This window comes from Telopea speciosissima, chromosome 9 (genome assembly GCF_018873765.1).
Source record: "Telopea speciosissima isolate NSW1024214 ecotype Mountain lineage chromosome 9, Tspe_v1, whole genome shotgun sequence".
Lineage (NCBI taxonomy): Eukaryota > Viridiplantae > Streptophyta > Magnoliopsida > Proteales > Proteaceae > Telopea > Telopea speciosissima.
In genome coordinates, this window is record NC_057924.1 from 22,668,832 (window position 1) to 22,957,189 (window position 288,358).

Sequence of the window (288,358 nt, forward strand, 5' to 3'; positions counted from 1 at the left end):
CATCTCCCAGGAAGATTCAACCGAAAATCCGATTAGGCCAACACCTATGTTTTGACCCATTTTGTGGGGCCAAGTCGTTCCTAACCTTTATGACTCCTCTTATGTACAATTACAGACGAGATACCCCATCTCTTTTTGAGTTACAAGGTACAACAAATTTTGGGGACGAAATTTCTTGTAAGGTTGGGAGAATGTTACACCCACACCCAAGGTACATCTTAATTCTTCGGGCCACGTCGAACTTTCATTGGTAGATGCTGCGGTGCTGTCAACGGTCAACACCTGTGACTTTGGGTCATGACAGTCAAGGAGATAACTGAAATAAAAGGGTAGAATTTTGATGTGATGGGTGATGTGAACGCGTGAAGGTGAGCATTTAATCCTTAAATATCATGTGTACGTGCTCCCTTCGTAACCCTCGAAAGGTAGTTTATTACCTTGGGTTTACCCTATTTCGGCAGGACTAGACCCTGAGCTGGACCCACGGGGGTGAGTCCACACTTGCCATAAGATTTATTGTAGGTAAATGTCGTGGGCCCCACTATCTCTTTTGTAACTTAGTGATTGGGTCTTAAAATATCTTAGGGATCCACTAGAGACTAATTGAGGGTTTTGGAGTTTTGCGGATTAGTCTCATGATCCACTCACTAAGCCTCTAATGTTAATCTATCCACTCACCTATTCACTAAGCACCCACTAACTAGCCATTACACTTGGGGTTATGACCATTAAGTGGTCATAACTCATCTAACCTAGCAATCCATGGAGGTGAGGGAGAAAGGAAAATAGAGGAAAAAGAGAAAGGAAAGAAGACAGAAGAAAAGGGAGAAGAAGAAGAAATGAAGAAGGAAAGAGAAGGAAGGAAATTGGAAGTACCCTAGGGCTTGTGCAGCTCTACCCTAGGAGTGTTTGTCTTGGTTGAGGTAGGTCCTTAAATCTATCTCTCTCTCTCTCTCTCTCTCTCTCTCTCTCTCTTCTTTAATTTTTTTTTTGGGTTTGTAGATGAAGCCATTTAGGTTGGGGGTTGTGATCCTAGGGTTCCATTTGGAATCCAAGGATGCTTTTGGGTTAGTATCCTCTCTATTTGGAGGCTTGAAGCTAGCCTTGAGTCTATTCTCTTTCCTTTTCTGGATTTTAATTCTTGGATCTAGGGTTCTTGGTGGAGAAACCCTAGATTTGGGGTTTTGATGAAATTACCCTTTGAACCCAACAACCCTATGATAAGGGTAGGGTATTATGACCCTAGGTGGCTTATAGACCTTTTCCCCTAGTCCTTGTGGGCTGAAACCCAAGAGAAATTGAGTTCGGGAGCTTGCATGTGATGAATTTTGGATTCAGCAGGGTGGTGGACCCTATGGTGGACTCAGACCAGAAACCACAACCAGAGTCCACCCCTTCTCTGCCTGCAGCTAGACCCTGTGGTGGACTCAGGTCAGGATCCACCCAAGAGTCCAGTCTTAGGTTTTAGAGTATTTTTCCCGAGGTGGACCCAGGCACTGTGCCTCCACTCAAGAGTCCGCCTAAACTCTATTGTGTTACCTTTAAGCCTAGACTTCGAGACCCCTCCTACCTTACCTAACTCGCTTTGTCACGCTTCTTGAGGCACCATTACTCTTACGGTGAGGCTTATCATACGTTGATCGACTATGAACCCTAATAAATGAATTGCGAACTAATAGGTGAGTGGGTGTGAATTTGACTTAATTTAGGAGTGTTTTGCATTATGTTATGCTTGTATGCCATTTCTCATGCATACTCATTCTTGCATTATTATAATTATGTTTGTGGAAATTACGAATGTATACGTTATGAATGTGGCTTGTTAATGTCTTCATCATGTTTATAATTGGTCTGTCATGCGCCGTGTCGTGCTAGTACCTGGGGGATAGATGGTATGGGACGTTGATGCATCCGGAATGCCTCTCAATACGATAGTATCGTATTGCATCATATGGTAAGTGCTATTAGGGATGTAAATGGATATTCTTAAATCCGTATTCGATCTGCGTTTGTATCCGTTTAGGAGAATCCAAATCCGTCCGAAACTAATCGAATACGAATATGATAATCCCCCTATCCGACCGATTATTATCCGATTCGTTTAGCAGTCCGACGGTAATAAAATATTTGAAATATAACTCTATGTTTGTCTATGCTTTTAAGTTATCTTAGTGGATTTTGTAATCTTATTTTTATAAATTTATAAGTTACTAAATTTGTTATTGGTTTATATATATTGTTTTATGCAATGTGATACATGGAATTACATATCTATTAAAAAATAAAAGTAAAAAACGTAAGAGAATAAAAGACTAAGAAGAGTAGAAGAAAGGGTAGTTACTGAACTCTCAAGTCTCAACCCTAACCCTCATCGTAAAAACTATAAATACGTCAATGGATAGTTGAAAAATCATATTCGATCCGTATTCATATCCATTTAGGAGAACCTGTATTCAAAAAATCACCATTCAAAAATTATCCGAGTCTGTCCAAAAACCGATATGATATTATCCGAATCCGTCCGAATACAATTGGATACAAATATGATAATGCCACTATCCGACCAAATTCGATCCGTTTACATTCCTAAGTACTATTATATAGTTTGTCATGCACCGTGTCGTGCTGGTACCCGGGTACTAGATGGTATGGGACGTTGATGCACCCGGAATACCTCTCAACATGATAGTTCATATAGAATGGTTAGGATTACGTTCCCCTTGCTACAACCCTTACCAACAGGGGTTTACGTGTTGGGTATCCAAGGCTCCCTGTGTGCCTGAGGAGTGATACGAGGCCAGGTCAGGGATGATCATTGGTTATCAGGGTTTGCCTCTGGGTGGCGAGTGGCTTCTACCGATGCGAGCCCCAAGGTAACAATTGAGGTTGCATCGTGGTGATAAGATAAGTGATCCATGATGTTTCCCGAGTTATTGCAGTAGCAAGAACCTAGTGACTTAGACATGTTTGCTAGGTGGCTAATATTGTTAATTAATCCATGCATTATGGACTATGTGTTATTGTTTGCATGTTCCCCATCCCCTCACTGGGCTCAGTGGAGCTTACCCCTTTTTGCGTAACCTTTTTAGATGCGTTGCAGGTGATGTTTTGGTGGAAATCTTTGTGACTCTTCTTTCTCTTGGATATGTTTTGCTCGGTGTTGCTGATGTGCAATCGGTGTTATATCTATAATGTTGATTAGATCATGATGACTATGTCAATGGGGCACTTGGATCGAGATACTTATTTCTTTATTCCTTTTAAGTTTCATCATTTGTATAGTATAAACTCTCTAAAAATTACTATTGTTCTTAGTTTTATTTAACCTCTTGAGAAAGGATGTAATATATTATTTGTCTATCACATAGACTTTTGAACGCTTTTATTATTGTAAATGCTTCCATTCTTTTGCATCTACATATACTTTTATTGTAAATATATTTCTTCCCGCACTCTGATGTACATATGAGTTGTATTGAATTGACTGTGATTCGAGCCACTGCATCGAGATCCTGGCAGTGTGGGGTGACACGTGTCACCCTAATTATACCCCTTTTATTGTATTTTATCCCTTTTTGGGATGGGAGTGTAACAGTAGTAGCACTAACCTAACTTAGTTGTATTGTTAGGTGGCTAATAAATAATCTAGACTTGCATATCATGTAGGATCATGTGGAATGTGGTTGCATGTGCATGCATGATGATAAGTTTTGCTCACGAGCTCGGTGGGGCTCATACTCTGTTATATATATTTTTCTTCTAAATGATTCTGCAGGTGGATGCCGTTGTGGCATGGAGGCTCAGTACGAGGAGGAGAGCCCTAATTGTTATGATGATATTGGTGTGGACCCCGACGGAGGTCGTGCCGATGATGCGTGCATTCTCGGTGGTCATTGATGAAGACCAGTGAGGAATGTACTTGATGCTTTTTATCTTGGGGACTCCTTTTTGATTTTGTTAGGAGTTTATCCCCGTCTTGCTTGTGGTGCAGTCTTAGTTTTTCTTTCCTTTTTTGGGTTGAGTTATCTCGCCCTGTATATGTACATGTATGTATTTCCTTTTAGCTTTGTCAGCTTTATCTTTCAGTCGTGGGTTGTATCTGGGAGGGAATGTTTCAAAATTCTTTTATGTATATGTATCACCATCATTCCCGTATCACTACTCTTTCTTTCTTGTTATAATTGTAGATTATCTGTAGCACTTTGATCTTACTTGTAGTAATGTGATGAATGTGGGACCGTGAATGTATTAACAGCTTCTAGATCCGTGGGGTTTGGCGGATTGCCGTTACACAATTCGGGTCACCTACCCAATCCTCCCAGGGGTGGTTTGGGGTGTGACAGGTGTACTCATACTCCCAAATGTGGGTGTACCCCCATACCTACTATGGACTACCCCTCTCTCCTTACTATGGGTGTACCCCCTACCCACTGTGGGTGTGGCTGATTTTGTAATTGAACCACCCCTACGTATAGCAGCTTTCGGTGGCCTACTAAAACTTGTTTGTCTCTGAGTTTGACTCTCAATCAACTCAACAGGAGTAAACACTTCTGCTCCCATTTCTGGCCGATCTATTATAGTATCACTCCCAATGTGTGTCCATTGATGGTAGTACATTTAGTTTGCTCGATCACTTGTACATTGTAAACATAAAGATGTATATCATCCATTTCATTAAACTCATCAAACATCTTTACTATTGCAGTGTCACTCTGCACATCTACATCTTTCATGGATGTTACATATTTCACTGTAAAGTTGACAGACATTCCCTTGGGTATATAACTCAAAACTGAGTTGTATATATCCCCAATAATCTCAAGATAACCAATCCTATCCACATCTACCAATTTAGATTCAGCCCTCATATAATGGTACACCAACATGCAAACCATATTAGCCATTCAACAAATTTATGCCTGTAATCATAAACAAAACCCAAGTGCTTAACAAAATATTAGATTCAAGCATATAGTTTAACAGATTTAACAATTAACAAATCAATATCTTCTAGCATGAACACAAACATTTTAAAAATTTAGTGGCTTCAAGCATGAACACAGACATGAAGGGTAGGGGTTGGAACAGACAAATTCAAGTCATTGGGATGGGTTTGGGCAACCTACCAAGCCAGCCAAACCTGCCCAGTGTCAAACATATCCCAACCATAAGCTCAAGCAAGTTCCTAGCTTGGTCAATCCCAGATGGAATCAACAAAGTTAAGGAATTCAGGGCTTGTGAGGACTGCAGGTTTGGTTTAGATCCTAAACATTCAGGTGCTGATGAAGCTTCATTCAATAAATTATGGCAAAATTTGACAGGGTATCAAGTCATCCAATAGATGCAGATACAATATTTTAGAACATATCAGGTGCTTAGAGTTTAGAGAACTTTTCTGTAACATATTTATTTAGCATGCACCACAGATGCATAACATGCATTGCTCGAACCACAAAAAGCAAGGAGTGGTAAATCACTACAGAACCCCCTCAAGGTTCAAGCAAAGACCACAAAAATAATGAGACCAATGAATAGGAAATAGTGCAGCACCAGTCATAAGAAAACCAAAGAAAGGACCCAGTGGTAAAAACACAAACTTATAACCAACCCTAAGCCAGATGCGCACAAGAACCACCGAAATCAAATGGGTCAGCATTCCTGGTGACATGATAAGCAAAAAATGCAATGGAAATTAAAGGGATGTTGCATTCAAGTTCAGCAAATAATTGAAACAAAATATGATCCCAAACTCCAAATATGATCCCCAAACCTCCAAATTAAGCAATAATCACTTAAAGAAATATGATCCAAATATCCAAATTAAACAAAAATCATAACAATTTGAACCAATTGAATAACAAATTACATAAATCCTAACCTATTTAACATAAACCCTAAACCTATTTCACCGATATTAAACTTAACTATTCAGATTTACAAAAAAAAACCCCTAGTTTAACATCATTTCAGTTTACACAATAATCACAACTAGATAGACCTTAGTTTGTTAAGGGTTTTCACTTACAGTGTATATGAGATCCTCTAATAGTGAAAGTTATAGTAATGAGATGAAGACTTGCAGGTTTTTGCTTTAATCGTCGGTCCTTTCTTCTCCAAGAACAATCGCGAAGATGAAGCGCAAGAGCTATTGGGAATAACCCTGATGCGCAATGGAATTTGGATCGGGTCAATACTTGTAGTTCATGATCAAGAGTAGGGAAGAAACAATTTCAAAATAACATTCATGGTTATCTTAGAGTCGTAAGTGAAACTCCTCCTATAGATAATAGGTCTTCCAACTTGTGCAAACTTGGAGATTGAAAAATTGTTCAACACTTTACAGCTTGATCAATCCTTGCAACCTTTTAGAAGAACACAAAAATCACCAAGGCCTCTTGAGTTAACTAACTCAAGTCTCACACACACCACTACAAGAGCGGGGAGAGAGAGAAATCATGAAAGGAGGAGAGAGCATTATCAAAATCGTGGAGAGGCTCGTCCCTCTCCCTCCTTTATAATTTTAGAGATCCTTGGATCTCAAGTAATCCCCTTCCATCTTGGCCTTGGCTCAATCTTTCATTTTGGTGTTTTGTGAATCTTCTAATTTTTACAACTCCAATTTGCTACTAAAGTGAAAACACAGAATCTCAAAAGGGATACAATCTTTTCAAACTATGGTTCATGAGATATTCTCATAATATCTGTTGTCATAATATAAAAAGATATTCAACCATAAATATTTTATTCTCCCATATAATGCCATGTGTCCAATAAACTCTTTTATTACACATAAGCCCTTCTACTTTTTTAATATCCCATAATAAATAATAGGGTATGTACTTTAATGCTACTAATCCCCAATTCATCATGTACGTTAATCGAGAGGATATGTGATTGCGATCGGACGACCATAAAATTTTGAAATAAAATTTAATATATTATATATTAATTTTATATTAAAAATAAATTTATAAAACATTTCGAATAAACACTGGATCCAGATTTCTGTCCAACCAATCACCGACTTTCTCTTTCCTGGATATTCCCCGTAAACAGGTAGTGGATTCCATGTTGAGAAACCCTTTGCTTACAATGCAGGATCACGAATCCAGTGTACCGGTTTATAATCCGATTGGACATCAACCATTGGCTTACCAAAATCCCTAATGCCGCACTGCAACAAATGGAATCTCTCAGGTCAAATCGAGTGACGGGTAAGTCACACACACAACCAGTAGCAGTACATAAGATATACATACCAGATTCTCATCTATACACATTCTCGACGTGTACCCACATCCATGCACCGAAATCTCCATTTCTCGTGACATGCGATATGAAAACCATATAAACAGGATGTCCAGTCCCGTTCTCAATTCAGACAAGTTTTAGGTAAAGACCTATGGAACATTCTTATAAGCCCAAATAAAATAATAAAATGTAAAAAATAAATTCAATAATTTAATAATTCGGGTTTGATGGACACACAATTCCAACAAGAGCAAGAGGAAAACAGTTCCCTCACCTGGCCGCGAAGATGCAGTGCATGTGCGAGAGGAGATCAGTACCCTCACTGGCCGCGAAGATGAAGTGTAACTGTGTAAGAGAGGAAGATGAGTTGTAGGGTTGAGTTGTAGACCTAATGCTCAATTCCCTCTTTTGCCTTGCTCTAAAGGTCATATGCTTAAGTGAGGTCAAATGGGTCATTCTACCCTATCAAGGGGCAGAATGGTCCATAAATGTTAAAAAATCAGGATCCATTATAACATAACGAATCTGTCTAACGCGAGGGACTATAGTGATACTTAGTTTGGAAAGCAGGGGTGCACGTCGAATTAGTGATGGTTCAAGGGGGCAACTGTAAGTTTGACCATTTTCAGGGGGGCATTTGAAAAAAACCCTGTTTTTTTTTTAGGTAAGAGAAATTAAAGATAACCAGAGCTATAAATTAGGTGAGAGTAATAAACAATTGAAGTTTTTTTTTTTGGATAGATAGACCCCAATTAAGGAGGTTTGAACTCATAACCGTAGTGCGGAAATCGGGTTTGACTACGGCGAGTCATGTGCCCAAGTCGAGTCAAAATTTTGGAAAAGCTGGTCAAGAGTCATATAGACTAGGTCAGGGTAAAAAATGACGAGACTGGGTCATAAATTGTCTGAATCAAATAAGACTCGGTATTTTTACTTGAGTCATGATAAACTTGGCGTGTTTAGTTGTTTTTCAAAAACCATAAAGCCGTTTCACTTAAGAAACTAAGTTGAGTAAAATAGTAAATCCGTATTCTAAAACATTAAGAAACCGTCAACTCCTTGACCTCTCTTCTCTCGTTCATTGGTATAAACTCAAAATGCATTGAAAAAATACAAAAAAATGTGACTCGCCTTCACTGGGTTTGACGAGTTGAGTCAGAAAACCTGATTTTCCAACTATGTTCATAACCTCTTAATTATGAGGTGTTGGTCTTTGCCAATTGACCTACCCTTGGGGTTAACAATTAAACTTGTTATTATATATTTCTTGATATTTTTTAGCCCAAAAAGAAAGAGGGAGGGAGTGGGGGCAAAAGCCCCTTCACAGCCATGTCCTTTTTACTGGCACTTAAATCTGTTTGTGTCAAGTTTGATGGAGCATTTATGAGTAGGTAGATTTTCAAGGTCGGCTGCTCACATGTCAAGTTTTAGCTCAAACAAAATTAGCCAGGAGTATACTACGGCTTTGAAAAAGTCTAAGAAATGGGATAATTGCATTACAGTACACATCCATGCATGGACATATAGAGATAAGTATAATACTCACAGGAGAATATTATTAATTTGAACCTGAAACTTGGCATATGGCATATTCAAACAGTCCCATATCTATTCGACAGTTGGAAATTGACACATCATCATGTCAAAAATTCAGAATCCCTAGGAGAGAAGCATGATTTTCCTTTCTATTTTTGGGAGGCAAGATGTAGTTTGATAAATGAGCATCAATCTCATATTCTCAAATTCCAATAAAAAAAAGTTCTCATACTTGATTTCATTTTATTCTAAATCTATAACTGACACCATACCGGCCAGCCCTAGACAACAAAGGCGTTATGAAGGTTTTAAGTTAGAACTGCAATGGGTGTCGTGGTCGATCAATAGTTCGAGCAATTATCATCAACAAATAGTTCAAGCAATAAATGACCTCTCTAGATTGTTACCTTATTGCATAACCCTTCCACCAGCATGAGTCCAATGAGAGCGTACGAAGGAGCATCCATATTTTGCATGCTCATGTGTCTGACTGAAGGATCCATGGGACCAGCTAGTGTTCTTTCTCTGTTTATTATTTACAAGACAATTTATTAAATTTAGATTAGCTTCAAAGGTTATGTAAAGTTAGGGAGAGAGTTGTCTGAGCAAGTGTCATGTAACCAAATTGGGTTTGGACCTGAGGCCCATACCCGCACCCACTTGGGGCAGCTGTGGGTCAAGAGGGCCCACTAGGGTTAGGGTTAGAGGAAGGGGGCCACATGGTGATCCTCCCAATATTATTTATATATTGAGTGAGGGGGGGACTGAAAAGAATAACTTCTGCCAAAGCCCCCCTCATTCTTAATTCTCACGTTCTCTCTCTCTCTCTCTCTCTCTCTCTCTCTCTCTTGGCTTGCTCTCTTCTTCCTCCATGTGTGTGTGTCCTAAGGGTGTCAAAACCAAACCGAACCCGAAACCGAGCGGAACCAAATTAATTCGGTTTGGTTTCGCTTTTGGTATATGGTATTCTAATTAGATTCAGTTCGGTTTTGGTTTCATACCAAGACCCGTCGGTTTGAACCGAAACGAACAGGATACAATAGTTAATCAAAAGCCATATATCTTTTAAAATTTTTGGTAACCATATCTAACCGAATGACTTTAAATATTCCAATTTCCTATGTTTTCTTTTTCATATTCCACTTTTCATGGGGCAAAATAAAAAAACCCTATAAATTTTCTTTGTATTTTTGGTAACCATCTAACAGAATGACTTTTCATATTCCACTTTCCAGGTTTTCTCTATTTCCCTTTCTCAGTTTCTTAGTTTCTCTTTACCTTTTCAACTTCAACTCTTCAAGAGTGCAACCGAATTAGAACCGTAACCCGAAACCGAATTAGACCCAATTGGAACCATATTTGGAAACCGAATTAGAACCAGTAACCGAACTGAACTAAGCGGTTTGGATTCGGTTGGTGGTCCCAGAACCGACTCGATTTTCGATTCGGTTTGGGTCACACCCTCAAGTTCTCGGAATTGAACCAAATACCCGAAACTGAACCGATTGACCCCATCGTATGTCCCAAGGGGCTTCCATCATAGCCTCTGGTCTTGGAGTGTGGACGTCGAGTTGTCTCAATCACCTATCGAATGCACTGCCGTGAGGAAGTCGCTCTCTTCTGTTGTTCGTTCGGCCATCAATCAAGAACGCCTCAATCCTCTTCTGTTGCGTTTTGGATATCACGCTACGAAGGTAACGATTGATATCCACTCTCTTTTGTTTTAATATTGGTATAAGAGCCTTTACTATTCTTGGTTGCGCCGCAAACTGTCTCAAATCACCGTGCCTCCCGTGTTTAGCCATGGCTAAGCGCATCTTGTTTTTTTTCTATGCGCTACACCATTCAACAACTTTTTGAGACCTCTGCCCTTTCATGATCAGTGGGGCCGCAGGCCTGTGTGGCTTGTGCGACCATTGGTTGTGTTATACCCACGCCCAAAGTACACTCTAAATTTTTGGGCTAAACTGATTTTCCATTGGTAGATGTTGCGATGCTGCTAACGGTCAACACCTATGATCTTAGGCCTTGACAGTCAAGGGGATAACTGGAATTAAATGGTGAAATTTTGGTCTGATGGAAAATGTAACCGCACGAAAGTGTGCATTTAATCCTTAAATATCATGTGTACATGCTCCCTTTGAAGTCTTCGAAGTACGGGACAAAGCCCAGGGAATATTGCCCTTGATTTATCCTTTTACAGCAAAGGTGGACTCGGGACTGGACTCACAGGGGTGAATCCACCCATGTTGTAAGACTTAATTTTGGGTAAAGTCTTGTGGGACCCACTTGTCCCATGTCTCAGACTATGTTATAGTGTTCCCAGACACGGTGGACCCCACCCTCTTCTGTTCTATTTGTGATAGGCCTTAAAAGCAAGTCCAAAAGACCTAACTTAAACTCAAAAAAATGGATTTTGAGACTTATGGGCCAAACAAACAAGCCCTCACTTAAATCTAGCTATAAATAGAAGTCATGAGGTCATAACTTCAGCAACCTACCTAGAGCCGTGGAAACAAGAGAAAGGAAAGAAGAAAGAAGAGAAAGGAAAGAAGAAAGAAGAGAAGGAAAGGAAAGAGGAAAGAGAAGGAGGGAGATTGGAGGAAGATTTGGGCCATGGAGCTCAACCTTTGGAACACCTGGCCACCCGATTTAGGTGAGTTCTTGAACAACTTCTCTCTCTCTCTCTCTCCTCTTAAAATCTTTTGGGTTTGGGAAACGTTGGAATGAGGGGGGGGTTTGACCTAGGGTTCCACTTGGAACCCAAGGATGCTCACTAATCTGGTATCATACCCTAGTGGGGGCTTGATGCTCACCTTTAAGACCTCTCATTACCTTCTATTGGATCTCTCTCTTGGATCTAGGGTTTCATGATGGAAAAACCCTAGATCTGAGTAATTTTGGGTGATTTATTCATTAAACCTAACAATCCCTTGATAAGAGTAGGTTATTATGCCTAGGTGACTCAAAGATTCTTCCCCCAAGCCCTTGTGGCTTGAAACCCAAGTGAAATGAGATTTGGGAGTAATAACCCCAAAAATCTCATGTTTGGTCTTGGGTGGACTCCTGACCTGACTCAGGCCAGAATTCACATATGAGTCCACCCCTATTTGTTGAGAAAATGACCTCACACACTCCTTCATATCATGGTTTTGATGACAACAAATAAACCAATTGTGTACTAACTCTTGTTCTAGATGCATAAGAAGCCCGTTACAAGAGCATGGCAACAAGTGAGGGGGAGCACCTAACTTCAAGAGTCTATATACATAAGCACTTCAATAATTCATAGAAGAACATATTCAAGCTAAGCTATGAAGTACCCAAGACATGAAGCACCCAAGACTTGAAGTACTTTGAAGTGTTGGAATTGTAATAAAGTTGTTAAGATGTAGTAAGGTCTAAATCAATGTATCGCACATACACACGCATGCATACGTGAAGAAAGACCTTAAGAGGTTAAAAATAACCCAATTCCATGTGCCCATGCCAATTGGAAGTCACCCCATATTAGTCCTTCAAAGGACTTGCAGTATCCAACAAAACTGCTGATTCAGTATACCGGATCTGAAAACGGCATACCGAATCCCATATATCCCACATATATAAATCACAAAGAGCAAACGGAATACTCTAGATCTGAATCCGGCATACCGGATCAAAAATGTCAATATAGACCTTAATCTAGCATATCGAATTCAATTATAATCGTTGGGATTTGACCATTGAGTCAAAGGCTATATTTTAAGTAATTAGGTGATCCGGCATACCCGATTGGGAAATGGTAATACCGGATTAGCTCTGTCTTTTGAATCCTATCTTAAGACAGATTCCTAATTAATTTGAGTTGCCTAGCCTATAAATAGGCACTTGTTTAAGCTCTAATTAACATTAATCACCATCATTAAGAGACTTCACTACAAGCTCTAAGTGCCATAGCCTCAAGTGAGCATTCATAAATTCAAGCATCTAATCATCACAAGCTCACACACTCAAGCTCCTCTACCTCATCTAGCTTCAAGCTCCAAGGGTGGAAGGTAGCATACACTCATACTAAGGTTGAAGTAACCCTTTTCTTAGTAGTTTTTACTTTATGTTTTAATTGAGTCATCTTGCTCGGAATCAAGAGTAGTGTTGAGTCCTCTTGTTCGGAATCAAGATTTGTACGAGTTCTCTTGCTCTTTCTCAAGATTTTTTTCAGTGGAATTCTCTCTAAGGTGAGAGGAGTGGATGTAGTCAAGTTTTGGCTGAACCACTATAAAATTTGTGTGTTATTTGTGCACTTACTTTAAGTTTTGTTAATAACCCAATATTTCCACAAAAGATTTTATTTTATACTAGCATCACCTATTCACCCCCTTTAGGTGATTTTACACTATTATGTTTACAGGTGGACCCAGAGGTGGACTCAGGCCAAAATCCACCTAAGAGTCTGGTTCAGGTTTTTTGGGGCATTTTACCCTGGGTGGACCCAGGTATTGGGCCTTCACTCAAGAGTCCACTTGGACTCTGTTATCCTTTCATAAAGTGTAACCTTTAGAGATCCTTTGGGACCCCTCCTATCTTATCTAATATATTTTGACATGCTTCTCTAAGCAATGTTACTTTAACAGAGAGGCGTATCATATGTTGATCGGCGACGAACCCTAGTAAACGAATCACAAACTAATAGGTGAGTAGGGTTGGGATTTGACTTGATTTTGAGAATGTTTGCATCTAGTATATGATTTGAATGCCAATTAGCATGAACCCCTCATAATTGCATATTTATAACTATGATTGTGGATATGTTAGTGATATGAATTGTGTGGATGTGGTGAATTGTTAGAAATGCTTGGTTTGGGATACAGTGTCAGGTATGTCGGCATCGGATCCCCATGATATGATATTCCTTGCCTATCATATGTTGTATCGTGTTGGTACCTGGGTACTAGATGGGATGGGACATCAATGCGCCCGGGATACCTCTCGGCACGATAGCTTCATATAGTATTACTGCGACTAGGGTTTCGATCGCCTTGCTACGACCCTTACCAACAAGGATTTAGGTGTTGGGTAATCGAGGCTTCCTGTGTGCCTAAGGAGTGATTCGAAGCCAGGTCAGGGATGACCATTGGTTATCAGGGTTTGCCACCGAGTGGCGAGTAGCTTCTACCAGCGCGAGCTCTATTATAACATTTGAGGTTGCATTTCGGTGATAAGATAAGTGATCCGCGATGTTACCCTAGTTGTTGCAGTAGCAAGTACCTAGTGACTTAGACATGATTGCTAGGTGGTTAACTGGTTAATAATTTCATGCATCATGGACTATATGTTATTGCTTGTGTATTCCTCATCCCCTTGCTGGGCTCAGTGGAGCTTACCTCCCTTTGTGTACACCTTTTTAGATATGGCTGCAAATAATGGATTTATGGTGAACCTGGAGGTTCACTCTTCTGACTATGATTTTGTTGGCGTGGAGGACCCAAAGTCTTTGATAGAGGATCACGGTGATGGGTGTCCATGTGAAGACTGTGACTATGGGGCATTTCAATTCAAAGTCTTTACTTGTGATTCTTTTGAGTTCATATCATTCATTGTATAAGCTTTGTTTTGATAGTTATATAATGATCATTTGATTAAACACTGAATTAGTATAATATCTATCACCAAACAAATGAATATTATGCAACTACTACTTAAACGCTTCCGCAACTCTGTTTTATCATTGGAAATGTACTACTCCTTTGTTTCCGCTTTCTAGTATTATTGTGATGATTATATTAGCTCTTGACTGTGATTTGGAACACTGCATATCAAGATCCTGGCAGTGTGGGATGACGTGTATTGTCCTAGTCATACCCAGTTATTGTATTTTATCCCTTTTTGGGATAGGAGCGTGACAGATTGTGTGAGATTACATAACCCCTGGTTCTTCTACTATTTTTTTTTACCGTGGGCATTGGTCCCCTTTTTTTTTAAAGTTCAGATTGGTTTTTTGCCCAACCTCTCTTGGCCCCTGGTGCCTAGTACATGACACGCATGACCTTATGGCCTTATGTTGTTTTTCTTTTGCCGTGAGGCTTTCTAGCCGCAGGCAGTGCGAGCCTGTGTGGCTTGCGCAACCTCTGGCCGCATGACTCCTGGCCTCTATGCTTTATTTGAATTTTTTTTCTGCCATTGGAGACTTCTAGTCTCTTGCGCTGTTCGAGTCGCAAGACCACCCCACCATCACCCAACCCTTGGTTCCCTCCGCCCATGTTGCACTGGACCCTTCTGTGACTTCTGGTGGTTTGTCTCTACCGAAGTGTGAGAGGCTCTGTTGGTGCTACGGCTTCTGCAAAACAATAAAAAAAAAATTTAATAGCTAAGGCATACCAGGCAGTGGCTGGAGCCTGCAGGAGTTGTCGGCAGTAACCACAACCGCTGTAGGCCAAGGCAGCGAGGACTCCAGCCATGGCAGCCATGGCAATTTTGGTGGTGCGGTTGCGGTTTTCATGGGAACAGGTAATGGGGTTGGGGAAGAGGGTAATTGGTGTTGAAAACGCTTTCAACCCACGTGTTGCACTTTAAAAAAAAAAAAGGACCGCAATGGTTTTAACTTGTAATTGTTAAAGTTTTTTTTTGATATTGTATTTGTTAAATGTTTTTATATATATCCAATTTTTTTTTGAAAAGGAAGATTCATTTATTTTTTTTTTTGGAAGGAGATGCCCCTTCACCCACACCCTTTCTTCTTCCCTATATTGGGCTATAATTATGTTTGTGGGCCCAATATTTTTTTTTTGAAAGCCCTTTAAAGTTTTATTATTGCTTTAATGTGTTTTTAGCATGTATGAATGTATATTGCCCTTGTGATTTTATTTTGCTTTAAATTAGTTATGCAATTTATGTATAGCCAATTTTACCTTCCTGTGGCGGTTATAGACTTTTTTACTTGCTCCACTTGTTGGGATGCGTGGTCGTTCTCCACCCACCGGCCTAGAGATGTATATGCATGTTTAGGGTTAGAGATCGTGATTGGTATTTTATATAAGTGGACATGTTTCTATGTATATGTGTTAGAGGTAGTCTTCGTATGTGATGTAAAGTGTGGCGCTACCTACTCAATAGTTTGATGTAGTAGGATTTGAAAGTTGTAATTTTCTTTGGGACAATGTAATTATAATTTTGAATAGCCTTGTAATGGGTTAGCGTCCCGCACTTCATATCACACGTTTACACTACCTCGACATGTCACTTTAAGAACCAATAGGGTTCCTTTGTGGAACCCATGTGTACACGTATGCATGGCACAATTTGTGGGTAGGAGATGCCAATTTCTCCTTTTGTGATTGATTCATTCAAAATCAATCAAAATTATAGGTCCCACCACCACTAATGAGAGATTTGATTATGAGCTAAGGCAAAAAATTTTGTCTCACTCTGTGGTACATGGAACCCATAATTTTGATAGGATTTTTGGGGGTGAATCTGTTAATGGATGTGTAATTAATATCGCACTATTGTTGTTTATAGAACTATGGCCACAAAAAATGTGATTGCTAACGTGAACAAAGGTCGAAAATTAGATGGCACCAACTATGACCTATGGGCCAAGAAGATTCGATTTCTGCTCAATGAGCAAGAATGTCTGGACTATATCACCACTGAGATGCATAAGCCCCCTGAGGGTATTACGGCCCAAGCTCGTAGTGACCTTGAGGCCTGCAATACCTGGTTCAAAAAGGATCATAGTGAGTGCTACATTTTTATTGAGCAACATGCATGACGACCTACTTGGTGAATTTGAGACATGCACCACAGCGAAATCCATGTGGGATGTGCAGAAAATAGCTTATGGTGGTACGTCCACCACCAAGTTGAGGGGCCTCACCTTGAAATTTGAAATGTGTAGGAAGGATCCCAAGCACACCATTACTGGACACTTTAGGGTGGTTAAAGAAATGATCAAGAAACTGAAAAAAGCTGGGAATACCCTAACAGATGAGCAGCAAGTTCAAGCCATCATTCGAACACTCCCAGACTCCTGGAACCAGATGAAAATTGTTCTTACACATAATGATAATATTAAGACTTGTTCAGATATTGCTCAACATGTGGAACTTGAAGCGGAGCGAGAGGCGAACTACACTACTTCCCTAGTCACCCAAGGAGACAAGCGCAATAACACGAAACACGCTAGACAGGGAAAGCCAAGAGGTCAAGGTGGGGCCAAGAATAATGCGCCAAAAGAAGGAAAGGTCGCCAAATGTAAAAGGGGTAAACATGGTGGTAAGAGGGATATCAATAAGATGACTTGCTATAACTGCCAGAAAGCATCCACCCTCTCATTGACAACTGCCTTAGTGAATTCTTCAGATTTCTTGAATTCCTTAACGGCTGTAGCACAGACTGCCTCCTTCTCCTCCATCACCTTCGCAGAGAGCTCTTTAAGCTGCCTCTCGAAATCTTTCTTGCGCTTCCTTCCCTCTTTCTCTAAAGAAGCGGTCTTCTTCTCCCTCTCCTCCCGTTCCTTGACAAGCTCAATTTTCTTTGAGCACGCGATTGTATAGGGCAGTCAAATCCTCAAGGCGGTAAGCCACCTCAACTGTATACAGCGCAACCAGCCACAATAGCAATAAAAAAAAAAAGGATAGAAGAAAAGGGGAAAGGGGGGAGAAAAAAAAAGAACATAATTCAACTAGAGGAAAGGCAAAGGAAGTACCCCAATCGCAGTAGAGAAGAGCGGTTGGCAGCTGCCCCATTGGTGAGACCCTTCAAAGCCTTGACATCTTGAGGAAGACTGCTCCCCATAAGGATCTCTCGAGCAACCCTGGCATCACCCAAAGCCGTGTCATCATCCTTCACGACCCAGCCAGGTCGGAAAAGCACCTCATCAAGAAAAGTACAGGCCCCCTCGGCAACGGGCGGAGGTAGATTGCCACCTGAAGCCGAACCAGGCGCAGAAAGGGCAAGCACTACGGGAGGACATGGTGTGAACTAAGCGCGCTGGGGGGAACTTCCCTCAGATGCCGTTTCCTCGAAACAAACCCTCTTCCCACCTTTTTTCGCATTGAGAGCAGCTACCGCAGCCTGTACTTCTGGGAATCAACCACCATTGTGGAAACCCAAAGAAAAGGATTAGAACAAATTCAAAAATCAACAAAATGTACAAAGAAAATCAGCCTAGAATCTCACCAGGGCTCAACCCAAACTTGACCTACAAAGACTCATACTCAATTTTGAATGATTGAATGCACTGCCCCCCACCAGACTTGGCCAAGGCAAGTGAAGCTTCATTCTCAACATCAATAAACCTCCTCTCATTCACCTCGGCACAGACAATGGCGCCCCACAAGGTGCTAAAAGGGAACCCATTCTCAGACTTCACGAAGAAAAACTGATTCTTCCATCCATGGATAGATGACTGAAGCTTGACAAGAATTTTTATCCCATCTCGTTGACGGAAGTAATACCAACCATCACCCTCGGGAAGGCTATACAAAGTAAAACAATGGACGAAGAAGTTCATGTTTACCCTCCTCTTGTGTCGAGAGAAGAATAGAAGAAAGGCAATTACCAGACGCCACGCATTCGGAGCAAATTGGGTGGGGGCTAACTTGTAGAAGCAAAAGAAAAAGGTGAAGAAGGCACGGAGGGGCAGGCAGAGACTGGCTTCGAAATAATCCAAGTAAAAGCACATATCATCCCGGTTCCTAAAACTGGCCCTTTCCCCATCACTTGCTGCCCTTATTGAGAAAGAGTCTGGAATACCATACAAGTCCCTAATCCCAACCAGGTCTACCTCCTTGACCAAAGAAGGGAAATCCCTAGCCGCAACCTCAAGAATGGGGTCTGCAACGGCTGCAGACGTAGCACACAACTTAGTAAATTCTCCCCCTCATACCCCTTGGCTATAGGGAGAACGGGAGACAGCGCAGACACCAAGCTCAACTCGTCAGACGAATCTGATTGTGACTGATCAGAGTCAGAATGGGTACTCGGATCCTCTAAAGGGAACTTGGCGACCAAGGAAACAAAACTACCAAAAGCCATAAAATAAACAAGGATAGATGACTTACTGGTCACTCGAGCCGAGCAAAGTGGAGCACCCTAAGCCACCAACAATCACCCAAGCAGAGCAGAGCAGAGCACCAAGGATTTTTCTCAAGTGAAGAATGGAAGAGGGCCCTCACCAATTTATAAGAAAAAGTGGGAGAAGCCAAAGGTCACATCAGTTGGGTTCCCAAGCAGGGATGACATGGCACCTCTTACCTTCCTAATTAGCATTAATTCTCCCTAATTAATGTTAAAGATGAGGTTAACTTCCACAATTAAACAACCTTGTAGGATTTACTTCCCAAATCAAGGCCAAAGATCGATCAAATTGAGGAGTCCAGAGCGGCGCACCACCGGGATCCCACGGCATTGCCCCACCAGCGACCAAGCAGAACACACCACACAGAACACCATGGTAGCGCCCCGCCAGCGGTCAGGCAAAAGACAACGCGCAGATCACCGCGATAGCTCTCCACCAGGGATTGAGCAGAATGCCATGCGTAGGACCGTAGGTCAAAAACGGCAGCTCTCCACCAGGTCGGGAAGAACGTTGTGTGCGGGATGTCGTGGCAGGGCTCCACCAACGATCGACCAGAATGCCACGTTCAGGACACTGCGACAGCACCCTCCTATAATCGAAAGCGAGCACCGCGAGCAGGTCACCGCGGCAAATGCGCCCCACCTAGCACCATGAACAGCTTATGATTAGTTGGCGTATCTGCCCGCCTGGCACTGCACACCGAAAGGTAATCAATCGAGTAGGTCCGCCTTGAACAAGATCTGGCCAAGAAAACGTTTCACCGCGCAAACCCGCAAGCTAGGTGCCCAAGCAAGCAGCCCAGCCAGGCACCCAACCTTGCAGACCCGCACAGCCAGGCGCCCAATCGAGCAGGCCCAGCCGTGTAGACCTGCCCAGCCTGGCACCCATCCGTGCAGACCAGCACGGCCAGGCACCCACCTGAGCAGGCCCAGCTAGGCATCCAGCCACGCAAACCAGCACGACCAAGTGCCCAACCGAGTAGGCCCCACCATGCAAACCTCCCTAGGCAGGCACCCAGCCACGCAGACTAGCACGGCCAAGTGCCCAACCGAGCAGGACCAGCCAAGTAGACTTGCCCGGCCAAAAAAAAAAAAAAAAAAAAGCCACCCGAGCAGGGTCAAACTCGAACACAGCATATGTCAAAATAACTGCCATTTCGAAGATCTCGATGAGCCCTACACAACACATCGCCTTTGGCTTTGATGTATGCACTTTTTCAGCCATCTGGACGCGCTTCAAGGCCAAAATAGCCCTCCAAAGATTTTCCACACCACTTTCTGGCCAAATTCAAGCCACATCAATGACAAGAAAGAAGAGGTTCACTCCCCGGAGCCCCTATGGCACCCCACGGAGTGGGGGATATCTGATACACCCAAAAATATCCGACCAACGAGCGATCAACACATGGCAGAATCCTAGCTGGAGGTCAACGAGGCGGATTGTGCGACATATGTAACAGAGCTTGGCTTGTGGGGCAAGCAACCACTTAGAGCATGTTTGAGTTAAAATAATACCGCAAGCGTACGGGTCAATCGTAGCTACGGGTCGAACACGAGGAGATATACGCCACTCTATTTAATTAACTTAAAAGTAATGCAAAGTGGACCAAATTAAAGTGTTAAATTAAACTAATTAAACTAATGAAAATTAATGCATCCTAACTCATAAGCATCTAACAAAATTAAGGGATTAAATTGGCGTCCTAACGCATGAGCATCTAACCTATCAAACTAAAGCGAATTGAAAGGAATAATAAAAACGCAGCCACACTTCATAATCACATAAAAAGAAATAAGGGAATAAAAGTGCATCCACATACCACAACCATATAAAAAAATAAAAGAAATAGAGGGAGAAGAAGAAGAAGATAGAGAGAGATATAAGAAAGGGAGAATGAGATTAAGGGTTTAGAGAATGAGATACCTTGATGTGCTTGAATACTTGAATAAACTCACCATGGCTTCCTCTTCTAAATCTCCATGTCTTGTCATCAACATAGGAACTTAGACTAGGAAGCTTTAAACTAAAACTATTACAACCATTAAACTAGACTTATGAAATCAAAACTAAGAACTTGAAATCAAAACTAAGAACTTAAGCCAAAAATAGGAAAAGAAGAGAAAATTTCACTAAGTGAATGAAATAAAAATTACACTAAAAAACTGAATTAAAATTGAACTAGAAACTAACTAAAAACTGAACTAAAAACTACTAACTCCTTACAACCCGGAGGGTAAGGGGTATTTATAAGAGGAAGAGAGGAGAAGAGAGAAGAGGGAAGTGTAGGAGAAATATTCCTAAGAAAAGAGAATATTCTCTTCTCCTTCCTCTTTTACAATGCCTTGAATCCTAAGAAAAAGAAAAAAATAGAAAGAAGAAGAAAGAAAATTGTTTACATAGACCTTCATTTACAGAAAAGTAAACTTCAATTCTAACAAGTCTTCTTTTTCTTTGTAGATATCTTCTCAAGCAATAAAATCAAAGCATCTTTGATTTTTCAACTTTCCATAGGTGAGAGAATATCTTTCAAAATAAATCTATCCCAAATAAAATTCCAAAAGTGCCCTTGAGAAGTTGGAGGAGAGAGAGAGTAAGGGTGATGACTAGGATTCCTTCAAGAATAAATAAAATACCCATTCTGTCCTTCAGAAAACGTGGAGCATGGGGTGTTTATATAGGTCTCACCATTGTGTTCCTTGCGAAAAATCACACAAAATAGACCCAAATTTCATCCAATTCGGAGTTGGGAGCCCAAGATATCTCAAGTTGAAGTTGGACTGTCGAGCCTTCCAAATGGAATCTTTCGGGTAAGTAAAGTAACTTCTGATAATTGCATTAAGGCCCCTAAAATCCGAACTTCCTCTTCACTTTGTCCCCATCCGACTGTCCCTAATTATAAATAAACCCCTACGGACCATTTTCACGCGCGTTCGTTAAAACGGCCATAACTTCTTCGTTTCAACTCGGAATTAAGTGCCGTTTGAACCATTATGAAGCTGACTCGATGGGCTATGCATCCATTTACACTTCTAAAAAGCTTAAAAACATCTCCTTAGCATCATCTCCTTCATTTTCACAAGAATTCACCTAAACCACGAAAAGCACAAGAAAGCACCGAGTAACTCTGTCCAATGTGATAAAATGTATAATTTATGCCCTAAAATTTCACACATAAATGTGCTCATCAGATTCCCCACACTTGAACGTTACTTGTCCTCAAGTAAACAAAATAAAAACTAACCTAGAATGCAAAAATCCTAACTCACTTTCGTAGGAATCACGGTTGCACTTAGCATGTGCAACAAGCCTTTAAACCCCTAGGTTACCCCTAGTGGATGAGTTTTGTCTCATGGGTGTTTGCAGTGAATATACACCCAAAATTCAATTGTAAATGAATACTGCAAATTTTAATCATAGCATAAGTAGGACAGTGCACATAATCCCAAAAAGTGTTCAACTAAAGATCAAGGAGCCAAAGGTTCCCCCACACTTGAATTTTATCACCCCACATCAATTCAAGTAACAAGCATGCATCAAGTTCAAGGGATCTCCTCATATTTTCTGAACACTACTCACCTTCAAGTAAACCCCCCATAGCATCGATGGAACCAAAGACTTAGGCATTGAGTATTGTTGACCATTCTTTTTTTTTTTTTTCAGGCATTAAGGCAAAAGTTTTTTTCTTTCTCAACCACAAACTCTATTTCTACTCCACTCATGTTCTCACGAATGACATGGTGGAGCATACACAGACACCCAAATACTTGGTAGCTTCGCTTTTGCATATATCCATAAGACATTGAGACATTGATGCAAGAGTTTTTTTTTGAGTTTCCTTCCAAGGAATTTCGATCAAGTCACTCTGCTTCATGAGGCACAGTGCCCTGTCTAGTCCCAAGGAATTCCACTTTCTTTTCTATTCCTTGTTTTTTTTCTTTTTCTTTTTTTCATTCACTTCCACTTTCATGCCTTGCCTTGCCACAAACAAATTGGTCTCAACTACTAGCCAAAAGATCAAAGGGTCCATAAAACACATAGAGGAATCTAGCCATCAAATGAAATAACGCTCATATTTTTCAATTCAATCCCTCTCATCGGATACAAACCAATTATCGTCCTTGAAAAGGGATTTTTTTATTATTTCGCATGCTAGGATACCTAATTCCCTCTTTCTCTCGCTTTGCAATCAAAGAGATATATGCACAAAACCAAACTATTGTCACAATCAAAATTCACCAATTAAGCCCAACATCCCCCCACACTTAATTCATGCAGTGTCCTCAATGCATGCATAAAAAAAAAAATAAGGACAAGGGAGGAGATGAAGGGGCTTACGGATATAATCAACAAAGAGAATCATGAAGAGTCATGAGCTTTACAAAAAGTACTAGGAGCGAAATGAAATCTCAATCCATGGCCGGTAAATGGAGAAATAGCTTGAGACCAGATAACACTCGACCATGAATTTTAGTAAAGCGAGAAATAATATGGAAGTTAAGAACAATGAGAAATATTCAATAGAAAAATCTATCATCATGGGACAGTGGAAAATAAAGGCATTAAAACTCAGGCCATAAATTCGTCCCTCCTCTCCCGTTTGCAATGTAGAACACCTATCATTCTTTGAAAAACCAATAAAAAACGGATCACAATACGCATAAAAAGGATTATGAATAACCTCATCTAAATAATCATCAAAAATTGGAGGTTTACTCAAATCAATCCTAGCAATACAACTATCCACTCTTTGCATAACTTGGTTTGCCAAATAAGGATCATGAAAATATGCTTGAAAGGCATTATGACTAACATTGTCTTCCTCAATAAAATCGTCAAACCTAGGAGGTTTGGACAAATCAACATGTGAGACAATGAAATCCTCAAAATGACAATTATCTAAGTTTTCCAAAGAGAGAGGGGGAGATCGAATTTCCTGGCTTTCTATGTTATCATGAAAATCTGATTCTAAATCAATAAATTCACTAGGCTCACTAAAATCAGAAATTTCAGGCAAAAGGTGGACTTCCTTAGGTAGCTCATCAAACCTCGCTTCACTAATATCTTTAGGAGACTCAATCTCAACAAATAAATTATCATGAAAAGCATCTTGTTGGGAGTGGCTCTCATTAACCTCAAATTGGGGTGGTGGACTTTCAATATCATTAAACTGGGGATGGGGCGGTTCAGGCTGACTAGGTAATGTACCCGTTTCCTCCTCTTGCACCATGGTGATCAGTTGAGAGAGTTGCTTCTCCATAGTATTTTGGCTTGTTGTGAGAAGATCTATGTATTTTTCAAGTTCATTGATTATGACCTCCTCACCCATGTTCTGAAATTCAGGGGGTTGGTGGTATGGTTCAAGGAGAGGTGGCCCATTGAGATTCAATGGAGGGTTGGGCATTGGAGGACCATACTGACCATGATATTGGAAATTGGGTGGTCCAGCTTGGTTATTCCATTGATCCCACAAAAAATTGGGATGATCACTCCACCCCTGATTGTAAGTGCCAAAAGAATTGTATTGAAATTGAGGACTCACATTCTCATCACCATAGCTACCCCCATAAAGATTAGGGCATCCTTCCATAACATGGATAGTCTGGGGATGTGACCAATCAAAATTTCTCGAAAGCCCATAGTTGGGTTGGGGAGCAAAATTATCTTGGGGTGGTGCAAAATTGTTCTCTATCTCACTACTTTTGGCTTCTCTAACTTTGTTTAAACATTTCCTCCAAAATCATGGTTGCCTTAGCATAGGTCCATCTTTCCCCCAAAGTCTTATAAGGAAGTGTATCTCCCATTATTCTAAATTAACCACCTATCCCAAATTGAGGTCTCCCATAAAAAAAATTTTAAAGAAAAATAAAATACTAGAAAAAAAAAAATACTAAAAACAAGAGGGAGCCCAAGGTAGATAGTGCATCTATCCCTCGAAATCGAAACAATGGTTCCAAAGCGTAAGGTTGCCATATAGGTTTGACAAGAAGGAACCGTATAGTCTTCACGAGCCACCTACGGCGACTCCAAATGGATTCGATGTAGGGTGGAGGACTACTATCGTTTATGTTTCAACGCTCTCACTATGTCGCTTTCTGTTATCAAGAGTGGTCACCTCCAAAGATAAGTCACATGCCAATCCAAACCACCCAACGAATCAAGGGGCACCAAGATTGGCTGGGTTTGGGCATATGAAGGACTTTAGATTGGGCGCACACTATTGAAACAGAAAAGAAACAAGAGGAGGTTTTCAAAATTTTTTTTTTTTTTTTTTAAAAGAAAGAGGAGAAAGAGAAGAAACTAAAGCACTTGAATTACTTAAAAATCAAAAAAATAAAGTGGTCAATAATCTCCCGACAACGGCGCCAAAAACTTGTTTGAGTTAAAATAATACATAGCGTACGGGTCAATCGTAGCTACGGTCGAACACGAGGAGATATACGCCACTCTATTTAATTAACTTAAAAGTAATGCAAAGTGGACCAAATTAAAGTGTTAAATTAAACTAATTAAACTAATGAAAATTAATGCATCCTAACTCATAAGCATCTAACAAAATTAAGGGATTAAATTGGCGTCCTAACGCATGAGCATCTAACCTATCAAACTAAAGCGAATTGAAAGGAATAATAAAAACGCAGCCACACTTCATAATCACATAAAAAGAAATAAGGAATAAAAGTGCATCCACATACCACAACCATATAAAAAAATAAAAGAAATAGAGGAGAAGAAGAAGAAGAAGAGAGAGAGATATAAGAAAGGGAGAATGAGATTAAGGGTTTAGAGAATGAGATACCTTGATGTGCTTGAATACTTGAATAAACTCACCATGGCTTCCTCTTCTAAATCTCCATGTCTTGTCATCAACATAGGAACTTAGACTAGGAAGCTTTAAACTAAAACTATTACAACCATTAAACTAGACTTATGAAATCAAAACTAAGAACTTGAAATCAAAACTAAGAACTTAAGCCAAAAATAGGAAAAGAAGAGAAAATTTCACTAAGTGAATGAAATAAAAATTACACTAAAAACTGAATTAAAATTGAACTAGAAACTAACTAAAAACTGAACTAAAAAACTACTAACTCCTTACAACCCGGAGGGTAAGGGGTATTTATAAGAGGAAGAGAGGAGAAGAGAGAAGAGGGAAGTGTAGGAGAAATATTCCCTAAGAAAGAGAATATTCTCTTCTCCTTCCTCTTTTACAATGCCTTGAATCCTAAGAAAAAGAAAAAAATAGAAAGAAGAAGAAGAAGAAAATTGTTTACATAGACCTTCTATTTCTAGAAAAGTAAACTTCAATTCTAACAAGTGCTTCTTTTTCTTTGTAGATATCTTCTCCAAGCAATAAAATCAAAGCATCTTTGATTTTTCAACTTTCCATAGGTGAGAGAATATCTTTCAAAATAAATCTATCCCAAATAAAATTCCAAAAGTGCCCTTGAGAAGTTGGAGGAGAGAGAGAGTAAGGGTGATGACTAGGATTCCTTGAGAATAAATAAAATACCCATTCTGTCCTTCAGAAAACGTGGAGCATGGGGTGTTTATATAGGTCTCACCATTGTGTTCCTTGCAAAAATCACACAAAATAGACCCAAATTTCATCAATTCGGAGTTGGGGGCCAAGATATCTCAAGTTGAAGTTGGACTGTCAGAGCCTTCCAAATAGAATCTTTCGGGTACAGTAAAGTAACTTCTGATAATTGCATTAAGGCCCCTAAAATCCGAACTTCCTCTTCACTTTGTCCCCATCCGACTGTCCCTAATTATAAATAAACCCCTATGGACCATTTTCACGCGTCGTTAAAGCGCCATAACTTCTTCGTTTCAACTCGGAATTAAGTGCCGTTTGAACCATTGCGAAGCTGACTCGATGGGCTATGCATCCATTTACACTTCTAAAAAGCTTAAAAACATCTCCTTAGCATCATCTCCTTCATTTTCACAAGAATTCACCTAAACCCTGAAAAGCACAAGAAAGCACCGAGTAACTCTGTCCAATGTGATAAAATGTATAATTTATGCCCTAAAATTTCACACATAAATGTGCTCATCAGATTCCCCCACACTTGAACGTTACTTGTCCTCAAGTAAACAAAATAAAAACTAACCTAGAATGCAAAAATCCTAACTCACTTTAAGTAGGAATCACGGTTGCACTTAGCATGTGCAACAAGCCTTTAAACCCCTAGGTTACCCCTAGTGGATGAGTTTTGTCTCATGGGTGTTTGGTGAATATACACCCAAAATTCAATTGTAAATGAATACTGCAAATTTTAATCATAGCATAAGTAGGACGGTGCACATAATCCCAAAAGTGTTCAACTAAAGATCAAGGAGCCAAAGGTTCCCCACACTTGAATTTTATCACCCCACATCAATTCAAGTAACAAGCATGCATCAAGTTCAAGGGATCTCCTCATATTTTCTGAACACTACTCACCTTCAAGTAAACCCCCATAGCATCGATGGAACCAAAGACTTAGGCATTGAGTATTGTTGACCATACTTTTTTTTTCCAGGCATTAAGGCAAAAGTTTTTTCTTTCTCAACCACAAACTCTATTTCTACTCCACTCTTGTTCTCTGAATGACATGGTGGAGCATACACCGACACCCAAATACTTGGTAGCTTCGCTTTTTGCATATATCCATAAGACATTGAGACATTGATGCAAGAGTTTTTTTTTGAGTTTCCTTCCAAGGAATTTCGATCAAGTCACTCTGCTTCATGAGGCACGGTTACTGTCTAGTCCCAAGGAATTCCACTTTCTTTTCTATTCCTTGTTTTTTTCTTTTTTTTTTTCATTCACTTCCACTTTCATGCCTTGCCTTGCCACAAACAAATTGGTCTCAACTACTAGCCAAAAGATCAAAGGGTCCATAAAACACATAGAGGAATCTAGCCATCAAATGAAATAACGCTCATATTTTTCAATTCAATCCCTCTCACCGGATACAAACCAATTATCGTCCTTGAAAAGGGATTTTTTATTATTTCGCATGCTAGGATACCTAATTCCCTCTTTCTCTCGCTTTGCAATCAAAGAGATATATGCACAAAACCAAACTATTGTCACAATCAAAATTCACCAATTAAGCCCAACATCCCCCCACACTTAATTCATGCAAGTGTCCTCAATGCATGCATAAAAGAAAAAAATAAGGACAAGGGAGGAGATGAAGGGGCTTACGGATATAATCAACAAAGAGAATCATGAAGAGTCATGAGCTTTACAAAAAGTACTAGGAGCAAGAATGAAATCTCAATCCATGGCGATGAAATGGAGAAATAGCTTGGACCCGGATAACACTCGACCATGAATTTTAGTAAAGCGAGAAATAATATGGAAGTTAAGAACAACGAGAAATATTCAATAGAAAAATCTATCATCATGGGACAGTGGAAAATAAAGGCATTAAAACTCGAGGCCATAAATTCGTCCCTCCTCTCCCGTTTGCAATGTAGAACACCTATCATTCTTTGAAAAACCAATAAAAAACGGATCTGTCGCATAAAAAGGATTATGAATAACCTCATCTAAATAATCATCAAAAATTGGAGGTTTACTCAAATCAATCCTAGCAATACAACTATCCACTCTTTGCATAACTTGGTTTGCCAAATAAGGATCATGAAAATATGCTTGAAAGGCATTATGACTAACATTGTCTTCCTCAATAAAATCGTCAAACCTAGGAGGTTTGGACAAATCAACATGTGAGACAATGAAATCCTCAAAATGACAATTATCTAAGTTTTCCAAAGAGAGAGGGGAGATCGAATTTCCTGGCTTTCTATGTTATCATGAAAATCTGATTCTAAATCAATAAATTCACTAGGCTCACTAAAATCAGAAATTTCGGGCAAAAGGTGGACTTCCTTAGGTAGCTCATCAAACCTCGCTTCACTAATATCTTTAGGAGACTCAATCTCAACAAATAAATTATCATGAAAAGCATCTTGTTGGGAGTGGCTCTCATTAACCTCAAATTGGGGTGGTGGACTTTCAATATCATTAAGCTGGGATGGGGCGGTTCAGGTGACTAGGTAATGTACCGTTTCCTCCTCTTGCACCATGGTGATCAGTTGAGAGAGTTGCTTCTCCATAGTATTTTGGCTTGTTGTGAGAAGATCTATGTATTTTTCAAGTTCATTCATCGACCTCCTCACCCATGTTACGAAATTCAGGGGTTGGTGGTATGGTTCAAGGAGAGGTGGCCCATTGAGATTCAATGGAGGGTTGGGCATTGGAGGACCATACGACCATGATATTGGAAATTGGGTGGTCGACTTGGTTATTCCATTGATCCCACAAAAATTGGGATGACCACTCCACCCCTGATTGTAAGTGCCAAAAGAATTGTATTGAAATTGAGGACTCACATTCTCATCACCATAGCTACCCCCATAAAGATTAGGGCATCCTTCCATAACATGGATAGTCTGGGGATGTGACCAATCAAAATTTCTCGAAAGCCCATAGTTGGGTTGGGGAGCAAAATTGTACTGGGGTGGTGCAAAATTGTTCTCTATCTCACTACTTTTGGCTTCTCTAACCTGTTTAAACATTTCCTCCAAAATCATGGTTGCCTTAGCATAGGTCCATCTTTCCCCCAAAGTCTTATAAGGAAGTGTATCTCCCATTATTCTAAATTAACCACCTATCCCAAATTGAGGTCTCCCATAAAAAAATTTTAAAGAAAAATAAAATACTAGAAAAAAAAAATACTAAAAACAAGAGGGAGCCCAAGGTAGATAGTGCATCTATCCCTCGAAATCGAAACAATGGTTCCAAAGTCGTAAGGTTGCCATATAGGTTGATGACAAGGGAACCCGTATAGTCTTCACGAGCCACCTACGGCGACTCCAAATGGATTCGATGTAGGGTGGAGGACTACTATACGTTTATGTTTCCAACGCTCTCACTATGTCGCTTTCTGTTATCAAGAGTGGTCACCTCCAAAGATAAGTCACATGCCAATCCAAACCACCCAACGAATCAAGGGGCACCAAGATTGGTGGGTTTGGGCATATGAAGGACTTTAGATTGGCGCACACTATTGAAACAGAAAAGAAACAAGAGGAGGTTTTCAAAATTTTTTTTTTTTTTTTTTTTTTAAAAAGAAAGAGGAGAAAGAGAAGAAACTAAAGCACTTGAATTACTTAAAAATCAAAAAAATAAAGTGGTCAATAATCTCCCGAACAGCGCGCCAAAACTTGTTTGAGTTAAAATAATACCGCTAGCGTACGGGTCAATCGTAGCTACGGATTCGAACACGAGGAGATATACGCCACTCTATTTAATTAACTTAAAAGTAATGCAAAGTGGACCAAATTAAAGTGTTAAATTAAACTAATTAAACTAATGAAAATTAATGCATCCTAACTCATAAGCATCTAACAAAATTAAGGGATTAAATTGGCGTCCTACGCATGAGCATCTAACCTATCAAACTAAAGCGAATTGAAAGGAATAATAAAAACGCAGCCACACTTCATAATCACATAAAAAGAAATAAGGGAATAAAAGTGCATCCACATACCACAACCATATAAAAAAATAAAAGAAATAGAGGGAGAAGAAGAAGAAGATAGAGAGAGATATAAGAAAGGGAGAATGAGATTAAGGGTTTAGAGAATGAGATACCTTGATGTGCTTGAATACTTGAATAAACTCACCATGGCTTCCTCTTCTAAATCTCCATGTCTTGTCATCAACATAGGAACTTAGACTAGGAAGCTTTAAACTAAAACTATTACAACCATTAAACTAGACTTATGAAATCAAAACTAAGAACTTGAAATCAAAACTAAGAACTTAAGCCAAAAATAGGAAAAGAAGAGAAAATTTCACTAAGTGAATGAAATAAAAATTACACTAAAAAACTGAATTAAAATTGAACTAGAAACTAACTAAAAACTGAACTAAAAACTACTAACTCCTTACAACCCGAGGGTAAGGGGTATTTATAAGAGGAAGAGAGGAGAAGAGAGAAGAGGGAAGTGTAGGAGAAATATTCCCTAAGAAAGAGAATATTCTCTTCTCCTTCCTCTTTTACAATGCCTTGAATCCTAAGAAAAAGAAAAAAATAGAAAGAAGAAGAAAGAAAATTGTTTACGTAGGCCTTCTATTTCTAGAAAAGTAAACTTCCATTCTAACAAGTCTTCTTTTTCTTTGTAGATATCTTCTCAAGCAATAAAATCAAAGCATCTTTGATTTTCAACTTTCCATAGGTGAGAGAATATCTTTCAAAATAAATCTATCCCAAATAAAATTCCAAAAGTGCCCTTGAGAAGTTGGAGGAGAGAGAGAGTAAGGGTGATGACTAGGATTCCTTAAGAATAAATAAAATACCCATTCTGTCCTTAGAAAACGTGGAGCATGGGGTGTTTATATAGGTCTCACCATTGTGTTCCTTGCAAAAATCACACAAATAGACCCAAATTTCATCCAATTCGGAGTTGGGAGCCCAAGATATCTCAAGTTGAAGTTGGGTATCCGAGCCTTCCAAATAGAATCTTTTCGGGTACAGTAAAGTAACTTCTGATAATTGCATTAAGGCCCCTAAAATCCGAACTTCCTCTTCACTTTGTCCCCATCCGACTGTCCCTAATTATAAATAAACCCCTACGGACCATTTTCACGCGTCGTTACAGCTTAAAGCCATAACTTCTTCGTTTCAACTCGGAATTAAGTGCCGTTTGAACCATTGCGAAGCTGACTCGATGGGCTATGCATCCATTTACACTTCTAAAAAGCTTAAAAACATCTCCTTAGCATCATCTCCTTCATTTTCACAAGAATTCACCTAAACCCGAAAAGCACAAGAAAGCGAGTAACTGTCCAATGTGATAAAATGTATAATTTATGCCCTAAAATTTCACACATAAATGTGCTCATCAGAGCACAAGCCAGAGAGTTGTTCCCTCTAACGGCACATAGGAGGGAATCTCATTTCCCACTAGAGGATGTTCCCCCTAACTATCGTACATGTCAGAAGGTGGGAGACTAGGAAGCTATCAATCACCTCGATAACCGCACCAAATATAAAAGGGAAGAGGGGGACCCAGGTACGACATTCTGAACTTTGCTGACTTACTGCTCTCTCCGTACCCATCTCATCAAATCATCTGTGCACCGGACTGACTTTGGCATTGGAGAGTCCCCCCTCGGAGTCCGCTCCGGGTCTCTTCTTTGTCCTTTCTCCCTTTGCAGGTCGCACACGTCACCAGGACGCTTTTCGGCGGCAATAGTCTGAAAATGTTGTAGATAAATTGTTCATATCATTGGACACTCTTATAATAGGTTTAATTTCTATACTAGTATTTAATAGAGAGGAGAGGGTTCCCTCAAAGGCAGCATGGCCCCTATGCTAGCATGGGCCGATGTCAATGGATATTCCAAAATCTGTATTCATTCGCATCTGAATGCATTGAGGAGAATCCGAATTCGTCTGAAAATTAATCGGATACGAGTATGATAATCCCCTTATGTAACCGATTATTATCCAATTCATTTAGCAATCCATTGGTAATAAATGTTTGAAATATATCTTGCGTCTGTCTATCTGATTAAGTTACCTTATGGATTTTGTTTATAAGTTAAGATAATGTGATTCTTTTTCTAGATTTTCTATTGGTTTATATATATTGTTTTATGCACTGTGATACATGGAATCAAATATCTATTAAAATTACAAGATAAAAAATAAATAAATAAATCAAAGACTAAGAAGAGTAGAAGAAAGTGTAGTTATTGAACTCTCAAGTCTCAACCCTAACCCTCATCAATAAAACGGTAAAGATGTCAACGGATAGTCGAAAATTCATATTTGATCAACGTTCATATTCATTTAGGAGAATCCGTATTCAAAAAATCACTATCCCAAAACTATCTGAATCCATTCGATAACTAATAAGATATTATCCAAATCCATCTGAATATAATCGGATACAAATATGATAATACCACTATCCAACCTAATTTGATCCGTTTACATCCTTAGCATGGGGCCAATGGAAGCCTGTATGGAAACATCAATTGAAGTGGTATTTACTCTTTTCATGGGGGTGGGGTGATCATTTTGAATTTCTCACGGTTTGTGCAAGGGTTACGCTGCCTTTTAAGGTTTTATTTCTCATAATAAAAATTAATGAATGGATCAATTTTAGTCAAGATTTAAACGTTTATAGAATTCAAGTCATGTCTTCTATACAACAGTCAAAATAAACTACCAGCAAAAAAATAAGCCAATATGATGCCCCAACAATCCATCGGTTACAACAATATATAACAATGGAAAAGTGAACGCAGCGCAACCCCAGCACCCAGACATAGGGCCGTGCAAAATTACTATTGCACCCAGAGCTATAACAATATAGTAAAATGATCCTGATCTTGCCTCTTTGGTCTTTAGCTCCATGAGAATAGAGGAAGCATAAACAATTCTTACATAAGCGAAAGAAGAGACCACCGTGACACCGTGAGTGAGGGAGAGAGACACGGGGGAATCTCTTTGCTAATTAAAAAAATTAGACATGTAGATGTATTGAATTCAAAATTGTAGTCAAGGAGACAAAACATGAAACATTTCTCCTTATTAAAAATTAGACTTGTTATTTTATTGAATTGAATTTTTGAAGCTTTACAACCATTTTGTCAAGGAGATGTCGGCCATATTCTGATATTTTCATTTATTTATTTATATATTTTAATAATTTAGGCCGTCCAAATTCCAAAAGCAATTTAACATTTAAAAAAACAAACCAAAAAGGGCGGTTGCAATGTGAGTGTATGTGCGGAAGTAACCGTTGGAAACCGTGCGAAGAATTCCGTTTTGTGCACCCTGCGTTCATTATGATTCCAGCATACACAAAAGCTGAGACATCTACCAACATAGCAGTTGGTTAGCTATTGTGCGCTTGATGCCCGTGTTCCGCTAGGAGTTCTTTCGAATTTGCGGGTTGGTGCCTTTCCCTTTCTTATTCCTTCTCCCCTAAAATGAGTAAAATATGAATTTTTGTTGTCTACGATTCCCTATCCGATTCCTACAGTCCTCTAACAAGAGGGGGGTGGACCCCATCCGGGCAGAGTATTTGGTCAAGGGTTCGAATGGTCATTTTGCCCCTTTTGTTAGAGAATTATAGGAATTATACCAGACAGGAAATCGTAGGCGATGAAGGTCCGTAAAATATATATAAAAGCTCCCAATTTTACTATATATTAGGATAATTTTATTATTGCTTTTCATTAAAAAATGAGTTTTTTACTATTTTTCCTTGATCTGATACTAATATCTAATTCAAAATTGGTCAGGTATCAATATCAGCCTTAACCAATACCGATATGATCCGGCCAACCCGATACCAATACCTCAATCTATGAGCATACGTCGGACATTGGGATGGGCTTTCACCTATTGGAATTTCTTTGCAATTTGCTGAAATCCAAAAAATTGGGATTATGAAGAAGCATAAATTTTCCAAAGTGCCATTTTTTTTTTATTATTTGATATTTAATGAAAATTTTAAGTTTTGATTAAAAATAAGAATCAACCATGATTCACCATCGATTCAAAAAAGGGTTAAAACTTCATTTAGAATTTGGATCGAATGTCGTTGATTTAGATTCGAATTGATTGATTTATCCAATCCGATTTTGATTATTAAAACTATGACATACATCCTAATGTAGATCATGGTGAACAAAAACTCGATCGAAACCTGTCGAAACCATCGAGTTAACTCGATTTTTCAGGTTTTTGAGACGAGTTGAAGGGGGATTTTATAAAATCCTTGGATTCGACAGGGTTTCGATGGTTTCGATCAGTTTCGACCATATTTCGGTGGTTTCGACACATATGTCCATCGAAACTAGGGAAAACTTGATTCGAACTTGGACAGATAGGTATTTATGCTAAAAAAAATACCTAGAAAATACCCCGATAATTGATAATTCAAATTTAAGATGCAGTAGCACAATGTAAATAACTAGAATTTTCAGGGGTTCATTAGGTAAGTAAAGAGAATGAGAAATGATCGGGAATATTAATTATTGCGGAAGATATGAGGGGTATTAATGAAAACTAAAGAACAAGATAAAAGAAGAAAAGCAATCATGGGAGAAAGTGGTTGTCTTCAACCTTGAATCATGAAACTGAGTAACCTGCAGCGGTAAAACAAGCTTGGGTTTTGGGTGATTAAACTGATCTAAACAACCTCAATTTAACTCGAAATTTCAAATGAGGGAAGCTACTCCTCTACCTATCGAATGTAGTCGTTAGTCGCTCCAAAATCCAACAATCTAGAGAGATAGAAACCTCTGCAAATTTTCTGGGTGGAATGAACAGTAACAGCAGTGGAGATGAGTTCAGAACTCTCTAACCAAACCTTGGGTTAGCCTCAAACTGGAGAGACTGAGTCACCCTAGGGTAATATACAAGTTCCGAAATTTTCTGACCCAAAGGATGCATGGGATACAATTAAGTTCTAACTGATTCTTCTAAATCTCATTGTACCGTAATTAATAGAGTAAGACGAAACAGTAGTAGCAGTAACCACACCCCGCCCCCAAAAAAAAAAAAAAGAGGAAATAAAGAGATAGGAGAAGACAGACGTTACCTGAGATGGGAGAGAGAATTTCAGAGAGGAGAAGAGAAAGATGTGCGAATAGCTCTTGGCAGCCAACAAAAAAATTCAAACTTCATTCAATTTCAAAATTCAACTCAAATCATTGGTTTATATGCCCTTATATAGAAGAAATAAACATTTTCTAATCCTGACATGAAATTTAAATAGATTTCGGCAGATTTTTTGAAATCCACCACAGCCTGGGCACAAATTGCGCCATGACTTGCGCGAAGCTCCTCCAACCCCTTCTCCAAGGCCTTGATCTTTTTGCCGCAACCTCCTCCTCAAGGGCGTCCTTCCTCCCAGGACGGCGAACGTCCCCTCATAGTGCCGGACCTTGGCGTCCAACAAGGAGTAGTCCTTGGAGAGGTCCAGCACCTGAGCCTCAGCAACCTTACGAACTTTCTTTTCCTCGTGGTATTGGTTGTGATACTTCTCCAGTCGCTGGATCGTATCAACAACCTTCGCAACAACCACGTCCGGGCCGATGGATGTCACGAGATGCTCGTCGGTCATGTCCCTAATGGCAGCACTATCTGCAAGGAGGCAACTTTGCTCCAACCACTCCCGCGTGACCTGCGGGTCCTCGAAGGCTGAGTCGCCCTCGTAAATCTCCCACCTGGGGACTAGGCGGGACCTCTTCCGAGGAGGGGCCTTCCCTTTACCCCCGGTCTCACCCCCTAGGGGGATCACCTCCCCGTTCATGCTGGTGGTGTAGGCGCCCTTCTTGGGGAGCTGCTGTTCTGGAGGGGGGAGCCCCTTCCTCGTGCGGCTCTCCTCCGCCAAAGCCGAAGGAGCATGTACAGGGGCGCACCCTTGGTCTTTGGGCGGGGCCTGGGTGGACCCCTCCACAGTGCTCGTGCCCACGGCGGCCTTCTCGCGGTTGGCCCGCTCCTCCGCCATCTTCTTCTTCCGAGCCACGACATCGGATATGAACGCCTTCCGGCCCCAGTTGAACGTCCACTGAAAATCAAATAAACACAGGTCAGAAACTAAACAAAACACAAAGAAGAAGAGGGCGTCAACCGGGGCCGGGAACACTCACCCTGGGCCGGGCTCAAGCCATAGTGGGCCAGCAAGTCTTCCCTTTTCAACTGATGAACGTCGAATGGTTCATCGCCCAGGCACACATTGAGGGACGCCTGGTCATAAGGGCTGAGCTCGGGCAAGTAGTTCACGGTCCTAAGGCGGATCACCCTCCACTCCATCCGGAAGGGATCCCCTGGGATCCTAGTGAAGAAGTAGCAATCCTTTCACTTCTTAGCCAACTGCGGCATGTGGCTGATCAGTTGGACCGACTTCAGCGACCCCTTCAGGGGGCGAAGAGAAAGGTAGTACCATCCCCCAGCCGTCATCTTCAGCATGAAAAAATGAGCGAAGAGCACGGCAGTTGCCTCTCGGTTGAGCTGAGTGAAATACAAGAAGAACTCGAAGATCTGCATCCATGAGTTCGAGACCAACTGTCCCGGGGAGAGCGTGAAATGGTTGAGGAGGTCTACCACGAAGTTTCGGGCTGGGAGGCGAAGGTCGCAGGAGAACACGACCGCGTACATGCACACTTCTCTCTCACGGAAGTAGAATGCCTTATCATCTGAGGTCGGGGCGCGCATCCGGATCTCTTTGGGGATGAGATACCGACTTTGCAGGGCTGCCAAAGCCCTATCATTTAGGATGCTCTCATAAGAGTTTGCCCCCCTGACAGGCCCACTAGCGTCACCGACGTCAGAATCGGACTCATCGGTCTCATCTACCCCTTGGGCCTCATCCTCCTCCTCATCATGAGCGGGGCCGCCCTCAGCAGTCTGCTCTTCGAGGGCTTGTGCAGATCTATGCTCACTTCTCCTTGGCGGATTGCGAGAGGAGCTGGTCAGATGGCCGTACTAGGCCGCGAACTTCTTTGACCCAAACAACACAGGCTGGTCATCATAAGTCCTCTCGGAACTCACTTCAGGGTTAGAATCCCCACTAAACCCAGCAACATCAGGAGAGTTGGGGATGGGCCCCCGGGAAGAAGAACTAGAAGACATCGAAGAGGGTAAAGAAAAAAAAACTTACTGGCTCAAGAGGGAGACTGGAGACTTGCAAAAAGAAAATGACTAGGTGCGCAAAGAACGAGCAGAATGAGCAAAGGAACGAGCCGAGAACAAGAAGGCAAAGAAGCAGGAAAACCGCAGAAACAGGAGAAGAAATAGGAAGAAGAGATTGCAAATTTATAGGAGCTACGGTCAAGCACGAAAGGCATCAACGGTGGAGGGCGAGCGATGATAGCCCTGCTTGAGGCGCCATGATGACTCAAAGCCATGCATCGCCCGAGATATGAACCATCACGTAATGCTCAACCGTCACGTCTTAATGACAGCCTCGAAGCAAGGGACCTGATAGAAAGGTAGCCCGTATGGGGGTGCGATTCAACTTCCTCCTAACGCGAGCATCCGAAGGAGTCGGGGGCTCGTGATACATCATAAAATCGACACCCAATAGGGTTTTGACACGTGTAACCCCATGTGGGCAAGGACGGTGCATGCCCGCGATCAGGTCGTCCCACCGAGGACGAGGCGAGGTAGAACCAACGTGGAGTAGATAGCAACTCGATCCTAAGAGGGGGCCAACCACTGAGGATGAGGAGAGGAAGAACCGACCTGGAGTAGATAGCGACCCAATCCTGAGAGAGGCCGACCTCACCCCGACGCCAAATCTGGATAAGGAGGTGGAATCATGCCCCAAAAATAGCGCAGAATGGCCCTAACGATCCTAAATCAACGCACTAATCTAGCCTGACGTGGCGTGATGGGCTGGAAAGCTTATCCCTAGCCATGAAAAGGCTCCTAATCGCCTAAACTCACTCCGGGAGGATTCCATTTCCTATTAAGTCACATCACCTCCTACAGGACTCTCTCAACCGCCTATAAATAACTAGGTAACCTTCTATGATCATTTGATTTTCAATTACTATCATCTGTGGCTAGAGAGTTCTGACTTAGGCATCGGAGCGACCAAACCGGCTCGCCCCGGTCCTCTATTGTTGTCTTCTTCTTTGTAGAAATGGCACGCTCCCCCCCAGTTCTTGACGCAACACTTTCTTTAGTGGATGATAGATGATGATTCAACAATCTATCTAGAAACAATTTTGTATTGTCTTGCCTTCCACATTTTTAAAGAATGGATCCACCTTCACCCAAATAAGTGAGATGACAATGGATACATTGTTTTGAATGAGTTGCCTCCTCCATCCTCCAGTATCATCACCCCTTTACCTCAAGAATCTTATTTTTCAGTCTTGGACGTCAAATTCTCTCTCTTCTCTTTGTCACCCAACATTGGTGGAAAGTAGAAAGAGATAAAATAGGGTTAGTGAAAAAGGAGAAAAAATAAGAAAAACAGATAAACGGTGGATAATTGATAGCGTTGGCTTTATGAACGAAGCCATGACATCCTAGTTTAATTGAGGAAATCTGCCTCCTCCAAGAGAATTTATAGGAATTCAATTGTCAATCAAAATCTGAGTTCCATTCAACATCCACTTCAATATATAGCATACACTATTATGTAATTATTTACCCATGATTCCCTTAGCTTAACCACAAATAATAACTACAGTAACTTCTACTAACTTACAACTAACAATAACTACACAGTGGCTATCACAAGACTCCTTTCATGTAATCACTACCTCATAACCCATCCACACTTATAACCGCACGTAACACATTGTTATCCAGATCTTACATATTCCCCCCCCCCCCCACACACCATGTAATTGAAGATTCTCTGTTGGAATTTCTCTGCAAATGGCTCTTACACTGTTGCTATGAGCCTATAAGGTACAAACTCACTATTCCTCTATGCCCACCAATGCCTCCAACCCCCCCCCCTTTGACTAACATTATGGAATATCCCCTACTACTCCCCCCCTCCCTTGCCAAACTTTATGTCATATCCTCCAAACACTCTATTATGGAAGCTTGTCCATTGGGCCTTACCTAACCCTACTTATTCTCCGAAAGAAGAATGTGGCTGCCTAATGATTGTCTTTTTTGTATAATGAGAATAGCCTCCTTGGACCATGGTTTTTTTTTTTTTTTTTTTTTTCTAATAATGCCACTATATGAACATATACCATATATTCTGCATGGCATTTTCACCATCAAGATACTCATGAACATCAATTAAACACAAACTAGTTCAGGTTTTTAATGGTGGTTTTTTGCTTTGGCAGTAGTGGCTGAACTTATAATCTGCAATACATGGAGGTCACTCCCAGAGCTCCAGGGATCTTTACTATCAAGCTTCAGCAGCTTTCAATGAATTTGAAAGACTTATTGGGTGTTGTAGAGAACCAGAGTCATACACAATAGTAATTGTTACGGGTAAAATACCTCCAACATTCATAACAAGACACGTGGATGCATAAAATGGTATACATGACCTAGTAAATCTCCAGTCAAACTTCCCAATAGAGAAACCTTCCAAGAAACAAATACCGAAGATAGGAAGCGCACTCCAAATAGGAAACTAAGGAGTCCCGCACTTCCAGCTCCCAGCTAAGAGAATCCCAATGCATCTATGGAATATAGAGGATTTCCTCAAACAGACTCTCCAAGAATTATCTCCACTCCTAAAAGGAAACTACTAATTCGGAAAAACTATATATCAGAGAAGAACTCTCTCCCCCGACTTAGGCTACCAGACATCCAATATAAATAGAGCCCCCCTCACAGGGCAATGTATGAGACACTTTCGAGTATTATACACTCTTGTGGATGTTGCTCTACTATTCCCTTCAATTGTCAGAAAACTGATTTAGGCATCAAAGAGTCTTTGCCGTACCTATCTCCGGCTCTCTCACGGTGTCTCATTCTGTGTTCCACAGGTACCTCACCCAGCACAACTCGTATCTGCAGAGAGATTTTTCTGCCGCAACAGTAATTTTGTTACGTTTGTCTCCTCACCCTCTTCATAAAGATTAAATGTGATGGTTCAGTTCATGGTTCCCTAGGACCTGCAAAGATTAGGTTTAATTTTCTTTAACTATCTGGCTCAAATTTCTCTATGCTCATCATTGCCTCACAAGTGGAGTTTACAACTACTCTATACATCAATAGTAATTTTGTTACACTGGAATTGCCAATTAACAAAGTCCATGAGTACTTTCTGAAGCATCATCATATGCAATCAAATGCAATGGAATCTTGTAAAATTATCCAATCCAGAAACTTAAGCTGTTAGGTGAGGAGTCTTAATCATCCAAGATCCATAGCTTAGTCGATGTGGGATTATTCCAAAAAACAAAACTGGAATTGTTTCATTAAAGCTTGCAATCATACATTGATCCAACTCATGTTAGACACAACAAACAAAAGGTCCAGTTTTCCTCCAAAGAAAATGTAACTAGTTGATCAATACTCAACAGTCACTGAATTGGATTTCTGTGGTCCTGTCACAAAAAGTGAAGGCCCCGATTTGAACCGAATAAGTCGAAGTTCGGTCTACACAGACCAAAAGCTGTTCCAATATTTTTTTCGTCTTCTTCACATATCCTTGATACAACATTACTGTTTTGTCCAATCTCAATCAAAAGGGAGGCAAACCTACTGGCACCGGACCTATACTCCACTATTTTGCATTCTACCATGCTCAAGACTTCATGTTTTGGCCATCAAAGTGGTTACAAATACATCAACTGTTTGCAATTTAACATTTTGTGAGCTCCCTGAATGCCTTACGAACTCAATTCCCATGCGGATAACAGTCAATCACACAAAGCGCATTTTGAGGGAAGAATTTGATGTTAATATGAAAAATGACATCTGCTGCCAATCTGTACCCACCTTGTACTGACATGAGTAATGGATGAGATCGCGGTCCCGACTTTTTCACCATTTTCTCTTGCGGCAACAAACAGCCGAAGCCAATGGAACAAAGCCTGCAGTGGTTCTCAGCTACAGATTGACACCCCAAGTGAAGGAGTTCAGAAATGCTAAGCAAAAGTACTCTTCCAAGCCCCACAACAGGATCATAATCATGTGAGTTTGATCTATGAAATGGAGTAAACCTTTACCACTTTGGATGTGTCACAAACAAGAAGATTTTCTGAGTCATTCGGAGTAGTACAGAGCCAATTGACCTGCCAAAAGAAAACAATCCTGCGTCAGATTCTAGGAAGGCATGGCTTCATAAACTCAAAACAAAATTTACAAAAGGATACAACAAATAAACTTCCAGGAAGTGTTTCTTTTATTCTCTTCTTTTCTGGGGATTGGGCAGGAGTGGGAATTGTATAGAGCTGAGTAATTAGAACCTCACTTTTTTCTTCAAGTTGATGTTCAGAGTCAGAAGATTAGTACTGCTGTTGTTTTGTCCAGCATCAAGATGTTTAGACCAATCCCACACTTTAACTATTGCATCATTTCCACCTGAAACTATATATTTTCCTCTCTCCCCGAACAACGAGAAAGCCCTAAAGAAATTAGAATTTCTTTAGACAAGGATGAGAAAGCCTTCGATGAATTAAACTGCCTTTAGACAGTAAATGGCATACTAAGAGCATATTACTTACACACATGATACAGCAGCAGTATGCCCTCCCAAAGCATAATCCAAATGAAAACTACTTCCTCTATTTTGATCGAGGGATGCAGTATTTGAAGTTGATGTGCTGGCTTTAGAATTAGATTGTGATCCTTTTCGGTGCTGCAAGGAACCTTTTAACTTCACATTAGCAAGCTCAGATTCAATATCAATCACATCAACAACACCATCACCTCTGGCAACAACACAAATCTTGTCGGTTTTCTCCAGCATATCCATGTCAGGAATAACTAGTGCGTGAACGAAAGCTGGATTGAAACATTGACCTTCATTACCATGATTGTCCACGTTGTGCATGCCTGCAGAAAATTGAAACAATTCTAATACTGTTTTCTCCTAACATATCAAGGAACAAAAACTAGAGGGAGAGAATGAAAGTATGGAAAACCTTAGGAAAAGCAACATGATACCAGTATGGGAAAAAATCATTACAATTCTACTGTTGGATAGATAGTTAATGTCCAGATTGGCCACGTGTCAAGTTTTAGATACAAATTCAATATATCCTGCCTTATATAGGCATACCATCTCTTGCACCCCCACTGATAGTCCCGTGCACCCTCTTGGAAGTCTCAGATTTTTCAATGCTTTGTTTTGTCACCTTGCCAACTCAGATTGGGCTGGTTTCAGATACAAATTCAATATATCCTGCTATATATAGGCATACCATCCCATGTATGTCCATATGCACCCCATTAATAGTCCCATGCACCCTCTTGGTAGTCCCATATTTTTCAATGGATTGTTTTGCAACCTTACCAACTTGGATTGGACTGAAATTTTACATGTGGGTAGGGGAGCTTGAGGTCTACTTATCCACAAAATTTGGGCTCCATCTGACATGCCACATGACATATGCTAGGGCCACCAAAATAATTCCCTTGGTGGTCTGACTGAGAGACATTTACCAATAACATATTTCATTAGGTTTTTTTTTATTCATAATTTTGTGAGGAAACATGTAACCATTCACATACAAAATACAAATTCTAATGGTTTCTTCCTATCATACTCATAACATGGGATGCAATCAGACAAATGGCTTATTTTGATAGCTTTTCTTTCATATATATATATATATATATATATATATATATATATATATATATATATATATATAATCCTTTGGTAGGAAGAAAAAATGGTTTATTGACTGGCATTCCAGGCATCTTCTCATCAGCATACAGTAACAATTCCTCCACAAGTGGTATACAAGGTCATGAATCTGGATCAGCCCAAAATACCAGCTTTGGATTCCCCCCAACTAAAGCATTGCACCTTTGGGGCAATGCATGATCATATCAATCAGTAACCCCACCCCCAAAGAAAAAATTATTGACCATCTAGTTCAGAGAATTCAAACAAAGATGCAATATAATGTTTCAAGATCAGAAGGGCCACACAAATGACTCTACTCAGCTTAAAAAATTAGGGCATCCCAGTGCACGAGGCTCCCGCTACTGCAGGGTCTGGGAGGGGCAAACGTACACAGCCTTACCTTCTGCTTCACTGGAGAGGCTGTTTCCAAGTTTTGAACCCGCAACCAACAGGCTGCAATAGCACAACTTAACCATTGTGCCAAGGCTTGCAAGAGAGGCTGTTACCATTTTCCAAGCATAAAAAATTAGGAATGTCCAAAATTTAAGCACTTCTTAAGTTAAACTATGAATAAAATTCAGAGAGTTTGGGTAACCTAGCTATCATAGATATATACCATCTTGGGCGTGGTCCTAATTGTAAATACTGCACCAATCACAGAAGGTTGATATTAGAAATTAATGTACTTGCTAGTCCATGGCTTTCCAACATCTCTATGGTAAAACTAATGCCCATGAGCACATCATGTCAAAAAAGTTATAAACCCAGTTTTGGCTCAATTCATAGCAAAAAAAGTAAATAAACAACGAAGTACATAAAAATACCAAAATCCTTAATTTTGCATGGTCGCCCTTTTGAGAAGTCCCACATTACAAGCTTTGCATCAAGACCACCAGTAATTACTGCCAAATATAAATGAATCACATGTCAGAAAAAAAAGAAGAAACAAGGTCATAAGTATGTTGTAAATAGTATATAGGAGAGTGCAACATAATGCTTACAAGATGCATATAATAACAGAAAACTGTTAAGTTGACATGCAGTGTACAAGAGAAAATGCCATTAACATGTATCACAGCATCATAATTTGATCGTAAAGCTTCATAGCAAAAGATAGAAACACTCTGCATGGCATTTATTAAATGTTAAATAGCTGGAGAAGTAGAATGTATGTATATCATAGGCAAAGCCTTAACAAATATGCTGTAGGTATATAATATAGAAAGAATATTGCACTCTTAACACTCCAACTACTCTTCTGAATGATATAGATTCCATAGTTCAAAAGAGACCCTAAACTCAGGTAAGCCTAACCCCAACTAAGTGGGCCAGTGATATCCACTCTATCTAGGGCTCTATCTTCTGTTAATTGCATGTTCTCGGGTCTTTTCTTACTGGAACAACATATAGCTCATATTTTCGCTAACAATGGCACCAACACGTGAAACCGACTATGGTATTGGCATCCAAGACACACAAATTTTCTGAAACTGGATAAGTTGTGGCTTCTTAGATGGTATATCAAGAAATATAACAAAGATGTATAACACTTTATTATTTTTTATCACCTTTATGAAGGGCGACTAGATTTAGGAACTAGAATCTTAAAAGAAACTTATTTTAGAGTGTTGATGTAAATAAGCATATTCTTCCCTCTATATCCACTCCCTCATCATCTTCTATACAGAAATATCTCATTCTGAAACTATTCAAAACCTAGTCTAGTCAAGCTTATGACAGTGGCATAAAGTAATAGATAGAAACTAAATGGAGGCTGATTCTAATGGAGGAACAAGGTCCAACAGCAAGAGGAGGGAGTAGGAGAAGTGAAGAAGGAACAAGAAGAGAAGAGTTGAGAGAAATCGTAAGAAGGAGAAAAAACAATTCCTCTCCCCTATTTGTTTCATTAAACACTCATGGAAATTACATATGCCTCCCTAGGGAGGTAAAAGGTAAAAAGCAATAAAGATAAAATTACAACTTAACATAACATTCCAGTAAATAAGAGAATAAAGTACCCCTATCTCTAACACACCCCCTCAAGCTGGAGAATAAATGTCATGCATTCCCAGAATGCATAATAGAGTACCAAACTAAAGAGAAGTAAGCCCTTTGTTGAATATATCTGCCAATTGATCACCAGTCTTGACAAAAGGAGTGCAAATGTAGCCAGAGTCTATCTTCTCCTTGATGAAGTGTCGGTCCACTTCAATGTGCTTTGTTCTGTCATGTTGCACAGGATTGTGGGTTATACTTATGGCAGCCTTGTTACCACAATAAAGCCTCATAGGTGCTTCAGTATCAAACCCCAACTCTTGGACTAACCTCTTCAACCATAGGAGTTCACAAACTCCATGAGCCATAGCCCTAAACTCAACCTCTGCACTAGTTCTGGCCACCACATGTTGCTTCTTGCTCCTCCGAGTGACTAAATTACCACCCACAAATGCACAATAGCCAAGGTTTAAAGTATTGGTATCGGGTATCGTATCAGTCGGGCAATTTTATGAGACGTATCGTATCGGAGATACGTATCGATCGGTGCAGAAATGCATGAAAATGATCAAAATACACATGAAAATACACCTTTGGACACAAAAAACACTATAAACAAGCAATTTATGTCATATATCATGCATATACACTAAGAATTGTGAATAATCAATAACCAGACAAGTGCGGTACTTTGAAATTGTCATAAAAGATTAAAAGATGAGATTTCTTACATGTAGAGTCACTCTATTGGCATGAAGAATGTCAGGGTGGATCAAAATCATGTCTGTAAGGGTCTTCAAGAATAGGAGCAACTAGGATGATGTTGTGTACTGACCAAACATAAGCACATTACTGAGCCCAATCGAAATACTGATGGTAGTGACTCTCCCACTCATAGAAGAATCGTGTGTACTGCTCTGGAGTGGCTAATATCGTGAAAGCACTAGGTTGTGGTTGTGGTTGTGCCTCTCCGTATCCATAACTTCCATACCCTATAGAAGCCCCATGTCCATAGCCCGAAGAAGAACCTGATGCATAACGCCCATGGCCAGATGAAGCACCAGCATGATCAGAACTAATGCTATGTGACTCCATGCCACTCATAAGCACATCACTATCATATGGATTGTGGCCTTTGTAGGAATGCTTGCCAGCCTTGCCCTTGCCCTTGCCCTTGCTCTTCCAAGTGTAAGTCTGATGGTGACCACCATGATGAGTATCTTAGGTAGCATATGTGTATCCTGCCTCACATGTGAACTACATCCCAGCATAATGTTGTGAAGCCTCATGGCCACCAGCACCAGCACCACTACTACCTACAGCACCACACCACGACCACCATGGCCACCACCACCACCATCACCATTACCATCCCAATCATCGCCTTCATCATCATCATCATCATCAACATCTTATTGAGTTCCTCCATACGGATGACCTGACCTCGTCCTCCTAATTAAACCTTCTTCAGGGCTATTGTCATCCTCTTCAATATTGGGATAAAGATCTTCTAATGATGCTTGTGTTTCATCATCATCAATCTGCCGAATGATGTTCTCTATGACTGGATCAGGTTTAGTTGTCTGGCGATCCTCACTTAACTGATCCATCACCAATACCTTATCGGTATCTTCCATCCATACTTTAACTGGATCTTCATCGTCAAGTAGGTGGTTAATGTCGATTGGGTTGACATCTACATCATCCCCTTCTCTTTCCAACTCTAAATATTTAAGCTTCAGCTTCGTGTAGTAATGGACATACACTAGCTTCTCCAACTTTGAATAATTGAGACAATTCTGGGGTTTGGTGTATATCAACCCGAATGTACTCCAGTTACGTTCGTAGCTACTAGAGAATGCCATCAGGGATAACACTCGAATTGTAATTCGAGTTAAGTGTAGAGCACTAGTACCCCCATAATTGAGCCACCAATCAGCTGCACAATAATAAATGAAATATTAAAAAACAAAACCTTAAAACAAATTTTAAATGACATAATAAATTAGGTAAACCTAACTTACCTGGGCGTTGTGTGCCCCTAACATGGATAGCCATTCTATCAGCAAAACCACGAGTGGCTTCCCGAAAATACTTAGCCTAGAGAGGTATTAAAAATTATAATATTAGTTCACCAATCATCACTGAAACTGTTATTTAACATATTCTTGGTTTCAATCATTTATACAACTAATGTATTACTAACCTCTTCCATGGCAAGTGTGGCCTTGGCCACATCTGGCTCCATTCTGTTGACAACATTCCTTAAGGCACGCAATAGATCCGGTCTACACACCATATCATTGGTGTATTGGATATCCAGATTCAAATAATATGCTGCACATGGTTTGTAATTGATGGTTAGAAACCTAGAAATTCTAATAATAATAAATAAATAGTAACTTAGTAAGTGTTTAAAATGAAACCAAAGTCATCTACATAAGGATGAGTTATAAGATTGCCTGCCCAATGAACATCTTGAACCAGCATCTTTTCCTATCGATCCGTTATAATCTTCAAATACTTCTTGTTTGATGTTGGGCTATTGTCATGTATCTTTTTCTTCACTACTCCCATGGCCTCTATCATCTTACCCATGGTCTGCTCCTTATCCCCATCAACCTCTCGAAGCAAATAAAAGAGTGGCATTATAACATTATAAAGTTGGCTCATCGTAGCCCAAAACTGTGAGCAGGTGACAAGATCTTGAACGAATCTCCCAATTTCAGACCTTGCATAATTGCTAGTCAACCACTCAGGAGAGGTGAACATCTTTGGCAGCCCATGCTTTCAGGAAATGAGGCTATCAATTGCTATGTAATTTGTTGCAATTGCAGGCCTCACTAAATCCCCTTGTGTGTAACTCTTCATCAATGCCAAAACCCAACTATGGTTATAAATAAAGTTGGTGATTTTCTTTGCATTACCAACTAACCGTTGGACCTTTGGCAATTCTCCTATGTCTTTGAACATCAAATCTATACAATGAGCCGTACATGGTGTCCAAAATAGATGTTGCCTCTTCAACATAAGCAACTAACCAGCCTTTTTGAAATTTGTTGCATTGTCAGTTACTATTGGGACAACATTTTCTTCTCCTATCTGCTCCACAACTTCATCCATTAACTTATACAAGTAATGGGCATCTTTGATTTCACTAGATGCATTGACTGACCTGTGGAAGATCGTCTTTCCATCGCAGTAGACAAGGAAATTGATGATGGATAATCTTGTTGGTCCGCTCCATCCATCACACATGATGGTCACTCCATATATTGGCCACTTCTCCTTGAACCTCTCAAAATACTCATGCACCACTTGGACAATATCATCCAAGTAAGGCCCAATAATCTCATAAGGTGTGGGTGGCTTAACATTTTTGCCACTCCACTGAATCTCCTTTACCATGGTCTTGAAGTGGGGATCTTAGGCCTTATATGGTGGAATCATAGAACTGTGGAACCATCTGGAGATTGCTCTGCCTATCCTTTTACTAAGTGTTTTGAGTTGAAAGCTTTCTTCAATCCTCTGTTGGCCAGCATCCCTTGGTCTGTAGACATTAGGATCCATGTCTCTGATATCTGAGCTCTTCTTTCTCTTACCCTTACCACTCTTTGTAAACCGGTCAAACATTCCCTTGACACTAGTTGCTCTACTAAGGCCAATAGGCTCCTTACCCTCACCTACAAATGGACGACAAGAGGAGCTAACATCAATATCTACAGGGCCCTGGCTTCGGGGTCGAGCTGATTGACTTCTTATCAATTGCTCAGCTCTCCATTGTTCCTCTCTTGCTTCATGTCTTGATTGTCTCATCGCCCATGCCAACTCTGGGTCCTCCTCTGCTTCCATATCCGATCCTTCATAAGCTTCAAAATCTTCCATTAAATTTTCTACCAAAACATCCTCATCCTCATGTGCTTGCTTGGATTTTTTATTTTTTTTAATCTCTAAGGTGTTTTTGCATTGCCCTACTTAACTCTACAAGGAACTTTGTACACTTGGCAACATTTCCATATCCTCCTGCCATGTGTTCTTTTTGTCGAGTTACCACACCTCCAAGATGTTGAGTGTCACAGATGTTGCACTGTGTATGCAATCTATTGTTGTTTATCTTGGTACAATAAGACCATCCAATGTCTTGTTGTCGCAGCATCGTCCTAAACACCAAACAAAAGTAGATAACTAAACTATATTAAAATCCACACATTAATAATTTATACTAGTACATGTCTATATGATGCATGTCATGCATTGCATCATTTGCATGTACTTAGCAAAGTTTCCCTAAGCAAACTTTAAATATTTTTATATTTTCCACAATTAGTTTCACATGTTTGCTATTTTTCAGAAATTAAAAAAATGACTTAATAATCTAAAATAGTATATTAGCACACAAATAATATGAATCTAACTCTTCTCTTGTATTTCAGCGATTAATACATTTTATCAACCTATAATGAAAGAGTAAAGATTCATGATTTTTTCCTTTTTTTTAAAGTATTTATAATTTCAGAAAATAGCAAAAAAAAAAAAAAAAAAATACAGATTTTAGGGTAAAAATATAATCTTCATGGAAGGTGATAGATCTGTACATAATGTAGTACATATATTATATACATTAGCATATGTTTTAATTTTTGGAAGAAATTTTTTTTTTCATTTTTTCAAAGTACTTTTCGGTTTTGGGTGAAAAATGCAAAGACTTGAGTTCAAATCTTTGTAAATGTATACAAAGAATGCAATACTAAGTTTAACATATTCTCTTTGAATCCTAGCAAAAAAAAGAAGTAAAATCAAAGATTTGAAATAAAAAATCAATTTTTTTCCAAAAAACCTACCTTTCCCTTGTAGAACACCTTCAATCTTCGATTTTGGGAAGATGGATGCAGCAACTGATGTGAATCCACCTCTAATAGTGTTGTTTTTTTCACCAAGGAATGGAAGCCCTCAAGTGATTTGGGCAAAAAATTGGATTTCAAGAGGGATTTTAGGGGTTTTTCCTTGGCTGGACTGCTCCTTTTTCTGCCTCTGGTTCGTGTTCTTGTTGGAAACACAGAAAAATAGCACATGGGCTTATAAGTGTCGAGATGGTCGAGACGTACCGATACGTATCGATATGTATCGACCGATACATACCGATACATACCGATACATATTGATACGTACCGATACGGAAAAACTATAAAAAAAAATTTGAAAAACTTATGTCTCGGCTGTATCGATACGTATCGACCGTATCATATCGTATCAATATGTATCAGTCGATACATATCGATACAGTTAAGACAGTTTATTTTTAAAAAAAATAGAGACGTATCGATCTGTATCGTATCGACACCGACTGATACGATATGATATAGACCGATACTTAATTCCTTGACAATAGCCTAATGTAGATCGTCTATCTGAAATTGAACCAGCCCAATCAGCATCAGTGTAGCCTTCTATCTTCTTGGTTGTGCCTGGTATAGAGAAGACTTTTTCCTGGAGAAGACTTCAAATATCTGATGATGCGATATACAGCATCCAAGTGCCCACACTTGGGGGCATGCATAAATTGGCTCACCACTCCAAGTGCATAAGTGACATTTGAGTGAGTCAAGGAGAGGTAAATTAACTTCCCTACAAGCCTCTGGTATTTTCCTGTATCAACAAGGGGAGGTCCACAGTCTTCTCTTAGCTTATGATTTTGATCAATAGGAGAGTTTATTGGTTTGCAACCCAACATCCCTGTCTCTCTCAACAAGTCTAGGACAAACTTCCTTTGACATATATTTATTCCCTTCTTAGACCTTAACATTTCAATCCCCAAGAAGTACTTTAAGGGACCCAAATCTTTAATCTCAAACTATTGAGCCAAGTAGGTCTTCGGCCTAGCTATCTCAGCCCTAACATTTCCAGTCACTAGGATATCATCAACATAGACAATAAGGGCTGTGATGGTACCATTACCTCGCCATGTAAATAAAGTGTGGTCAGCTTGGCTCTGGGAATACCCATTTTTCAAAATGGCCTGTCTAAACCTCTCAAACCAAGCCTTCGGGGATTACTTGAGACCATAGAGTGCCTTCTTGAGCAGGCACACTTTCCCTTCAGCTGAGGGACACTTGAAGCAAGGTGGAGTCAGCAAGTACACTTCCTCTTTTAGATCACCATGGAGGAAAGTGTTCTTCACATCCAACTGATACAATGGCCAATCTTGATTAGCCGCCAAAGATAAAAGAACTCTTACTGAGTTGTGCTTCGCCGCAGGAGCAAATGTCTCTCGATAATCGATCCCATACACTTGACTGTAGCCTTTAGGCACCAACCGGGCCTTGTATCTCTCAACTGTACCATCTGATAGGTACTTGACTATGTAGATCCATCTGCATCCAACTAGAACTCTCCCCCTGGGAAGATCAACCAGTTTCCAAGTACAGTTCTTCTCAAGGGCCATCATTTCCTCAGACATGGCTTGCTTCTATTTTGGGTCAGACATGGCCTCAGTGACATTTTTTGGAATGGAAATAGAAGAGAGAGCGGAAGAGAAGGCAACACCTGTAGAGAGTATCATAGGAAACAAACTGGGCTACAGGATTAGTGCGAGCTCTCTTTCCTTTTCTAGTAAAAATAGGAAGGTCTAAATCAGAAGGAAGAGAAGAGATCTTACCTGATTGAGGAGGATGTATCTCAGGATGTAGATCCAAAGAGGGCTCTTGGCAGGTCTTCTTTCCTTTACTCTTTAAGCATTCACCTTTTTTGTACTGAATGTGGTAATCTTTCTCATTACCAGAACCACTTTCAACAACAGCTCCTTTAGGTTTCCCAATATCAAACAGAAATGGGAAAGTAGGCAAAAGGTGGGAGGAAAGTGATAAAAACAACCTCTTCATTTCCACTATTCTCCCCCTGAAGAGCATGCTGAGGAGAAGTGAAGAAATGTATAGATTCAAAGATGGTAACATCTTTTGAGAGGAGTCGCCTTTGGGAAGAGGGATGGTAGCACTTATATCCCTTGGTAGAGGAGGAATATCCAAGGAAAATACATTTGAGTGCCTTGGGGTCAAGCTTAGTCCGAGTACATTTATTGACATGGACATAACAGACACACCCAAATACCTTGGGAGGAAGAGAGAAAGCAGAATTCTGAGGAGACAAAAAGTCTAAAGAGAATTTGGAGCCAAGAAGTTTAGTGGGCATGCGATTGATTAAAAGGCAGTTTTTTAAAATCGTTAGAAATCAGAAAGACGGATCGCATTGTATCCAACATTACATTTGTTCTTAAAGAGAAGACTGTTAAAGCCAACAGCCGAATATCTAACATCTGATTCACCGGCATACGATTAGCCATCAGTTCCCGTTTATCCCGAGCTAGGAGCTCCGATTTCTTCCAAGCATTAGGCAACGCAAGTTCGAGGAAATGAAATGAAAAAGAACTTCCTTAGCCTTTCCACAGGGTCAAAGAGAACTACTACATATTGTTTGGGGCTCGGGGGACAATGAAATGAAAAAGAACTTCCTTAGCCTTTCCGCAGGGTCAAAGAGAACTACTATATATTGTTTGGGCCTTGGGGGAACCTGTCCCCCAATCTCTTGCGGAAAACGAGGCAGCCTTATACAGGCAATGGTTGCCCCTGGCGGCTCAAGAACCGGCTCCAGCCGGGGCGGCTCATACCGCTCACCCGCTTCCCGCTGGGGGGCCACCTCGCGAAATAGCAATAGAGCTTTTCCAAACATGTGTAATTCGTGGTCTAATCAGACAACATCTTGCTTCCAACATAGGGTTGTTATGATGGGAGTGGCCGGCGTATTAGGTGCTGCTCTGCTATGCGCAATTCATGGTGCTACTGTAAATAATACTTTATTCAAAGATGGTGACGGTGCAAACACATTCTGTGCCTTTAACCCAACTCAAGCTGCTCTAGCTAATTGTCCACCTTTTCCGAGTGTGATTTCTATGTTATGTATGGCCTAATTACCGTTCACGTTTTTTCTTTTTCTTATCAATGAATACATCTCTTTACTTGTACAACTTAGATGTCTCGTATTTCTCGAAAAAGTGATTCGATTGATGGGATTTGGTATGATACTTATGAGATAGATGATATTGATGAGATTGATATTCAAATATTTCTTCTTAGAACATATTGATTTGACCCCATAAGCGGGACCACCACCCAATAGCATGTTGTCGCCAGAACCCCGTATTTCTTTTAGAGAATCTCCTAATTGTTCCAGAGCAACTAGAAAGAGTTTCTTTAACCAGAAAGAATTCAGTTCAGATGTAGGATACCTATCCAAAAGTTTTCGCAACTCAATCAATAGCACTTCCACACAATAACTCTACCAAGGGTGATCCTATTACAGGAATAGCTTCAGGTACACCTGTCACAATTTTGACTGCCCTTTAAGGGTCAGAAGGGCTTCAGACCAAAAGGTCTTGGGAACATGCTTGCCGAATAGGAGACTCTGAGTGACTTCCAACAAATGGCGATTATTCCTTTCAGCCACCCCATTCTGTTGAGGGATGTCAACACAAGCAACTTGATGGATAATGCCATGATCAGTAAAAAAACTCTTGAAGCCCCCCATACATATACTCCCCCCCTTTATCAGAATGAACAATTTGAATGCGAGTATGAAACTAGGTATAAATGAGCTGATAAAATTTTTAAAGGTATCATAGACCTCACTTTTTTGTTTCATCAAAAAGGTCCAAGTTGACCGGGAATAGTCATCAACAAAGGAAACAAAATAGCAATAGGCAAACAAAGAAGTAGTGGGGGAAGGCCCCCAAACATCAGAGTGCACAATATGGAAAGGAACAGTGGATCTATTACCCTGATAAGGATAAGTAGGACGACAATGTTGGGCAAACAAATAGGGTTCATACTAAAACACATGGGAAGAAGGAATGGAAGAAAACAAGTGAGGCAATTTTGTCCTCATAACACCAAAAGAAGGGTGGCCCAAATGTTGATGCCACAACATCACTGAGTCAACAGAACTTTTATCATTCTGCCCACATGCGTAGGACTAAGCAATAGGTAGAGAGGATGGTCCTTGATCAAGAAGGTAGAGTCCCTTTTCCTGAAGTCCTCTGCCAATTACCCTCTTTGTCACTAAATCCTGAAAAACACAATGAGATGGAAAGAAGGTAACGAAACAATTCAAGGATTTGGTTCGGTGGCTCACAGATATGAGGTTAGTATGAAACTGAGGAACATGAAGAACAGAGTCAAGGGAGATAGAAGAAGTTACACGAACACTGCCTTTACCAGAAATAGAGGAAAGGGAACCATCAGCAACTCTAACCTTTTCCTTACCAGAACAGATAGAGTAGGAGTCATAACACTGAGTTATGCCCGTCATATGGTCAGTGGCTCTAGAGTCAATGACACACGTAGAGGCAGTAGAAGGGCCAGATGTAGAGGCCTGTAAAGTGAAAGCTGAGGAATCTGGCACTACAGGTACAAAAGTAGGGCTATCCAGATATGACAAAACCCTGCAAAATGCTGCAATATCATCTTGAGTGAGGGATGTGGTGTCTGTCTATTATCCATATGGAGATCCCATAGGTGCAACCTCAGTCACCGAGGAGCATGCTTTGGCTCCCCCTCTCCTGCTGCTGTGTATACCAGGGAGACAGCCATAAAGTATCCAACATCTCTCTCTTGTGTGTCCAGACTTCCCACAATGGTCATAGTGGAACCCATCTCTATCATTTCCTTGGGGTGGACCCTGGCATCTTCCTCCAAGAGCTGACATAATGTAGGAATTCACAAAAATAGAAATGATACTCAAATCCAATGGGGAGTACACACTCTAACCACATAGAGACAGTTCTTATCAGGAAGGATTTCTCCAAACAACCTCTGTCGATTAACTTCTTCAAATAACACACTTACAAGGTGGGAGTAATACCCAAAGTCAAATGGGGAGTATATTCTCAACCCAAAAAAGGAACACAGTCCAACAACCAAACAAGGCAAACAACTCAAAGGAACTCAACACCACAACTGTAGAAGCTCAAACCATTTTTCCTTATCAACACCAAGCAGACCCACTTCAGAAAAGAAATATGTAAAGGGGAGTAGACATGGTACCAGACAAAACACCCAACAAATCAGAATGGTGTCTTTCACAAATGGGGAGTAAACTCTAACCAACACAATCAAGCAAGATATTCAGCAAACAAGAGATAATACACTGCCCAAGCAGTCACAGCAGCAAAAAATAGGATAAATCTTTAATGAGAACCTAAAACAAACACCTCATGTGCATTCCAACTGCAGTCCATAACAACCAAAAAACTCACAGCAGCCATCCACAAGAGACCATTCAAAAAACTGCAAGAAAACTTCTGGTCATAGCACCCAACAAGCATAAAGAGGTATATCATCCTCATAAACGAATAAGTATCCAAGGCATCCAGCCAACAAAAAAATGCAACTAGAGAAAAAAACAGGGCTGGCGGTACTTGTACAGCAGCAAAGAAGAGAGCACCACTCTCTAACCTTCTCCCTTCAAGAACCGAGCCTTTGGGGCTTTAAAAAGAGACCTCTAGGCTACTCAAAGGAGCATAGTTGCAAGGCCAAACAATCTGCCAAAGGGCAGAATCGAAACTGAGACAAGAGAGGCTGGCGGAAAAAATCTGGGTAGCTCTTCTAGAGCTGAATCACCTTCAACAGCTTCGAGACTCTCTCCATTGCAGATGGATGTGAGGATTAGACCTCCAAAGAATATAGTAGAGTATGCTTTACATATTGCAGCCTTTAATGGAACCCTTTATCCTCTTAGGGTTCCAAAGAGAGATGACGGAAGAGCCAACCAAGCTGAGTCGACTCTCAAACCAGAGGACTGCTCTGATACCAAGTTAGAAACTAAATGGAGGATGATTCTAATGGGGGAACAAGGTCTAACAGCAAGAGGAAGGAGAAGGAGAAATGAACAAGAACAGAAGAGTTGAGAGAAATCGTAAGAAGGGGAAAAAACAATTCCTCTCCCCTATTTGTTTCATTAAACACTCATGGAAATTACATATGCCTCCCTAGGGAGGTAAAAGGTAAAAAACAATAAAGATAAAATTACAACTTAACATAATATTCCAGTAAATAAGAGACTAAAGTACCCCCATCTCTAACAGTAATGGCTATTGATATAAGCTGCTCTCATCAAGAGAGTCATAGACATCAGCAGTTACGCTGACACCAACACCAGTCTGTCACTGATTTAAATATGACCTGTCCAGATGAGTAGGGGAATATCATGATACTTTTCCTTTTGAAACACAACATTGTTGATCCTAAGCCTTGAAACAAACTGAAGTATTTTTCTTGTAACTCTAGTTGCTCAAAGCACTCAATTTGAATTTTGAACTCCACCAGAAGGCACTTCACTCCACCAATGCATCTCTTAAGATATTAGAAATACCACTTTCATACGCAACATACCTGGAAATACATCGAAATGGGCTTATTTCTTTAGAAACAAGTCTAGGGTTGGGAATATATATATATATATATGTTGGGCCTTTGATCCCAAGAGTTTTCTATGTAAAAGGTCACTTTTATAGGCCTAAAATATGGGTAATTAGGTTGCACACGGGAATAGTTGTTTTAATTCCTTAGTTTTTATTTTTATGTAATTAGTGGTCATGTGATCACTTAAGTGATCATGTGACTTGGTTAAGTGGTCATGTGATGTAAGTTGGGCTGGATTAGGACTCTATAAGTCCAACCATGTTTTGAGTCTATTTCCTTTAGTATGTCAATTTCCTAGTTAGTTAAAGTTACCTAATAGGTCAAGGATTGGGTTAGGCCTTTCCCTTTTAGAGTAGGAGTCTATTTTTGAATATTTTATATAAGGTTGTAGGGGGGCAAACATTAAACACGGATTTGATTAATGAAAAAGCTTTTGCTTGCTGCCATAGCTGCTGCTCTGCTCTGCTGAGTGTTGCCTTGTGAACTATATCAAGGTGAAGGGACTAGTGGATCTCCAGTTGACTCCTTGCGTCTGGTAGTACCGGGAGGATCTGAAATAAGGGATTGATGGACCTCCAATCAACTCCTTGAATTTGTTAAGATCAGGAGGCTCTCTTATCCATCTTCAAAGCTGCTACTGCCATTGAAGATCAGTTTTCAAGTAAGTAGTTTACTGTGACAGCATTCAACCTTCTTCTTCTCATCCTCCAACCTAAGCGCTATCTATCCCCATCAATTCCCCTTGTTATCCACCATTAAAACCCATTGATCCATTAAACCCTATACCTTCTACATTCTGACCAGCATAATTCCACCATCCAATTTCATTCAAACTAAAACCCTAGATCCATTAAAAACCTAAAACTTGCAACTATTCTTCTCCCCCTCTAGAAGGTCACATGCAAGGTGATTTTCGTGAGAATTCTACCCAAATGGCTAGCATAATCAGAGGTCCTGGTTTACTTGGCTTCTAGTAGGACTTTATCCTATCTAGAACTACATTAAAGAATAGGACTAAAATCTAACATTATGAATGTCAAGAGAATGATTAAATACTAAGTAATACCTTCCCAAGGCCTCCAAGGAACGAATTGCACACTGCTACAAATCTATTAAAGTTCACTTAAGGAAACACAAGTTTCATTAGGCTGATTAAACTTCCTTAGTGAGACGACCAAGCAAAATGATGACACTATCCCAGGAAAGAATAGAAGAACAAAGATGGTGAAACTTATCATCTTGATGATACGATCACAGTTCAGACTCCAAACCATACTACTCACATCTGAACAAGGTTGCTACAGACAAATAATGGAAATTTAGGAGTATAGTTAGCCACCGGATAAAAAAGGGAGGGTGCTATGGATCATAGTGGATAAAATTCACATTATCTAACCCAAGTGGACGACAAAATCACAAGAATTTCAAAAAAGGCTCTATAAAATAATAAGGATACACTTGAATGGCCAGCTCGTAATGTTTTGTAAAGACATTGCTGGCGGATATCCATTATCTGCCAAAGAGACCGAAAGGCATTAGACCCAACCAAAAAAACATGAAGCAGAACTGCTCTGTATGTCAAGTAGATATTGCATATACTATAGATGGTAAATTTGGGGGAGAGAAATCAGCATTTACTGCAATCACAAATACTGAAAAGGAAGCTACTCTATGTTCATGTTTGGGAGTGCTTCTTGGATTCTCAGAACTCAGCCTTTTTCAGATGAAAAGCTCTAAAAAGCAGGTCCAATGAGCTTCTTGCGCCTGCAGCTGAGAAGCCCAAGAACCCCTCCCTGTGTTTCTGGTTTCTGCTTCTTGGGTTATAAACTGCACACAAGAAGCTCTCCCAAATATGTCTATATATAAAGCAAAAAATGCTGCTATATAAATTTTTTTTTAGGGGGTGGGGGTGGGAAGGGAAGAAGCATGCAGATTTAAGCCCTGTTTGATAACCATCCCGCTGCCATTCCAATGATTCCAGGTGGAATTGATTTTTCCTGATTCCATGATTTTTGGGAATAGGATTGGCATTTGATAACAGTATTCCAGTAATGATTCCGAAACAGAAAAAGATCATAATCAGCATTTGGTATGCACCTGACGGAATCAATTCTATTTCTACACCATATAATTACAAAAAGGCCATTGTACAAATTTAAATACCATTCTCCAATCTTACACCTTCCCAATATTTACCAAATTGCCATTAACCTGTTGAATCGAGCCATTTGGGCAACCTAGCACCACTTAAAGAAAGCACAAACATGCATCTCGTTGAGCTCCGCAATCCAATGCAGCTGCGACGAAGGACAGACTAGAGCAGTTGCAGAGAGAGAACAGTCTTTTGAAGACAAGAAGGCAAAGATCCAAGTAACAGTAGGCCCAATGCTCACCATTCCCCTGCTTTCATAATAATCATTCAACACCCAATGATACCTCGAATGAATCAATCCAAACATCGGCCAAATGCTCATCCAAGTTCAAATGTCCTTCCACCAAAACCCCAAAACCCTCAAAAAAACAGCACAATCAATTCATTAAAAACTCTGTATTTGTAGAGGCTTGAAAAGTAATTCAATTCCCTGAGCTTCAGCAGGAAAAACAGCACAATCCCACAGCCAAAACCCAAAGCCGCACTTGAACCCGTCATTGACACAGCAGCATCACAAAAGACTCCTCCTTGGTGTTCATGTCGCTGGAAGCCATTGCCAATTCAATCCCAGGGAAGTAGCAAGAGCACCCCCAATAACCCAATTTCTTCACAAACTTGTTCCCCAAAACAAGCCCCATAACCAGTTTCCCTATCCCCAGAAACAGCACCGATACAACACTTTGTCCCCCGAAACAGTACTGCCCTGCTAAACCCCCTGTGCCATCGCACACCGGCATTGCACCAAACCAGCAACCCACTAAGTTCATGGCTCCCACTCTCACTTCCGCGGCCAACACCTCCTTAGGAAACAGGTCGGCTGATAATTTACAGACTGCAATCACAGAGTTATGAACAGAAAGAGGAACCTGAGGGATTGCAGCTCGAACGAACAGGTTTTCCAGTTGTTCCACGAGATCTTGACCACATGGATTTTCGAAGGGCCGAACTTGAGATCCTTAACAATGGAAGGGTCAGAAATGGAACAGAGCATCAGACCCAGGAGGAATACAAGAAGTGCAGCTGGAATTTCAAATAAGATACGCATCCTTTGAATTGGACAGCGATGGCGACGATGGGGTTCTCTCGATTCAAGCAGAGGTTCACGTTCGGGTTCATTGACGGAATCCCCAGAACACGTTTTGCAGATAACAAAGACAAGCGCGTAGAAGGCAAGGATGAGCCCATTGAGGCTGAGCCAGGGGCGAGCAGGGCCTGAGTTAGCAGCTGCAAAGTCCAGATGGTAATAAATGTATTTGATGGCAAAGAAGGAAAAGGACAGACCTTGGGAAAGCTGAATGCTGCGAACTGGGTAAGGGAATGAAGCGGTAGGAGGACATCAGGCCGGTGGCTCCAAGGAGGAAGAGGACTGAGGCAGTGGAGATACCAGCGGCCATGATTTGGGGATCGGTGAGGTGGGTTTGGGACTCGGAGACCACAACTGCGGCGATGGATTTCATGGGTTGTACGGGCATGGGGATCCTGAAGAGGAATAGGATGAGGGGGTGCGGGCAACCAAAAATTATCGGGGTCTCATTCCGTTTTGGGCAGTTCTGGAACAGACTTGATGTTCCATCTATCCTGATTTTGGAGGCATTTGAGGCCAGGCTGTTCTTTGAGAGTATGAAATCAGAACGAATTTTCCAAACAGGATTCCACTCCCGTTTTATTCCCGTGGAATAGGAATCAGCGGAATAAAAAATCAGGAGTGTTATCAACCGGGGCCTTATTGTGAAGAAAAACTGTTCCAGTGATTTGAATAAGGAGTAATGACGCGTGGAACAATGAAGGACTTTAGGTGGGCAGATTAACAAAGAAAAAAAAGGGAGGCCAATAACAGGCCTTAGAGAGGAATAGAATGGTGTTGTTTTTAATTCAGTCAACCATATTCAGTTATGATTTGATTTATTGATTTCCCTCTAACATAAGAAAGGCATAGAAAGATTCTCAAGGTACTATTACTGAAAGCAGGATGTAGCTAAAATCTTTTCTCAAGGTATTCAGTGGATTATAAAAGTGCATGAATGATGAAAGCAAATCACTCCATAAACAATGATACCTTTATGTCACCACTATCATCTGCAGCGGCAAGAAATGATGACTTAGAACTGAATGCTATCTGCAAAGATGAAAAAATTGTACGTGTTGGAGATATGATAGAAAAAATGTACACATTGGAGAAACTCTGACAAATACACAAGGAGGAAAGAAACACATATTGTACTACAACATTACTGTCCCAATAAGTGATAACCGGTGCATTCAAAATTAATGGGGCAATGGTTCAGATTTGGATTGTATTGATCACGGAGGGCAACAGATAAGCAACCAACCAGAACTCAATCCATTTATTCATTGCATAAAAAATCCCAGCCTAGCATAGAAAAAGAGTAGTGGATCCTAATAAAAATGCTGGATTAACTTGAGCACCAAGGCTTAAAGCTATGTATTTGACCCAAACCAGCTCATCTATCAATCAACTCCTATCTATGATTCCAACTCTGTTAAATTAAGGACCAATCTGAAACTAGAAAGCACATACCCACATGCATCCTTCACAAAGACCTATGTTGCCACAAACATTTGACCTATCCCTCTCCTTCCATATCCCTCATACAAAAGCAAACACAAAGAATAATCCAATTCTCTTTCCTCGAACCCCAAATAAGATAGACAATAAAGGACCTAGTGACGAGATCACGTGCCTCCTTAACATTCCAACATGATAGGAAGTAGCACAAAACATCTCCAGTAACCGAGCAATGCACAGAAAGGTGTTCAACAAACCAATCGGATTGATGATCACATCAAACAAAATTTCTCCCACAGTAACTTGTCAAAGTCTACATTACTGTAAATGGTTAACAATCTTTGAAGCCATGGCAAAATAATGAATCAACGATTGAAAAAACAAATCAACCATAAAATTTACCCTTATTAGTCATCCACGCATTAAAAAAGAAAATGAAAGAAAACAAAATATCTAGAAGGAAAGTATACAAATTTCCTTCATTTGCAAAATTTTCTACATCCACTAATAGGAATGGTAGTTTGAAAACTGTCTAGAAGACTTGGGCCCCATTTGTTTAGAGGGGTTTTGCAGGGATGAGAATGCTGTCAGGTTTTCCAAACAAAAAAGGGTAATATGGATTGTTTGGTTGCTTGGGGTGGGAGATTGAGCAGACAGGGTCAGAAGGGCCAGGGTTTCTTGTCGGTGCCCCACTTTCTCCATCCCAGCTCTCGTCCACCGATTTGGTGGGACTCTCGTAGGGAAGTTGAGGGGAAAGTTCAACGGTCGTTTTCCTTCGTCTCCTTCATCTCGTCTTCGATATTTGGCAAAGCCCCTGCCACAACCCCAAGCACTAAACCAGATCATGTGGACAGAGGTCGTTTTCTCTTAGTCTTCTTCATCTCGTTCACTCTTAGTCTTATGGTATTAGGGTTACTGTGGGATTGAAAAAGTAAAAGATTACAGAAAGAAGAGAGAGAGAGAGAGAGAGAGAGAGAGAGAGATCAGATTGAACTTCAGACCAAGCATTTTTTTGAAGTTTCAATAACTTGTGAAGACACAACAGAGGCCAGACTCCAGAGAGAGATGGCAACGAGCAGAGATGTCGACGAAGAAAAATTGTCGAGAGGAAATCTGATTGGCTCGCTCTCATAACTGGCCAAATCCTAAATTTATCACCACCATCATCATAATCACGGCTTTCTCACACCTCATTAACTGCCGACTTATCTAAGCAGAAAATGATATCCAGAAATAAACAGGAAAAATTAAAAGGTGCAAATAGCCACCAAAAAATCTCCATAAATCCCAAAAATGACCGAAGCTGAACCAGAGAAACCTATTTTCCGCTTGCAAAGGAGAGTGTTTTGAAACGACCGTGTTAAAAGACCAGAATCCTGCAACCAAACCAAGGCAAGAAGAAGGGAAAGAGAAGAGAAGAGAAGAGAAAAGACAGCCAAGTCGTGGGAGGCTGCCTGCGGCAGAATATTGTATATATATTACCACAGGTTCCTCCCTATTAAATATAAACTTAAGTAAAAATATACAGGGGGGCAATAATACCCCTGTACGTACCGCAGCCATACAAAGTAAAGAATGATAATTCTAGAAAGAGTAGAAAGACCTAAATACCCCTAGACTCCCAACACTCCCCCTCAAGCTGGAGCATATATATCTCCCATGCTCAGCTTGTTACAATAAGTGTAAAAGCTAGGAGCAAACAAAGACTTAGTAAATATGTCAGCCAACGGGTCTTTTGCAGTCGGTGTCCTTAGCAAATTTATGAGCCATAGCTCTGTACTCCGCCTCAGCACTAGATCTGGCAATGGTGGTCTGTTTCTTATTACGCCACGTAACAAGGTTACCTCCAATGAAAGTATAGTATCCTATAGTAGAACAACAATCACTAGCTGAACTAGCCCAATCAGCGTTCGAGAAAGCAACCAACTCTATATGCTTATTGGGTCGATAAATAAGCCCCTTACCAGGGGCACCCTTCAAATACCGAAGGATATGAACAACTGCATCCCAATGAGCCTTCTGAGGAGAGTGCATAAACTGGCTAAGGACACCGACTGCAAAAGATATGTATGGCCTAGTGACTCTGAGATTATCAACTTCCCAATCAAGCTCCTATACTGATGCACATCTTTAAGAGGTTCACCATCATCTACTCCAAGCTTTTGACGAGGATCCATAGGAACATCTACTGTTTTGATTTAAGCATACTAGTGTCAAATAGGAGGTCTAAGACATACTTTCATTAGGACAAGCTAATACCTTTCCTGCTTCTCACAACCTCAATACCAAGGAAATAGTGAAGTTGACCTAAATCCTTAATCTGAAAGTGTTGTTGTAGATATTCTTTTACCTCTGTAATATCAGCCAAGTCATTACCAGAGATGATGATATCATCCACATACACAATCAAAACAATTAATTTATCCCTTTGGTGACGAACAAAGATAGAATGGTCAAAGTAACACTGTCAGAAAGCACAAGAAATAACGGTGGCACTTAATTTCTCAAACCACACCCTAGGAGACTATTTAAGGCCATAATAACCTTATGTAATTTGCAAACACAACCACTACTCTCCCCCTGAGCAACATAACCTGGGGGTTGCTCCATATAGACCTCCTCTTGCAGATCACCATAGAGAAAGTCATTTTCATATCCAACTGAAATAAGGGCCAATCAAAATTAACAGTAAGAGAAATAAGTAGGCGAACCGAATTTAGCCGGGCAACAGGAGAAAAAGTCTTGAAGTAATCAACTCCATAAGTCTGAGTATACCCTTTGGCAACCAGACGGGCTTTCAGCAGTTCAACAGATCCATTAGGATGGTATTTAATAGTATAAACCAAGCGACACTTAACTAAGTCCTTACTAGGAGGCAAATCCACCATACTCCAGGTGTTACGGATCAAAAGAGCATCCAATTCAACATCCATGGCGGCTTTCCAGACAGGAAGTTGAAGAGCTTCAATATGATTTTTAGGAATAGAATTAGTAGATAGGGACATCACAAACTGATGAATAGAAGAACTAAGATGAGCTATTGAAACAAACTGATTGATAGGATACACAACCATAGATTTTTTAAGGTACAGGAACGCGTACCTTTACGCTTGGCGACTGGTAAGTCATCAGAAAAGATAGGACTTGGAGCTCCACCAGAAGAAGAAGATGGTGTAAGAGGTGGAGCAGCTGGAGCAGTAGACACCTCATCGAGTGGGACCAATTTGTTCCATCGCTAATAGACCTGTAAAGGTGGTGTGAATAGAACTAAGGAGGGAATAGCAGGAGACTCAGGAGTAGGAGTGGTCCATCCATCTCTAGATAAATATTCCTGGGTAGGGAAAAAAGTACTTTCAAAGAAGGTGACATCGGCACTAACAAAATACTGCTGGGTAACTGGATCATAACACTTGTAGCCTATTTGAGTCCGAGGATAACCCAGAAAAACACAATTAGTGGATCAAGGAGACAACTTATGAAGATGGGGGTGCAAATTGTGCACAAAACACAAGCAGCCAAATACACGAGGTAGTAATGAAAATAGGCGTAAGGTAGGAAAAAGAACAAAAAAATGGAGACTTATCGGAAAGAACCGAAGACGGCATGCAATTAGTCAAATAATAGGTAATTAATACCACATTACACCAAAAACCCTTAGGAACATGCATATATAACATAATAGCATGGGCTACCTCGAACAAATGTCTATTTTTGCTCTCCGCCACCCCATTTTGTTGTGGAGTATAAGAGCAGCGAGTCTAATGAATCATCCCACAAACAGCACAAAAACCAGAAATAACACGTTGCACATATTCCAAAGCATTGTCAAAGAGAAAAAGTTTAATCGGGGTACCAAATTGAGTCTTTATTTCATTATAAAAATTTTGAAACACAGGTAAGAAATCAGAACGATCCTTCAAAAGGTACAACCAAGTGAGACGAGAATAATCGTCCACAAAAGTCACAAAATACATAAACCCATGTTCGTTTTGGACACGACAAAGACCCCAAATGTCTGAATGGACTAAAGAAAATAAAGACAGACTACGAGTCACAGAACGAGAGGGGAATGAAGCACGATGATGCTTTCCCAACTCGCAGGCCTCACATTCTAAGCTAGACAAAGACTCAAAACAAGGAAACAAGAGTTTTAACCTAAACAAAGACAAATGACCTATCTGATAGTGCCATTGGAATGGAGTCACAACACCAACAGTATGGGCAGCAACAGAAGAATTTGGGGCAGCACCGTTGAGGTAGTACAGTCCATCCTTTTCACACCCTCCACCAATCATCTTCCTCGTGTGAAGATCCTGAAAGACACAATGAGAAGGAAAGAAAGTTACAGAACAACTTAAGGACTTTATGAACTGACTAACAGAAAGTAAACTTAAAGGAAATTGAGGAACATGCAAAACAGAGGAAAGATTGATGGAGGAAGTGGGGGCCACTGTACCGTGACCAGAAACGGGAGTAGAGGAGTCATTAGCAAGAATGACAAACATGGAAGTATCATTGGTAGTAAATGAAGTAAACAGAGAGGGCTTACCAGTCATATGAACAGAGACCCCGGAATCAATGATCCAGGGAGTAGAAGTAGTGGTAAGGAGAGCAGGTGTGTGCCTACATGAGCTAAGGTTGCAGCATAAGTGGAAGCCCCAGTAGATGTATGAGTGGATGTCTCAAGAAACTCTATAGACGCCGTAGGATCTGGGAAATATCATCACGAGTGGTAGATGAGCCACCGGAAAAGATTCCAGGTATGGTATCACTAGAAGACACTAGTTTGCCATGCTTGGCCCAACAAGTTTCAACTGTGTGATTAGACTTGCCAAAATAAGAACACTGCATAGCAGAACAGTCCGTATGCTGTCCACCAGAACCAAGGGCACCAGAACCACGAGCACCAGCCACGGCCTCCCCCTGAACCACATCCTTACCACGGCCACGACCAGCAATAAAAGCAGAGCTGTCCTTCAAAGAAGAGCCAGATTTCGCAGGGGAGACAATACGTTGAAGGCGAGAATAAGCATCAGCAAGAGTAGGGACTGTCTCGTCAGCAAGAAGATGACCCTTCACAGTCTTCAAATCAGAGTGCAAACCAGCCAAAAATTTAGAGACATAAAATTCATTGCGCTAAGCCTTGAGCTTCTCAATATCAGTGGTGAGTGGTTGAAAAACATTCAACTCTTATACCATGCCCTTAAAGGCACTATAATAATCCTGGAGGGACTTGTTGGACTGTTGAAGGTGAAACAACTTCTCATAGAGGTCATAGATGCGAGTCATATTCTTCTCCTGAGAATAAGTATCCTTCAAGTCGTCCCACACACCCTTAGCAGTAGTGTGAAAGATGACATTAGCAGCAATGTCGGGCTACATACTATTCGACAACCAAATAAGTGTGATGGCATTTTCCTTCATCCACTCACCATACCCTTTGTCATATTAGGTAGGGGGATCAGAGGTAATATACTTGAGTTTATCTTTGGCCATATGTAAACTTTCACAGCTTGTGCCCACAATAAATAGTTAGAACTGTGTTTGAGTTTGATAGAGGTGGTGGTGACATTCACATTATCCGTAAGAGGAACATTGGTCTTCATATCAGCCATAATAAGGAAAGGCAAGGAGGGGCAGCAGTAACAAGAACCGAAACACCACAAGCAAATAGAATTGATAGCAAAAAATAGGCACAGAAGCAGCAGCAACAGACAGAACCAGCACCAAAAAAAAAAAATCGATCACCTTGTCAGGGTTTTTTTTTTAAACCCAAAAAAAAATGATCTGTGAGGATGATCCAACAGAAGAAGCAAGTAGCACCCAATATGGAGCCAATACCAGCAGCAAGGTATACTTTCCAGAGGAATTAAGTCAGCAGACCACCAAAAAAATCGAGCAGCAGGTCACCATAACAAAACCGAGCAGCTAGGTACCCTTACCTCTTAAAGAAGCATAAATTGGAAGGGCTAATAACCACTAGCAGCAAATAGGCAGATGAATTCCAATACACCAAAATCATCAGCCACTCCAAATAAAAATTACAAGATAGAGGGTCTCCAAAAAGAATCGATCTCAGGCAAAACCCTGAATAAAATTGATTTGAGCAGAAGGGAGGGAAATAGATTGAATCTTCCACAACCAGCAACTCAGCAACATGAGAAATACTTGTAGGCAATAGTAGAGCCCTCCATTGATGAGACAAGGAGGCTTAAATCATGGTAGAGGCAGCAATGGGTGGCTGCACACCACAGGATATAAAAATTAAAAAAAAAAGGAAAAATCAGTAGACGAAGGAGAAAACCCTGATTTGATTGCAGTAGCTCTGATACCATGTTACAAGACCAGAATCCTGCAACCAAAGCCAAGAAGAAGGGAAAGAGAAGATAAGAAGAGAAAAGACAGCCAAATCGTGGGAGGCTGCCTGCAGCAGAATATTTTTTATATATTACCACAGGTTCCTCCCTATTAAATATAAACTTAAGTAAAACTATACTGGGGGACAATAATACCCCTGTACTTACAACAGCCTTACAAAGTAAAAAATAATAATTCTAGAAAGAGTAGAAAGACCTAAATACCCTAGACTCTCAACAGACCGCAATACGTAGATAGTACTATTGTTCCAGAAACTAGAAGTTGGGCATCATAAGGTATTCTGGAAAGTTCAGAACCTCCTCTGAGGCGATAAGTCAGGACTGGAATATTAGGTATTCCTTTAAGGGATTGTAGATGAAATCTCAAGAGCGTTGATAAAGCTCTTTTGGAAATCGGAGAAGTAAAAAAGTCATTTACATTAAAAGCGATAATGAAGAGTCGGACTAGTGAATTGGGGGTGACACAAAAAACTCAATATCCTAGCATTCTGCAGAGCTGATCGCATGTAAGCCATCAGCATCCCATGGCCTGTGATCTGGATGATGAAGATCATTGTTAGACCTAAAATGTTCCATTTATATGTTATGAGTTTTGGATATGAAAATCATTATGTGATGTGTGTTTGGGTGTGCTAATGTGTGTGCTAAATGTTATAAAAGACATGTTAGTATGTTACCCAAGCTGCTGAAGAGGTACAGTCGAAGAAAGAACAAGACATTGATTGAAAGAAGAATTGTTGAAGAGGGTCTTCCACATACAGAAGACAGTCTTCCGTGACTTGAAGGATCAATGAGCTGAAAGCTACATCAAGTTAAAAGATTTTTTCAAGGAACATGATTAGGATTTGATTCATATTGGCAAATCTTTGTAATCCTAATGTACATGATCAACAAGATGTAAAAATCCCAAAAATGACATCAAAAGGGACCTAAATGGAAAAACCAAGAAACTAGGTGGTTTGACCTAGAAAGAAGCCTAAGTCTGCAGTCCATAGTTCAATCACTCGCCGGAGAGATCTCGGTGATATCTCGGTTTTTGAAAAAACCGAGACGAGATCAAAGGCAAAATGGAGAGTTACAATGTCTCGGCCAGGATATCGAGATCTCGGCGAGATCTCAGTGATCTTGGTGGGAAACCTTGGTATATAGACATCTATTTATGCAAACCTTGGTATACAAAAACACTTATTTATGCCAGAAAGCAAGACAAACACTTTATTATGCTAGAAACAAATAATGTTTTTATATTTGTTATTTTATTTACTTAAGATATTTATTCATAAATAAGCAAATACCCCCCCCCCCCAATTGAACCCAATAAAAATAGTTAAAAATCAAATTCCAAAAGGATAAAAAGTCAACCCCCCAGTTCGAGAACAAAAACTGGATTTTCGGCGGTAGATGCAATTTTCAACTTTCTAATGTTGGGGTTTTATCAAATCTAGAAAATCCATAAATCTTAATATGGTTAAACATTGCTAAAAACCAAAAGTGCGGTAAAATATTCATTTATGTCCAAATAAATATTTTCATTCAGAGCGATTTTGACAACAATCGCGCACACCAAATTAAGTTTGACCGATACATAACTCCTTCAATATAAATCAGATTTAAGCAATCTCGGACTTGTTGGAAAGCTTTCATTTTGGACATCAAAACAAATAAATATTTTACCGCACTTTTGATTTTTAGCAATGTTTTACCATATTAAGATTTATGGAATTTTAGATTTGAGAAAAACCCTAGCAATCAAAAGTTGAAAACTGCACCTACCGTCGAAAATCCAATTTTGTTTTTTGACCTAGGGGGTTGACTTTTTATCCTTTTGGAATTTTTTTTTTTAAAACTATTTTTATTAGATTCAAATAGGGGGTATTTGCTTGTTTATGAATAATCTTAAGTAAATGAATCATTTACTTAAATGATATTAGGCATAAATAAGTGCATGTCCTGGTTTCTAACATAAGTGTCTGTCCTGGTTTCCCACTAAGTCAAACTCCTATTTGGACTTTGATTTTTCAAAATCTGATAGTGTCATTGTGTTTAAATGGCCCAAAATAGGCTGTATACCAACTTTCATGACCAAACTAGGTCAAAAACCCATCGAAACCATCAACCGCGTTCAAAAAATAAAAAATGCACCAACTCGCTGAGATCTCGATCCAACTCGGTTTTTTGGCTGGGCGAAACCGAGTTCTCAAACTGTGCTGCTGTTCATGGTCTTCAGTGAATAGGGACGGACTACCGAGCTTAAACGACAAATCCAAAATATTTTGTTTGAACTCATGGACAACCAAGGTTTTAATGCTAAGTGTCTACAGACGACCACTACAGTCTTCCGTGAATGTCTGAGAATTATGAGATTAAGTCTTCCCAGACCAACGATGTTGTGGCCTTCCGTGACTATCTTTTGTGCATGTCTGAGAGTGACCATCTCAAGTCCTTGCAGCCACAGTTTTCTGTAATTGTTATGCGGTGTTCCATACGAAAGTGTTTAATGTTGTGTGGTTAAGAATTTGAAAGGTCTTTAACTTATTATTAATGACCACTTGGACTCTAACCACTTGAGTAGAACTCTTAAACACCTTCACTGATGTTAAGGAGCTCCAACAACTAGTTTTTCTTGAAAATCATATGTTGAACATTGGAGACTAAAATGGTTCAACATATCCAACCATTTGAATTGAAAGTAATTATCCAACAGCTAGTTTCTCTTGGGAATGAAAGTGGAATTCAAATGTTCAAAGGACTGAAAGGAGAACCTTAGCTTGACTCTAACAGCTAGTTCGTTTTGCCTATAAAGGACGGAGTCACTTCATGTCAAATTAAATACATAAACAAGTGCAAAAGCTAAATTCGATCATCAACTTGAGATAAAATTGTGCTTCATTGACAACATCATCTTGAGAGATTATTATTTTGTATTGTGCTCAAGTGCCATATCATCTAGGGAAGGGCTAAATTAAAGAGCTACAACGTGTATAGTTCATAGCTAAAATCATATTGTATTGATCAAAGTGTGCTTAAAGTGTTACAGTTACTAGGCTTGAAAAAAGAAGCCATTTTTGTTGTAAGTTCAGCCTGTGTAGCTTGGAGGAAATCCTTGGCCTGTGTGGCTTGGGTGGAAATCCTTGACCATAGTGGTCCAGGTGCTAAATTTGAAAGAGAGTGATTGGGTTTAAGGGCTTGATTTTTGCCTGGGAAAAGAATCGGATAGTAGAGCAATCCTTGGTCTGTGATTAACGTAGTGAGCATAGGACAGTTGGATCCAAACCACTCTAAATCCTCGTGTGCTTGATTGTCTCTTACTCTCTTTCAATCTCTCTCTTGCATGTATTCTACATCAAGCATATGGTAAGTTCCTTCATGTCGTAATTCCCAGCTCTGACATGAACCCCCTTCCCCCCCCCCCACCAACCCTTCGCCCTCTCCACCATTACCGCCACCCCTCCCTAATCTCCCCTGCACCTCTTCTGGTGCTATCCCCCCTCCCTCCCCTGCCCCCCTTCCACACCCCCCTTCCACTTCTGCTCCTCCACACCCTGCCAACCCTGTCATCCACCCCTCTGCTTCTACCCCTGGTCCCAAATCCTGGTCTTCCCTTTTACACCAGGCTCCTTCTCAGCTTGACACCTCCCTCCATTATACTAAACCATCATCTGGAAATGGCATTCCTTTCGCCCTCTGCCCCAACTCAATCCTCTCCCCTGAACTCTCGAAATGGACCTCCTGCCTGGTTGGTCATTTCTTAGGTGCTCGCCCTTCTTTGAACATTGTCCAAGCTTCTCTCACCAAGCAATGGAAAGCAGCAAGGCTACTTGATATCCACCTCCTTGACTCAGGAGTGTTCCTTTTCAAGTTCTACTCTGACGAAGCTAAATCTCGCGCCCTGGATGGTGCCCCTTGGATGGTAGGTAGCAAACCTATCTTCCTTCGTTAGTGGCAGCTGCATCTTCTCCTCCACAAGGTCGACCTCAACACCATTCCCTTGTGGATTAATCTCCCTGGTCTACCCCTGCATTACTGGACCAAAGAGAGTCTCAGTCGTATAGGGTCTGTTCTGGCACTCCGCTTCGCACGGACCTGCGCACTCTCAAGTTAAACAGGCTTTCGTTCGCCAGACTCTGTGTAGACATCTCGGCAGATTCCCCTCCCCCTTCGACCATTTCCATCAAAGAAGAAGACAGGTTCTGGTTTGTACAGCCTGTGCGCTACGAATGGATTCCTCCCCACTGCCAGCAATGCAAATCCTTTGGCCATTCAAACACTGAATGCCCTGCCACGATGTCTCTTGCCTCAGCAGCCATCGCACCTGTAGCCGCGCAGCCTACTTCCCCTTCAGATCATCCTCCTGCTGCGACTTCTTCTGAGTTTCCTGCTACGGCTTCTCTTAATGAAGCCCCTGTTAATGATGCCTTGCCCCTCGAAGGTCTTTCTAACTCGGAGTACCGTGGCAGAACCCCTAAGAGAAATCGCCGCCAGCGTCGCCGCCCCAGCCGTCGTCCCCGAAGTTCCACCGTCACCGTCGCTAAAGATGCCACTGCTAGTTCTGAAGTAGTGCCTGTCCCTATCACCGAGACATCTCTGGCTCTTGCTCTGCATCCCTGCGATCATCTGCTCCCTCGATTACTGAGCAGGTCAACAAAGCTACTGATACGATGTAAGAGAACCTCATTTCCGGAGATACCCTTGACTCGGCTCCCTGCAACTGCACAAGCACAGCGATGACACCCCTGCATTTGGCCACAGATTTCCCCTTTGAGCTTGGAAGAGCCTCTGACTCTTCACCCACCCCCTCTAGGTCGTTTAGCAGTTCCCTTGCCGAGATTGGTCTTTTCGCCGCTGTTACAGTCGAACCCCTGGAGAAGACCTACCCCCTTGCCTTTCTCTTGCTTTACCCCTTCCTCTGAGACTCCATCTGCTTCAGCTGCCCTTTTAAACAACCCCCCCCCCTTTTGGCCCCCTCCTTTTGTCCCATTCACCAAGACCTTCCCATTTTGCCCTCCACTTTTCCCCCATTATTACCCTCTCTACCCCCTCTGCTACCTACCCCTTCCACATCACCCCCCTCTAACGGTGTTAGCCTCTCCCCCCTTCTCTCTTCTGTTCCCTTTGGGCCCACCACCTTAGCCTTTGCTCCCCTTTTACCTTCTAGGCCCATCTCTACGGCCCATTACCCCCCTCCTCTACTATCCAAGCCCCCGGCCCGGTCCCCCCTCCTCTCTCGGCCTTGTTGCCCAGATCTCTCCCTGGGCCCCCTCTTAACCCAACCCTCCCCTCCTCTTGAACCCATTCCCCCAGCCCAAGCCCAGTCTTTCTTTTCTTATAACCTGCCTATTTTTTCCCCTCCTACCCACCTTTACCATAAACTTTTCCCCAACCCCCTTCCCAATCCCTCACCAGGTCCATCTCCTTCCCCTCCCTCTTGGACTCCCCCACCTCACCCCCCCTCTCCCTACCCTACCCCCTTACCCCCCTTCCCCCTTACCCCCTCGGTTCCACCTCCCCTCCCCCCTTGATCCCCCCTCCCCCCCCCCCCGCAAGCCTCTCCTTCGATGCCCGACCCATGTCTTCTCTCGTCGTCGCTATCGCAGCACCCCTCCGGTGCGCACCCTGCCTTTCCCCCTCTAGTTCTCATGTCTGCTGGTCTCCTTTGGAATGTCAGGGGTCTTAACTCCGTGGCTAAACATCAGGATATTAGGTCTCTTATCAATTCCACCCATTCTTTTTGTGCCCTTCTCGAAACCCGTGTCCTCCTTGGCAATGCTTCCCGCATCGCTGCCTCCATTGCTCCTTCCTGGTCCCTTCTATCTAACTACAATCATTCCCCTCTCGGCCGGATTTGGTTCCTCTGGGACCCATCCAAAATCACCATCGTTCTTCTTCATTCCTCTTCCCAATTCCTCCATCTCAGCTTTTCCATTCCCAACTTCCCTTCCTCTTTCATCCTGACGGTTGTCTACGCCAGCAACCTTGCTACTGATCGTTCTTCTATTTGGCATGACCTTTCCCTCCTCAAGCCCTCCTCGGACTCCGTCCCTTAGGGCTTAGGTGGTGATTTCAATGTGGTTCGTTCCCAAGATGAGAAGCTTGGTGGCAGACCGATCGACTCCCCCTCTGTTCTTACTTTTAATGAGTGCTTAGAAGATCTCGGCCTTGAGGACCTTCGGTGGACTGGTTCCCCCCTTACTTGGAATAACCGTCGCTCTGGCCCTGACCGCATCGCTTGCAAGCTCGATCGCTTCATCTCTAACGAGGCTTGGCTCTCCTCCTTCCCACACTCTCTCGCCAATTTCCTCCTTTAAGGTCTCTCTGATCACTGCCCCTGCCACATCCAGATCCACCCCTACTCTTCTTTTGGCCCCAAGCCTTTCAAATTTTTCGACATGTGGACCTCTCACCATCTTTACCTTCCCACCGTCCTTAAGGCTTGGCATACCCCGGTCTCCTCCCCTTCGCTCCCCCTCATCGCCCTCTCCAGGAAGCTCCGCAACACCAAAGCTGCCCTGAAAAGGTGGAACCTCTCCACTTTTGGCAACATCAATTCCAGGCTTTCCTCTTGTAATTCCAATCTCTCTTCCGTCCAAGGTTCGAGAACTCGCGAGATCTCGCCGAGTTTCTCGGTTTTGGGCAGAACCGAGTCGAGTTCCTAGTCGGTACAAAAAACTACAATTTCTCGACCGAGATCTCGCCGAGATCTCGAGATCTCGCCGAGATCTCGGTGATATCTCAAGGTGAAAATCATGGTTTTTTTAGTACAAAAACCAATATCTCATAGAGATCTCGGCGAGATCTCGGCGAGATCTCGGCTGGGCCCAAAGATGCTAGTTAGTTGTATTTAGCCCAATTTTCACCCAAAACCATTTCCAACATAAGAGAGAGCAGAACAAGTTCTTAGGCTCTAAACCAGGGGAAAAACCTCTCCTTCAAATTTCTTCTTCTTTCTTTCGATTGTTGGATGGAATGCACTGCTTGGAGTTAGATTGAAGTGCCAAAGTGAAGATTCAAGTGCCAATTTGGAGCATCATCACCTATTTGCAAGATTTCAAAGGTGTTTTCTATTTCTTCCCCAAATCTATTTTTTCCAAAAAAATTTTGTAATCCTTGTTAGATTCATGTGGTTTTAATATATGTTGAACATCTTTGCCCGATCTATCACTTCATGGAGTCGGATTTTTTTCAGTTAATAAATTATTTATTATAATTTCTGGAAAAATAAATGATTTATTTGAAAAAGAAAATGAAAAAATAGGATGAATAGTGATTGTTTGAAAATGATTTTGATATATGTTAAACTACTTGGGATGCTCTACAGCCCCATGGATTAATTTTTTATTTTCACCCATTAAAAAAATTATTTTATTTTTCAGATTTAATAAATATATTATAAAAATTAAAAAATATATATAATATTAAGGAAAAATACTTATTGGTTATGGAAAATTATGTACAACATATGTACATAATATTCAACTTCAAATGGTGTCAAATTCATCATTACATTATATTTTTCTTATACTTTAAGGTATAAATAGTTTTAAAAAAATTCAAAATATTATTTTTAATTAACAAATAAATACTTGGGTTAGGGATAAATAAGATATAGTTATTTCATAGTTCTAGTAGCTTGACATTACGTTTAAGAGTTATGAATAGCATACTTTAAGTCTTCAATACCTTACTTTAAGTGATCCATGGTTATTAATACATGCTTTTTTATGTAACAATGTCAAACATAAGACATTTTGTATTCAATGTCCGATATAGCATGGCAACATGGAGTTCCCATGTCCGCAGACAAAAGAAGTCCAAATGCAATTATTGTAGGAAGTTGCTATCCGGAGGAGCCACTGAGGTTAAAGCAACACTTGTCTCGGTATTGCAAGGATGTTTCATCATGCCCAAATGTTCCTATCCAAGTGAAAGGCAATGACACAACATTTGAAAGGAGGAAGATTAAAAAATCTGAGAGGGAAAGAATGCAACAAGAGTTTAATGAGGCAATACTAGAGAGGGCTGGTGCAGAGGTTTGTGGCGAAGATGATAATCGACATGGGCCTCCACCGGTGAGTTTCAATCAAAGGCTGAATGGAGAATTTACCACAGATTTTTACGAGAGTAGACAAAGTTTTCATTTTGATAATATAAGAGCATATGAGCAAGCAAGAGGAGCTGGTGGATCTGGCTCAGCTGCACCAAAGCAAGAAGATGAGAGGAGAAGAAGCACTGGGACAAGAAATATACCACGACCCCAAACCCGACCACGAGTACAAGGTCCGGAACCCATTTTTGGTGGATCCCACCACTTTTAGGCAACAAGATGCCTACTGCACCAACCATCCCACAAGTATTTGGTGGTAAACAAGAGAAAGCACGAAAAGCCTTCAAGAAATTCATGCTTTACCATGGCATTCCAGCCAATGTAGCACAAGGAACATACTATGATGCATTCCTGATGTCGCAGGAGGGCTGGTGCAGGATGGAAGGGACCTTCACCATTTGAATTATACAATGTGTATTGCCTCGGGAGGTAGAGGAGCTAAAAGAATACATTGATGGTTTGAAGCCAATGTGGGAGACATATGGGGTTACTCTTATGGTGATGGTTGGACTGGACCTACTAGGCTGTCCATCATAAATTTCATGGTGAGTTGCAATGGAAAGACTATATTCTTGAAGTCTATCGATGCATCAAAGCATATAAAGGATGCATCATACTTGTATAAGGAGTCAAGCAAGTGGCGGAGGAGGTAGGACCAAGGAACGTTATCCAAATTGTGACGGATAACGGTTCCAACTATAAAAAGGCTGGAGAGAAGTTGATGAATAAGAAGAGTAAGAGGATCCGGCTCTTTTGGACCCCATGTGCAGCCCATTCTATTGATTTAATGTCAAGGACATGGGGAAAAAGACTTTGGTGGCGGTGTGGTAAATAGGGCAAGACAAGTGACAACTTTTGTGTACAACCATTCTTATGCTTTAGCCTTGATGAGGGAGAAATGCAATGGAGATTTAGTGAGGCCTGGTGTCACTCGATTTGCCACCAATTACATTGCATTGAAGAGCTTTAGAGTAAGACGATAGGTCTAAGGTGTATGTTTGCAAGTCGCTGAATGGTTTGGTTGGCAAGGTTCTAAGTCGAGGAAGAAGCAAAGGTAGCACAAATGCACCATTGCAAATGATGGATTTTGGAAGGACTTGGGGAAAGTGGTTGGCATATTAGAGCCAGTGGTAGGCAAGATCGAGGATGGTTGATACAGAGAAGAAGCCTACTTTAGGCCACATTTATGCCGCCATCCAAAAATGAAGGAAATGGTTAGAGCCGCTATACCTCGAAGTGCAAAGTCCTACACTAACATCATTAATGAGCGTGGGAGAAGCACTTGAGTCATCCATGCATAAGGCTGGTGAGTTCAACATACTTTATACTTTAAATGTTATAACTTTTTACATTTACATATTCAAAACCCTAAAGGCATTAAAGCGATTAAGTCACTAACAAATCATATTTGTGGTGTTTACTTTACCAAAGATACTATTTGAATCCAAAGTATCACTACTCCCATGATCTTGGGCTAGACATAGAATTGTTAGAGGATTCAAGCCTACTCGAAGTTGGAGCCCCATCCAAAGACACAAGTCGCTCAGAACGATGAGGTGAGAGTATGGGACTTTCGCACTTTGGTTTTATGAATGTAATTACTAAATAGGAAATACTAATGCCTCATATTGAAAATAGATCAAATACTTCAGAGAGGCCTCAAGAAGTTTTGGTCGACTAGCCGCAGTGGAGGGTAGACAAAAGTCGACACGGTAGGTGGCATGATATTACATTTATGAATTATAATTTATCTCTTTATAATGTACATATTCTTACTATTCTATATTTGTAATGCACGATCAGGCGGGTGCTTTACGGTACAAGTTCACCTAACCTCGAGGAAGGTAGCAGCGAGAGCGCTCTCACAAACTTGTTCATCCTCCGGATGTGAGCGCAATCGAGTACATTCTCATTGATACATTCAAAGAGGCGGAATAGGTTGGGTAGCGAACGACTGGAGCAGGCTGTGTATGTGCACTACAATATGAGATTAAGGATGAGGCACATACGTGAAGGAATCGAGGCCAATGATAAAGAACCCACTGAATCGTCCAACATTTTTCAAGAGGACTCGATGACGATGAGGATCCCCTATTCCAACAGGGGTAGGGATCGGTACACCGATATGGATCAATCACAGGGGTAGGCCCGACCCACCATCGCGCTCTAACCGGTAATCGATGTTGATGAATATATGTCGACGCAAGAGCGTGCGACATGCGTAGTCACCAAACCTTTTGAGCCGCCCCTGAGGGAAGTCCGCTGATGATGATGATGGGCGTGGCGATGACACCGACGTGAGCGAGCGATGGCGATGTGGCGATGGTGATGGTGTCATATGACGAGAGCAGTGGATCTTACACCTCATACCAACAGCCTCCCATGACCCTAAGATAGGGAGATTGGTATATGTTGATCGAAGACTTATATGGAAGTCGTGTCACACTATTTGCAACACTATAGCAATTCCACGACATGGGAATTATATGTGGATCGATATAGGGATGAATTTCTTGTTCAATCTCATTTTATGTAACAAATTAAGTGAACATTGATGTAATGTACATTTATTTGAATGTTTTGATTGATGTGTGCTAATTAGAATTTTTGATTGCTAATTTGCTATGTTTTACTAAATTATATATAGATTATGTTGTTTTAGACTTTTAGTACGACTCGTCGCCTACCAACCTATGGTCCAAAGTGAAACTCATATTTGGACTTGTTTTTTGGCAAATCGGGCATGCCATTGTGTTTAAATGGCCTGAAATAGGCTGGATACCAAGTTTCGGACCCAAAATATGTGTACAACCCACCGAGTTGGGTCCGAGTCAAAAAAAAATTGCACCAACTCGCCGAGATCTCGGCGAGATCTCGGCTCGACTCGGTTTACGGCCTAGCCGAGATGCCACCGAGACCCGAGTTCTCGAACCTGCTTCCGTCCAACTCGGACTTCAATCGACCCTCTCAACCCTTCTCTTGCCTCGAGGAAAAGATCCTCTCGAGGAATGCATTCCCTCTCCTCTCTTGAGGAAAGCTTCTTGCGCCAGAAGGCCCGCATCAAGTGGCTTGAGCTAGGAGATTCTAACTCTGCCTACTTTCACAGATCTCTGAAGGCTCGTCTCAATTCTAACTCCATCACCCTTCTTCACTCCTCTGATGGTTCCCCCCTCACTTCAGTTCATGACATCAAAGCTGCCTCCATCTCTTTCTTCTTTGATCTGTTCAATCCCCCTCCCTTTTCAGCCCCCTCGATCCCCCCGGACCTCATCAATAAGTTTCTCCCCCCCCCCCCCAGCTCACGGATTCCCTCATTAGCATTCCTTCGGATGATGAGATCTCCAAGGCTATCCTCTCCCATAAATCCAACAAAGCTCCTGGCCTTGATGGGTTCAGCATGGGATTCTTCCTGAGTTGCTGGAATTCCATCAGAGGAGACATCTTCAAAGCCATTCGCAGCTTCTTTTATAAGCCAAGTCAGCTGGCCCAGGTCAATCAGACCTTCATCTGTCTCATTCCTAAAAAAGAGGGAGCCACCTCTCTCTCGGACTTTAGGCCCATTTCCCTCTGCAACCTCATCTACAAATTCATTGCTAAAATCCTTGCCAACAGAATTAAGACTGTGATCCCCTCTCTGGTCAGTCCTAACCAATCAGCCTTTATTTCTGGTCGTAGCAGTGCGGACAACATTATCCTTTACTCCGAGATTGTGCGGGGTTTCGACCGCAAATCTTATTCTCCAGCCTCCCTTATGAAGATTGACCTCCACAAAGCTTTTGACTCCCTTCGTTGGGACTTCATCTGCGGAGTGCTCTCTCAAATGGGCTTCCCCCCTGCCTTTGTCCACTGGATTCATGCTTGCATCTCTTCCCCCTCTTTCTCCGTTCTGGTCAATGGCTCTCCTGTAGGTTTTTCCACTCCAAAGTGGGTATCCGCCAAGGATGCTCCCCTTTCTCCCTTCCTTTTCTCCATCGCCTTGGAAGTCCTCTCCCGTAGCCTCCAATCCAAAATGGACATCCACCTCATCTCTCCCATCCCTAAATGCAAGCATATCAATCTCACCCATCTCGCTTTTGCTGATGATCTGATGATCTTCTCCAAGGCTTCTCACTCTTCTATATCTGCAATCTTGGATTCCCTTCATCTCTTTAAATCCCTCTCCGGCCTCCACATCAATCTCATTAAATCCAAAATCTTCCTCTCTCGTATTTCCGATCCAGAGAAAGATTCCCTTCTGCTCCTGATTGGTTTTTCCCTGGGCTCCCTCCAAGTCAAATACCTTGGTCTTCCCCTAATTCCAGCCCGGCTTTCCAAGCACCACTGCACTCATATGCTGGACAACATCCGCAAGCACCTCCAGCTCTGGAAAAGCAAACTCCTCTCCTATGCCAGCCGTCTTGTTTGTATTCGCTCTGTCCTCCAAGCTACTTACATCTACTGGTGTGGGATCTTTGGCTTACCAAAAGCTATTTCCCAGGAGATGGAGCGCCTCTTCTGCGCTTTCCTCTGGAAAGGGGCTGATACATCCAGGTTCCTCCACCCAGTCTCCTGGAAGTCCATCTGCCTTCCTCAATCTGAGGGAGGTCTTGGGATTCGTCGTTTCAAAGATTCCAATACTGCTGGCATTCTCAAATTAATCTGGAAAATCTCCACCCATCATGATTCCATTTGGGTTAACTGGGTCTACTCTCACCTTCTCAAGTCTGACTCCTTATAGACTGTCTCCTCCCCCTCTGATGCTTCCTGGATTTAGAGAAAGATTCTTGCCCTCCGCCCCTTGGCCCTCAGAGGGATCTCTTCCTCCATTGCTTGTGGCTCCTCCACCTCCCTTTGACTTGATCCCTGGCATCCCCTTGGTATCCTCTTCCGCGTCCTCGGTCCTAGGTCCATTTACTCCTCTAGTCTTCCTAAAAATGCCCCCCTTTCCAGCCTCATTTCCGCTGGTTCTTGGTTCCCCCCCCCTTGTCTCAATCCCTCCATAGTTGCTCGGATTTGGCCTGCTCTCCCCCCCCCTCCCCCACTCCCCTCCCCCCCTTATTGACAAACTCTTGTGGTTGCCCTCCCCCAATGGCCTCTTCAGCACTTCCTCAGCCTGGAAATTTGTTCGCCCACCCACCCCCTCTGTCCCCTGGCACAACCTTGTCTGGTTCAAAGGCCACATTCCTCACCATAGCCTTACCACCTGGAGAGCCTTCTGCCTTTGCCTCCCAACCCAAGCCTTCCTCATTCACCGCCACATCCATGTTTCCCCTGCCTGCTCCCTTTGCTGGAATGGTCTTGAGGACATCCCCCACCTCTTCTTTGACTGCCCTTTCACCTCTACCATCTGGAAAAAAGCCCTATCCTCCGTCTGGCACCGTAGTAGGAGACCTCTCCCCTTTTATAGAGAATGGCTTTGGGTGGCTAAGTCCTTCTCTAGGAACTCGATCTGTGACACCATTGGAAAGCTGGTCTTTGGAGCTGCTATTCACCACATTTGGATAGAGCGTAACCTTAGGAGATGGACTTCCAACTCTCGATCCTTCGATCTGATTTGGAAAGCCATCTCCTTTGAAGTCTCTTCCAAGCTTAGCTGTGCTCATCTCCGGCTGTCAGGGGACACCCACTAGGAGCAGGCACATTGCGGTCTCTTTGGGGCCTTGATCTGGCCTCTATTTTTCTTACCACCTCTGCGTAGGTTGGCTGTTGTCTCTCCCCCTCCCCCCTTTCTCCCTTGTATATTCTCTCTCCCTGCCCCCCCCTGGGGTATGGTAATATATATTTATTCACCCAAAAAAAAGATCCTTCATGTCACTTTCTATGTTTGTTTATTATTTGTTTTCTATTATCTGCCATTGTGTGATTTTGCTTGGGTTAGTATTGGGTTTAAGTTGTACTCATTATATTTTGTTTAAATTGGTCACAATCCAATTCACTCCCCTCTTGGTAATGTAGTTCTAGATTGAATGTAATCCAACTAGAAGCCAAAACCAGAATCTGTTCTTCAAAGGATAACTTGGTTAGGGTTAATTTAAGGGATAAGGCTAAATTTAGGGTCAAGGTTTAGTAAAAAAGATCTTGCTGCGGGTGAACGCGGGTAGGGGGTGCGCATGTTTGCTCTGGTAGCGCACGATTAGGTTTTCTTCTCACACGTGGTTTTGGCGATGGCGGCTCCTCCTCGGGAGGATCCACCGCCTGGTCCCCCATGCCCTGATGCTGTGCGTGGTGGGGTTTCTTTCGCCTCAGTGGTGTCTCGCTCTATGGCCCTGCCACCTGTTAACTTGGAAATTAAAAAACCCACTTCCTATTTTGGAACACCTGCGGTGTTTTTCACCACGGAGGAACTGCAACTATCGGAGAAGGCTTTCGCGACTGCCTTGGTTGCCAAATGCAGCTACGGTAAGCCCTCGCTTTTTTGGATCAAAGAAACGCTGCAGAAGTCGCTGCACCTGCAAGGCGAAGTGGTGGCCTCGTTGCTGGACCCGCGGCATGTTCTACTGAGGTTTACGGTACACGCAGACTACGTGAAGGTTTGGATGAGAGAGCATATGCACATTCAAGGTTTCCTCTTCCGTTTTATGAAATGGACTTCTGATTTCACCTCGGGGTGGGAATCTCCGTTGGCCCCTGTATGGATTTCATTGCCTGGCCTCCCGGTCAACCTCTATCAGGGGAATTACTTGGTGTCGGTAGTGGGAACAATTGGCAAAGTTCTAAAGGTGGATGCTGCTACGACGAACTGCACTCGCACTGTGGCGGCGCGAGTTTGCGTGGAGGTGGACTTGCGAGCCTCTCTGCCGAACAAAGTTTGGATTGGCTGTGGTGCTGCTGGCTTTCATCAACCGGTGACTTATGAGAGGCTGCCTCCCTACTGCGATTCATGCTTTAAGATCGGTCATTTGAAGGATTTTTGCAGGAAGGTGCAGCGAAGGATTCCTGGTGGACTTCGAAGGGAGCCTGCAGAGGGGGATAATGCGGCTGATGCAATTGTCGATGCAGTGGCTGACGAAGTGCGCAAGAACAGATCCGCGACTGGTGTTTTCATTCCTCACGGCAAGGGAACCTCGCTTAAGGGTGTGGTGGAGGACAGAATGTCTCAGGGCCAAGGTTTTCCTACAGTTTCTCGCCGGAGGAGGGGGCGCTGGAGGCCGGCGTTGAGGCAGGTAACTAAAGATCTCCCTTTGGCTACGGAGGAGGGGCAGCTTGGTGGTTCCGCTGCTGGTGCCTTGGTCTCAGAGGACCAGACAGGGGCTGGTGGCGCAGTGAGTGACTCAACGCTGCTGGTTTGCCCTGTCGTTGAAGCAGGGGAGGTGTCCGCAGCCACTACTGTGGAAGAGGGGGGTTTGCTTGGCGTTTCTGCAGTTTTAGTCGAAACAAAGGTTGCTAGAGGTGCTGGTTTCAGGGATGAGCAGCAGCGGTCAGCCTTAGTGTTGAGTTGTGGGCAGGTGGAGCCTGCGGGTTTGGCTCGGGTGGTGGAACCAGTGTTAGATGTTGGTGGCGCTCTACTGCCAGTGGAGGAGGCTGCGCATACTAGCGCTGGCACCGTGGAGGGAGATGGGCTGGGAGAGGGCCTCTCGGTGGGGCGTTGCTTATCGGTGGTGGATCCTTTGTCCAATGAGGCTTCTTTGGGCCTTGGCAGTCATGCCAGTAGAGCATGTTCGCAGCCTGGTGGCAACGTTGCTCAGCGCTATTTTGATGTTGAGCTTTTGACCATGGGCTCAAAGGACGATGGTTGTATCTCAGGCTTGTCTGGCCTAATGCCGGAACGACAAACGATGGTTGACAGCTTGAGGGCGTTCAGCTCCACTTTAGAAGAGAGGATTCGCTTATCTCTTGGTAGGCTTGAACCAGGGAGTAGTGCCTCTGCACCAGCAGGTCGACGAGTTCGCAGCCGAGTGCACCCTAAAACTGCATTTCTTGGAGCAGCTTTTATGTATGACAGAAAGAAAATCAAGAAGGTGAGGCAGGGGAGACATAGCGGGGAAGAAGCCCAAAGACGAGTTACAAGATCGATGCGATCGACAGCCGCTCCAAGCAATGTTTCCTTATGAGTTATGTTTTTTGGAATGCCCGATGAGTTGGAAATAAGCCCACGATTAGGCGTTTGAAAACTTTGGTAACCTTGCACAAAGTGGATTTGGTTGCTGTAGCTGAACCTAAAGCTCAGGTTTCGAAGGCGCGGTTTGTGATGCGGAAAACTGGGTTGGATTACCTTCACCTAGTTGGCAGGTTTTGGGTTTTTTGGAGGGCTTCTGTTAAAGTCAGAGTAGTGGAGGAACCAAGGTTCGAAAACTCGGGTCTCGGAGCCATCTCGGCCCATGAAAAAACCGAGTTGGGCCGAGATCTCGGCGAGTTTTTGCATTTTTTTTTTTCGACTCGGAAGCCCATCTCGGTGGGTTTTAGACCTCTATTGTGTCTGAAAATTGGTATACAGCCTATTTTAGGCCATTTAAACACAATGGCATTATTAGATTTTGCAAAAACAAAGTCCAAAGATGACTTTTACATCAGACCCTTAGTTGGTAGGCGGCGACGTATTAAAATAGCATAGTATATACATTAATGACATAATTTACGTACATAGAACTCAAACAAAACATTCAATTAATAGGAAAACAAGTTAATAAGCATTACAAATGTTTAAGTTGAATAAGTGATACATCAAAATGCTCAAGCTTAACAAATAACAATGTTATAAGTTACAAGTTACAACTATCATCACATAAAATGAGATTGAATGACATATTCATTCCCCATTTGTCCCACATAGTCTTCCCATGACATGTTGTTGCTCCACTGTTGCACATAGTTCTCCACAGCATTCATATAAGAGTTGTCATCCACATATGCCAAGACCCCTATCCTAGGGTATAGCTGTTCCACAGTGGCGTTAGACCGTTGCTGTGAAGGTTGATATCCACTGCTTGTGCTACTGTCGTATTGTGGAATGTATATGGACCCAATGCCAGAGCCAGCCTCACTGCTTTGATAGTCATACGCATGTGTTGACTGCCCAAAGGCCCCAAACTGACCATAGGAACTATATTCAGAACCGGTGCTCTGCTGGCCATAATCATAGGCATAATGAGGTTGAGATGATTGCCACGGCTGATGCTGACTACCAGTATCCATACTTATGCTTCCAAAACTTACTAGCATGGTGTTCATACTCGTGTCATCATACTGAGGTTGGTTGTGTTTGCGACCCGTCCTTCTCTTGTAAGTTTTGCTGTGGCCACCATGGTCTTGATCTTGTGTGCCATGTGTAAACTGAGACTCACATATGAAACGCACAGGGTCCTGCTGTGTTCCTACTTCTTGCTGGTATTGCTCGCGCATCCCCTCATGATGATCATAATAATAACCGCCAGCAGGCATGCCACCACCACGACTACCACCACCACTACTACCATCAGGAGGGTCATCACCACCAGCAGGGTCATCACCATCACCATCATCACCATCATCATCATCATCATCATCAGGAGGAGTTCCTGTTGCAGCCTCAAATGGTCTCGGTGACTGAGAATGTGCACGCCCCTCTTGCGACATATAGTCCTCAACATCTGTGCCGGTTACGGACGCAATGGTGGAGTCGGGCCTACCTCCAGGCTCATCCATCTCTAGTGCACCACGATCCCTCACCCACTGGATTAGGGGATCCTCATCATCATCAGAGTCCTCCTGGAATATGTTGGCTAGCTCGATGGGCTCTTTGTCATTCTTCTCAAATTCTTCACGTATGTGCCTCATCCTTAGTCTCATATTATAATGCGCATACACCAGTTGCTCCAGTCGTTGACTACCCAATCTGTTCCGCCTCTTTGAGTGTATCAAGGCGAATGTACTCCAGTTGCGCTCGCAGCCAGAGGATGAATAGGTTTGTGACAACACTTTGATTGCTACCTTCTTCAGGTTGGGTGAACTTGTACCATACAGCACCCACCAGTCAGCTGCATTATAAACGAAGAATATTAAGAATATGTGAATTGTAAAGGAATAAAATTATAAGTCATATATGTAAAGTCATGCTACATTGCCACCTACCAGGGTCTAACTTTTGTCTACCCTCCACTGCAGATTTTCGACTGAAACTTGCTGAGGCCTCTCTGAAGGCCTTGATCTATTTACATTTGAAATTTCAAACAGTGTTAGAGGCATCAGTATTTGCTATTTAGTAATTATATTCCTTTACTGACTAGCAAAAGACCAAGTCCTATAATCTCACCTCATCATTGCAGTTAGATTGTGTCTTGGAATTGACCTCCAACTTCTCAATAACATTTTCAACTGCCAATAACAAATCCGTGTCCAGCTCAAGATCATATGAGTACTGGTACTTTGGATTCAAATAGTATGCTAGTAAAGGGGAAACCACAAAAGTTGTTAGTGACTGAATACTTTAGAGGTTTGAATATGTAAATGTAAAAACTCAAATAAAGTGTATAGATGTTGAAGTGTTGAACTCACCAACTTTATGCAAGGGATGATTCAAGCGCTTCTCCCATCACTCATCAATGATGTTAATGTATGAGCGAGCACTTCGGGGTATTGCAGCTCGGACCATTTCCTTCATCTTTTGCAGGGCAGCATATATGTGGGGCAAGGTAGGCTTCTTCTCCGTGTCAACCATCCTTAGTACTGCCACCACTGGCTCTAATATGGCAACAAATTTATACAAGTCCTTCCAAAATCCATCACTTGCAATGGTCTCTTGTGCTGCCTTCCATTCTTGTGTCCTAGAGCCTGGCCAACTAAACCATTGCTCACTTGCAAACATTGACCTCAGACCTACAACCTTCGACTGAATGCTCTTCAATGCAATGTAATTGGTGGCAAATCTAGTGACACCTGGCCTCACTAAATCCCCCTTGCATTTGTCCCTCATCATGGCTAAAGCATAACCATGGTTATACACAAAGCTGGTCACTTGCCTTGCCCTATTGACCACAGCAACCACCAAAGCTTTTTTCCCCCTGTCCTTCAGCATTAAATCAATAGAATGGGCTGCACATGGAGTCCAAAAGAGGCGGATCCTCTTACTCTTCTTGTTCATCAATTTCTCTCCAGCCTTCTTAAAATTAGAACCGTTATCCGTCACAATTTGGATAACGTTCTTTGCTCCTATATCTTCCTCCACCACTTGCTTCAGTAGCTTATACAAGTATGATGCATCCTTGACATGTTTTGATGCATCAACAGACTTCAAGAAGACAGTCTTCCCATTGCAACTCACCATGAAATTTATGATGGACTGTCTAGTAGGTCCAGTTCAACCATCAGCCATAAGAGTAACCCCATATGTGTCCCACTTTGGCTTCAGACCCTCGATGTACTCTTTTAGCTCATCTACCTCTCTAGGCAAATATACATTATACAACTCATATGGTGTAGGCCCCTTCCATCCTGCGCCAGCCCTCCCTGCAGCGTCAAGGAATGCATTATAATATGTTCCGTGTGCTACATTAGCTGGAATGCCATTGTATAGCATGAACTTGCTGAAGGCTTTCCGTGCTTCCTCTTGTTTACCACCAAACACTTGCGGGATGGTTGGCTAGAAGGCATCTTGTTGCCTAAAGGTAGATGGATCCTGCTCAAGAATGGTATTTGGGGATCGTACTCGTGGTCGGGCTTAGGGCCGTGGGATATCTCTTGTGTCAGTGCTTCTCCTCCTCTCATCTTCTTGCACTGGTGCAGCTGAGCCAGATCCACCAGCTCCTCTTGCTTGCTCATATGCTCTTATATTGTCAAAATGAAAACTTTGCCTACTCGCTACCAAAGTGTGCTGGTAAATCCTCCATTCAGCCTCTGATCCGAACTCACCAAGTATAGGCCTATATTCAGTATCATCTCCTATTCCCCCATGGATGTCTACACCAGGCCTCTCTAGCATTGCCTCATCGAAAGCTATTTGTTGTCTTTCCCTCTCAGCTTTCTTTGTCCGTACTCCTCTTATATTTTGTGCCATTGCCAGTTTCACTTGGCTCGGAACATTTTTGCATTTGGCAACATCCTTGCCCAGACCAGACAAATGTTCCTTTAACCTAGTTGTTCCTCCAGAATTTAGAATCTTCCCACAGTAGTTACACTTTGACTTCTTTTTGTCCTCAGACATTGGGACTCCATGTAACCATGGCACCATGCTATATCCCCCATTGTGTAAGAAATATCGTATTTTTACATGTTACATAAAAAAATATGCATTAGTAACTATTACAGACTTAAAGTAAGGTATTAAACACTTAAAGTATTGTATTTATAACTATTAAACATAATATGAAGCTACTACAACAATCAAATACCTATCTCTTATTATTCCCTAACCCTAGTATTTGTTTATTAATTAAAAATAATATTTACAATTTTTATAAAAAATAATTATACCTTTAAATATAAAATATTATAATATAATGATGTATTTGACATCATTTGAAGTTAGATATTATGTACAATTGTTGTGCATAATTTTCCAACAAAAATAGGTATTTTCCTTAATTTTATATATTTTTTAACTATTTAAATAATATTATTATTAAATCTGAAAATTAAAATATTTTTTTTAATGGGTGAAAAAAAAAATGACTCCATGAGGCTGTAGAGCATGCAAACTAGTCTAACATACATCAAGATCACATCCAAACAATAAGTATTTATCCTATTTTTTTTAATTTCTTTTTTGAAAAAAATCATTTTTTTTTCAGAAATTATAATAAATAATTTAATAACCCAAAAAAAATTCGGCCTCCATCAAGTCATAGATCGGCCTAACTTGTATAACATAACTCAAAATCACACCCATCTAACAACATTTCATCAATTTTTTTTCAAAAAATAGGTTTAGGGAAAATGGGTTTACCTTCAAAAAACCTTCACAAACTTGAGCAATCCTCCAAAATTGAGCTGCAATCTTCACTTTGCCACCAAATTCACCTTCCAAATGTTCGAATCCAACCAAATAATGAAGAAGAGAAGAGAAGATTGAGAGAAGAAGAGAACCAAAAGGCTCTCTGTCGACAGAATAGCCCCAAATGAATTACAAGTTCTAAGAGTTTAAGTTAAAACAAGTTATTTGGGTCAAAATGACCCAGACCCATAACCGAGACCCATATTCGACCCGAGATCTCGCCGAGATCTTGCAGTTTTCCTTTGATTTTTCCTGTTTTTTCAACCCTTTTCGAGACGAGATCTCGCCGATAAATTGACTTCTTCCTGTTTCGCCATGCATCTCGTCTCGGATTCCTGGAAAACCAAGAATCTCGGCAAGATCTCGCGAGATTTCGGTCCATGGGAGGAACATGACCAATTTAACACTCTCGAGTGTGAGGAGGCTAGCAGAGGGGCGTTTCTTGTCACTTTTGTCCATGGCCGATGCTTAGCCTTAGAGAGGAGGGTGTTGTGGGAGAAGAGGGGAGTCGCTCTTCCTTGGGCAGTAGGGGGTGATTTTAATGCTGTGTTGTCCCCTTTGGAGAAGCTGGGTAGTAGATCGGTTTACTCGCTCTCCTTAGAGGAGTTTAGCTCTTTTGTGAGCAGGGTTGGCCTGGTTGACTTGGGCTATGTTGGCAATATGTTCACTTAGTTTAATAATCAGGTAGGAGCGGGTAGGGTGTTGGCTAGACTCGACATGTTCTTGGTTACTACTTCTTGGCTGTCTGCTTTTCCAGCGAGCACTGTCACCCAATTTAACAGGGTTTGCTCTGATCATGTGCCCTAGGGGCTCTCATTTATGGTTGCGGGCCAGCAGTCATTCTCTTCCTTCAAATTCCAGCAGATGGGGCTAAGGCATCCAAACTTCATGGACTTTATTAGGGAACAGTGGGCCCAGCCAGCGTCTGGCTCCCCTCTGTTCGCTCTTTTTTGGAAGTTAAAGCTTCTTCGCAGTGCGCTGCGAAAGTGGAATAAGGAGGTTTTTGGCAATATCCACCAGAAGGTCAGGGATGCGGAGGACTCGGTGTGTAAGGCTGAGGCAGCTTGCGACCTTCAGGCTTCCGAGGCCACCAGGGAGGCGCTAACGTTGGCAAAGGATAACCTGCAAGAGATTCTTTTACAGGAGGAAATTTTCTGGAAGCAAAAGTCCAGAGTGACTTGGTTAAAGGAGGGGGATCGAAACACGAAATTCTTCCACTCAATGGTCAATGTTCGAAGAAGGTAGGCCACTATTCAGATGATTGAAGGGGTAGATGGTGAGTGGATCACGGACCCAGAGGGGATTCAAGCGAAGGCGGTGTGGCATTTCGCAAAACATTTTTACCTCGCAGGGCTGTGTGGTAGATGTAGACCTCCTCTCTGTGGTTCCTAATGTGGTGTCCGAGGCTGATAATGCAGTGCTCCTTGTGTCACCCTCTTTAGAGGAGGTCAAGGGGGCAGTTTTCTCCTTGTCTTCTGAGAGTGCTCCGGGTCCAGATGGCTTCTCAGGTTATTTTTTCACATCTTGCTGGGATGTGGTTAGTCAGGATGTGTGGGCTGCGGTCCAGGATTTTTTTGCAGGGGGTGAGCTGCCTAGGAGTTTCACCTCTGCCAACTTGGTGCTTATTCCAAAGAAGGAGAACCCCGAGGTAATGGCTGATCTCTGCCCAATTAGCCTATGTAACTTTGCTTATAAGATTATTGCCAAGATTTTTGTATCCAAGCTGGCAGGTATCCATCCGTCTGTCATAGCAGAAGAGCAAGGGGCGTTTGTGCTGGGCAGAAATATTCATGACTCCATTTCTATTGTCCAAGAGGCAGCACAGGACATCGACAGGAAAACAAGAGGGGGTAATGTTATTCTGAAGCTTGACATGGCTAAGGCCTATGATCGACTAGAATGGGTCTTCCTTTGGCAGGTTCTCTCAAAGTTTGGCTTTTGTGATGCCTGGATCAGTTTGATCCAAAAAATGGTGGTTAACTGCTGGTTCTCAACAGTGTTGGGTGGCAAGCAAACGAGCTTTTTTAAATCTACAAGAGGGGTGAGGCAGGGAGACCCCCTCTCACCGGCCCTTTTCATTATTGTAGAGGAGGTGCTTAGCAGGGGTATTAGAAATCTGTTTGCAGAAGGACATGCTTCTTACTACAAGCAGCCAAGAGGGTGTCCGGGGGTATCCCATTGCCTCTTCGCAGATGACACGATCATTTTCTCAAGGGCGCTTAAAGGCTCACTTAAGCAGATTATGGGCTTACTCAGCAGATACGAAGGATTCTCGAGACAGCTAATCAATAGGCAGAAGAGCTGTTTTGTGTTAAGTAGACTGGCCCCTCCCGCTAGGGCCCGCCTAGTGGGGGAGATCACGGGGTTCCCTAGGAAGTCTCTCCCTATTACTTACCTGGGGGCGCCCCTACACTCAGGGAGGCTGAAGATTTGTCTGTTCGAGGGCTTGATTGAGAAGATTAGAACTAAGGTTGCAGGGTGGCAAGGAAAATTACTGACTACAGGAGGCAAAATCACTCTCTTGAGGCATGTATTGTCTATGATCCCCTTACATGTTCTTGCTACTTTTTCTCCACCCAAGGCTGTCACTCGCCGCATCTATGGAATCTTTGCTGATTTTCTGTGGGGTAGTTCGGAGTGGGGGAAGAGACGGCATTGGGTCAGCTGGCACAGAATCTGTAGACCGATTCAAGAAGGTGGATTGGGGATTAGGCTGCTGGAGGATGTGGGCCTATCCCTAAGGCTGAAAGGCCTGTAGCGGGTCCTTAGGGAGCAATCCTTATGGAGTGATTTCTTTAAAGCCAAGTTCTTCAAAAATCAGTATGTGGCTCTAGCAGGGGTACCTACGACTGGTTTGAAATCTTGGCAGCATACTTTGGATCACAAGGACCTACTGTTGAACAATTCCAGATGGTTACTAGGGTCGGCTAACATTCTATTTTGGCTGGATAACTGGACAGGTTTTGGCCCGCTGATTGACACTGTGGATAATGGCCTGCGCGTTGATGTGGGGCTGCAAGTAAAGGACGCCGTCGCTGAGGATGGTTCCTGGAGACAGGAGGTGTTAGGCATCATAGACTCGGACCTTGTTAGAGAGCATATCTCGTCGGGCCCTTCAGCTTATCGGACTGCGAGGACAGGTTGGTTTGGACTCCCTGTGGCAACGGCTTGTTCTCTACCAAGGCTGTTTGGAATGTGGTGCGGAGTGGGGCAGCAACGGTTTCTTATGCTAAGTGGCTGTGGAACCAAACACTTCCGGTGAAAGTGGGTTTCTTTTCTTGGCAGCTGTTAAATGGGAAGATACCCACTGATGACTCTGTGATGGCGCTAGGTATCCCTCTGGCATCAAAGTGTTGTTGTTGTGGAAGGCCCCGTAGTGAGACGACGGATCATTGTCTCGTCGCTGGAGGCATGGCAACCAGAGTATGGGAACACTTCTCCCGAATTTTTGACATACCCCTTCTTCCCACCTAAGATGCAAGGAGTAGGGTGCTGTTTTGGCAAGGTCTGGCAGGCTGCAATAACGTCTGTGTGTATATTACAGGAATTCTACCTTCCCTGATCATCTGGGAGCTATGGAAGGAGAGGAACTTCAGAAGGCACGGGGAAAAAAGGACAGCCAGCTCCATCATTGAATGCACCAAAACCTGGGCGAGGGACTTGACCTACCCGGCTAAGGTAGGTTCTCACGGTTCTGCTAGGGAAGGGTTGATCTTGCAGTGCCTTGGCTTGTCTGCACCAGACCCCAAGATGAAAGGTCTGTTGCCAGTATACTGGTGCCCTCCTTTTGTTGCAGTAAAGCTGAATGTGGATGGTGCCTGTCGTGGTAACCCTGGCCTGGGCGGCGGCCGGGGGGGGGGATCATTAGGGACAAACAAGGGGAAGTCCTGGCTGCTTTTGCGAACTTTTATGGCCCTTGCACTAACTCATTGGCAGAGCTACGGGCCTTGAGGGATGGGCTGAAACTGTGAAAGATGATGGGTTTAGGGGATGTGGTGGTTAACTATGACTTAGAAGCTACTGTCAAGGCAGTTAACTTGTTGAGGAGCAACTTATGGGAAGGATGGTACTACTACAAGGAGATTCAAGAATTAGTGGCTGCTACACCGGCCAGGGTTGTGTTCGCTTACCGGGAGAGCAACAGAGCAGCTGACTGCTTAGCAAAGTATTCTTGTGATACGCAGACATCTGCCAGGTTTGAGCCTGGGAGCATGCCTTTGGGACAACTCCACTCCATTCTTCATGAGGACAAGGCCGGTTTGCCTGTCCTACGATGTTAATGGCTGTTTTTTCTTTATGCTCTTGTATAGGGTGGTTAGGCATTCTTGAGTGGTGTGTCCTATTGATGAACTGGGCTGGGGTAAGGCGGTATGTCCCCCCTTGTATTCTTTATTATTTTTCCTGATTCTAATAAAAGCATAGGGGCCAGCCCGGGTCCCAGGTAATATTCGGGTTAAAAAAAAAGGGTCAAGGTTTAGTGAGGTCTAGGGTTTGATGTGAGGGTTAAGGTTAGATGATATGTTGGAGTCTTCCAGTAAAGGTCTTGTTAAAAAAACAAGCCAGAGGTTGCTGGACAGAATCGGCAGCAAGTTATGGAGTTTGATGGCTGGTCTAGGCTATGCTGGTTGTGGGTGGTCTAGAGGAGAAGAAGAGATTGGTTAGGGTTTGGGATTTGGTTCAAACTTACTTGTTTAATGAAGAACAACTTTGAACAGAATTTTGTTGATGTAGAATGAAGCTTGAAAGCAGAACTTGAATGTAAAACGGTGAATGAAGAAGTTGAAAGGAACCACGAACCACCCAGTCTTCCTACCACAAGGTGTCAATCGGATCAAACACTGATTCCGTCAGCTTTGATCAAATACAAGACAATTCTCCATGGAGAAGACAAGTTGCAACAGCTTTGAAGATAAATTTTTCAAATTGTGAGGTAAAGAGGAGCACCACGATTTTTTTAATTTATAAGGGCCAAAAGGCCATACTCCTATTCAGCCTAAGAGACTAAGAAGCCCCCTAACCGACTCTATTACAAGACTACCTCCTCTCTCAAAAGCGTGGACAGGAGGGGGACAGTTAAGTTGTCACATGACTACTAAAACAATTTAAAAAGGAATCTACTTACTTCACTTAAATTGAACCACTGGTTCAAATCAGTTTTGGACCGGTTCAATTTAAAACACCAAAACATGAAAATAAAACTATGTACGAAACTAAAACAGCTAATCCTGTATGCAACCCTATTACCCATACTTTAGGTCCATAAAAGTGACCTATTACATTGAAAACCCATGGGATCAAGGGCCCAACATGTACATAACCCAACCCTAGACTTATTCCCATTAAAATAAGCCTCCTCCCCCGTTACCATCCTTGTTTGTCACCCCACCCACAGGTGGGACCCATTCTGCCGAGAATCCCACCTCATCTTCTCCTCTATCCAAACAGGCCCTTAGTGTTATTAACCTATATAGAATTTCGTGATCTCCTTATTCAGTTTTCTCTCTCTTGTGTGGCATGTTTTATGCATCCTTAAGGGTGGTAATAACTATTAAGCATCATGAACTCATAATAGTAACTAACAATAATAACAAGAACAAGTAAAAACATAACAATAAAGTATTGACTATTAATAACAGAAAACACCAATAATGTGGCTGGATTAGACGGTCAGACAGCCAAACAGGATTTGCGCCATGCTGCGACATGGCACCTATGAGGCAGCCAAATTTTCAGCAGATAAGGCCCAACCGCCATTCATTTTTCAAATTTCAGCTCAAAAGTATTTCACCATATCACAAAACTGAAGGCTATTTTCTTGGTCATTTTCAAGGTAATGTCAAATACTTTAACAATTGAAAATACAAGGGGAAATGTCACACATAGTGGGCCATATAATTGAACTGGGAGCCTACAAAGACTTCTCCAATATCTAGCCCCCATTCTTGATAATAAGCATTTGACATGGTTTAAATTGAGCAACCTGTCCGGCTGAGCTATCAAAATTGCCACCTCAAAAGAAGAATGTCTAATAAAACTAACAGTCATAGAAGCATAGTGGGCGAGTCTTGGCACAACGATTAAGTTGCGCTACTGCAACCATCAGGTTGTGAGTTCGAAACATGGAAACAAACTCTCCCGAATCGGGGGTAAGGCTGTTACATTTGCCCCCCCAGACCCTACAGTAGCAGGAGCCTCGTGCACTAGGACACTCATAGTAGTAGAAGCATATCGCAAACATAAACTATAATAACAATTAACAATAAGATAACAACAACAATATCAAACATGATAAATTAATATGAGACGAAACAAAGCTAAAGCTTTGTTCGTGTCCTGATTCTACACATTTTATGAGCATCGAGACTCCATTATGGCCAAGTTTAAAGTCTTGGTGAGACTCTAATTCCTTCTCTATAAGAGAGGTGATACTCTTGTCATTTAGGGAAAGCAACAGTGCTGCAGATTTTTTGGCTAACTTAGTGTTGAGAGAGTTTAGAATTAGAGAATAATGCTTATATGGTCTAAGGTAGACCCCAAGCCATATATTTATATTAAGAGACAGAAAATACATGGACAGAATTGTCCCTAACATAGCCGACATGGCTGTACATGAAATAAATACAGGAAAAAGTCCAGAATACCCACGGTGTACATAATTCAACACTCCCCCTCAAGTTGAAGTAAATATGTCAATCATGCCCAACTTGACTAGATTAGGACGGAACAATTTCCCAGACAATCCCTTAGTGAAAATATCAGCAACCTAATCAGTAGACTTCACAAAGGGAACACAAATCAATCCTTCTTCCAATTTCTCCTTAATAAAATGCTTGTCCACTTCAACATGTTTGGTGTGATCATGCTGTACTGGATTGTGTGCAATGTTGATTGCAGCTTTGTTGTCACAGTACAACATCATAGGAAGATGAACAGGAACACCAAGGTCTTGTAGCAAACCTTTCACCCAAAGTAACTCACAAATGCCCTATGCCATAGCACGAAACTCTGCTTCAGCACTAGAACGAGCCACCAAATTCTGCTTCTTGCTACGCCAAGTGACAAGATTACCCCCTACAAAAGAACAATACCCAGAGATAGACTTCCGATCTGCAGAACCAGCCCAATCAGCATCGGTATATGCCTCTACCCGTAGGTGACCATGAGGAGACAAAAGAATGCCTTTTCCAGGAGTTGACTTCAAGTAGTGAAGAATCCGAAGAACAGCCACCATATGAGATGAATAGGGGTCATGCATGAACTGACTCACAGTACTCACAGCAATAGCAATGTCTGGACGTGTGTGTGAGAGATAAATCAGTTTCCCTACTAGTCTTTGGTACCGGCTTTTATCAACAGGTTCACCCTCCTTTTCTTTGAGACGGACAGTAGCCTCTATAGGAGTATCTAAAGAGTGACATCCTAACAAGCCAGTTTCAGCCAACAAGTCTAGGACATACTTCTTTTGGGAGAGAAAGATGCCTTTAGAAGACTTGGCAACCTCAATCCCTAGAAAGTATCGTAACTTCCCTAGATCTTTAATCTCAAACTCCTGCCCAAGAAACTTCTTCAACCGGTTGATCTCATCACCATCGTTGCCAGTAACCACAATGTCATCCACATAGACTATAAGAACAGTGAGTTTTTTACCAACCCCCTTTATAAAGAGAGTGTGATCAGCATTACTCTGCTTATAGCCAACAGAAATCATGGCCTTGTGAAACCGACCAAACCATGCTCTAGGTGACTGCTTCAGCCCATAAAGTGCTTGCTTCAATTTGTACACTTTACCTTGATTACTGTCACAAGAAAACCCTGGTGGAATATCCATGTACACCTCCTCACCAAGTTCTCCATTTAGGAAGGCATTCTTCACATCCAGCTGTTGTAGATCCCATCCAAGATTGACTGTACAAGATAGCAAAACCCGAATTGTATTCAACTTTGCAACAGGAGCAAAGGTCTCCTGGTAGTCAATCCCATATGTCTGAGTGAAGCCTTTTGCAACCAGACGTGCCTTATATCGATCCACACTCCCATCAACCTTCTGTTTGACCACAAACACCCATTTACATCCAACTGGTTTTTTTTCCTGGAGGAAGATCTACAAGATCCCAAGTATTATTTTTTTTCAAGGCTCTCATTTCTTCCAACATAGCTGCCTTCCACTTTCCATCTGCATAAGCCTCTAACCAATTTTTAGGAACAGAAGCAGAAGAAAGAGAAGACACAAATGCACAAAAAGATAGAGAAAAAAAACTATAAGAAACAAAGCGAGAAATGGGATGCAGGGTGCAAGTCCTAGTACCTTTGCGATGAGCAATAGGTAGTTCGGAATGAGAGGTCTCACCAGGAGGAAGAGGATGAGGATCTGGATCTTGAACCGGCAATTGGATAGGTATTGGTGTCACAGTGGATTGATGTTACCCTCTTTTGGAGCATCTCTTTTGGTAGGTGATGACATTCAAGTTGTCAATTTTCTTCTGAAATTCACTGATGGTTCTCTGGACTGGAGTCAACTCCCCATGATTAGGAACATCACCATCATTATTTTCTACAAGCTCCCCCTGTAAAGGAATCCCTGCAGAAGAAGGGGCAGCAGCCGAAGGAGATGGGGCAGCAGCCAAAGCAGGCTCCAAAGTAGGCTGGGCAGCAGCCGAAGGAGATGGGAGAGGAGGAACCTCAAGGAAAGGAAGCATAAACACATCTTCACTAGAACCAGAATTCTCCCCCTGAAGATGTGGGGATGGATAATAGGAAAGACATTCATGAAAAACGCCATCCGTACTGATCAGAGTACGACGTGAAGGGGGATGGTAATACTTATAACATTTCTGGGTTGGAGAGTAACCCATAAAAACACACCGCAACCCATGAGGGTCAAGTTTGCTATGAGATTTCGTGTCTCTAGCATAGCACACACAACCAAACACTTTGGGAGCAACCACAAAGGTGGAATTCCCATGTAAAAGTTCGGCCAGACTGCGGGAGTCAAGAACACGGGAAGGCAACCGATTAATGAGATAGGTTGCAGTGAGAACAACATCCCCCCAATATTAGGAGGGACCATGGCGCGAAAACATCAACGCCCTGGCCACTTCCAACAAGTGTCGATTCTTCCTTTCAGCCACACCGTTTTGGGTTGGGGTATCGACACAACTAGTCTGGTGAATAATCCCAATATCAGCAAAATACTTTTGAAATTGAGTTTCCTTATACTCGGTGCCATTATCACTTCTCAAAACCTTGAGAGTAGCCTGGAACTGAGTTTGGATCATTTTATAAAAATGCTGAAATTAGGAAAAAACTTGACTCTTGGTGTGCATAAGATAAACCCATGTATGTCTAGAATGACAATCAATAAAAGAAACAAACAAAAAATGGCCAGAAAGGGAAGTTTTACAACTAGGGCCCCTGACATTAGAATGCACCAATTGAAAAAGTGAAAACTCCTTTTATTTGAAATTGAATAAGTAGAACGTGTCTGTTTGGCCAGAACACAAGCCTCACAAAAAAAATCGGTCTTATCACATGTTTTGACCAAAGTAGGAAATAAAGATGCTAAATCCCTAATGGAGGATGACCTAATCTAGAGTGCCACTGGTACATTTCAAATGAGACTAAGGAGTTCTGATGTGGAGATGGTAATGGGGATGGAGTGACACGACCATCATCAATCAGGTATAAGCCACCATGCATTTTACCCAATCCAATCGTCTTCCCAGAGACCAGATCCTGAAAAACACAATGGGAAAGAAAAAAAGTCATTTGCAGTTAAGATCATGAGTAATACTACTAATGGAAAGAAGGTTAGTAGTAAAATTAGGAATATGCAAAACCAAAGACAAAGTAAGGGAGGAAGTGCAGTTGATGATTCCTTTTCCAGATATGGAGCAAAGGGAACTATCAGCTACTTTGACCTTGTCTTTCCCAAAAGTGAGAGAATACCAATGGAATAGGCCAGAGGAACCGGTCATGTGATCCGTAGCCCCAGAATCTATGATCCAAGGATGGAAAGCTACAGAAGCACAATGACCACCAAATGGAATACTTGACCGGGCAAAGTGTGAACTTGAAGGAGCAGAAAAGGTGGCAGGAGCTGATGTAGTAGAGGCAGCAGCAGTAGAAGACCTTAGCACTCGTAGGAAAGCCTGTAGATCATCCTAGGATAGACCAGTGTCAGTAGTTGGGGCTGTAGGAACAGATTAAGTCAGCTGGTTTCCCGTGAAGCTTCCAGCACTTCTCTTTGGTTTGGTAAGGCTTGTGACAATGCTCACAAGTAACAGTCCCTGTGGTAGAATCACCAAGAGAAACTGTTAAAAAATTAGTTATCCACCCGTGTCCCCATTTGGATAGTCCGTCGTGTTAGAGCTCCTGTATGATATACCTATTGTTTCCTCCCTTTCCTACAAGGTCGGCCTTTTAGAGGAAGCGGTTTCTACATGGTATCAGAGCAGGCAGGGGTCACAGTATCGAGTCCCCCTGGGAGCGGGCAGGTGTTAAAAAATTATTTATCCACCCGTGTCCCCCTTGGGATAGTCCGCCGTGTTAGAGCTCCTATATGATATACCTATTGTTTTCTTCCTTTCCTACAAGGTTGGCCTTTTAGAGGAAGCGGTTTCTACAGAAACATATCCGACAAGTGCAGGGGTAGCCTGGGCAGCAGACTGGAGAGCTGATCTGTCAGTAACAGGAGGGTGGAGCATAGCAGCCCGATGGTTCTCTTTAGAGGAGACCAAAGCATAGGATTGTTCAAGTGTGGGAAAAGGGGAATGACCCAACACTTGAACACGAATCTGGTTATACTCCATGTTCAAACCAGCCAAAAAATCATACACCCTGGTTTTGTCCAGATGCTTCTTATATGCAGTGATATCAGCAACTATAGTGGGATGGTAATCAGAAAAATGGTCCAGTTGTTGCCAGAGACTACGCAAAGTAGCATAGTACTTGGACACAGATAACTCCCCCTGAGTAGTATTATTGGCCGCCTTCTAGAGTTCATACACTTGTGCGTCATTACCGAGTTGTCCATATGTCTCCTTGCAAGCAGACCAAATCTGATGGGTTGTATCAAGGAGAAGGAAACCACTGGCAAGTTCTGATTGCATTGAGCCAATCAAATAGGACATAAGTATACCATTGTTGGAGACCCATCTAGTCAAGAGAGGGCCAGGGGCAGTCAGCATAGTAATAGTATCATCAATATGGCCAGTAAGCCCACGGCCAGCAATAGCAAAGTATGCCGAGCGAGACCAGATCAAATAATTGCTCCCATCCAGTTTGATAGGATTAGGGAGGAGATCACGGTTGTCATTCCTACCAAGCCCATCAGCAGCAGAGGTGCCAGTAGAGACTACAGAGTCACCCATAATGCAACAAAGAAACCCAAATCGCAGAGGAAGGCTATGGTAATAAGAAACCCAAGAATTCCTTCAAATTAAGGGCTGAAAATTGGAGGAGAATCCCCTTTCAATGGGAGAATACGTGTCTCCAAAAATCAGCAGCAACAGACAAGTGTAACCCCTAGATCAATATTTTCAGGGTTTTGAAAAAAAACCCTGTTTAGCTGAAATCGATATAGGGAAGAATGGGCCCAAAAACTGAATTGTTCGAAGCTCAAATTGAAGTCGAGTGTGTCTTTATAAGTGGAAAACCAGCCTTCAAAAAATCAGAACCAATAGAAGTCACCAACTCCTAGATCGACAATCATCAGGGTTTTGTAAAAAACTCTGTTTTTGTGAAAAATCGATCTTAGGAGGTCTTGAATGCAAGTGAAGATAGGAACAGAATCTAAGGAGACAGCCTGCTGCAGTTCTTGGTCTTCAAAGAGGAGGATTGGTCCCTTGTAGCAGAGATGGAAGCAATCCCAAAAAAAACTGAAGTTCCAAATATCGCAGACAGGTAGTCTTTGCCCCTATCAATCAAAAAATTGCAGCATTGAAAGAGGTAATTGAGGGCAGCAACTGGATCTGTAGATCACCTCATCAGTGCTGCCCTAGTGGAGAATGGAAGCAAGGGGATCAAGCTAGAAGAAGAAGAAGAAGAAGAAGAAAAAATCGAGAATGGAGGGAGGGGAAGGTCCCTAATTCATAACCTGCTCTGATGCCATGTTGAGAGAGTTTAGAATTAGAGAATAATGCTCAGCTGGTCTAAGGTAGACCCCAAGCCATATATTTATATTAAGAGATAGAAAATACATGGACAGAATTGTCCCTAACATAGCCAACATGGCTGTACATGAAATAAATATAGGAAAAAGACCAGAATACCACCACGGTATACTAGTGTACATAATTCAACACTGAGCTTGTGAAAACTTTAGTGATTCAACTTTCTCTGCAGGCCAAAATCTTCCTCTGGCTCTAGGGCGGATTTTGCTGGAAGATTCAGCTGGCTTACCAGTTGTGAGATTGTAATTCTTTCTTTCTTTGTAGGGTGTGTTTTGCCTTTTGTTTCGGTTAGTTTGAGAGTGTTCGATGCTCCTTGGGCTGGGGTAAGGCTGGTTATGTCACCCCCATTGTACTTCGATTTTCTTTTCATCATTAATAAAATTTTAGGGGCTTCCCCGGGTCCCTGATAATATTCGGGGTAAAAAAAAATCTAGTCACTTAACTTTTCCCCATCCTATAAATCTTAATCCTAGTTTTACATTCTCTGAATACCCTAATCCTGCATTTTTTATATATTTAAAATCCTTAATTCCTCATTTTCATGAACTATTAAACCTGCCTAAATTCTATGTTCATTCTTCACGAATGAACAGCCCGGAAATCTTATTTGTACAGATATTTCACAGTAGCCTCGAAGTTGAATCCCCTCAAAGCATATCTTAGCCTTCATCAATGACAGTTCGAATTAGATTGAACATACCCCAAAACCATACATAACATAGGTTTACATTAATATGTTCCATAAAATAATTGGATAAAGCCGACACCTGCAGTGCCAATTTCATCCTAAACATAGATTCTGAATCATGCCAAAGCCCAAAATGGCCCACAACAATTAAAGTATAATTTAAATTAAAGATAACCAACAAGCAGAAGTTTGATCCCTAAACTTTACACAATATTATACCAGCCATGAGCAACTCTATCTCCTACCTTGCATGAACACAAAAGTGTCAATTTAAACTACAATTTAATACCAGTAAGAGTAAACGGAGTCCAAAATAGCAGCCCAATGCATTCTATTGTGTTCATCAAAGATAAATGGCCATTTTAACATTAGCATTTCAAAAATCAAAGGAATGTAATCAATTACAAGATACCTGGTTTATTTCATCCTTGTTATAGTTGTAACTGTTCAAGGGCTTCCATGAAGATGCCTAAAAGGTGCCATAATAGAACCATTTTAGTGACCAAGATTGACAGGATTCACAATAAAAGAAACAAAAGTATATTTTCAAAAAAATAAAATTCAATTCAATATTAAAGGTATAAATATGTCACAAAAGAAGAACAATAAAATAACCAAACATTAACCCATACATCACCTTTTGACTGTCTGACATGATTTTGTAGAGGTTCTAAAACATTAATTAAAGTCAAATAACATTTCCTGGAGATTTATTTTAAAAGTAACAGATATATATTAAAAAGAAAGAGACGGCATTAATGCGAATTAGATAACAATTTTAGCATGAATAAATAAACACATCATCAAATATAAATATCCACAATTTGAAACAGCAGTTGATGCTTCAAAGCTAACCCAGCATCAGGAAAAAAAAATTAACTTTGTATACAAACCCTGAAAGAGTACTCAAGTAAGGTCCTTCAGTAATACACATTCCTGATGATGCCAAATTGTTCATTGGAAACCTAGAGAGATGCCGAAGTAATTTTTGTGCAACAGAAACAGTGGAGGATAAACGTATTTTTTTATGGATGACAAGAAATATATTTTGGTTGGTCCTAAGATGGTTTGTAATGTAATACAACTGGATGCATTCAGCACTGCTCCTATAAGGAAGAACATGGAAAAATCATCCCTTCTGCAACCTTTCTGATGTATTCTAATTTAACCTGCTAACAGGTTTCAAATGCTAACCACAGGCTAGGATCAAAGTGATAGGAAGAACATGGAAATCAGGGTAGGCAGAGCAGAATATAAGGAAGCCAAATAACTTAATATCCAGAACTTGGATGTAGCAGGAATTCTAGCCGAGTAAAGGGTAGATTCTGTGGATTCTGTGCTCCAAAGATGGGATTGATCCAATGGAAAGATCTGCAGAAAATTAGACGACTGAGGCCAGGATCGTCTACGCCCCAGTCGGGAACTGGCTGAGAATCAGCAAAAGACTAAGGCCAGGCTTGATAGGACTGACGCCAAGCATAACAAATTCATGAGAAAAAACTCAAGACGTTCTCACTGAGATTCGTGCCTTTATGAAGAGGGTTCAAAAGCGAGATGAAGCAGGATCGTCTACGCCAGCTCCTTGGTTTCATACCTTACGGGTCGAAGATAGACATCAGAAGCAGCAAGCAACCTGATCCAGCTATACCCTAGGATGTTACTTGAAAGCTTTCAAACAGGGATTATGGCATCAAGGTTGAGGTTCCATAATTTGGCAGCGAGAAGGGACCCGAAGACTTTATTGACTTGCTTACTAAAGTCGAGAGGATTTTCACTTACAAGTAAAAGAAGTACGAGCTCATCCTCACTAAATTTACTGGTTCTGCATGTTCATGGTGGGATCACTTACTACATTCGAGGCTTGTCAGACGACTTAGACCTGTTACTAATTGGGAGGTCATGAAGCATATTTTGAACAAGAAGTTCATTCTTCCTAATTACGAAAAGATACTATTTTACAGATTGCTCAATTTTCAGCAAGGCAACAAGGGTCCACTGATTTCGGGTCCGTTGATGTGGCAGCTTCTTACGCCAAGACAGCTGAAGAGAAGTACAGTTATCTATAAAATATGCTCAAGACTGCTTCAGCTTATAGACCTCCACAACGGATTGAAGCAAAGAAGCCTGAATCTTGCAAAGAGGAAGAAAAGAAACTGGAAATTTATTTTTTTTTTTATCCCGAACTCAGCTGGGACCCGGGGCAGCCCCTAGAGCTTTATTAGAATCCTCAAAAGAATAAAAGAATACACGGGGGGGACATTCCACCTTACCCCAATCTCAAAGTGCAGAAGCACTCAAGAACTCACAATAGCTAATCCTGGAACCCAAAGGGAATTAATTCCTGAGGACGGGCAGACCTGCCTTATCCTCACGAAGAATAGTCTGGATCTCACCCTCCAGAATGCAGCCCTGCTGAAAAGTGGCAGACTCCCCTACATCACATACCAGGTTGGCAAACCAGTCTGCCGCTCTATTACTCTCCCGGAATGCAAACGTCACAGTAGCCCGCAGAGCTGAAATCAAGGCCACAATCTCGCGGAACCAATACCAGCCTTGCCATAAGTTACACTTCCTCTGATTAACCATTCTGACTATGGAAGTAGAATCTGAGTTAACCACAACATCAAGAACACCCATACCCTGGCACAAGAGCAAGCCATCCCTTAGTGCTCGGAGCTCAGCATCCGAATTAGTGCAAACACCATAAAAATTAGCAAAGGCCGCCAGAACCTCACCATTCTGGTTCCTAATGACTCCCCCACCTCCTCCATCCCCTGCATTTCCCCTACACGCACCGTCCACATTCAGTTTAACAGAGGCAAAAGGTGGGCACTAGTACACAGGCAGAGGACGCCTCAGAGGGGGCGCTGGAGGAATAATGCCCAAGCATTGCAAAATAAGACTGTCCCTCAAGGACCCTGAGCGCCCTATCTTAGGGGGGAGATGACTTTCCCTCACCCAAGCTTTTATTTTTTCCACTATTAACCCTGCAGTGCGCCTACTCTCCCCATGCCTTCTATTATTCCTCTCCTTCCAGAGCTCCCAAACAATCAGAGAACGAAGGATACCTGCGATGTAAGCACTCAAGCTTTTATTGCTTGCCGAATTCTGCCACAAAGAGATTCGACTCCTGACATTCTGGTAGGGAACAAAAGTGATGTCAAAAAGCCTGGAAAAGTAGCCCCATACTTTAGTGGTCGTACCGCCATATAACAGACAATGGTTCGTCGTCTCCAGTTGAGGCCTCCCACAACAGTTGCATTTAGAAGCCAAGGGTATGCCAATCGACATCAAGGCCTCATCAGTGGGGATCTTTCCATTAAGAAGCTGCCAAGAAAAGAAGGCCACCTTCAATGGAACAGATTGATTCCAAATCCACTTCTCGTAAGAAATCACGGGAGAAGAGCTCTGAATCTTATTCCAGGCTGATTTAGTGGAGAAGCATCCATCACTAGAGGGTGTCCACATCAGGACATCGCCACTCCCCAACAGGGCAAAACCTCCCTGAGCAATGCGGTCTCTAACTGCAGCCGAATCAATGTGCTCTAAAATGTCCTGCCGCCAAACACCATTCTCCCCAACACTTCTTTGACACACAACTCCGTGTCCACATTAAGGCCATTTTCAACATAATCAATTAGAGGGCCAGCTCCCGTCCAGTCGTCAAGCCAAAAAGTGATCCTGCCAAAGCCAAGCAGCCACCGAGATCTCTCCAGCAAGAAACCCTTGAAAGCTAGAGTATTACGCCAAGATTTCGAGCCCACACCATGCTGACCCGCCAAAGATACATGGAGATTCCTGAAGAACTTGGCCTTGAAAAAAGCACTCCAAAGAGACTGATCAGAGAGAACCCTCCAAAGCCCCTTGATCCTGAGAGAGAGACCCACATCTTCAAGTAGCCTGATCCCCAGCCCCCCTTCAGTCAGAGGCCTGCAGACTTCCTCCCAGCACACCCAGTGTCTCCAATTGCCCCACTCCGAGCTACCCCACAGAAAATCAGCAAAAATCCTGTATATCCTCCAAACGACTGCCTTCGGCGGGTCCAGCGTTGCAAGGACATGTATGGGAATAGAAGAAAGGACATGTTTTAGGAGTGTTACACATCCCCCAGATGATAAGAGTCTTCCCTTCCAGCCTGCCACTTTGTTCCTTATTTTTTCCACAAGCCCATCAAAGAAACAAATTTTAAGCCTCCCAGAGTGCAGGGGGGCCCCAGGTAGGTGATTGGGAGCGATTTCCTGGCAAACCCAGTCACTACCCCAACCATTTGGGCCCTAGCCATGGAGACCCTATCCCCCAAGATAAAGCAGCTCTTCTCCTTATTGACCAGCTGCCCCGAGAAGCCTTCATACTTGCTAATAAATCCCATTACTTGCTTAAGCGAGCCCTTCAAGCCCCTTGTGAATAAACTGGAAGTTAACAGAGGCAATGATTGGTTAAAGAACATCGTGTCCCGTATTTGTGGTGAGAAGAGTCGCTTCGGCAACAAATGCCCCAATAAGTCTCATCCTGTGAATGTAACCGAGACACAACTAGAAGATAAGGATGATGATGATACAAATTATACCCTTACCCGTTAGATGATGATTTTGATGATGACGAAGTTGAAGCTCACTCCACTAGTCTTAGATCATTCTCAAACAGAATAGTTGATAAAACTCCCCTCATCAGACAGAAGGGTATTCTTTTGTACAGCGCTGATTATAGAGATGTTCACACAGTCGTTAATATTGAGGCAGAAGCCAATTTTATCTCTGTTGGTTTTGTTCGAGCACACAACCTTCCATAGAAGCAGCTCTTCAAGAAGCTTAACGTGCAAGGTTTTGGACCTACAGCTCGAGAAGAAGCCACTGCAGTAGTGCGAGTACACTTACAGTTTGGGCCATTGCAGTACCATGTACCTTACTTAGTCATCCCGTTGGCGCATTGTGACCTACTTTTAGGGCGACCTGGGCAATAGCATGCCGGTATTCTCTACGATGGTACACAGAATACCATCAAAATTAAACAATGAGGCCATACATACTTAAAGACGCCACACGCGTTATCAGACATGCCTCATCAGCTGCAGTCTCCTGTAATGATATGTCAACCCACTCTCCCTCCCCTTGGAGTTACGACCTGATCATCTATCTCGAGATACATGCCACCTCAACGTCGATATAATTACAGAGGCATCTTGGGTTCGCAACCTAACTCGACGGTGTCGAGTTCTTTTAATACTGGGAGAGTTAATGCAGTTAGGTGTTGATTTAATCATAGTACTAAATCTCGTTTCGTTTCGGTGTTTTGGTCTGACCGAAATTTCCGAGATACCGAAATTTCGTCGAAATATGGTATTTTCCTGTGGGTGTAAAATGCCAAAAATGACCGAGATTTCTGAAATTTCCGAAACGAGATGACCGAAATTTCCGAAATATTCGAAATATTGCATTTTTTCATATCGAACTTGCGTTTCGTTTCGGACAGGTCGAGATACTCGAAATATTCGATATCTCGACCGAAATTTCACGAGTTTTAGTACTATGGATTTAATTAGGGTTATTTTTAATTTTAGGATTAGGATTTATTTTGCTTAATTCTATATAAAAGCATGTAAGCAACGATTTTGGTTGGATTTTTGGATTGAAATTGAATGAAAGTGCTTACCGGTGCTGCCCAGAGATGTGTGTGCAGCTCTCTCTCTCTCTCTGTTACGATCTTTTACATTGAAACCTTCTTTTTCTTTGCTGATTCTCTTTCAATATTTTTTCCCTTCATCCTCCTACGATTTCCCGTTTTTTCCTTTTGTTTACTTCTGACACGCATTAGGTTTGATAAGGTGGTGATCGATCTCCATCGTGTTTAATCCACTTGGACTGAAACTTTGGGCGAAGGATCCTCTGCCCTAACCTTACTAATACCTAGGATTTTGCCTCCAATAATCTCTCCTGTTGTGAGAGCTTAAGACCAGAAACTCCACTCTGTTCTCTCTTTCCCTGATTTCGACAACTCTTCTACCAAATTTTGTTTGCTGATTCAGGTGATTGTTGGGAACATACTCCTAAAATTTCAGATCCAGAAGAATGGTATTGAAGGAGATATTGCACTCTATTCGAATCTGCCCTGAGTCATAAGAACATGTTCACGATTCCAAGGTTGAAGATAGAAAGTTTCTGAAATTACCAACAAGGACAGATTCCTTCTCCCTTACACAACAGCCCCTATTTCCTTATTTTAGTTCCCAGAAAAGCCTTCCACTCATGGTTTAAAGTATCGGTACGTATTGTATCATATCGTATCGGCCGATATGTATCGGTATTGTTTGGTACCGATACGATACATACCGATACGTCTTTTTTTCTTTAAATGAACTCTCGGATTGTATCAAAATGTATCAACCGATACGGTCCAATACGATACGTATCGATACATATCGACACGTCCAGTAAAGGGTTTTGTGGGTGGTTTAATACGCATTGATATGTATCGATACGTATCGGCCGATATGGCTCGATACGTACCGATACATTCCATTAAAAAAAATCATTTTTTTTTGTGAATTAAAAAAGCTATTTTCACTCATAGACTCGATACAACTCCTATTCTAACAGAAAAATGTAGGAAAACTCTCAACCAATAGACTAAAATCTTGCATTTAATCTTGGTTTTTCACACTTTTGGACTCAAAAATGAATCAAGGAGTGCTACAACATCATCCAACACTTTTCATGTATAGACGATTACAACATGTAAGAAATCTCATCTTTTATAACAATTTCAAAGTGTCGCACTTGTCTGGTTATACAGTATTCACAATTCTTAGTGTATATGCATGATATATGACATATATTGCTTGTTTATATTGTTTTTTGTGTCCAAAAGTGTATTTCCATGTATATTTTGATCATTTTCATGCGTTTTAGCACCGATCGATACGTATCTCCGATACGATACGTCTTCTAAATCGCCCGACCGATACGATACCTAATACCGATACTTTAAACCTTGCTTCCACTTCTAATTTCTCTCACAGTTTGACCCCTTCATTTGTTGCCTTACATATAAGGTGCAGAATTGCCACCGTTATTTTGCAATTGAGTGCAATTGCATTTTAATTGTCTGAGTGGGCTCATAAGCGACCAAATAGGGTTTTTGAACTTCGGGACCGCATTAGATGTTCTATCTCTTTCCCTTTTAATTAAGAAATTTTCTGTAATTTTTTCACAGTTTTTAGCCACTATTAGCTTTGGTTTTTGTGCATCTCATGTTAGTAGATTTGAGAGATCCAAAATTAGGGTTTTGCAATCTCATGCATATAACCCAGTCGTCTCTGTAATTTCTGTTTACTAATAGGTTCATTAAGGTGCGATACGTCTTGCCATCAATTTTGGTGATTTTTAGTTACCGTTCTATTTTTCCCATGATTTACATGTTCACTAGCTAGTTCCATGCATATAGGGGTAATTTTGTCATTTGGCCACTCTACCTCAAATTTTATTTTATAAAACTTACAAAAAAACATATGTTTTTCAATGATTTCTGACAGAATAAGAGCTAATAGAATTTTCCCATATTTTTCTTCATCAATCTCATATTATTCATTGCATTTTTGCATCTCATGGCATGAAGTGGTATTTTGGTCATTTCACCATTTTACACAATTTTGAGATTTACAAAATCCTCAAAAATACCCCTTTACCATTAATATACATAGTTGGATTTGAGGTTAGGGATGCAAGTAAATGAAGGAGAAGAAGTTGGAGGACGAAGGAAAAGAGAGGAGAGGAAGAAGAAGACAAGAAGGGAGAGAAGAGACTATTTCGGTTGTAATTCCTTGAGTGGGAGAGACTTCTCCACTCAGCTATATTACTAAATTACTAATGATAAACATATTACATCCACCTCCCTAGGGAGGTTAAAGGTAAAAAAGGAAAAAAGAAGAAAATACATAATAGGACTGATGGAACTTAACCAGTTCCTAAAATACCCTTAGACCAAAATATCTAATAACTCTAACACTCCCCCTCAAGCTGGAGAATAAATATCATGCATTCCCAGCTTGCATAAAAGAGTACCAAACTGAAGGGAGGTAAGTCCTTTGGTGAAGATGTCTGTCAGTTGATCACCAGTCTTCACAAAGGGAGTACAAATGCAACCAGAGTCTATCTTCTCCTTGATGAAGTGTCGATCCACTTCAATATGCTTGGTCCTATCATATTGCACTGGATTGTGAGCAATACTGATGGCTGTCTTGTTGTCACAGTAGAGTCTCATAGGGCCTTCAGTATCAAAACCCAATTCATGAACTAGTCTTTGCAACCATATGAGTTTGCACACTCTATGAGCCATGGCTCTAAATTCTGCCTCTGCACTGGATCTAGTAACAACAGACTGTTTTTTGCTTCTCCATGTAACCAAATTACCTCCCACAAAGGTATAATAGCCGGAGGTAGATCTCCTGTCTGTGATGGATCTAGCCCAATCGGCATCAATAAAACCTTCCACTCTCAAGTGATCATGCTTGGCATACAACAATCCTTTCCCCGGAGAAGACTTCAAATATCTGAGAATACGATATACAGCATCCAAGTGGCCACTTTTGGGGGCATGCATAAATTGACTCACCACTCCCACTGCATAGGAAATATTTGGGCATGTCATGGAAAGATAGACAAGCTTCCTCACTAACCTCTGGTACTTTCCCGCATCAACAAGAGAGGGACCACAATCTTCTCCTAGTTTGTGGTTCTGCCCAATCGGGGAACCTGCTTGTTTGCAGCCTAACATTCCTGTCTCTGTCAACAAATCAAGAACAAACTTCCTTTGACATATGTTGATTCCTCTCTTGGACCTTGATACTTCAATCCCTAAGAAGTACTTCAAGGGGCCCAGATCTTTAAGTTCAAACTGGTGAGCCAAGTAGATCTTCAGATTATCTATCTCAGCTGTATTATCTATAGGACAGTAATCAGACCAGATAAGACATACGGAGCGGAGTGTTGGGCAGTTAAGAAGAGTAATATAGATAAGATGAGTGTAGTGGAGATGAGGATGTTGAGAAGGATGTGCGGCAAGACCAGGAGAGATAAAATAAGAAATGATGTTATTATAACCGATTTGGGTGTTGCACCAATCTAGGACAAACTCTGTGAGAGCCGTTTGAGGTGGTATGGTCATGTACAAAGGAGACCCATGGATGCACCAATAAGGAGTGACCAGATTCATTTTGACGGAGCTAAAAGAGATAGGGGCAGGCCTAAAATGACTATTAGAGAAGTGGTAAGCAAGGATATGCGTCTAATAGGGCTTAATCCTACTATGACCGCAGATTGAGTTGTTTGGAGGACAAGGACCCGTGTAGCCGACCCACCCTTGTAGGAGGATGTCTCTGGGATGCTGCTTTGACTTCTTCCTTTACTTTTTTGTTTTCCTTTTTACCTCCTTTTACCTTTTTTTTGTTTTTTACTTCTCTTTTTTCCTACTATTGTTTTAACCTCTATCGAATCCATTTAGCAGACCCCATTTAGTTGGGATAAGGTTATGGTTGTTGTTGTTGTATTTGTTTACTAACCTTCCTTGTGTAGTACGGCAAAGACCTATAAGTATCCCTAACTTTCCTTTTCAGTCGTTAGATTTACTTTCTGATATACCTAAATAAGGCTCGCCAATACTAGCACGACACATGGCAAGCCACAACCATGTGGAGCGGCTCCCAACCCATCAGGTTGCACCTGCGTGGCACCTGGCCAACCCAAATCAAGAAACCCAGTCATGTGGGGATTTAGGTAACAAACGTATCATATAAGGAAACAAGATCTCCCACCGATCAGCAATATAGAAAACTCCCATTAATGTTGGACTCTCCAACCAGTATTCTCCTAATATGACTCTTACCAGAAAAAACTCAGCGTGGAGCGCAAGACTCACCGCCTCCTAGCAAGGCACAACCTCTGCCTAGTCTAGCCTATAAATAGGAGGCTTAAAGGCCAGATAAAGGGATCTTACACACTAATGTTCTTGAATTATCTATTGCTAAAAGAGACCTGACTTAGGCATCGGAGAGTCCCTCGCCGGAGAAGATCGGCTCTCCCTTGCTCATTTGTTCCTCTTTGCAGGTTTCATCCAGGAGGAATCAATTGATGGTTTTTGGACGCAACAAATTGGTGTCGTCTATGGGAACAATCAACTCTATGTAACCCACAAGAAATCTCTACTAATGGCTAGAACACTCCCGAACTCACCATCTCGCCGGAGAGCAGGTCGCCCTCCTCGCCGAGGAGCTCGACAAACCCAGGGTCGCCCCACTCGGTCGACCACATTACCCGAGCACCAAGCAGATACTGAAGAAGCAAGTAGTAGGCGGCCACAACAAACCAACTTACCAACTCACCCAGCTGGTGAGCAGCTGTCACCGCCACCGCCTATTCCACCCACTCTGCCTCCGTCTTTCGATCGACAAGCAAACGGCGGCGTAGGCTATTCCAGGTACTCCCCACGTCCGACGGGCGATTGAAAAATAAACGGGGATCAGGTTGGACGATCTGTCGAGCAGGGATTACTGACTGACCAACCCGCGAAAGGATATCTAGACCGAAGATTGCGAAAGCTCGAAGAAAGGCTCAAGAACCTTAACAAGAAGACAACGCCCGAAGCGTAGTCACTTCTCGGGCAGCATCCCTTCTCAGCCGATATAATGAACGCCTCGCTCCCCCAAAGATTCAAGCTGCCAAGCTTTGAGATGTATGACGGAAAGACCGCCCACAGGGATTAGCATGAAAGATCAACCCTTAGGGGTCAGCACAAAAGACCGACCCGCAGGGGTTGGCACGAAAGACCCACCCGCAGGGGTCGGCATGAAAGACTGACCCACAAGAGGTTGACACAAAAGACAAAACCCTTACGGGTTGGCATGAAAGACCGACTCGCAAAGGTTGACACAAAAGACCAACCCTTAGGGGTTAGCACGAAAGACCGACTCACAGGGTTCAGTACGAAAGACCCACTCTCAGCTCTCAGGGGTCGACACAAAAGACCAACCCTTAGGGGTCAGCACGAAAGACCGACCCGCAGGAGTCGGCACAAAAGACCAACCCTCAGGGGGTGGCACAAAAGACCAACCTTTAGGGGTTGGCACCAAAAAAGGACCCTCACGGGTTGGCACCAAAAGACCGACCCCCCCAGTTCGGCACCTAAGACCACACCCAAAGTGAGGCACCAAAAGACTGACCCCCACAGTTCAGCACCAAAAGACCTCACCTAAATCCAAAAGACCGACCCCCAAGGGTCGGAACCAAAAGACCTCACCCAAAGTGAGGCCCCAAAAGACCGATTGCCACGGTTCAGCACCAAAAGACCTCACCCAAAGTGAGGCGCCAAAAGACGAAACCCCACGGGTCGCCACCAAAAGACTGACCCCCACGGATTGGCACTAAAAGACCGACCCCCACAGGTCGGCACCAAAAGATCGACCCTCACGGGTTGGCACCAAAGGACCGACCCCCACAGTTCGGCACCAAAACACCTCTCCCAAAGTGAGGCACCAAAAGACCGACCCCCACGGGTAGGCACCAAAAGAACTCACCTAAAGTGAGGCACCGAAAGACCGACCCTCAGGGGTCGGCATCAAAAGACCTCACCCAAAGTAAGGATGCCCGGCATGGTTCATAATCTCGGATCGAATCAAACAATATTGGCCGGATTGGGGGAATCGATCATGACTGATCCTGAGATATGGCTACGGGTTTCAAAAAAACCCGACCAACCTGAACCCGCCCTAACTCGCCCTGAGCCCAAACAGGGCAGGGCCGGGCCTGTGTTTAATATAGGGTCTGGCTGGGTTTAGTTTTTATTGGCCCTGGCAGGGCCGGGTCGGGTTTGGGTTGAGGCCTCGACCCTGGCAGAGCCAGCCCGGCCCTGTATTATATACTATATATTTAAAAAATATACAAACAGAGGCTCTTAGTACAATGGGTGCTTTATTAAGTGGGTAGACTAAATGGGCATTGTTAGTTCCACAAGCTCATGGGCAAAGATGTTCAGAGCCAACAGGCCGGGCCGGGCTTGGGAAAACCCTGCCAGGGTCGGGCTGGGTTGACGGTATGCTTGGCCCTGGCAGGGCCGGGATAGGCTTGGGTTTAGGTTAAGGCTCCTAGGGTTAGGTTAGGGTTTAGTGCAAGCCCGGCCCGTTGACACCCCTAGATATGGCCGATTCTTTCCATATTTCAAGGAACAGTGGTTGGATCGGGTAACTCGCTAGGATCGGGCGATCTGATCCGATACGCATGACTAAAACGGTTATAAAACCTGTTTCCTTGTTCTTTATCCCATCTTTCAAGCCACGATTCATAGATTTGGGAGCTTCAAATCGTGGGAAATAAAGGGGATCTTACCGATTTTGACTGGAGAATCGATTAAGGAAAGATTCATTCAAAGTATACATTGAATTTATCCTAGATTTGGAGATTTCATTGCATACGGTGGTTAAGGTTTTAAGACCCAAATTTGCGGTTTGGAGATTCTACAAGAAAAAGGGGGGATATTTGTCAAGCCTACCCCCGACTGACTGGAATTCTGGATGAAGGACAGGGACCTCTGACCAGTCACCCAAACACACTGTGGAGCATCACTCCAGTGGTTGAATTTAATGGAGAACCCCCGAGGATGTTCTCCTATATACCTGTAAGAAGATGGATTGCAGACCCATGCAGCTGTACTGCCCACAACATGATGTACAGCATCAACCCTGGGTACTCTCTCTCCTATCCATAAATGTGGGGCCCACACCTATTCAGATGTGTATCAGACCCTGGATGAGGTGTTGGTGCAAAGCCCAAGCCCTGGGCCAAGCACAGGGTCTATACAGCAATGCTGTATTCTCTGGGCAATGTACTGGGCGATTAGCCCCAAGGCCCAGAGAATCGCCCAGAGTGGCTGAAATGTGTATTTTGGACTTCAGACATGTGGGGACCACCCATACAGACCATGAACACCCTCTAGGGGTAGATGGGAATTTTAGGAATCATTACCCACACCTGGAACTATGTGGACCCCACCTGTGCAGCCAGAATGGCCCAGAATTCAATTAAAAATGCATTCTGGGCGAAGGGGGCCCAAAGCCAAACAGACCCCAGTGGGGCCAACTCTATAAATAGAAGGGGGGGCAGTATTCATTTCGTTTTACTGCCCCAGTTGAAAGAGAGAAAGAGAGAAAGAGGAGGAAAAGGAAGAAGAAGAGAAGGAAAGGAAGGGAGAAGGAGAAGAGGGCTGCCTGAGCTGCATCCTGCACCCTGTCTTTGCAGCATACCATCCCCAGGTAATCGATCTTTACCCCTATATGCTGCTGTCCTCAGTGTTTATATATTGATCCCTGCTCTGTTGATGGTGTATCTGGCTAGTAAAGCCCAGAACACCTTGGGGTTTGCCTTGGGATGCATCTGATCTGACATGCAAAGCTATTGCATGTAAGATCTGATCATTTTGGACATGATCATGCTGCTGTTTTGCAGCTGAGACTGAAACCAGTCTCTGTGCCTGACTGCACAGCTCAGTTGCACCCAGAACAGGCAGTCTGGGCATGGATCTTTGCATGCAAGCTGATCCTTGCTTAGTTTTGTGTAGGAACAGCATCCTACCATGAAAGTATACATAGAACTGACCTTGCATGCAGCCCAAACCGAAGCCTTGAGCTTGAGCACAGCCTGGACAGCTGTTCTCTGTGCTGTCAGAACAGCTCCTGGTTTCCAAATGGGTAAACAAAACCCAAAACCATTGGAACCAATGGATTACACTCCAAATATGGTCCATGACCATCCCACATACATCCATGATCGATGCCTTGGCAGCCCATGCTGCAAAATCCAAGAAATCAGCCCAAAACTCATCTCAAACAGGCTCTGGGCGATGCATTGGGCGATTAGCCCAATCACCCAGTGAAACGCCCAGAGATATATTTTGGACTGAATTGATGTCCAGTCTTTGTGGGCCTTCACCAGTGACCTAAGGGCTGTGTGATGAGGTGGTAAATGACCAAAATACCCCTCTCCACTAATGTTGGCTGATATTCATACCTTGGGTACCCAAGTGGGCCCCACAGGGCCAGGTAACCATGCCAGGAATGGTTTCAGCTGAACTGTGACCTGGGTACTGGTTTATATGACTATCTGGACCATGTACTAACTGACTATACTATTGGATACCAAGTCAGATTTGATTCCACATCTCTGAATGACGCACCGGGACATAGACCTGAAAGCCCAGTGCAAGGCCCAGAGAATTCCAAGTGTCATCAGAATAAACACAGAGTCAAACCAGTAAGCCTAAACCAACACTAGGATATTAATACAGCTTTGAATATTAATTGACACACATTTATGATCCGATAAATTAGGATTTGATCCCGTGCTCGAGGTGCACAGCCAGACACCGGCCGGAACAGAACCAACAACTGAACCAGGAGGAGGACCAGAACAAGGTGAGTAAAATTACACCATGTATGTAAATGTAACATGACTAATATGTTAAAATGAATTATAATATAATAATTATTATGCTGTTTACTTAACTCATCAATTGTGAATTCTGAAATAAAGATATGTTTGACTGCTGGATTCTGTGAATGGACATTGAATGTTGTATGTGAATTGCTAGACTAGATGTCGTAGCCGGCTTGGAAATGAGGCCTATAGTAACCCGTAGAATGGGATGAGGTTGACACCACCCGACCCATACGATGCCATATAGATGCATTGGGCTAGAGTTTCATCACCTGTGCTACGCACCTTTGCCAACAGGGGTTAAGGTGTTGGATGCTTGTGAGAGTGACCATATGATAGAGAAAAAGAAAAGAAAGAACTGTTATTGCACCGAAAAGGTGATTATGGGCTATAAGCCAGAAAAGAAGTATGATATAAGAAAAAGAATGGATGCCTCACAGGTTAATCCTAAAGGGCTGGTCGGGCTGACCATTGTGACTGATGCCGGAGCTGATCGGTCCTCTCCGATAACTCAATGGGTGTATCGCGGGAAGGGGTTAAAAGCCCGCACCAGGGATACATGTATTGGGGATTGTAGTAGTACTAACCCGCCTTAATTGTGATGTTAGGTGGCTAATAAATAAAAATGAACACCTCATGTAGGACTCATATGGTTGTGATTGCATGTGCATGCATGGTGATGTATTTTCATTCACGGGCTCGGTGGAGCTCACACTCTGTTATATATGTTTTTCTGTTAGATGATCCTACAGGTGGATGTTACTGTGGCGGGGAGGCTTATCTCCCGGAGGCGAGCTATGGTGGTTATGACTGTTTTGGTATGGACCTGAAAGGAGGTCATACCGTTGGTGCGAGTACTCTTGGTGGTAGCTGAGGATGACCCGTGAGGGGTGCTACTGACTCTACTTTGTTCTTGAGGCTCCTTTTGTTTTTGTTGGAGTCTCTCTTTTTGTTTTACAGCTTTGTTTTTGGGCCCTCAGGTTACCTTGTCCTGTTTATATTCTTTTGTATAAAGTTGTATTTGGTAGAGTTAGGAGCTGTTGTTTCTTTAGGAGTGAGGGAGAGAATGAACAAGTACTGTGTTGTATATATTTTCCTTTTTCTTGTTTTATTTTCACTTTAAAAATGTTTAATGTAAATATAGCTTTCCGCAACACTCTGAATTTTACCTTATGTAATATGGTGAATGTGTGTGTCTGTGAATGGATTAACTGCTTCTAGATCCTTGGGATTTGGCGGATTGCTGCAATGCAATTCGGGCCACCTACCTAATCCTCCCAGGGGGTGGTTTGGGGTGTGACAAAATTAGCGTTTTTTATTGGGGAATTGATTAACGGAGTATATAATTCCATAAAAACATAATTTAAATAGGGGTAAAGTGGCAATAATGATGGTAGTGGGTGAGGTGGAGGAAGCAAGTCAAGATAAGCTAAACAGATAAATAGGGATTAGGGAATAAGTTGGCGGTAATGGTGGCAGTAGGTAAAGTTAATCCCCCGCAAACCTTGTGGTTACCATTTTTTCAGATTTTGTTTAGCAATACTAACCGATTCCATGACCTATCCAACAAAACCGAGATTTTTCCCACTTTAGACCGATCCAGAACGATTTTGACCGATCTGGATCAATATCAAATCGGTTTCGGCAGTGACCGATCCCAGTATTAAGAACCTTAATGCCCAGTAATAAACTTGATGAGCGAGCGTTGATTTAAATAGTACCGGCCTCAAAGACATGTGGTAGGGCGAACAGCAACAACGCTCATTACTCGGTCTAGAGTATTCAGCCTACCACCGCTCGGTTGAGAGCGTCATACCTGCCACGTGGTAGGCCGGACAGCAATGCAATGCTCATCACTCAGTCAGGAGTATTGAGCCTACCAACGCTCGGTCGAGAGCGTCATGTCAGCCACGCGGTAGGCCGGACAGCAACGCAACACTCATTACTCGGTCGAAAGTGTTGATCCTACCACCACTCGGTCGAGAGCATCATGCCAGCCACACGGTAGGCCGGACAGCAATGCAACACTCACCACTCGGTCGAGAGTGTTGAGCCTACTACCGCTCGGTCGAGAACATGCAGCGCTCGTCACTCGATCGAGAGTATTGCGCTCATCACGGCTTGGTCGAGAGTGTGGGGCATACCAAGCGGAAGGCCGTGTAACAATGCAACGCTCATTACTCGGTCGAGAGTGTTGAGCTCACCACCGCTCAATCGAGAGTGTGGAGCCTACCAAGCGGAAGGCCGTGTAACAATGCAGCGCTCTTTACTTGGTCGAGAGCATGAAGCCTACTACATCTTGGTCGAGAGCATGAAGCCTACTACCGCTCGGTCTAGAGTATGAAGCCTACTATCGCTCGGTCGAGATCATGAAGCCAACCACCACTCGGTCGAGAGTGTGGGGGCCTAGCAAGTGGAAGGCCCTACAACAATGCAGCGTCCATCACTCAGTCGAGAATGTTGAGACTGCCACTAGTCGATCGAGGGTGAACGCTCGCCAATCAAACCGTTCTACTCCACCAAACACTCATGGCTCCGTAGAAGTGGGGGCATTAGGATATACCTAAATAAGGCTCGCCAATACTAGCGCGACACGTGGTAGGCCACAACCGTGTGGAGCGGCTCCCTCGTGGCACCTGGCTGACCCAAATCAGGAAACCCAGTCATGTGGGGACACAATTCCCTCAAATAGGTAACAAACGTATCCAATAAGGAAACAAGATCTCCCATCGATCAGCAATATAGAACTCCCATTAATGGTGGACTATCCAGCCAGCACTCTCCTAATAATGACTCTTACCATAACAAACTCAACGTGGAGCACAAGACTCACAATCTCCTAGCAAGGCACAACCTCTGCCTAGTCTAGCCTATAAATAGGAGGCTTAAAGGCCAGGTAAAGGGATCTTACCCACTAATCTTCTTGAATTATCTGCTGCTAAAAGAGACCAGACTTAGGCATAGGAGAGTCCCCCACCGGAGAAGACAGGCTCTCCCTTGCTCATATGTTCCTCTTTGTAAGTTTCATCCAAGAGGAATCAACTGGCGGTTTCTGGACGTAACACTAAATAAGGCTCACCAATACTAGTGCGACACATGGCAGGCCACAACCATGTAGAGCAGCTCCCGACCCGTCGGGTTGCACCCGCACGGCACCTGGCCGACCCAGATCAAGAAACCCAGTCATGTAGGGATATGATCCCCTCAGAATAGGTAACAAACGTATCCAATAAGAAAACAAGATCTCCCACCGATCAGTAATATAGAAACTCCCATTAATGGTGGACTCTCCAGCCAGCACTCTCCTAATATGACTCTTACCATAACAAACTCAGCATGGAGCGCAAGACTCACCGTCTCCTAGCAAAGCATAACCTCTACCTAGTCTAGCCTATCCTGCTGGAGAAGACCGGCTCTCCTTGCTCATTTGTTCCTCTTTACAGGTTTCATTCAGGAGGAATCAACCTACGGTTTTTGGACGCAACACTTTCCATATTTGATGTGTTACCATGTGTGTGCTTAGGCTTAGAATATTTTATTTCCTACTTAGAATGCTAAGTGTGAAAGACCGGTTTTAAACCGGATGGACCTTGGACCATAACCTTACCCTTACGGCCTTACCCGATCTCATGGTTGGACCAGTACCAATTGGAGTCAACAAGAACAATGACCATTAAAGTTAACCAATGAACATATCACGTGGGGCCCTAGATCCAAATCTAGATGGTGACTCCCTCCCTCCAAATCTAGGTACCATCCCTCTTCCGGACATGCATGCACTATGCACACCATGACTTTGCATCCAGAAGTTATACACTTTGATCAAACTCAAAGGCACAGAATATAAAATTCAACTGCCACATGAACAAGTGAAATTTCTCCCAGAAAGTGCAACATAAGCTTGTTCCATCCCCACCCAGTAAACAAGTATAGCATGTTCATAACAACAATATGTGGAAACCCCCTAATGATGGAATCAAGTAATAGTTATTTGAACAAGTATATCACAACAACAAAAAAAATATAATAATTGTAACAGAACTGAAGATAAAACCTAACCTGTAGCAAGAAAACTAGAAGAAGAAAGCAAAAAAGAAAGAAGAAGATATGAGAAGAGAAGAAGTAAAAACCGAGAGAGAGAGAATAGACTTCTCACGATTTAGTTAATCACTAAAACGTGAGAGGCAGGTTTTATTTATAATCAACCTTAAGTGAATTACAATAAAAAACACACAAAACACCCTTGAGACATAAAACTACATAGAACTAACTAGAAAGAACCATAAAAGACAGAAATAACCCCAAATAACTAAACACGATAATCTTCACACTCCCCCTCAAGCTGGAGCGTAGACATCACCAAGATCCAGCTTGGAACAGCCACTTGCAAACTGTGGTCGAAACAAAGCTTTGGTAAACATATCTCCAAGTTGAAACTGGAATCAAACAAAAGGAGTAGTAATCAACTTCTTTAGAACAGCATCGCGAACAAAATGACAGTCAACTTCAATGTGCTTGGTTCGTTCATGAAACACTGGGTTGTTGGCAATATAGATAGCAGCCTGGTTATCACAGTGCATCTCCATGGGCTGATCATTGAAATCACCAAGCTCATGAGTAAAGAAACGAACCCACATCAATTTAGCAGTTGTGTGAGCCATAGCTCTGTACTTAGCCTCTGCACTGGAACGAGCAACAATAGTCTGTTTCTTGCTCTTCCAAGTAATTAAGTTACCACCAAAGAAAGTACAATAACCAGTAGTAGATCTACGATCACCATCAGAACCAGCCCAATTGGCATCAGAAAATCCAACAATGCTAATGTGTCCATGATGGCAATAGATAAGCCCCTTGCCAGGAGCACCCTTAAGGTAACGTAAAATACGACACGCAGCCTCCCAATGAACTTGCTTAGGTGTCTGCATGAACTGACTGATAACACCAACAGCAAAAGAGATATCAAGATGAGTAACTATAAGGTAGATAAGTCTATCGACCAGGCGTCGATACTGGTGTGGATCACTAAAGGCTGTGTCATCAGAAGCACCAAACTTGACATGAGGATTCATAGGAGTATCAATAGGTTTACAACCCGTCATACCTGTCTCATCAAGTAAATCAAGAACATACTTCCTTTGGGACAAGCTTAGACCGCGAGAACTGCGAACAACTTCAATGCCAAGAAAATACCTGAGGTTACCCAAATCCTTAATCGGAAAATTGTCAAGTAGATATGTCTTCACCTGTGCAATCCCAGAAGCATCATTACCAGTGATAATAATATCATCAACATATACTGCTAAGATGACCACATTAGACCCCTGTCGTCTAACAAAGATAGAGTGATCAGAGTAGCACTGAGAAAATCCACAACTAGCAACAACACTGCTAAATTTATCAAACCAGGCACGAGGAGACTGTTTCAGTCCATAAATTGCCTTATGAAGGCGACAAACTCAGACACTATCCTCCCCCTGAGCAACATACCCAGGAGGTTACTCCATATACACCTCCTCCTGCAAGTCACCATATAAGAAAGCATTCTTCACATCCATCTGAAAAAGGGGCCAGTCAAGGTTAACAGCCAAAGAAAGCAAAATACGAACGGAATTCAGCCGCGCAACAGGGGAGAAAGTCTCAAAGTAATCGACCCCATAGGTTTGGGTAAACCCCTTGGCAACCAAACGGGCCTTATGCCGCTCCACAGTACCATCAGGATTGTACTTCACGGTGTACACCCAACGACACTTAACAAGATCCTTACCAGGTGGGAGATCAACCAAAGACCAAGTCTTACGAGAGATGAGAGCCTCCATCTCCACATCCATAGCATTTTTCCACTCAGGGTGAGACAGAGCAAGGGTATAAGAAGTGGGAATAAAAGTAGAATGTAATGCCATAGCAAAAGCACAATAATGAGAGGGAAGATGAGAAACAGACACATAATTTGCCAGAGGATAAAGAGGATGGGTAATGCAAGTACGAGTACCTTTTTTCTGAGCAATAAGGAGATCATCAACATCAATAGGAGGATCTGCAGGCAAAGAATCAGCTGGTGGCTGTAAAGGTGGGGCCGCAATAGGTTGAAGTGGGAGCAGCGGCTGCTGTTGGTGACGACGCACATAAACCTGTACAGGTGGGGCAGCTATCAGCAGAGGAAGAGGAGGAAGAGGAGTCGGGGCAGCAACCCAACCAACTTCATCAAGATTAACATCAACAGAGGGACCAACAAAATAAGGGGAACTCTCAAAAAAGGTAACGTCAGCAGAAATAAACTGTTGGCGAGTAACAGGGTCAAAACAGCGATACCCCTTCTGGGTACGAGAATATCCAAGAAACAAACACTTAACAGCCCGAGGAGATAGCTTATCAAGCCCGGGGTGAAGCACATGAACAAAACACTGACACCCAAAAACACGAGGAATAGAGAAAACAGTCCGATCAGGAAACACTATTTTGAAAGGAATTTGATTATTTAGAACAGATGAAGGCATACGATTAATTAGAAAACAAGCTGTCAACACCGCATCTGCCCAATAGAGTTTGGGAACATGTATATGAAACATCAAAGAGCGAGCGACATCTAACAAATGGCAATTCTTGCGCTCTGCCACACCATTTTGTTGGGGTGTATAAGAGCAAGAAGTTTGGTGAAGAATGCCATTGTCAGAACAAAACTGAGAGACCTCACGCAGAATTAATTCAAGGGCATTGTCAGTACGCAAAGTTTTTAAAGGAACACCAAACTGAACTCGAACTTCATTATAAAACTGTTTGAAGACAGATACAAATTCAAATCGATCCTTCAAGAGGTACAGCCATGTCATCCGAAAATGATCATCAATAAAACTAACAAAATAAGAAAACCCTAACCGACTTTTGACCCTAGAAGGACCCCAAATATCCGAATGAACCAACTGAAATAAAGAAGTACTTCTAGACTCTGGACTCAAAGGAAAAATAGTACGATGATGCTTGCCAAGCTCACAAGCTTCACACTCGATACGGGAGACAGACTTGCAACTGGGAACAAGGTGCTGCAGCTTAGAGAGAGAAGGATGTCCTAGCCGATAGTGCCAATGTAAAGGAGATACGCCAGGAGAAGTAGCAACCGCTGCAGTAGATGTAGTTCCCAAATCAAAGTAATAGAGGCCTCCCTTCTCATACCCGCCACCAATCTTCGTCTTTGTTGCAAGATCCTGAAAGACATAATAAGAAGGGTGGTGAAAGGTTATAGAACAATTCAAAGTTTTAGTTAATTGACTAACAGACAAAAGATTAAGAGGAAACTTGGGAACATGAAGAACATTAGTTAAAGATATGTCAGACGACAGGAAACTTTCCCATAACCAGTGACTGGTATGGAGGATCCATCTGCAATAGAAATCCGAGAGGACATAGAAGGCTGTGTGTAAGATGAAAACAAATTAGGCTTACCGGTCATGTGAGAAGATGCTCTGAAGTTAATGACCCACGGAGAGGATGAGGACGCAAAACAAGCAGTAGTACCTGAGTGGGCAAGAACAGCTGTAGGTGTAGAAGATGAAGTCTCAAGTTGTTGGACTCGTTGTAAGAGTTAAGAGACTAAATCATTAGAAGAGTTACCACCATCAGTAGAGGATCCCGGGGCAGTGTCGGAAGAGTGCACAGAATCAGCCCCTCCATCAGATACGGCAGAATTTGCAAATTGCTCACAGGCCCACTGTGGTTTGCCATGTTTGAGCCAACACTTATCAATAGTATGAATAGACCGATTACAATGAGTGCACCATCTAGAACCAGCAGTGTTAGACATAGTCCCACGACCTCCAGAACCAGCTCCACGACTACGCCCAAAAGTAGAACCACGACCGCGAGAAGAGGTACTACCACCACCACGGCCACGCCCTCCAGTAGAAGTGAAAAGGGCAGAATTATCTTTGTTGGGAGAAGCTGAATCAGATTTCACCACTGAAGGGGATACAACTCTCTGGAGCCGACAATATGCTTCATTCATAGAGGGGATCTTCTCTCCAGTCAACAATTGACTTTTGATGGATTGAAGATCAGAGTCTAACCCAGAGAGAAATTTGGCAACCAAAAATTCAGATCATTGGGACTCAATTACAGCAGCATCAGTAGAGATAGGCTGGTATACATTAAGTTCTTCCCACATCCCCTTCAATGAACTATAATACTCACCAAGGGATTTTCCATCTTGTTTAAAAGAGAAGAATTTCTCATAGAGGTCATAAATTCGGGACAGATTTGTATCTTGAGAGTAGCTTTCCTTGAGTTCTTCCCAAACACCCTTGGCAGTTTTATGAAACATGACATTAGAAGCAATGGAGGGTTCCATGCTATTCCAAAGCCAGTAAAGAAGGGTTGCATTCTCAGCCTTCCAATCATCATAGTTGTCATCAGTAGATTCCAGAGGTGCCATGGTAAGGCATTTCATCTTCCGGCGAGCAGTGATATAGACCTCAAATGCTTGAGACCAAAGAAGATAATTAGAAGCACCATTCAACTTCACACTGGTAATCTGAATATTAAAGTTGTCGGTAGAAGATTTAGAATCAGCCATTAGGGAAAATAATAGATGTAAACACCAATGTCGATAAAGCCCAAAAGAAAACCCCGATCAGGGTAAAACCGATAGCCTTGAAGAATAGGGCGGAACAGCCCAAGATGTAGTATAATCTTTGATGAAGATAACCACCAATAATGATGTATAATTATCAGAATCAAGAAGCAAGAATGAAGAACAGATCCCGGAAGAAAAACAAATCGATTTCCACAGGGTTTTGGAATATCGATTGTCGTGGTTTTAGACAAGCAAGGAACCAATCTTCAAGTGCTTGAACAGCGCGAGGAACATACACAATCGATTGCAAAGATAGCAGGGAACTCTAGTCCTTCATGAATATATGACTAGAGTTGAGATCAATATAAGCAGATATGGTTCTCGTAGACCACGATAGAAATAAAAGGATGAAAAACCTTCAAAGCAAAGCAGCAAGAAGGAGAATCTAGTGGATCAAATTCAATGCTCGATACCATGTAACAGAATCAAGATAAAACCTAACCTGTAGCAAGAGGACTAGAAGAAGAAAGCAAAAAAGAAAGAAGAAGATCTGAGAAGAGAAGAAGTAAAAACCGAGAGAGAGAGAGAATAGACTTCTCACGATTTAGTTAATCACTAAAACGTGAGAGGCAGGTTTTATTTATAATCAACCTTAAGTGAATTACAATAAGAAACACCCAAAACATCCTTGAGACATAACACTAAATAGAACTAACTAGAAAGAACCATAAAAGACAGAAATAACCCCAAATAACTAAACACGATAATCTTAACAATAATAAAAGAAATAACTTGAATATCAGTGTTCGTAAGAACAAAATTACCAGATGAACATCAAGACACATCACTTCTGTGCCAGAGGATGCATAAACAACATCTTCATTTCCTGGCACAAGATACAACTAATAAGAATTTTGTAAGACCATAAACTTCAACCAAACCTCCAAGCTTCAACATGCATTCAGACTTTAAAAAGATATTTATATAAGCCCAAAAAAGAAAGGGGAAAGGACAAGGTTGAGGAATAAATAGAGGAACAAGGCTTCTCCCCAGTTTACTTCATGACGTAAAGAACACAACTATGAGATGGTTATTAGGACCTTGTCAAGGTCTTCTCCCCAGTTTCCACTGATTGGTAAGATATTCTTTTATGTAGAGAAACTCTTAGTTCCAAATACATTTGATCAATAAGCAGTGATACAAAGACATAATTCAGGGAATTTGCAGTAACTTCTGGTGAAAATGCACCATATCATTCCCTGTCTATTTCAAAAGAAGAAATTTTCAATTTTTTTTCATATTGCACTAGTTTGGGCCTGCAAATTAGAAGTTCAACATCTTCACATAAAGTGCACCATCACATGGCCCTTAGCTATGTTGATTTGTCTCAAGTAATGGAACACATTTGCCCCAGGCAGGTCATTTTTTATTTTTATACTCAGTTCCCACCTAAATATTTCTAGTATATAAGAAAAGATAATCACAATTATCCTAGAGGAAACTTAAGTTGCCAATAATTTCTTGGAGTGAAACTAGCAAATATAAGACTTGACTCATGCCAGTTTTAGCATTTACATTAGAAACAATAAATAAAAAATAAACTTCAATTTACCAAAGTTCAAAACAATAAGGGCATCGTAAGGCACAACCAGAGAGAGAGAGCATTGCAAAAGCCATCTACTATCTCATCTATATTGTCTTCACAACATGCAAATTCAAGCAAAATCTATAAACAATAGGATAGGTACAAAAAAAAAATACAATATCAGAATAGAAGTTCCCCAAACCTAACTTTATTTTGACTTTTAGATAAACCAAAAACCAAGTTTTGCAATACAAGATGACTAATCACAGTCTAACACACTGCCATTTTTTCTGTTCTCAGAATGAACCTAGCAAGAGTTGAGAGTTGAGAAGATGGGTATAACTAACTTGAGCCAATACCATAATAGATATACTTGAAATTGGTATATGTAACAATTATTGAAATTATGAACCAGTCTACAGATTCATAAAACCTCACCTGGCCTGAAACATATAGAAGAAATAGGTTTCTTCCCCAGATCCATGGTAAATAATGCATCCTTGCACCTCAGATCGTACCAGCATATGCAACCATCCTATTTTTCATCAGATTTTTAAATTATGGTATGTTAAAACATAGAATTTCCAGTTGACAGCCAAATTCTCCATTTTATTCCTAACTTTGAAACTGAGAGAACTCAAAACTTTTCTCTTTTTTTTTTGGGGGGGGGGGGGGGGCGGAGTATGGGAAAAGAATGAAATAAGACAATGGAGCATAGTCACTTAAGTACCAATAACTTCTCATTCTAAAGTTAAACAAACAATAAACAAAACATGTTTATGAAATTTCAGTTCTCTAGAAGACATGCTCCATCAAACTGTAATTTTAAATGTAAGATAACAATTGCTATTTCTATAGCATGCGACAGTGGTGAGAGAACATTAAATAATCAGATGGACAGTCAAGATGCACTACTATTCTGTGAAATCAGCAAGGACTAAGGAAGACAAATACCAATAGGTTAGCAGAACTGATTGGAATTAAAAAACACATGACACGCATGCTCTAAGCTTTCACCGGCGAACCTTGGACCCAAGGATCAAGATCTTGGTTTCAAACCTGGTTTCAGTCAGGCCCGAAATCGAGATGTGCTGGATCTTGTTTCGAGGTTTCGACACTAGGTTTTGACCCTGGGCCTCCCTGGGTTTCGTTTCAGCCAGGCCTGAAAAATCGACAGCTCGGAGATTTCAGTTAGTATGGACCGAAATTTAGTTCCATGCTAGGACCAAATCATGAGATGGAGTAGGAGGAACAGCTGCAGAGCCAAATTTTAGAAGCTTCAAAGTTTGTGGGTATCACTATTTGAATAGTACACAATAGAATTAGACTTAACTAAGAGTTCTGTAAAAAAATTTCAAAGTCTTAATGTAGATAATAATCATGCTTCAATTGACATAGGAGCATCTATGGTCAAGCAAAGAGTAACACAAAACCCTAAGGTAAGACGGGCATTGACATAGGAGCATCTATGGTTGTAGTTCACAGTGATGCAGCCAAATGTTAAATGTCCAACTGTGGGCATGTTTTGCTAGTCCTTTGGGCTATTGGGTCCCATGAGTGTGCCCCTTTTTTTAAATATTTTATTTGAGTTAGTGGTCAAGTGATGGTAGATTAGGATTTGAAGTCATGCTTGGTTTGGAAGTCCAATACTAGATTCAGTCCAAATTGCTAATTAAATTGGGCTAGAGTTTGAGTGAAAAAAGGACCTAGTGTCTCTTGGATTTCAAAAGGTTTAATTAGTAGAATTAAATCATGCTAGGAATAGGATCTTTATTTAGATTAGGATTGGAACCCAGAGCATGGGTGTGGGCAAATAAGCGTGTATTTGGACTTCCGATTATTACACTTATCAGTCATTTCACTTCAAGTTCAAGCTTTCCATTATATAATGGTGAACAATTAGTTCCTTCAATTATTATTATTATTATTATCATCCTTACCCCCTGTTTCCAGTGGTCACGGGTTTGAGTCTAGAAAGAGCCTCTCTACAAAAACATGGGTAAGGCTGCGTACATTATGACCCTTCCCAGACCCACAGTGGCAGGAGCCTCGTGCACTGGGTACGCCCTTTTGCCCTTTAATTAGTTCCTTCCATGGCTATCCACATTAGCTTCCTAATTGCTAGTCACCACCAGAGTCCAGGATAATTCCCCTTTCACACAATCAACTTAAACAGACAACAAGCTTGAGCTAACATAGTTGCACATCAACCTCCAGTCTATCAAGTGCATAAGTTGCACATCGTGCCCTATTCCTATTATATAGATATGCTGTTAGTGGATGCCTGAGGATTGCACCTATAATCAAGTCAGCGAGCTGCAAGGGATCGTTTCAGATAGTTTGGATAAACTAAGACTTTCAGGTCAATCCTCATTTGGTATACATTAATCAAAACAAACATTAATTACCGTCTTTTAGTCTAAAGTGGAGCATGTTCTCGTCTAAACTAACAGAGAAGGGAGACGATAGAAATAAAAGAGAAAGGGAGAGTAATGAGGAAGACAGCAGCGAACCTCGCCAGAAGTTGCGACCACACCGGGCCTGTCACGCGAGGCGATGCAGCATGTGGCAGTCGCCTTGTGACCTCTCAGACGTCTCGGCTTCGTAAGTTCTTCTGCCATGGATCCTGGGTTCTAGACTATGTGCCCCTCCTTTGTTCTTTTTATTCAGCTTTTTGGCTTCGCGGGTTGCAGTTGAACTGTGTAGCCCTCCCAAAGTCAGAACCGTGGGGATCTTGTTATTTTTTTTATTTTTTTTGATAAAATGGGATCTTGTTATTAGCAAGAGTCGAAATTGGACAATGGGGAGTAGTAAACCGGTAAACAGAGTTTTTAACGGTGTTGTACACTTTTACTACCCTTCCTTAAATTTTGGTTAGAAAGGTTAGGGAAAAGGCTGGGCACGCCGCCAGGGTGCCCAGCACAGCATGTGTCATCTTTTCTCCTCTTTTGGAAAAGACTAGATACTCTTTTGTCTAACCATATGATTGGTGCATGCTGTTAGTTTATGGAAAGCTAGCGGCATGTCCAACCTCTCCTGTTCAAGTATTGCGAGTTTGTGATCCTGTGTAAAATATTCTCCTTTGTCATCACCCTCATTCACTTTCAAAATTAGAGAACCCAAGTATTTTTTCCACTTCTATAGATTCAGGAAGGGAAAAGGTTGCTTCTCAATAATTGGTGAGTACATGCACTTTTTTGGTGATAGTGCGTGAATGATCTAACCATTGGTTCAAAAATTTTCATACAAAAAGTCCTTCTAAGTGTCCCTATGCCTAGTGAAATATAACGTTTCACTATTTACCACTTGGTAGTACATGGATTAATCCATGTGATAGATGACCCTACATACATTTCAATGGCCAAATTTTAGTCCAAAGTTAGCAACGAAAGTTCATCAAACTCCAATTCAAAGTTTTAATAAAATTTCCAAAATGCCATCAAATTTAGTTGAATATAAAATGCAGAATGGCATCTTTTGTATTTTAAACAACTTCCTCTACTCATTTTAAGTTGAAATTGTACCAATGAGATGTCAACCTAGTCCTCTATCACATAGACTAACTCATGTACGGTCATGTGGCAAATAGTGAAGTGTTATACTTCACTGGGCAGAGTGATGGGGAAGAAAACCCAAAACAAAAAAAACAAAAAAATAAATAAATAAATAAATAAATATATATATATATATATAGGATTTTAAATATTGCATCGTATTAGAATCGGTTGGAATTAGTCTGGATCAGCTGGAATCGGCTGTTCTAGGATCATTCTCGTATCGGCCAAGGGAATCAGTAAAAAAATGGTTTAAAACCATGGATCGAGAATTCCCCCTCTCCCCGCCACTCCCTTTCTCATTATAACCCGCCAACTCCCCTCCCTCTCCCTCTCTAACTACTTTCTCTCGCTTTTTTAACAACAATTGTTCCTAAAGGAAGCATTCCCCATCTCTTTAGAAGAGAGGGAATAAGTTGTAAGGAGTTGAAATTAAAGGATAGGTTCGAATCAGGTTGCGGAGTAAGGGAGGTTTTAAGCATCTCGGTCTACCTGGTTAAATCGATCTTCCAATTTACTTGGTTAAAATTAATTAAAATGACTTAAACAAGTTATTAACAAAAAAAAGAGTAGGGCATATAGTCGAAGTGTTTAACTATAAGCCAAATGTTAGTATACTAAAAAATAAAATAAAAAATACATATATCTAGAAAGGGATGAAACAACAAATAGATTATATTTACAAAAACACCATTGACATGCAAAAACCCTCACTATATGCAAAGAATGGAAAAAATAAGATACTTTGTTATGCATGATATATAAAACTATTAAATTGTAATACAAACAGAGAAGTAACAAATAATAGAAAATAATACGAGTTTGAAACTGGGTGTACACCAACTCATAAAAAATTTTAAACGCAGCATAGGCATCACTCTTTTGTTTCAATAGGTAAACCCAAGTAACTCGAGAAACGTCATCAATGAAAGAGACAAAGTAGCGGAAGCCACGCAAAGAAGTAACGGAAAAGGTTCCTAAACATCAGTGTGAACAATGTGAAAAGGTGAAATAGATTTATTACCAGTAGATGGATAAACTGTCTTACAACTTTTTGCAAAAAGACAAGGTTCACAATGAAAAACATGATTGACAGGAAAAGAGGTAAATAAATGTGGCAATAGTTTCCTCATAACAGAAAAGGAAGGGTGTCCCAAACGACGATGGAAAAGCAAAATATCTTCCTATGTACATCTGCCATCTTGCCCACACACATAAGATTGAGCTAGCGCAATAGGGGAGACACAGGTGTCCAAAACATATAAGCCATCTGCTTCACGTCCACTGCCAATCACCCTCTTCGTCACCAAATCCTGAAAGAGACAATGGGTAGGAAAGAAAGTGACAAAGTAGTTCAAAGATTTAGTCAATTGGCTAACTGAAAGGAGATTAGTAGCAAAGTTTGGACCATGAAAGACAGACTTCAAAGGTATAAATGGAGTAACCTGGACATCTCCCTTACCAGAAATGGAAGAGAGGGAACCATCAACAATTTTTACCTTATCTTTTCCAGAACAAATAGAATAGGAATCATAAAGCTGAGACCTACCAGTCATATAATCAGTGGCACCTGAGTCAATGACCCAGAGAGTGGGGCCAGAGGAGGTAGAGACCTGTAGAGCAGTGGAAGTAGTGGTAGTAGCAAAAGAGGAACCATCCATGTGGGCTACAATCCCCCGAAATGCAACTATGTCATCCTTGGAGAGAGAGGATGAATCAAACTCAGGAACTCCAACATAGGCCCTCGGCCCATTCTTCTTCTGTCCTTTCTGTCCCCCAGGTGAAACAGAGGGTGGCTTCCCATGAAGATCCCAGCAAAAATCCTTCTTGTGCCCAGACTTGCCACAATAGTCACAGGAGAATCTCCCCTTGCCAGCTCCCTTAGTGGGGGGAGTACGGTCCTGAGGAATGGAAGAAATAAGAGTAGAGCGCTCAATAGTGGGAGTGGTCTCCATAGAACCTCTATGGGTCTCCTCACTCTGTAGATAACCTGGTTACACACCTCCTCCAATGAGGGAAGACTCAGTCGGCCAAGGATCTGCATCCTTAAAGGTTCAAAGTCAGGGTTAAGACCTCCAAGAAGGAACAAGACCCTCTCCTTTTCAAACAACTGATGCACTTTGGGCTCATCAATAGGACATAATTGGAGATCTCTGTAGTGATCATACTCCTCCCAAAGCCCCACAACAAAACTATAGTATTCAGAGATACTTTTATCACCCTGTCGCAAGCTAACAATCAGTTGGAGGAGTTGATAAACCTTTGTAGAGTCTCCCACTCTATCAAAAATACGAGCAACAATATCCTAAATATCTTTAGCAGTCTCCTTGCTCATAAACCTTCTTCCAGTCTCTGGTTTCATCGAAAAAATAAGCCAAGTCATCACAAGGGAGTTTTCGGTTTCCCATTTGGAGTACCCTGGATCAATAGAGGGGGGACTCTTAAAGCTCCCGGATATGTACCCCAGCTTCCCTCGACTCCGAAGAATCAGCATCATAGATCGTGACCAATCCAAGTAATTGTTGTTGTCAAGCTTGACAATGGGAAGCTGGATATTTGGGTTCTCATATGAAATAGGTGGAGGCAAGACTATTTCAACATTTTTGTCACCCATCAAAGGTGAAGCCAAGGCTGTTTTAACAGTTTCATCACTCATCTTGACCTTAAATCAAACACTTGGAAGGTCCAAACAACAACTCCTCAAGCAAAAGAACTTTGTCTCAAAAATAGCAGGCAAATATGGGGAAAAACAATAACAAAAAAACTTGAGAAGGCTTGTAGAGCCTCACACAATCATCAAACAGCAGCGGAGTAAAAAGAAGAAACCTTCCTTACCACAAACCGAGACTGAGTAGCCCAAAAAATTCCCCAATCAAAGCTCTATTGAAGAGCTATTTCCAATCAAGCACATAAGTTGGTGAAAAAACTCGTAGAACAGTCTTGGACGAAATGCACTTCTGCCCCTTAGATGCTTCCAAGAGACTTGAGATGACACAATAGGAAGAAAGATGACTTTCAAACGAAACTAGAGCACTTGGTTACTCTCCATTTGGATTCCAAATAAGGGAGAAACTGATTTGTGAAGATGCCCTAGGTTTTTCTTCAAACTCCAACACAACCAAGAGAAGAAACCAACTCTTAGTCATCCAAACAACCTTCTATCACCTTCAAACTCCAGGAACAATATGCTCTGATACCATGTTAGGTTTTAGAGTAGAAGAAGAAGAGAGAAAAGCTCCAAGAGAGCAAACACAATTTTTGGGTTATGAGAGTTGTGTCTCAAACTAGAGACAAACTAGTTTATATTGAAAAGAATAGATAATTACACAGAGGCCCTTGGCCTTATACAAATGTCATAAAAAACATATTAAAGATGTGATTATATACAAATATACCCCTGACTACTATTCTTAACAAGTCTCGGGCCTTGACCTCCAGCGAGGAGTTGTCCTTGGACGGGTCCAGCAGCTGGGCCTCTACAGCCTTGTAGACCTTCTTCTCCTCAAAGTAAAGGTTGTGATACTTCTCCAACCGTTGAGCAGTATCAACAACCTTGGAAATGACCTGAAAAGGTGAGCATAAGGAATTAGAAATGTAAGAGAAGAAAAAGAAGAAAGGTAGGGTCGAAAAACCCACCAAGATCAGGTACGAGCAGAGAGAGGTGACGAGCTCCTCGTTGGTCAGGGTCTCCATGGTGGCGCGATCTGTAGGGAGGCGGCCTTGCTCAAGCCATTCCCGCGCTATCGCTGGGTCCTCGAAGGCGTAGCACCCTCGAAAATCTCCCACCTGGGCCTCTTTCAGGGACGATCTTTCCCCTGCTCCCCAGTCTCATCCTCCAGGGGGATCACCTCTGCGCTCATGCTCTTGGCGAGGGCGTTCTTCTTGGGGCGTTGCTGAAGATGGGCCTCGACTGTGTTTTGATGCAAGATGAAAAAGTGGTAGCCTAAGCTTCTTGTCAATTGAGGGATTATGAGAGGAATTACCCAACTCATGACTTAGAGTTGGCAGCTGTGGTCTTTGCCCTGAAGATCTGGAGACACTATCTGTATGGAGAGAAGAGTGAGATCTACAGTGACCATAAAAGCCTCAAATACTTCTTTACTCAGAAGGAACTCAACATGAGGCAGAGGTGTTGGTTGGAACTCATGAAGGACTATGATTGCACCATCCATTACCATCCGGGTAAGGCAAATGTCGTGGCGGATGCTCTTAGTCAGAAGTCCCAGACCTTGTCCATCGCATCCTTGGTTGTCAGTAAAGAACTTGTTGAAGAAGCTAGAAGGATGGATTTGGAGTTATTGGTAGAGGGTGTTACTCTATCTTTAGCAGCCTTATCTGTGCAATCAACCTTAGTAGACAGGATTCAGTCAGCTCAGGCTTCAGATGGACGCTTTTAGGAGATTATTGAAGCTATCTAGGGTGACACACAGTGAGATCTGGATTTTACATTGTCAGACAACAGCGTTCTCATGTTTAGAGATTGCCTATGTGTCCCTAAAGACGATCAACTGAGGAAGGAAGTGTTGTCGGAATCATATGATTCTCCCTATTCCATTCACCCAGGTAGTATTAAAATGTACAAGGACCTGAAAGGACACTATTGGTGGAGTGGAATGAAAAGGGATGTAGCTGAATTTGTAGCCAAGTGTCTCACCTGCCAACAGGTGAAAGCAAATAGATAATGGCCCCATGGCCTTTTACAGTCATTGCCCGTGCCAGAATAGAAGTGAGAACATGTCACTATGGATTTTGTCACTAGATTACCTCGTACGCCCAGAGGTGTTGATGCTCTATGGGTTATTGTGGATAGGTTGACGAAGACAGCTCATTTCATCCCAATCAAGGTCACCTATTCTATGGATAAGCTAGCCCGCTTGTACATCGAGAATGTGGTTCGCCTACACAGAGTTCCCGTTAGCATTATCTTGGATCGGGATCCCCGGTTCACATCCAATTTTGGGGCGGATTTCAGAGAGCTATGGGTACCCTATTAAGTTTTAGCACTGCCTTCCATCCACAGACCGACGGGCAGTCGGACAGGATAATACACACATTGGAAGACATGCTTCGAGCCTGTGCCATTGATATGCAGGGCAATTGGGATGAGCATATCTACTATTAAAATGGCTCCATTTGAAGTTCAGTATGGGAAGAAGTGCCATACTCCACTGTACTGGGACGAAGTAGGTGAGCAGCGTATCCTTGGGCCAAAATTGATCCAAGCGACTTGTGAGAAGGTGGACTTGATCCACGAGTGAATCAAGGCTGCCCAGTCTAGGCAGAAGGGTTATGCAGACCAAAGACGGAAAGATCTAGAATTCCTTATCGGTGAAGAAGTATTTCTCAAGGTGTCGCTGACCAAGGGCGTGATGCGGTTCAGCAAGAAGGGTAAGCTAAGCCCGAGATATATTGAGCCCTATGAAATTCTTACGAAGATTGGACCGGTGCCTTATCGGCTAGAGCTTCCATCATCTTTGGATGGCGTACACGATGTCTTCCACGTGTCTATGTTATGGAAGGACATGTATGACCCCAGTCATGTTTTAACCCAGGAACCACCAAAGTTGGCAGCGGATATGTTCTATAAAGAACAGCCTGAGAAGATCTTAGACAACAAGGTGGTGAATCTCTGTAATAGACCTATTCATTATGTGAAAGTGAAGTGGTAACCACATAGAAGAAGAAGCCTCCTGGGAAGCTGAGGTGGAAATGCGAGCGAAGTACCCTTCCCTTGGATTCTTACAAGGTAAGCCAAATTTTGAGGATGAAATTTTTGTAAAGTGGGGAGGATGTTACATCTGCGCCCGGATTTGCTATTAATAATAATTTATCTCTCTTATAACGTGTAGATTCTGCTGCCGTGTACGCTGGTGAGCTGTTTTCACTTGTGGTCAAGCCTAGCCACAAGATAGCTGATCAGTTCACAGGCTTGCCTGTAGAAGAGAGGTTCCTTAACTGACAGTGGGGAAGATTTATCGATGGTGACTTCATCGATCATCCTCCTAGCGCGAGTCCTCGGAGTGAAGAGTACTGGAAGGTGTTCCCCGTGTCCCCACACCTAGACACCTCTTTCGGCGATGAGCTTAACATCGCTATTGGGAAACTCTTCGGGATCATGAAGGACACATCGTGATGGTCAGGGGTAAGATACTGCCACTATGAATGTTAATATACCTTCCCATTGTTGGCTTTGAAGTGTGGGCTGAAGCCCGACCAATTTCCTTAGGGTTCTGCCCTTTACAGCAGCAACAGACGCACGAGCGGACTCACCAAGACTACATCCACCCGTTAGTCCGCCCGTGCTATTTAAGGCCTTTGTGTGTTTTCTCAGGTGGGACCCATACCCCGTGCCTCGGACATCCTATTTAGGCACCTAGACAAGGTTGGCCTCACCCTTGGTCTCCTTGGCTTGTGGATGTGCCATAAAGGTGGACCCATTGGCCTAGTGGGCTTTTAAATGAGTTTTGGCTCCTAAAGCCCAAGCCAAACAGGCCCTAAGTAGGGATTAGTCTTAAGGGCAAGACCTTGGCCTTCAAGTCTCATTATTTCTCTTACCAACCCAAAACATTGGGAGCTGAGGAGCATTGAAGGCTTTGGAGAAGAAGAGCTTAGAGGGGCTGTGGAGGTGGAAAATCATCCATAAATTCGTCCTTGAGGTAAATGTCCTCATCTTCCCCTCTCTCTTTTCCATTTTTGGGTTTGGAGATTCCCTTGGGATAGATTCCAAGCTTGGGGGTTCTCTTGGAAACCCAATAAACCCTATTGAATGCTCCCTTTGAGACCTATATCCCCTTCCCTGAATGCCTTCATGGAGTTGATAACCTAAATGTTGTTCAAGCATTGGAGACCTAGTTAGGTTTGGGGAAAAACTTTGGAGATGGATCCAATCTCTTGTTTCCCTTAAATTCCTTAAAGGACTATGTGTTTTGAACCTCCAACGAAGGATTGGACTCACCTCCCCAACCCTAGGACCCTTATGGTTCCATGGATGAAGGGTTGGAGGTGAGGATCTTCATGGATTTTAAAAGAATGGCAACGGATCAATGAGCGGATCCACTGTCGTGCATCCACCCGTTAGTCCGTCCAGTATAACCTGGCTGTTTAACCTGAGCGGAGCCACGAGCGGAGCCACTTGGTAAATCCGCCCATAGCTCAGGTCGCTCTCGGGAAAATCACAGGGTTTGGACGGATGCACGAGCGGATCCATGTTCCACATTTGCCCGTGAGTCCGTTCCATATATTTTATGGGTTTGGCTTGGACGGATCCACGATCGGACTCACCTGGTTGCCTCCGTTCCTGCATCCGCCCCTGCTGTCTTGACCCAAACTTCAAATAAATTATTGGGGTCCTTATGGGACCCACCTATACACTTCTAACATTATTCTCATACATCCTCAGACTTCGGAACCTGTACGGGAGTGCGTGCATTAGAGCAAACCTTACCAAACACCCCAATCGACAAGCAAGCAAAAGGTGAATGGGCTTTGGGTGATGTTTGGGCTTGATATATAAAATATTATTATATAGTTCGCATGATGGTATATGCTTGCATTCATTCCTATCATGTTACATCTTTACATATAAAACCCTGTTGGATACGGATGGGTGAATGTGGATATGTTTGCTTTATTTCGTTATATTAGGTTACGGTGCCGGGTATGCCAGTGCCGGAACCCCAAGAATTTTTATTATATCATTGCTTGCCATCCTAGTCTGTATGCACCGTGCCATGCTGGTACCAGGGTACTAGATGGAATGGGACGTTGGTGCACCCGGAGTACCTCTCGGGACGATAGGACTTGCATGTAGTATATCTGTGGCTAGGATTTATGCTCCCTTATGCTATGACCCTTGCCAAAAGGGGTTTATGTGTTGGATAGTTTGAGCACCTGTTGTCTATGGAGGCAAGAAAAGCCAGGTCAGGGGTAGTGATGGCTATTGGGGTCTGCCACTGGGTGGTCTATGGCTTCTACCGGTGTAGGCTCCCTCATGATAATTGAGGTTTCACTGGGGCGATAGGTTAAGTGACCCTCAGTGTCTCCCGAGTTATCACAGTAGCATATACCATGACTTAGACTGTTTGTTAGGTGGGAAAATATATTTACCATTACATTCATCACGGATTATGTGTGATTGTGTGTTTGTGCACTCCCCTTTTCCCTTACTGGCTCAGTGGAGCTAACCCCTTGTGTACACAACTTTTTAGATTTTGATGCAGATGGTGGCTATTTGGCTGGCCTAGATGCTCAACTGACAGATTATAACAGTATTGGCGCAAAGGAGCCTGTGTTTGTGTCAGATGAACACGACGACGGTTGCCCCTATGATGATTGTGCTTACGGGCACTGATGTGGTTGGGGATTGTCCCCACTTTTGATTCTTTTCGGGCTTTGTGCCTGAATGAACACTTTTTGTAATAACTTACTAATATTCTGAGTAGTTATGTCATGGTCAGTTGGTGGTCAACTTTACTATTACTGTATCACTTAGCATGCTGAACATATTGTAACTGCTATATTTAAATATCGCTTTCGCTCTTTTTATCTCTGATGTTTAATGGAATATTCATTTCTTTATGCAAATGTAATCATTTGGGTGGGTCCTTGGTTGTTGACTGTGGCTTGAGACACTGTGTCGTTGATCCTGGTAGGAATTGGGGTGGCGTGTGTCATCCTAATCACCCTCTTGACTGTGCTTAAGGCATAAGCTCGGGATAGGGGCGTGACAGTACCACCCCCCAACCGTCTTCTTCAGCATAAAGAAATGGGCGAAGAGAGCGGCAGTTGTCTCCAAACCGAGCTGAGCAAAATATATGTAAAACTCAAAAATCTGCCTGCATAAGTTCGCTACCAACTGACCCGAAGAGAGAGTGAAGTGGTTCAGGATGTCCACAACAAAATCCCGGGCTAGGAGATGAAGGCCATAGGTAAACGCGACTGCGTACAGGCACACTTCGCCCTCGCGGAAGTAGCATGCCTTGTTGATCATGGTCGGGGCAGGCATCCGGATCTCTTGAGGAATTCGATACCGGCTTTGCAAAGCAGCTAGAGCCCGGTCATTCAGGACACTCTCATAGGAGTTTTCCCCTGGACAATCCCACCATCATCACCGATGTCAGAATCGGACTCATTGTCGTCATCCTCTCGACTTTGGCCCCTTCATCCTCCTAGGCCTCATTCTCCTCCTCATCATGGGCAGGACCGCCCTCAGCAAGTTGCTCTTCGAGAGCCTGGGCAGAATCAAGGCCACTTCCCCTTGGCGGGTTGGCTGAGGAGCTTGCTAAGTGGCCGTACCGAGCTGTGAAGCTCTTAGATCAGAATAGAACAGGTTGGTCGTCGTGAGTCCTCTCGAAACTCATATCAGGGTCAGAATCCCCATTCATCCTAGCAACATTGTGAGAGCCTGAAATAGGCTATCGGGAGGAAGAATCAGAAGACATGAGAAGAGATAAAGAAAGAGAACTGACTGGCTCGAAGAGAAGATTGACAACTTGCAAAGAAAATGCAAATAGGCGAGCAAAGGACGAGCCGAGCAAAAACAATCAAGTAATTTGGAGAGCCGAATGAGACTAGGAACGAGCCGAGAACAGTATAACAAAAATAAGGAAAGAGCAAGGTAACGCGAAGAAGCAAGAGAAGAAATGGAAGGAAGATTGGAATTTATAGGTGTGAGAGGAAGGAGAATCGTCAGGATTCAACGGTTGAGTACCGAAGGCAACAACAGCAGGGGCAAGCGATGGTAGACCTGCCCGAGGCGCTATAATGACTTGAAGCCACGCGTTGCTTGGGATATGAACCATCACGCAGTTGAGAACCGTCAACTGTCACGTCTTAATGACAACCTTGAAGCGAGAGACTTAGCAGGGAAGTGACTTGTATGGGGCGATTCAACTTCCTCCGAACGCGAATGTCCGAAGGAGTGGGGGGCTCGTGATACATCATAAAATCGACAACCAATAGAAAGATGACGCGTGTATCCCTTCAGGGGTGGGGACGGAGAGAACAAGGAACGAGCAGCCAACCAGGTCGCCCCCTGAAGGATAAGGTCAGTCCTTAGCCTAGGTAGCGCCCCGATTTTAGTAGCGGCCTGGCACGACCACAATGACTAATCCAGATTAGGGGTGTCAATAAAGCCCGGCTGGCCCGAACCTGCCCTGCGCCCGGCCCGGACCAGACCCTGAATTTTCAACCCTGAGGCCAGGTTTGGGTTTAGTTATAGTCTGGCCCTGGTATGGTAGGGTCGGGTCAGGTCAGGGTTTAGATCCCGGGCGTAGCCCGGCTCGGCCCAACCCGACCCTGTATTAATTATAAGTATATAATATTGCAGATATATATATATATATATATATATATATATATATATATATATATATATATATATTTATTTATTTATTTTGGTCTAATATTTATTTATATATATAGCCTAATAAAAAAATTAAAAAGCAAATGACAAAAAAGGCCCTAAAGGCACAAGGGATTACAGATAAAATCAGGGTCAGGGTCAGGGTCAAGAAAGGGTCAATCAGGGCCGGGTAGGGTCAAGAAAAACCCTGGCAGGGTCGGGATTGGGTTGGGGGTTTCTTGGCCCTGGCAGGGTCGGGTCGGGTCAGGGTTTAGGTTAAAGCCTCTAGGGTTGGGTTAGGGTTTGGGGCAGGCCCGGCCCAATCCGACCCATTGATACCCCTAATCCAAATAAGGCGGCGAAATCACCTCCCAAAAATGAAGCAAAATGGCCCTAATGACCCTAAAATAATGCGCCAGTCCAACCTGAAGAGGCATAATGGGTTGGGGAACTTATCTCTAATGCCAAAAGGACTCTTATTCACCTAAATTCACGCCGAGAGATCTTCCTTTCCTAATGAATCACGCTATTGCCTGCAGGACTCTCCTAATTGCCTATAAATGGCTGGATAACCTCCTTTTACGATCATCTGAATTCAATGACTATTTTCTATTGCTGAGGAGTTCTGACTTAAGTATCGAAATGACGGAACCGACAGTACCCGGTCCTCTATTACTGTTTGCTTCTTTACAGAAATGACACGCTCCACCCCCAGTTCTTGACGCAACAATATGTAATTTAGAATTCAATCTTTGAATCAGGCAATGAGCCAAAACTCATAGTCAGTGCCGAGAGTCACACATATGGTCTTATCTTTTTTAAGCCATGTTGAAATGTCAAGGTTTCCTATTACCAAAAAAAAAATGTCAAGGTTTCCTCACCTTCTTTAAACTATCCGAATAGGACGACCTCTAGAGAAAATCAGGTTGTAAACAAGAGATTCCAAGTTTCCAACCGGATATGAATCTTCACTCGGATTCTATGCGGGGTTGCTTGGCGTGTGAGTTATTCGCGAAACTTCGCATCGACACATATTATCATGTGCAAACACAAGGAGGACACGTGTTGGCTTAAGTCATCAAGGTTCCGTCAGATTATAGGAGGATGTTTTTTTGGATGTCAGATTCTAGGAGGAGACGTTCACGGTTCACCCCATAGGTCCTCTCTAATAATAAAAAATAAAAAAAAATAGAAAAAAGAAAAAAATCTAGACGCATGGATGAGAGAGTGCCACATCAGCAATAGGAATATTTCAAATAAAGTTTTCTCCTCAATTATAATTTTTTTGTTTAAATTGAAAAAAAAAAAGAAAAGGAAAAAATCTTGGTCACTTCTCCCGCTATTTTCCGTCTCTCCTGTTTACGGCGAAGAACAGAGCAAAACATTTTCGCTTCAATGGTTCAGTTACTGTCTCCCGTCTGCACTGATTCAATCAAATTTCAGAATCCGTCACAGTTCTTTTACTCGAGTTACCGATGTCGCACGTTGTCTAAGAACAACGCCCAATGGTCGACGACGATCGGCGTTGGCCGGAGAAGATGCTGTAAACTCAAGGCTACTACCAAAGAATCCAGTTCTCAGGACGATATTGCGGATGATTATTATGCCGTATTAGGTCTGGTAAGATGTCATGTAATACGAGCTTCTCTGGTTTTAATTTCCTTCTCTTAATTGTTTTCTGAGTATCTCTTAGTTAAGTTTCTCTCCTTGATATCTAATCATAAGATTTGTGTTATTCATGGAATATTTCAGACACTGCAACTTACCGGATTTATGCCGATTTTTCAATGAGGTGATCTATGTTTCTACTGGTTAAGAGTATTAATTTAGCCGGAGGAAATAGTTATGGACTCATCATATATTTCACTATCAGTATTATTTATACATGCAATGACGAAGCAAGGAATTGCTTGGGGACTGTATTGTCAATTTCATTGATCAAATTCAATGTCCGTGGTTAAGGAGGAATTCATTTTTGGGTTGGTTTTGGTGTTTAACTTTAGTACAGGACATGACTGCTTCAAGGGGCCAGAAATCGAGGCTAACCTTCAAGCATAGTTCTAAGTAATGCTGGATTGAGTTATATGATATATCTGTTGTCCATGTGGATTTGGACTAATTTGGAATATGAGGTTGTTCCTGATGTCGGTAACTCTTGTATCTGATATGAGCAAAGAATGCTCCTCTTGCTTATCCTCACCTTCTGAGTCACAAGACGTGATACTTGGAGAGGCAGACCCAAGAAGTCACACACTGAGAATCTCACTCTTTACTGACAAAATTCAGCTGTGGCGGATCTCTTCCTCTCAATCTAAAGGTTGTTGGGTTTGGTGGCTTTTATCTAGACCGGTTGATGGGTTGGTTCAATGGTCTAGATGGAGCTAATGGAGAAGAAAGAGAGTGACTGGAGTCTTCAACAAGGATGGGTCTCCCAAGTAAGTGGAAGAGGTGGAGTCTTCCAAGTGTTGGAGGTTTCCAAGGAGGTGGAGTCTTCCAAGGAGGTGAAATCTTCAAGTGGGGCAGTTGAGTCTTCAACAATATTGGAACTTCCAAGAGAGTGGAAGTGACCTGTTGGTTGAAGACATTAAGCATTGAGGATAGAGAGTGAGTGGGCTTTCTCTAAGGAGAGATAAAGTCAAATCTTGTTGAACAAGCATTGAGGAGAGAGAGTTAGTAGGTTCTCTCTAAGGAGAGAGAAAAATCATAGTCTTGCTCAACAAGGTAGAAGAGGAGAGAGACAGTTAGTGTGTTTTCTCTAAGGAGAGAGAAAACCTCTAAGCTGTGGTGATCCTTATAAAAGAGAGATGTGTCTTCCAAAGTGAGGCTAGTGTTGAGTCTAGTGTTGATCCAAGTGAGAGTCCAAGAGATACAATGTTGGTGCAACATGTGTACAAGGACTAAGCAAGGAGCCTAGGAGAAGGTATGTAGAGTGTATGGGAGATGAGAGAAGGGTGTACATGGGGGCTTGGGTTTGGTATCAAATCGCAAGGGTCGAACTATTTTTTCTTCTCTTGATTTATAGTGGAAGTTGGATCATACTCTGTGGATGTAGGGTGTTTTGCCAAACCACGTAAACTCTTGCGTCTTCTTTGTGTATGTGCTTGTTTTGCTTTTGTGTTTTTGGTTGATTGCACATACCGTTTTGTGCGTTTCTCACATCACAAAGAGAAAGTTGGAAATGTTGTTTTTCCAACCCCAACAAAGGTTTCACTTTTGAAACATTTGAGAAATATTTCTACCTACTTTCTACCATTTCAAGTATTTTGATCACTTAACTTTTTCATCAATTAAGAGAACTGATGAAAATCAAATGGTTGGAGTTTTAGCTTCTTGGGAAGTAATAGTTGGGGATAGTTTTCTCACAGGTGGACACAGTGACGGCATCTCATTCTCTTGGATGTACACGATTCTTACACAAACATGATCATTGGGATGCTTCGTTAAATGTTTCATCCTAGCATTCTACATGGGTTGATTGCCATGTGAAAAGTGTTAGAGTTGTAAGAAATTATGTGATAAGCGTAGTTTGGGAACTAGCCTTTTGTCTAGTTGCCCTATTGTGTATTTTCTATTTTTTACCTTTCTTATCTTTTACCTCCCTAGGGAGGTGTATGTAATATTCTTATTTCTATTAATGAAGTAATATAGGTATGGAGAGAATTCTCTCTAACACAACTCATTCACAACCGAAATATCCTTCTCTTCTCTCTTGTCTTCTTCCTCTCCTCTTCATCTTTCCCTCCTTCTCCTACTTGTATTCCTAACCTTAAAATCCAACTTGGTATCAGAGCACTAGGTTTGAGAGTCGTATTCAGTTTTTCCTCCTATTCTTTTCTTCTCTTTGAAGTCCTAGGACACAAAGGATTTCAAGGAGAAGACTCCCATGTAAACAAAACTTGTTGAAGGAGCATGCAATAGGTTCTATATGACCTATTTTACCTTTTGAAGATGATACTCGAGCTTGGTTGAAGCTCCCAAAGCTGTTGCTAGGGTTACCACCAGCTCCAACTTGCAGGTTCTGTTTCTCTCTCTCTGCCTGGGTTTGCATCTTGGAATGGACCATTAGAATCGCCTATGGGTGCTTGTTATGCCCCATATGCTCCTCCTTGCTGATTGAAGGACCTATTGACTCCCAATCCTTTTTCGTGCTGTCTTATTTCATGCTCAGGTAAAACCGACAATGCTGCCTTCTCTTTTTCCTTGCATTTGGGATGCTGTCCTTTTCTTCCTTGGTTGAGAAATTAGTATGAACAGCTTTATATGAAGTGTTTGAGCTTGGTTCAATTGCTGTTACTCATTGGAGACTGTTAAGGTGCAAATTTATCAAGGTTTCACCTATTTTTTCCTTTTTGAAATTGGATTCTTGTGTTAGGTTCCATATTTGGGTTGAGTGTGTACTCCCCACTTGTCTTTGGTACTCTTGATTATAATCAAAGTGTTGTTTCCTTTACAAATGGGTGATTCGGATACATTTGGGCTTGGTTCGGCTGATTCACAGCCCACTCCAACACCAACAGCCCCTCAGTTTGTTTATGAGACCTCACACCCACAGATTTCTATTTTGAAGCTTGATAGTACTAATTACTTGGACTGGTCAGACTCAGTGAAGCTTTCCCTTAGGAGCAAAGGGAAACTTGGGTACATTAGTGCTATTAAAGCCCCAAAGCAAGGCTCTCTTGGCTATGAATCCTATGATAAATGGGAGACCGAAAATTCCACAGTCATGACATGGCTAATCTTCTCCATAAAGCCCGAGATTGGGAGAAGGTTTATGCGAAAGGAAACTGCCAAGGCAATTTGGGACAGTGTCTCTCAGACCTATGATAGGGTAGGTGACTCTACCAAGGTTTATCAGCTTCACCAAAAGATTAATTCAATGAGGCAGGGTGACAGGACCATTTGTGAGTACTACAGTGCTTATATTAGTCTCTTGGAAGAGTATGATCACTACTGGGACCTCCAGTTGACCAATCCTGAAGATAAAGCAAAGGTGTTTCGCGCTCTGGAAAAGGAGTGTGTCTTTACCTTACTTGGTGGCTTGAACCCTGATTATGAGCCAATCAGGCTCCGGATTTTAGGCCGGTTCCCTCTTCCATCTCTTGATGAGGTTTGTAGCTATTTACAGAATGAGGAGACTCGACGTGTTGCTATGGCACCAGCTCCAGCATCATCTCTTGAGAGATCAACTCTCAATTCTTCCTCTTTCCGGGACACCCGTGGTGGTGGTAGAGGCCAGGGGCCTAACCATGGGGAAGACAGAGCAGTAGAGACAGGTGGTGCTAGTGGAGGTGGCAGAGACAGGTATAAATGTGATCATTGTGGGAGATCTGGATATACCAAGAATAGGTGTTGGATTCTTCATGGCCGTCCTCCTGATACACGAGGTGGTGCTCGTAGTGGCTGTAGAGGGGGAGCTAGAGGTGCACACTTTGTTATGACTGAGGCAGATGCTACACAAGATGACTCCACTTTGGCCAATGTAGTGTTTCGCAGGGTCATGTCACAGCTGAGCACATCTCCTACTCCTACAGTGGCTAGCTCCTCTTCATCCTCAGCTTTGCCGGTCTCCACCTCAGCTTCTACTGCAGCCCAATCTTGGGTCGTTGAATTTGGTGCCACTGACCACATGACTGGTACGTCCCATTATTATGATTCCTATATTATTTGCTCTGTTAAGGATAAGGTTAGGGTAGTCGATGGCTCCCTTTCCTCCATCTCTGGTAAAGGCAGTATCCCTGTTACATCATCTATTTCTCTTACTTTTGTTCTTTGTCCCTAACCTTGCCCTTAATCTTCTCTTTGTGAGTCATTTGACAAAATATTTGAACTATTGTGTCATTTTTTTTTTCCTTCTCATTGTCTTTTTCAGGATTTGGTGACGAAGAGGATTATTGGTAGTGGACGTGAGGACCAAGGCCTTTACCTTTTTGAGCCTTTTTTGCCCACAACTCAGTCCTGTGGACGTAATGATAGTAGTTATGTGGAGTCTATTATTTTATGGCATCGTCGTTTTGGTCATCCATCTTTTGTTGTAATGAGGAAACAATTACCTCACTTATTTTCTTCTATTGCTTCTCATGTTTTTCAATGTGAACCATGTATGTTTGCCAAACACTGTCGTTCTTCTTATCCATATCAATGTAATAGAACTTCTGCTCCTTTCCATATTATGCATACTGATGTTTGGGGACCTTCCCCTACTACTTCTTTATTTGGCTATCGTTACTTTGTGTCCTTTGTTGATGATTTTTCTCGAGCTACTTGGACTGTTCTTATGAAACATAAAAATGATGTTTGTGATGCATTTAAGAATTTTTATCAGATGATTCTTACTTAGTTTGATACTCGAATCAAAGTTGTTCGGTTTGATAAAGGGGGAAAATACATGTTTGGTGGCCTCCAAACTTTCTTTACTAATAATGGCATTACCCATCAGCTAGCGTGTGTTGACACACCCCAACAAAATGGGGTTGTTGAGAGAAAAAATTGCCATTTATTGGAGGTCGCCCGTAGTCTCTTGTTTGGCATGCATGTCCCCAAGACTTTCTGGTCTTCAGCTCTTCTCACTGCTTCCTTTCTCATCAATCGCATGCCTACCAAATTTCTTGATTTCAAATCTCCCTTCGACATCTTATCTCCATAGGCTTCTACTTTCTCTCTTCCTCCTAAAGTCTTTGGCTGTGTTTGTTATGTACATGTTAACAAATCCACTCGCACTAAACTTGATCCCAAAGCTCTCAAGTGACTCTTTCTTGGGTACTCTTCTACTACCAAGGTTTACAAGTGCTATCACCCCTCTTCTCGAAGGTGCATTATCTCCAAAGATGTTACCTTCCTTGAATCTGTCCCTTTCTTTGCCCCTTCTCAGTAGCCTCTCCAGGAGGAGAATTGTAGAAGTGAAGAGGCTGCTGATTTCCTTCATTCTCCTCTACCTACTCTCCTTTTATGCTTGACATTGGCAAACACAGGACTGTGGATGTGGTTGAACCTGATGATCAATCAGGTGTTGAAACAGAATTGGTTGTTGAAAATGATTCTGGTAATGAGAAAGATTACCATATTTTGTACAAAAAAGGAGAAAGCTTGAAGAGTAAAGGAAAGAAGACCTACCAAGAGTCATCTTTGGATTCACATCCTGAGATTCATTCTCCTCAATCAGGTGACATCCATTCTCCTCCATCTGATTTAGACCTTCTTATTGCTGTTAGAAAAGGGAAAAGAGCTTGTACTAATCCTATAGCCCAGTTTGTTTCCTATGATGCTCTTTCTCTTACAGGTCTTGCCTTTATTGCTGCTCTCTCTACTGCTTCAGTTCCCAAGAATGTTACAGATGCTATGTCTGACCCAAAGTGGAGACAATCTATGACTGAGGAGATGATGGCACTTGAGAAGAATGGTACTTGGCAATTGGTGGATCTTCCCAAGGGACGTGTCCCAATTGGCTGCAGATGGGTCTACACAATTTAGTATAAATCTGATGGTACTGTTGAGAGATACAAAGCAAGGTTGGTGGCCAAGGGGTACAGTCAAGTCTATGGCATTGACTATCAGGAGACATTTGCTCCTGTGGCTAAACAAAACTCTATAAGAGTTCTTTATCATTGGCTGCCAATAATGATTGGTCATTATATCAGTTAGATGTGAAGAACGCCTATCTTCGTGGCAACTTGGAAGTGGAAGTGTACATGCAATTATGCAAACCCCTACAGGCTTCAAAATACCTTCAGCTGAAGGGAAAGTGTGCCTCCTCAAGAAGGCACTATATGGCTTCAAACAGTCACCAAAGGCATGGTTTGAGCGTTTACAGCAGGCTATTCTGAAGAATGGATATTCCCAGAGTCAAGCTAAGGTTACTGCAGTGACCAAGCAATGACTGCTACACGTGCACGCAAGATTAGATAGATTAGTGAGTCCCTTCCCGTAACTACCGAAAGTTCCTGTCTAGTGTACGGAAAGGAATTCTCTGATCTACCTCACTCGGCTAGCAACAGAAGGAATTATCTTTGATAAACCGCTTGACTAAACGAAGAAAACCTTGACTAGTAAGGGCGCTAAGCCTTAACTATACAAGCTTGAGAGCCAAGCCCCTTTATTAGGTTGGTTGGTTGGTTGCATAGGTTTGAAAGAGCTAAAACTTCCTTCTCGAAACTCCTCTATCTGCTTGACCTTGAGTACTTCTCGCTTTAAAGGAAAAGAGTTCCGACTTCAGTTACAGTACCAGGCTAACCATACTCTCTTTACCAAGCGGGGCAATGGACCATCACAACCCTCATTCTCTATGTTGATGATATTATGGTCACTGGAGATGTTATAACTGAGATAGATAAACTGAAAATCTATCGGGCTCAACAATTTGAAATCAAAGATTTGGGTCCCTTGAAATACTTCTTAGGAATTGAAGTATCAAGGACCAAGAGAGGAAACAACTTATGTCAACGAAAGTTTGTTCTTGATTTGTTGACAGAGACAGGGATGCTAGGTTGCAAACCAGCAAATTCTCCTATTGAGCAGAATCACAAACTAGGAGAAGATTGTGGTCCTTCTCTTGTTGATGCAGGAAAGTACCAAAGGCTAGTGGGGAAGCTTATTTATCTCTCTATGACACGCCCAGATATCTCTTATGCAGTGGGATAGGTGAGTCAATTTATGCATGCCCCCAAGAGTGGCCACTTGGATGCTGTGTATCGCATTTTCAGATATTTGAAGTCTTCTCCAGGGAAAGGACTGTTGTATGCCACTTGAGAGTGGAAGGTTTCACTGATGCCGATTGGGCTGGGTCCATTACAGACAAGAGATCTACCTCCGGCTATTGTACCTTTGTGGGGGGTAATTTGGTTACATGGAGAAGCAAAAAACAGCATGTTGTAGTTAGATCCAGTGCAAAGGCAGAATTTAGAGCTATGGCTCATGGAGTGTGTGAACTCATATGGTTGAAAAGACTTGTTCAGGAACTGGGATTTAACATTGAAGGCCCTATGAGACTCTACTGTGATAATAAGGCAGCCATCCGTATGGCCCACAATCCAGTGCAACATGACAGGACCAAGCACATTGAAATGGATCGACACTTTATCAAGGAGAAGATAGACTTAGGCTGCATTTGTACTCCTTTTGTGAAGACTGGTGATCAACTAGCGGATATCTTCACCAAGGCTCTTACCTCTATTCAGTTTGGTACTCTCATATGCAAGCTGGGAATGCATGACATTTATTCTCCAGCTTGAGGGGTAGTGTTAGAGTTGTTAGAAGTTATGTGATAAGGGTAGTTTGTTAACTAGCCTTTTGTCTAGTTGCCCTATTGTGTATTTTCTATTTTTTGTCTTTCTTATCTTTTACCTCCCTAGGGAGGTGTATGTAATATTCTTATTTCTATTGATGAAGTAATATAGGTGTGGAGAGAGTTCTCTCTAACACAACTCATTCACAACCGAAATACCCTTCTTTTCTCTCTTGTCTTCTTCTTCCTCACCTCTCTAACTCTTTCCTCTTCATCTTTCCCTTCTCCTACTTGTATTCCTAACCTTAAAATCCAACTTAGTATCTAGATGGCTGAAAATGATTATTCTTCACTAAGAGAAATTTTCCAACTGTAGGTCCTGGTTGACTGTTAGTCCTCTTTCCTAATCTCATGTGAAATTTTTTTCCCTCTTTCTTCTGGGTGCAATTTTTTGTTTCTAATTACTACATGGCCTATGTTACCAGCTGCCTGATGCAACAACAGAGCAGATTAAGAAGGCTTATTATAATTGCATGAAAGCTTGCCATCCTGACTTGAGTGGCAATGATCCCGAGTCAACAAACTTTTGCATGTTCATCAATGAGGTTTATACGGTGGGTTTCGACTTTGAAAAATGTGTAATGGTGTTCTTAAGTTTAGCTGTTTGAACTTTTAGTTCTGGTTAATGAAGTTCATTATAGTACAGGTGCTCAGTGACCCTGTGCAGCGTATGGTGTATGATGAAATTCATGGGTATGCATTGACTGCAATCAACCCTTTCTTGGATGATGAAGCTCCAAAGGACCATGCGTTTGTTGATGAGTTTAGTTGCATAGGTATGATCTGTTTTCATGCCTCAGTTATTGCATGTCATTTTTTTTAGAGATGGGGATTTTTTGGGTCATTCTTGTCTATCTTATCTGAGGCTTATTGTTCTTTGTTATGCTACATTATATTGCATGGAAGCTAAATGCAGCCTCGGATAATACTTGTAAAATTGAAGAACAGTTGTAATTAAGTCCAACCAAATATATCTTAACTTTGACAAATGGTTATTACATAGTCTTTTTTTGCAATCACAGGTTGTAAAAACTGTGCTAATGTGGCTCCTGATGTATTCCAAATCGAGGACGACTTTGGAAGAGCTAGAGTCTACAGCCAATCTAGAAATCCCGAATTAGTTCAACAGGCTATTGACAGTTGGTAAGTGCCTGTTTTATGGACATGGCTATCGCATGCTGTAGATACTTGACAGAAATTTTCCTTGAACATTATGTGTGAACATTTCAGAAAGCTTCAGTCTTATTCTCATATGGAGTCGGAGTTTCATTTATCCTTTTGGTGCATCTCAATTTTTGAAAATTAGCTTCCATATTAGTTTATGAAATGGTTTGCATTCTGGTGTTTTCTGCTTGATAGAGTGGTCATAATAGATGCACTCCAGCTCTTTCTCATAAGTGGAAATCGATCTCTAGGTTTGGTGGCGGGGGTATAAATGTGATGTAGGTGTTCTAACATGGATACAAGTATCCAACATGATATTTTTGGCACCTGGTTTGAAAATTGTGGAGGTATTTATAGGTAATGGAAGTGTCAGTGATGGTGTTTCATGTGGGTGACTAATATGGGAATTTTTTTGAAAAAGATGCCTTTATTTTTTTGGTAGTCCATGGGTAATGCTATTTCTATTTATTATAAAGTAATTCAAAGAAGTAAGCAGAAAACTAAATAGATATAACTATGAAGAATATAATACTCATAAAAGTAGTGTCTGACTAAAGACGCATAGAAAATGAAATTCTCATCTTCTAGACATTTATTTGTTAGGCTGTTTTGAGTGTTTCTAGTTTCAGGTCATGAATATGGGAATTCAAAACCACAAGTACCTGAAGAGGTAAGTCAGGTCGTAAGAGGCTATGATAAAGTCCTTATGCATATCTCAGCTTCAGTTGATTGTAGCATGATGTCATTGTGTAAAGTGTTGAATCATTCTATAAGAATATCTGTGCTGTAACACGCTTGTAGTTATCATTGTTAGAAATCTCAAATATTGTACTGGTTCTCTTTCTTATGTGAAAATTCTTGAAAGCTCTCATCAAGGAGTATAAATATCTTTTCTCCAATTTTTATGTGTACTAATTAGTCAAATATTTCTGAACTGGACAATTAGAGCTTGTAAGCAGTTGGATAACTTATTTTCTGCTCTCCCTCAGCCCAGTTGATTGTATTCATTGGACTTCTGCTGCACAGCTGTCTCTGCTTGAAGATGAAATGCGAAGGGTAGAAAGAGTAAATGTAAGATGCACTAACATGGTGTGCCGCTAATTTTCTTTTACTTTTCTGGTTTATCTTCTTGCCTTTCCTTCATGATAATTTTGATCATCATCTGCTTGTCTGACGAATTATTTTCTATGCTAACAGACCTCCAGGACCATTCATTTTGCACTTTATTTAGGTTTAGCATTTGAGATCATCTGCATTGGATCTCTAATCCAAGAATGAATCACCAAAAGGTTATTGATTAAGTTCTGTTGATTTAATTTCATCATCTTAGTCGGCCAGATATCAGGAGTCCTTGGGTAATTTTTGTGTAGCTGAAAATGGATTGTTTGAGTTCCATTTATAGCAGTACATTGTAGAAGTAGAAAGAAACAAGATGAAGGGTAAAAAAGCTAAGGAGTTGGATGACTTTAACGGTAAGAGTCTAGAATTGATAGCTGTTATGAGGAAAAGGAGGATTTACATAGACTGTATTCAAGAGACAAGATGGAAGGGTAAAAACAGCTAAGGAGTTGGACAACTTAAATTTTGGTATACAGAAGATAAAAGTAATAGAATTGGAGTGGGGATGGTGGTGGACGTTAAAAGATTTGGAGATAGGATTATATCCATCAAGCTTGTGTTTGAGCAGAGGTTATCAATATAATTAGCGCTTACGCACCCCAAGTAGGATTGGATGAAAGAAGTAAGTTATAATTTTGGGAACGCATGGATGGATTAATGCAAGGTTTTAGTTAAGGAGAAAAGATTATTATGTTTTGGAGAGGGGAATGAGGAGGGGATCTCAGTTTTAGATTTTGCTACGCCTTATGATTTATCCATTGTAAATACTTACTTTGAAAAGAGAGGAGCATTTAGTCACCTTCAAAAGTGGGCATCATAATAGCTAAATAGATTTCTTCCTAACTAGATGGTCCGTGGATTGTTATGTAAGGACTGTAAGGTTATACCAGGAGAAAGCCTAACAACACAACATAGATTAGTGGTCATGGATATGTGCTTCATTACGCAGAATTGTAAGAAAGGTGTGCTTATTTTCCCTAGGATAAGGTGGTGGAGCTTAAAAGGAGATACCTTGAAATCATTTACTGAGAGTGGTCTGTTAACAGGACACGAAGGGTGTAATGCTTGAGTGAGTAATGATCACCCCAAGCTCTTCTACTTATAATATTGAAAAGAGAGGACAGAATTACAAATAGGCGATGTGGGACTAAAACCCACATAGCCGACTAAACAACTTAAGAATAAAACAGACAAATATACCCTTTCGGGTTTGACTACTCAACACTCCCCCTCAAGTTGGTGCATAGATATCACACATGCCCAATTTGGCCAAATTAGGATGAAACATCTTTCCACTCAATCCTTTAGTGAAGATATCAGCAAGTTGATCACTCGACTTCACAAACGGTATACAAATCTGTCCACTTTCCAACTTTTCGTTGACGAAGTGTCTGTCAATCTCCACATGCTTGGTATGGTCATGTTGTACTGGATTGTGGGCAATGCTGATTGCTGCTTTGTTGTCATAGTACAACACCATTGGATGATAAACAGAACCACTAAGATCTTGGAGTAAACTTTGAAGCCACAATAACTCACAGATTCCTTGAGCCATAGCACGAAACTCTGCTTCAGCACTGTATATTGCCACTACATTTTGTTTTACTATGCCATGTGACAAGATTACCTCCAACAAACGTGCAATACCCTGAAGTAGATTTCCGATCAGGATTACCACCCCAGTCCGCATCTGTGTAAACTTCAATACGAAGATGATCATGCGGGGACAAGAGAATTCCTTTTCTTGGAGCTGACTTCAAGTAGTGGAGAATACGAAGAACAACATTCATATGGTTGGAGTAGGGATCATGCATGAACTGACTGACAAGGCTTACCGCAAATGCAACGTCTGGTCTTGTGTGAGAGAGATAAATCAATTTTCCCACCAACTGTTGGTAACGGCTCTTATCAATGGGAGTACCATCTTTCTCTTGCAGAAGAGTATTGGTGTCCAAAGGAGTATCACAAGGACGACAACCCAACAAACTAGTCTCTGAAAGCAGGTCCAGAACATACTTCCTTTAGGAGAGAAATATGCCTTCGGAAGAACAAGCGACTTCAATCCCAAGGAAGTACCTTAGCTGTTTAAGATCCTTTATTTCAAATTCTCGTCCCAAGAAAAGTTTCAGTTTAGAAACTTCATCAGCATTATTACTAGTCATAACTATGTCATCGACATAGACAATAAGAAGAGTGATCTTATCTCCACGACGCTTGATGAACAATGTGTGGTCAGCATTGCTCTGTTTGTACCCTACAGAGATCATGGATCTATGGAATCTCCCAAACCAAGCCCGAGGAGATTGCTTCAGCCCATACAATGCGCGCTTCAGTTTTTAAACCTTCTCATGACTTTTTTCAGAAGAAAAACCTGGAGGAATCTTTATATAGACTTCTTCTTCTAGCTCTCCATGAAGAAAGGCATTTTTCACATATAACTGGTGCAAGTCTTAGCCCAGATTAATAGCATATGATAATAGGACTTGGACAGTATTCAACTTTGCAACTGGGGCAAAGGTCTCCTGGTAGTCGATCTCATAGGTTTGATTAAACCCCTTAGCGTCAATTCTGGCCTTGTACCTATCAACTAATCCATCCACCTTCTGCTTGACAACAAATACCCATTTACAGCCAACTGGTTTCTTACCCGAGGGAAGAACCACTAGCTCCCATGTCGCATTTTTGGATAAGGCTTTCATTTCCATGGTTGCTTTCCATTTTGGATATGCAATTGCCTCCTGCCACTTCTATGGAATAGAAATAGAGGACAAAGAAGATATAAAAGTGCGATATGAAGGAGATAAGGAGTCATGTGAAACAACATAAGAGGTGGGATGTTGGGTACAAGACCTAATGCCTTTACGAACCGCAATAGGAAGATCAAGAGAAGGATCCTTACCAAGAGGTGGGGCAGTCTCTGGATCAAGATCTGGCGATTGGGGAAGAGGTACGGTAGTGGTGGTAGTCTCAATATGCTCTTGGTGCTGCTTTCGATTTCGAGTATAGACTGTATCAACAGGAATCTGACTCACAGGTCTACTCTCCCCTTGAGCAGGAACTAAAGTAGACGTCGGCTCCCCCTGGACAACATGCACATCTTCAAACACATCTTCAAGGATAACTGGAACATGCTCCCCCAGAAGAGGTGGCTGAGAATAATAAGCGAAGGATTCATGGAAGACATCGTCCATAGTCACCAGAATACGCCTAGTGGGAGGGTGATAACACTTGTATCCCTTTTGAGTAGCGGAGGAGCCCAAAAAAATACACTGAATGCTATGAGGATCAAGCTTGCCATGAGGAAGATGATTGCGAGCGTAACAGACACAGCCAAATACTTTTGGTGGCACCACAAAAGAGGAAGAACCCTGTAGGAGGTCAACAGGAGCACGGCCAGCAAGGACTGGAGTAGGCATGCGATTGATGAGGTAGACAGTAGTGAGAATAGCATCACTCCAATATTGGGTAGGGACTTGCCGTGCAAACATGATGGTCCGAGCAACCTCCAAAAGGTGACGATTCTTCCTTTCAGCCACTCCATTCTGAGCAGGAGTGTTAGCACAGCTTGTTTGATGAATTATCCCATTTTCAGCTAGATACGTTTGGAACTGCCCCTCCATGTACTCTCTGCCATTATCACTTCGCAGAATTTTCAGAGATGCATTGAATTGGGTTTGAACCATACGGTGGAAGAGCTGAAAACAGCGAAAAACTTCACTCTTGTGCTGCATCATGGTGTTGATGAAGCCTTGAGCATGCGACGGAAGGCTAGGAGTTCATCCGAAGTAAGACCAGTGAGACTAGTGTCAGAGGATGGAGCAGCAGTAGTTTCTGTGTGATTAGCCTTGAACTTGGACTTCCCCTTAGCAGCCTGTTTAGCCTCAAAATCAGCCGGCTTTCCATGTATCTTCCAGCGTGTAGCCTTAGTTGTTGCAATGTTCACATTGAACCGGCTCCTTGGAGGCAGCATTACCACTATCAGTAATGGTATTAGAAGTGGTGTTAGAACCAGTTTGCAAGGCAGATTTTTCAATAGGAGTAATGTGCAACATAGTAGCTCGACGACGCTCCTCATTATTGACCGAAAAAGAAAAAGCCTGCTCTAGTGTAGGGACTGGAGATTTGCCAAGAACTTGGACTCTTATGGGATCAAATTCATCATTCAGCCCTGCTAGGAAAGTATAGACACGTCTTTTCTCCATGTGTTTATGGTAGGCAGCAATGTCGTCTGCAGTAGAAGGCTGATAATCTGAATAGTGATCTAATTGTTGCCAAAGTCCTTTTAGGGAGGCATAATATTTGGAGACGGACAGTTCCTTCTGAGTGGTTTCATGGACCCTTTTTTGAAGCTCACACACGTGAGCATCATTCCCATCCTACCCAAAGGTCTGCTTGGCTGCACTCCAAATAGAATAGGCTGTATCCAACAATAAGTAGTTGTTGGAGATGTCCGGTTGCATAGAGTGCAGCAAATAGGACATCACCATGGCATCATTGGATACCCATCGAACTTGAGGTGAGCCCTCTTTAACAGGTTTCTTTGTACTGCCAGTAATATGGCCAGTAAATCCTCGACCAGTAATGGTCAAATAAGTAGACCTGGACTACATCAAGTAGTTTGTTCCATCCAGTTTGATAGGAGTAGCAAAAGGTAAATATTCAGGCCTTGACTGTCCATCAGTTTCAGAACCAGAAGTAGCAGTAGTAACAGTTGAACCAGGCATGGTAATTAATAAACAAGGAACCAACAATAATGAATCTGAATCAAAGAATAACAGGCTCTATGCAACCAGCCAAAGAAGTGCCAGAATCAAATCGATAGTTTGGAGAGAAAAAACCTGATTTGTGCAACAAAACTCAATATAAATGTCTGAGAAACAGATCAAGTACTCCCCTGGTATGGATAGAACTTTCCTCAAAAAATAAGCCAAGGATGACAACCCTAATCCCCAAATCGATTTTTGTTAGGGTTTTAGAAAACCCTGAAAATTGAGATCGATATAGGGTGGGGGGCTTCAATTGGTGATGATGATTGGTGATAAATGCTGTCCCAGGCTGCAAGAATGGGTCTCCAATACGAACAATCAATCTCCAATGATAATTGAGACTTGATCTTCAAGAGGGAGAATTCCAAAAAAAATCGCAGAAAATATGGGTCAGCTGCAACTATCGAACCTTCTTCATATCATAGTGGAGGTACCATGGAGGGCAGCAACTAGATCATCGATCACCTCCTAAGTGCTGCCCTTCAATAGGGAAAGGAAACCAAAACAGAAAAAGAAGAAGAAGCCGAGAGAAAGAGAGTTAGAGGAGAGATGAAAGGAAACGATGGGGGGTGTTCTGAACTAGATCAGATCTAGCTCTGATACCATGTTAACAGAACACGATGGGATGTAATGCTTGAGTGAGTAATGATCACCCCAAGCTTTTCTATTTATAATATTGAAAAGAGAGGACAGAATTACAAATAGGCGATGTGGGACTAAAACCCACATAGCCGACTAAACTTAAGAATAAAAAAGATAAATATACCCTTTCGGGTTTGACTACTCAACATGGTCAAACAAGGAAAGTGGGCGTTTGAGGGAGACATACGATATGGAATGAGATGACTACTTGTATTAAGAAGGTTGCTAAAGATATCCTAGGTGAATCGAGGAAACGTCATTCCTCTAAGGATACTTGGTGGTGGGATGATGAGGTTCAACTAGCCATTAAGGCTAAGAAAGCTAGTTTTAAGGCATGACAAAGAATTAAGGATGCAGAGGATCTATAAATGTATAAATTTGCCAGAAATGAAGCTAAGAAGATTGTGGGAAAAGGAAGGGCGAAAAGAAATATAGAGATATTTATAATAATTTGAGCAAAAAGGAAGGGGAAATGGCTATCTATGAGATAGCTAAAATGAGGGAAAGGAAGAGTAGAGATCTCGACCATGTTAGATGTAATAAAAATGAAGATGGTAAAGTATTAACAAGAGATGAGGACATTAAGGAGAGATGCAAAGATTATTTCTACAGCGTACTAAATGAAGACAATTCGAGTAATAGTGTCCTAGAGCATTGCATTACCCATTAAGACACCACATGTGAATATGTACGAAAGATTAGGGTGTCTGAAGTAAAAGAAGCTTTAAGGAGGATGAAAGTAGGTAAGGCACTATTGCAACATGTTGGTTGCAAGTTCAAAACTTGCAAACAGCCTCTCCTGCGAAGCAGGGGGTAAGGCTGCATACATTTGCCCCTCCTTGACCTTGCAGTAGTGGGAGCCTCATGCACTGAGACTCTCCCTTGTGAAAGTAGGTAAGGCACTAGGCCTAGATGAGGTCCCAATAGAAGTGTGGAAGAGCTTAGCAATTTGTGTTTATCTTGGCTAACCAAGATGTTTAATAAGACTATGAGTATAAGGAAAATGCCAGATGAATGGAGGAGAAGCATTGTGGTGCCGATTTACAAAATAAAGGTGATATTATGAGCTGCAATAACTAGAGGCATAAAACTAATGTCGTAGTATGAAATTATGGAAGAGGGTTATTGAATCCACTTGAGACAAGAAACTACTATTATGGAGAACCAATTGGTTTTATACCAGGAAGATCCACATAAAAGTTATTTACTTCGGAAACTCGTGGAATGATTTAGAGATTGTAAGAAAGATCTCCATATGGTCTTTATTGACTTAGAAAAAACTTATGATAGAGAGTCAGAGACCCTAGATAGTTAATCTAGCAAGTACTAGAGAAGAGAAGTGTTTCAAGTAACTATGTGGACATAATTAAAGATATGTGTGATGGTGTGGTGACTAGTGTAAGAACTGTGGGGGGGGGGTCAAGGTAGTAATTCCCAATGGGTAACATCAAGGATCAGCTTTAAGCTCTTATTTGTTTACACTTATCATGGATGCTTTAACTAAAGACATTCAAGATGAGGTTCCTTGGTGTATGCTTTTTTCTGATGATATTGTTTTGGTGGATGAGACAAAAGTAGGTTTTAACGCCAAGTTGGAGTTATGGAGATCAACCTTGGAATCAAAAGGTTTTAAGATAAGTAGAACGAAGATGGAGTATAGGGTGTGTAACTTCAGTTACACTAGGATGGATAAGAGGTGGTGAAAATTGATGAGAAGGAGATTCTGCAAAGTGATTAGTTTAGGTATCTGGGCTCAATCATAAATAAAGAAGGTGATAGAGGATGATGTTTCACATGGAATTAAAATAAGATGGATGAAGTGGAGAGGTGCTTCCAGAGTGTTGTGTGAACGTATTCCTTTAAAACTTAAAGGAAAATTTTATAAGATAGTCATACGACTGGCTATGATGTATGGTGTGGAATGTTGGGCAGTAAAAAAGCATCCCAGGTTCTAAAACTTGGGTTTCGACCAGCCAAAAACTAAGATATGGTCGAAACTGGTTGAAACCTAGTCGAAACTTGTGATTTTTTCCCAGCCAACTCGAATTGGTGGTTTCGAGGCCCAGAAATGCTTTTTTTGATCTAATTTTTTTATAATGAGCCTATTTTTGATATTCTAAACTCAATGCATGAACTATTTTCACAAAATGGTACTTGTGGTTTTGGACCCAAGTTTGATAGTGTATATTGTTCTTGGACATTGGCTGAAAACCAGGACAAACACTTATTTATGCTAGATATCATTTAAGTAATCATTTACTTAAGATATTATTCATAAATAAGCAAATATCCTCTACTTGAATCCAATAAAAATAGTTAAAAAATCAAATTCTAAAAGGATAAAAGGTCAATGCTCCAGTTCAAGAACAAAAATTGGATTTTTAGCGGTAGGTGCAATTTTCAACTTTCTGATGCTGGGTTTTTTCTCAAATCTAAAAATTTCATAAATCTTAATATGGTAAAACATTGCTAAAAACCAAAAGTGCGATTAAATATTCTTTTGTTTTGATGTCTAAAAAAATATTTTCATTCAGAGCGATTTTAAACAGCATTTGCGCACACCAAATTAAGGTTGACCGGAACATAACTCCTTGAATATTATAGGAGTAGAGAAATAAAATTGTTCTTTATATTGAAGGAGTTATGTTTCGGTCAAACTTAATTTGGTGTGAACGAATGCTGTTTAAAATCGCTATGAATGAAAATATTTTTAGAGATAAAAACAAATGAATATTTTACCTCACTTTTGTTTTTTAGCAATGTTTTACCATATTAAGATTTATGAATTTTTAGATTTTGAGAAAAACCCCAGCATTAGAAAGTTGAAAATTGCACCTACCGCCGGGCAGATTTCTAGGTGCCTAGGCGTAGCCGCCTTGCATTGGTTTAATTGACATCAGACCACGTTATGGGGCTTATTTATGCCAAATATCATTTAAGATATTATTCATACATAAGCAAATACCCCCTATTTGAATCCGATAAAATAGTTAAAAAATCATATTCCAAAAGGAAAAAAATTCAACCCCCCAGTTTAAAGAACAAAAACTCGGTTTTTGGTGGTAGGTGAAATTTTCAACTTTCTAATTCTGGGGTTTTTCTCAAATCTAAAAATTCCATAAATCTTAATATGGTAAAACATTGCTAAAAACCAAAAGTGCGGTAAAATATTAATTTGTTTTGACATATAAAAAAATATTTTCATTTAGAGCGATTTTGACAGCATTCGCGCACACCAAACAAGGTTTGACCAGAACATAATTCCTTCAATATAAATTAGATTTAAGCAATGTTGGATTTGTTGGAAAGCTGGTTTTGTGCTCTACCTAATACATGAAGTCTCATGTAAAAATAAAATCATTTTGTCAATCAAATTTTTTCTCTAAATCGAGAATAGATTAATTACTTATTGATAAGATCATATTTTCTGAGTACAGTATAAACCAAATGTGAGACTAGGTATGCCTAAAAATGACCAATTCCAAGAACATATAAACAAAATGTATGTTTTGATTGTTTCAAACTTCCAATAGCTTGCTTCTTTAGTTCTGTTGTCTTCTATTTCTATGTTGATTTTTGATGACTTGATGTGGCTTAATATTGATTTTTGATGACTTGATGTGACTTAATGTTGATTTTTGATGACATGATGTAGCTTAATGTTGATTTTTTATGATATAAGGCACATATTGTAGCTTAATGTTGATTTTTTATGATATAAGGCACATATTGTTCCATACTAAATAATGTTAGAAAAAGGGGAAATAAAAAATAACACTTGGGCGCCTAAGTGGGCGCCTTGTCGCCTAAGCGCTTGTACACCCCCTCTACCGCCTTGGGTCGCCTTGCCGGTTTGACAACTATGGATATTAGGCATAAATAAGTGTTTGACTTGGCATCTGGCATAAATACTTGCTTGTCCTGGTTTCCAACCAGGTTTCCTCAAGTTTCGATGGGAATAAGTGACACTTATATAGGTATTCAGGTCGAAACTAGCGAAATATGGTCGAAACTTGTCGAAACCAACCGAAACCTTGTACTTTTTAAATTCCCACCTTAACTCGTCTCGGTGGTTTCGGTTGGTTTCGACCGGGATCTCTTTCCATGGAAGCATCATGTAGATAAACTCAGTGTAGCAGAGATGAGGATGTTGAGATGGATGTGTGACAAAACTTCGAAGGTTGAAGTAAAGATTTGGGAGTAGTTTTGATACATGATAAGCTCCAAGAAAATCGTTTGAGGTGGCATGGCCATGTTCAACGAAGGCTTTTGGATGCTCCAATAGGAGGAGTGATTTGATTCTGTTAGAACCGTAGGGGTATTTTAGACCCTTTTCTTATGTTTTTTATGTTTCTGTTATGTGGGCTTTAGTCCCACATTGCTTAATTGTACTTTTATTCTCTATTCGCATTGATATAAATAAAGAGCTTGGGATGATCATTAATCATCCAAGCCTTACTCTAATTCTAAATCTGTTAACAGATTCAGATTGAAGGAACTAAAAGATCTAGGGCAGACCTAAAATGACCCTAGGAGAAGTGGTGAGGAAAGACATGCATATCTTAGGCCTTGTATCAAGTATGAACTCGAATATAGCTGATTGGAGAGCAAGGATCCATGTAGCGACCCCATTTAGTTGGGACAAGGCTGAGTTATTGTTGTTGTATTTGTAGAAGTAGCAAGTAGAAGTTGCTTACTTGTGTTTTCAAGTTCAATGCATAAAACCCAAGGGGATAAATTAGTTGGCAAGGGCCAACGCTTTGCAATTAAGAGGTCATGAGTTCAACTCTCCTTGGGGCCTAACTAACCCAAAAAAAAATAAAAATAAAATAAAAGTTCAATCCAAAAATTATAATAAATAATTTAATAACCGAAAAAAAAATTGGCCTCCATCAAGTCATAGATCGGCCTAACTTGTATAGCATAACTCAAAATCACACCCATCTAACAACATTTCATCAATTTTTTTCAAAAAAATAGGTTTAGGGAAAATGGGTTTACCTTAAAAAAACCTTCACAAACTTGAGCAATCCTCCAAAATTGAGCTGCAGTCTTCACTTTGCCACCAAATTCACCTTCCAAATGTTCGAATCCGACCAAATAATGAAGAAGACAAGAGAAGATTGAGAGAATAAGAGAGTTGGAGAGAAGAAGAGAACCAAATGGCTCTCTGTCTACAGAATAGCCCCAAATGAATTAGAAGTTCTAAGCGTTTATGTTAAAACAAGTTATTTGGGTCAAAATGACCCAGACCCATAACCGAGACCCATATTCGACCCGAGATCTCGCCGAGAAATTGACTTCTTCCTGTTTCGCCATGCATATCGTCTCGGATTCCTGGAAAACTGAGAATCTCGACGAGATCTCGCGAGATTTCGGTCCATGGTAGCAGCGGAAGACCTTCACAGTCGTAGGAAAGCCTGTAGATCATCCTGGGATAGGCCAGTGTCAGTAGCTGGGGCTGTAGGAACAGATTCAGAGTGGTTTGCCTTATTTTTTGTCTTTTTCTTCGCACCCCGTTTAGCCTCAAAGTCAGCTGGCTTCCCGTGAAGTTTCCAGCACATCTCTTTGGTGTGGTAAGGCTTGTGACAATGCTCACAAGTAACAGTCCCTGTAGTAGAATCACCAAGAGAAACATGTCCAACAGGGGCAAGAGTGGCCTTGGCTGTAGACTGGAGGGCTGATCTGTCAGTAACAGGAGGGCGGAGCATAGCAGCCCGACGGTTCTCTTTAGAGGAGACCAAAGCATAGGATTGTTCAAGTGTGGGAAAAGGGGAATGACCCAATACCTGAACACGAATCTGGTCATACTCCATGTTCAAACCAGCCAAAAAATCTTAGACCCTGGTTTTGTCCATATGTTTCTTATATGCAATGATATCAGCAACTGTAGTGGGATGGTAATTAGAAAAATGGTCCAGTTGCTGCCAGAGACTACGCAAAGTAGCATAGTATTTGGAGACACATAACTCCCCCTGAGTAGTATTATTGGCCTTCTTCCGGAGCTCATACACCTGTGCATCATTATCGAGCTGTCCATGTGTCTCCTTGCAAGCAGACCAAATTTGATTGGCTGTATCAAGGAGAAGAAAACCATCGGCAAGGTCTGAGTGCATTGAGCCAATCAAATAGGACATAAGTACACCATTGTTGGAGATCCACCTGGTCAGAGAAGGGCCAGCTTCAGCTGGCATGACAGTAGTGCCATCAATATGGCCAGTAAGCCCACGGCCGGCAATGGCAGAGTAGGCAGAGCGAGACCATATCTAGTAATTGCTCCCATCTAGTTTGATAGGATTAGGGAGAAGATCACGGGTATCATTCCTACTATACCCATTGTCAGTAGAAGTTCCATTAGAAATTTCAGATTCAGCCACAAGTGCAGCAGAACAAATCAAATCGCAAAGAAGTCTGTGGTAACAAGAAACACAAGATATCCTCCAAATTAAAGGCTGAAAATTGGAGGAGAATCCCCTTTCAATGTCACAAGATGTGTCTCCAAAAATCAGCAGCAGCAGACAAGTGTAGCCCCTATATCGATTTTTTCAGGGTTTTGAAAAAAAACCCTACTAGGCTGAAATTGATATAGGGAGGAATAGACCCAAAAACTTAATAGTTGAAGCTCAAATTTGGGACAGATATGTAATTATAAGTGGAGAACCAACCTTCAAAAAACAATCACCAACAGAGGCTCAAAACACTGAGATCGATTTTTTTAGGGTTCTGAAAAAAACCCTGATTTTGTTGAGATCGATGTAGGGAGAGAGACCTGCAAAAACAGCACTGGATTGAGCTGAAACTTGGCTCGAGTGTGGGTCTAGAAGAGACTAAGCACCCCTCCAAATATCAGCCCCAATAGAGGACAGCAGCCCCTAGGTCGATATTTGTCAGGGTTTTGAAAAAAACCCTGTTTTTGGAGAAATCGATCTAGGGGGTCTTCAAAAAATCAACAAAGAAACTTGCTGCAGTTCTTGATCTTCAATAAGGGAGATTGATTTGTTACAGTGGAGGTGGAATCAATCAAATATGGGAAGATTCAAATATCGCAGCCAAGGTGTTGTTGATATGGAAACTTATGTAATCATGGAATGAGGTGAGAAAGGGCAGCAGCTGGATCTATGGATCACCTTATCAGTGCTGCCCTATTGAAGAATATAAAACAGAAGAAGAAAAGAGAGAAGAGAAGAGGAGATTGAGAGAGAGAGAGAAAAGAGAAAGAAAGAGCTGAAAATAGAAGGTAGAGGACCCTAATTCAAAACCTGCTGTGATACCATGTTAACAGATTTAGAATTAGAGTAAGGCTTGGATGAATAATGATCATCCCAAGCTTTCTTTATTTATAACAATGAGACTAGAGAATAAAAGTACAAATAAGCAATGTGGGACTAAAGCCCACATAATAGAAACATAAAAACATAAGAAAAAGGGGTCTAAAATACCCCTACGGTTCTAGCACATATTGATGTGCTTGGATACTCTGATGCAGACTGGGCTGGTGCCGATGGTGATCAAAGATTCGAAGGTCTACCATGGGTTACTGTATGCTCGTTGATGGTAATATTGTCACTTGGAGAAGCAAGAAACAGGCAACTGTGGTTAGGTCCATTGCTGAGGCTGGGTATAGAGCCATGGCTCGCTCATACAGCAGCTGAGTTAATGTGGTTGAAACCATTGCTTCAAGAGTTGGGACTTTTGGTTACTAAACCTATGAAGATGTTTTTGATAATCAAGTTGGTATCCATATTGCAAGCAACCTGGTGTTTCACGAATGGACCAAACACATTGAAGTGGATGTCACTTTTTTAGAAATGCAGTAACGAGGAAGTTAATTGCCACTCTGTTTGTTTCCTTTGCAGATCTGTTGGGTGATATGTTTACCAAGCGTTTATTTAGTCATGCTTTCCAGTAGAGTTTTGCCAAGCTGGGCATGGGTGATTTATATGCTCCTGCTCGAAGGGGAGTGTTAAGATGTGTATATTGTACCACAGGGGTATACTTGTCATACCCTGCGGTAATCTGTTTTAGTTGTTTTTAGTTTCTACTGTTTAAGTACTAATTAGTCTTCTACTGCAAGGACTGAAGGGTATTCTTGTCCTTGCAGTATTTTAATCTGTTTACCCTAATATAATGTGCTGAGAGGACTGCCGCATGTATGGACTGTTCTTCTTTCTTCTGGCAGTCTCTTCTCTTTTCTCGCTCACATCTTCTCCTTCTTCTCTCTTGTTCTATATTACCTAGTTCTGGTTTTCTATCTCTGGTATTGTTTCAAAGGGTTCCTGGTTTATGCTATTGGTCCTTGATCCGTTGCCCCATTAAACTATTATACCACTGAAGAAGTCATCATATTGAGTGTTGGCCTCAAAAGGAAGTGAAATTAGTTTCCATGGAATTCCATGTTTATTAAGACCAAACTGTTCCTGGTTTGAAATTTTATATCTCAAATTTCTTTTATGAATATGCATGCTCCATTTCAGGAATTCTAGTTATTAAATTAGTTTTATCAACTACCTCTGGTTATTTTTGTGTTATTTCCTGTGTACGTACAATTCAAGTCTAAAACCTTGCTACAGAGCTTTTAACAGGTCTAAGCTTCCCAGAAACATTTTGCTTTTTGGTACTGTTTGAGTGGAAGGAGCAGCTATCTATCCTACTATATTCTTTGAAAATGGGATTTACAATGTTGGTTTAATATGACAGGTTGCTCTAATGCTTTCAGGAATGGGAGCTGCTTCACTTGATGTTTTCAGAATGGTGAAGCAATCATGTTTCTTTATCTCCTTACCTAAATGTTATTTCAATTTCTTTCATGTATTTTAAAGAATATTCTGTTAAAATAATAAGTGTCCCGAAAGATTCTTAAAGAGCAGCGATTGCATACATAAGTCACCCAATCAAATCTCAGGGTGTGAAGAAATATCTAGGGGTATTTATGTAAATGCACAGGGTGGGTAAGCGTAATTACTGAAATATGGCTAAATGCTTTTTCTACGTATGAAATTGATTGGGTGAATCTCTTGCAGGTGAGGCGATTGTTATCCATTCTTAATGATTGGTTAGGTTTAAGCATATTAAATTTATGGAGAATGGAAAACATAATTGCATGGTCTTGCTTTTCCTCCTCTTCAATGGAATTCATCAATGCTTCATTCTTAAATTTATATGCATCTTTCATCTGTGATCTAGTGCTATTACACAATTGTAACTGAAAATATTTTGTTCTTCTAAGATGTAAAAAGTAAGAAACCCAGTGTAAATTATGCAAACATACCTTTCAAGTGAATGACCATCCCAGAAAAGAAAAACCATCTCTGATCTGAATTTCCCAATGTATCAGTTTTGATTATAACAAGATGTAATGAATTGGTTGTTTTCAACCCTCCTCTTGCAAAAACTAGGAGGGAAAAAATATGGGACAGTGAGACACATGTTTTGGACCTTTTAGAACAAGCAAGTGCTGTCTAGACTCTATACTTCCAATTGATTATTAACCAAAGTCATTGATATACTGCAGCTTCATTAAGGTCCCATTTGCTTCATGTTAATTGGAGTATGGAGGTAAAAGATTTATTCACAAATCACTGAACTGAATGGTAATTTGAATTTTTTGTTTTGAACCTGTAAGGACTGCTGAGTTTTCAGTTGTTTGTTTGACACAACTTGTACCTTTAAACTGCATCTTCTATTTTGCCTAAATCTTTCAATTTTCCACTTTGTAATTTATATGAAGCCCTATTGGTACAAGTCTACAAGATCCAATCTGGAACCACTTGCACGGAGTTTGAGAAAAAGGGAAGAATATGAGTTTTGGGTAAAATACGATATCAAACAGGGGATAGAGGAGATAGGACTTCAACAGTGGGGAAGATTGGGTATATCCATATTGCCAAAATACTGACAGTATCTGCAGTCAAGAATGGCTGGACATACTAACAAAGTAAGAACAATTCTTTCAACAGAAAACAGTGATCATGGGTGAGAATTACTGTGGACTGGAAAGATGCAAAAAAATTACGAGAACACATTTCAGGCTGCCTCATCCACTGATAGAAATAGCATCACAATATCTATGATTGATCCTTCTCTGAAACATATACACATTCACACAATACAAAAGGCTAGCCAGGAGAAGAAATTACCAGAAAGGACTGTTTAGCATTCACAGTCATTTGCAGTTTTCTAGCCATCATGTCAGAGTCGGGGTGGGATAGTTTTGACTCTTTAACTCAAGCAGAAAATGGAGCAGGAAACAGCTTACACCTATTGGTGAAAAATTTACAGCTTCATAGAGTATAAGATTGGGCTCTGAATGATAATGTTTATGTTACCTTATTTATTTTATAACTAAACAAGACAGGTGTTAGATTTTATGGGCCAGAATACCGTGGGGGGTATTCTGGACTTTTTCCTATATTTATTTCATGTACAGCCATGTTGGCTATGTTAGGAACAATTCTGTCCATGTATTTTCTATTCTCTTATTATAAATATATGGCATGGGGTCTACCTTAGACCATCTAAGCGTTATTCTCTAATTCTAAATCTCTCAACATGGTATCAGAGCAGGTTGTGAATTAAGGACCTTCCCCTCCCTCCATTCTTTATTTCCCCCCCCCCCCTTCACTCTGGATTTTTTTTTTCCCTTCTTCTTCTTCTTCGTCTGTCTTGATCTCCTTTGCTTTCATTCTCCCACTAGGGCAGCGCTGAAGAGGTGATCTACAGATCCAGTTGCTGCCCTCAATTACCTCTTTCTATGCTGCAATTTTTTGATCGATAGGGACAAAGTTACCTGTCTGCGATATTTGAAACTTCAAGCTTTTTGGGATTGCTTCCATCTCCGCTACAAGGAACCAATCCTCCTCTTTGAAGACCAAGAACTGCATCAGGCTCTCTTCTCTGATTCAGTTCCTCCAGTTGCATTGAAGACCTCTTAAGATCGATTTTTCACAAAAAATAGGGTTTTTTCCAAAACCCTGACAATTATCGATCTAGGAGTTGGTGACTTCTATTGGTTCTGATTTTTTGAAGGGTGGTTCTCTACTTATAAAGGCACACTCGACTTCAATTTGAGCTTCAACAATTCAGTTTTTGGGCCCATTCTTCACTATATCGATTTCAGCAAAACAGGGTTTTTTTCAAAACCCTGACAATATCGATCTAGGGGTTTCACTTGTTTGCTGCTGCTGATTTTTGGAGACATTCTCCCATTGAAAGGGGATTCTCCTCCAATTTTCAGCCTTTAATTTGAAGGAATTCTTGGTTTTTTCATCACCACAGCCCTTCTCTGCGATTTGGGTTTCTCTGCTGCATTATGGGTGACTCTGAAGGCTCTACTAGCACTTCTGCTGCTGATGGGCTTGGTCGGAATGACAACCGTGATCTCCTCCCTAATCCTATCAAACTGGATGGGAGCAATTATTTGATCTGGTCTCGCTCGGCATACTTTGCTATTGCTGGCCGTGGGCTTATTGGCCATATTGATGGTACTATTGCTATGCCGACTGCCCCATGCCCTCTCTTGATTAGATGGATCTCCAACAATGGTATAATCGTGTCCTATTTGATTGGCTCAATGCAATCAGACCTTGCCAGTGGTTTCCTTCTCCTTGATACAACCCATCAAATCTGGTCTGCTTGTAAGGAGACATATGGACAGCTCGGTAATGATGCATAGGTGTATGAACTCCAGAAGAAAGCCAATAATACTACTCAAGGGGAGTTATCTGTCTCCAAGTACTATGTTGCCTTGCGCAGTCTCTGGCAGCAATTGGACCATTTTTTCGATTACCACCCCACTACAGCTGTTGATATCACTGCATATAAGAAGCACCTAGACAAAACCAGAGTGTATGATTTTTTTGGCTAGTTTGAACATGGAGTATGACCAAATTCGTGTTCAAGTGTTGCGTCATTCCCCTTTTCCCATACTTGAACAATCCTATGCTTTGGTCTGCTCTGAAGAGAATTGTCGGGCTGCTATGCTCCACCCTTCTGTTACTGACAAATCAGCCCTCCAGACTGCTGCCCAGGCTACTCCTGCACCTGTCGGACACGTTCTTCTTGGTGATTCTACTACAGGGACTGTTACTTGTGAGCATTGTCACAAGCCTTACCATACCAAAGAGAAGTGTTGGAAGCTTCACGGGAAACCAGTTGACTTTAAGGCTAAACGGGCTGCCAAGAAGAAGATAAAAAATAAGGCAAACCACTCTGAATCTGTTCCTACAGCCCCGGCTATTGACATTGGTCTATGCCAGGATGATCTACAGGCATTTCTACGTGTGCTAAGGTCTTCCGCTGCTGCTGCCTCTACTACATCAGCTTCTGCCAACTTTTTTGCTCCTTCAGGTTCACACTTTGCCCGGTCAGGTATTCCATTTGGTGGTCATTGTGCTTCTGTAGCTTCTCATCCTTTGATCATAGATTCTGGGGCTACAGATCACATGACCGGTTCCTCTAGCCTATTCCATCTGTATTCTCCCACTTTTGGGAAAGACAAGGTCAAAGTAGCTGATGGTTCCCTTTCCTCCATATCTGGAAACGGAATCATCAACTGCATTTCCTCCCTTCCTTTGTCTTCTGTTTTGCACATTCCTAATTTTACTACTAACCTTCTTTCCATTAGTAGTATTACTCGTGATCTTAACTGCAAAGTGACTTTTTTTCCTTCCCATTGTGTTTTTCAGGATTTGGCCTCTAGGAAGTCAATTGGATTGGGTAAAGTGCACGGTGGACTGTACCTGCTTGATGATGGTCGTCTCTCTCCACCACCATTACCTTCTCCGCTACACCAGAACTCCTTAGTCTCTTCTGAACTTTACCAATGGCACTCTAGATTAGGTCACCCTCCATTAGGCATTTTAGCACATTTATTTTCTACTTTGGTCACCAAATGTAATAAGGATGATTTTTTTTGTGAGGCTTGTATTCTGGCCAAACAGTCACGTTCCACTTATTCTCTATCAAATAAAAGGAGTTCTTGTTTTCATTTGGTGCATTCTGATGTTTGGGGGCCTAGTCATAAAACTTCTCTTTCTGGCCATCGGTGGTTTGTCTCCTTTATTTACTGTCACTCTAGGAACACATGGGTATATCTTATGCGTATAAAAAATCAGGTTTTTGCATGTTTTCAGCATTTTCATAACATGATCCAAACTCGGGTCTAGGCTATTCTAAAAATTTTGAGAAGTGACAATGATACTGAGTATAAAGAATCTCAATTTCAAAAATATTTTGCTGATCATGGGATTATACACCAGACTAGTTGTGTCGATACCCCAGCCCAAAATGGTGTGGTTGAAAGAAAGAATCGCCACTTGTTGGAAGTGGCCAGAGCATTGATGTTTGCTCGGCATGTTCCATCCCAATATTGGGGTGATGCTGTCCTAACTGCAGCTTATCTCATTAATCGGCTACCTTCCCGAGTTCTTGATTCCCGTAGCCCTGCTGAGGTTTTACTTGGGAATTCCTCTGTAGTCACTCCCAAAGTGTTTGGTTGTGTTTGATATGCTAGGGATACCAAGTCTCTTGGCAAACTTGAACCCCGTGGACTGCGGTGTATATTTTTGGGTTATTCTCCTACCTAGAAAGGTTATAAGTGTTACCATCCTCCTTCCCGTTGTACTATGGTCAGTATGGATGTCATTTTTCATGAAAACCTTTCCTATTATTCTTCCCCACCTCTTCAGGGGGAGAGTTCTAGTGAAGATGTGGTTCCTTCACTTGAGGTTCCCCATCTTTTATCCCCTATGGTTGTTGACCCGCCTCCTCTGACTGATGACCAGCCTCCCATGGCTGCTGCCCAGCCTCCTATGGCTGCTGCCCCTTCACCCGAAGGGAATCCTTTACAGGGGGAGATCATGGAAACAAGATGTGGTGATGTTAATATTCAGGGGGAGCTGACTGTAATACAGAGCAAGGTACTATATCTCGCAATATATCGGTATCTCGGGCCTACTGAGATACTCGAAATATCTGAAATTTCGTGAAATTTGGCCGAAATATTACATTTTTTCTGCAATATTTCGGGGGTCCATCTCGGTGGGTATTTGGCCATATCTAGGCTTGAAACTTCATGGACACCCTTATTTAAGCTAAATAAACACATTTGAACCATAAAATTGCAAAAAAATGAATTCAAAGTGGTGTTTTGGGCTTGCACCCTTGATTGACAGTATATGGTTGCCGACCCTAATGTATAAATAGTTAAATACACATTGATTAGGCAGTTAAAGACATAAAAGAAATTTAAACAAACTAATTAAAACTCATAAGACATAATTCATAAATCATATTCTCATAAACTCCATAATAGTCAATAACTCAATACTCAATAGCTCAAATGCTTAAAGGCAATACACAAAGTGTCAAAGTCACAAACTCACAACTCACAAGTTCACAAATCAGTGAAATCACAACTTACAACTTACAAGTGCTAATAATAGTTGCTGTGCCTCTCTGGATCAACCCCACTCATGGCCCGTTGGAGTCGACGTCCATTGTTCTCTGTTTGAATGACAAATGTGGACCACGGTATAGTTTCGGAGAAGAAACGAGTGTAGTCATCCACAAGTGTCATGTAAATGGAGTCGTCAACATACTGTCGGTAACCTATCCTAGGATATGGGCTAGGGTTACCAATCGATCCAGTCTGTGAAGAAGATGATCCAGTATGATATGATGTCGGCTCCGGCAGAAGCGGCGTTGGCACTGGCTGCATGTATGGCTGGTGAGGTTGGTAGCTAGGGTATGCAAAGATGTCATCTACAAAAGATGATCCAGTGTGTCCCTGGGACTGGGACTGGTAGTCATAGTCCCCTATCCCATTAAACTGCCCATATGATCCATATCTATATCTACCGTGAGGTTGTGATGCACTATAATCCGATGACAATGGAGTGGTATGTGCTTCAAAAGATGGGGCACGCCAATGCCCAGTCGGTCCTTCCTACCTATCACCCATATTCAAACCGCCAAAGACCTAGATAGGTCATCAATGTCCATATAATCAGGTTGCAACTGTGTTTGTCGACCCCTACGCTTCCTACTGTATGGTTGTAGGGGGGTCTTGAGGGTGGGGGTGCGGGGTCACGTGCTCCGTGGTCCGTATCCTGTGTGGCATGATCAAATTGTGTCTCTCCAGTGAATCGGATTGGCTCTATAGGCGCCGTATCCTCGCCTACCACATAACGCTCTCGCATGCCATCAAAAGCTTCACCACCACCACCACCACCACCACCACTATCATCATCATCACCAGCAACATTGCCACCAGTGGGCTGGAATGGTATGGGTGAGGCTTCCCGTGCATGTATCTGACCCTCGTCAGCCATATAATCATCTACATCAGCACCAATCTCGGAAGCTATCATGGGGTTGGGCCTACCTCTATCCCTCACCCAATCCACAATAGGGTCCTCATCGTCTGAGTCAACTTAAAAGATGTCGGCAAGGTCAATAGTGCCCCTCTGTCCCTCATGTCCTATGCGTATGTGTTGCTTCAGCCTCAAGTTGTAGTGCACATACACCATGTCAGATAGACGTTCAGACCCCAATTTGTTGCGCCTCTTGGAGTGGATGAGTTCAAAGGTACTCCAGTTCCTCTCACAGCCAGATGTGGAACATGTTTGGGTAAGGACTTTGATTGCTATTCTTCTTAAATTCTCAGCCGATTCCCTATACAACACCCGCCATTTAGCTGCATTACAAGTTTACAACAAAAAAAGACGTGTCAACTGTTGTTTCAACTTTCAAATTTCAATACATATGTAATTTAAAACTTAAAAGAATTACCAGCATCACTGCGCGCTCTTCCTTGTATCGCAGTATCAGTTCCAAAACTTCCCAATGCATCCCTAAATATCTTGATCTACACCCATGTGGAAAATTAGTAAGTACTTCTTCACTACTTGTTTGAAAGCATTAATAAGTTGAGTTTCCAAATGAATTCTAAGACTCACCTCATTGTTGCAAATTGCTTGTAGTTGACCATCTGGCTCCAACTTCTTCACTACTTGTTTCACAGCATCAATAAGTTGAGTTTCCAACCCAAGCCTATTATTATATTGATACTTAGGGTTCAAGTAGTATGCTGAAATTTGACATATAGAAATGAGATATTGTCAAATGCATAGGTAATTAGTAAATAGTAATACTATGAATTAGTTATATAAAACAAATTTGCTCACCAGCCTTATGCAGTGGATGCATAAGTTGATTCTCCCAGCGAGCATTGATGATATCCAAGAAGTGTTTGCTACTGCGAAGAGCCACATTGTAGACACTATTTTTCATCAAGTCCATTGCAGCATATAGGACTGGCATGGTTGGGCCCTTGAGAGCGGAGTCAGCAATAGCTAGAACTTTAACCACTGGCTCCAAAACTTTCACCACTTTGCTTAATTTTGTCTATAAGTCCTCAGATGACATGGTTGCTGGTGCTTCCCTCCCACTTGTAGTATTGGAACCTTTCCATCCAAACCACTCCTCAAAAGCAAACATACTTCTCAGCCCGGCCTTCTTTGTCTCAATGCTTTTTAGGGCAATGTAGTTGGTGGCAAATCTTGTGATGCCAGGCCTAACCAAGTCACCCCCACATTTTTCCCTCAGTAGATTGAGTGCATAAGAGTGGTTGTATGCAAAGTTGGTGGCTTGTCTTGCACTTTCAACCACAGTCTTCACAAACTTTAACTTTCCCATATCCTTTAGCATTAAATCAATGCAATGGGCTGCACAAGGAGTCCAGAAGAGTCGGTACTTACTGTTGTTCATCATCTTCTCATCAGCCAGCTTGAAGTTGCTTCCATTGTCCGTTACAATCTGGACAACGTTCTCAATTCCCACATCTTTTTCAATTACTTCCTTGAACAATCTGTAAATGTATTTCGCATCCTTTATCTCTTTGGATGCATCTACAGATTTGAGGAAAACTGTCCTCCCATCACAATAAACCATAAAATTAATGATGGACTTTCTTGTAGGCCTAGTCCATCCATCTGCCATGATAGTTACCCCATATGTCTCCCACATACTCCTCGTCTCCCTAATGTACTCATCAATCTCAGACTTTTGTTGAGGTCGATAAACATTCATTACCTCATATGGGGTGGGGCCCTTGAATCCTGGGCCAGCCTCTGCAATGGTATCTATCATGGTATCATAATGGGGGCCTTGGGCAGTGTTTGCTGGGATGGTATGGTATAGCATCCACTTAGCTATTGATTCTTTAACCAACCCCTTCATCCGCTTCCATGCTCCTTTGATTCTTGTGTGACTGCTTTCTTTCTTCCTATGCAGTTTAGGATCTGATGCTGATGGTGGTACTGGTACTAATAGAGGTGTTGGGGCTGCCCTCACACTTTGTGATCTTTTAAAAGGATTGAAAGATCTAGATCCTCCAGATGTGCACTACCCCCTACTCTCTATCTCTGTTGATCATCTTGAAAACTAACTTTACTCCTTGAAACAGTCCGTAAAAAATCCCTAGCCTCCTCTGCTATTTGTATATCATCAGGTACTGCAATGTCCTCATCATCATCGTCAGAGGAGTCATCATCATCATCATGGTATTGTCTTCCTCCTCCCATTGAACTCCTCACTGCCTCCTTAAGTTGTTCCCTTACCCTCTGCTTGTCAGCCTTCCTCTTCTTCTTTGCCCTCAAACTGTCACCAATTTCTCTAGCTACTTGAGTAGGGACCATATGACAACCTACAACATCTTTAGATCCTCCAGTCAGATGTTGTTTAAGTCTACTGGACCCACCTCCCAAAAACTGCATGTGACAATAGTTACATTGGGATTTTCTCTTATCCCCATCAATTGGAGTGCCATGTAACCATGCAATGTCACCCCTATGCTGGCTGGCTGGTCTCTCCTGTACTCTCTGTTCTTTTTGCTCCCTCTGCCCCCCTCTGTTGACTACTTTACCCCACCTTTTGATTGCCCTTCACACGTTGTCTTTCTCGATCCGTTATAATAATACTTGTTTACTGCAATGTAAGTAAAACAAATAATTAAAAACTTAATGTAGAAGCACTTCAATTGACACTTTTAGAATACTAAAACACTTGTATAGCTATTTAATACTTTTCCCCTAACCCTTATATTTTTCGCATAATTAAAAACAATTTTTTATATATAATTTTAATATAAATATTGACCTAACACAACAAAACCGAAAATTATTAAACATAATATATGTCTAATGCATTTCAAAACATGTAGAAATTACTTTCATATTTTTTCATTATTTTTCAAACTTAAAACTCATATTTTTCCTTATTTATTTATTTAATTTTTTATATATTTTTCTTAATTTTTAAAAATTAAAATTATTATTTATGGGCAGAAAAATAAGTTCGGCACCGTGAAGCCGTAGATCGGCCATTGGTGTCTAACATATATTTAATTCATTCCCATCTAAGTTATATTACCCCTAATTTTTTCCTATTTTAGTTTTAGGAAAATCAATTTTTAAAACCAGAAAAAAAAAAAAAATACTTATGAAAAAAAAATTTCGACACTGTGAGGTTGTAGATCGGCCTCTGGTGTCTAACATATATTAATATCATCACCATACAACATGTTTTGAACATACTATTTTCAAAAAAATTTGTTTTAGCGAAAAAAGAATTACTTTGAATAGTAAAAAATCCTTCACAATCTTGCTAGGAGGTGTTCCCGACGTGTTTTTGGCGATGATCCTTCGAAGCAGATGAAGAACAAGTAGGAAGATCCTTAGAATCCAAGTTGGAAGAGTAGAGAAGCATGAAAAAAGCCCCAAAATCAGTTTTACCAAGCTCTCGGTCGATATATCGACCGTTAGTTGGTGAAATATGGGTTTTATACCCATTATTTAATGGGTCACGTGCCTCGGTTTGTAGCATTTCGCCGATATATCGGTATGTGACTGAAATATCTCGAAATGGTCGAAATATCGACCGAAATATTGACTTTTTTCATTTCACCCTTGTATTTCGCCTCGGCTATGTCGAAATTACCGAAATATCACGATATATCGCCGATATGTCGCGAAATTTTGTTCCATGATACAGAGAACCATTAGTTATATCGGCGAAATTTTGTACCATGATACAGAGAACCATTAGTAAATTTCAGAAGGCTATTGACAACTCCAACATTCTCACTTATAAAAAGAGATGTTCCAGCAAAGGGCAGCCTCAATCCATTGTGGCACCAATACCTATCCGGTTGCCGACTCAGGATCTAGATCCTTCTTCTCCTGGTAAGACTTCCTCTTCCGACCTACCTATTGCTCATCGCAAATGTACTAGGACTTGTACTCAACATCCCATTTCTCATTTTGTTTCTTATAGTTCTCTTTCTCCTTCTTTTCGTGCATTTGTATCCTCTCATTCTTCTGTTTCCATTCCTAAAAATTGGCAGGAAGCATCTACAGATGGAAAGTGGAAGGCAACAATGTTGGAAGAAATGTGAGCATTGAACAAAAATAATACGTGGGATCTTGTGGCTCTTCCTCCAGGGGAAAAACCAGTGAGATTTAAATGGGTATTTGTGATCAAACAGAAGGCAGATGGAACAGTGGATAGATACAAAGCCCGTCTGGTTGCAAAGGGCTTTACTCAGACATGGAGTTGACCACCAGGAGACCTTCGCACCAGTAGCAAAGCTCAATACTGTAAGAGTATTGTTACCTTGTGTTGTAAATCTTGGATGGGATCTTCAGCAGTTAGATGTGAAGAATGCCTTCCTCTATGGAGAACTGGAGGAAGAGGTATATATGGACATTGCTCCAGGTTTTTCAGGTCATACTACCAAGCGCAAGGTGTGTAAATTGAAGCGTGGTCTCTATGGGTTGAAGCAGTCACCTAGAGCTTGGTTCGGTAGGTTTCATGAGGCTATGGTTTCTTTGGGATACAAACAACGCAATGCTGATCATTCCTTGTTCATCAAATGTATTGGTAATAAGGTAACTATCCTCATAGTTTACGTTGATGATATTGTTGTGACCAGAAATGATGGTGATGAGATCAACAAATTGAAGCTCTTTCTTGGCCGGGAGTTTGAAATAAAGGATCTGGGAACTCTAAAATATTTTCTAGGGATAGAGGTTGCCCGATCTTCAGAGGGCATCTTTCTTTCTCAAAGAAAATATATCCTAGATCTATTGTTTGAGACTGGGCTACTAGGTTGTCACCTTTCAGATACTCTTATGGAAGCTACTACAAGACTTAAGGAGAAAGAAGGTGAACCTGTTAACAAAGGTCGTTATCAGCGATTGGTGGGCAAACTGATCTACCTCTCTTACACACGACCTGACATAGCTATTGTTGTAAGTTTGGTAAGCCAGTTTATGCATGATCCTTATTCCTCTCATATGGAGGCAGTCTTTCGCATCTTGCGCTATTTAAAGTCTGCTCCAGGAAAAGGAATCCTCTTATCTCCCAATGGTCATCTAAAGGTTGAAGCTTATACTGATGCCGATTGGGCTGGCTCTACTAACAGAAATTCCATTTCTGGATATTGTTCTTTGTGGGTGGAAACCTTGTCACATGGCGTAGAAAGAAGCAGAATGTTGTGGCAAGGTCTAGTGCCAAAGCAGAGTTCCGTGCAATGGCACAAGGAATTTGTGAACTGTTGTGGCTTAGAGGATTGTTGGAGGATATTGGTGTTGCTGTCTGTCTTCCGATGATGCTTTATTGTGATAATAAAGCAGCCATTAGCATTGCTCATAACCCTGTCCAGCATGATCGTACTAAGCATATGGAAGTTGATCGACATTTCATCAAGGAGAAGCTCGAAGCCGGACTCATATGTGTTCCCTTTGTGAAGTCTGCTGATCAGTTAGCCTATGTGTTCACCAAGGGGCTAAGTGGCAAAGTGTTTCTGCCTATCTTAGTCAAGTTGGGCATGTATGACATATATGCTCCAACTTGAGGGGGAGTGTTAGATTGTATGGGCCAGAATACCGTGGGAGTATTCTAGATTTTTTCCTATATTTATTTCATGTACAGCCATGTCGGCTATATTAGGGACAATTCTGTCCATGTATTTTCTATTCTCTTATTATAAATATATGGCTTGGGGTCTACCTTAGACCATCTAAGCATTATTCTCTAATTCTAAATCTCTCAACAACAGAAAATGAAATAAGTAACACATAGCATATTGTTTTACACTTATTGTCTAGATGAAATGTTTTCTGCTTTTAGCATTGACTTTATGTTTCTCTAACACCTTTCATAATGTTGCAGGCAAGCACAAGGTGGGGGAAGCGACAATCAAAAGTCTTGGTAAGGATTCTTGGTTTAGGCTTCAGCTATATCTAGACCAAGCTAATGTTGAGATTAGAAATATTCTTGGCCCTGTTTTTTTTTCTTGGGTGCTACGGCACATGCAGAAAAATAAATTTTATTTATTTATTTTATACTTAACCCCTCCAGCATTATTCTTCTGTTCCAGTGTTATAAAATCTTCTTAACATTCTTGGCCATCAATGAGTCTTATTGATGATGCAGAATCGTCATTTTAGTTTTTTGCCCATTTGCCTTGCAAACCCAAAACCTGGTTATCTGCCCTCCACATGTTATAAATTTGAATCATTTCTCATTTCTGCGCTCATTTGTTTCTATAATCTCACTTGCATCCCTCTATGTTCTATATTTTGACCTTTATAACCTTACATTGTGTAAATATATACATTTGTAAGATTACAAATAACTGGAAATTATGGCCTAGGATATGACCTTGCCATGGGACCTCTTGATTTTGGTGATCTGCCATTAAGGAAGAAATGATATCTGGATTCCAGAAGAACCAGTTTAGAAATGTGTAACTGATAGCACGATATAGCTCATTTTGGGACTGGCCTTTGCATCATGTTAAAGGTTGAAAACCGAGGTGATCAACGAAGGATAGTGCCAAGAGATTGCCTACTTCGAGAAGTGGCTCTGGAATCCTCAAACAAGCCTTGTTCACGGCGGTTAGATTTGACTAGGTCCTTCGTGGTGTATAAAATGGTTGCATGTGGGTGATTTAAAAGGTAGAATATTAATGTGGTGTTTTTATGGTTCAAGTGCTTTATGGATTTAAAAGGTAGAACAGTTAACATGGTTCGAGTCTTTGGAAACAGCCGCTCCGCAGAGCGGGGGTAAGGCTGCGTACATTATGACCTTCCCCAGACCCCACAATGGCAGGAGCCTTGTGCACTGGGTACGCCCTTTTTAACAGTTAACATGGTATATATTCAATGTACAAGGTATGGATATAAAATGTAGGAAGTTAATATGGTGTATACATGGTACAAATGCTTTATGTGTTAGAAAATTGTGTGCTTTCTTCTTTTTCCCTCATTAGGTAGATAAATATGACATCAATAGTCATTATGATAGTTCTGTCCATATTTTAGACAGTGAATATTTTTGTCATTCAAACTATCGTCATATTGAATATTGAGGTGAGTTTCCCTAAATATTCAAAGGGCTTTCGAATGTATCATAGTGCCAATTTAGTATTAGTTGTGCTTTCCAGAAAAGATGAGTTGTGTACTTGTGTTCAAGTTTTGTTAGTATCAGTGGATTTGTCAATGCTCCTACATAAGTGGTAAACTTTAATAATCCTATTTATTTGGCTCTCTTTAGCAAATTAGTTTCCTTATTTCTTTTATTTTATTTTATTTTGTTGTTGTTGTTGTTGTTTTTGTGTGTGTGTGTGTGTTGAAAGAATATGAATGAACTGATTTATAAATCATGCTAACACAGTAAGAATTAGATACCTATGCACTGGTAAATGGTCTATCTCTGCTTTATTCAATTTCGACGCCTCAACTACTTAAATAGTAAATGCATGATGTGAACCTCAAAATTTTGTTTCTTTACTCTTATACACATGTTGTGATTATATGCACACATAAGCATATTGTTGAGCCAGAGAGGGGGAGCATACTTCAGTCCATGCGTTTGATTCAAGTATTCTTTCTTTCGGTGCAGGAAAAAGCTAAACAGAGGATGATGAACCAGAAAGATTCTGGTAAAAGTGGATCATACTGGAGTGACCTTTGGGGAAAACCTAAAGACTACCAAAATACAGGTATGATGGAAAACATAAGGAAATAGTAGTAGTAGTAATAATAATAATAATAATAATAAGGCAAAAGTTTTCGTGCATGGTGCACGACTGTGCCTGCAACCGTTGGATGGGGATGAGGGGCTGTGTGTACACGATCATGCCCATCCAATAGTTGAAAGCACGACCATGCACCATGCACGACCTTGTACGAAAACTCTCCCATAACAACCACAGCAACAATGAAGGAAGTTGGGAAGGGAACCTTCCTTGGCTGAATGCTGCAGAAGCCCTTGACCAGATATCTGTCAACTGATGCAGCTGGTAGGCCCGAGGGGCTGTTTGGGCTGCAAGTCATTTGGATTTGCATATTTGGCCTGGCTTCCAATGTGCCTGCTCATTATCATGGGACTCATGCTGTGCTTATATTATTTTTGTTATTTTGTTTCTATTTTCTACTATATGTGGTACTGCTGATACGTAGATCATGAGGATGATGTGCTCTTGAAGAAACCATCTGTTAAGGTCTCTACGGTGCAGGAAACACCACTTTAAGCTATATGCACAATTTTATAGCTTCAATGACCTTGGTTTTGTGGTCCCAATAGCATTATTTAGTGTGTTAATAGGTTCCCAACCATTGGATGGAAGCATGAAATTTCATGTACATCTTAGTATAGTTCAAGTACTTCTGTTACATTTAATATAATGATTCTGAGGATGTCACGTTCGTAGTCCTTGCGCTTGTAGTTTAGTTTGACTTGTAGGAGTCCTCAAAAAATTTCCAATATTGGATGATTCTAGCTTGATTCCATAATTTTCCTAATGTAGTTCTAGATTGGTAGGAGACCAACTAGAAGCCAATAACCAGGATCTGCTATGAACTGGGTATTTCAGCTAGGTCAAAGTAGGTGAAAATTGTGAAATAAGGGTTAGGGTTTGATGGGACCTAGTTTGATAGGGTTAGGTCAAGTGGATGTAGGGGAGTCCATCAGTGAATGCTACGTTAAGTTTTAATGGAAGGAAGTGTGCTTGAATGAATCGGCAGCAAGGTGTAGGTTAGGGTTTTGGGTTTTTTGAAAGAGGAAAAGATGGATTTTTAGGGTTTATGATGTCAGATGAGTGAACCACTTGGATCAAGTTTTCCGTAGTATGAGAGGAGAATTCGATCAAAGTTTGGTGTGATTTGGCTGGTTAGGTCTGGGCAGAATTTTGGTCTTGGGAAAAGGGTTTAGAGATGGAGGGGATGCTAGGGTTTGGGTGGTTTAGAGGATTAGAAGAAGAAAGGTTGGGGTTGGGGATGATTCAACTCACTGTAGTTGCAGAATTTCCTTGGCAGCAGCTTGTTTGATTGTAGATCTTGAATATAAATCAAAACTAGAACTAGAACTTGAATGAGAGCTTCAAAAGAACCACCCAGTAATGTAGGGCTAAAATTTAAGGCTAAATTAGGGTTAATTTAGCCCCAGGTATACCCACAAATCCAAAATAAAAACAAAGGCAGAATTAGAAGGTTAGGGTTTCAAACCAAACCAGCCATGGGAATGCTACCAAACTTGGATTGATTGAAGCTTGTATAGAGGAGAAGCACTGCTGAAAATTTCACTCAATTCTGATGATGGAGTTGGGAGATATGAAAGCAACACCAAATTAGAAGGTTAAGAGATATGTCACAAACCAGCACCATGTTTGGGCTTCAGTGAGGATCGAGTGTAGGCCTTGATGAGGGAAAGCTCTGCAGCAATTTTGATGTAATTCTGAATATAGTTGCCAAGGCGACCCAAGGCGGTGGAGAGGTGTCTAAGCGCTTAGGCGACAAGGCGCCCGCCAAGGCGTTGCCTAGGCGACTAAGGTGCCTTCAAGTGTTATTTTTTATTTCCCCCCTTTCTAAAATTATTTAGTGTGCTACAATATTTTAGTATGCTACAATTTATACCTTATATAATAAAAAATCAACATTAAGCCTCCTCTAGTCATAAAAAATAAACATTAAGTAACCTTAAGTCATCAAAAATCAACATTAAGCCACATCAAGTCATAAAAAATAACATTAAGTCACATCAAGTCATAAAAAATATGCTCTTATCTATAAGTAATTAAATTGCTCTTGATTTAGTGAGATGTTCTGTTCTCTAAGAAGTTTGACTAGTCAAATGATTTTAGTTTTACATGAGACTTTTTGTATTAGTTAGAGCACAAAACCAGCTTTTCAACAAATCCAAAAGTGCTTAAATCTGATTTATATTAAAGAAGTTATGTTCTAGTCAAACCTTATTTGGTCTGCGCGAATGCTGTCAAAAGCGCTCTGAATAAAAATATTTTTTTAGATATCAAAACAAATGAATATTTTACCGCACTTCTGGTTTTTAGCAATGTTTTACCATATTAAGATTTATATAATTTTTAGATTTTAGAAAAACCCTAGCATTTGAAAGTTGAAAATCTCACCTGCCGCCGAAAATCTAGTTTTTGTTCTTGAATTGGGGGGTTGACTTTTTATCCTTTTGGAATTTGATTTTTTAAATATTTTTATTGGATTCAAATAGAGAGATATTTGCTTATTTATGAATAATATCTTAAGTAAATGTTTTATTAAATGATATTTGGCAAAAATAAGGGTCAATATTGGAATCCTGTACCACTAAAAACCAGTGCAAGGCGCCCTGCAATAAGGCGGGTGTCTCCTCGGCCCCAAGAAAACTGCTTGGACGCCTAGGCGACGCCTTGACAAATAATTTCTGATGGACAGTAATGGAGTTATGAGAGGGGAATGAACATAGAAGGTTATGGCTATAAGACAATCCAGCCAGCAGAATAGGCCAGAACTAGGATTGTGTGGGGTGGTTGGTGGTGTGGTTCTATGCTAAAAAACCCAGCAGGTTTTGGTGGTGGATGTGGAGTTATGGAACTCAGGAATTGCAGCAGCAAAACTGGATCGCAGGAGCAGTATCAGCCTTCTATTGATGATCAAGGATGGATCCTGGCCTTCACAGAGGTAGCAACAACAGCAGGTTTCACACTCACAGAAATGGTAGTAGCAAAGGATCGATGGAAAGAAGAAATAGACAGGAAGAGGGAAAGGGATAGGAGGATTCAGCTCTCACAGCCAGGCTCCTATTAGCCCTAGGATTTTGGCTCTCTCAGCCAGGCCTCCCAGCCCTTCATGTCACAGTCATTGGACAAGAGAATCTTTTGCTTCGAAAGCAATTTTTTCATTCAACTATTCAAATTGTGGGGTGCCTCTATGGCCAGGTTACAATGTATAAAGGCTCAAGGATTGAGCTCCAAACTAGAAACTAAAAATTAGAAAGTGCTGAGACTTGGGTTACAAGTAATGAAACTAAAATAGAAAGTTGCAAGGTTCAAAATAGAAACTATAAAATAGAAACCAAGTCTAATTAAGAATAGAAACTTAAGCATATTTTCTAAATCTGAAATTAGAAACTAAACTAAACTTCTAAATCCCCACGCATAAAGCACCATACGATCTGATCTTGGGCCCCACAGAATCTTTTAATAATATTCTCACCAAAGAAAAATAAAGGGGCTGTGACACTGTTCACGTAAATAGTGTTTTGGCCTCTTTTCTTTATGTTTTGTCCTACATCACCCGGGCTTCACACTGCAAGGTGTCAATCGGATCAAACACCGATTCCATCAAATGATCCACCCGGGCTTCATACCACAAGGTGTCGATTGTATCAAACACCAGTCTCACTAGCCTTGATCAAACGCAAAACAAAAATCTTCAATGGAGAAGAAGAGCAGCAAAAAGCTTTTCATTAATCAAAATTCGTGTTCAATGCTTGCCCCCCTTGCAACCTTATATAAAAGACTCAAAAATAGACTCCTGCACTAAAAAAAAGGCCTAACTCAATCCTTAACCTATTAGGTAACCTAAACTGACTAGGAAAATGAAATAACAAAGGAAATAGACTCAAAACATGGCTGGACTTAGAGTTCTAATCCAGCCCAACTTAAATAGTCACATGACCACTTAAGTTGTCACATGATCACTTAACTGATCACATGACCACTAATTACATAAAAATAAACAAAGGAATCTCGTATGCAACCTAATTACCCATAATTTAGGCCCATAAAAGTGGCCTATTACATAAAAACCCATAGGATCAAAGGCCCAACATGTATATAACCCAACCCTAGACTTATTCCTAATCAAAGAAGCCTAGTTTGGTGATGATTTTGCATCAACTCTCCCCCAGTTTGAAAAAATCCGTCCTCGAATTTTATAGTGATGGAGGGGAAACATGTGAGTAATAGCTTTGACCATTCCCAAACAAAGCTCTAGTAATGTAGGAACGCTAGGAATATAATCTTCAACCCTGGGAGTTCTCTCTTCAAAGTACTGAGGTGGAATCACAAACTCAATAGGTTCTCCGATGGTAAGACTCGCATCAGGGGTGGTGACTACTTCATGCGGAATGTACTTGAAGTCCTCCTTAATTAGGACCTCATCTGGCAGTACTACTGTAACTTTGTCTTTATGAACCTCTATAATGTAATCCTCAACTATGGTATCCTTTTTATCAAAGACTTGAGGTACAAGCTCTAGCTCTTTAAGAACATCATCATGAATCTCGAAGACTTGTTGTAGAGTGCTCTCAACAACCACTTCATCTTCCATTGTTTCAGCTTTGTCTACTTTGATCTCTTCAACATAGACCTCTTCAGTAGAATCTTCTACATGTTTAACTTCCGTCTTTGAAGCTTCAAGCATTGTCTCTTCTTTTTCATTACAATTCACTGTTATCACTTCAGCTTTATTTTCAACTGGTGCTCTCTCAATTTCCTTTGGTAATGTAAATTTGCATTCAACCTTTGATTTAACATTGTTGATGTCAGATTTCCAACAATCTTCAACTTACAAACTAAATTTCATTGATGGAGGCTTCAAGTTGTCTTCAGCTTTGAAGGCCTTTTGGTGGTAATGTTGTCGAAGGGGAATTTAATTGACCTAGCCGTCGAGTTTTGAATGCCCGTGGTAAATATTTATCACTCAATTCTTGCATCATCTTTGCCCATGTAACAAGTGCTCTACAATGGTAGTCAAGATCATTCACATGGGTTCTTCACCACTTATGTGGTGATTCCACTAGCTTAGTATGCGCTAGTCTCATCTCTCTATACCCAAGCATATCATACCAATCAAAATAATCATCTAATGTAGCTAACCAATCATAAAATATCCGTGGATCGTGTTTGCCATTGTATTCCTTCAAATCGAGCTTGACCTTTTGTGTCACCATAGTGTCGATGAGGAGTATCATTATCAGCATGAAAATAAGATCTCACATGATCTTCAAAACTAAGTCGAGCCTCTGGAGTTCTTTGACGATCCCTGTCTTCTTTTTATTCTCTGTTCCTTTCCTTGTTGTCCTTGTACCTTCAATTAGGTCGATGAACTTGAGACTGTATTTGATATCTATCCTCTTTGTTGTCCCTTACTGGAGTAACCTGACGTTGCTCAATTTGCTGCAACCTTTCATTCATAGCTCTCTGATCAGCTCTTATTTCTTTAGATATAGCCCTATGTTCAACAGAGAACTTTTGAAACAACTCAATCACTGCAGCCATAGGATCGGGGGCTGGTGGCAGCACTGTTTGTTCATCTTCAGCCATGGCTATGATACCACTTAATGTAGTTCTATGATACCAACTAGAAGCCAAAAACTAGGATTTGCTATGAACTGGGTAATTCGGCTAGGTCAAAATAGGTCAAAATTGTGAAATTTGGGTTAGGGTTTGATGGTAGAGTTAGGCTAAGTTGATGTAGGGGAGTCTTCTAATGAAGGTTACGTTAAATTGTGTGGTATACTGTGGGAGTATATGGGTATTTTTCTATTTAGTCATAGTAAGGGTACTTGTGTAATTGGCCTCTTTGAGGCTTCTATTATAAATAGAAGCTTGGATTGTCTAATAGATCAACCAAGCATTCATCTCTAAAATACTTTCTCTCATCTTCTCACATGGTATCAGAGCTTAGAATCTGATCTAGTTTTTCAGCTTTCCTTCCTCCACTCTACCTCAAACCCTTCATCACACTTCTCCTTCCCTTTGTCCTTCTAAACCATGATAGGGCAGCACTAATGAGGTGATTCTTATGAATCTAGTTGCTGCCTTATACTCACCTCAATGAGATAAACAATCTGTCCCTGCAAGAATCGATTGGAGTTCTTCCCACTTTTCTGCAATTTCTGAATCTTCTTTTTTTGGAGTTTGAGTCTACATCAACATTGAAGATCAATACTCCTCTCCCTTTGAATATCAAGTACTGCACCTGTGGAAGAATCCATCACTGCTTGCAAGAGTGAAGATCATCTATCGATTTCAGCTTTTAGGTTTTTTGGTCAAAACCCTAACCTCATCGAGTTCAGCCTTTCCCTTCTCAGATCAAGCCAATACTTTGAGGATAACTTCAGCAGCATAAAAGGGGAACTCGATCCTAGTTTCAGCTCCTTCTGCCTAATTTTTGGATCGAACTTTCTTCCTAATATTTGGGGTTTCTCCAAAAATCCTACAGAATCGATCTCAACTGTTACTTTTTCAGTCATCTGGTTTCAGTCTCTTACATTGTCTTCTGTACTACATATTCCTAATTTTACTACTAACCTTCTCTCCATTAGTAGTTTGACTTGAGATTTGAATTGTAAAATAACCTTTTTCTCTGATCATTGTATTTTCCAGGATCTGGAGCATGGGAGGACGATTGGATGGGGTAGGGTGCATGGTGGTCTCTACTTGCTTGAGGGCGCTTCTACATCAACAGCCTTGCCTTCTCAGCTTCATTCGGTTCTGTTAATGTACCTGCGAAAATCAGAGAAGGGGAAGAAGAGAACAAGAAGAAGGAAGAGAAGAGTTGCAGCCTCACAACAGTCTATCGTATTTTATCAATGATAGAAGAGAAAGGGGATACAGTATATAGGGATTAGGGAAAGAGGTAAAAAGACATAAGAGCCCCTCAATTGTGGAGCCTAAAGGGAGTCTCGGGATTAGGCTCTAACACTAATCCTGAGACCCTGTTTTTGGCCCACGACTTATACTCTAACACTCCCCCTCAAGCTGGAGCATATATATCAATCATGCCCAGCTTGTTACAAATATACTCAATCCTCCCGTTGCCTAATGACTTAGTAAATACATCTGAAAGCTGCTCTCCAGTTCGAACATGCCTTGGAAGAATCAACCCACTCTTCATCTTTTCTCGAATAAAATGGCAATCAATTTCAATGTGCTTCGTCTTCTCATTAAACACAGGATTAGAAGAAATATGAATTGATGCTTGGTTATCACACCATAAATGCATGGGAACTGGAGTCTTGAATCCCAATTAAGACAATAGTTGCTGTATCTACATTAACTCACATGTCAAGTGTGCCATAGCTCTATACTCTGACTCAGCGCTGGAACGAGCCACCATACTCTACTTTTTGCTCTTCCATGACACCAAATTTCCTCCAACAAAAGTGTAGTACCCAGTTGTCGATCTCCTGTCACTTGGAGACCCTGCCCAATCTGCATCTAAAAACCCTTCAATTTTGCTATGGCCATGACCTCGATGCACAATTCCTCTACCTGGAGCCTTTTTAAGATATCGTAGAATACGAACAATTGCATCCCAATGAGAGGTCCGCGGAGAGGAAAGGAACTGACTCACCACACTAACTAGAAAGGCAATGTCGGGTCGGGTGACTGTCAAGTAGTTCAACTTACCCACCAATCTCCTATATCTCTCTGGGTCATTGAGAATATCTCCTTCATCAGCAACAAGTTTCAGATTCTGATCCATTGGTGAGTCAACGGGCTTAGAACCAAGCAATCCTGTCTCAGTGAGTAGATCCAACACATATTTTCACTGTGACAAAAACACTCCCTTCTGAGACTGAGCCACTTCAATTCCCAAAAAATATTTCAACCTCCCCAAGTCTTTAGTCTGAAACTTCTGTTGACGATATGACTTTAACTCAGCTATACCAACAGAATCATCACCCGTGATGATAATATCATCAACATACACAATCACAAAAATCCTCCTTGCACCTGACTGCATGTGAAAGAACGAGTGGTCACTACCACATCTTGACAGACCAAAAGCAAGAACAACTTCAGTAAATCTGCCAAACCACGCACGGGAGGACTGTTTTAGTCCATACAGTGACTTTTTCAGTCTACAAACCAGTCTAGACTCCCCCTGAGCAACAAACCCTGGTGGTTGCTCCATATAGACCTCCTCTTGCAGAGTACCATGTATGAACGCATTCTTGACATCAAGCTGAAATAATGGCCAGTGAAACGTTGCTGCAAGGGAGATCAGAATTCGAACAAAGGTAAGCTTGGCAATAGGTGAGAAGGTGTCCAAATAATCTACACCATACACCTGTGCGTATCCTTTAGCAACAAGTCTTGCCTTCAAACGAGTAAGAGAACCATTCGGATTTACCTTCACTGCATACAGTTAATATTATGGTTGATTGATTCTAGTAATGAATGAAGAGTTTACAACATGAAGGAGAAGAGGAAGAAGGAAGAAGAGAGGAAGAAGAAGACAATTGGAGAGAATCGTGGAAAGTTAGGAGATTCTTCTCCTAACATCCATTTACTTCATTAAGCCATAATTAGGAAATTATAAGGACCTCCCTAGGGTGGTAAAAGAGAAACATAATAAAAGTTACAAAATACAACTCTAAGATCTATAACATAGACATGTACTAAAGTACCCCTAGTACATACACTCTAACACTCCCCCTCAAGCTGGAGAATAAATGTCATACATTCCAAGCTTGGACAATAAGGTACTGAAGAGACCAGGAATGAGACCCTTGGTGAAGATATCTGCTACTTGATCACCGGTCTTCACAAAGGGAGTATAAATGCACCCAGATCCAGCTTCTCTTTGATGAAGTGTCGATCAACCTCAATATGTTTGGTTCGATCATGCTGAACCGGATTATGGGCAATGCTTGTTGTCACAATAAAGTCTCATTGACCCTTCAGTTTCAAAGCTCAAGTCTGGAAGAAGTCTTTTTAGCCATATAAGCTCACACACTCCATGAGCCATGGCCCTACACTCAGCTTCTGCACTGGATCTAGCTACAACTGGTTGTTTCTTGCTCCTCCAGGTAACTAGATTACTACCCACAAAGGTACAGTACCCAGAAGTAGATCTCCTATCAGAGACTGAGCCAGCCTAATCAGCATCTGTGTAGCCTTAAATCTGCAAATGGTCATGTCTGGCAAATAGAAGGCCTTTTCCCGGACAGGATTTCAAGTATCTAATGATGCGATACACCGCATCCAAATGTCCACTCCTGGGGGCATGCATGAACTGACTCACCACTCCAACTGCATAAGAGATGTCTGGTCGAGTCAGGGAGAGATAGATGAGTTTCCCAACTAATCTTTGGTACTTGCTTGCATCTATAAGAGAAGAACCACATTTATCACCAAGCTTATGATTCGGGTCAATGGGAGAAGTTGCCGGTTTGCACCCTATTATGCCTGTCTCTTGCAAAAGATCCAAGACAAATTTCCTCTGGCAGATGTTGATTCCTTTCCTTGATCTAGATACTTCAATACCCAAGAAGTTTTTCAAGAGTCCAAGGTGTTTGATCTCAAATTGTCTAGCCAAATAAGACTTCAAGCTGTTTATCTCCGCAACATCATTCCCAGTTACCACAATGTCATCAACATAGACAATGAGAGCTGTAACTGTACCATTACCTCTCTTGATAAACAAGGTGTGGTCAGCTTGGCTCTGATAATACCCATTCTTCAAGATGGCTTGTCTAAATCTCTCAAACCAGGGCTTAGGAGACTGCTTGAGGCCATAGAGAGCCTTCTTCAAGAGACACACTTTCCTTTCAGCTAAGGGACATTTAAAACCAGGTGGAGGTTGCATGTACACTTCCTCTGATAAATCTCCATGAAGAAATGCATTCTTCACATCTAATTGGTACATTGGCCAATCTTTATTGGCTGCCACTGAAAGAAGAACCCTGATTGAGTTATGCTTGGCTACGGGGGCAAAAGTCTCCTGGTAGTCAATGCCATACACCTGACTATACCCTTTACAACTGGGCCTAGCTTTATACCTCTCCACCTGTACCATCGGATCTATACTTGACTGTATAAACCCATCTGCATCCAACTGGAGTTCTCCCCCTGGGAAGATCAACTAGTGTCCAAGTATTGTTCTTCTCTAGAGCCACCATTTCCTCAGTCATTGCTTGCATCCATTTTGGATCAGATAAGGCCTCTGTGACATTTTTGGGAATAGAAGAAGACTCAAGGGCAGTGGAAAAAACAGTACCTGTAGGAGAAATGGAGTCATAGGAAACAAACTGGGCTATGGGGTTAGTACAGGCTCTCTTCCCCTTTCTCATAGCAATGGGAAGATCTAATTCAGAAGGAGAGGAATTACCTGACTGAGGAGGATGAGACTGAGGATGTGGATCCAAAGAGGGGTTTCGGCAGGGTTGCTTATACCATGGTTGCTTCCCTTTTTCCTTCAACAAGCATTCACCTCTTGTGAATACACCATCTTCTTTGAATCTTATTCCCTTGTATTCTTTTTTTCTGCTAGCATCACCACCACTACCACTACTAGCATCAATATCAACAACAACATCCACTTCTTTGTACTTTCCAATATCAAATAGGAATGGGGAAGTGGAGGTAGGCAAGGGAGATAGAAAGGGAATGACATCAGCATTCTATTCACTGCTAGTACTCTCCCCCTGAACAGAATGTTGAGGGGATGAAAAATAAGGGATAGACTCAAAGAAGGTGACATCTTTGGAGAGAAGTCGCCTTCGGGAAGGAGGATGGTAGCACTTATACCCTTTGGTGGAATCAGAGTAGCCCAAGAAGATGCACTTGAGAGCTTTGGGATCGAGCTTGGTACGGGCTGATTTGTTGACATGAACATAACAAACACTACCAAAGACTCTCGGAGGCAAGGAAAAAACTGAGGATTGAGGAGAAAGAAGAGCCAGTGGAGATTTGGAGTCAAGAAGTGGAGTTGGCATCCGGTTAATAAGAAATGCAGCGGTAAGAAGTGCATCCGACCAAAAGGTCTTAGGCACATGCATACCAAAGAGAAGACCCCTGGTGATCTCCAGCAAATGGCGATTTTTGCGCTCGCCACCCCATTTTGTTGTGGGGTGTCAACACAAGCCGATTGATGGAGGATGCCATTATCGAAAGAACCGTTGGAGCCCCCCATACATGTACTCACCCCCCTTATCAGACCGAACAATTTGAATGTGGGTACCAAACTGAGTACTAATAAGGTGATAAAAATCCTTAAAAGCATCACAAACATCACTCTTTTGTTTCAACAAAACAGTCCAAGTAGACCGAGAATAGTCATCCACAAATGAAACAAAGTAACGAAATCCAGATAAAGAAGTAGTAGGGGAAGGCCCCCAAACATCAGTATGAACAAGGGAACAAGGTGCAGTAGATCTATTACCACGATAAGGATAAGATGTGCCACAGTGTTTAGCAAAAATACAAGATTCACACTGAAAAACATAAGATGAAGGAAAAGAAGTAAACAAATGGGGTAACTGTCTCCTTATAACAACAAAAGAGGGATGACCCAAACGCTGATGCCAAAGCATTACAGACTCCAAAGTATTACGGTCACTCCGACCACAAACATAAGCTGTAGCAGTAGAGATTGGGCAGGTAACCGTGGTTCAAGAAGATAGAGTCCTCCTTTCTCAGTCCCACTGCCAATAACCCTCTTTGTCTCCAAATCCTGAAAGACATAATAGGAAGGAAAGAAAGTAACACAACAATGTAAGGATTTGGTTAGGTGACTCACTGATAATAGGTTAGTAGCAAAATCAGGAACATGAAGGACAGACTCAAGGGAAATAGGAGTAACTCGCACATTACCCTTACTAGAGACAGATGAAAGGGAACCATCAACAACCCTTACCTTGTCCCGGCCAGAGCAAATGGAGTAGGAATCATAGTACTGGGACATACCAGTCATGTGGTCAGAGGCTCCAGAGTCAATAATCCAGGTGGGTGCAGTAGAAGGAGTAGACGAGACCTGCAGAGCTGAAGCAGAAGTAGCTGACCCTCCTGAAGTAGAACCAGTAGCTGACCCTCTAAGGTGAGACATGAGCTGGCGGAGGGCGGCAATGTCATCCTGTGACAGAGAATCAGGAGCAGACTTGAGTCCAGATGTCTCAGACTTGGATGTCACAGAGTGAGCCCGAGCCCCCCCACGCTTGCCTCCATGGGCACTAGAGGAACCACTACGCATACTAGGGGGCTGCCCATGAAGATCCCAACACCTGTCCTTGGTGTTTCCAAGCTTGCCACAGTGATCACATTTGAACCTCTCACGGTGATCTCCACGAGTTGGCCCTTGGCCTCTTCCCCCACTTTTCCAGTCTCTGTGGGAACTAGAAACAAGAGCAGATCTCTTTGTTGATGGTGTAACATCCATAGTTGTTCTCCTGGTTTCTTCACTCTGCAAGTAGCTGCACACGTCATCCAGAGATGGAAAGGGAGATCTCCCTAGGATTTGCAATTGAAGAGGCTCATATTCTGGGTTAAGACCACCCAGCAAAATAAGGACTCTTTCCTTTTCACGGTTCTTGTAGACCATTGCCTCATCCTCAGAATTGGACAGGTGGATATTGTTATAGTGATCATACTCCTCCCACAAACTGATAACAGTGTTATAGTAGTCAGATATGCTCCTATCGCCCTGTTTCATATGAATGAGTTTTTGAAGGATTTGATACACTTTAGTTGCATCACCAACTTTATCATAAATCTTGGAGGCACTGTCCCAGATATCCTTCGCAGTCTCCTTGCTCATAAACCTCCAACCTATCTCAGGTTTCATGGAGAATATCAGCGAAGTCATAACAGTGGAGTTCTCAGTCTCCCACTGGACATAGCCTGTATCAGTGGTAGCAGGAGCCTTGATAGATCCAGTAATGTATCCCAATTTCCCCCTGTTGTGGAGGGACAACTTCACATAACGGGACCAATCCAAGTAGTTGGTATGGTCCAATTTCACAACAGATATTTGGGTGTTGGGATTGTCAAAGGAGGCCATAATTGGAGCACCACTGGCCGGAATTGGTCCACTGACCTCAGAATCAGCCCCAGACACCGTAGACATACTGCCAAACAACTCAGGGGAATGCAAAATAGAGCCTTGTATAAATGGGGAGACACCTCAACCCAACCACAGTAAGGAGAACAGCAAGCAACAGGCAAGCCAAGAACATACACTTGATGAAAAAAAAAAAAAAACACAAACTAAATGTTTCCACAAACCAAACAACAGCAGCACATATCATCCAAGGCCATAACACTACTCAAATCTGCCACTCACAACAATTAAGAACCACACAAGACAGCACATCCTCAACAAGGTCTTCAACAGAAAAAAAAGAGAAATACCTTGCTGGCAGGATCGTGAACGACAGAGTAGAGCTCTCAAACCTGCTTCATGTAGCAATCAACACCTTATGAGCCTGAAAGAGGACCTCAAGGCGACTCAAAAAGTCCCAGCCCCAAAGCAAATCAAGCTGCCAACAGGCAGAATCGAACAGAGAAAAGAAACCCACTGGCGGAAAAAACTGGGCTGCAATATTTGGAGCAGCACTCCTCGAGCTGCTTCTCTCTTCAACCGACTGTTGGAGGGGTTGAAAGGACACCCCTGGGCGATCAAAATGCACCACACCTCATCCCAAAAGGTTGAGAGATGAGGGAGAAACGAAAAAAAGTTGCAGAGGCTGGCTGTAAAATGGTGCAGCTGCTGGAGCTTCGACTCTGCTTCATCAACATCTGCAGTCCCTCCATTCTATATTGAATCACAGAATGGAACTCCAAAGGGATGTATTGCTTCACATGGTACAACCCCTAATGGAACCCTAAAGAGAAGAAGGGTTCCAAAGAGAGGTAGAAGAAACAAGGCAGACCCTAGCCGACTCTGAAACCAGAGGACCTTGATGCTCTGATACCAAGTTAATATTTATGGTTGATTGATTCTAGTAATGAATGAAGAGTTTACAGCATGAAGGAGAAGAGGAAGAAGGAAGAAGAGAGGAAGAAGAAGACAGTTGGAGAGAATCGTGGAAAGTTAGGAGATTCTTCTCCTAACATCCATTTACTTCATTAAGCCATAATTAGGAAATTACAAGGACCTCCCTAGGGAGGTAAAAGAGAAACATAATAAAAGTTACAAAATACAACTCTAAGACATATGACATAGACATGTACTAAAGTATCCCTAGTACATACACTCTAACACATACACCCATTGACAACCAATTGCAGTTTTTCCTTGGGGGCAGCGGTACCATATCCCAAGTATCATTCACTTTTAATGCCTTTAATTCTTCTTCCATAGCTGTCCTCCAGCCAGGACTAGACAATGCCTCTGTCACAGACTTGGGAAGTAGATAGGTCTCAACAGTAGAGAGAAACGAACGAAATGAAGAAGACAAAGCGGAATAAGAAACAAAGTTAGAAATCGAATGCTGAATAGAACTACGGATGCCTTTTCGTTTAGCAATTGGAATGTCAAGATCAGAAGTAACTGGCTTAACTGGAGTGGTAGCAATAGTAGGATCTGCAGCAGAGTAAGAGTTGGAGGGGCAGCATGGCGACGAATATACACTTGAATGTGCGGCAAGTCCTGTGCAGGGGCTGGTGGTGGAACAATAGACATAGGGAAACCATCGTCCAACTCAGAAGCATTTACTGGATCAGCATGATACGACGTAGATTCAAAAAAGGATACATCTGCAGTAACAAAATATTTGCGCAAAGATGGTGAATAACAACGATACCCCTTTTGAGTACGAGAATATCCAAGAAACATACATTTAATAGTTCTTGGATCCAACTTAGACAGACCAGGCTTATGTTTACGAATAAAACAGACACAACCAAAGATACGAGGGGGCAAAGCAAACAACGGCTCAGTTGGAAACAATAAAGAATGAGAAATTTTGCCCTGCAAAATGGATGAAGGCATGCGATTAATAAGATAGCATGCACTAAGCATAACATCAGCACAGAAAGTTTTGGGAACCTTCATCTCAAACAACATGGAACAAGTAACCTCCATAAGATGACGATTTTTCCTTTCTGCCACACCATTTTGTTGTGGTGTGTCAGAACAGGAAGATTGATGTACCATACCATGCTGAACCATAAACGCAGAAAAAGGAGCCGAAAAATACTCTTTTGTATTTTCGCTACGAAGAATTTTTACATTTACACCAAATTGGGTACGAATTTCAGAAACAAAGGCACAAAATATGGAAAATAATTCAGATCGATTTTTCATTAAATATAACCAAGTCATCCTTGAAGTATCATCAACAAAAGTGACAAAATACTTAAAACCCAAATTTGATTCAACAGGACATGGACCCCAAACATCAGAATGGACCAAAGAAAAAGGAGATATAGATCTCTTATTGACTCTAGAGGGATAACTCACACGGTGAAGTTTCCCAAACTGACAAGACTCACACTCAAGACTAGAAAGAGAATGAAACTAGAATATAATTTCTTAAGACCTTCCAAAGAAGGGTGACCAAGCCGACAATGGATCTGATGGTGAGAAGCAACACTGGAGCAAGCAACAGACTGAGAGCCTTCAAGTAAATATAGCCCCCCTGCCTCACGTCCTCTACCAATCGTCTTCTTCGTAGCAAGATTCTGAAAAACACATGAATCAGGGTAGAATGTCACTGAACAATTAAAGGTATTGGTTAATTTACTTACAGACATGAGATTAAATGGAAAATGGAAAATTCGGAAGGTAGAGAACTGAGGACAGGGACAATGAAGAGTTAGGATGTGCAGTACCAGTGCCCTTAACCTTTGCTAAAGACCCATCAGCTAAGGTAACACTGGATGATGATAGAGACAAAGAAGAAAAAATACCTGACATTCCTGACATGTAATCTGATGCCCCTGAATCAATGATCCAGGGACGGGAAGCAACAGAAAGGCATGCAGTGGCATTGCCTGTCTTAACCAAAGTAGCAGTGGAAGTAGGCGGTGAAATCTGAAATTGGTTGTACCGGGCATACTCTTCGTCTGACATCACAATCACCTTTCCCTCAGGAGGTTGAAACTGAGGGACTGAGTCACTACTAGCAGCGGAGTTTGCAAATTGCTGCTGTCCAGGCTTCCCATGAAGCTTCCAACAAAATCTCTGAATGTGGCCAGGCTGACCACAATGATGACAAGTCCGGACAGCACCCGAACCATCCAAAGGGGCATTGGACTGCCCATAAGACTGCCTATAACTGTGGCTGTTACTTGGCTTTGGTCCTCGTCCTGTACCACCACCACCTCCACCTCCACGACCAGTCCCACGTCCACGACTTCCCCCACGGTAACCACCATCTCCACGATTACCACCACCAGCCCCAGTTTGTGAAACTAGGGCAGAACACTCAGCTGCTGGTGTGGTGTCATGAGAACTCTCACAAGATACGCGAAGAACACGAGCAAACGTATCTGTGTGAGAGGCAATATTCTCACTACCCAAAATTTGTGATCTAACAGACTCATATTCCTGCCCAAGTCCTCCCAAAAATCCCATAACCGCCAATTGTTCTCTTTGAACTTGCATTTGCTTCACATCAGACGAAATATGGAGAAGGGCATTCAATTCTTCATACATTCACTTAAAGTCAGCAAAGTACTGAGTTATAGAGCGACCCTTTCTTTCAGTTCTATAGAACTCCTATGATAATTTATAGATTCTGGACAAATTATTTTGACCAGAGTAAAGTACCCCCAAATAATCCCACAAATCCTTCACAGTTTCGATGCGGGTAACCAAATCCACAACATGATTCTCCATCGAATTCAACATCTGCCCAAGAATTTTGGCATCAACAGTTTCCCACATTGCATCATTTGGTGGTGTAGGTCCTGTCAAGTGTTGTTGCTGATTTCGGCCTGTAGAACCAGCTTCACAATTTTCCGCCATTGTTGATAATTGGTAATACCATCAAGTTTCTTCTTTGTGATTCGATTAGAAGAGGACACCACTTCAGTGACCATCGTACTGCTCTTATCTTCATCACCCATGCTGTCCTTTGAAGGAGGACTCAAAACTTCAACAAACACCAATATTAAAGAGAAAATACTGCACCCAAAAGCTTTCCACAAACACCGAAACACCTGCTGCCACAAACACCAATATAGCTGCTGCCGGCAGTAAAACCACAATAAAATCATCAAACATCAATCACAACTGCAGGAAAATACGATGGGATTGCTGCCCCCATTACTTGAATCTTCCACAAACACCAAACCAGCACTTGCAGCAATTGATTGCCAATCACACCACCATAAACATCACCATAAAGAACTCACAAATCTGCTTTGAGTTGAATAATAGTAGATTTACATGGTATAAACTCTATCCGCAGTCAACCAACACCAACAAAATTGTAGGGGTGAAAGATCACCCCCTTAAGTTTGTGAACCTCTAGTTGAGGGAACCAGAAATCGTAGAAGGGAAAGAAGCAGAAAAATTAAGAAGAAAAGAGGGGGGTGACTTGCTCAGACTTATACCAGGTCTAGGAAGTCAGCTCTGATACCATGTTAATGTACCTGCGAAAATCAGAGAAGGGGAAGGAGAGAAGAAGAAGAAGGAAGAGAAGAGTTGCAGCCTCACAATAGTCTATCGTATTCTATCAATGATAGAAGAGAAAGGGGATACAACATATAGGGATTAGGAAAAGAGGTAAAAAGACATAAGAGCCCCTCAATTGTGGAGCCTAAAGGGAGTCTCGGGATTAGGCTCTAATGCTAATCCCGAGACCCTGTTTTTGGCCCACGACTTATACTCTAACAGGTTCCTCCTCAGCTTAGTTCAGCTTCTTTTGTTACTTTGTATCAATGGGATCTTGTCCTTTTTATTCCCTAAACTTGTTAAAGAATGTAATTGAACTGAGTTTTTTTGTGAGGCATGTGTTATGGCCAAACAAACTCGAGCTACTTATTCTCTAGTTAATCAAAGAAGCAGTACCAGTTTTCATTTGTTTCATACTGATGTGTGGGGTCCTTCTCGGCGTACATCCATTTCTGGTCACTGTTGGTTTGTTACTTTCATAGATTGCCAGTCTTGTATCACTTGGGTTTATATGATGCAACATAAGAGTGAAGTATTCCATTGTTTCCAACTATTTCTGTCACACCCCAAACCACCCCCTAGGAGGATTGAGCGGGTAACCCGGATGTCAAACCACATTCGCTAAATCTCCAGGATCTAGAAGCAAACGCCACTTACAAACACACACAAGCATTCACAATATATCATTGTAAACTCAGAGTGCAGCGGAAAAACTAAAGATTTATACATAAAGGTTTCCAAGATACATTGTTCAGAAGTAGACCCCAGGACTTGACTGTACTTGTATTACATACATGACATTTTCGTAGCTTTACATCATAGACAGAATTTATACAAAAGATGTATCTGTAAGCTTTACAAAAAGAAATGCCCTTAGGCAAAAAGAATGTTTCAAGAACATCAAAATAAAGACAGCCCTCGATCAAGTCATCTCTTCCATCCCAACTCTATGCACTCGCATCAGAGGGATCACCTCCGTCGGGGTCCATACCAAGATAGTCACAATCACCATCACCATCCTGTCCGAGATGATCCTCCCATTCAGGGAGACGTCTACCTGCAAAATCATCTAAAAGAATGTTCCACGAGGGATGAGCTCCACCGAGCCCAGCAAGTAAATAATAAATCATGCATGCAGATGCAACACAACATAATGAGTCTATATGCTTGGATTCAATTTTATTACGCTAGTCCACCTAGCAACACAACTAAGTCACTAGGTATATACTACTTGCAATGACTCGGGCAACAACCTCTACGGCTTCGCTTTCTCACTTTGGTTGCGGCCTCAATCATTTGCTGGTCCGGGAGCACCAACTCCCTCCCTTGGTAGACCCCAAGATAACAATGACAACTTATCCCAGATTCTACAACTCCTCGGCTTTCAGGAGGCCATGATCACCCAACACATGCACCCCTATTGGTAAGGGCTGTAGCATAAGGGTATGTTTGACCTAACCAGATGATCTACATGGTGAGTACGAGTTGAGTGGTGTCAACTGCATCCCATTCTACGGGCTACCACACTCCCCATTTCCAAGAATGAAGTGTACAGCGCTTTCGCAGCCCATACTACGGCGCACCATACCATTCATTTCCAAGCCGACTACGACATCTAGTCTAGCAGTTCAATATCATGCAATTCATCATAATGCAGCAATTTAATCATAACACGACCATTCCACATTTACATCATTGATTTCATAATTCCAAAGCAATCTAAAAGAAATAAAAGCATTTAATTATCTTTACAGTATTCAGCAACATTACACCCACATGAATGATTCAAATCCACTCACCTTGGCTAAGGTTTACTTGCTCGAAAGGTTCTCGGCTCTCAAATGCACTCCAACATGCGTTGCCGGACAAATTGCCATGGCCAAAGGTTAATTAAAGCAAATCAAACATTAATATGTTAATAATGGAGTAAGGAGTCTAGGGGTATCCTTGGTCTAAGTCCTAGACCAAGGCTGGACCTAATTCTGTAAGGACAGCAGCACTGGTCGATCTAATAGACTAGTGGCAATCGACCAGTGAGGTTGGCAACAACAAATTGGAAGGAGATTTATGGAACTTTATATGCCTTCACACCATAGGTCTCTCAATTGATAAGTTAAGGGTCATTACATGGTTTAGTCATGGTTTTATACAAGGTGGAGCACTGGTTGATCCAATGGACCAGTGTGAATAAACCAGTCACCCAAGGTGGTAACAAAGCATGATTTTTCTCATTTGGTTTATGTAGGAGGCCTTCCATATGATGTTATGGGCCATGGAGCTGATCAAATCCATATTTGGTGCAAGTTCCTGGTAGTGGTCGATTGGTACTGGTCCTTCCAATAGACCAGTGGCAATCGACCTGTAGGGTCACATCAGGAAAACTGCAAAGGGCTTCAGGGGATGGGCATGGTACCAGAAGGTTTCTAGGTGGTACTTCAGTGGTCCCAACAGGGTTTGGGTCAGGGTATCATCCCCAACTTAGGTTAGTTGGCCAACCACCATTCCCGGGAGTCAAATTGTTTCCATTCAGTAGGTGTAGGGCTGGGGTGGCATGGGTTTCAACATGTTTCACACAAAAAGGCTTCCCACATGATGTCACAGTCCCTGGGCTAACCAGGTCTGCATCTGGTCAAAGTTTTTGGTACTGGTCGATCCAATGGACCAGTGGCAATCAACCAGTGACTGTACAGCTCGAGAATTTGAAAAGCCTGCACAGTTTGGGCGTGGTACTATGGATCTATGGCTAGCATGGATGATCAGGAAGTATAGGTAGGTTCCATCCATGATAACCAACATATCTAAAAAGAAATATTGAAAATGCATGATGATCTTGGGATTTATGGCTCACATGGCTAACATTCATGGTTGCACATATAAGAAACAACAGAAATCAACTTGGAAAGGGTTGGATTAACTCAAAACCAGTACTGTTATAAGCATAAGATCATGGAGTTGACATGTACATAAAGGGGAAAACATATCCTACACTAAGAGATACATTCAAAGCTCTATATGTACATGAAGATTGACCATCCAATGCTGGAAATGATGTTTACAGCATATAAAAACATGACAGATGGTAGGTGAAGGGTTAAGAATGATGAATCTCACTATGCATGTAAGGATCCTAGTCTTTTATACCAAAAACTCAAAGCATAACATCAAACTAGCATGGTAGATCATGGTATACCATAGGAAATGAAAGATGATAAGGTTTAGGGTCTAGGAGTGGCTAAGAACAAAGGTAATTAGGGGTTGAGAACAGTTACCTGAATAGTCCAAGCACAAGAGGTGAGCGCAGCTTCTCCTCCCAAGCTCCTCTTCTTCTTCTCTCTTCTCTTTTCTCTCTCTTTTCTCTCTCTTTGTCTCCTCCTCGCAACGAAATGAACAGGGGTATGTTTCTGATCTTAAGTTGGTTTATATAGAGGCTGCCATAGGGTCTGTTTAGCTAGGGACCACTTAGGCTAAAAACACATTCTAACTCCTATTCTAAATGCACATAGGCCAATAGGAGGGCCCCACATGATCACATTGTCGGGACAATATTCCCACAGGTCAATTTAGGCACGGGGAGGTGATTCGGGGTGCGAGACACTGGGCCCCATGCACCAGAAGTGAGATTTACACATGACAACAGTATTGGTTGATCCAATGGACCAATGGCAATGGACCAGTAGGTGAAATTCTGCTGTTTTTGCTTTTGAACCCCACAGAGGCCTATGCCATGGTTTGGATACTTACCACTCATGGTTGTTCAGCTACTAACAGTGTTCAAACATTTATAACCTCATTTCATCCAGAGTAAGGAATTTACCTTGAGCTGTGCATCAGTTGATGCAGAGAACAGCTGCATGGGGGTGGTGTCTGCCTCCAAGTTGGTATATAAGATGTTACCACTGGACTACCTTCTTCTCGGATGATTACCCGGTCAATGCACCACAGGTTGCTAGTGGATATGACCTTGGATTCTCTGGGTTCTGGACCTACATTCGGAGTTCGGGTTAGGGTTCAGGTACAAATATAACAATTTCATAAAATGGTTCAGACCCAGTATCAAACTACCATTAAAATTCTTAGGAGTGATAATGGCACTGAATACACTAAGGGTCAGTTCCAGAAATATCTAGCTGATCATGGAATCATTCACCAAATCTGCTGTGTTGACACTCCTGCCCAAAATGGAGTGGCCGAAAGAAAGAACCGCCATCTTTTGGAAGTAGCTCATGCACTCATGTTTGCTCGTAATGGTCCTTCCCAATACTGGAGTAATGCTGCCCTTACTGCTGCTACTGATAAACCAGATGCCTACTCGGGTCTTGAATGCTCGCTCTCCTATTGAGGTTTTGGAGGGGTCCTCCTCTTTTGTTGTCCTTCCTCGCACTTTTGGCTGTGTGTTATGTCTGTGACACTCATTCCCCTAGCAAATTTGAACCTCATGGTCTCCGGTGTATTTTCCTTGGGTATTCTCCCACACAGAAGGGTTATAAGTGTTACTTTCCCCCTGCTCGCCGTACTGTGGTGACTATGGATGTTGTCTTTCATGAGTCAGTTCCCTATTATTCCCCGCCACCTCTTCAAGGGGAGTGTAATAGCGAAGATGTGGCTGTCCAGGAACCTCTTCTCCCTATTTGTGTTCCTTTACCCTTACCTGTCACTGACATCCAGGAACCTCTCCTCCCTATTTGTGTTCCTTCACCTTTGCCTGTCACTGACATTTCAACACATGGGGAGCCTACTTCTCAGGTTTAAAGGCTGAGGCTGATTAATGTACCCAACCTCAAAGTTTGTCACAAAAAGCAGTCAAAGAAAAAGCAAGTTGAGATCTCCACCACAACAGCACCTGAACCTGTTCAGTTGGAATCCCCTGAGCCAGATCCAAGCTCCACTAGTAATCTCTCTTCTCCTAAACCTTCTTTTGATATTGATTTACCTATTGCACACTGTAAGGGAATTAGGTCTTGCACTCAACATCCTATATATCATGTTGTCTCTTATGATGCATTGTCCACTTCCTATCGTACCTTTGTTTCTTCCCTTTCCTTTGTTTGTATTCCACACAAGTGGCAGGAGGCCCTTGCAGATGCAAAGTAGAAAGCAACCATAGTAGAAGAAATGAAGGCTTTAAAGAAAAATAACACATGGGATATTGTAGCTCTTCCTTCAGGAAAAAAACCAGTTAGGTGCAAGTGGGTGTTTGTGGTCAAACAGAAAGTTAATGGCAGCATTAACAGATATAAGGCAAGACTTGTGGGTGGCTAAAGGGTTCAGTCAAACCTATGGGATTGATTACCAGGAAACCTTTGCCCCAGTTGCCAAGCTGAATATAGTGAGAGTTCTGGTGTCTTATGCTGTGAATCTAGGGTGGGATCTACAGCAACTTGATGTGAAGAATGCTTTCCTTCATGGATAGCTTGATGAAGAGGTGTACATGGAAGTTCCTCCTGGGTTCTGATCTGACACAATTAGTGGCAAAGTATGTAGGTTGAAGCGTGCTCTATATGGTTTCAAATAGTCCCCTAGAGCTTGGTTTGGCAAATTTCATTAGGCTATGACCTCTGTGGGGTTCAAACAGAGCAATGCTGGTCATACTTTGTTCATCAAGCGCCATGGCAACAAGGTTACAATTCTTATTGTATATGTTGACGATATAGTTTTGACTGGGAATGACAGGGAAGAAATGAATCGTCTCAAGGAGTTTCTTAGATGTGAGTTTGAGATCGAGGATCTAGGACAGCTAAGTATTTTCTTGGGATTGAAGTTGTCGGATCATCAAAAGGCATATATCTTTCCTAGAGAAAATACATCTTGGACCTTTTTATCAAAGACAGGGTTGCTGGGTTGTCAGCCTAGTGAAACCCCTTTAGAGGATAACACCAGGCTGAAGGAATGTGATGGAGAACCAGTTGACAAAGGTCGTTATCAGAGGTTGGTAGTAAAGCTGATCTACCTATCTCACACACGGCCAGACATTGCCTTTGCTGTGAGCCTGGTAAGCCAGTTCATGCATGATCCCTATTCCACTCATATGGAGGCTGTTCTTTGCATTCTTCGATACTTGAAGTCAGCACCAGGAAAGGGAATTCTCCGATCTCCACATGATCAATTTCGAGTTGAAGCCTATATGGATTTTGATTGGTCTGGCTCTTCTGATCGCAAGTCTGTAACAAGGTATTGTACTTTTGTTGGTGGCAACCTAATCACATAGCGTAGCAAGAAGCAAAATGTGGTGGCTAGATCAAGCACCGAGGCTGAATTTCGTGCAAAGGCCCAAGGTATTTGTGAGCTGTTATGGCTTCGGGGACTACTTCAAGATATTGGTGTTTCTATTTCTTTTCCCATGATGCTATACTGTGACAACAAAGCTACAATCAGCATAGTCCACAACCCAGTCCAGCATGATCGTACTATACATGTGGAGATTGACCGACATTTTATTAAAGAAAAGCTTGAGAGTGGTCTTGTTTGTATTCCCTTCGTGAAGTTTGAAGATTAGCTCGCTGATGTATTCACTAAGGGATTGAGTGGAAAACTATTTGATCCTTTTGTATCCAAGTTGGGCATGATAGATATCTATGCTCCAACTTGAGGGGGAGTGTTAAATTGTATGGTATACTGTGAGGGTATATGGGTACTTTTCTATGTATTTTTCTGTTTAATCATAGTAAAGGTACTTGTGTAATTTGCCTCTTTGAGGCCTCTATTATAAACAGAAGCTTGGGTTGTCTAATAGATCAAGCATTCATCTCTAAAACACTTCTCTCATCTTCTCACAGAAGGGAAGTGTGCTGGAGAGAATTGGCAGCAAGGTTAGAATTAGGGTTTCGGGTTTTGTGAAAGAGGAAGAAGATGGAATCTAGGGTTTAGAGTGGTCAAAAGTGGACCAGACTTGGATTGAGTTTCCCAATGGGTGTGGGGAGAATTCGATCCAAATATGGGAGGGTTTTAATGGCTGGTTAGGTCTATGTTGATTTTAGGTCTTGGGAAAATTGAAAACAAAAGAGGAAATTTGTGGTTTGGGTGTATGGAAGGTTAGAAGAAGAATGGTACGGTTTGGGGATGATTCAAACTTACTATAGTTGCAGAATATCCTTGGCAGCAGCTTGCTTGATTGTAAAACTTGAGTAAAATCAAAGCTTGAACTAAAACTTGAATGTAGAGCTTCAAAAGAACCACTCGGGCTTCACACCGTAAGGTGTCGATTGGATCAAACACCAATCCCACCAACAAGACAAAAATCTTCAATGGAGAAGAAGAGCAGCAAAAAGCTTTTCATTAATCAAAATTCGTGTTCAATACTTGCCCCCCTTACAATCTTATATAAAAGACTAAAAAATAGACTCCTACACTAAAAAGGAAAAATCTAACTCAATCATTAACCTGTTAGGTAACCTAAATTGAGTAGGAAAGTGAAATAACAAAGGAAATAGACTCAAAACATGGCTGGACCTAGAGTCCTAATCCAGCCCAACTTAAATAGTCACATGACTACTTAACCAAGTCACATGATCACTTAAGTGATCACATGACCACTAATTACATAAAAATAAAACTAAGGAATCTCGTATGCAACCTAATTACCCATATTATAGGCCCATAAAAGGGGCTATTACATAGAAAACTCATGGGATCAAAGGCCCAACATGTATATAACCCAACCCTAGACTTATTCCTAAGCAAAGAAGCCCAGTTTGGTGATGATTCATCATTTCCATTATGTTTGCTTGATATTGGTTGACAAGAAGTGATTTTTCATTAATTAAAACTAATAACTCAAGCCTCATTCTTGGAAAGCCTTTCAAAAGGGCAATGGTCACAACTAACACAATCTGCTGATCTAGGTCTCAACTCTGTGCTAGTAAATATCAAAAGTTAGTAATCATAAAAAATCACATTGAAGTTCTGGACCCTTTAGCCTTTAATGATTGTGGGGAAAATTTTGACTTGTTGCTGATAGATCAAAGAGTATAATCATCTGATCAAATGGTGTATAAGTATAACTAATAGGCATTTTCTTGCAAATAATTATTTCAAGTATAATCATCTAATGCAATGATTCATTATTAGTGTAGTTGATAGACACTCTCTGGCAGAAATTAGCCTTTACCTTTCGTCCTTGAAATAATAATTATCTTGGTTGTTGATTCCCATCCAAAGAATTCGACATTATTACAGAATAGGGTGATTCTGAAATTAAGTCTTCCCTTGTTTTTCTTGAGGAATGCTCTCTCTCACACACACACACACACACACACACACAAATTCACTCTCTCTCTCTCTCTTTCTCTCTGACACTGCATGCTACACATGCGGGTAATAGGCTAGCCGCTCTATGGTAGTCTTAACTGGGAGTGGTTTGGTCTCTGACAGAGGAATCAGCAAAAGAAAGAGCAAAGAAAGCAGCTGCTGCAGCTCGAAGATGGAGGGAGTACTCAAGGAAGGGTGCTGATAGGCCTCCCACCTTCAAACTTCCAGAGGCAATCTCCAACAAGGAATAACCCAGTCCGGGCTCATGTAATTAATCATGTAAAGCTAATTATTTGTGGAATTCTTCTAAATCCACTGTCCTGTAATTTATGTAAAATAGATGCCCATTCTAGTAATTTTGAAACTTTAAAATCAGCTTAAATGCAATGATAAAGAAAATAATAAATATACAAGAACAAGAAGGATATGGAGAATTGTAGAGGCAGTATCCAAGACTGGGAAGTACATAGTTTGCTACGTTGTTATATTATTTCATTTTGATGAGCTCTGTATTCTGTCAGTAAAAATGTTTGATTTATCTCACAGTGCCGGCAACTGCATAAGCCCATGACTTGAGATGCTCTTTCATGGCCGTTCCATCACTTAATGGAGGCATCTTCATGTGATAGAGGCTCTCAAACTTCTGAAATCAGCATGTTTTCTCCATCCTCTGAAGCCTAGGAAGGACAAACACTTGTAAACTCTCCAATCCGACCTCTCTGTAACTGAAACCCAATTCACTGAATTCCTTCCATCTGTGATTCTTCCTTTTCATACTAGGATTGCAGCAATTGTTCTCTTTCTACCCTTCCCTTCCGTGGTGACTTCAGAGAGCTCTCAAGTGCTTCCACTACGAGGGGTCTCCTGATCTGAATCAGAATCCTAGTATTTGGAGACAAAATTGGCTGTTTCAGAAGGATTGGACTTCTGGTGTTGGGTTCTTCTGTTTTTGGAGGCTCTTTGAAGTGGGTGTGAGTGTTTCCATCTCCACAGGGAGAGGAAGGAAGATGCGGCGCCGCCGAACGACGACCATGCTACCATGGGAAGCATCTTAAAATGTTTTCAAAGAAAGCAAAACCATGTTTTCAAAAAAGATCATAAATTGTTTTAAAATGCTTTCAAAAGAAAAACATAAAGAAACAACAGCTGCCTAGCGCAGTTGGTGAGCTGTGGTGTGCTTTCATGCCCATGCTCATCAGGAGGTCTCGAGTTCAAGTCTCCTGGCTGTTACCTACCCTCGTCCCCAATTCCCCCCCCCTTAAGAATAATATATAAAAAGGTCCCAATTCCAAAAAAAGAAAAACATAAAGAAAAAATCATAATAAAAAAATGTTTTCAAAAAAGAACCATGAAGAAAAGAAATATTTTCAAAAAAGAACCACGAAGGGAAAATGTTTTCCAAAAGAACCATAAACAACCATGAAAAAATGTTTTCAAAAAGAATCATGAAGAACGATGTTTTCAAGGGAAAAAATGTTTCCAAAATATATTCTGAAAAGAAAGTTTTCAAAACAAGCCTTGAAAAGTTTGGGAAACCCTGTGATGACCTAAGAGTCTTTAACGAATCCCAAACAACCACCTAAGACGTGGTTAGGCGATGCCATCTCACCACACAAGCCGTTGTTAGATGATACCACCTCGCTGCATAAAGACTTTAAGACGTGGTTAGGCGATGCCATTTTACGACATAAGGTGTGGTTAGGTAATGCCGTCTCGCCGCATAAAGACTTGAAAGACATGGTTAGGCGATGCTATCTCACCATATAAGCCGTGGTTAGACGATACCGCCTCACCGCATAAAGACTTGAAAGCCGTGGTGAGGCGATGCCATCTCACCACAGAAGTTGTGGCTAGATGATGTCGCCTCACCGCCTAAAGACTTGAAAGCCGTGGTTAGGCAATGCCATCTCACCATACAAGCCATGGTTAGATAATGCCGCCTCGCCGCCTAAAGACTTGAAAGTCGTGTTAGGCTCTGCCATCTCACCACACAAGCCGTGGTTAGATGATGCCGCCTCACCGCATAAAGACTTTAAGACGTGGTTAGGCGATGCCATCTCACCACACAAGCCATGGTTAGATGATGCGGCCTTGCCGCATAATGATTTTAAGACGTGGTTAGGCAATGCCATCTCACCACACAAGTCGTGGTTGGATGATACCTCCTTGTCGCATAAAGACTTGAAAGCTGTGGTGCCATCTCACTACACAAGCTGTGGATAGATGATACCGCATCACCGCATAAAGACTTTAAGCTGTGGTTAGGCAATACCGTCTCACCACTTAAAAACATGGTTAGGCGGCGTCGACTCATCGCAACAAAACTTTCATTTGGTGATAATATCTCGTCACAACCAAACTCCCCTAATAATTGTTGAATGATAGGTTTTTACTGAATTTGGATTTTAATATCGGTTTTACCAAGCATAGCTCTATTGTTAGTTTCCAACCGATCGATTTACTGAAAAATAGTTTTATCGTTCAAACTCATGAAGACTTACCGAACGATTTTGCTAGGAGAACGGTTTTATTGTTGAACTCCGTTACCCATGAGCAAAGTGATTACGATTCATGCTCAACCGAACAATGTTACTAGGAGAAAAGTTTTATCGTTCAATCCATGAAGATTTATCGATCGATTTTATCATTCAACTTTGTCACCCATGAGCAAAGTGACAGCAATACATGCTCCTGGTGACAAAATCAAACAATCTTTTGTCTTCGCCCTTCGGCTGTTGGCACAGGCCTCGGGCAAAGAGGGGCAAACTATAGACACTAAATTTTGTCACCACCCCCAGGAATGACGACAATTGGACAAGGATGACTGACGACGTCCCCCCACAAACACTTTCCCCATTTTCAAGCCTAGAAACACCCAGAAAGATACAAAACGAACCTAACATGAATGGCCGGTTGACTCGGACCAGTCTCTGCTAGGTTCCACCTTCTTCATCTGGTAGGAACTCAGGTGTTTCTCCTCCACCTTCCAATCCATCAAGACAATGTCCAGTAAGGTCATCCCCCAGTGTGGGCACCATGGATCTGTCAGAAGAAGTATGGAATCAACAGATGGATAGCATGCAATGAGAGATGACGGAGATGAAGCAGTTGGTTACACAGATGGTTCAAGCAATGCGAGGCCAATCCTGAGGGGACACAACACTGGCCTCTGGAGAACCAAGGATAGCCCTACAATGTCCAGGGCACCACCCAAGATTGTGAGAGAGGAAGAGGAGGGCACGATAATCAATGCCCCCCAAAATCCGCCTAAAATCGAAAGAGAACGGTAGATGAGGGAGAAAGTTGAGAAGCTCGAGATGGCGTTGAAAGGCAAAGCTGTTGAGAAACTAGAAGATGACTTGGTTTTCTTCTCAGAGGGGATGATACCATAAGATTTCAAATGGAAGCTTGATCAGTTTGACGGGACCGGAGGTCCCAAGGCTCACCTAAAAATCTTTGTTACTATGGCCAAAACTTGGAATCTCATAGAAAATCAGATGTGTCAGGCATTTCTCTATTCATTAGCCGGGTTGGTTTTGAGATGGCTTACACAACTAGACCAAACTCAGACTTGATTAGTAGTTGTGAAGGCATTCACCAAGTAGTACTCGTACAATATTGAAGTAGACATTACCCGACAAGAGTTGGAAACCCTATGGCAAGGAGCCGATGAGGGGTTCTCTAACTTTATCATGAGATTCCGTGAAAATGTGTCAAGGATGTGGAACTTCCCGACAGAGTCAGAGCAAGTAGAGATGATATTGGAGAACTTGTATGAGGAGTATCATGATCACCTCTATTGCTAGCATATCAAGACTTTTGAGGCACTCATGGCTATAGGCAAGCGCATTGAAGACAAGCTATACAAGGGAAAGCAAGCCCAAAGTTCGACTAAGGAAACTTTCAGGACTTACTCAGGCAAGAAGTCCAAAGGAGGGAAAGGAAAAGACCCAGAGGTGAATGTGATTACTACCACTCAATACACTGAAATGCAAATCTAGGCAACAACCACTCCTCCTCTGGTGATTTAGGCTGAACAGCACGCCCCTCTAAGGGAATTCACCTTTGGCAACAAGACACCCACTCACCTTTTCTTCAAGCTAAAGGAGGGAATGTTGAACGTTGTGTCACCTTAATATGTGGTTATGGCTAATCTACCCAAGTGGTACAAGCCTGAGTTGTATTGTCATTACCATAACCAGAAAGGTCATCAGACTGACAAGTGCATACTCCTCAAGGATGCTATACAAGATCTGATAGATGCAGGGAAGATTGAACTAAAGACAGGACAACAACCTAATGTAACCACCAACCCCTTACCAACCCACGGGGTGAACATATTACAAGAGGACACCCTCTATAGAGATACGACTGCTCTAATACGATCTATTGGACAAAAGAGGAAACTGATGAATGCTCAAATCTCTAGGGCTACCTTGGTTGCCCGAATGGAGGAAAGTTAGAAGAAAAAGGGAAGAAAGAATCAGCCTCTGATGATGAAGGTGTTTCCACAAGAATTGTCCCATGAGGTGGATAGACCCGACTCACCCTTCTATCACCCTAGGTCGTACAACACTACATGGGTGGATTACGAAGTGAACACTTAGATAATATTCCACGAGCCATCCAAGGAAGATGAGCTGTATTCTCCAAGATCATCCATTGGGTCTGTGAATGCTTTGGAAGAAGAGATAACGGGTTTAGACCCTACTTCCTTGATCCAACCTATAAAAGTACCCCTAAGGGAATTGAAGAGGATATGGAGGGACAAAGTGCGCCTCATGTGGCAAATGGACCTTCTCGCATAAGCAAGGGTAAACATCGGCAATTTCATGAAAGAAATACATAAGGAGGAAATGATGAAGAATCAGTCAACACCGTTCCGTGGCAAGAGCCAATATGCTTGGAAGAGAAGGGCCAAAAGGAAGATTAGGGTAATTCTAGATAGAAAGTTACTTGAAGGAGAATGGATGCAAGCAAGATATGATGAGCTTAACCTTTTGGATGAAAAAAGAATGAAGGCCATGGACAATCTCAAAAGTATCAACTTAGGATGGCAAGGGCATTCAACAAAGGAATTTGCCTGCGCAACATTAAAGTCGGAGATCTGGTTCTACGAGAGCAAAGAGCACCAATCCATGACCTAAGGGGCAAGTTCAGGCCTAATTGGAGTGGACCATATATGGTGAAGGAAATCCTTACATGACAAGTTGTCCGTCTCACAGACGTAGATGGGGAGGATCTAAAGGGCCTTGTCAACATGGACCAATCAAGAAATATTACGTGCAGACGTTTGGTTTACACAAACTACGTTTGACCTGATTCCTTTTTAAAGGATACTTAAGCAACTTGACATGCTCAAGTGCAGACTCAAGGGGCATGTCTCTCAAAATCCATTCAACTCTACCATCCAGCCTCACCATCACTCTAGTTTAAAAAAAAAAAAAAAAAAAATGGCCACTTGGCACCTTCTTGAGTATTAAAGTTGTGACTAATAGGAGCAGACTATTCCCTGAGTCTAAAAAAAAAGAGAGACCTTTTCCAGTCTACTAATGAAAGCTTGGCTGAATATAGGCATCAAGCATCCACCAAAGAAGGAAATTCTCGATGAGATACTGCGCAAATGGACCCTCAGCATGCGTGTCGATGATTCGACAGTTTTGAAAGATGTCCATCTGCAAGTTCAAGGAAGAATCATGTGTTTGGAAATTCATCATGGTTTGCTTCATCAATTACATCAGCACTAGGATTTCGAGCTGCACGTCTTCAGATTTGGGCAAGTTAAAACAACACCCACAATTGAGGAGTTTCGAGCTTGCATGCTCTCACTACCTCTAGGGAGAGTCTTTTGGCCCTCTTTGCGAAGGAATTATGAGGAAATATTGCAAATTCTTCGGTTGGACTAAGCAAGAAGTTGAAAGGGTCATGAACTATAAAAAGGTAGATATCTTGAAGGCAGCAAAGATCTTTTTTGAACAGCGAGGAGTTGAGGGAATCTAGCATAAAAACAGGAGGAATGCTTGTCTCTTCTGCATGATCATAAGATATTTCTTGTAAACTCCGAAGAGAGGGGTTCCCCCAGTGGTTGCAAGCCTCATCCAACAACTCCAAGAAGGATGTGACTTCGTCCCTACTGTGCTAGCAAAAACTTTCAAAGGTTTGAACATGATTAGTACCTCCCGGAAATACGGAACTAATAATTGCATGGGATCACCTGCAACCTTTGAAATGTGGTTGATGAGGTTACAATTAGTCAAACCCATACCTTGCATAGAGCTTCAAACGAAACACTTTCAAATCTAAAGGGAGATGGAAGAATTCTATAAAGTATGGGATTGGAAGAGATATTTGGAGGAAAGAAAAATTGAAAAGATTCAATGGGGTTGCCACTGGTGGAAAGCAGAAGCTCCAATCTTCAAGACTCAGGGTTGCAATTATGTAAGGTTAACGGGTCTAACTCATACTACCTTCTACTTGCCCTATCGTGTACCCTTGTAGTACCAATCATCTCTGAAAGCATCATCAGAAGAAGTAAGTGTTTGACCTCCGGAAAAGTTGACACCCAAAGTGGTAAACTTGTTGGACGAACTATGGTTGAAATATGTAATTTCGGGGTGACAATACTGAACTATGTGTTTCCATCCATCCATCCCCTCTTTCTATGCATGTAATGGGAAGAAATTGAATGAAAATGTCTGGAATTGTGCATTGCAAAAGTAAGATCATATCAAATAAGCATTCCAACATATAAAGTATTCCAAAATCTTCAAAAACAAAAAGAAGAAAATAAAACCATCCTAGAATATTTTAAAGAAAGAAAAAAGAAAATGTCTAATCATCATCAGAAGACAATAAAGCCTCCTTCTCCTCATCATTGAGGTCCACGATTGATGGACCAGGGTCACCTCCCAGGGATTCAACCTGCCTCCGGAGCCTCCCTATCTTCTCTTTATAGAACCGGTTGCGGTCCTCTAAGATATCATAGGATATCCTTAAGGAGCCCAACTTGCCACTTTAACAAAAAGGACTTAAGTATTTTCTCTAGAATACTAAGTCCAAATGACAAAAAGGGAAGGCATTCACCAGCTCCCGAAGCATGTCTGTACGCTTAGAGAAGATTACGTAAATGCTCCCCTGCATCCGACGCATGTCAGCATATCTCTCAGCGTCGATTTGCCATAACAAGTCCAAGTCAATACCATAAGTATATAAAAAAAATATAAAATGGATTTGAAGGATGGATGACTTACCCAGTCGAAAAGATGTGGGAGCCCTAGGGCATGATCAAGAGTCGGGCACGCTGGGAGAGCCATAGTAGAATGAGCGTCTGGCACAGAGGGCATGGTCCATCCTTGGTACCCTGGGATATGGTCATCATGCCAGCAAGCCGCAGAGCAGGAACCCTACAAGGAACAGGCCGAGAAGAGCTGGCGCCACCTATGGCGAAAATGGGTAGCCCATAAATGCTTGGAATGAGAGGACGACCGAGATACTACAAGGAAGAGAAGGATTTCTGAAACATTAGTCAATAAAAGAATGTCAAAGGATTAAAAGAATAAGAATTTACCACAAGACCCTCCGTAGTCAGGCGGATGCGGACCGTCTCCTGATAGAGGTAGGACTGGTTAGGTGAGGTAAACTCTGAAGCAGGGAGCCTTGCCCTCAGCTTTGCAAGGTTCGGGGCCAAAAGAATAAGATGCATAAGAGGAGGAGGAGGATAGGGCACCAACTTGGCGTCAAACCAGTGAAGAGTGACCCTCTCTCCTAGATATAGGGCACTGTTATTCGGGCCATCAAAAAGAATACGACTCTGGGTGAGCAGAAAGGCATAAGCATACTCATCCTTGTTGGTTGGCTCCTCATCATAAGGCTGCCACTTGATCTGAAATAAAGTATAGAGAAAGGTTAGTCATGAATAATGAACGGGCAATGAGAGGAAGGGAGGAAGAGTAATACCATTCCCATAGTCAGAGCATCCAGCTGAAGACGCAGTTGCTCCTCTAATATAACAACACCCCTCTCGGTCCTCCCTGTCTCCCATCGTGTAGCTCTTGGGAAGTGGAGAACTGCCACATTTGTCAATATGGGAGCATGGATCCCCAGTACCTCGTAACACCACACCTACCAAGGGACAATAAGAGTATAATAGAATGCCATGATAAATGCAAAAATCAAGAAAAGAAAAGAAAAAAGGCGTACCCAGAGGACATAGGCGCAGCCGGTGAGGCCAAGAACCCCTAAAGGAAGTAAGTCTAGCATCCCCAAGAAGTGGGCATATGCTGACCCTCCCCAATCAAAAGACCTCACCTAATCATAATCTATGAAGAAACGGGCGAAGGAGGTATCCATGAATCCTTGAACATCACAGAAGTGAACCTCGACAATCAGATACAGGAGAAAGCTCCTAGCAGCCTGGTCCAAGCGCTCTGGAGGGGACTCATCGGTAACATCCTTGCCCTCCCAGTACCTCGTCAAAGTAGTAAGCCGAATGGAGTGTTCTGTTACCCTAAATCCAAGGAACCTATTGATATCCCCTAGCGTCTTCGAGCAGTGCTTCCTAGACAAGCATACAGGTGTCCCACCAAAGTGCAATCCCGTGATCATGTGGAAGTCGAGAGGGGTGATGGTCACTTCCCCGGCCAGAAGATGGAAAGTATGAGTGCCTGGCCATCAATGCTCCGTAAGAGCCCACACCAGTGAGGTATCCAGCTTCAAGGCAATCAACTATGTTGTATGGCCAAACCCTGTTCGATCAACTCTCCCTCTAACTATAGGACAAAGCCGTAAGTACCACGCTCGCAGATCATCTATGCGACAATACTTCTTATAATGAGGACAGTAGAGGTCCTGGAAAAGGCAAGATAGTTTACCTCCTTGAGGCCCTGCCCCCATACACAATAGCATTTATGGCCGGCAGTATCTTTCATAATGGTACCCATGTACCACTCTGCCCCCTCATCACCCATGGTCCCCATGGGGGACTCCCCTTTGCGGGACCTCTTTCTTGAGGACATGATCAAGAAGAGGGAAATAAATAAGAGAGAAAGATGGAAAGAAAGAAGAGAGAGAAAGGGAGAAAGAAGAGAGAGAAAGAAAAAAAATGAGAGAAATGGAGGGGGGGTAGCCCTGTATTTATAGAGGCCGCACAGCCAAATGGCGGCGACGGCGGTGCCGAAAATAAAACCACAAAGAATGAAAAACCATTAAGAATAATTTTTTTTAAAAAAAAAAGAGGAAAAAAGCCATGAAGAATAATTTTTTTTTTCAAAAAATAAAGAAGAAAAAAAAATGTTTTCAAGAAAGACTATGAAAAGAAAGTGTTTTCAACAAGAACTCTTTCCAAAAAGACCCTAAGGGGAAAATGTTTTCAAGAAGATTTCTGAAGAGAAAAGTTTTTTGAGACAAGCCTGAGAAAGTTTAAGGAAACCCAATGATGCCTTGAGAGACTTTAAAGAATCCTGAATAAGATAATCAAGCATAGTCGAGTAATGTTGTCTCATCCTCACATCAGAAAGAGTGGTTAGGCAATGCCGCCTCACCGCAGAAAGAGTGGTTAGACGATACCGCCTCACCATAGAAATAGTGGCTAGGCGATGCCGCCTCACTACAGAAAGAGTGGTTAGGCAGTGCCGTCTCACTGCAGGAAGAGTGGTTAGATGATGTCTTCTCACCACACCAAGACCGGTCCAATGATGCCTTCTCATCGCAACAAGACTGTCGGTTTGGTGATGCCATCTCATCACAACAAGACTTTCTGATAATGATTAAAGGTTTTTGCCGAATTTGGTTTTTACTATCGGATTTTACAAAAAAGAGTCTGTTATTAAGTTTTCAAAAATGATTTATCGAAGAGTGGGTTTATCGTTCAACTCCGTCATCTATGAGCAAAGTGACAGCAATCCATGCTCCTAGTGACAAAATCAAGCGATCTTTTGTCTTTGGCCTTTGGCTATTGGTACAGGCCTCGGCCAAAGAGGGGTAAACTATAGACACAGTAAATTTTATCATTACCCCCGACAATGAGGACGACCGGCCACGGATGACTGACGATGTCCCTTATGGACATTTTCAAACCCTAAAACCCTAGAAAAAGAGCCAGAAAACACCCAATCAACGTGGAGCCTGCACTCGGGCTTCCACGACACAGTGAAACACACTGCTGCCATGGTAATCCAAGGACTACCGCGATGCCCCAGTAGTCCAAAGACCACTGCGGTGCCACAATAGTCCAAGGACCATTGTGGTGTGGCAATAGTCCATGCACTACTGCAGCACCGGAGTAGCTACTGCATCACCGCGGTATGCGGGAACCCCTGTAAATAGGGGTCCCCTCCCTCATATGTAAGAGAGAAGAAGTCTTAGAAAACATGCTCCCAGAACCCATTTTCTCCTTTTTTTTTCCTCCTAGAGCCTTGTTTCGCCTATTTCGGGGTCCGCCCCACTTCCAATTTTGAATCATTGAGTTCTGTTACTCTACTTGAAGTCCGAATCATTCAAACCTGAATTTTCTTACCCATTTTCACATCATTCCTTTGAAGACTTGAGAATTCTCCATGGTGTAGTTATTCTATCCTAGGATCAAGCATTTGGCTCCTAAGACCTTGTGACATTGTTACTCTGCCCGTGATCCCAAGACTCAACACTTGGAAGCCGTTACGCTGTCCGACAGAGGACAAGTCAGTGATTTGTCTCTACCTGAGCCGAGAGACACTTTTCATATTGAATCTTTCATAATCGCGTTGGTTTAGCACACAAGTATACATTTCTACAGTTAACTTTTGATTTTGGCATAATGTAGACCCTTAAGTATTCGTGTGTAGTGTACATAATATTTAGCATATGCAATGTAGTTTACTTTGAATAGCTTATGCATCATCATTTAGCTATGCATGTTGGTATATGACATTTTTTAATGGGAGAATATTCAAAAACAAGCATCTCGTAGAAAGACCGGTTACCCAGGCGAGGTGGGTTCCCAATACCTTCCCACTCTCGTAACCTAACCACTTACCCCGAATCTCTGACTAGACCAAACATAATCATTAGCCCTCTACATGGCTATATCACTTGGGTCCTAGGCCCTAACCCTAGGTGGCGACTCCATTTCATATGATTGTTTGATCCCAATCCCTCGATAATAAACATAGACCCTTCTTTCCATCGAGGAGCGCAGATGACATGTAGCGTCCGTAGACAACAACACCTTCGGGAAGGGGAGGGAAACTTCCCCGCGAATCCCCGAATGGATCCTCATACCATTGAGTTAGAATTTTTGAAAGCCCAAAACATGAAAAATGTAGGGAACTGAGTAACCTCCATTGCAGAATAAAATTTAGTCAAACGGATTTAATATGAGAAAGTTACGAGCGAATATCTGGATACTAGTCAACCAAACCTGCACCAAAGCATAAGTTCTAGCAGCCCTACGGGCAATCAGATTGTGATGGTTGATCATTGGTTGACCAACAAGTAACTGTTAGAGTCACAAAGGGGGTCGATGGCTTAATGGTCGACTGGCAGACCATGATGTTCGTTTGTCAAAGTGCGAGACAACCCATTTAAGTCTGATAGTTGGCTCATTTTGAGTCATTCCAAAGATCAGAAAAGAGAGAGAGAGAGAAGAGAGGAAAGAAAGAGAAGAAGAATGGAGAAGAAGAAAAGGGAGTTTTGAAGTAAAAGATCGTTGCACGATCGAGAGGAAAATGTTTTGGGTTGAAGGAGAGCTAAAAGCAAGATCAAGAAGGGTTTTTTGTTTAAAAAGGTAAGGCCTAAGTTTCTTTTTTATTCCTTTGGGTGTTTAGCAATGATTTGATTTGTCAGAAAGTTCTTTATTAGTGTTGTGATAGTGTTAAACTAATTTAAAAATCTGGGGGATGATGTCCCATAAAGTTATGGAAGAAAAGGTAGCGAAAACCCTATTTTAGGGTTTAGGTTTTCCCATTTTGGACTATTGGTTTGACTTAGGGATCAACCAGTGGTACCTAGATGCCCAAGTAGGGTTATATAGATAAGTTTAGTTAAATATGGATGGTGGGGGAACCTTACTGACTATTCCAAGAGTATAAAAGAGAAGCCTAAAGATTATGAAATGCCATGTAGGGGTCGAATTTGATCTAAAAAGGCGACATAGATTTATCAAAGATACTGTTGATCTGAAATTCATATGTTTTATATAGAAATGAAATATTATTTTATAATTGAGTACAAGAAAAGTGAGGCATGATAAGCTAAAAGAATAGTATAGAACAATAAAGAATAAAAAGTACTAAAACTATTGGTTTCATCTATAACTATTTCAACAAGAGGAATGAGAAGGACAATAGGGTCCCTCAATATCTACCTCACTGGAATGGGGGAGAATAAGAATTTCCATCAATGTCTAGCTTGCACTGGAGTTGAGATAGACAATATGGACTAGACATGGAAGTAAGTAATGAAAGTAAAGAAGCATTAGTGGCTTCAGTATAATAAAGTACAAAAAGTATAGCAGAGACTTTGTGACTGCCAACCCTTTCTAGTAGGGGTTTAGGACTGGATGAGGTATATAGAGACAGTCGAACCTTCAATGTTTCCCATAGCCAGATCTTTGTAGATTCCCATAGTTGGATCCTCACAAATCCCCATGATATAAATTGTGTATCCTCACCCTTACATAGCTCAGTGGCAGTTCACTCAGATAACAAACAAAGTAAGCCAAGAACAGAGAATAACAGATAAAGCAAGACACTCAAGAGAATAACTAATAAACAATATTTTATTGTACAAGGTGCCATGCATGCCAATTAATGTATGATCAGATATAGTATTACAGATTGATAAATATCATAGTAGCATGCCATAGTATGATTTGCACAGCATACTATGATTATTTACATTCATGAACATGATATGAACTATATTCTTTCTCACTAAGCTAATTAGATCATCCCACAATTATTAATGTTTTTTCAGAGCATGCACATGTCGAGTGCTAGTACGCTGAATGCATCAGGAGAGCCAAAGGGAAGGGAGTAGACCCCTTCAAGTAGATGAGTAGAGACAGAGCCAGAGATTATGGATAATATTTTGATTTTTGGAGATATTATGGAGATGTACATGCTTAAAGATTTTATTTTGATGTAAATTTTAGTAGAGCCAGAGAGATAACAGATAATATTTGCAGAGATGATGATTGATGCCAATGTATATAGTACAGTTTCATAGTTCATGGAAATGTGTATAGAGTTTCTATTGTGATAATTTGATATCTCAGATATATATTTATATTTCTGCACATAGTAAGTTTTAGTTTTCAACCGTTATTTAACGACGGTCCATGAGGGCTAGCACCATATCTTTATCTGGATTTAGGGCATTACAGACTCTTTGGTGAAATCATCCATGATAAGTGCAAACAAATAAGAGTTTAAAGTTGATTCTTGATTTAACCCAATTGTAATTGGGAATTCACTACTTTGGCCTCTCACAATTTTTATACTTGTCACTGTGAGGATCCATTCTAGGACTCGCACATGGGTGGGCCCAAGATTTTGTTCGGACGGAATGGTTGTTGACCCTCCTCGGTGAGAAGAGAAAGGGGGAAAAGGATTTACGTTGACTATCAGGGGATGTGGGTCATACAATCATATGGAGTCGCCACCTAGGGTTAGGGCCTAGGACCCGATTGGTGTAGCCCTGTGAAGGGCTACGTGATTCCGTTTGGTCAAGTCAGAGATTCGGGGTAAGCGATCAAGTTACGAGAGTGGGAAGGTGTTAGACACCCATCTTGTCTAGGTAAACCGATCTTTCTACTAGATGCTTGTTTTGGAATATTCTCCCTTTAATGCCCTATGCCAACATGCGTGGCTAAACAATGATGCACAAACTGTTTAAATAAACTAAACTACATTATGCTCACTACTATGTATAGTACGTATAAATATTTAAAAGTCTACGTTGCACCAAAATTAAAGGTTAACGATAGAAATATACACCTGTATGCTAAACCAAAGTAATTATGAAAAAAGCAATATGGATGGCATCCCCTGGCTCAGGTGGAGATAAACGACGGACTTTGTCCGTAGTTGAACAGAGTAGCGGCTTTCGGAAAGCAAATTGAAATGATTTCAGTTGAGTATGGGCATCACGAGAATTCAGGAGCCAAATACTTGATTTTTGAACAAAATGGCTATGCCATGAATAATTTCTAAGGATCAAGCGAAAAAGGGTCGAAGAAGTCGGGTTCGGATAACTCGGACTTCGGATAAGGGAACATGGCTCGAAAATGGGTTGGGTAAGGCCCCGAAACAAGGGAAACAAGACTCTTGGAAGGCGGAAAAGTCAAAAAAAGGGATTTGGGAGATCCCTTTTCTGAAAAACTGGGATGTGTAAAATGAGGGGAGAAGGCCCCTTTTTATAGGCAAAATTGGCCCTCTGTAGTGCTGTTGGGCACGTCAGGCCTTGTGTAGTGCTGTACGCACAGTGCCGCATTGGGCTGCAACACTACGCGCACGGTGCCATGTTGGACTACAGGGATACGTGGCAGGGCAGTGCTGGGCTGTGGCGCTGTGCGTTGGGGCTGCGTTGGGCTGTAGCACTGTGTGCATGGCGCTACGCGTGTGATGCTACTCTAGGTTGCACTTTTGCGCTACGCTGCTATGCATATGGTGTACGCTCCGCAGAGGTCATGAGTGTCGCGATGTTTGTGCTGGGTCTGCATTTTCGCTTTCGCGGTGATTGGGGATGGGTTCCTGGGGACATTGTCAGTTATTCATGTCCGATTGTCGTCATTGACGGGGGTGGTGACAAAATTCAGTGTCTACAGTCACCGCACCATCATATATATCTTTAGTTATGTTCACATATTTACTTGAAAAAAAATAGTTTTCTTCTCTAGTACTTGCCAGATTAACTGTTTAGGTTCTTTGTCCTAAGCTTTTTCTAGGGCAATAAAGACCATATGAAGATCTTTTTTGTAATCTCTAAATCTTTCCAAAAGTCTCCTAATTAGGTAAATAGCTTTCTGGCCTAAAACCAAATTGGTTCTCTGTAATTGCAGTTTCTTCCATCCATTGCCATGAAATAGTGATGCAACAAAGAGGAAAAGAGAAAACAAAAAACATGAGCTATCTTAGATTCTAACTTTTTTTTTGTTTGATTGATTAATAGATTCTTAGTTTGTCTTCAAAAAACTATGAGTGTTACCTAAAAAGTTATTTAATTTTTGGGAGAAAGGTGGGTGGTGAGGGGGTATTCTTATATTATAGTGGGATATGGTTAAAAAATGAGACGGGAATAAGTTTGAGAATGTACTAGGAGAAGGAAGTGCTTTGCTGGAGACAAAAGAGAATCAAAATGAGAATATCATCTTTATTTTTGCAGAGTTTGACTCATTAGTTTTATTCCTCTATAGTTATTGCAGCTTTGAATATCACCTTCATTTTTGTAAACTGGAACTACGATGCTTCTCCTCCATTCATCTGGCATTCCTTATGCTCATAATCTTATTAAACAGCTTGGTTAGCTATGATAAACCACAGATTACTTCCACACTTCATTAATTTGGGATCTTATCTAGGCCTTGTGCCTTGCCTACTTTCATCATCAGTAAAGCATCTTTTACTTCAGACTATTGGAATTGTGTGTCCATCAAACCTAAATTATTAAATTATTGAATTAAATTTTTGTATTTTATTATTTTATTTGGGGCTTATAAGAATGTTCCATAGGTGTTAACCTAAAATTGGTCTGAACTGGGAACGGGATTGGACATCCTGTTTATATGGTTTTCATATCACATGTCACGAGAAATGGTGATTTCGGTGCATGGATGTGGGTACACGTCGAGAACGTGTATAGATAAGAATCCTGTAAGTATGTCTTATGTATTGCTACTGGTTGTGTGTGTGATATGCTTCCCGCCACTCGATGGTCCCTAGACCTAATAGATTCCATTTGTTGCAGTGTGGCATTACGGATTTTGGTAAGCCAATGGTTGATGTCCAATCGGACTATAAATCAGTACACTGGATTTGTGATCCTGCATTGTAAGCAAAGAGGTTTCTCAACATGGAATCTACTGCCCATTTATGGGGAATATTTAGGAGAGAGAAAGTCAGTGAATGGTCGGATAGAAATCTGGATCTAGTGTTTATTCAAAATATTTTATAAATATATTTTTAATATAAAATTAATATATAATATATTAAATTTTGATTTCAAAGTTTTTCGGCTATCCGATCGTAATCACATATTCTCTCGATCAACGTAATGATAAATTAGGGATAAGTAGCATTAAAGTACATATCCTATAATTCATTATGGGATATTAGGAAAATGAAAGGGCTTATGTGTAATAAAAGATTTTATTGGGCGCATGACATTATATGGGAGAACAAATAATTTATGGTTGAATATCTTTTAATATTATGGCAAGAGATATGATGAGAATATCTCATGAACCATAGTTTAGAAAGCTTGTATCCCTTTCGAGATTTTATGTCTTCACTTTAGTAGCAAATTGGAGTTGCAAAAATTAGAAGATTCACAAAACACCAAAATGGAAGACTGAGCCAAGGCCAAGATAGAAGGGGATTATTTGAGATCCAAGGATCTCTAAAATTATAAAAGAGGGAGAGGGAGGAGCCTCTCCACGATTTTGGCAGTGCTCCTCCCCCTCTCCACGTTTTCTCTCTCTCTCTCTCTCTCCCCTCTCTCTTGTGGTGTGTGATTGAGTGAGACTTGAGTTTGAGAGCTCAAGAGGCTTTGGTGATTTGGCTTCTTCTACAAATTGCAAGGATTTGATCAAGTTTCAAAGTGTTGAACAAGTTTTTCAATCTCCATATTTGCACAAGTTGGAAGACTTATTATCTATAGGAGGAGTTATGCTTGCGATTCTAAGGTAACCATGATTTTATTTTGAAATTGTTTCATTCCTACTCTTGATCATGAACAACAAGCATTGACCCGATCTAAATTCCACTGCGCATCGGGTTTATTCTCAATAATTTGTATCAAAGCGTTGCTTGAACATTCATGTTTGGAGTATAGTTTTGATAGAATAGGGTTCTCCATGTTCTTAGATTAAAGTAGTTAATTTTTTCCAATAAGAGGATGCATGTTTTGATTTGATCACGACATGAATGATATGAATAAGAAAGGAAAAATAAAATAGTTATTTTTTGTTCTCCTTTTCATACTCATTAAAAGAAAAAAAAAAATTTTGGATGCTAAAGTTGCTGCCCGTGTAGGGTACGTAGGTAGCGTATGCTGCCTATGTTATATGCTGCCTATGTTCTATACGCAGGCATCATGCGCTGCCAGCGTATGGATTGCAGGCAGCATATGCTGCCAGCATACCCTACGCAGGCAGTAAATTTGACAATACACGTTGCCAGCGTGGGGTACACAGGCAGGCCCAAAAAATAGTATTTTTTTAAAATTTTTTTATTTCCTTTTAAAATGGAAAATTTTTGGGTTTTTCATTAAACTTTTTAGTTCAATTTTTGGAATGCATTCACACTTAATGGATAAGTAGGTGATTTGCATTCACCCAATTTTGCCACATGTTGATGTGGGGTCAGATGTATTATTACCTTATTGGACTAGGTCGTGGAGAATTCTTATTTTATCTTGATGGTTATGAGAATGGATTTAATTTGTAAATCTATGTGGATTGTAGTATTTAATTGTTCATGTGAAATGTGGAATGTGATGTGCGTTGTGCTCTCTCCCTCACTCTATCTCTCTCCCTTCATTCTTTTTGATAAATTATGTACTCCACCGCTTGGGCGTTCCAATGGTGGGTTGTGTTTACCAAGGGAGTTTCTTCCCCAAGAAAAGTGTATAGAGAACTATGTTGTAATTTTATTTATTTTATGTAAGTTCAACCGATGGAGAATTTGAAGATCTTAAAGAAAGATGGAGGATAACATATGATGATGGAAGGAGATAGAAAGGAGCATGCAGATCAAAAGAAAAAGCATGGAGATGCCATGGGATGGAGCTAGCACTATTTTTGTGCATCACTTGATGCATTGGATGCATGATTCTTTTTCACATTAAAATTTAATTAAATAATTATTGATTTAGTGGGAGTAATAATACATTATTATTCTCATTAAACCTACCAACCCATAACCATAATTTTTATATGTGTCACCTTGTGCGTTGTATTTTCTATATATGATGATATATTTTGTGCGCGATCGTTTACCCTTTAACTTTGAAAGTATGTGTGATATGGATAGCTCTTAACCGGTAGATCTTTGTTCATGGCCCCCTTTTGATGCTGGATGTAGAGGTAGGTAATGAGGTCCGCACAATAGAGCCGATAGGACGTTGTGAGGATCTCACTACTATATGGTCTACACCTTCTCCCATTGGATAGAAAATGGACATGGATAGTGGGAGGGCACTGTGTTAGTGGGTCATTTCTCATGATGCCATGATTCATTCCGAATCATTAGGAATACACATGACTTGAGTGTTTGTCAGCCGATAGGATATGGACATGACACTCAAGTGGCCAATTACATTGGAAGCCTAGGAGGCAGACAGAATAGTCCACCCAATCATCGTATGTGGGCTAATTCCGAATAGGGTAGGTTTTACATACAAGGATTGGTGAGTTCCAATATGTTTTTTTTTTTCCATTATGGAGGGATATGAAAAAGATGAAGGACCATTGTTTTAATTAGCCCAAAATCAAAATTCAATGATCACAATATTTATTATGCATTTACTTGTACATGTGTAGATCTTTTCGACATGGCTGCCCCAATCAACAACACCCTTATGTCACTTATCATCCAATCAAAATTGACCGGGCCAAATTATGAGGATTGACATCGCAACATTATGCTCATTCTTAAGGCTGAGGGACTTGATTCTGAATTAATAGAAGAGTCTCTCACCATTCCCTCCGCTGACATGGATGGGACTGAGGTTACTTCTGAATTTACCGCAGAACACCTAAAGGAAAGGGTGGGTATCTTCAAATCCTACCATCAAAGGGATTCAAAGACCCAACTATATATTTTGAATTTCATTGACAAATTGATTATTGAGTCTGTCAAGGGAATATTTTCTGTGGGTGACATGATGGCTGAAATCAAGGAGTTGTATAGCCAACAAGACACCCACATAAAATACAAGCTAGTGGATAAGATCCACAGTCTCAAAATGGAACCTGGAACTCCGGTCTTAGACTACGTGATGAAAATTCGAAACTTGTTTAAGCAACTAGAGGGTTTAGGTTCTAAAAAGTTCTCCTTGAAGTATAAGAGGAATGCCATTTTTAAATCTCTCCCTTGCCCATTCAGCTCCTTTATTTTCAACTTTAACATGAACAAGCTAGAAGTTCAGTTGACCGAGCTGGGTAATATGTTACAAGAACCCGAGAGAGCGATTAAAAAGGAAAAGGCAGAAGTGCACCTCACCAAGGTAAAACAAAGTTTTTCCAAGAACAAAGGGAAGAAAAAGAAGGGTAAGACCCAGAAAGGAAAGCGGCAAAATTCAGAAGAAGAATCTCCTAAGGAAAGAAAATATTTCTTTTGTGGGAAAGAGGGGCATTGGAAACGTAACTATCATGCATACCTGGCTTTCTTGAAAAAGAAGTCAGAAGACAAGGATACCACTTCAGAAGGTAAATTTAATATTTTTATTCTTTTCAAAATTAATATGTCTATTGGACCATCTAACTCATGGCTTGTGAATACTGGATCTACGGTCCATGTCTACAATATGTTGCAGGGGTTCAAGGAGAGAAAAAGACTAGACAAGAATGAAGTGTGTCTTAAAATGGGCACAATAGCAGGGGCCAAGGCGTTGGCAGTTGGAACTTATAGTATAGAATTTGATTTTGCATCTTTAGTTTTAAAGAATTACTACTATGTTCATTCTTTTAAAAGGAATATTATTTCTGTTTCTAAGTTAGTTTCAGACAATTATGTATTTACTTTTGGGACTAGACTTTCAATTCATTATAATAATAGTTTTATTACTTCTAGATTTTTACAAAATGGTTTGTATTTTCTAGAACAACCTTTGATAACGAATGAGATTTCAAATATCGATTTGAAACGAAAGAGAGCTCCAGTGAGTCCTACTTACCTATGGCATCTCAGATTAGGTCACATCAATGTAGACAGGATTAACAGACTGGTAAAGGATGAATGGTTAGAAAGTCTAAAGGTCAAACTATTCCCAACCTGTGAGTCATGCCTATAAGGGAAGATGACCAAGAAGCTCTTTCCTAATAAAGGCAGGAGAGCTTATGGTTTGTTGGAATTAATACACACTGACGTGTGTGGACCCATCAACATCCAAGCTAAATATGGTTATGAGTATTTTATGACATTCATTGATGACTATTCTAGATATGGTAGTATCTACTTGATGCGTAAGAAGTCAGAAACTTTGGAAAAGTTCAAGGAGTTTCAGGCTGAGGTTGAAAAATAGTTGGATAAACGCATCAAGTCCATTCGATCAGATTGAGGAGGGGAATATTTATCAGATGAATTCAAAGCATATCTAATGACCGAGGGGATTGTGTCACAACTATCAAATCCCGATACACCTCAACAAAATAGTGTATTTGAGATACGCAACCGGACTTTGTTAGACATGGTTTGAACCATGCTCACCTTTAGTGAGTTACCCTTATCCTTCTAGGGGTATGCCCTAGAGACTGCGATCTATATATTGAATAGGGTTTCTACTAAAACTATATCCAAAACCCCATTTGAATTATGGTATGGGTGTAAGCCCAGCATAAAACACTTCAGGGTTTGGGGTTGTCCTGCATATGTACGCAAACAATAAATGGATAGTAAGTTGAAGCCCTGTTCTTTTAGATGTTTATTCTTAGGATACCCACAAGGCACAATAGGTTACAATTTCTATGACCTCGCAAATCAGAAAGTCATTGTTAGTAAGCATGTTACTTTCATTGAGGAAGATTTAATTGCAAAGAGAAGTGACCCTGTTGTTATTGAAGTTGTCTTCAATACCCGAAATGCCCAATCCCTCAATTGAACCAACTATCGACCCGATCGAACCTAATATAGTTCAAGAGCCATGACGTACTGGGAGGACCATAAGACCGCCTACATGTTATACACTTCTTATAGAAGAAGCTATGACCGTAGAATTCTACATGGTCACCACTGAATTGGATGAGGATCCGTACACATATAAATAAGCTCTTCAAGATGTAGATGCACCCATGCGCTCTGAAATTGACTCAATGTATTCCAATAACGTCTGGACTTTGGCGGATCCACAAGAAGGCGTAAAGCTCATTGGATGTAAGTGGATCTTCAAGAGGAAGAGAGGCGTAAATGGAAAGGTTGAGAGATTCAAGGCAAGACTGGTAGCAAAAGGTTATACTCAACAAGAAGGTATAGACCATGAGGAGACCTTTTTGCCAGTGGCCATGATGAAATCCATCAGGATTTTGTTGGCAATAGTCGCACACTATAATTATGAGATCTGACAGATGGATGTGCAAACTGCATTTCTAAATGGATTTCTTGATGAAGAAATCTACATGCAACAACATGAGGGGTTCACTTCAAAAGGTGAAGAGAACAAAGTGTGCAAGTTGTTGAGATCCATTAATGGACTCAAGCAAGCTTCCAGGAGTTGGAACATCCATTTTGATCAAGCAGTCAAATCATTTGGCTTTGAATAGAACATGGATGAACCCTACGCTTATAAGAAATTCAGTGGGAGTGCGGTTTGTTTTCTCGTATTATACGTAGATGACATTTTACTAATAGGGAACGATGTTGGGTTTCTTTCATCCGTAAAGGTGTGGTTGTTCGTTACTCTTTCTGTCACACCCCAAACCACCCCCTGGGAGGATTAGGTAGGTGATCTGGGTTTCATAACAACAACCCACCAAATCCCACGGATCTAGAAGCAGTTAGTACATTCACAAACAAACATCCATAGCATTACCACAAGTAAACTCAGAGTGCTGTAGAAACTATAATTGCATTAAAAGAAAAGGAAGCGTAGCAATATAGGAAATGATTGTTATATACATAAATAGTTTGAATCATTCCCTCTCTCACACCCACAACTGAACAGTAAGAATACAAAATACACCAGCTGACATAAAAAGGAAAATATATATATATATAGGGCAAGACAACTCGAGCCCCAAAAAGAAAGAGGAAGATTAAAAGCAGAAACGGGGATAAACTCCTGAAAAGGTCAAAAAGGAGTCCCCAAGATAAAAAGTAGCATCATCAGCATCTATGTCAAAACCCTTCATGGGTCAGTCCTCAGCAGTCACCAAGAACACTCGGACCATTGGCACAACCTCTGTCAGGGTCCACACCAATATGGTCATAACCACCAAGGCTCTCCTTCGCGTAATGAGCCTCCCCCCCACAGTGGCATCCATCTGTACAATCATCTAATAGAAAAAACATATATAACAGAGTGTGAGCCCCACTGAGCCTATGAGTAAAACATATCATCATGCATGCATATGCAACCACATTCATATGAATCCTACATGAAAATGCAGTCTAGTTATTTATTAGCCACCTAACATCACAACTAGGGCAGGTTAATGCTACTACAATCCCCAATACATGTATCCCTGGTGTGGGATTTTAACCCCTTCCCGCGATACACCCATTGAGTTGTTGGAGAGGATCAGTTAGCTCTCCATTCATTCCTAGGTTAGCCCGACCAGCCCTCTATGATTAACCTGTGAGGTAACCGTCGACATTTAGCTCAATCCCTTTCTTTTGGATTATATTGTGGCATAAAGCCCCGTATATAGTTCATAATCACATTTCTTTTCCTTATTACGATTTTAAGCCCGACATATAGCTCATAATTGGATTGTGGCTTAAAACTCAGCATATAGCTCAAGGATATATGATCGCACCCACAAGCATCCAACACCTTAACCCCTGTTAGCATGGGTACATAGCACGGGTGATGAAACTCTAACCCCATGTCTATATGGCATCGTATGAGTCGGGTGGTGTCAACCATATCCCATTCTACGGGCTACCATAGGCCTCATTTCCAAGCCTACTACGCCATATAGTCTAGCAATCACAATCAGTATGGAATATTCAAGAAGAGTTGATCAACAGTTAACACAGTGTTACATTGTATTTATAAGACTTGAATTGAACATGTATCATAATATTTAAGTTTATGAAAATTTGATTCAGCATATTATTCATGTTACACGTACATACACGATGACATTTCACTCACCTTGGTTCTATGAAATCAGTTACAGTTTCGGTTCCGACTGAAGTCTGGCAGTGCACCTCGAGCGCGGGATCAAATCCTAAAGTGTTAGCTCAGACATGTGTTATTAACATTTAAAATTGTTCTTGGATGTCCTAGGATTGATCTAGGCTCACTGGTCTGACTCGGTGCTCAGTTTGAGATCACTTGGAATTCTCTGGGCCTTACACTAGGCTTTAGGCCTATGTCCTGGTGCATCATCCAGAGAATGTGGTCTAGGGTCAAAATGGTAATTCACCACTGTAGTACATGATTGTAGGTCACAATGGTCTTATAACACAGTCCCCAGGTTAGCAGTGCTATAGAACCAACACAGACAGGGTTTCCAAGCCCTACGGGGCCCACTTGGGTACCCAAGGTGTTCATAATTATGGACAGATGTGAGGAGGGGTATTTTTTTCATTTACCACCTCCTTACACTGTTTACAGTCCATATGTGGAGGTCCCCAAACTCAGATCTGCAAAACAGTCCACTTTAATTCTCTGGGCAATGTCTCTAGGTGATGTGTGCATCGCCTAGAGCCTGTTTAGAACGTGAATAGGCTCCAATTCCAAGGTTTTGCACCATAGGCAGTGCCTTGATCGACCCTACATGCATGTTAGGTCATGGTGGACCTCATGGGGTGTGGTTTGCAGTGGTCCACTCGGATCTTGACCCGGGCCCACCACTTGGCTGCCAGGAGCTGCCCAAACAGCCCAGTAAATAGTAACCCAGTTGAGTTCCAGCTGCTGGTCATGATTTGGGCTGCATGCAAGGCTGATCCTATGTGTAGTAGGGTGATCTAGGGCTACAGCAACCCACGGCTAAGCTGGAAGCAGCCTGTGTGCATAGATCCAAGCGCAGACTGCTGTTCTTGCTGCAACAGGATAGAGCAGTCTGACACAGAGACAAGCTTCAGTCTCAGGAACAAAACAGTAATAAAAATTCAGATAAAATCCTTAGATCTTCCATGCATCATGTTTGCATGTTGGATCTGAGGCAGCACATGGCAGCCCCCAGCTGTTCTGGGCTATCCATGGCCAGAAACTCATCCAAACAGCAGAGATCAAAGGAGATGAATAGAGAACAACAGCATAGCAGTATACAAAGGTATGGTTTTATACCTAAACCAATCTAAGATGGCTGCTAGAGCTGAGCTTGGAGGCAGGGCAGCTTCCCCACCTTCTCTCTTCTTCTTTCCCTTCCTTTCTTCTTCTTCTCCTTCCCTTTCTCTCTTTTCTCTCCCACGATTTCAGCAGTGAACTAAAGCTCTAAAACTGAGCTGGGGTCCTCTATTTATAGGACAACCCCCCACTGAGGTCTGTTTGGCTGCTTAGGTCCCTTTTCAAAATGCATTTTCAAACTGACTCTCAGTCATTTTGGCACTCTGGTGGGGTCCACAGGGGTCCAGGGGTATGTGATGGTTCCCAAGACTTCCATCATCCTATGGAGGGTGCCCATGGCCAGTAGGGGTGGTCCCCACACATCTGTTGAATAAAATACCCATTTTTCCACTCTGGGTGATGTCTTTGGGTGATGTGTGCATCGCCCAGTGCATCACCCAGAGAATACAGCAAAGCTGTTTCTCAATGGGGCTAGCACAAGGGTTTATCCCATGGTTTGGGCATTACACCCACACCTCACCTAGGGTCAAATGCACCTATTTCTAGGTGTGGGCCCCACATTTATGGAGAAGAGAGAGATTACTTAGAGTCCATGCTGTACATTATGCTGTGGGCAGTGCAACTATAAGGGTCTGCAATCCATCTTCTGATAGGTATGTAGGAGGACATCCTCGGGGTTCTCCATTAAATTCAGTCACTGGAGTGATACTCCATAGTGTGCTTGGATGCCATGTCAGGGGTGCCTGTCCTTCAATCAAATTCCCAACCAGTTAGGGGCAGGTTTGACATTTTTCCCCACCTTAAAAAAATTTTGTCCTCAAAATTTGTTTACCTTGTAGCTCGAAGAGTTGGGGATACTTTTCTTGCATTTCTTCTTCGCGTTCCCACGATGTTTCCTCTGTGGGACTGTTTCCGCATTGAACCTTGACGAATGCGACCGTGCGATTACGAAGGTTATGTTCTTTTCTGTCCAATATCTCTATAGGCCGTTCTTCATAGGTCATATCCACATCTAACTGTTCAGGTTCAGCTGAGAGTACAAGTGCCGGATTGTTGATGTACTTTCTTAGCATTGACACATGGAAAACATCATGGATGCCTTGCAAGGAAAGCGGTAATGCTAGCCAGTATGTTATGGGTCCCATTCTATTGAGGATTTCATAAGGACCAATAAATCTTGGGCTCAACTTACCCTTCTTGTTGAAAGGTAGCAATCCCTTAGTTGGAGACACTCGGAGGAATACCTTCTCTCCGACTCTAAATTCAATATTCTTTCTCCGATTATTAGCATAACTCTTTTATCTTGATTGGGGTGCTTGATCTTCTCTCTAATGATATCCACCTTCTCACAGGTTGCTTGTGTCATCTCGGGCCCAAGATACTTTCGTTCTCCAACATTGGTCCAGTACAACGGGGTCCGACACTTTCGACAATAGAGAGCTTCATATGGTGCCATGCTAATGGTGGAGTGGTAGCTATTATTGAATGTAAATTCCACCAAAGGTATGTGAGCATCCCAACTGTCGTTCATTTCCAATATATAGGCTCTGAGCATGCCCTCCAGAGTCTGGATTGTTCTTTTGGACTATCCGTCCATCTAAGGATGGAAAGCCATACTGAGATTCAATTGAGATCCCAGTGCCTTCTGTAGACTTCTCCAAAACCTTGAGGTAAATTGAGGATCCCTATCAGATACAATGCTGACAGGCACGCCATGTAGTCAGACTATATTTTCAATATATAGTTGGGCGAGCTCCTCCATTGAATAATTTATTCTTATTGGTATGAAGTGAGCTGCTTTCGCCAGTCCATCTACAATCACCCAGATTGCGTTCATTCCTTTCCTAGTGTTGGGTAAATTTGTCACAAAATCCATAGTACTTCTTTGCCACTTCCATTCAGGTATAGGGAGTGGTTGCAACAATCCATAGGGTCGGTGTCTCTCCGCCTTTATTTGTTGGCATGTGAGGCATTCGAACATGTATATGGCTATAGTTTGCTTCATCCCAATCCACCAATAATATTTCTTTAGATCCTTGTACATCTTTGTTCTTCCAGGGTGGATCGAATAGGGTGAGTTGTGTGCCTCTCTAAGGATTCGGTCTTGTACCTCGTAATCATCAGGCACGCATAGTCTATCTCTGAACTTCAATGCCCCGTCATGGGCCAGCGAAAAGTCTGGGTCCTTGTGGACACCATGTTGCAGTTCCCAAATTATTTTGGCCAATTCATGGTCAAGAGGCTGCTTCTCAATTATCTCTTCTTGTATCGACCGCTGTATATCCATGGCTGCTAGCTGCATAATCGTTCCTTCAATCTTGAGCTCTAGGTCAAACTTCCGCGCTTCTTCTAGCAGTTGCTCGCTTACAACTAAAGATGCGAGAGATGCAGTCTATGATTTCTTGCTTAACGCATCCACCACAACATTGGCCTTGCCAGGGTGGTACTAAATCTCACAGTCGTAGTCTTTCACCAATTCTAACCACCGTCTCTATCTCATGTTTAGCTCTTTCTAGGTGAAGAAGTACTTCAGACTTTTGTGGTCGCTGAAGATCTCACTCTTTTCACCATAAAGGTAGTGTCGCCATATCTTCAACACGAAGACTACCGCTGCCAACTCTAAGTCATGAGTAGGGTAGTTCTTTTTGTGTTCCTTCAGTTGTCTTAAGGCAGAGGTGACCACTTTACCTTTCTGCATTAAGACTCCACCCAATTCTGTTCTGGATGCGTCGGTGTATACCACCATTCCTTTGGTACCATCCGGAATAGTCAAAACTGGTGCCATCACCAATCAATTTCTCAACTCCTGGAAACTTTTCTCGCAAGCCTCATTCCATTTGAACTTTGCACCCTTCTTTGTTAGCTTCGTCATGGGTGCCAAGATACGCGAGAAATTCTCAATGAACCGATGGCAATATCCGACCAAACCCAAGAAACTTCGGATATCAGTGGCATTCTTCAGAGTCTCCCACTCGAGAACTGCCTTCACTTTGTCTGGGTCTACTTTGATGCCGTCCTTGGTGACAATGTGCCCCAAGAATCCGATTTGGTGAAGCCAAAATTCACACTTGCTGAACTTGGCATGAAGCTAGTGCTCCCTCAATCGCTGCAACACTAAGGTAAGGTGTCGAGCGTGCTCTTCTTCACTCTTGGAGTACACCAGAATGTCGTTAATAAATACGATGATGAACTTGTCCAACACGTCATGGAATACTTTGTTCATCACATCCATGAACGCTGTCGGGGCGTTAGTTAACCCGAATGGTAAGACTAGGAATTCATAATGTCCGTATCGAGTTCTAAATGCCATTTTATGAATATCGCCACTTTTGATCTTCAACTGGTGGTATCCAGACCTAAGATCGATCTTGGAGAAAACTCTTGCTCGCTGTAATTGATCAAATAGGTCATCAATGCATGGTAATGGGTATCGATTCTTGATTGTTAGTTTATTTAGTTCAAGATAGTCGATACACAACCACATACTACCATCCTTCTTCTTCACAAATAGCACAGGTGCTCCCCAAGGAGACACGCTAGGTCATATAAAACCCTTCTTCAGCAAGTCTTGTAGTTGGACTTGCAACTCTTTCATCTCAATAGGTGCCATTCGATATGGCGCTTTGGATACCGGTGCTGCACCAGGAGTAAGTTCAATTATGAACTCTGTCTCACGATCCAGCGTTTGCTAGGTCAGATCTTCTAGAAAAACATCAAGAAATTCTCTGGCGATGTCAAGTTCCTTCAAAGGCTTTATCTTTGCCTCGGTGTTAATTAAATTGGCCAGAAAGCCTTGACATCCTTCATCCAGCAACTTCCCGGCCTGAAGGGCAGATAAAGTTATTCTTCTGGGCTTCCTCATCGGTTCACTTTGGTAGGTGAAAACCGACCCATCATCTAACTTGAATATTATCTTCTTCTTCGCACACATGACATTTGCTCCATAGGCGAATAGCCAATCCATGCCCAGTATTACGTCAAAGTCCTTCATATCAAACTTAATCAGACGTGCGGTCAAGTTCTTCCCCCAAATTTCTACCTGACAAGGGTCGTTGACTTCCTGCAGGCTCATGACACTACCCGTCGGCATGCTGACTACTAAATCATGCCCGATGTCCCTCGGTTGGTCAGTCATCCTACTCGCAAAGGTAGTAGAAACGAAAGAGTGGGATGCGCCCGAGTTGAATAGTACTCGCGCGGGAATGGTTGAGACATTCAGGGTACCTAGGGTTTGTATAAAATTTAAGTTTCACATTCCATAGGCTATTTCCTATAATTTAGTAGTGTCTAGTGGACTTACCTGTCATCACATCGGGGTTCTCCTCCATTTCTTCATTGGTCAGTGCGAATACCTTTCCTCACGTTTGAGTGTCCTGTGGCTAAAAGGTCTAGCATAGGACTGATTTCGCAAGTACGTGTTGTGTCCGCGATGCCTGCATTCTCTGGCCATGTGCCCTACTTTGTTGCACAGGTAGCACTTACTGGGCGGAACAGCCGGTGTTGAGGCTTGGCTCACTTGGCTTATGGCTGGTAGGGCTAGCGAAGCTGCTGTTGCCGCTTGACTCATAGTCGAATGAGTAGGTCGACTATAAGTGGGATGGAAAGGGTTCTGTCCCACATCTGGCCTACGGTACGGAGTCGGATTGGGGCTTGAACTAGTTCCTTGGAAAACCTTGTTTGGCCAACTGATGTTCTGAAAGTTATTTGGCCTATTGCTCAATCTGGGCGACGTTGTAGCTTTCTCTTTTTATTTCTCCTTAACCTGTGTTCCATAGTCTTCGCCTTGTCAACCATCTGAGCATAATCCCGAATGTCCATAATTGACAAAACTGGCCCGATCTCAGGCTTAAGTCCCTTCTCAAATTTCTTTGTCTTGCTTACTTCCCCTTTCAGGTGTTCCAGAGCGAAATGGAACAGATCTTTGAACTGTTGCTGATAGTCCAGCACTGACTTGGTTCCTTGCACAAGTGCAGAAAACTCAGCATCCTTTCTGTCCCTAAAGCTCTCTGGGAAGTAGTTCTTGAAGAAGACCTCTTTAAATTGCTCCCAAGTGGGAATCAGATGAGCGGCTTCAAGGTTTGGTTTTGTAGCTTTCCACCAGGCTTTAGCCTCTTTCTGCAGTTGATAACCCGTAAATATTAGCTTTTGCGCATTCGTGCACTCAAGCACATTAAATCCCTTCTCTAAGGTGCTAATCCACCATTCTAGCTGCATTGCCTCGGAGTTCAACTTGGAAAACACGGGTGGTTGGAGTTTCTTAAACCTCTCCATCACCTTGGCGGTAGAGTTTTCTGCCAAGTGTTGAGGCATAGGTGGTGGGAAAAGTACGGGCTGGTTAGGAGGTGGAGGTGCTGCACACTCTTGCATCATGGCCGTAAATTGAGTAGACATTTGGCCCAGTAGCTCTTGTTGTTGCTGCATGGTCTGCATCATATTGGTCATGAAAGCATTCACCTCATCGGCAGCTACTCCTAGTTGAGGTGCCGCAACAGTGGCTTGAGCAACCATTGGTGCCCTCGGCGAGGTAGCCGACACTTTAAAATTTTGAGCTTCAGTCCCATCCGACAGCTCAACTTCTGGGACACTTCGGGGGCGTCTTCCTCGATGACCACCACGGTTAGTTCTTGTGTTGACCATGGCTGATTTTCTGAAAAAAGTAACTCGTTTAATAACCCAACACTTCTTACCGAGGTCAACAAACAGATCCTAGTTAACACATGTACATTACCTATTCAACAGTTCCAGTGAACATTATGTTGTCGTCCCAGCAAGGTGGATTTTATTTGTTTATTATGAGGTGTTGCTTTTACTTGTGTTATGTTCGAGGAGTGTTTTATGCCATGTTACGCATGATGTTATCTTGAATTTAAATTTTAAATAAAAATTTTCTTAATTATATACCTGTGTCTAGTAGGCATGTAGTTCCAGCCTTTTCCCAATCATAAATTTTAACACATGCAGGTGTTCTATGTCACTTCTAACCTCATCAGCTAAGGATAGGTAAATAACTCGATCCTCCGGTCCACTATTATCTGCAAGTCCCAAGAAGAAAACCAATCGCTTCTCGGCACGAGGTAATATCTCTTGTATCCGGATCAGTCTCCTCCTCAGTAGCCTAATGTATCGCATGTTGCTAGGGTCTCCAAACCCGAACAACGCAGTAAGGTCCTGCCAGGAATAGGTTCTAAGTATCAGGCCACTATGACCACTTAATTTCAAAAATTAAGCACAATACTATAGGGAAATTAAATAGCAGGAGCGAGAAAATAAAGGTCAGCTCGAGGTTGCACAAGGTGTCCTAGTACCTACAGGGTCCAAATTCCACTCGACAACCAAATGGATCCTATTCCTGGTTGAACTAGGTCATAGGTGTGGTAGGGTCTATGCTCCCTAAGTCCCTATAATTACATAATACAACATACCTACATACCTATGTTCAAGTTTACACATCATCAATCCACCATGGTTCGTACACACATGACAATAGGCACATAATATTTAATATTAAAAGTACACACTATAAATTTTCATTTGTTTATATATATATATATATATATATATATATATATATATATATATATATATCATATATTTATTTATTCTCAACTAATAAAATAAAAGAAATATTTATTTTTTTTAAAATCCCTATGCATCTTATCCTCACTTGACAGAGTAACCTTGTGAATTAACCTACTCTTACCTTGTTCAACCAATAATATATATTATTAATTTAATTATTTAAATATTTATATAATATTTTTTTTATTCACATATTTGTTTAATTAATATTTTTAGGTCCATTATACTATTTTTGGATGAAACCTTTATGTCCATACCCTTTTACAGCAAAAACCTGCAGAAAATTAATCTCTGGGCGTTAGGTTGCATCGCCCAGAGAATCGGGGCCCAGTCTATATCAGTCCGAGACATGTCCTTTTCACTCCATTTGCTCTCCACAATCTCCCAAACACCTAGGGCAGTGCTCCAAAGCCTAGTGTGACTTCTTCCACACCAAATCCACCCATTTTCACGGGTCCACCACGCTTATACGCGATCTAGGGTAAGTTTCTTTAGATCTTTCTCTTATTTTGGACTGCTGCCCAAAATTTTCTCTCTTTTGGCTTGGATTTTACAGATTTCTCTTACCCTAAATATTTTTATCTTTCCTTTTTACAGCACCATGCCCATGAGACATAGCACGGCAAGGAAATCTGTGGCACGCAAGAGGCTGCGGTCCGATCCCGAGCCTTCTTTGTCCTCTTATATGCCATCCACCTCACCGAGAGAGGATTCTTCCTCAGAGGAGCCAGAGTTCGACCGATTCTGGTTTTCTAGGTATGAGCACTCTAGAGATTGGTCAAAGTTCAAGTCCCTAAAGATTATGGATGGGAGGATGGTACAAGTGGATGACTTCCACCAGTACAGTTTATATTCTAAGTTTAATATCCTAGGTTGGGCATCCAGGTTGTCGCCCACCGAGCCATGTTACCCAAACTTGGTTCGGTATTTCTACTATAATCTAGTGCCATCTGGGGCACGGGAGTTTGGTTTGGAGAGCAGAGTAAAGGGTGTGGATATTAGACTCACCACTGCCACCTTGGCAGAGATCCTTGGGCTGCCTGACACAGGCGAGAGATGTTACTACAAGCCCAGGATAGATATCTCAGATATGTTTTCCTTAGAGAGCAGGAGGAGGGTCTTCAAGGCCTTGACTGGTTCGGAAAGGGTCCCTAAGTCCGAGGCTGACTATAAGCCCAGTGCGAGGATCATCAGTAGATGCATTTCATATAACATCTACCCAAAGGATGGGAATAGGGGAAGTATTTCTATGTTGAGAGCCTACATCACCTACTGCCTACTGGGAGCCGGCAAGGGGGGTTCAGTGATCAACCTCCCATATCTACTGCTACAGGCCATGTTGTACCATGCCCAGAGCCCTTCTGATGGGAACCTACCATACGGGAAGTTCCAAACCTTGGTGTTTCGATGTTTTGATGTTCCCCTGGATGGAAAGTACATGGATAGGGACAGGTCTAGACCTATCAGTAAGACCTCGATCCTGAAGATGAAGGTGCCAGGGAAACTGGAGAGTGATCCAGAGGAGGGAGATCAGATGGAATAGGGACAGGAGCAGGGAGTTGACTTAGAGGGGATTGGAGCACAGTTTACTGATTTGCCTTCCTATGTGCTGACTGGTGCTACTAGCTTGTAGGCGCTGGAGTCCTACAGATGGTCGGATATGATGTCTCAGTTTTAGAGTCTCTGCACATAGCTCACAGATATGCCAGCAAGGATGGATCAGGGCTTCTCGTCCCTGGAGGGGAGAGTGGGATCAGTAGAGCGACACTTGGACTTCTGGGATACTTACTACCACGTCGACTCATGACAGTCTTAGCCTCCATCGAGCGACATTCTCCCTCAGGAGTAGCTTTCCAGCTCGAGCTTCCTATGTTCAGTCTGACTTGTTGATGTAGTTCTGACTTCTCTCTTTTTATTTTTTTTTTGTCATGGCTTATGTACTAGTTTTTTTTTTTGTGTCAGCTTATGTATTTTGGAAGTAGTACTTCCAATTAAACTTTATGTAGTGGCTCCGGCCATAGTTAACTCTTTTATTAATGTAAATATGCATTTTGTCTTTTATTTATAGTTACCCCCTGTGGCTTTTAATTTATTGCATGTTTTATTATTTGTAAGTTATTATTCCTATTCTGCCATCTGTGAATGTAAAAAGAGCCTCACGCTCTGATACCAAGCTCTGTCACATCCCAAACCACCCCCTGGGAGGATTAGGTAGGTGACCCGGGTTTCATAACAAGAACCCGCCAAATCCCACGGATCTAGAAGTAGTTAGTACATTCACAAACACACATCCATAGCATTACCACAAGTAAACTTAAAGTGTTGCAGAAACTATAATTGCATTAAAAGAAAAGGAAGCGTAGTAGTACAAGAAATGATTGTTATATACATAAATAGTTTGAATCATTCCCGCTCTCACACCCATAACTGAATAGTAAGAAATACAAAATACACCAGCTGACATAAAAAGGAATATATATATATAGGGTAAGATAACTCGAGCCCCAAAAAGAAAGAGGAAGACTAAAAGCATAAACGGGGATAAACTCCTGACAAGGTCAAAAAGGAGTCCCCAAGATAAAAAGTAGCATCATCAGCATCCACGTCAAAATCCTTCACGGGTCAGTCCTCAGTAGTCACCGAGAACACTCGGACCATTGGCACAACCTCCGTCGGGGACCACACCAATATGGTCATAACCACCAAGGCTCTCCTCCGCGTAATGAGCTTCCCCGCCATAGTGGCATCCACCTGTACAATCATCTAATAAAAAAAACATATATAACAGAGTGTGAGCCCCACTGAGCCTGTGAGTAAAGCATATCATCATGCATGCATATGCAACCACATTCATATGAATCCTACATGAAAATGCAGTCCAGTTATTTATTAGCCACCTAACATCACAACTAGGACAGGTTAGTGCTACTATAATCCCTAATACATGTATCCTTGGTATGGGCTTTTAACCCCTTCCCGCGATACACCCATTGAGTTGTCGGAGAGGACCAGTCAGCTCCCGTATTCATTCCTAGGTTAGCCCGACCAGTCCTCTGTGATTAACCTGTGAGGTAATCGTCGGCATTTAGCTCAATTCTTTTCTTTTCTTTTTATCTTTTGGATTATATTGTGGCATAAAACCCGGCATATAGCTCATAATCATATTTCTTTTCCTTTTTATGATTTTAAGCCCGACATATAGCTCATAATTGGATTGTGGCTTAAAACCCAACATATAGCTCAAGGATATACGGTCGCTCCCACAGGCATCCAACACCTTAACCCCTGTTGGCAAGGATGCATAGCACGGGTGATGAAACTTTAACCCCATGTCTATATGACATCGTATGAGTCAGGTGGTGTCAACCGTATCCCATTCTACGGGCTACCACATGCCTCATTTCCAAGCTGACTACGACATCTAGTCTAGCAATCACAATCAGCATGGAATATTCAAGCAGAGTTGATCAACAGTTAACACAGTGTTACATTGTATTTATAAGACTTGAATTGAACATGTATCATAATATTTAAATTTATGAAAATTTGATTCAACATATTATTCATGTTACACGTACATACACGATGACATTTCACTCACCCTGGCCTAGTTCTATGAGATCAGTTGCAGCTTCGGTTCCGACTGAAGTCTGGCAGTGCACCTCGAGCACGGGATCAAATCCTAAAGTGTTAGATCAGACATGTGTTATTAACATTTAAAATTGTTCTTGGATGTCCTAGGGTTGATCTAGGCTCACTAGTCTGACTCGGTGCTCAGTCTGAGATCACTTGGAATTCTCTGGGCCTTGCACTGGGCTTTAGGCCTATGTCCCGGTGCATCATTCGGAGAATGTGGTCTAGGGTCAAAATAGTAATTCACCACAGTAGTACATGATTCTAGGTCACAATAGTCTTATAACACAGTCCCCAGGTCAACAGTGCTCCAGGACCAACATAGACAGGGTTTCCAAGCCTTGTGGGGCCCACTTGGGTACCCAAGGTGTTCATAATTATGGACAGATGTGAAGAGGGGTATTTTGATCATTTACCACCTCCTTACACTATTTACAGTCCATATGTGGAGGTCCCCAAACTCAGATCTGCAAAACAGTCCACTTTAATTCTCTGGGCGATGTCTTTGGGTGATGTGTGCATCGCCCAGAGTCTGTTTAGAACGTGAACAGGCTCCAATTCCAAGGTTTTGCACCATAGGCAGTATCTTGATCGACCCTACATGCACATTAGGTCATGGTGGACCTCATGGGGTGTGGTTTGCAGTGGTCCACTCGGATCTTGACCTAGGCCCACCACTTGGCTGCCAGGAGTTGCCCAGACAGCCCAGTGAATAGTATCCCAGCTGAGTTTCAGCTGTTGGTCATGATTTGGGCTGCATGCAAGGCTGATCCTACGTGTAGTAGGGTGGTCTAGGGCTGCAGCAACCCATGGCTAGGCTGGAAGCAGCGTGTGTGCACAGATCCAAGCCCAAAATGCCTGTTCGTGGTGCAACAGTGCAGAGCAGTCTGGCACAGAGACAAGCTTCAGTCTCAGGAACAAAACAATAGTAAAAATTTGGATAAAATCCTCAGATCTTCTATGCATCATGTTTGCATGTTGAGTCTGAGGCAGCACATGGCAGCCCCCAGTTGTTCTGGGCTGTCCATGGCCAGAAACTCATCCAAACAGTAGAGATCAAAGGAGATGAACAAAGAACAACAGCATAGCAGTATACAAAGGTATGGTTTTATACCTGAACCGGTCTAAGATGGCTGTTGGAGCTGAGCTTGGAGGAAGGGCAGCTTCCCCACCTTCTCTCTTCTTCTTTCCCTTCCTTCCTTCTTCCTCTCCCTCCCTTTCTCTCTTTTCTCTCTTCTTTTCTCTCCTACCGTTTCAGCAGTGAACTAAAGCTCTAAAACTGAGTTGGGGTCCTCAATTTATAGGACAACCCCCCACTGAGGCCTGTTTGGCTGCTTAGGTCCCTTTTCAAAATGCATTTTCAGAATGATTCTCAGTCATTTTGGGCACTCTGGTGGGGTCCACAGGGGTCCAGGGGTATGTGATGGTTCCCAAGACTCCCATCATCCTATGGAGGGTGCCCATGGCCAGTAGGGGTGGTCCCCACACATCTGCTGAATAAAATACCCATTTTTCCACTCTGGGTGATGTGTGCATCACCCAACGCATCACCCAGAGAATACAACAAAGCTGTCTCTCAATGGGGCTAGCACAGGGGTTTGTCCCAGGGTTTGGGCATTACACCCACACCTCACCTAGGGTCAAATGCACCTAATTCCAGGTGTGGGCCCCACATTTATGGAGAGGAGAGAGATTTCCTAGAGTCCATGCAGTACATTATGCTATGGGCAGTGCAACTGCAAGGGTCTGCAATTCATCTTTTGACAGGTATGTAGGAGGACATCCTCAAGGTTCTCCATTAAATTCAGTCACTGGAGTGATACTCCACAGTGTGCTTGGATGCCATGTCAGGGGTTCCTGTCCTTCAATCAAATTCCCAGCCAATTAGGGGTATGTTTGACATTTTCGATGAAGGACTTGGGTGAAGCTAGCTATATCCTTAGGATCAAGCTTATCAGAGATCGCCAGAAAAGGATGCTACGCTTGTCACAATCCATATACATAGAAAAGATACTAGTAAGGTTTAATATGAAAAATTCCAAGAAAGAAAATGTTCCTTTTCTCCATAGAATTTCACTTTCCAAATCTTAATGTCCCAAGAAAGCAGAGGACATTGAAGAGATGAAGAGATTTCCCTATGTTTCTGCAGTGGGAAGTTTAATCTACGCCATATTGTGTACAAGGCCATATATCTGCTATGCTATAGGGATAGTGAACCATTTTCAATCCAATCCAGGAAAAGAGCATTGGACTGCGGTCAAGAACATCCTCAAATATTTGAGGAAGACCAAAGACTATTTTCTAGTGTATAGGCGTAATAAGTTGTCAGTGGTTGGATATACGGATTTGGATTTCCAAACTGACAAAGATGATAGAAAGTCTACATCTGGTATGGTTTACCTTTTGGGTGGTGGAGCGATTGTATGGAGAAGCGCCAAATAGAAATCTACAGTTGATTCTACTACTGAGGCAGAGTATCTGGCAACTGGTGATGCAGCCAAGGAAGGTGTTTGGCTCAAGAAATTTCTCACCGACTTGGAGGTTGTTCTAGAGTTAGTCAAGAACCCAATACCTTTATTGTGTGATAACACGGGGCGATTGCATAGTCCAAGGAGCCTAGGGCTCACCAGAGGAACAAACATGTGCAGCAAAAGTATCAACTGGTTAGAGAAATATTCCAGTAAAGTGATGTAGCTATTTCCAAAGTTGCCACTGCCAACAATGTGTTAGATGCAATGACAAAAGGATTAACTCCTATGGTGTTTGAAAAACATATTGAGAATATGGGTGTAACTTTTGTTGGTAATTGGCTTTAATGTACAAGTGGGAGATTGTTGGAATTGTGTATCCATCAAACCCGAATTATTAAATTATTGAATTTATTTTTTCATTTTATTATTTTATTTGGGGCTTATAAGAATGTTCCATAGGTGTTAACCTAAAACTGGTCTGAACTGGGAACGGGACTGGACATCCTGTTTATATGGTTTCCATATCGCATGTCATGAGAAATGGTGATTTCGGTGCATGGATGTGGGTACACGTTGAGAATGTGTATAGATAAGAATCCGGTACATATGTCTTATGTATTGCTACTGGTTGTGTGTGTGATATGCTTACCTGCCACTCGATGGCCTTTAGACTTGAGAGATTCCATTTGTTGCAGTGTAGCATTACGGATTTTAATAAGCCAATGGTTGATGTCCAATCGGACTATAAACCAGTACACTGGATTTGTGATCCTTCATTATAAGCAAAGAGGTTTCTCAACATAGAATCTGCTGCCCATTTATGGGGAATATCTAGGAGAGAGAAAGTCAGTGAATGGTCGGATAGAAATCTGGATCCAGTGTTTATTTGAAATATTTTATAAATTTATTTTCAATATAAAATTAATATATAACATATTAAATTTTGATTTAAAATTTTTTTGACCGTTTGATCGCAATCACATATTCTCTCGATCAACGTAATGCCAAATTGGGGATAAGTAGCATTAAAGTACATACCCTATAATTCATTATAGGATATTAGGAAAGTGGAAGGGCTTATGTGTAATAAAAGAGTTTATTGGACACATGGCATTAAATGGGAGAACAAAATATTTATGGTTGAATATCTTTTTATATTATGGTAAGAGATATTATGAGAATATCTCATGAACCATAGTTTAGAAAGATTGTATCCATTTTGAGATTATGTCTTCACTTTAGTAGCAAATTGGAGTTGTAAAAATTAGAAGATTCACAAAACACCAAAATGGAAGATTGAGCCAAGGCCAAGATGGAAGGGGATTACTTGAGATCCAAGGATCTCCAAAATTATAAAATAGGGAGAGGGAGGAGCCTCTCCACGATTTTGGCACTGCTCCTCCCCCTCTCCACATTTTCTCTCTCTCTCTCTCTCTCTCTCTTTCTCTCTCTCTCTCTCTCCCCTCTCTCTTGTGGTGTGTGATTGAGTGAGACTTGAGTTTGAGAACTCAAGAGGCTTTGGTAATTTGGCTTCTTCTACAAATTACAAGGATTGATCAAGCTTCAAAGTGTTGAATAAATTTTTAAATCTCCATATTTGCACAGGTCGGAAGACTTATTATCTATAGGAAGAGTTACGCTTGCGACTCTAAGGTAACCATGATTTTATTTTGAAATTGTTTCATCCCTACTCTTGATCATGAACAACAAGTATTGACCCGATCCGAATTCTGTTGCGCATCGAGTTTATTCCCAACACAGACACCCTAATTAGAGAGTTGTTTATAACCTCAGAGAGAGTATCCATTTGATACGACTCAACCTTTGTAATTGGGGAGTTGTTTCATCTTAAGAGTGTAAATGCACTGTCATCCCTGTCTACACAATAGGGGTATTTATAACTTTAAAGAGAGTATCCATTTGATACGACTCAACCCTCCTGTCTATGGGATTTTGATTCAATAACTATGAACGTGCTACAACAGCAATTCGATTCCTCTACTTCTGCCTGCCCCTATTGTCGTGTGCGCCCCACACACAAGTAACGCTGACTGTACCACCTTACCCCTGCCCAAGCGCCTTGCCCGAGCGGCGATAAGGCGGTACTTTCCATCGTGCTTGTGTGTGAGGGCGCACAGCAGTACTGGGCAGGTCGAACTAGAGGAGTCGGATCCCTACAATATTGAAGTGTTTGTGACTCTGTTTTCAATTTTGATTCAACAACAGTGAACATGCAACAATAAGTGAAGTGTTCCTGGTTCTCTTACATAACTTCAAATTCTCTGGTATTGTACTTCTTAACTCCCGCTACTTAATTTCTTTTTGTAAATAGAACACGGGCCAGGCCCAGTCCAAGCTGTCGACAAGGGGCAGGTCGGACCCGACCTGACCCATTATGCATGGAAAGAATCAGCCACTTAAGTGGCTAAGTCTCTTCCCCTCTCTTAGATCGATTCCTAGTGGGAGTCTAAATAGGGGCAAGGGTCTTAGGGTTTTGGCTATAAATAGAAAGCCTGTAACCCTAAGACCAGATGATCTGAGAAACCCAACTCTCCCTCTCTCCAGTGTTTTTGTGTTCTTTTTGGGATTCCATCTCTTCCTAGGGATTTGGGGTGTGGAGTTCTCTGTGGAGAAGCCTATCGTGATCGTGGAGATTTGCTCGTGTGCTCGTAACCATAAGCTTAGCTTTTGATCCTTCTTCCGTTGCGCTTCCGTACACATCCAGGTATGATCCAAACCCTAGTTTAATTGGATCTTGATCTAAGTGATCTAACAATGGTATCAGAGCTATTGGCTTATGGTTCGCCCCCTCTCACGGGTTTTTTTGGGCATACACATGGCAGCAGCCGTTGGCTGGGCCAAGCAATTGCTGCCGAGTAAAATAAAAAAAAAAAATACGAGAAGAAAGAAGAAAAGGAAAGGAAGAAGAAAGAAAAAAAAAGAAAAAAAAATGGTTTAATAGTTGGATGATGGCTTCGTAAGAGTGGTAGGGTTTTGAAATCATTTTTTTTAAAAGGTCATGATTGATTGGCTTAACCTCTCTTCACTCTCTCTCCCCTCATGATTGAAATAATGATTATGCAATCATCATATTTTTTGAAAAGACATAATGATTGCATCATTATGCTTACTTTTGATCAGATGTAATCATGTTAAGGCTTAGTGTAAAACCCTTGGCAAAAATCTATTAGTCCACATCCGAGTTGTTTAAAAAAAAAAAAAAAACTTGCTACTATGCTTTTTTTTGCAGCGCCCTTCGTGGGTAGGATCGATGTTTTTTTTTTGGATTTGTTTTTAGGGTTTTTGGGAAGGAGATGGGTGAAGTGGGAATCTCTTCACCCACATCCTTGTTTTTTCCCTAATTGGGCTATAATTTTGTGTTTGTATGCCTTATTATTTTTAAATTGCCCTTGAGTGCTTTATTTTGCTTTAATGTATTTGCAAATTTAAATTGGCAATTTTACCTTCCCGTGGCGGTACAGACCTGTTTGATGCTGCCATTAGGGTAATGTTGTCAAACACCCATCCCAAGTATGCCATGTGTTTTTATTATTTTTTATTTTTCATGGGATGGATTTGGTGCTTGCATAGTGATATGTTTTTTTTGGAGATGTATGTGCGTTAGAGTTGGTACCTGGAAGTGATACAAAGTATAGTGCTCGCCGGTAGTTTATAGTAGGATTCTTGAATGTAAAGAATCGGTTATAATTTTTAATATTTTTTGAGAAGCCAGTAATGGGAGCCTACTACACTGCGTATCACAACCCTGTAATGACTCGGCATGTCAATTCGAGTACCAAATTAGGTATCTTTAATGAGTCCCTTGCGCAGTCGATTGTATGGCGTATTAAATTGTGGTTAGGAGATGCCCTTTCCTCCTATATTTGTTTGAAATCAATTAAAGTTATACGCCCCCAGACCTACACAATGTGAGATTTGATTACCAGCTTAGTGAAGTTTTTGGTCTCACCGTGTGGGAAAAGGAACCATTAATTTTAATTAGGGTTTCTTGAACATTTGTTTATGAATATATGCTAAATGTCCTCCCTTACACATTGTAGTGATGGCAACCAAGACAGTTGTTGCTGACCTTAACCAAGGCAATAAGTTGGATGGCACCAACTATAACATAAGGCACCGTAAGATTAAGTTCTTACTTAATGAGCAAGATTACCTTGAACACCTGACCTCTGAGATGGCTAAACCCGATGAGGGTACTATCGCCCGTCACCGTCAAGAAAAGGAAGCCTATGAATCTTAGTTTAAGAGAGATCGGAGTGGTCATTTTATTATGTTAAGCTTAATGCACGATGATCTTATCGGCCAGTATGAGAAATGCGAGACAGCTAAGTCCATGTGGGACCAGGTTAAGCTCGACTGTGGTGGTCCATCAACTACCAGACTTACGTCCATAAACTTGAAGTTTGAGATGTATCGTAAGGACCCCAAGCACACTATGGTTGAACACCTCAGGGTCGTGAAAGACATGATTCGGAAATTAGGTGATGTTGGGGTATACCTTACCAGTGAGCAGCAGGTTCAAGCTGTCATAAGGGCATTACCTAATTCCTGGGCCCAAATGAATGTGGTTCACACACATAATGATAGTGTCAAAACTTTCAATGACATTGCCGCTCATGTAGAGTTAGAGGCGGAGCGCCTAGAGGCGACCCAATCACATGCCCTTGTCGCCCAAGCGGGGCAGCGTACGACTTCTAGGTCTAAACGCAAGAGACAATGGAATACAGGGAATCAGGAATAGGCTCAGAACGCTGCACCAAGTGGAGGCAAATCCACCAAGTGCAAATGTGACAAGCGAGGTGGAAAGAGAGACATCACCAAGGTCAAGTGCTATAACTGCCAGAAGATGGGGCACTTCGCTCGTGATTGCACTGAAATGAAGAAGGTACCATTTCTACCCCTCTCCCTGTACTTTTGTGTGTACACATGTTTTGGTTGCCTAAGCCCAATCTGACTAGATTTTGGATACAGGACAACAAAACACCTAGCGCGTGATCGAGGGGGGTTCGTAGATTCTAGAAAGATTCTAGATGACGCCCAGAACATTTACACGGAGGATGGCACGAGTGAAACAGTTCGAGGAGTTGGTACTTACCAGCTCACCTTGCGTACTGGGCACATCTTGCTACTTCATGATGTTCTATACCCACCAAAAATCCAACATAATCTACTTTCCGTTATTGCACTTTTGACTTTAGGTTATTCCTTTGTTTTTTATAGTGACTCGTTTGGGATACGTTTGGATGGTAGTATTTTTGGATATTGCAAACTTGAGAATGGTTTTGTTAAATTAGATTTGATAATTCCTATTGTTTACTCTTAATCTTTTATGGTTAATTCTGATATTAGTTCAGATTCAATTGCATGACATGCTAGACTAGGACACATAGGTCGAGATAGGATGGGACGGCTAGCTAGAGAAGGCCTTCTTGGCTCAATCGCTAAAGTCAACCTATCGATATGTGAGGCCTATTTAGCGGGTAATGCCCACCAGAACCCTTTTGGAAAGGCTAAACGGTCAGCCCAGACCCTAGAGCTTGTCCATTCGGACATTTGTGGACCAATGAACGTGAAGGCATGTCATGGTGCTTCCTATTTTCTCACCTTTATCAACGGTTACTCGTGATTTGGTTATGTCTATCTGATCGCTCACCGCTAAGAAGTGCTAGATTGCTTTAAACACTTTGTAGCAGAGGTTGAGAATCAACAAACCAAGAGTTTAAAAACTCTGTGCACTGATCGAGGATGCGAATATTTATTAGATCAATTTAAAGAGATGTGTGAGGAGAAAGGAATCACCAGGCATCTCACTATTCCCCACACCCCGCAGCAAAATGGTGTAGTAGAGCGGAGGAATAGGACGCTTTTAGATATGGTTAGATCAATGATGGCACAGGCCAACCTCCCAATATCTTTACGGGGGGATGCTATGTTGACCGCTGCCTACATCCTTAACCGCGTGCCATCACAGTCAGTTCCTTCCACTCCCTATGAATTGTGGAAAGGCATAAAGTTCACTTTGGGGGCATATGCGACCATGGGGTTATGCAGGATATGTTCATAGTACCTCCCATAAGTTTGGGAAACTTGGCCTTAGAGCTAAAAAGAGTATATTTATAAGGTATTCCGATACCTTGAAAGGTTATGTAGTGTACGATGAACATCAAGATGGAGGGATGATAGAGAGTGAGTCCCGTGATGTGGATTTTATTGAGACCGATTTCTCTAGCATTAGTGATGCTAGTAGAGATCTTGACTCTTTGAGATAGAGACTGATGAACACGTTTCACCTACTCTTGGTGAGGGTGAGGAATTAATAACTCATTAAGAGGTCACTAGAGAGGGTGAGACTAATCATCAGCCTAGTGGGAGTGTGCCACTTAGTGACAGTGCACAATCAAAAGGTCAAGAACCCTCTGTGCGTAGGAGAACATGTGGACATGTTCCCCGATGTCATTTTGAGATTGAAGGGGATGTTTTCCTCGTTTGTGTTCCAAGGGATGAGGATGAGCCAACTTCAATAAGTGAGGTGCTCTCTTCTCCAGCTAAGGAAATGTGGCAAACTGTTATGGAAGACGAGTTGAGTTCTATGAGTAAGAACTAAGTCTGGGAGTTAGTTGATCTTCCGCCTGTGTGCAAGGCCATTGGGAACAAGTGGGTCCTGAAGGTCAAGCAAAAGGCAGATGGATCAATTGACAAGTATAAGGCACGTCTTGTGGCGAAGGGATATACCCAAAAAGAGGGTATAGACTATGATGAGACGTTCTCCCCTGTGATGAGAATGGCCTCCATATGCCTCATTTTAGCCATTGTTGCAAAATTGGATTTGGAACTCTACCAAATGGACGTTAAAATTGATTTTCTCAACGAAGAACTGGGCGAGGAAATCATTAGGGCTCAGCCTGTGGGCTTTGAGAGGAAGGGACATGAGCGCAAAGTATGCTGTCTCCAACGTTCCATCTATGGCCTTAAGAAATCGTCCAGGCAGTGGTACATTAGATTTCACCATGCCATTACCACCGCGGGTTTTGACATGATTGAAGAGGACTACTGTGTATATGTTAAACAATCCAAGGCAGGGTTTCTTATCCTATCCTTATATGTTGACGATATCTTGTTGGCTGAAAATGACATTGAAATGATTGTCGCCACTAAAGAGTGGCTGCCCTCTACTTTTGAGATGAAGGACATGGGTGAGGCCAACTTTGTGTTGGGCGTGAAGATTGTGAGGGATCGCACTAGGAGACTTCTTAGTTTATCTCAAGAGACTTACATAAAGAAAGTCCTGGAGCGGTTCCATATGAGCAACTCGAAACCCATTGACACTCCAATGGAGAAGTCATGCACTTTGAGCCTAGACTAGTGCCCTAAGAATGATGAAGAGAAAAATCAAATGTCCAAAATATCCTATGCAGCGGCGCTTGGCAGTCTGATGTATGCGATGATGTGCACGCGTCCAGATATTTGCTTTGTCGTTGGCATGGTGACCCGTTACTAGAGTAACCTTGGGCCAGTTTATTGGCAGGCAGTGAAGAGAATCCTCTGATACCTACATGGGACTATAGAGCTCTCGCTCACCTTTAGTGGTTCAGACTAGAGACTAAGAGTCTATAGTGATGCAAATTGGGCTAGTGACAGAGACGAACGCAAGTCCACTTCGGGGTATGCGTTTGTCCTAGGAGGCAGAGCTGTTACTTGGAGTAGCAAGAAACAGACCTGCATCGCCCTATCCACGATGGAGTTAGAGTACGTCGCATGTTCAGTAGCAGTTCAAGAGGCCGTTTGGCTCAGAAGGTTCTTACAGAGACTTAGTGTTTCTGCTTATACATTGTGGCAGCAAGGCAGCGCTTACATTTGCGAAGGACCCCAAGTTTTATGGTAGAGCCAAGCACATTGATAAATGGTATCACTACATTCGAGATATGGTCGCGCAAGGTGAAGTTGTTTTGCAGCGTATCTCCACTGAAAATATGTTGGCTGATCCATTGACTAAGCCCATTGCCAGAGATGTTTTTCTAGTTCACGTTAGGAACTTGAGACTCATGCGGATTTGATATGTATTTTCTTTAGGAACACTTTGTTTTTTATGGACATTTATCAGTATTTCTCTTACATTTATTAATGAGCATATATTTGTTTGAGTAATCTTGTGTGTATACATTCATTATTTGTAAAGATGTCACCAGGCATTGAATCGACCCACTCACACGGGTGATTCACCTCGGTGCTTGAGCGTAGCGAGCAAGATGAGCCTATGAGCATGTGTGCTTGACGGCGCCTTAGTTAGGGCTAAGATGAGACCTTTACTTGGTCCAACTTGGAAGATACCACACTTCTGAGTAGCTTGTTGAAAGCCGGATGTGAGGTTCTAGGCAGAAACCATGAGAGCGACTGTGCTAGAAACTCAGGTTAGGTGCTTGAAGTACCAACTAGACTAAGATCCATATGGCGTTTATATTTTTGTGAGTGACATGCCCACCTCAGTGGGAGTTGTGCCATAGCATGCATATCATACTGCATGTGCTTATACCGACCGACTGTGAGAGTGACTGAATGGATCCCTGCTTCGTCACTGTGTGAGCCACATGGATTATATTAATCCCATAGTACCCTTATTACCTGAAACGATGTCATGAAGAGGACATCCAATGACGCTACTTTGACATTCTCCTTAGGATCATGGATGATACGGTCCAGCGGGAAGCGATTGGGAAAGCTATTGGAGATAATCCGATTGACATGAGGGGCTCAGGGAAAACCATCTGACATTACACCTTTGTTTTATGACTCACTGCCCGGGCGACTTGTCGTATTTGTGATCGGCGTAGTCATGAGTACATTGCATACGAAGGGTTAGCACTGCTCATCATGAGGGATCGAGGGTGCTAGATCTGGTGTAATTTGATTGTTTAGGGTATTTCGAGATTGTTTGTGAGTGATGTACTATGTTGGTTAGAGGGAAGCTTGATATAGTACTCCTACCCTGTATTATCTCGATAGGTCGCATGCCCCATTTTCTGTATGAAGAGTTACACAATTGAGAGAGACTTGGATGCATAGTTAACTATTGCGCCCCATGGGGGCGAGTGGGAGATGTAAATAGAACACGGGCCAAGCCCGGTCCAAGCAGCCCACAAGGGGTAGGTTGGACCCGACCCGACCCGACCCGTTGCGCATGGAAAGAACCAGCCACTTAAGTGGCTGGGTCTCTTCCTCCCTCTTAGATCGATTCTTAGTGGGAGTCTAAATAGGGGCAGGGGTCTTAACCCTAAGACCAGATGATCTGAGAAACCAAACTCTCCCTCTCTCCAGTGTTTTTGTGTTCTCTTTGGAATTCCATCTCTTCCCAGGGATTTGTGGTGTGGAGTTTTTTGTGGAGAAGTCTATCGTGATCGTGGAGATTCGCTTGTGTGCTCGTAACCATAAGTTTGGCTTTTGATCATTCTTCTGCTGCGCTTCCGTACACTTGCAGGTATGATTCAAACTCTAGTTTAATTGGATCTTGATCTATGTGATCTAACACTTTTATATAACAATCAACCGACAAGGTTTCACAGGGGAGGATTTATAATCTTCAAATAAAACATTCTGGAGATATGGATGGCCAACAGTGTAGGTCATTTGGTTGACCGATAGATACTTAAGGATTAATTAAAAGAAAAGAAAAAACAAGGAGAAAAGTTCTTAGTAGAGGAGTGTACAGCCCATGTTAGACTCAACTCCTGTTCTCATTGGCCCCGCACGCGCACAAGGACCATGCTCCCCCACAGAGAATAGTTTTCTAAAGAAAAATAATGCTTTCCAATTGGCATGTAGCATCTTTTCTTTCTAAGTAATTAGCGAATCGATCTGATTGCAACCGGTGCTAACCCTTTTTGGTGTTATATGATATTATTTGCTAATTCATAATTGTCTGTTGCTGGAGTAAAAGATCATGTGAATCCCGATTCCTTGGACGAGAAGAAGGAAGCAAAATAGCCTCATCAACAATACAAAAAACCAATGGAGATAGAAAGATGAGTCACCTCCCCGCACTCACAAAGGAGACATGTCAAGAAGAAGCAGACAAACAAACGGATGGGGTGAAGCGCTATTCACTTTTAACAAAAAATTATTGATGGATTATCAAAAGGATTACAAGACAAAACGAAAAAAAGGGATTCTGTCTCTCTCTCTCTGGACAGATACGATTAATATCAAGCAGACACAAAAACACAAAACAAAAGCAAGTATTACTGTAATCAGAGTTTCTACATTCAAGAATTCCAGCTGGTAAGAGAGAGAGAGAGGGCCCTTATAAGGCCTCGCAACCTAACGTCCAATGATCCCATTTGCTTCAATAGGTGTGAGGCTCAAGAAGTGGACAGGTCATGTCATCAGCCTCATGACTTGATACAGTACAGTGTTGTGTCCTCTTGGCATTTTCCCCAACTCACAGAATGAATCGTAGTCCTTTTTTCTGTGAACCTATCTTTAAACTTTTTTCCATCCAACGGATTTTAACAAAAGGGGTTTTTTCAAATGCCCCCTTGAAATGTCTAGTTGTTTAAATGCCTCTTATAACTTTTTTAATTATAAATTCTCTTTTATTTTCAAAACATTGTAACATTTTGGTCCAATTCATTAAAATGGGACGTTAGACATTAGTTTTAAAGAATCTAATGATCAAAATGCCCCTCTGATAAAAATCCATCAAAATTAAAGAATAAATTAATCAAATTACCCTCATCTTCCCCAAATGGGTTTGAAACTGAAATTTTTTTCCCTAAATCAGATAGAGATTGAACCCATCTGGAAAGCAAGGGATCTGAAGAAGAAATTGGATACGATACTGGGCGCTCAACGAAAATGAAGAAACAGTTTCAAAGTTTGATAAATGCAAACATCACAAGAGAGTTGGGATTTATAATATCAACACATGAAATTGGATGCGATACTGGGCGCTCAAAATTGAGAACTTTTAAATCCATGGAGGCAACCAAGTAACCAACAGATGTCATCTAAAAAAATTTGTAAGCTTTGTAGGTTCTGGCTCTCCTCCCAAATGCATAAAGATAAACCGTGAAAAATGAATAAATTTCACTGTAAATGGAGAAAGCACTTTCGTTTATGATGCATATTTCACTCGACATTTCCCATTCAACTGTCGCATCCTCAGAACAGAGTCTATTTTCAGATTTAAACTTGGAATTAAATACCACAGTATCAGTCAATGGATTAGGGAGGAAGTTACCATAAAATGGAAAGAATGATATGGTGAATCAGCTCTTCATAAATCAGGTTCAATTGATGGCTGGAACTGCAGTTGCAAAACTTCCCTATTTAGATCACCAAAGGAGAAATCTGGCATCAGCCCTTGCAGTGATCCAAAGACAACCTACTTCAGGTAGAGTGTTGTTTCTATGTGAAGGTCCTAGGCTCCAAATATCACCCAATTCCAATAGGTGATTGCTAAGATATAGCTCTTCAAAGTTGCAGTAGAGGAAAACTTGGGGACAAGTCAGCCGCAGGCAGTGATTGGAGATTTTAATATCTCCCAGATCTGAGGTCAGATCTCCTTCAAATGCTGGTCGATTGTGACTCCTTAGGGGGATATTTCAATCCCAAAATATCAGCAGCAAAGGCCTTCAATTTGCAGAGATCAGTACACTCGGACTAGCAGCAGGAACAGAGAAAATAACCAACCGCAAGGTCTAGTTTGATCTTCAAATCAACAATAACTTACAAGCAGTGGTGTGGTCTCGGAATCCACCATTTTCTTCTTTTGATCCCTTGCTTTCCAAATGGGCTCAAACCCTAACCGTTTTGGGGAAAAAAATTTCAGTTTCAAACCCTAAACGAATTGAAGAAGATGAGGGCAATTGGGTCATTTTAATCTTTAATTTTGATGTGTTTTTATCAGAGGGGCATTTTGGTCATTAGTTTCCCTAAAATTAAGGTTTAACATTCCATTCTAACGAATTGGACCAAAATGCTACAATGTTTTAAAGGTAAAGGGGAATCTATAATTAGAAAAGTTGTAGCAGGCATTTGGACAAATGAACATTTTCAGGGGGGCATTTGACAAAAACCCTTAACAAAAAGAATTTTCATGAAATAACTTAATAACCCTTAATTCTATGTAAGTGGGTACTAGCCCCCCATAATAATTAGTTAAATAAACTAGGATTCAAGAGTCAAGATCACTCAAACCAGTCTAGTAATGTTGGTTAGGTTCGGATTTGCTCAACTACTATAGTTTGATAGCTAGGTTGGGTTCAAACTTCAGACATGCCTCCCTCTTGCATCCGGATTTAGATCTTCTACGGTGCATATAATTGCCTGTCCGGTCTGTGCTGCGCAGACATAGGGTTGCACTTAATGACCTCCTTATCTCTGTTCAAGTAAGGCGCTCGGACAAAAATAAGATGGTCATTACGCGCAACCCTGTGTCTACACTGCATAGGTAGGACGATCTGTTTCCCTTCCATCTATTACCATGAAATATTGTGACAACAAAGAGAAAAAAAATAAAAAATAGAACATGGGCTATCGTAGATTCTAACTTTTTTTGATGAGGGGATATTCTTGTATTATGGTGAGATATGGTAAAAAAACCAAAAGGAGCTAAATAGGAATTATTTATTTATTTATTTATTTTTTGGGATAATGTGAGATAGGATTAAGTTTGAGAATGTGGTGGGGTGGAGTAATGGTGGTTCTATTAGGAACATGTGAACCGGTGACCACTGGGAGGAGGTGCTTTGCAGAAGACAAAGAGAACCAAAATGAGACACTCGTGATTCATGTCTGCCTGCCCTTTTCTGTCTTACTGACCCAATCCACCCTCGCCTTCACGGCTTTGCCATCAGACATTCACCAAAAAAAAAGCTTTGCCATCAGATTGATGGCCTGATTACCTAATAAGAGAAAGAGAGAAAGAGTATTTCTTGTTGTCCTTACTTCTCTTTTTGTTTTTTTGATAAAACCTTACTACTTCTCCCAATGCAACCAAATCATCCATTACTTCCTCCTTTGTCCTCTTGCCCTTATTACCTCTGCTCTCATGCAACCAAATCAAATCCTCTCTCTCTCTCTCTCTCTCTCTCTCTCTCTTCCGGATATACTGATAATAACCGCCTTTCCTTCAACAAAACTACCCATTACGGCATTACCTGCTACCACTAATCACAAAACTACCACTGGCTTCTCGTGTATGAGCTTGGGCTCAAGGACTCAGAAACCCAGAGCCTCAATTCTTTCATTCTTTATTATCCTTTATTTGGGTTGTGTGACACAAGTACAACCCGTGAGTCTGGACTCTGGACTGTCCCAACTCCCAAACTTCATACTTGACATCTGGGTCAAATCCCTCCTTTAGTGGGATTTGGGTTCAATAGACTCCAAACAGGAAAACCCACATGGCTAAGCCATCTATTTTTAAAGTCATTTCTTCACTTCTTTAAAAAAAAATAAAAAACTCCATATTGTGCTTGTTAATGTTTAATAGGGTCAATTTGATCACTCCATAGTCCCTACTCCCTACCAAATATAGATCAGAATGTCCAATGGTTTGGGATTCATGTCAAGCAGGATTCAAAATTCAGAACAAGACCACCTCGAATGTCTAAAAAAAGTATCTGCAAAATATGAAATAAATGATGTTCACAGATTCTCTCTGGCCGTATGGATGTGAAGGAATGAATCTGTCATATCATCATCTCAATATTGTTTGAAGATTTACGACAAAATAGGGGCAATACTGTAATCCAACATATAATCCTTCTTTTTGGTGCCATAAAATAAAAGCCAGGCCTTGCTGATATGTATCCAATTCAAAGTTCAAACCTCAGAAGAACCAACGAGAGAGTTTCAAAGTGTAGAGCTGAAAGGCTAAGAGCTTCTCTATTTCTCCCTCTGCTTGTGTGTGTGTGTGAGAGAGAGAGAGAGAGAGAGCGAGAGAGAGAGAGAGAGAGAGATGGCGTCAAGGGTCCAAAGGAGGGTGGCATTGCCCCGGAAGTTTAAGTTACTCAGATCGATTACCCAGTCCAAATCGGTAAATGAAGATATAGCTTATTATTTTTCCATGTTCATTTCTGTTTTGTTTTTGGAACTCATGACTCATGTGTATGTGATGTTTTGCTACTTACTATTAATGCAGGTGAGGAAGAATTGCATTATATTGGATGCTCTTAATTACATTAACCAACTGAAGATCAAATTGGAGGCCTTGAACCTTGAATATGCTAACCTCATCCACAATCCAATTCAAGTCCCCACGGTCTGTTACTCTCTCTCTCTCATATGGGCTGTGCCTGTTTTGTAACAACCTATCCGAAAGACCATATTTCTTACCGGAAAAAAAAAAAGAAAAAGACCATATTCTTGAACAATGCTATTTTTTGTTGGGAGTTTAGTCCCTCGGCCTCCAACTCCACTTATACACCTGGGAGTCCCTGCACCTACTGATTTGAGCTTTTGGTTTAAAATCTTTACATGATATTAAAACGGGTTTTCACTCTATCCATGTGTCCGTAGTACGTATTTGCTATTACACGTATGAGGGAGTGTTGAGACTCTCACATAAACTACTACCTAGCCTACATCTCGTCTTTATACATGGGAATCCCTTCACCTATCCATTTAAACTTTTGAGATGGAAATTTTAAAAAGTGAAACGACTTAAAGAAGGAACCCAGATCATAACCTTGCAGCCAAACAGGATCAAGCTTCTCGCTCAATGCCTAGGGAGTGCTTAGGGGGATATCCAATGGCTGGACTGTGCCGCACATATCCCCACTGCTGATTGGAGCGCGCCAGGATGTTAGTAGCACAGCTCAGCCATTGGATGCCCCCGGGCACTCCCTAGGTGCTGGGCTCCCTGATCAGGAGCCGGATTCAGCAAAACAAGGGTCCGCCAAACAATGTTTCTTATAGAAACAGTCCTTTAGGCCTCACCATGTCAAGTTTAACTCTTCAAACATACCAGCCCATATCCCAACTAAACACTTACTTAGTTTGGATCCTATCAGTAGCAGACTTTTGATATTTTTCTGGGTTAAACAAACAGGAGGTGAAAGTAGAGAAGATTGAGAAGGGATTCCTAGTGGGTGTGAAATGCCAAAAAGGGAAAGATTTGCTTGTTTCGATTTTAGAGGCATTGGAGGTGACGGGGCTTAATGTTGTTCATGCAAAGGTTTCGTGCAACAACTCCTTTTGCATGGAAGCCATTGCCGAAGCTCAGGACCAGACTCAGGATGCCCGGGAAGTCCACGAAGCAGTTTTCAACGCTATTGCCAAGCACGTCGATGGGGGGAGATAGAAGGATAGATAAGGACCAACGAGTGTAAGTACTTACTAGCAAATTGTAATAGGTTGTTCAAATTAAAGAAGAACAATATGGTTAATGTTTGTTAGTTTCACTGAAATCTCATTAATCTTATGACCCGGATGATTATCCTTCAGAAGGAATCGTCTCCCATAAGGCAGAAACTAAGGGCGCAAGTTTGGCCTTGTCGGCCTGAACCGCCCTACCCCACTTGAACCTGAACAGGACCTAGGCTGAGATACCCTGGCCCTGAGGGACGGTCAGATTCATGCTGAGTCAGGGTTGAGACCTCGGGCTGAGCCCCGCTCGGCCTGGTCCTGTTTTAAGTTATATTGTAAAATATAAATTATTTATTGGTAAACAAAATAATATATATATATATACTAGTAAATATGCACGTGTAAGGTAATGAGACTTTCTCAAATGTGCAAAATAGTATCATTACTTGACATTTTTTTCAATAAATATTGAAGCACATCATAAAACATTATGATATAGAAAAATGAGAGACAATTATAGTAGAAACGAATAATAATAAATACACACTGAAGGAGCACTGGTAGATAGCACTGGTAGATAGCTTTGTAGCGATTGATTTTGCACTCTTTGGAGACAGAAATGGCGATTGAGTTGACATGAGACTAAAGCATTTAAAAGATTATCAAGATTTTGTATCATTTGAAGACTACTTTCTTAAAATGGGCCAAGATATTTTAGTAGAAGAGAAATTAGCTAAATTAAAATTAAAAAAAAATAAAAACTATGGGTTGAAAGAGAAATATTTATATTTTAAGTCTTTCATAAATATTTTGAAATAATGTAAAATCAGAACCTTCACCATTTCCTTTTTGAACTGTTTATAGATTGGAATAATTATTGTTCTAATACGACATAGTTCTCCAATTGTTTCTAGATATTTTAACAATCAAAATTTCACAACATTTGACCACTTAAGGTCCAATAATGTTTCACTAAATTAGGAACTGAGTTTTATATACTTCTAAGAGAGAGAGAGAGAGAGGTAAGAATTGTAAAATAACCTTTACCAAAAAAAAAAAAAAAAAAAAGAATTATAAAATAACAAAGAAACTATAGTCGAAATTAAACAAGTTAGATAGACACAATTCAGTAAAGTACTGGGTTCTCTACATCATGAAATACCACTTCCCATGACACTGCCATTGAAGTTAAAATGAAAATATAGATGAGGGACTTGGTGGATTCGAACCACCATCCTCTTGGAATATGAAGTCAATTCTCACACCCCAAGTACTCTGCCAATTGAGCTAAAGACCCATATTTAATACTTTTAAAACCAAGAAAAGAAGAATGCTATTAACTAGAAAGATTAATTTGCCAAAAAAAAAAAATCCTACTTGCTTATTTTGTTGGTATTCATGCCGCTACATCTAATCGAATAGAGTTTAAGAATTTTAACATATATCTTCTGAAGTCCACATACAGTATAAAATTCAAGCCTAAATTGAAATAAAAGCAAAACTATAAAAAGTAAATTGGAAACAAAGAATTTGAACCCGCAATTAGAAGATGGACACCCAAAGTAATCTTTCTGTACCTAAAAAAATAGTACTTTCTTTTAGATGTTAATAGAAACTTAGTACACAATATGACTCAAGTAGATACCTAACAATAGAGGAATATTCTACCAGGCCATAATCCTAGGGCAATGGAAAACATCAGCCTTCTTACAAGTTGCAATGGTGAGGGTTTCATATTACAGAAGAAAGGATTGAAGCTTAAAAGAAAAGATACTTAAAAATCCGTCGTCTTGTGTCCATGCATGCATATTTGTACACATATATATTGGCCTAGTGAGGAGATATTTGGTACAACTTAAAGGCTTCAAATGGAAAGGGGAAGGCCTACAAGAACAAAAAACCAAAGTGGTGTAAAGTAATGAGAAAAGACATTCAGCTTAAATCAATATTCATCTTATGTGATTGCTTCTTCATTCTGTTTATTGTTTTCTTTCATCGTGATTAGGTTTCAGGCTCTTCCATAAAGGCCCCAAAGTAATGCCAAATCAACCACTTTCATAGAAAACTTGTTGGATTCTTATCCTTCATCTTAATAAAAATAAAATAAAAAAAATTAGTGCAATAGGTTGATCTGTCAGAAGAGGGATAAGGCATTTGACAAGGTATCCATTGAAACTAAGGTTTATTACCAAGACATCTAAACAATATATAAATTTAAGTGTTATGCTCCATGGACTGAAAAGTTGGCAACCCAATTTATCCTTGCTTGTGGAAGTTAATGCTTTACTCTGGCCATAAGGACTTGAAGCCAAAAGAAGCCAGTGTGTAGTTTATAAGGATTTTATTCCAGCCTCAAACACAAAACAACAGTAAGAAACACTAAAGCACATACTTCTAGTAAAGGTAACAAACAAAGCTCCAAGAACATATCAATAAAAATATTTATTGAAATATTGAAAAATAATCGCAACCGACTGAAATATGCAGTCTAATAATTGTGACAGGAAAGTTGTTGCTAACATATGGAATATCTAAGCAAAAGAAAGAAGGCCTAAAGCCTTAAACTCCAAATGGGGACTGCCATTCCAAACTACATCAGTTCCAGTGGTAACTTTGTGCAATAGTCCAATACATGAGGTACAAACACAAATTAACGTTTCTCCATCAAAGAAGGCCAAATACATGGACACAATGACACAGACAAGGACCTTAAACTCTACTCTTTCAAATAGAATTAACTTTTCTCCAAAGCTTCATTTCTTGGATACAACACAACTAAAGAAATGCCCCCATTCTGAGAATATAAGTTAATATAGTTACAGAAGTTGTATCAATTTATCCATTCCCATCTGAGAATTCACATTGAACTATTCCAAAGGGCATATATATTTTCACTTGACTATTTTGCCTTTCTTATTTAAATAGCCCATCTTTTTCATTATCTTTTTTCTCTTTTCTTTTTAATTTCCCCAAATTACTAGTAATCTTTGTATTTACATCAATTGAAATAAATCCAATTTAGGTCTAACCTGATTTTTCTGTGCGATTGATGGGCTCTCTCGCTCACATCCTGTAAGTTGTGAGAGAGAGAGAGAGACAGAGACAGAGACAGAGAGAGAGGGGGGGGGGGTTGGTGTAAAAAATCAGTGAAACACACAAAAACAACGAATACAAAGAACAAAACATCAGATCCATCTTCAAACAAGGAAAAAAAACAAGAGAATAGTTTGGATTCAAAAGTGAGAGAGGGTACCTCACGAATCTGTTGTTGTGATAACCATCTCCAAACAAATATTCAAATTGATGCTGATAAAAATTTATGCCCTATTATCAAAATATTTGTAGGGGAAAAATGAGGAACAAGAAATAGCTTAAAAAATACACTCCAATGCAAAAGGGAGAGAAAGGGTACCTCTTTTGGTGTTTTTTTTTTTTTTTAATAAGCAATTTTATTAGAGAAAGGGTACCTCATGAATCTGTTTTTAGAAGTGACAACAAATATTAGAACCTATGTTTATGATTGTATTTGAATACAAACAAAATCATAAAAACAAAAAGAGAAAAGCTCGTGAGAACCTTGACATGCTCCCTCTTATCATGTACATACTTGTCCTGCTTCATACTCCATATCTGCGTCAAATTTACATTACAGAAGAAGTCAAATTCCAGACCATGAAAATATTCCCCTTGAACAAATAAGAATATGAGGTGAGTGCTTGAGAAGGAACCAGAAGTCACCTTTACAGTGAAATCATAGGAGCAATAAGCCAACAATGTTCCATTTGGATCCCATTTGATAGCTTTAACTTCTCCCTGAAAAGACAAAAAAAACCCAAAACAATTGGATAATAACTCTGTAATAGTCCTCTTTAGCTTCACTTTATACATGTTCCCTTGATTTTTTGTATTTCTTGGATTTATATTTGATGATAAATTGTTGGCTAAACAATGGTTCAGGGATCAAACCATGGTTCCCTAGGGAAACCAAGATGTTTATTCTTAGGGTTTGGCACACCCTGGGTTAGCCCATGGTGTCCCATGGGTGCCCCATTTTAATTTTTAGGGCTTCCCATGGTCGCCCATGGGAACCCTGGTGCATCCCTGTTAGGGTTTCTCCTTCCCTCATGTGTCCCATAAAATTTATTATCATAGTAGGGACGAAGAAACTCATCCCTAGTCCATCACATGGCAAGGGGGATCCATCCCTAACTCGAATGCGCAGCGGAAAAGGTCGATTCGAGTTTCTTTCGCATCCCATAAATATTAATAATCAATAAACTGAAGGAATTAATGAAGAACTGCTAACCTGGTGAGCCTCAAGTGTTGCTTCTCCAATAGATAGTGGTTCTTCCTCCAGCGAGCGCTCCAAGCAAACAGATCTGAACTTCCAATGGTGCTATCAAGGTTCTACACGCTAGTCCCAGATGCCCTCAAACTCCTCAACACAGATCTAGGGTTTCACAAACCCTAACTCTCAAACACAGGTGAGAGAAGCAAGAAGAAGAAGAGAGATCACAAGAGGGAGAGAGAGAAACCAAAAACGTAGGAGAGAGAGTGTTTGCTCCAAAAACGTAGAGAGCTTCTTCTTCTGCGTTTTTTGGTCCCCTATTTATAATAATAGGTTTAATTAAATCCTAGATAGATTTAATAGAGTGCTAGTGAGAGTCTGACTCTCTCTCTCACAGTCTGGTAGTTCTGTTTAAATTCAAAGTGCTACACAGGTGAAGAAGCAGAATCTAATAGGGAAAGTATTAATTAGATTCTTTATTTAATTATTAATGGATAATTACAATTAGCACCAAATCCATTAATTAAATAAAGAGCCAATTAAATTAGCAAATTCCAAATAACTCCCTATATAATAACAATTTATCATATACAACCCCCCCACTAATCAACACCATCATTATAGAATCTAGGGCATGTACACATGTACTGCCAAACCCCAATCCATAGTACATGTCCATATAAGAGCGTCTGTGCATCCGATCAGGTCCCGCAAAACTTGATAAAACACTTTATTTGAAATAACTATAAATAATGTATCATTTTATGTAAAATAAATTTTGCAAAACCATTTCCAAAACTGTACTGGATCCAGATTCTGATCCGACCATGCACAGACAGTCTCTATCTTGGTGTTCCCCAATCGGACAGTGGTGACCGTGTTGGATAACTCCAACACTCACAAAGTGTTCACGCATTCCCAGAACACCGGCTTTGACTCGCTTGAGTCTCAGTCATTGATGAACCAAAGAATGCGATCACACTTTGCAGTGACAGGGTTCCCTCAGTGCAGTGTCGGTGACACATGTCTATCCCTTCCTACATCCGGCAAGAATACATGAGGGAATCAACAAAGTAGATTCTTCGCCAATACACACATCAAACATGTGAGCACTCGCATTCGTACCCTGACATCACATGTCTAGGCATACCCAATGCGACGACCATATGATAAGGGTGCCCAACCCAAACCCTAGTCGTGACTACCATTTTAAGTATAACTTATGGACACATAATGCTCAAAAAATTTATATCGCATGTGACAATATTAAACTAAAATGTATAAATGTTCAATACAAAGGTGAATCGGGTTGAACTGGACCGAACCGGGTTTGATGGACACACACTTGTCTAACAATCTCCCACTTGTACATCAAAGCCAATTCCCCATACATTTTAAACCCATGCCCTCCATGTGTTTCTCAAACACACCTGGTGATAAACCCTTTGTCATGGCATCAGACACATTTTCAGTTGTGTCTACTTTGGGGATACTCACGTCACCCTGCTGGATAATCTCTCTGATGAGGTGATACTTCTGCTGCACGTGCTTGTTCCTCTGATGAGCCCTAGGCTCCTTAGCTTGTGCAATGGCCCCTCTGTTGTCACATAACAGGGGAATAGGGCCCTTGACAAGATCAGGGACTGCCTCCAAATCTGATAGGAATTTTCTCAGCCAAACACCTTCTTTTGCTGCATCACAAGCTGCAAGGTATTCTGCTTCGGTAGTAGAATCGACTGTAGACTTTTGTTTCGCACTCCGCCACACAATGGCACCTCCACCCATTAGATATACCATCTCGGACGTAGATTTTCTGTCATCCTTGTCAGTTTGGAAATCCGAATCTGTGTATCCCAATACTGGCAACTGATCAGATCCAAAAACCAAGAAATATTCCTTAGTCCTTCTCAGGTACTTGAGGATATTCTTGACAGCACTCCAATGCTCGCGTCCAGGGTTAGATTGATAATGACTTACCATACCTACTGCATAGCAAATGTCTGGCCTCGTATACAACATAGCGTACATAAGACTCCCTACTGCTGAGGCATAGGAAATCCTCTTCATCTCTTCAATGTCTGTCTGAGACTGAGGACATTGAGATCTGGAAAGACTGACTCTATGTCCGAAGGGAACACTTCCCCTCTTGGAGTTCTCCATACTAAATCTGGCCAGGACTTTGTCTATATAGGTTGTCTATAACAAGCCTAGCATCTTTTTCTGGCGATCTCTTACGAGTTTGATCCCAAGGATATAGCTAGCTTCACCAGGGTCTTTCATAAAAAATGTTGTGGATAACCACTGTTTTACTGATGAAAGGAATCCTACATCGTTACAATCAGCAATATGTCATCTACGTATAAAACAAGAAAACATACTGCCCTCCCACTGATCTTCTTGTAAACGCATGGTTCATCCATGTTTTGATCAAAACCAAACAATTTGATTGATTGATCAAACCTGATGTTCCAGCTCCTGGAAGCTTGCTTCAGCCCATAAATGGACCTCTACAATTTGCACACCTTTCTTTCTTCCTCCAAGGAAGAGAACCCCTCTGGCTGTTCCATGTAGATTTCCTCTTGAAGGAACCCATTTAGAAATGCGATCTGCACATCCATCCGCAGATCTCATAATCAAAGTGTGTTACGATAGCCAATAAAATCTGATGGATTTCATCATCGCTACTGGTGAAAAGGTTTCCTCATAGTCTATACCCTCTTTCTGGGTATAGCCCTTTGCTACCAGTCTCGTTTTGAATCTTTTGACCTTTCCATCTGCGCCCTTCTTCCTCTTGAAGATCCATTTACATCCAATCGGCTTGACGCCAAGTGGTGGATCGACTAGAGTCCAGACCTTGTTGGAATACATCGAATCAATTTCAGAGCGCATTGCCTCCAGCCACCTAGTGGCATCAACATCCTTTAGAGCCTCAATGTATGTCATTGGATCACCATCCGATCCAACCGATACCATGTGGAACTCTTCCACAGTTTCCTCTTCGGTTAGAAGAGTTAGCCTAGTGGGTGGTCTAATAGTCTTCCCACTGCGTCGAGGTTCCTCAGGTGTTGGTATTTCAGTGGGTATGCCAGTTGGTCTCACTTCTGGAAGTGACGTTTCTGAGCCATCTGATAGCTCTTTTATGACTACTGGTTTGGACCTCTGGGTCATCATTTCTTCCTCCAAAAATGTGACATGTTTATTTACAATGACCTTTTGGTCAACTGGGTCATAGAAATAATAGCCTATCGTGCCTTTGGGGTAGCCTAAGAAATAGCATCTCGAAGTCTTGGATTCCAACTTGTCTGTCTGTTGCTTTCGCACATGTGCTATGCAACCCCATACCCTAAGGTGTTGAATATTGGGCTTTTGCCCCTTCTACAACTCAAAGGGTGTCTTGGCTACAGACTTAGATGGAATCCTATTCAAGATATATATCGCCGTCTCTAAAGCGTACCCCCAGAAAGAAAGAGGCACCTCACTGTAAGTGAGCATTGTCCTGACCATATCCAATAGGGTCCGATTGCGTCATTTGGATACACCATTTTGTTGTGGTGTGCTTGGATTAGTTAGCTGACTAACTATCCCTTGGGATATGAGATGTTCTTTAAACTCATCCGATAGATACTCCCCTCCACGATCTGATCGTAAGGACTTGATGCATTTATCGAGCTGTCTTTCGACCTCGGCTTGGAATTCTTTGAATTTATCAAAGGCTTCCGATTTCCTACGCATCAAGTATATGTAACCATATCTAGAGTAATCATCGGTGAACGTGATAAAGTACTCATACCCATATCTTGCTTGTATGTTTATGGGTCCACACACGTCAGTGTGTATCAACTCCAACAGATCAGTGGCTCTAGCACCTTTATTGCTAAAGGGTTTTTTGGTCATTTTGTCCTGAAGGCATGACTCACAGGTGGGGAATGGTTCCACCCTCAAACTCTCTAAGGGCCCATCCCTCACCAATCTACCGATTCGGTCTACATTTATGTGACCCAATCTTAAATGCCACAGATATGTTGAGTTCACTAGAGCTGCTTTCCGTTTCAAATCAACATTTGAAACAACATTCGTTCTAATAGGGCAATCTAGAAAATACAAACCACTTTGCATATATCCGGATGCCACAAAGGAATTATTAAAATGAATAATCAATTTAGAATTAAAGGAAAAACTATATCCGTCCAAAACAAGTTTTGAAAATGAAATTATCTTCCTCTTGAAAGAGGGTACATAATAGCAATCCTTTAAAACTAAACTAGCAGAACTAAAATTTAAAATAAAAGTTCCCACAGCCAACGCCATGGTCTCAGCTCCAGTGCCCATCCGAAGATGCACTTCATTTTTTTCCAGGTTCCTTGTCTCCTTGAACCCCTGCAAATCATTGCAAATGTGAACAGTGGATCCACTATCCACCAACCAAGAATTGGTCGGTTCAAAAGACAAATTAGACTCATAAAGAATGTGTCCATCACATGTACCTTCTTTAGCAGCCTCTGTTTCATCCGGCTTCTTGTCTTTCAAAGTTTCCAAGTAAGCACGATAGTTTCTTTTCCAGTGACCCTCCTTCTTGCAATAGAAGCACTTGCCTTTGCCTTTATTGCTAGACTTCCCACCCTTGGCTTTCAGGGTCTTGCCCTTACTTCCCTTTTTCTTCTTCTTCCCATTTGAAGAAGGCTTTGCCTCAGTTGCATTGACCTTAGCCTTGTCCTTGTTTAAGGATGCTTCAGCCTCTACCAGCGCATTAGCAAGCTCGGTGAGCTCCATCTCCTTCTTGGACATCTTGTAGGACATCCTAAAAGGTGCGTAGGCAGAAGTGAGTGACGCTAAGATCACATCAGTCTTGTATTGCAGGCTAAAATCAGTCCCCATGGATTCCAGTTTTTCAAACAGATTGATCATTTTCATTACATGATCCATCACTGGAGTCCCCTGGGACATCTTAGAGTTATGGATTTGACTCACAGCATCAGAATGTGCGTGTGTCAACTGCCTGTTGAACAATTCAGCAAGCTTATCCATTTTACCCCCAGCAGTACGTATATCCTTGATTGAGTCTACAACTAACTTTTCCAACGATCCTAGGATATAGAGTGATGCCTTGGAATCCCTCATGAGGAACTCTTGCATCTCTTCATTTGCCTCAAAATCGTTCGGGTCGGGTTGAGGAGGAACTTGTTCATCTAGAACTATGTACAATCCTTCAGCAGTCAGGAGCAACTTAATGCTCCGGTACCAATCGACATAGTTTGTACCATTAAGTTTGTATTCGCTAATGAGTGTTAACAGATTGAAAATAATAAATTGAGCACACACACATCAATGGTCTTTCATGATTTGGGTTTCCCTCATAACCCAAAAGATGAATTGGATACCTACAACCCTTGCATGCATAACTTACCCTGTCGGGAGTCATTATACACACCATGGTAGTGTGGACTAAGCTGTCTGCCTCATGGGCTTCCAATATTTTTGGCCACCTGGGTGTCATATCCAGATCCTGTCGGCTGACATACACCCAAGTCATGTATTTACCTATTGCATTAGTTAGAATCATGGAATCATGAAAGATGGCCCACTGTCGCAGTGCCCTCTCACTATCCATACCCTAACGTATCTAGATAGAGGTAAAGATAGATAAATGTGTGACAGAGATCCTGACAATGTCCTGTCGGCTTATGCGGGGTCATGTCACACATTTTCTACATTTATCTTCAATAGGAGGCCATGGACATGTCTACCGATTAAGACTAGTCCATATCATACATGTATTGCGAATAAAGAGGGATTAATTAACTCTCACATACATGGATAGATTTAAATAACATAATTAATCAACATTAATTAAAAGTGATTATGGGATGGCGGCATTTTTATCAGAAGCAATTAAAGAACCCTCCCAATAAAAATAAAACTAATAACTTTGGGTGCATTTATCATGCCATGGATGCCACGCCTCGATCATCTCCTCCACCCGATTACGTCTTCAAAGTAGGTGACTTGCATTTCCATAAGCTTTGAGCACCACATGTGGATCACCATCAACATGCCCTGGGAGTCCTAACTCCTCTAAAATTACAATGGAAACCTAGAAAAAATTCTATACACTTTCCTTTCCATAATAATAAAGAAACCCCACATGGAGAAACCAACCCACCATTTGGGCTGCCCATGGGGTGGAGTACAATTGCTTATAAAAAAGATAGGGGGAGAGAGAGAAAGAGAGAGAAGCATCACATCCACCCATAACCCCATGTATCACATACATAAACAATCCATTCATTTATTAGAATGCCATTTCCATAATCACATCATAATATAATTTCATGCATGGGCATTAAAGCAAGTAAACCAAAAATTAAAACATGGATTCCTTCAATTATTGAACCACTACATCGCATGTGATAACATGTATCCAAGCTTATAAAATTAAAATCACATTTTAATTGCAAGTGGGTAAAGATGGAATCTCTTCACCCATCATCATCCTCCAAAAAACAAAATAAAATAATAAAATTCTGTTTTGAAAAATCTATTTTTTATTTTTTTTTTATTGTTAAACTGGAGGGAAAACAAGGGGGGTGCATGCAACCCACTTGCGCAGCGCAGCTGCAGCACCCCCGATGGGTTAGTAATCACAAACCAAATCCATCATCACATGGGTAGGTTGTTACACTAATAACCTTGTAACTACCCATGTGCACATGGGAAGGTTGTTACAACAACCATATTCTAACCACCCATGTGCCAACTTGCATCCCACTCATGATAATTATATTAAACTATTAATTATCTAATATTCATGGGTGGGAAAGGTGGCTCTGATACCACACTGTTGGCCAAACAACGGTTCAGGGATCAAACCATGGTTCCCTAGGGAAACCAAGATATTTATTCTTAGGGTTTTGCACACCCTGGGTTAGCCCATGGCGTCCCATGGGTGCCCCATTTTAATTTTGAGGGCTTCCCATGGTCGCCCATGGGAACCTTGGTGCATCCCTGTTAGGGTTTCTCCTTCCTTCATGTGTCCCATAAAATTTATTATCATAGTAGGGACGAAGAAACTCATCCCTAGTCCATCACATGGCAAGGGGAATCCATCCCTAACTCGAATGCGCAGCGGAAAAGGTCGATTCGAGTTTCTTTCGCATCCCATAAATATCAATAATCAATAAACTGAAGGAATTAATGAAGAACTGCTAACCTGGTGAGGCTCAAGTGTTGCTCCTCCAATAGACAATGGTTCTTCCTCCAGCGAGCGCTCTAAGCAAACAGATCTGAACCTCCAATGGTGCTACCAAGGTTCTACACGCCAATCCCAGATGCCCTCAAACTCCTCAGCACAGATCTAGGGTTTCATAAACCCTAACTCTCAAACACAGGTGAAAGAAGCAAGAAGAAGAAGAGAGATCACAAGAGGGAGAGAGAGAAACCAAAAACGTAGGAGAGAGAGTGTCTGCTCTAAAAATGTGGAGAGCTTCTTCTTCTACGTTTTTGGGTCCCCTATTTATAATAATAGGGTTTAATTAAATCCTAGATAGATTTAATAGAGCCCTAGTGAGAGTCTGACTCTCTCTCTCTCAGTCTGGCAGTTCTGTTTAAACTCAATGTGCTACACAGGTGAAGAAGCAGAATCTAATAGGGAAAGTATTAATTAGATTCTTTATTTAATTATTAATGGATAATTACAGTTAGCACCAAATCCATTAATTAAATAAAGAGCCAATTAAATTAGTAGATTCCAAATAACTCCTTATATGATAACAATTTATCATATACAACCCCCCACTAATCAACACTATCATTATAGAATCTAGGGCATGTACACATGTACTGCCAAACCCCAATCCATAGTACATGTCCATATAAGAGCGTCTGTGCATCCGATCGGGTCCCGCAAAACTCGATAAAACACTTTATTTGAAATAACTATAAATAATGTATCATTTTATGTAAAATAAATTTTGCAAAACCATTTCCAAAATGGTACTGGATCCAGATTCTGATCCGACCATGCACAGACAGTCTCTATCTTGGTGTTCCCCAATCGGGCAGTGGTGACCGTGTTGGATAACTCCTTCACTCACAAAGTGTTCACGCATTCCCAGAACACCGGCTTTGACTCGCTTGAGTCTCAGTCATTGATGAACCAAAGAATGCGATCACACTTTGTAGTGACAGGGTTCCCTCAGGTACAGGGTGTCGGTGACACATGTCTATCCCTTCCTACATCTGGTAGTAATGCATGAGGGAATCAACAAAGTAGATTCTTCGCCAATGCACACATCAAACATGTGAGCACTCGCATTCGTACCCTAACATCACATGTCTAGGCATACCCAATGCGACGACCATATGATAAGGGTGCCCAGCCCAAACCCTAGTCATGACTACCATTTTAAGTATAACTTACGGACACATAATGCTCAAAAAGTTTATATCGCATGTGACAATATTAAACTAAAATGTATAAATGTTCAATACAAAGGTGAACCGGGTTGAACCGGACCGAACCGGGTTTGATGGACACACACTTGTCCAACATAAATTTCTATCAATAGATGAATACCCAAATAGAAAGCTCTCATCCCAACTGTTCAAGACAATTGAATGGCTATTATAGTTCATCCAATGTAATGATAGACAATAAATCCTAAAAAAGACTAAAGACTTATAGGAGTGGAGGTAGATCAGGAAGATGGAAACTATTGTTTAGACCCTCAAAATTACTTGGAGGCTTAATGCACGAAACGAATACATGGAAAACCAAAATAGAACATATGACAAAGTTGGATGAACATCCGAAACAAGATCTCTACCAGATTCATAGAGAGAGCCAGGAATCAATTAATAAAAGAGAGGTAGAAGCCAGAAAGGTTGTACTAAGAAAAGACGACTGAGAAAATTTGATTGCCCCAAGAAGAATGATTGAATTGGATGTTCATCAAATCTTACTGTTTAAATAAGAAAAGGCAGGTTTCTCCTATGAGCATTCTACAAAAACATTGTACCTGCCATAGATCCATGAGAATAACCCTTCGAGAAACAAACATTCATAACATGAACCAACACAGTTCCCCATGAGGTCAACCATGAGGAACCTCAAACAAGATCACCCAGCACCCAGTTAAATAATAACAAATCTATCATTTCTAAATCCAGCACAAACAACATTCTCCAATCTCAAGGAGATTATGTTAACCAACACTACTAAATGCAACATTCACTTTCCAAGCTAAAGATTCACTCTTTGCAATACAAGAAAAAGTGGAGAGATGCATGTATTCAGATTCCACAAGAAATTGGAAATGCCAATATTTGAAACTACATTTTATTGTTATAATATGCTCTGGTTAAAGTCCTCACTTCCAAAACCAACAAAATAATGACGGACCATGCAATGACTCAACAACGGGAAGGGGGAGGGGATCAAGAACACCTTCCCACTTTTTATAAAATCTCTATGGTGTAAATAAGAAACAATGAAAAATATAACTTCAAGGAAATTGAATGTAGCAAGAGCTTAGGAGTACATAAATGAAACAAACAAATCATAAAAATTAAGAATATGTACTTGCACATAAGTGAAACAAAATGGACCTTAATTTTTATAGTAATCAATTTACATCACGTTGTTACGTCACAAGTTTGTCTCAGGCTGTGGCATTGTAAAATTTTCCCTGTTCTATTCTTAATAATTCCTTTATTCATTTAGAAAAAGAAAAACCTTTAACAAAAGATCTATCCAACTGCCCAATGACAATTTTGTGGTCAAAGTTTACCTTAATTGGTCAATGGTAGTATCCTGCCAAGCGAAGCAATGCATGAGACCAAAACATATAAGTCAAAACTGAGAATCTTATCAGCTTTGAACCTAAATAGACTAAGTTCTCACCAGTACATAGTTGAGTAACAATTATAGTGCATGGTATGGATTTTTGGACCATAGGAATAACATCAGCTAGCTCAGTTTCAAACTGTTGTTGGTGAAGCCTGATTTTGGCCAGAAAGTGCGGTTGAGATCTTCAGAGGGCTTTTTTGGCCTCGAAACGACCTCGGAATGATGAAAAATGACAAACATCCCCGCCGGAGACTAGGAGTTGTGTTGGGCTCGTCGAGATCTTCAAAATGAGTATTTTTGAGCCATATGTTATTTTTGGTCCAGCCCTGTTTTTTTGGTAATTTTGGGCCAGGGGTACTTTTGTACTTTCTGGGGTTATGGCTTCCCTATATAATCTTCTTATCACTTTGAGATGGGGTTAAGAGGGTTTTGTAATATTTCAGAAAAATAGTGAAATCTGTTCTATTGCTCAACCGTGGATATAGCTTCCCACCTTGGGGGTGAATCACGTAAATCTCTGTGTTATGCGTTGTGTGAGCTTTTTCTATTCCGTTTTTCTTTTGCAAATCGTCATTCTGGGCGTTGTTTTTCTTAACACAAACGTGCTGCAAAAGACATAGGAAACCATCAGCATCTTAATAACAAACCACCACTACAAGAGGAAAAGGTAGTTTTATACAGCTTGAACAAACTAATCTGCAGAAGTTTTCTAAGCCTCTAATAGTAACTAAACATTAAGCATTGGTCAATTTCGAATATCTTTGACAATCCCACGTTACATCTAACTTCAATGCTGTACTAAAGTCTCTATACTACAACAAATGGATCTCCAAAGTAGAAATAGAACTTAAGTTTCTATATGTTATTTACTTTATGCTGTAAAAAATGGTCTAATTTATTTTTGGTAATTAATTGCAACGACTAACCTAATCAGAGCATTAATTTGTAAAGTCCCATGCTTTGATTATCTCTTACTTTGGTCAACTTACCTGGATATAAATATAAATATCAAACACACGCCTTACATAACTTTACCAAGTGCTAGTATTTGTGAATGCAATCTCAGAAAATTGTAGGCTTAGGCTCACATTGTAAATTCTTTCTTTAAGTCCCAGCACCTAGTATCTCAGCGACCCTGGAGATATTCTTGCTATATGGAACAACTCTGAATCAAAAGTATTAATGAATTGTGCATAAAAGATAGGGCATACTCAACATTATTATTCTCACCAAACTTTCCAACTTTGCTTACTGCCCATCTTTCTGTTTCAGTGACAAAATAAGTGGTTGCACCAAGTGTTTCATTCTCCCTCTCGAATAAAATCCCCATAGAAGACTTAATTTCTGGACTTCCACACTTGATAGAGAATTTATAATCTATACAGAAGCAAACAATTGCACCCATCAATTTTATTTCCTATAAACACTTGATGGAGAAAAATGCAATCAATAAACCCTAACTCAGAGAGAGACGGTAGAAAGGAAAGGCTAAGAGGGAGAGAGAGAGAGAGAGTTACGAGAGATGAGAATGATTGCAGGGAGAGAGATGAGTGAAATACCCGCATTTACTCCGGCTTATCATAAAAAGTGGCTATTGCAGGTGGATGAGATAGGGTTTAGAAAGATGATAGGGATCAAAGAGGTTTTTTTTTTTTTTTTTTAACCCAAATATTATCTGGGACCCGGGGAAGTCCCTAGAATTTTATTAATTGAAAAGGAACCAAACTTAAAAGGTACAAGGGGGGGACATAGCCACCTTACCCACAACCCAAAGGAGAAACATCTCTCAAAAACACTCCAAAAAAAAAAAAAAAAAACCCACCCCTACAAATGGAAAAACGAAAGATAATAGTGCAAGACCAAACAAACTACTTTCTAAGAACCGGAAGGCCGATTTTATCCTCCCAAAGAATCTGTTAAAGTTCCCCTGGTGGCTCTTCCCCAGTTTGGAAACACTTGTTGGCATTTGTTTCACAAGCTAGCTTCGCCAGCCAATCCGCCGCTCGGTTACTTTCCCTGAAAGCAAATGTGACGCAGGACCTAGTAGAAACACATAATTTCATGATCTCCTGAAACCAATACCACCCCTTCCAGAGATTGCATTTACTCTAATTGACCATTCTAACTATCAAAGCCGAATCTGAGTTAACTACCAAATCCGACAACCCAAGATCAAAACATAGTTTCAACCCATCCCGCAAGGCCCTTAACTCCGCAATAGAATTGGTGCATTCCCCATAGAAATTAGAGAAGCCACCAAAACCACTCCCTCTTGGTTTCTAACTATACCACCTCCACCCCCCAAACCAGGATTACCTTTGCAAGCACCATCAACATTAAGCTTGACCATGCCAAAAGGAGGGCACCAATAAACTGGAATGGGGGGGGGGGTTTCCACTTCGGCGGAGAAGGCTATAAACCAAAACAATCAAGAATTAACCTTTCTCTATGTGTCGGAGCAACTTTAAATTTGACCGGGTGAGGAATACCTCTCACCCACTCTTTTATCTTCTCTATAATCATACCCGCAGTACGATAAGTTTCATCCTGTCTTCTATTGTTCCTTTCCTGCCAAAGCACCCAAGTAATTAGAGAAGGAAGAATGCCAGTAATAAAGCTTCCCAAACATTTAAAACTAATTGAACACTGCCAAGCTAAAATACAGGTTCTAATCTCCTGCGAATGAATGCAATCCATATCAAACAGCTTCGAGAAATAAAGCCATACCTTGGATGCCATACCTCCCTCTAGCCGGCAGTGGTTTGCCGTCTCCCTTCTTGGGCTCCCACAACAAAAGCATTTGGAAGCCAGAGGTATACCTAACTACATTAAGGAGTCATCAGTGGAAATTTTGCCATTGAAGATTTGCCAGGAGAAAAAAACTATCTTAGTAGGAAGGAAACGGTTCCAAATCCACTTCGCATATGGAACCACTGTCGTCCATTGTCGAATTTCGTTCTAGGCAGATTTGGTTGTAAAAAAACCATCATTGGATGGTGTCCAGATTAACCTGTAATTCTTGTTGGAAAAAGCATAATTAACAGTGGTAATGCTGTCCCTCACCTGTGTTGAGTCAATATGATTTAAAACCTCCTGGTTCCACATGCCACATTCATCAACAACATCCTTCACACATAGAGATAGGTCAACCTGCATAGCGTTATCCACATAGTCGATAAGAGGTCCTACCCCTAATCAATTATCAAGCCAGAATTAAATATTGCCCGACCCAATAAGCCACCTGGATCTAGTCAACATAAAATCCTTATAGGCAAGGACACACCTCCATGATTTTGACCCAAGCCTATTTGGCTCAGCCAATGTCACATGAATATTTTTGAAGAATTTTGCTTTGAAAAAATTACTCAAAGACTGTTATGCTATAACGCGCCACAGACCTTTTAACCTCAGAGAAAGGCTTATGTCCTCCAAGAGTCTAACACCCAGCCCTCCTTCCACCACAGGCCGACATATTTTCTTCCATCCAACCCAGTGATGTCGATTGGCCCATTCTGAACTTCCCCAAAGAAAGTCAGCACACATCCCGTAAAATTTTTCCCTCACCGATTTTGGAAGTTCTATTGTGGCCAGAACATGAATAGGCATCGACGCCAAGACATGCTTTAAAAGGATAATTTGCCCCCCTGTAGACAACAATTTCCCTTTCCACCCTGCAATCCTATTTCTGATTTTCCCCAAGAGATCATCAAAAAAACTTATTTTAATTCGTCCCGTGAAGAGAGGCGCCCCGAGATAGGACAGAGGAAGAAACTTTCTGACAAAGCCAGTAATGTTTCCAACCATGCGAGCCCTTGATTTCAGAGTCTTGTCACTCATGACAAAACAACTTTTCTGCTTATTAACCAATTGCCCAGAGAACCTTTCATATTTGCCAATAAATTTTAGAATCTACTTCAAGGAAGTCTTCAAACCCTTGGTGAAGATGATGATGTCGTCAGCAAACAAGGAGTGAGATATACCCGGACATCCTCTAGGGAGTTTAAAAAAGGCTGCCCGCCCTCCCTCAAAAAGGCATTTAAGGCCTCTATTTAGGACTTCTTCTGCAAGAATGAACAGCACTGGGGAGAGGGGATCTCCTTGACGGACCCCCCTAGTAGATTTAAAGAAACCAGTTGGAGCACCTCCAATAATAATGGAAAACCAACAATTTTCCACGGTCTTCTTGATTAATTCTATCCAGGCTTCTGCAAACCCAAACTTGAATATATATCACTTTGTAAAGAAAACCCCATTCCAACTGATCATAGGCCTTAGCCATGTCCAGTTTTAAAATCACATTCCCACCTCTTCTTTTCCTGTTCAAGTCATGCACCACTTCCTGAACAATAGCGATATTATCATGGATACATCTGCCTTGAACAAAAGCACCCTGTTCTTCTGGAATCAAAGAAGGCAATAAACCGGCCAATCTAGCAAAAATGATCTTCGCAATAATTTTAAAGGAGAAATTACATAGACTTATAGGGCAAAAGTCAGACATAACCTCTAGATTCTCCTTCTTTGGGATGAGCACTAGATTTGCCAAGGTATAGCTTTTAGGGAAGAAACCACCAGAGAAGAAGTCTTTAACTGCTGCCTAGACATCACTCCCAATAAATTCCCAGCAAGAAGTAAAGAAATACCCAGTAAACCCGTCAGGACCCGGCGCGCTGTCACAAGAGAGCGAGAAAATCGCTCTTTTCACCTCCTCCAATGAAGGGGGACTCAAAAGCACCGCATTATCTTCCTCACTCACCAATTGTGGAATACAATCCAGCAAATCTTCATCTATTACATACCCCTGTGAAGAAAAAATCTTAGAAAAGTGCCCAATTGCCTCATCCTTCACTCCCTCTGCCTCCTCAATCCAAACACCTTCTGCAGATTTTATTTTATTTATTCCTGATCCTTTCCTCCTAACATTTACCATGGTGTGGAAAAATCTGGTATTCCAGTCTCCTTCCTTTAACTAAGTTGCTCTTGACTTTTGCCGCCAAAACATCTCCTCCGGTAGAAACACACTCTTCGTCCTTTCCTTTGCCACAACCAGAGAGTCCATCGCCTAAGGACTAGAAAGCTGGTCATAGTTTGCCTCATACCTACTAACCTCATCCTCCACATCCCTGACATTTTGATGAATATTACCAAACACCTCCTTGTTCTAGGTACGAAGGCTACTACGAAGCTGCTTCAATTTCATATAAATAATATAGAGCAGGGAACCAAAGCAAGGCTTACCCCATTGTTCCTTAACAAAATCACGAAAACATGGGTGAAGAAACCACAATTGCTGAAATTTGAAAGAAGAAATGTGGGAAGTTCCAGGTAAGGTAACAGTGAGCCATAAAGGGGAATGACCAGAGCATGCTCTATTGAAATGATTTACCTGGCAAGAAGGAAAATCAGAGCACCAAACACTATTTACCAGGAACCGATCCAAGCGAGCCATAACCTTTCCTGCTCCCACTTGGTTGTTGGTCCAATTGAAAGCATTACCCACATACCCCACATCGGTGAGGCCAGCATTGCTAACAAAATCTCCAAACTCTGCAATTGACACAGAGCAAGCTGGGCTACCCCCCACCTTCTCTGATGGGGAAAGAATAGCATTGAAGTCTCCCCCAATGGCCCAAGGAAGCGTGACCGAGCGAAAAAAGAAACCCAAGCACTCCCACATATTCCTCCTATACTCCAGTGAGCAAAGCCCATGAACAAAGGTAACCAAAAATGTCACACCCGTGGAAGTGTCCAAGCACTTGTTACTCCAAAGTGACAAATTATTGATGCTCTTCCACCACAGTATTTCTGAAAGTGTTCCTCCAAAAAATCCATAATCACTCCCCATAATTTTGCCCATTAGAACACACCGCATCTAAACCAACCCTTCTCAAAATTTTGCTTGCTTTTGCAAACCGGGCTTTCGGCTCCGCTACTGCCACAATGTCAATCTTGTGCAACTAGACCAAAGACTTCAAACGCCTAGAAGTAGGTTTATTACCAATTCCCCGGGCATTCCAAAAGAGGAATATAACTTAGTGGATCCAAAAAACCCTAATAAGAAAGAGTTTCAAGAGTGGACATTGTGTAGAATCAGCAATAGTGAAAGAAAAAGTAGTTCTTGCAATACTACTTATGGTTCAACAATGAAGGAGGGGATTCATCAGCAACAACAACATGAGCAGCAGCAGCACCAGCAGTAAGTAGCTGACCAGCAAGTATTAGCAGTTCCACCTTTGATGAGCTCAGAAGAGTGGTTGTTAGAAGAAAATGAGTTTATTCAGTCATGGGAAGCAGCACCACCAGAGAGTTGGTACTATTCTTCTTCAGGAAATAATAAACTCTTCACTGATGAAGACAATGAGCTTATTCAGTCATGGGAAATAGCCACACCAGAGAGCTGGAACTATTCTGCATTAATGTCTATTGAATCTTTTGAATCAGGAAATAAACTATTCCCTGATGAAGACAATGAGTTTCTTCAGTTTTTAAATGATGTTCTTGTTGATGATGACAAGTTCTTACCTAACAAGGAAGAATCCCAATTACCCTCCAAGAGGAAGAAGATTGTTCCATGATCGTGGAGAGATCATCTTTGTTCTTGTTCAAAGATCCCTTGTGTTCATTTGAAGAATTGAAAGCTACTTAGTTCTTCTTTTTTTGTTTTTTGGTGAAAGCTATTTAGTTTCAAATCCCTACTTGTACCTCGTAATAGTACCCTTTTTTTTTTAATTATTTTAAAAAGAACAACAAGAAAATCAATATAATCTCTCTTTTTGGTTGAATAATTTGATTAAATGTTTGTTTATTTCTTGGGTTTTGGGTGTGAATTGATGGACCATGTCGGATAGGTGGAAATTGGCAAAAAAAAAAATTCCTCTGCAGTGCACCGATCTTGTGGTGCACTGCAAGGCAGGCTTGAAAGCTCGACATGTTGATGATGCTCAGTACACTGCAAAGGATTTTAATCCATGAAAATGGGATCAATCATGGCTAATTTTGATCCAAAAAAAACTAATTCATTGATCCAACCATCACTACCTATTGATCAATCACGGCTAATTTTGAACTCAGATGAGTTGTTGTTGTTGTTATACTCTAAGCAGCCCATTACAGAGCGTGCTATTCAATCAAGAGCGTGTTCGCTTTTGCTAGTTGTTCCTTCGTGACTGTTCAGTTTAATTACCTCGGCCAGAACTCTTCTATCATGGATAGTCACCAACTACAGAGATTATTTCCTTCCAAGTTCCAACTTTATTAGATAACAAACACATACTACCTTACAATTTGTATATGTGTGTACAGTACATGTAACTTCTTAATTAACATTAACTATAAGTGATTCCTCATCGTTTTTGGGCATAGTTGAAGAACTCCATCAGCTCTTCATCCCCATTGATGGACCCATTACGATCGATGTCGACATGGACGATTCCACGTCCAGCTCTCCATCAGCTCTGCAGATCTCTTTGTTCATATACTTATCCACGCAAGAGAATTTCTTAATACATTGGTTTTGGTGGTTGGATGTAGGGGTGTCAATTCATAGCCCGGCCCGGACCATTTACTAAACGTGTGGGGATTAATTAACCGGGTGGTTCTAGTGTAGGGTCCTAGCTTGTTGGGCGCTCGATCGGATCGACAGATTCTAGGTCTGACCTAGCCCAACCGGTTATAGTCTGGCCTAGCCTGACCCTTTTAATTTGTAAGCTTTGCTATGGGCTTGGGCCCTGTTTGATTTATTGGTCCAAGTCTGTTTATGACATTAACTTTTGATTGGGGCTGGGCCTGATGTATTGGGTATATTTTTATAACATTAACTTTTTCTTTATTATAATCTGTTAGAAAATTGATACAAAAAGGAGAGGACGGAGAGGCTGCTTGAGTCGAACGAGAACACTCTGTCCTTAAGACAGTATTTGCACCCTTACTACTACACTGGGTGGCAGCAAATCTGCCTCCCAAGATAAAACAGGCCTGGACTTGACTATTGTTTTGCAGAGACAGTAATCACCTTGAAGCTATGAGAATTGTTATATGCTTGAGTGCGCCATCAAAGCGCCACATTGCGCCTCACGCATGCGCACACGCACACGTACTCGTATGCGCTTTGACGATCACCGTCCTCGCTCGCAAGTGCACCGTACAGTCCTTTCCAAACATAACATGTGATAATAGCTCACTTAGTCTCACATCTATTATTTGAAAATTTCAACAATTTTCCCCAATTTTAAATAACTGAGTCTCAGTCTATAACCTCTCTATACTTTTAAATCATACTTACATAAGGTGTCTTTCGACTTGAACCTTCATGTTGTCAGAATACATTAGTACTTGTCAAAATCAAAGTAGCTGTAGCCTTGAACTTAGAATTTTATAGCGACAAATCTAATATACTAGACATATGACTTACTTGAACATAGTTTCAATAATATCCGCACATTCATGGTCTTGTGCTTTCATCTTAGGTTTTCATAAGCGCCTTAGAGACAAGCTTTGAATCTCGCAGAAGCGGCCCCACTTCCTGCACTTATATAGGTGAATCTAATAAAATGCAATTATATGACTGGCATTTCATATAGGACATAGATTCATTAAAGGATTGATCCTACCCTTTGTCAGTTTCTCCATACAAACATACACTACCTTGAGATGTCAAGAGATCTTATCTCTCCTGTTTGAGTGCATAACCGATTATTACTACAAGTATTTTTCCAATGAACTAGTTGACGAGATGTTGGTCTAGTGTCTAGTTGGTTTCCATTTGCAGGTTATCTCTCATTTAAAAGCTTTAAACCCATCTCCCTGGAAGTCTTCCATACCACATCCCTACCTAGGCCGTTTGTAAAGGGATCAACCAAATTTTCCTTTGACTTTACATAACTAATAGTCACAACTCCTTTGACGAGTTGTTTCCTTACATAGCTATGTCTTAAACTGATATGCCTTGACTTTCCATTGTAAACTTTATTATAATCCCGTGATAATGTTGCTTCATTATCACAAGATATTGAAATAGCAGACATTGGCTTAGGCCATAGAGGAATCTTTGTTAATAGGTCCCTAAGCCATTCTGCTTCCTTTACTGCCATTTCTAAAGCAATAAATTCAGACTCCATAGTGGAGTGTGAAACTATAGTCTGTTTCTTGGATCCCCAAGATATTGATCCTCCACCCAAGGTAAATATCCAACCACTTGTGGGCTTTGATTCATCGGATCCTGTAATCCAATTTGCATCTGTGTATCCTTCTAGTACTGTTAAACCTGCCCCAGACTGACTGGAATTTTGCCTCAAGGACAGGAGCCTGAGACCAATCACCCAAACACACTATGGAATATCACCCCTATGGTTAAATTCAGTGGAGAACCTCCAAGAATGTCATCCAGTATACCTGTGAGAAGATGGGTTGCAGACCCATGCAGCTGCTCAATCCACAGCCTAATGTACAACTCCAACTCTTGGTAATCTCTTTCCAACCCAAATACATGTGGGCCATACCTATTCAGATGTGTATTTGGTCTTGGAAGGGGTATTGGTGAAGTACCCAAGTGTTAGACCTAACCCCTGTGCAAGCCCATGGCAAAATACAACAGAATTTCATTCTCTGGACGATGCATTGGGCGATTGACCCAAACGCCCAGTGAAACACCGATATTTTGGACTCCAGACACCTAGGAACCATGCATACAGCCTATGGACACCTCCTAGAGGTAGATGGAAATTTTAGAAACCATTACCCACCTCTGGAACCAAGTGGACCCCACCAGTGCAGCTGAAATGGCTCAGAATGCACTCAAAAATGCATTCTTGGAAGGAGGAACCCATGGCCAAACAGGCCTTAAGAGGTTTAAAACTATAAATAGGAGGGGCCAACCTTTCCATTTCGTATTGCTACCTCGAGTGAAATAGAAAGAAAGAAAGAGAAGGAGAAGGAAGAAGAAGAGAAGGAAAGGGAAGGAGATGGAAGGAAGAAGAAGTCAAGAGCTGGATTTGGACTTGGTGTGATCATCCTTACAAGTTAAGAGGTATGAAGTACAGTCCCTAAACACTACTGTCCATTCATGTTAGCTTCCAGTTCTTATGCTAGACTGGTGTATCTCTAGCCAATAGTGCTCCAAGCATCACCTGGATGCTCAGTTGGAATTTGGATCTTGCATGCATGAGCATTGCATGCAAGATCTATTCATTCAAAGATTGGATCTGAGGCTATTACTATAGTTGAGATCGAAGTCAATCTCTGAGATGAGCTGTACTGCAAACTTGGACCCAGATCATGCTGTATGGGCATGGTTCTCTGCATGCAAAGGGATTTCTTCATGCCTTAGCATAAGACCAGACTTGTTATGAGTAAAATACATGTAATTCATGCCTTGCATGCAGGAAAATCTGAATCCAAAGCCTGAGCTCATCCATGACAGCCATTCTCTGTGCTGTTAGAGCTCACCCTAGCTTCCAAATGGGTAACCTGACCTTGAATCCATTGGGACCAATCCATTTAGCTCTATTTTAGGTCCACAATCATCCTAGTATCTTCCCTGATCGAAATCATGGCCAGGCCTGCAGCAAAATCCAAAAATCTAAGCTGAATCTCGTGTTAAACAGGCTCTGGGCAATGCATTGGGCGATTGACCCAAACACCGAGAGTTACTGTTTGGGCTCAGATGTAAATCTGGCTTTTTGGACCTTCACCAATAGGTCTAGAACAGCATGGGGAGGATGAAAATGACTGGAAAACCCTTCCCCATTGGTCCTTACAGTCATCCACACCTCGGGTCCTCAAGTGGGCCCCACTGGGCTAGGAAACCACACACAGACCTAGTCTCACTTGGGCTGTGAACCCTTGCTCTGGTTTATGAGGTTGGTAGGGCCATGTAAAGGCAGACCATGCCGTGAAAATACTGAAAATACTAAAATAGGTGAACCCTGCATCTCTGGATGATATACAGGGAGATGGACCCGAAAGCCCAGTGCAAGACCCGGAGAATTCTAAGTAATACCTATATATGCAGAGTCGAGTCCAATTAAACCTAGACCAACACTAGGACACTAATATAATTTTGAACATTGTTTGACATACTTTAATGATCTGGTTAACTAGGTTTTGACCTCGAGCTTGAGGTGCATTGTCAGATACCGGCTAGGACCGAGCTGATTGCTGAGCAAGCGGGAATAGAACAAGGTGAGTGAAATTACACCATGTGTGTAAATGTAACATGACAAACGAGTCATGACAAATACAATAATGCTATTTACTCTGTTCATTTACTTCAATTGCTTTATATTTTGTTAAATACTGAATTCTTGATTGATGGATTTTGAGAATGAACAATGATGCTTGTATGTGAACTGCTAGATTAGATGCCATAGTTGGCTTGGAAATGAGGCCTGTGGTAGCCTGTAGGATGGGAAGCGGTTGACACCACCCGACTCATATTATGTCATATAGAATGCATTGGGCTAGAGTATCATCACCAGTGCTATGAACCCTTGTCAACAGGGGTTAAGGTGTTGGATGTCTGTGAGAGAACCTATATGAAAGAGAAAAAGGAAAAGAAAGAGAGAGAAAAAAAAAAAGAGAAAAAGGAATAGAATTATTTTGCACCGAAAAGGTGATTATGTGGCTGAATGCCAGCAAAAGGAATATGTTATATTAAAATGATGATGGGTGCCTCACAGATTAATCCCAGAGGGCTGGTCCTCTTCGACAACTCAATGGGTGTATCGGGGGAAGGGGTTAAAAGCCTGCACCAGGGATACATGTATTGGGGATTGTAGTAGCACTTTTACCTGCCTTAGTTGTGATGTTAGGTGGCTAATAAATAAATGAACTGCATTTCATGTAGGACTCATTTGGTTGTGCTTGCATGTGCATGCATGGTTGTGTTTCATTGACGGGCTCTATGGAGCTCACACTCTTGTATATATCTTTTGTTAGATGATCTTACAGGTAGATGTTTCAGTGACGGGAGGCTCATCTCGCGAAGGCGGGCCATGGTTGTCAAACCCTGCCCCTGACTGACTGGAATTTTAACTGAAGGACAGGAACCCCTGACATGGCATCCAAGCACATTGTGGAGTATCACCCCAGTGACTGAATTTGATGAAGAAACCCTGTGGATGTCCTCCTACATACCTGTCAAAAGATGGATTACTGATCCTTGCAGTTGCATTGCCCATAGCATCATGTACTGCTTGGACTCCAGGTACTGTCTCTCCTCTCCATAAATGTGGGTCCCACCCCTGAAAATAGGTGTAAAAGGCCTTGGGTGACGTGTGGGTGCAAGGCCCTAAGCCTGGGTCAAACCCCTGTGCAAGCCCACAGAGAACCAGCCTTGCTGAAATCTCTGGGCGATGAAGACATCACCCAAAGACATCGGCCAGAGTGGAAAAATACAGTATTTTAATAATCAGACGTGTGGGGACCACCCATATTAGACATTGGCACCCTCCAAAGGTTGAGGGAAGTTTGGGGGACCACCTCATATCCTTGGATCCCTGTGGACCCCACCTGAGTGCCCAGAATGGCAAAGAATCAGGTTAAAAATGCATTTTTAAAAGAGGATTAGGTAGCCAAACATGCCTCAGTGGGAGGCTGTCCTATAAATAGGGGTGCCTTAGCTCATTTTAGAGCTCTTGGTACTGTTGAAATCATGGAAGGAAGGAGAAGTAAGAGGAGCAGTCCTGCCTCCAAGGCCCAGATCGAGCAGCCCTCTAAACATTCAGGTATAAAAAAATCATACCTCTGAAATGCTGCTCCATTGTTGCTACTGTTCACCACCATATCTCTCTGTGTTTTGATGCCTTTATGACCATTGATAGCCCAGAACAGCTGGGGCCTGTCATGGACCATCTCAGATCCAACATGCAACCATGATGCATGAAGGATCTGAGCATATTATGGTATTTTGCATGGATGTTCTTCACCTAAGACCGAAACCTAGGTTGTGCCAAGCTGCACTGCACTGTTACAGCAAGAACAGGCAATCTGGGGCTCAGATCTGTGTGCTTTGGCTGCATGCAGCCTAGACATGGATTGTAACAGCTTTAGATCACTGTATTATACATAAATCATGCCTTGCATGTAGCCAAATCCGTGGTTTGCAACTGAAGCTGTGCTATGTTACTATTTATTAGGCTGTCTGGGCAGCTCCTGGCAGCTAAGTGGTGGGCCCAAGTGAAAATCCATTAAGTCCAGTGCAAAGTACACCCCTGGGGGTCCATGATAACCTAACATGCATGGGGGGAAGATCCACGCACTGTCCATGGTCAAAAACCTTAGAATCTCAACCTGTTCACATTCTATACAATCTCTGGGCGATGCAGACATCACCCAGAGAATGAAAAATTGCAGAATTGCTGATCTGCTTTGGGGATTTTCATCCATGGACCATAAAACTGTGTAGGGAGTTGGTAAATGACCAAAATACCCCTCCACACATCTGTCCATAAACATGAATACCTTGGGTACCCAAGTGGGCCTCGCAGGGTTTGAAAACCCTGTTCGTGTTGGTCCTACTGCACTGCTAAGTTGGGAATGACCATTCTGTTCCTAAGCCACAATCTCTGGATGATGCACCGGGACATAGGCCTAAGGCCCAGTGCAACGCCCAGAGAATTCCAAGTGATGTTCAATTATGCACTGAGTTAACCCAGTGAGCCTAGATCAACCCTAGGACATCTAAAAACAGTTTGGAATATTAAATGACACATTTCTGATTTATACTTAGGGTTTGATCCAGTGCTCGAGGCCTACAGCCAGACTGTAGTTAGAACTAAAACTACAACTGAATTCTTAGAACTAGACCCAGGTGAGTGAAAAATTATTGTGTATGTATGTGTAACAGTAATACTATGCCGGCAATTAAATTCTTCAATTATATTGCTTGTTACTGAATTAAATTCAATTTCATAATTTTACACATCGTGTGACTGTTGATCAACTCTGTTTGAATATAACATGATGATTGTGAATTGATAGATTAGATGCCGTAGTCAGCTTGGAAATGAGGCCAGTGGTAGCCCGTAGTATGGGATACGGTTGACACCGCCCGACTCATACAGTGCCATATAGACATGGGGCTAGAGTTTCATCACCCGTGCTACGCACCCTTGCCAACAGGGGTTAAGGTGTTGGATGACTGTAAGGACTACCGTAAAACCTCTGGCGTTTACACAGGGAAGCCTCAGCTCAGTTGGGATGACCCAGGGCAATTATGCCTGGAAGCCTCAAGCAACATGCTTGGGAAGCATTGATAGGTGAATCATGGCTATATGCTCAACAAAGTTTATCCTCGAATTACATGTCGAGAAGCACCAAAAGGTGAATTGATATTAAGTCGGTTACCTCACATGTTTAATCTAGAGGGCAGATTGGGCTGACCTGGGTAGGGAGATGCTGGAGTTGGCTGGTTCTCTCCGACAACTCAATGGGTGTATCGTGGGAAAGGGTAACCAAGCCCACACCAGGGATACATGTATTGGGGATTATAGTAGCACTAACCTGACTTAGTTGTATTGTTAGGTGGCTAATAAATAATCTGGACTTGCATATCATGTAGGATCACGTGGATTGTAGTTGCATATGCATGCATGATGATATGTTTTACTCACGGGCTCAGTGGGGCTCACACTCTGTTATATATGTTTTCGGTTAGATGATTCTATAGGTGGATGCCGCTGTGGCATGGCGGCTCATTACGAGGAGGAGAGCCCTTGTGATTATGATGATATTGGTGTGGACCCCGACGGAGGTCGTACTGATGATGCGAGTGTTCTCAGTGATTATTGATGAAGACCAGTGAGGGGCCCTCTTGATGCTTTTAGTCTTGGGAACTCCTTTTTATTTTTTATAAGAGTTTATCCCCGTTCCTATTTTTTGTTTAGCTTTCTCTTTTCTTTTTTTCTGGGGTTGAGTTATCTCGCCCTGTATATATATGTACTTTCTTTTCGTTTATGTATATGTCAGCTTTACTTTTCAGTTTGTTGGTTGTACTGGGAAATGTATCAAATTTACATATGTATATATATATATATATATATCACAATCATTTCCCGTATCGCTACTCTTTCTCTTTCTTTATTATAATTGTAGATTATCTGTAGCACTCTGATTTTACTTGAAGTAATGTTACGAATGTGAAACCATGAATGTATTAACTGCTTCTAGATCCGTGGGATTTGGCAGATTGCCATTATGCAATTTGGGTCACCTACCTAATCCTCCTAAGGGGTGGTTTGGGGTGTGACAGAGCTTGGTATCAGAGCGTGAGGCTCTTCTTACATTCACGGGTTGTAGAATAGGAATAATAAGCTACCAACATTAAAACATGTACTAAAGTAAAAGCTACAAGGGAGGTAGATGTAATTAAAAGACAAGATGCATAATTACACTAATATGAAGATAACTGTGGCTGAGCCACTACAAGAAGTTCGATTGAAAGTACTACTTTCAATTTACATAAGCTGACAAAAAAAATATATGCACTATAAATAAAAGAAAATACATAAACTACAGAAAAAAAAAAATATAAGACAAAGGTCAGAACTATATAATGACAAGTCAGGCTAGAACATATGGAAGCTGGCTAGAGTACTACTCTGTCGGTGGTAAATCACTCGGTGAAGGCTGAGACTGGCGCGAGTCAATATGGTAGAATGTATCCCAAAAGTCCAGGCGTCGCTCCACAGATCCCACTCTACTCTCAAGAGACGAGAAGCCCTGATCCATCCTGGTCGCCATATCAGTGAGCTGGGTGCTGAGGCCCTGGAACTGAGACATCATCTGTGACTACTCAAATGACTTTGGCACCTGCAAGCTAGTGGCACCTATCGCCTCCTATGGGGGAAAATCAGTAAACTGTGTACCAACCCCCTCAAA

General features: G+C 41.5%; 3 protein-coding genes across 9 annotated transcripts; 2 read left to right on the forward strand and 1 right to left on the reverse strand.

Moving 5' to 3' along the window:
* Window positions 1-40,974: 40,974 nt before the first annotated feature.
* Window positions 40,975-128,843, reverse strand: LOC122640688 (WD repeat-containing protein 53). 5 transcript variants are annotated; one of them, XM_043833917.1, is made up of 11 exons: window positions 128,665-128,836; window positions 126,590-126,686; window positions 125,391-125,452; window positions 101,934-101,998; window positions 60,840-60,891; window positions 58,088-58,144; window positions 57,698-57,740; window positions 43,990-44,070; window positions 42,039-42,357; window positions 41,786-41,939; window positions 40,975-41,606 (listed from the first exon to the last, which is right to left on the reverse strand). In XM_043833917.1, the coding sequence occupies exons 1-11, from the start codon at window positions 128,770-128,772 to the stop codon at window positions 41,517-41,519; spliced, it is 1,128 nt and encodes a 375-aa protein (XP_043689852.1). In that variant the 5' UTR covers window positions 128,773-128,836; the 3' UTR covers window positions 40,975-41,516. The 5 variants fall into 5 exon arrangements, with proteins under 5 accessions (XP_043689852.1, XP_043689850.1, XP_043689851.1 ...); XM_043833915.1 differs by having other exon boundaries at window positions 42,039-42,369; window positions 43,993-44,070; window positions 60,840-60,899; window positions 101,942-101,998; window positions 128,665-128,835; XM_043833916.1 differs by having other exon boundaries at window positions 42,039-42,369; window positions 43,993-44,070; window positions 128,665-128,834.
* A 12,534-nt stretch (window positions 128,844-141,377) lies between these two features.
* LOC122640547 (chaperone protein dnaJ C76, chloroplastic) lies at window positions 141,378-206,368 on the forward strand. 2 transcript variants are annotated; one of them, XM_043833769.1, is made up of 9 exons: window positions 141,379-141,667; window positions 149,750-149,878; window positions 149,971-150,100; window positions 150,347-150,467; window positions 151,478-151,559; window positions 165,713-165,766; window positions 178,247-178,285; window positions 179,981-180,080; window positions 206,095-206,368. In XM_043833769.1, exons 1-9 carry the CDS (start codon window positions 141,443-141,445, stop codon window positions 206,220-206,222), a joined length of 1,008 nt encoding a protein of 335 aa, XP_043689704.1. In that variant the 5' UTR covers window positions 141,379-141,442; the 3' UTR covers window positions 206,223-206,368. The 2 variants fall into 2 exon arrangements, with proteins under 2 accessions (XP_043689705.1, XP_043689704.1); XM_043833770.1 differs by lacking the exon at window positions 178,247-178,285 and having other exon boundaries at window positions 141,378-141,667.
* A 50,497-nt stretch (window positions 206,369-256,865) lies between these two features.
* On the forward strand, window positions 256,866-258,359 carry LOC122640779. Of its 2 annotated transcripts, XM_043834030.1 has the most exons (4): window positions 256,866-256,893; window positions 256,986-257,079; window positions 257,185-257,304; window positions 258,094-258,359. In XM_043834030.1, exons 2-4 carry the CDS (start codon window positions 257,002-257,004, stop codon window positions 258,343-258,345), a joined length of 450 nt encoding a protein of 149 aa, XP_043689965.1. In that variant the 5' UTR covers window positions 256,866-256,893; window positions 256,986-257,001; the 3' UTR covers window positions 258,346-258,359. The 2 variants fall into 2 exon arrangements, with proteins under 2 accessions (XP_043689965.1, XP_043689966.1); XM_043834031.1 differs by lacking the exon at window positions 256,866-256,893 and having other exon boundaries at window positions 256,965-257,079.
* Window positions 258,360-288,358: the final 29,999 nt, after the last annotated feature.

Bases quoted from the DNA above. Each gene is read 5' to 3' on its own strand.
- LOC122640688 (XM_043833915.1), bottom strand. From the start codon at position 128,772: ATGGCAGAAGAACTTACGAAGCCGAGACGTCTGAGAGGTCACAAGGCG. The intron at 58,145-60,839 runs GTATCATTGTTT...TCTCTTTGGCAG, and splicing joins ATGATAGTGGTGACATAAAG to ATAATGGATATCCGCCAGCA. The intron at 42,370-43,992 runs GTATTTTTATGT...AATTTTCTGCAG, and splicing joins ATGCAAAATTAAGGATTTTG to GCATGCACAACGTGGACAAT.
- LOC122640547 (XM_043833769.1), top strand. From the start codon at position 141,443: ATGGTTCAGTTACTGTCTCCCGTCTGCACTGATTCAATCAAATTTCAG. The intron at 141,668-149,749 runs GTAAGATGTCAT...CTATGTTACCAG, and splicing joins ATTATGCCGTATTAGGTCTG to CTGCCTGATGCAACAACAGA. The intron at 151,560-165,712 runs GTAAGATGCACT...TTAATATGACAG, and splicing joins GAAGGGTAGAAAGAGTAAAT to GTTGCTCTAATGCTTTCAGG.
- LOC122640779 (XM_043834030.1), top strand. From the start codon at position 257,002: ATGGCGTCAAGGGTCCAAAGGAGGGTGGCATTGCCCCGGAAGTTTAAG. The intron at 257,080-257,184 runs GTAAATGAAGAT...CTATTAATGCAG, and splicing joins CGATTACCCAGTCCAAATCG to GTGAGGAAGAATTGCATTAT. The intron at 257,305-258,093 runs GTCTGTTACTCT...TTAAACAAACAG, and splicing joins ATCCAATTCAAGTCCCCACG to GAGGTGAAAGTAGAGAAGAT.